Raw genomic sequence first — 288,358 nt, 5'->3', positions numbered from 1 at the left:
GGTAACAAGGAGAGTCGATGAGGGTAGTGAATTTGATGTAGTCTACAGGGATTTTAGCAAGGCTTTTGATAACGTCCCGCATGGCAGACTGGTCAAAAAAGTAAAAGCCCATGGGATCCAAGGGAAAGTGGCAAGTTGGATTCAAAATTGACTCAATGGCAGGAAGCAAAGGGTAATGGTTGATGGGTGTTTTTGTGACTGGAAAGATGTTTCCAGTGGGGTTCCGCAGGGCTCAGTACTAGGTCCCTTGCTTTTTGTGGTATACATCAATGATTTAGACTTCAACATAGGGGGTATGATTAAGAAGTTTCCAGATGATACAAAAATTGGCTGTGTGGTTGATACTGAAGAAGGAAGCTGTAGACTGCAGGAGGATATCAATGGACTGGTCAGGTGGGCAGAAAAGTGGCAAATGGAATTCAATCTGGAGAATTGTGAGGTAATGCATTTGGGGAGGGCTAACAAGGCAAGGAAATACACAATAACTGGTAGGGTATTGAGAAGTGTAGAGGATCAGAGGGACCTTGGAGTGCATGTCCACAGACCCCTGAAGGTAGCAGGACAGGTAGATAAGGTTGTTAAGAAGGCATACAGGATACTTTCCTTTATTAACCGAGTCATAGAATATAAGAGCAGGGAGGTTATGCTTGAACTGTATAAAACACTAGTTAGGCCTCAGCTAGAATACTGTGTACAGTTCTGGTCACCACATTACAGGAAAGATGTGATTGCATTGGAGAGGGTATATAAACGATTTACGAGGATGTTGCCAGCACTGGAGAATTTTAGCTATGAGGAAAGATTGGATAGACTGGGGTTATTTTCTTTGGAGCAGAAGAGGCTGAGGGGAGACTTGATTGAGGTGTATAAAATTATGAGGGGCCTAGATAGAAACCGTGTTTGCGTGGGTTTCCTCCGGGTGCTCCGGTTTCCTCCCACAGTCCAAAGATGTGCGAGTTAGGTTGATTGGCTACGATAAATTGACCCTTAGTGTTAGGGGGATTAAATACGTGGGGTTACGGGGATAGGGTGGGATATGTGTTGGTGTAGGGGTTCTGGGGATCGGGTGGGATACGTGTCGGTGCAGGCTCGATGGGCCAAAATGGCCTCTATCTGCACTGTGGGGTTTCTGTGATTCTGTGATTCTGTGACCTATTTCCCCTAGCAGAGAAGTCAATAGCCAGGGGGCATAGATTTAAAGTAATTGGTAGAAGGAGTACAGGGGAGGTGAGGAGAACTTTTTTCACCCAGGGGGTCTGGAACTCACTGCCTGAAAGGATGGTAGAGGCAGACACCCTCATCACATTTAAAAAGTACTTGGATGTGTGCTTGAAGTGCCGTAACCGACAAGGCTATGGACCAAGAGCTGGAAAGTGGGATTAGGCTGGATAGCTCTTTGTCGGCCGTACAGACACGATGGGCTTGATTTTTATCGAGGAGGCGGGTTGAGGGAGGGCCCACTGCTTGGCAGCTTTCGAACCCACAGTTCCGATTTTTGCTTGATTGGCCTCGTTACGGCCGGCATGCGGGTCCCTCCAGGCAATTGCTCGGAGGCTGTCAGTTTCTTGCATCTGATGCAGTGTTTTTGGAGTAAAAATTTAAAGGGGCCATGTCCCCTTTGTAAAAAATGTAACTGGAATGACTTGGTGCTGTATTATCTAGAAAGGGGAGTTGACAGCGGCTGGTGTGAACACAAATAATTGAATGAAATTGCTGGTCTTATTATTCCAGAAAGACATTTATGATTGTTTTATCAATCAATGTAGTATGTGACTAAGAAATGAAAAATATGCCAGATGTGTTCCAATCATTGGCTTGGTAAAAAAATTTCTCTTAAAGGTGCTGGCTGCTGCAGGAACGGCAGTCCCAATAACTAAGGCTGCACCCAGGTTCAATGAGGGCTCTCTCCATGTTCTTATTGAGGGAGTTAGAGGACGTCAGGAGCTCCTCTTCCCTGGAAATGGAAGGAGGAGGCCTCCTCAGCAAACCAAGGCAGCTTGGCTGCAAATTGCTGAGGAAGTGAGCTCAAGATCTGTGTGCAGACGCACATGGGTTCAGTGTGGAAAAAGGTTTAATGATCTGCTGAGATCACCTAAAGTGTGGCCTCTGTGTTCTGGGAAATGGAAGTTCAAGAGTGAGGGCTCAGGGTGATCTCCATGTAGAATGTTGGTGGTGACAGTGAGCGCTTTAGCAGACAGATGATGCCTGGGGTTTTGAGGATGTCGGGCTTATATTCACCTCCATGTGCCAGCCACCTGTGGTTGAAGTGTAACCTTACGCTAATCTGGCATGGATGAGTACATCCCTTGCCTGACGGCCAGCAATGTGTTTGCCTGCTGCTGGATTTGCCACATCCGGCCCTGTAAAGCATCGCTCCCCATCCTCCTCCTCCTCATCCTCTTTCTCGGCCTCTTCCTCCGAGGAGGCTGTGTACTGAGCCACTTGTTCATGCGGCAGCACTAAGCCGCGCTGCTGTGCGATGTTGTGCAGGGCACAGCAGACCACGACGGTTCTGGAGACCCTGGCTGATGCATACTGCAAGGCTCCTCCAGATCTGTCTAGGCATCGGAAGCGCATTTTGAGCAAGTCGATGGTTTGCTCGATGATGCTTCTGGTGGATATGTAGCTCAAATTGTACCGCTCCTCAGCATCATTTGATGGCCTCCTCATCGGTGTCATAAGCCACTTTTTCAGGGGATAGCCCTTGTCGCCAAGAAGCCATCTGGAAAGTTGGTTTGACGGATGGAAGCACTGAGGCACAGTAGACTGGTGCAGGATGAAGGAGTCATGGCAACTGCCAGGGTACTTTGCACAAACATGCATGATGATCTTCCTGTGGTTACACACCAGCTGGATGTTCAGAGAGTGGAATCCCTTGCGGTTGGCAAATACAGGTGAGTTGTGATAGGGGGCCCTAATGGCTACATGTGTGCAGTCAATGACGCCCTGCACCATTGGTAAGCCTGCCACATTGGCAAAGCCAACTGCACGCGCCGGCACACTTGGGCCATCTGTGGAGAAGTGGATGTAATTGTGGGCCTTTGCAAAGAAGGCATCGGTGACCTGTGTGATGCAGGTGCGCGTGGCCGACTGGGAGATGCCGCTAATGTCTGCAGCTGATCCCTGGAAGGAGCCCAAATGAAAGAAGTTGAGTGCGGTGGTGACTTTGACAGCCACTGGTAAGGAGTGTCCACCCACTCCTCTGGGCACCAGGTGTTGGTGCAGCATTATGCAGATGTCAGCGACTACGTCTCTCGAAAGTCTCAGCCTCCTTTGGCACTGCTGCTCAGTCATGCTGAAGAAGCTGATCCTCGGCCTGTTAACCCTGTGTTGGGGGTATCTCCTGCGGTGAGGTGCAACCCTGCGCAGATGCCCTCCGCCCTGTGCAGCATCAGGTGGGTGAGGAGGAGGTTGGCGCTCCTGGTGCTGGTGCTGCTGTTGTAGCTGGTTGTGGTGCCGCCGCGGCTGATCTTCCTCCGAACCTGATGACTAGGATGAGAGGCTATAAATGGTTCCCATCCCGTAGCTATAGATTTCACTTGAGGCAAGAAGCTTGCAAGGGCGCACTCGAAGTGGCCTGAAATTATTCCTATCAGGTCACGCAGCAGATGGCTGTCAGCTTGAACACCCAAGGTCAGTAGATTTACAAAATCTTATCCCAAACCTCCAGCAACACAGTTGTTGCATTTGTATATCAGCTATGTTACAGGAGCGCTTTTAAACTGCTGACCCAATGACTACAAATCAAATCTGTTTCTGACAAGACATGAAACAAGAGCTAGAAGCAGGAAAATGGGACACCTCTATCAAAATAGGATTAGCAAGGCAGTTAACAGGCTCTTAACAGCCTTAACTACCTGTCCCACCAGTTCCAGTCGGGTCAGTTTGGGAGCGGCTGAACAGACAATCACGAAAATTGAGTGGGGGCGGGATGAAGGCAGGTTGGGTGTCTGAAACCATTTTTTCCAATTTTCGCTGCCGACCCACCTCCTCAGGGCTGTTAAAATCAAGCCCGATGGGTCGAATGGCCTCCTTCTGTGCTGTAAATTCCTATGATTCTAATTGAATAACTCCTTCAAAGAGCCAGCAGAGGCACAATGGGGCAAACGACCTCCTTCTGTGTTGTAAGGAGTGACCATCACTCTGCCATTTAATCATTTCCTGTTTTCCACTTAAGCATTTTACAGGTCATTCTATTTCTTTTCCTATATGCATGCATACCCATGTGTGAGTGCTCTGCTCATCCCCCTTCCCTTTGTTCTATTCCTTTCTAAATACTGTTCAGCTGTAATATCTTCCCATTTTGACAAAGGGTCCACACCCGGAACATAAATTCCTTTGTTCAACTGTGGGTCAGTTGGTAGCACTCTTGCCTCAGAGTCAGAAAATTGTGTGTTCAAGTCCCACTCCAGTAGACCTGAGCGCAAAAATCTATGCTGACGCTCCAGTGCAGTGCTGAGGGAGTGCTTCACTGTCGAAGGTGCTGTCTTTCAGGTGAGATGTTAAACCGAGGCCCCTTCTGCTCTCTCAGGTGGATGTATAAGATCCCATGGAACTATTCCGAAGAAGAGCAGAGGAGTTATCCCTGGTGTCCTAGCCAATATTTATCCCTCAATCAACATCACTAAAAAACAGATTATCTGGTTATTATCACATTGCTGTTTGTGGGACCTTGCTGTGCGCATATTGGCTGCCGCATTTCCTACATTACAACAGTGACTACACTTCAAAAAGTACTTCATTGGTTGTCAGTGAAAGGTGCTATATAAATGCAAGTCTTTCTTTCTTTCTGTTCTCGCAACAGATGCTCCCTGACCAGCTGAAGGGTGCCAGCATTTTCTATTTTTATTCCAGATATGACTGTTAGCTTTAGAGTGGGTGGAGAGGAGGGAAATCAGAGCTTTTCAAAAGGGGGACATCATAAACCATCAATGAATTTCTCAAAGGCTCTTCAATCCACCCATCGTATCCCACATTACTCGCTAAACATTGGCTTAACATAACATAAGAACATAACATAAGAAATAGGAGCAGGAGTAGGTCATTTGGCCCTTCGAGCCTGCTCCACCATTCAATAAGATCATGGCTGATCTTTTAGCTCATCTCCACTTTCCTGAACTATCCCCATATCCTTTGATTCCCTTAATATTCAAAAATCTATTGAACTCTGTCTTGAATATACTCAACGATTGAGCCTCCACAGCCCTCTGGGGTAGAGAATTCCAAAGATTCACCATCCTCTGAGTGAAGAAATTTCTCCTCATCTCAGTCCTAAATGGCCGACCCCTTATTCTGAGACTGTGACCCCTGGTTCTAGACTCCCCAGCCAGGGGAAACATCCTCACTGCATCTATCCTATCAAGCCCTGTAAGAATTTTGATAAGGCTTCTTGATAAGATTGCCCTCCAGGCAATTGAGAAAATGGCCATGAAGTAAGCCGTTGAATATGTGCATAAACTATTCTTACTTTGCCTGTATTGCACTTCTAGCAGTAAGCATTGTTGGGAATTATAATCAATGGCCAAGAAATACATTTAGAAACAGATTGCGCTTGGAGGAGCCCCTTCCAAGGAAACCTGCTAATGATGAAATGTAAAGATTTCATATGTTTGCAAAAATATATATTAAAGAAGGAATTCTAGTCACCACAATTTAACTCTTTTTAATGGGACAGTACCAATGGGTAATGTGTAGCCATTGCTTCTAAACAGATCAGTTTTGAGGAGAAGGTTAGTGAGTGTCTTTTGCACGTCAAAAGAAAGATTTTCACCTTACTTACACTGAACCCTTCACAGTACAGAACATTCGCTCTTAACTGTTCAAATAGCTTGGGATTCCGCCCCCACCCGCACACTGTCTTCCTCTTCTCCTATTAATAAGCAGTCAGAGTGCTAAGTGTGGGTTGTAAATCTGGACCAAACTTCTGGAGTTTTGCCTGACTACCACTGGGCGATGGGCAAAACTGTCAGACTGCTCCGCCAGGATTGGTCAACAGACAGGGGTTCACTCCCTGGGGTCCAGCTAGTCCTTACTGTGAAGATCTCCGTCTAGGAGCCTGTTTGTTGAAGGGAGATGAGGGGCAGGATTTTCATTCAGGAGTCAGGAAGGAGGCGGGGCTACAGCTTTCGGGGCTGTAGTCTCGCCTCCATCGAGATGCGGCCAATCCACGCGATTTTAACTTGATTGACCTTGTTGAGCCCACCCAGCGGGCTCAGCAGGCCAATTAAGGGCCACCCAGCAACTGGTGACATCACAGACTGAAATTTCATCTGTCAAGACCTTTTGACAGATGAAATATCAGTGTTTCACAGCTGTTTGAAGCTGTCAAACACTGACAGTCTTACTTCTAACATGAGTCCTTCTACACAGACTCAGTTAGAAATCTCTCCTGCACAGAAAGCTGCAGGCTATCATTTTTGACAGTTCGCAGCCATTCTGCTTTCTGTGCCGGTGAGATGAGGGACTCCCGAGACCTAAAGGAAGGAAGGCTGAAAAGATAAGAAAAGGTATGTAAAACTTCTTTAATCACTTTAGACACACCAAACACACTTACCTTTGCACTCATGCACACATCACTCACCTGAACACCGACATCTCGACCCCTCCAAGTCCTTCAACCCGACGGCCCGCCTCCTCTAACTTGGCGTGGTTTGGTGCCATCGGGAATCCCACACTTCAACCTTAAAAATAGGAATTAGGCTAAAAACTGCCTGTTAACTACCTGTTAACAGGTAGTTAATTGGCACTAATCCCTTCCCGCCTTGGGTAGGTGGGTCCCAGTGCGGGGCAGGTACCCACCTCCTTTGAAACTGGCATGGAGGCAGGTTTGGGGGCGGTATGGGGTCGGGACCCCTGATTTTGGGATTTTAACCCCCCACACGCCTCCAATCCTGACTCCACGACCCAATGAAAATCCTGCCCGATGTATCCAATGACAGTTACATCTAGCTTTCCAACTTGGAGCCTTAAAATGGGAGCAGACGAATCTCAGGAGCTAAAGGTCCTCGGAGTTGGTATGTTGGGCGGGGGGGGAGAGTGGGAATCCCGCTCAGCTGCTAACCTCCACTCCTGACCGTGCCGGTGTATCCAGGGTCCGGGTGGAATCAACCGTCTTGAAGGTTTGTGGTGGGCGGTCATGCTAGGGTGGGCGTAATGTGGGCACCCGGAGGTGAGAGAAAGATCAGCTGGAAAGCCATTCGGAGCATGTTTGGGACCCAGCCTTTTCTCAGGCTGGTGCGCTGCAAGTACGGAGGGAGTCAGGCCGAACAGCTGAGGGGATGTGGCCCCCCAGCTTTTTTGACGAGGGAGGGAATTTCCAGTTTGCGAGCTTTTCGATGATGCACATGCGCAGAATGGCGTTCTTGCCGCGCATGTGCATTTGGTGGGACACTCCATAGTGCTACACATCTCCTGAAAAAGTGGCAATGTACCTCCATAGGCAGGGGGGCAGCACTAAATCCATCGCATGACCCTTATCTCCTGGACACTACAGCCTAGAGTTTGCGTCGGATACGGTCCAATTTTGTGGCCTAAATCTGGCAGGCAGCAGCAGAGAATAAGACAACAAGAAGAAGAACTTGCATTTATATAGCGCCTTTAACAGAGTAAAAGTCCCAAGGCGCTTAAAGACAGGGCAGTCTACTACTTGGTCTCTGGTCATTTTATTGCCTGCCCAATTTCCTTCTGTCATGTCCAATAGCCAGTGGAAGCGCCCACCCATTTTTGGGAGGGAGTATGCAAATGTTGCTGTAATGGCATGGTAACACCATGCACTCCATCCCATTCGCCATCATTTCCAGCTCATTCATATTCATAAAATTGTTGCTAAAATGGATTGCTAAGGAGCAGAGTTCACGTGTCACTGGAAGGAAGGACAAGAGAGTTTCAGATCATAACCTCGGCCTCTATTACATTTTTACATATATTTTTTATCCACACCTTTGTTTTGTGCCCTTCCCCTTTTTTTTCTCTCCCACATGGCAGCTGTCTCTCATTCTGCCAGCGCATTTCACACCTAATCTAGAGCCGTCTTTTGTCTCCACTAGTCCTATCACCATCTCATCTCGTTTTGAATACCTCTTAATGTCTCTTCACTTCTCTTTTGTTCTCTCATCCCCATTTCCCAGCCCCCCAAACTGGCCTTTTAATCTGTTTCATTTCCTGTGCTTTTTCGACCTGAAAAGTTGACTCTGTTTCTCTCTCCACGGATGTTGCCTGGCCTGCTGAGTTTTTCCAGCATTTTCTGTTGTTATTTAGGGTTTCGTGATCTGGTTTGCAGTCAGGAATTGCTCGGTACAGGAGGATGAGATAATAACAGTGAAGAAGCATCAAAATAAAAGCACCTTATCGTTTTTCTAAAGCGCATCGCTGTAATAAATAGAAAACTGTTTGATAGCGAACAAGCAAAAAAGTCTGCAAACACAAATGGTTTGCAGGTTACGAAGCCCATGGACTGCCGGCCCATTTTAGCTGGAAACTTGAAAGAGAGAAGAAGATTTCGCACACCGTTGTGCAAAAGATCTGGAAACTGTGAGCTTCAGCCTGTGAATGACAGCCAGTCAAAGGTCGAGAGGAGAATTGCAGCTTGAGGCTGGATTCTCTTCTTTCACTAGCTAGAAAGCTACCTTATGGAGCAGAACTGATTCTGATGCTGATCCCCTTATTATCTCTACTGAGAGAGTTGGAGCAGTTTGAATGAGTTAGATAATCATTACAATTTCTATAGAAATATATATTCTGAAGCACATTTCAAAAGTCACTGTATTAAACCCATAGCTACTGAATTTAAGCTTTACTTCACGAATTGCTTGTATATAGATGCAGGAAGAAAAATAGGGGAAACTGGTAGCCTGGGGTGAAGAGAGAGGTCTGCCCTGGTGTCCCAATAACAGCGCGTAAACAGGTTGCAATGATTTTAAAAGTGGAACAGTGCAAGTACATCAAACATAAGAGGCAGGATATGTGTATCAATAATGGGGCATCCAAAACTGCACACAGTATTCTAACTGTGGCCTAACCATTGCCTTGTACAATTTTATCAGACTCTAGGGCAGGATTTTCATTGTGCCGTGGAGTCGGGATTGAAGGCGTGCGGGGGGTTAAAATCCCGAAATCGGGGGTCCTGACCCCATCCCACCCCCAAACCCGCCTCCATGCCAATTTCAAAGGAGGCGGGTACCCGCCCCGCACTGGGACCCACCTACCCGAGGCGGGAAGGGATTAGTGTCAATTAACTGCCTGTTTTTAGCCTAATCCCTATTTTGAAGGTTGAAGTGTAGGATTCCCGATGGCTCCAAACCACACCAAGTTAGAGGAGACGGGCCGTCGGGTTGAAGGACTTGGAGGGGTCGAGATGTCGGTGTTCCGGATGAGTCGTGTGTGCATGAGTGCAAAGGTAAGTGTGTTTGGTGTGTCTAAAGTGATTAAAGAAGTGTAAATTACCTTTTCTTACCTTTTCAGCCTTCCTTCCTTTAGGTCCCGGGAGTCCCTCATCTCACCGGCACAGAAAGCAGAATGGCTGCAAACTGTCAAAAGTGACAGCCTGCAGCTTTCTGTGCAGGAGAAATTTCTAACTGAGTCTGTGGAGAAGGACTCATGTTAGAAGTAAGACTGTCAGTGTTTGACAGCTTCAAACAGCTGTGAAACACTGATATTTCATCTGTCAAAAGCTCTTGACAGGTGAAATTTTAGTCTGTGATGTCACCTGTTGCCGGGTGGCCCTTAATTGGCCTGCTGAGCCCGCTGGGTGGGCTCAACAAGGTCAATCAAGTTAAAATCACGTGGATTGGCCGCATCTCCATGGAGGCGGGACTACAACCCCGAAAGTTGTAGACCTGCCTCCAACCCGACTCCTGAGTTAAACTCCTGCCCAATTCTGGTGTACTACAAAACCCAAAATGTCATTGTCCTTCCTTATAGCTTTAACTATTGGCAGTCACACATTCAAGGAATAATAGGGTAGAAATTCATCAGCTCCTGAACTAGTAGGCCTGAGACCGGCCTGAAATTAGCTTACAGGCCTCCACTAAATAACCTGGGCAAGCTGCCCACCGCTGTCGTGCCTCCACGGGCAGCTCGCCCGACTGGTGATTCTAATTTCAGATTGCTTGTTTGCCGACAATGGCCCTCAGGTAAATGCTGGGAGGGGAGGAAGACAGCAGCAGGGGAGTTGTGGCGGCGGGGTGGGGGGGGCACGCAATCCAGGCTGGCAGAGGCCATCAGGAGTGCTGTGGAGCTGGGAATTTGAAAAGAAAAATCAAAGCTTGCCTTTACAGCGGTGGCCGGTTCCAAGGCCACATCCACACCAGGAAAACCTACATGCAGCAGGCCCAGCGACGGCTCAGGGCAGACCAGTTTCTCAGAGAGACCCTTAAACAACAATAACTTGCAGTTATATAGTGCCTTTAATGTAGTAAAATGTCCCAAGGCGCTTCATAGGAGCGATTACCAGACAAAATTTGACACTGAGCCACATAAAGAGATATTAGATCAGGTGAGCCAAAACTTGGCCAAAATTGTAGGGTTTTAAGGTGCATCTTAAAGGGGGAAAGAGAGGTAGAGAGGCGGAGAGGCTTAGGGAGGAATTTCCTGAGCTTAGGGCCGAGGCAGCTGAAGGCGCGGCCGCCAATGGTGGAGCGATTCAAGAGGCCAGAATTGGAGGAGCGCAGAGATCTCGGAGGGTTGTGGGGCTGGAGGGGGTTACAGAGATAGGGAGGGGCGAGGCTATGGAGGGATTTGGAAACAAGGATGAGAATTTTAAAATGGATTCGGAGCCAATGTAAGTCAGCAAGCACAGGGGCGCTGGGTGAACGGACTTCGGTGCGGGTTAGGAAAAGGGGAGCGGAAGTTTCCGGAGGGTGGGAGGCCAGGCAGGAGAGCATTGGAAGGCCCCTCATTACCATATGCAAGCAGCCTAACGCCCATCTTAGGCGGCCACCTATATGCCTGCAAATTGCCTGAGGCCCATTTGGCATTGGTCATTTTTCAGGCATACTTGGCATAGCCGTTTGTACCCCAATATAGGCTCACCCAGATTTTTCTGTAACTTCACACCCTCCAGTGTTTTTCTTTGAGTTTCTGCTCCCGTACCCTGTTTTGCAGGCACGGAGGAGGAGGCTGTCGCTTAAAAAACTATTCAGGCACTTCTGCCCCTTGGTACCCCTCACCCGATGCCCCCCTGCCCCATACCCCCCCCTGTACCTGGTAAATCACCCCCCCGCCCCATATGCCAGACCACGGTACAGCACATAATGGGCAGTCAGCATCCCTTCATCAGCTGCTGCCTCCCAACACACCCGGCGTGGCAAAGAATCGTGCAAGTGAGATGACCTCACGTGATCCGGCGAGGTCAGCCTAGCTCATTCACGTACAGGTGCACGCATTAAAAGCCCCCCACACCATGCAGCTGTGTACAGGCTACCAATGACACAGGAGACAAGAAACAACTGCTTTTTGCCAATGTAAAAATCATTGCAGGGAAAGCATTCCTCTACCATCTCTGCTTCGCCTTAAAGTTTTGTGCAGACTTTAAAGGGACGATTTTCTGAATGCATTCAACCGGCAGTGAACCTGGCCCATCATTCACCCATGTCGGAAAATCGGTGGGGGTGAGGGCGGCGGGGTGGGAGGGGCACCCCAGGATCTTCTTGGACAGAAATTAGTACGCCCACAATGTCCTGATATACAAGGCTGCCCTATCTCCACAGCCCAACACCCCGCATTGGGTAAATCATCTCTTAAATCATCCCTGTTGGTAGCACACTTGCCTTTGAGTCAGAAGGTTGTGGGTTCAAGTCCCACTCCAGGGACTTAGCACATAAAAAGCTAGGCTGACACTCCAGTGCAGTGCTGAGGGAGTGCTGCATTGTCGGAGGTGCCATCTTTCGGATAAGACATTAAACCGAGGCCCCATCTGCTCTCTCAGGTGGACGTAAAAGATGCCATGGCACTATTTCGAAGAAGAGCAGGGGGAGTTATCCCCGGTGTCCTGGCCAATATTTATCTCTCAACCAACATAACAAAAACTGATTATCTGGTCATTATCACATTGCTGTTTGTGGGAGCTTGCTGTGCGCAAATTGGCTGTCGTGTTTCCCACATTGCAACAGTGACTACGCTTCAAAAAGTACTTCATTGGCTGTAAAGCGCTTTGAGACGTCCAGCTGTCGTGAAAGACGCTGTATAAATCTAAGTCTTTCTTTTTAACTCTCCATGCTGCATTCTTTGAGTGAATATTTTTGGAGAATGAGATCAAGGCGATTATGTGAGATTGCAGCTTTCATCTTTTTTTTGATTTTGCTTTATACAACATTGGTTGCTAAATTAGACCCCGAGGCAACATTCCCAATCAATGATCTCTGTAAACACACTGGCTCCACATAAGAAATGAGGAATTGATTGGAAAAACCCTATTCAGTGCTTCAGTGTCAGATTAGTTTTCACTGCCCAAATAACTATTTATTGGTGTCATAATCCCTCTTTTATTTTCTATCAGCAGGGACATTATTAGATACACTTGACTGGGCCTATACTTTGAATGGATCTAATCCACACACCTGCATTGTTACCCTCAGTGTTTCAAGCCAGACCTCATTCATCTTCTCTTTCTCCTACTCTTTAATTCCATCACTTTTGTCAATATTTCATAATCAGCAGCCTCGATTGTCAAAGATTGAATTCCTCTTTGATACATGCTCCAAGTAGCACCACTTAATATACATCAGCAGATGCTGCAAGCAGCATATAGATTCGTTCCCTGGTGCTTCCTGAGTTACATTCTTGATTGTGATTCCGCTTGGATCTCTGAATTTAAACTACTGTTACTCCCAAGCCTTATCCTACTTCTATAACAACAACAACAACTTGTACTTATATAGCGCCTTTAACGTAGTAAAACGTCCCGAGGCGCTGCACAAGAGTATTGGAAGACAAAAAATTTGACACCGGTCCACCTAAAGATAAATTAGGGCAGGTGACCAAAAGCTTGGTCAAAGAGGTAGGATTTAAGGAGCGTCTTAAAGGAGGAAAGAGAGGTAGTGAGGCGGAGAGGTTTAGGCAGGGAATTCCAGAGCTTAGGGCCTAGGCAGCTGAAGGCACGGCCACCAATAAACAGGGATGCTCAAGAGGGCAGAATTAGAGGAGTGCAGATATCTCGGGGGGTTGTAGGGCTGGAGGAGATTACAGAGATAGGAAGGGGCGAGGTCATGGAGGAATTTGAAAACAAGGATGAGAATTTTGAATTCGAGGCACTGCTTAACCAGGAGCCAATGTTGGTCAGCTATATAGGGGCTATTACCACTAATAAAGAAAGGTCTTGCATTTATATGGCGCCTTTCATGACCTCAGGCTGTCCCAAAGTGCTTTACAGCCAATCAAGTACTTTTGAAGTGTAATCGCTGTTGTAATATAGGAAACACGGCAGCCAATTTGAGCACTGTAAGCTCCCACAAACAGCAATACAATATTTTATACATTTCTATTTTAATTATGAATAAGAATCTAACCAACACATTGATGAGAATTGGATAAATACTTGTAAAGGAAAAATGTGCAGGGCTATGGGGAAAGGGCAGGAGAATGGGACTAATTGGATTGCTCTTACAAAGAACCAGCACAGGTGCAACAGACTGAATGGCCTCCTTCTGTGCTGTATCATTCGGATTAGGCCATTGAGCCCCTCGAGCCTGTTCCACCATTCAATGAGATCATGGCTGATCTGCGACCTAACTCCGTATACCCATTCTATGAAATGACCAGATTTTCTCATTTTTTAAGAGTTGGTTGAAGGATAAATGTTGGCCAGGACACCGGGATAACTGCCCTGCTCTCCTTCGAATAGTGCCATGGAATCTTTTATGTGCACGTGCAAGGGCAGACTCAGTTTGATGTCTCATCTGAAAGACGGCACCTCCAACAGTGCAGCACTTCTTCAGTACTGCACTGCACTGGAGTGTCAGCCTAGCTTTATGTGCCCCAGTCTCTGGAGTGGGACTTGAACCCACAGCCTTCTGACTCAGAGGTGAGAATGCGACCATGGCTGATGGCATCAACAATAATGGATACATAGATACATAGAAGATAGGAGCAGGAGTAGGCCATTCGGCCCTTCGTGCCTGCTCCGCCATTCGATGAGATCATGGCTGATCTTTTAATTCAGTATCCCGTCCCCGCCTTCTCTCCGTAACCCTTAACCCCTTTTGCCCGTAGAAATATATCTAATTCCCTCTTAAATATATTTAATGAGCTGGCGTACACTGCCCTCTGTGGCAATGAGTTCCACAGGTTCACCACTCTCTGAGTGAAGAAATTCCCCCTCATCTCTGTCCTAAATGGTTTAGCCCTTATCCTTAAATTATGTCCTCTAGTTCTGTTCTCACCCGCCAAGGGAAACATTCCTTCTGCATCCAGTCTGTCTAGACCTGTCAGAATTTTATACACTTCTATGAGGTCCCCTCTCAATCTTCTAAACTCCAGTGTGTACATCCCTAAACTACATAGTCTCTCCTCATAGGTCATTCCCGCCATTCCTGGTATCAGCCTGGTGAATCGCCGCTGCACCCCCTCCATGGCAAGAACATCCTTCCTCAGATGAGGCGACCAAAACTGTACACAGTACTCGAGGTGTGGTCTCACCAGTGCCCTGTACAGCTGCAGCAAGGTATCCCTGTTCCTGTATTCTAACCCTTTTGCTATGAAGGCCAGCATACCGTTTGCCTTCTTGACCGCCTGTTGCACCTGCATGCTCGCCTTCAGTGACTGGTGTACAAGAACACCCAGGTCTCTCTGTACTTCCCCCTCTCCCAATCTATTGCCATTTAAATAATAATTTGCCCTCCCGTTCCTGCACCCAAGGTGGATAACTTCGCACTTGTCCACATTATAGTGCATCTGCCATTTATCCGCCCAATCGCCCAGTCTGTCCAAATCGCTCTGGAGCTTCCTGGTCTCTTCCTCTGAGCCCACCCCCCCTCCTAGTTTAGTGTCGTCTGCAAATTTGGAAATGCTGCATCCGACTCCCTGATCCAGGTCATTAATGTAAATTGTGAACAGCTGGGGGCCCAGGACAGATCCCTGTGGTACCCCACTTGTTACTGCCTGCCATTCAGAAAATGAGCCGTTTATTCCAACTCTCTGTTTTCTATCTGACAGCCAGTTCCCTATCCACGCCAAAACTTTCCCCTTTATCCCATGAGCCTCAATTTTCCATGCTAATCTTTTATGTGGGACCTTATCGAAGGCCTTTTGGAAGTCCAGGTACACCACATCTACTGGCTCTCCCCCATCTATTCTACCAGTTACTCCCTCAAAAAATTCCAATAGATTAGTCAAGCACGATTTACCCTTTGTAAATCCATGTTGACTCTGTCCTATCCTGTCCCCATTTGCTAAGTGCTCCGCTATTTCATCCTTAATGATGGACTCCAGCATTTTGCCCACAACTGATGTAAGGCTTACAGGTCTGTAATTACCTGCTTTTTCCCTACCCCCCTTTTTGAATAGTGGGGTAACGTTAGCTACCCTCCAATCCATCGGCACTGTTCCCGAGTCTAATGAATTCTGAAAAATCATCCTTAGTGCATCCGCTATCTCTAGGGCCACCTCCTTCAGTACCCTAGGATGCATGTTATCAGGCCCTGGGGATTTGTCCACCTTCAATCCCTTTAGCTTCCTTAACACCATATCCTTAGAGATATTGATTTGCGTCAGTTCCTCCTTTGCCAATGTCCCTATTTTTCCCGATATCCCAGGGAGGTTTTTTGTGTCTTCCTTCGTAAAGGGAGTTAATTGTAGTCTTGAAATCAACCGATGCACATGTTACTATTTAGAATTATAGATATATACATTATGTTGAGGGAGACTGATTTATTTTGTTAAAACCAATTGAGCTAAGTTTGGAGGAAATGGAAAGTTAAATCTTCGTTATTGTTACTTAGTACTTGGCAGAAATTTGAGAGGTGTGGGGGTGGATCAAAAGCAGTAATTGACGACAAGGCCACTCTAAGCACTGATCCCATGTTGTGGAGAGAATGGTCTGCAAAAGGTTCCAGTTCATCAGTTGCACTAAAGAGATATCGACAAACCCCCGCTGATAAACCTTGGGAAACAAAGCTAATTTGGAAGCAATAAAGTTTTGAGATACTGATACACTTGGCAGGATCTCCATGAAGAAGTACCTATCAGTGACAGGGCTGATCTGGAAGCTTTTGTTCCCCTTGAGGTGTTGTAGCCTGTAACTACCAAATCATAGCTTGAAAATGTAAATCAGTACGTTTAAGAAGTGATCCCACAATCTAGAGCTCCCCGTGGGGAGTGCCCCCCCCCCCAGGGAGCTCATCTAGAGAAAGCACAGGCAGCTAGCTTGTGATTTTCCATCCATTAATATTAATCGTTGGAAAAATCATAGGCTGCTAATCTGCAATTTCCTGCGATGCGCTCCTTGGGAGCACTGTTTCTTTACCGGGTGTGCTGGATCACAGATCCCCCCTTTAGTTTTTTTAGGGAGCTTCTTGTAAAAAAGGCTCAGTCATGATCTGGTCAAGTGTGTTTACTACTTACACTGCGGGGCAGATTTGAGAGCAACAATCTTGCACGTGCACAGTTGACTTGAAAGTCACGGTGCCACTTCTGTTTTCTAACTGCGGATATTCCCCCATGTCAGGGTGAAGCCCATAAAGGCCAGCAGTGCCAGAGAAACAGCAGCCAATGGCCAGCATTGGCCAATTATGTTGCCAACTGAGCTGCTGCTGACAGCCTGGCGGGGGATGGGGCGGGGTGGCCGGTCACCCACCTCTGCTGGTAGTGCCATAATGTAAACACAACGTAAGTTTATTATAAAAGGTTAGCCACCCCACTACACAATGGTAAGGATAAATCAAGATTCAGTGTTAATCTCATTTGGATGAGATGAGTGATTCTTTTTGTCATCTCCAGTTAGTCACCTACAGGCCCCTCTCTAACACTCTGCAGTCTTGTCCTGTCTTTACTCTTTTAATGATGACTGCTACAGTACCTTAAAGTCACAGACCTGGGCTGAGTATCAGTGCATATATTAGAGAAAGGATTTGGTGTAATTCTTCTTTTCAATAAATTTACTGAATACATCATTATGATTACAAATAGGATTTTTTTCTAAAATTATCACATTTTAATCACTTTTCCTCTCTGTTTTTTCTGCCAGTTTTCTGCCCTCCTCTCCAGTCTCCTCCTCTTCTCCTGAAGATGGGGTGGGGATCTATGGGCTATCCTCCGGTAACCTGCCCAAGTGGCTATGCTTCATGTGTGAGCCTGCGTGTCAATATTTGACCACATTGGGGTTATTACAGCCCAGCCTGATCCTGCCCTCATCTGGTCTCTGCATCCAGCAGATGTCACTGGACCAAAACCAGGAGCAGGAACTGTGGAGAAGAACAGAAGAAATAGGAGCTGGAGTCGGCCATATGGACCCTCGAGCCTGCTCCGCCATTCAATAAACTCATGGCTGATCTTCAACCTCAACTCCACTTTCCCGCCCGATCCCCATATCCCTTGATTTCCTATAGTGCCCAAAAATCTATCGATCTCCGTCTGGAATATACTTTACGACTGAGCATCTACAGCCCTCTGGGGTAGAGAATTCCAAAGAGTCGCAACCCTCTGATAATTTTCTCCTCCCCCAGGCCAGAGGTATTGAAGCCAATTATACCGCTCCTCCTGAAATCATCGAACTCAGCACAGAATGGGGATCGGGTCTGGGATCTTGCTGTTCTGTACGCTTCGGCAACTCACTGTCATAACCAGACGAGCCATTGATGGAGATGATTGGATTTGATCTCTTTTATTAGAAAAATGGCTTCCAGCACAGTTGAATGCACAAAAAACGGATCACTTTTTATTATAGCAACTCGATTATGACAACAGATCAATTTTTGGTAGATATGGCCAGGATGACTCCTAATAATGACATACATATCCAATCAGCTCTATCAATCGCTCATGTGGTTATGTCAGTGAGTTGCCAAAGTATACAGAACAGCAAGATCCCGGACCCGATCCCCAGTCAGTGCTGAGCTCGATGATTTCAGTAGGAGCAGTATAATTGGCTTCAATGCCCCTTTATTCTATAGCACGTTTATTTGTTTTCCCCCTTTCCCTTGAGACAGGTTTCAGAGCTGGGTTTAAAATGTTAATACTGAAAGAAACCACATTAAAATGCCTCGCCAGTCTCCTTCAACAAAATGAGATCTAAATATATAAATAAAGACCTTCTGCTCGTCCCTGAAGAGAGGGTCAATCTGCACAAAGTAAATCCATTTTCAAGAGCTATCTATTTTGAATCCATCTGTCACTCAATTTTGAATATATGCGATGGAGGTGGTGAGGGCATGAGGAAATAATAAGCTGGAAAATGAACCAATTCAAAATCAAGAGCCTAAGTGACCTGACAAGTGACAACAAGTTGCCATCAAACAGATAATGTCCTTTCTCGTAGCCTTCATGCTGTATAAATAATACAATATTTGATACATCATGTCTGCTCGTCGCGTAGTCTGAATGCGTGGAATGCTGCATCCAACCTAAGGTGAAGCTGGCCAACCACATCAGTCGAAGGTGGTGGTCCGATGCCTGATGTGTGCGTGTGAAAGACGGCCAGCGGAAGCCCATGTAGCGAATGATCGAACGTGTCTGATCTGTTGATTTTGAAAAAGGATTGAGATGTCCGCCTTTTCTTTGTGAGTCCTTCTAGGTGACTATGTTAGCACTGGGAAATGGAATTTTCCATTTTGGGTACCCATCGAGCATTCCCTTCTCAACTGTAGCGCAGGAGAGATTAGAGAGATTGGTCACCCTAGAGCAGAGAAGCTTAAAGGGAGGTTTAACACAGGTGTTCAAAATTATAAGGGGCTTTGATAGCGTGGATAGGGAGAAACTGTTTCCACTGGCAGGAGTGTCAGTAACCAGTGGGCACAGATTGAAGGTAATCGGCAAAAGAACCTGAGGGGAGATGAGACTTTTTATTTAACGCAGCGAGTTGTTATGATCTGGAATGCACTGCCTGAAAGGGTGTTGGAAGCAGATTCAATAGTAACTTTCACAAGGGAATTGGATAGATACTTGAAGGGGAAACATTTGCTGGGCTATGGGGAAAGAGCAGGGGAGTGGGACTAATTGGATAGTTCTTTCAAAGAGCCGGCACAGGCACGATGGCCCGAATGGCCTCCATCTGTGCAGTATAATTCTATGATTCAAGGTTAGATGCTCTGACCCAATAGTGTGCCCCATCTACAACCCCCGAGAAGCATCACCTACTGCACCAGCATACCATTTAAGTCCCCCACATCAACCATACTGTGGGCTTTCTAAGTGTGATTTCTGCTGTGGTGCCCAGACCCACTAGGAACTGGGTTGAAACTATCCCAACTCAATTCACAGCCAGTAAAGAGAGGAGATTTTCACCCCATCAATGTGGCTGGATTCAAATGTAGGCCCCAGAGATTTTTTTATTATTATTCTTTCGCAGGATGTGGACATTGTTGGCAAGGCCAGTGTTTTATTGACCATCCTTAGTTGCCCTGAGTCACAGTTTGAGTCACTGAGTGGTTTGCTGGGCCATTTCAGAGGGCCGTTAATAGTCAACCACATTTGGAGTCACATCCAGGCCAAACCAGGTAAGGACAGCAGGTTACCTGCGTGCCAACAGGAAGAACCATCCAAGCAGTGCAAGTTGTCCCCAGGTTGGCCTCTAGCAGATGGCATATTATGTGGCAGCCTGCTTTATGAGGTAGAAGTTACAAAGGCAGGCCCCCTCTAGCATGGCCAGTAGTGATCGTACCAGTAAATGTGGATCCTGAAGTAAGGATGGCAGAGTATGTAACGGATAGAATCATATCCACCTTTCCTGTCGCCTCAGGAACTGCCCTTTCCTCCTATAAAACTAGGAGCACCATTGGGACTTCCGTTCTGTCCTATGATTGCTGCAAGTGAAATAGAAGCTGTTGGCAAGAGGGATCTAAGAAACGGACTTGGAAATAAAAGTCTTGCCGTGCAAAAAAGCAGAGCTGAACAGCAAACAAAAGCTAATGCACCAATAAAAATGCAAATAAAGCAATCTGGTAAACAAAAATAAACACTATCTTTCCAACCAGAAATTAAAAAACTGATAGTCAGCTTCAAGAAGCCTACTCTGTACAGGCCAGGCCGTTCACACACTGCTGCACCCATTTTAAACAGGCAAGCAACATCACCCTCTAGGAGATGGAGAGAAGAGGCCATTTTAAATATTCTTTGAAGGTTTAATGAGGATTGCGGTAGTAACCAACGCAACCTGCAATAAGCTGTTATTTTTTTTCTTCCCTGTGAAATGTGGCACACTAAATATCGGTCATGCCAGGCTGCCTCCAATGAGTCTCGTACCATTCACACCAGGAAAATCTACACGGTGACTGCTCCCCTCTGAGCAGCCCAATCTCTCCTAAAACAACAACTTGCATTTATATTGCGCCCTTAACACAGGAAAACTTCCCAAGGTGCTTCATAGGAGTGTTATCAGACAACGGTTTACACGCAGCCACATAAGGAGATATTGGGACAGGTGGCCAAAAGCTTGGTCAAGAGGTCGGTTTTAAGGAGCATCATAAAGGAGGAGAGAGCGGGAGAGAGGTTTAGGGATGGAATTCCAAAAACTTAGGACCAAGACAAAATAGGAGCTAACTAGAAAGACTACATCTACCCGCAAGCTGTATTACAGACTCTGCCTTAACCTGTCATTAACCTGAATTAGTCCTTGCCCACACAACACTCTAGGTAAAACTGGGAAGAAAGTGAACCTTCCACAGTGTAGCCACCAATACTCGAGCGCAGTTGGAAAGCTGCTACGGGAGCTTTCCCTGCTTAGCCTGACAATGTATTACCAAAAGGCGGAGGGGAAGCTGGCAGATGGGTGGTTTACCACATGGACCAAGGTATTACTTCTAGACAAGGTACATGGATTCTACCTGGGTGCCATTTGTCACTTTTTAATTGCATAGTCTACTACCTGGGATGAGAGGGCTGTCCTATGATGAGAGATTGTGTAGAATGGGCCTATATTCTCTGGAGTTTAGGAGAATGAAAGGTGATCTCATTGAAACATACAAGATTCTGAAGGGGATTGACAGGGTAGAGGCTGAGAGGTTGTTTCCCCTGGCTGGAGTGTCTAGAACTAATCTCAGGATAAGGGGTAGGCCATATAATACCGAGATGAGGAGGAATTTCTTCACTCAGAGGGTTGTGAATCTTTGGAATTCTCTGCCCCAGAGGGCTGTGAATGCTGAGTCTTTCAGTATATTCAAGGCTGAGATAGATAGATTTTTGGACTCTAGGGGAATCAAGGGATATGGAGATCGGGTGGGAAAGTGGAGTTGAGGTTGATGATCAGCCATGATCTTATTAAATGGCGGAGCAGGCTCGAGGGGGCATATGGCCCACTCCTGCTCTTCCTTCTTACTTCTTCTTATGTTCTACCAAAGTGCGCATGGTTGAGAGGCTCCCTGACCATGTAGCAAAGCTGTCAAACCGAGTGACCGAGGATGGCACAGGCAGGTGGCTGGGTCAGACCCCTACCGAGCCTGGGCCTTGCCATTGTCTGCCTCTAGCCAGTTGGAGCCTTTGCCTGCACAGCAATGGCAGAACACTGTGTGGAGAGCTAATCAGAGCTAAGTGCTGGCAGCTCTATCACTGCCTGACAGCAGCCCAGGGAGCAGGCATACATACCAGCAGGATTAATATCCTGATAGTACCACACTGATGTATAATGTGGATGATAATGTGGATTGAGATTTCTGACACGTAGGAGAGTTAATGTAGAGAGACTGTATGAATCTCTCGGGAGTTTGTTCTTTCTCTGCTGGATAAGAAATATAATATGTCTTTTTATGTCCGCTGCAGATATTTGCATGGTTATTTCCGAGTTTGTTCATTCAGCCACTAAATTAAACTCTGGCACTTTCATTTTTGATTTCTTTTAAGCTGGTACACCTTATGCAAAAAATATAATAGAATCTAAAAGTGCAACAAAGATGAGACTATTAGCCTAATAGCCAATGGTAGGACAGTTAGATTTCTACATCGGAATAATTGACTATTAGTCAATTATAAGAAACCGCACTTTAATAATAGTCCAACTGAGATAGGTGTGTTTATATATCGAATCATTAAGCACACACAAAAGCATGAACTGAAGGATATTACCTCGATAATCATTTTGCAAATGATTTGACTGACAATTTCTACTGGTCGATAGGAAATAGTTTGACAGCTAATTTTTAGAAAACATGGGCTACTGAAAATGCAAATGGGTGGAAAATAAAATGGAACATTTTGATTGAAATGTTTTTTTCTTCCCTTTGCAAGAAGTTGACATCATAAACCTCTGGTATGAGCACTGGGACACGCAGGCACTGTTAATCCCAAACCGTCTCTGAGCAGAAGATGTTTTTTTTTGTCACAAGCCATTTACAAATCTGAGATATTTCGCTCCCTTTTACATTAATGAAGATAATTTTAATTTGAGATTAATGACAAGAGGCAGGCATAAAAGCAACACACCGATTTGTATTTTTTGAATTTTCATTCTCGCATGTTTTCTGTCGAAATAATTCAGGATGCATTGACCAAATTTGAACTATCCTAAAACATCTTAAGCACGCCATTAAATCACATCCTAAGGTGCAGACTTTCTGAGCTATGTGTTCAGTCTTGAACTCCGACCTGTGAAGTAGGCTTGCCGAATAATACAGAAAGGAGCACAAGAACATTATGCAAATAGAACAGCTCCTCAGACCATCCAGCCAGCTCCATCACCAGAAACAAATCATAGAGTGGAAAATGGCACTAAAGGTGGGACTTTAGGGGAATTTTACAAGGCCTCTCCTGCCCACAGCACATTTCTGAAATTTGGACCCAAGTTCCTCATCCTCAGGTACCTGTCCAACTCCCCTTTCAAATTGTTTATGGAATTAGCTTCCCCCACCTCTTCAGGCAGAGCATTCCAAATCCCGACAGCTCTCTGAGTGAGACAACTTCTCCTCATCTCCACTCTAAGATTTTTTGCCAATGATTTTAAATCTATGGCCTCTGCTTATTGACCCACTTGCTAGAGGAAACAGCCTTTCTCTATCTACTCTATAAAAAGCCCTCACCTCTTAACCTCTATTAGGTCACCTCTTAACCTTCTCTGTTCCAAAGAGAACAGTCCTAACTTTTCCAACCTCTCCTCATAACTGAAGTCCCTCATCCCTGGGAACATCCTAGTAAATCTCCTCTGTACCCATCCTAAGGCCTTAACATCTTTCCTGAAGTGTGGTGCCCAGAATTGTCCACAATACTCCAGCTGAGGCCTAACCAGTGATTTAGAAAGTTCTAGCATGATCTCTTTGCTTTTATATTCTATGCCTCTATTCATAAACCCAAGTGACCCATATGTTTTTTTAACCACCTGATCAACTTGCCCTGCCTCCTTTAAGGAATTGTGTACATGGACACCAAGGTCTCTCTGCTCATCTACACTTTTCAATATCGTGCCATTTATAGTATACTGTCTTTCCATATTAGTCCTCCCAAAGTGCATCACTTCACAATTCTTCGCACTGAACTCCATCTGCCATGCTTCTGCCTATTGCACCATCCTGTCCATGTCATCTTGAAGTTAACAACTACCCTCGTCACTATCTACTAAACTACCAAGTTTTGTGTCATCTGCAAGCTTTATAATTTTGCTCCCTACACCCGAGTCTCGGACATTTATAAAAATTAAAAAGAGTAATGGACACAAAACTGGCCCTTGGGGAACACCACTGCAAACCACCTCCCAGCCTGAAAAAGATCCATCTGTTGGACCGCTTTCTCATTCAAATTTGTCTCGTTATCTTAAACAACAGGTTATATACACACATACAGTTGTAACAATGCAGGATCGGCTCTTTATCGAGACACTATGCTCACGATTCCCATGTGAGTGACACTATACAGTGATTCACTCACACTTATATACCATTTTTACCTTTGATCACTACATTCCGTGCATACCACCAATAAATCATAGTGAAGCAAAGATATGTACAAGTTACAGCAGAATAACAAGCATGGGCCCAGAAAAATGCACTTAACACCTCTTAATCTTCCAATCATCTTGTTACCATGGTTACATTGTCCTCTTGAATTCAGTCCCATTCCCCATAAACGCAAGTGCCCAGGCTGACACATTCCAGACCATCACAGACATGGCTGAGCATCTTTCACACATTCCAGCATCCTCCTTATCTGTGGAGATGCCCTTGCCTTAAACCCCATAACACAATACATAGTTTACAATCCCATGCTCAGCAGAAAAGCTGTTTTATCTCATCATGCACTGATCCCACAGGATGGCCAGGACATTGAGGTACTCAGGTAGTGTGGACTCTCATTCTCACACTATCCACCATGACTCTCTGCTTCCTGTCACTGAGCCAATTCAGATGCATTCACCACTTTCCCCTTAATTCCATGGGCTTCCATCTTATCAAGTCTCCTGTGAGGCACTTTGTCGACTGCATTCCAAAAGTCCATATAAACAACATCCACTACACTACCTTGATCAACCTTCTCTATTACCTCATCAAAGAATCCAATCAAGTTAGTCAGACACGATTTACCTTTAACAAATCCATGCTGGCTCTCCTTATCTTTCCAAATTAAACTTTATTCTGTCCCTGATAATGGTTTCCAATAACTTCCCCACCACCGATGTTAGGCTGACTGGCCTGTAATTTCCTGGTTTATCCCTCTCCCCTTTCTCGAATAGTGGCATAACATTAGCAACCCTCCAGTTCTCCAGCACTACTCCTGTATCCAATAAGGATTGAAAGGTCATGACCAATGCCTCTGCTATTTCTACCTTTGCTTCATTCAGCAACCTGCATCCGGACCAGGTGACTTACCAACTTTTAGTAATGCTAATCTTTTTAGTACGTCTTCTCTGTATTACTATCCAGTCCATAACTTCCTTCTTTTAGTATAACCTTCATATCATCCGCTTCCTTTGTGAAGACAAATGCAAAGTGTTCATTTGATAGTCGCCATGTCCTCTGTCCTACATGAAGATTTCCCTAGGGATCCTGAATAGGCCCAACTTTTTTCCCTAGCAAACCTCTTACAATTTGTTTATAAAATGTTTTTTGGTTCAATTTAATGTTGCTTGCTAATTTTTTCTTGTAACCTCCCTTTGCCTCCCATATTAACTTTCAATTCAATTCCCTCCTGTACTTTCCATAATCTTCCTGGTTATTAATGAATCTTGCTTCTGAAATTTGTCATAAGCCTCCTTTTTCTGCTTTATTTCATCATTTATTTCCTTTGTCCTCCAGAGTGTATTAGCGTTGGATGCTCTACCTTTATTCTTCAAAGGAATATGCCTAGTTAGTTCCTGAACTATCTCTTCCCTGAATGCCTTCCATCGCTCCATTGCTGCTTTACCCTACAATCACCTTTTCCAATCTACCTGTGCCAGGTCCCTTCTTAAATCACTGAAATTAGCTCTTCCACAGTTGAGCATTTTTACCTTTGATATTTTTTAGTCTCTTTCCAAAATTACCCTAACCCGAATTAGGTTGTGGTCATTGTTAGCTGAATGATCTCCTACTGTAACATCCTCCATTTGTATTACTTCATTTCCCAGAACCAGGTTCAACACTGCTTCCTTCCTTGCTGGACTGGAGACATTTTGATCAAGCAAGTTCTCCTGTACACATATCAGTAATTAATCTCCTTCCCTACCCTTAGCACTATGTTATTCCCAGTCTATAGTAGGGTAATTAAAGTCTCTTAATACTACTCTATTTTTGTTACACGCCTCTGAAATTTGCCAACAAATTTGCTCATCCATCTCCTTCTAACTGTTTGGAACTCTATAAAAAAGCTCCAGCAATGTAACAGCTCCCCCTCTGTTCCTTAACGAAAGCCAAATAGATTCAGTCCTAGAACTATCTAGTATATCCTTTCTATTTAGAACTGTAACATCATCCTCAATCAATACTGCCACACCTCCTCCTCTTTTTCCTTCTCTATCATTCCTGAATACTTGGCAACCAGAAACATTAAGAACCCATTCCTGGCCTTGTTTGAGCCATGCAACCATGTCATAATCCCATATGGCAATTTGTGCCTGCAGCTCACCAACCCTATTAGTTACACTATGGACATTGATGTACAGACAATTTAATACCTCCTTCGTCATATTAAATACTAAAGGGATGCTTGAATGTTGCTTTCAATCTCCGCAATGAATAAATGTGTTGTCTTTTACCAATGTAACAAATAGCTGACAGGATTTATTACCATTACCCCCAGTTAATTCACCAGGTCCATCATGGGCACACTTCAATGGCAGTCAGTTACACACGACAGGGGTTCAGTTAACACAATGAAGTTCATACATACACCAGCCAAAAATTGGCTTCCCTACACACAAACAGTGCAACCCCTAATCTCCCTGGGCAGCCCTATTATTATACATAATATGATCATAATGGATACAGTTACTAATGGAGATACGCTTTGTGAAATAAAGATAAATTACAGAATGAAGTAAATCAATAGTAAATTATACAAGAATATCAATTGTTGCTTTCTGTACCATTCATCTATTTGTACTTACAGACCATGAAAATGAGGCCCAGATTACAGTATTATTTTGGCTGCACACTCTGAACATACATCCTTAAAATAAGGCTTTACTGTATTCTCACCAACCCAACAAGTATTACATATAAGATCTTACTTGTCATATTATTAAAACAGTGCAAAACCTGAAGTGTCTAATCTTAATATAATCAGTCAGTCATTAGGGCAAATATTTCCATTCCTCTACACAACCAATGTTAAATTACACTAAATTACAGGAGTATACATTTAGCATTGCAATTAAAGAAATACAGGGCAAATGTCCCTCTGTAAGACACTCCAGCATGCATGTAACCATCAGATTCCAATATTTTATATTAACTTTTTTTTTATATAGATACCACCTCAAAAGTAACATTCACACCACACAAGTATCAGGCAATGACCATCTCCAACAAGAGAGAGTCTAACCACTTCCCCTTGTCATTCAATATTACCATCGCCGAATCCCCCACCATCAACAACTAGGGTATCACCATTGACCAGAAACTTAACTGGACCAGCCGCATAAATACTGTGGCTACAAGAGCAGGTCAGAGGCTGGGTATTCTGTGGCGAGTGATTCACCTCCTGACTCCCCAAAGCCTTTCCACTTCCTACAAGGCACAAGTCAGGGGTGTGATGGAATACTCTCCACTTGCCTGGATGAGTGCAGCCCCAACAAAACTCAAGAAGATCAACACCATATAGGACAAAGCAGCCCGCTTGATTGGCACCCCATCTACCACCTTAAACATTCACTCCCTCCACCACTGGCGTACAGTGGCTGCAGTGTGTACCATCTACAAGATGTACTGCAGCAACTCGCCAAGGCTTCTTCGACAGCACCTCCCAAACCCTGATCCCTAGAAGGACATGGGCAGCAGGCGCATGGGAACACCACCACCTCCAAGTTCCCCTTCAAGTCACACACCATCCTGACTTGGAAATATATCGCCATTCCTTCATCGTCGCTGGTTCAAAATCCGGGAAGTCCCTCCCTAACAGCACTGTGGGAGTTCCTTCACCACACGGACTGCAGCGGTTCAAGAAGGAGACTTACCACCACCTTCTTAAGGGCAACTAGGCATGGGCAATAAATGCTGGCCTTGCCAGCGACGCCCACGTCCCATGAATGAATAAAATAAAAAGCAACTCCAGTAACTCAGAATGCATAATTAAAGAACGATTAGAGAATTACATTTCCATAAAAAAGGGCTTTAGGGGGGGCGATATTCATATTTTTACCCTGAAAGAGAGGGCTGGAGGTAAACAAAAATTTGGAGAGACAAAAAGTCATGCAACCTGGGACTCGATTTTCGAACAATCCACAAAATGGCCGGCCAGAGTTCCGTCCGAAACAGATGGGAACCTTGTTAAAATATCTAAACGTTTTAGAACTCCAACATTACTTTTGTGCAACAATGGGTGGGGTGTGCGCCACATGCACATCACTTGGTCCCTGGCATGAAGCGGCCTAACCGGAGGTCCTAAAAGGCCACTCCAGAAGTGACTGACAATTTTTTTTCTTTCACTCTTATGGGGCCTCCCGGCCTCACAAAGATACTCCGGCCCGCTAATGGTCACGGTTAACCCTCCGCCCCCCTTCACGGTCACATCCCCCTCCTAGGCCCGTACGGTCGGCCTGCTTGTTGTAGGACCTGGTCTATTTCCCGTCTTCCCTGACCGCCGAGCTGCCTCGGAGCGCCGATCGCATGCTAAGGAAGTCTGGCCACCACGTTGGTTTGGGCTTCTCGCTGCAGCGAGGGGGCGAGTGGGGCGATCGCTAGGCCAGACGCCCGCCCGATTAATGCAACAAGTCAAAATCCTCCCCTCAGAATGTTGAGTGGAGAATAGTACTCAAAATCTAATCAGGCTCCTAAATATAAATGTTTTCTAAGATTAAAAGTGACTGAAAAAAAGGTTAAAAACTGGCTTATTTGAAGTATGTCCATTTTTTTCAAAGTATGATTCAAAATTCGGTTGATTTGCGCCTCCCGTTAGCGCCCCGCTAACGAGGCGCAAAGAAACTAGCACCCGGGCGCAGCGCCGCTAATGCCTCCCGCGAAATTCAGTGGGAGGATAGCGGCGGCGGAAACCGTCAGCGCCCCGCGGTGCTGCGTCTCCGGTGATAACGTCATCGGCATGCGCAGCGCCCCACTCGCGCCCTGGCTGCGATCTCCAGCAGCACCCCTTGACTTACCACCAGACGTTATGTCCGACAGGGTGAGGAAGGCCTACCTGCGGCTGGAGCAGCGCAAATTAAAGGGGGGGTGCCGGGCAGCCATTTTTGTTGCTGGCCGCCTGCTCGCACCTGCCCCCGTTGCTGTCCCCGGCCTCCTGTGCAGCCCCCCCCCCACAGGGTTCTGGCTGCGCTCCGTGAGCCCGGCACTCCTCTTGAATACCGGGCTCCTTTGCTGGCACTCCAATCCCTGGTGGAAGGGGAGGAAGGCCTGCAGTACCGTGGCGTGATGTGCCGGCATGCGTGGTGCCACGGCACGTAGCACCGCGATATTCACTCACAGCACCCCAAGAGGGAGGGGGAGTGCTTCTCGTAGCGCCCCGCCTCCCTCTTGGGGCACTACCAGTGAATTTCGGGCACGTGGGCGCTACTTTTTCGGGGTGCTCAAAGTAGCATTCTGGTGCAGTTAGCGCCTCAAAGGGGGCGTGACCCAACTTTGCCCCCAAGTTGCTTTTCCCAATATCTTGACTTCAATTAGCAGTGCGATTTAATGTTGGCGTTTTCTAGAATTGAACTTTAAAGTCAAAAAAGTTCTCTTAAGTCTGAGCACTTTTTACGAAAATGCCTAACTATTTTTCTCTCCTTACAAGATTTTTATCACAGTTTTGTAGCTAGTCAACACCACTGCAAAATACATTGGTTGCCTCGGCAAGTGCCTGTATTCACCAGTGATAAAAGACCCCTGATTTTTAATTCTGGCCAGGGGGCTCCCCTAAATATGTTGGATAAAGACTTCAACTTGTTCGCGTGTTTGTATTTCTTTCCCCATTTAATGTTTTATTTTCCTCATTTTTTTTTCCAGTACTGTGTCAAATAATCTTATATCTTCTACGGTGCGGCAAACATTTTACTGTTCTTTTCCTCAAATTCACACCACCTCGATTCCAAAGTCAATCTTGCCAAGATAATGGCGGAGGGATAGGCATCCTTACCTGATCTGTGAGGTGCAATTTTGAAAGAAAAACAATTAGAAAAAGAAATCTGAGAAAAATCTGTGAGAAACATTCTCACAGCGACAGAAGCTCTTATATTTAACAGGAGTAGTCAACTATATATAAATAACAGAAAGGCAAACAAATACATCAGAATTTAGCAGAAAGAGAGAAAAATTGCATCTTGATGTCCATTAATGTAGTCCTCTAAAGTTGGGTCATTAAAGGGTGTATGAAGTAGAACAGGCAGGGCATATGCATCCCCAAGGGACTTGTTATAGATGTGAGATTTCTGGCTTAATGAGGTGCAGTTCTCACAGCCAACTATTCTATTTATTTGCTATTTAGCAAAATTTTGGAACCATTTTTTATGCTTATCGTATAAAAATATTCAGGAAAACTATCAGGCATTAAAGATAAACAGCCTGTAGTCTACAGGAGCCTGATCATTATCATCTGATGACACTGAAGGACCCCCTGGCACCCAACCCCCACCCACTCCCTTCATCCCTCCCACCCCCAAAATCTTTTGTTCTCAGTGACCCCCTTGTGTTCTTTTCCAATGCACCGAGGGAATGTTCATTCTCTAGGCAGCGAGTGCAGGCACCGGCATAGGGCAGCCATGTAATTGAGGTGGGAAGAGGGGTCATGCATGGCCAACCCACCTCATTTGCCCTAAGGTTCGCTGGAAGCAGGCAGCAAGGCAAAGGAAGGCCCAAAATGGTAAGTAGCCCACGGCAGTGGCTGGTTTCCAGCCCACATTCTAGGCCCAGGCCTGTGCCAGGAGGTGGTCCTGCACTAAGTCCATGAACTGAACCCACAAATTCCAGGCTGCTTCAGATCAGGTCAGGCACAGCACACTTCAGCTCAGGCGCCTGCTTAGTGCCAAAGCCACGGGGGTTGGGGGAGGTGAAGGAATATTAGGTCATGAGGTGCCCTCTTCTCTCATTCTAAGTTGCTCCCCTGTTTTGAAAGCAGAGACTCAGAATGCAGTATAGCACCACAGGTACTGGTAGCCCTTTAGGAACTTGACCATTAAATAGGAAGAAAAGAAAGAATGAACTTGTATTGTATGTAGCACCTGTCACAATCTCATGACATCCCAAAGCGCTTCACAGCCAATGAAGTACTTTTGAAGTTGTAATGTTGTAATGTAGGAAAATTCTTCCCAGTGTCCTGACCAATATTTGTCCTTCAGCCAACACTGCGAAAGCAAATTAACTGGTCATTATCACATTACTGGTTGTGGCAAATTGACTGCTGCGTTTCTTATATTACAACAGTGACTACACTTCAAAAGTACTTCATTGGCTGTAAAGTGCTTTGGGATGTCCTCAGGTCTTGAAAGCTGCTATTTAAATGCAACTTTTTTTTTGATGGGCATTGTCCATGTGTCAACCTAGACAGTAGTGTCGATGGTCTGGACCTCCACTGGGGTTATTGCAGCTAAAACTAAGCCTGCCTCCACCTGACATCCACACGTGTACTTTATAGCAATGGGTCACTGGACAGCAGTTGGGATGGGGCAGCTATCACTGGTATAAGCACAGGTACATTTCCAGCAGGGATGGTTGAATAATGCTCAGGAAGGGGAAATCTGTGTAATGTTTCAACCCCTTAGCCACGGACAGTGAAATCTATTATTGTGTCTGTACTGAGATCAACTAGCTCACCAGGGACCATAGGTAGCACCTCCCTACATTGTACAGCTCAGTACCTCACCAAGCAGTACACATAAACCACTAATAAAATGAAGCTCCCTCGTTTAGGATATTTCCTCCCTGATCTCCTTCCTCATTCATCCCCACACTATACATCCTCACTACCTAAGAGGAAAGGATGCTCTTTTTCAAGGTTCCTCTGAAACCAGGCACAAGGAGGCACGTGAGGGTGACCTGGGGTGGCTAATTCTCTGAGTGTCCTTCTCGAATTAGGTTGAGGTGCTTGGGCTGTGCTCAATGCTTCCTCACGAGATCACAGATGAGACAGAGAACTCCGGGGGAAAAATTTGTTTGGGTAGCGCCTCCCGTTAGAGCTTCCGGGGGGCTAACAGGGCGCTAGGAACTTAGCGCCTGAGCGCAGCGATTTTAGCACTGCTCATAAAATTCACCAGTTGTTTTGCGGCGGTGCTAAACACTACCGCCACAATCTCTTGCGCCCGCAGATCATGACGTCAGTCGAGCGTGCAATGCCCCGGTAGTGTCCCGGAATGGATATTGATTCTCGCCCCCTGCCTTAGCGCCTGCCACTAGGAACGACAGGTAGAGGGGAACGTTTTCAAGTTGGGAAGGGGCTGGGGGAGCGCTATTTAAAGGCGGCCGCTTCCTGCCTTTTCTTGTCAGCAAAATATGTGGTACTTGCAGGTTGAGAGGGAGAGAGACGTCTGGAGAGATTTAACGCTGTATTAAGGAGTTTTGGCCCTCAGCACCACTTTTGAGGTTCCTAAGCGCCGAACTCTTTCCCTGGGCCTATCCATTAGTGTTTCCAAAACAATTGCTTTAGAGGTCTCTCCAGGCTGAGATTCAAGGCTGCAATGTGCAGGGTGTGGCTGGCCAGCAAGATGGCCCCTCCCCTTTAAAAACTGGACAGCGCCTGTCTGTCTGGCTCCTATGGTAACTGACATCGCCTGAGCTTCGGTAGCATTCTGAGGTAGCGCCTTGCTCCCCGACGTTAGCGCCTTAAGAGAGGTGTGTAGTGCCTGATTTAGCGCTCAAATCAACTCCAGGGGCGATAGAGGCGAATTTTGCAGTCGGAGGTGATAATTAGTGCCGGGCGCTAAACTTTGCGCCCGTTGATATTAGCGCCCCGAAATGGGCGATACCCAATTTTACCCGCTCAGTGTCTGGGAAGTCATTGGGTTAAAAACTCATCCTAACACTCCATAACAGCACACCACTCTTCCCCCAACAAAAAATAACTTAAACTGTAAATGCTTGTTGTTAAGAACGCTAACAGGAAAGGTTTTTATTAAAGAATCCATTTTTATGTTCAGGACTCCATTTTGTAGTTAAAAGTTTTTGTAGCATTTGTTGAAACAGAAAACACCTGTAGAATGTCAACTAATCAGCTGAAATGTGCAAGGCTGTACTGACTGTCATAAAAGATAGCCTTGTGTAGTTCTAATCTTCTATTGGATACACCTATCTATTTGACGACCATATGTTTAGCCTTTTCTGTACAAGTAAGGACAGCTTTTTGCGAGGAGACCCACTCTCTGGAATGCTGAGCTGATGTAGGTTAGCGTAAACCAAGAGTGAAGGCCATGGAGGAGGTATGGTGCAATGACCTTTTATTTGTGGATAACAAGCGAGGCCGTTGTAAGAAAGTTAGGGAACACCCTGCGAGCGAACTCAGCAACTATAATATGAGGTCTCCCACAGCCTTCACAGCCCGCTGTGTCTTGCCTGTGAGTATCATTCCCTCTGATAAAATCTATAAAGAAAGACTCTGGCCTAGATTTTAGACCAATGGTGCGTTCCATGCAGGGAGTCGGGGTTGGGGGGGAGGGGAGTCGGGGGGGCTGTTTTGAGGTCGGGAAACCTGGAAGAACGGGTTTCCCGAATGTCCTGCCGTTTTTAGGCTCCTTTAAAAAAATTTATGTCGGTTTCCCGCCCACAGGCAGCCTGATTGACAGGCCAGAGGCCTGTCAGGCGAGGAAGCCTACAGCACAAGGCCGCAGCCGAGGAGAGCAGGTAGGCATAGTGAGGGGCGGGGGAGGGGGGGTTCCGATCGTGGGGAGGACAGTTCTGATTGTGGGGGATCCCAATTGCAGGGAAGGCCCCAATCGCGGAGGGGGTACTGATCGTGGGGAAATCTGATCGTGGGGTGGTCCGATGGTTGTCAGGGGAGAGCAGATGGTGGTGAGGGGAGCAGATGGCGGTCGGGAGGATTACAATGGTGGTTGGAACGGTCAGATGGTGGCGGGAGCAGACAGATCGCAGTGGGTGGGGGGTGGGGCATTAGAATTTACTGGTTAGCTTGTTGGGCCTGGAGGAAGCACTCCTGCCCCTCCTGCCCCACAAGCAGTGATGCATAGGCACCTACCTCATGGATTCAGTCCTTCTCTCCTCCTTTCACCTGCCGGGTTTCCCAAGGCCTGGAAAACCCAGCCGACTGTGGTTAAAAATAGATTCACTGTTAAAATGAAGGCAGGCAGTCTCATTATAATATTTAAATGACCAACCTGCCTCCCATGAGTGGATTGGTCACCCGCCCCTCATCCCGCCTCCGTTAAAACCGGAAGTGAGCGGGTTTGAGTCAGGTTGGGTTTTTGTGTTTCAGATTTATAACGTTTTAACCTCCCACCTGACCCAAACCCACCTGTTTGTGAGGGTTAAAACTACCCTCTCTCTGTTTAGAATCTTATTCCAGGCACAGAGAGACAACAGCTCCAGCGATATTATTCTCTACCTGTTAATCAGCAAATGAAACAGAACCTTGCAAGGCCTGTTGCTATGGAAACATCAGCGTTTCTAAGCATCATCCCTTTTGTTGTGATAATATCTGAATCAAGAGCCGTACAAATAAATCCTGGTTTTCAGTTTTCAATTTACTTTTGCAGCTTTTAAACTATTGCGATTGTTTTCTATTCCAGAAGGCCAACAGAGTGTATTGTTTTTAAAGTCGGCGATGCATTACATTGTAGAGAGTGCTGAGAACCACACAGCGGTAACGCTCTGGATGTGAGCTATGAATGTCACTTGACATTAGCTGAAGCACGGGACTGGTCTCATTGGCCCTAAATTCCCCTTGGCGATTTCAGACTAGATTGGTTCCTGGGATGAGAGGGCTGTCCTATGATGAGAGATTGTGTAGAATGGGCCTATACTCTCTGGAGTTTAGAAGAATGAATGGTGATCCCATTGAAACATACAAGACTCTGAAGGGGATTGACAGGGTAGATGCTGAGAGGTTGTTTCCCCTGGCTGGAGTGTCTAGAACTAGGGGGCATAGGTTAAGAGGTCGGCCATTTAAGACTGAGATGAGGAGGAATTTCTTCAGAGGGTTGTGAATCTTTGGAATTCTCTGCCCCAGAGGGCTGTGAATGCTGAGTCTTTGAGTATATTCAAGGCTGAGATAGATAGATTTTTGGACTGTAGGGGAATCAAGGGTTACGGGGAGCGGGCAGGGAAGTGGAGTTGAGGCCAAGATCAGATCAGCCATGATCTCATTGAATGGCGGAGCAGGCTCGAGGGGCCGTATGGCCGACTCCTGCTCTTAGTTCTTATGTTCTTACGTTCTTATGTTCAGCGTAATTTCAGCGCATAATCGGGGCAAGTAACTTTTTTGGTGGCGAAATGAGGTGGGAGCCATTTATGTGAGCTTTCTGCCCCCAAGATCAATCCCTTCGAAATCCCTCCCGCTTCCAGGCCCTGCCCGTGTATCCGCTCCCCCGAATCCTGAGTGAGCTTGTTTAAATAGATTACAGTCACTGTCACTGCAGCTCCAATTTTCCTGAGTTAGACTGAGAAATATAAGGCACAGCTCTTGTCAGGATCTTCTGAGCTTCTGAGCCTGAAGTGTGTGCAGATTCTCAGCACTGATTCCTGCAGCTGGCAGTTACTTTTTGCAGTGATGTTTTTTCTTGGCATTGCCCCTATACAAACCTGGTTTTGCTTCTCACTGCACCTGGCAGGGCGAGACCATGGGGAGGTTTTTACCTCAGCCTTGCCATAGTGGAGGCTTTTCCTGAGGAGATGTAGTCATTTCCTAGGGGCATACTCTTGTACGCCATTATCGTGGAAAAGGAGGAGGGTCACATGATGGAGCAAAGGAGAGTCAGGTAGTAATTAAGGAGGATGCACCCCATCAGATATTACCCCTTCCCCTACACACACATAGAATATAAAGGAACAAAGAAAGAAAGAACTTGCATTTCTATAGCACCTTTCATGACCAGAACATCCCAAAGCGCTTTACAGCCAATGAAGAACTTTTGAAGTGTTCTCACTGTTGTAATGTGGGAAACACAGCAGCCAATTTACACACAGCAAGCTCCCACAAACAGCAATGTGATGATGACCAGATAATCTATTTTTTAGTGATGTTGGTTGAGGGATCAAAATTGGCCAGGACACCAGGGATAACTCCCCTGCTCTTCTTCAAAATAGTGCCATGGGAGTGGGGCTTGAACGCGCAACCTTCTCATTCAAGGCAAGAGTGCTGCCACTGAGCCTCAGCTAACACAGCTTTCCAGGGAAGCACTTTACTGAGGAGGTATGTGTAAGAGGAGTGTGTGTCATCAAAGAGGCAGTAGGGCAGCTCTGCCACCTACTGCATGAGGACCTGCAGCCACAATCACCTGCCCACACTGCTCCCTTTATGGCTATGAAGGCGCCGACTGCAGGGAAGGCAACCTGCTACCTTTACTTGGTCTGGTCTGCATGTGACTCCAACCCCACATGACATGGTCGACTCTTAATATCCTCCGGCCCCAGTTGCAAAACTATCACCATCCCTCCATCTTCTCAGGGCCTCTAGGGACGGGCCATAAATGTGGCCTTGCTGGTGTCATCCACATCCCAAGAACATTAAAACAAATTACATTTGTGACTACATATCAGGCAGTGGTACATTCTGCCAATAAAACACTGAGGGGGAAAAATTCAGTTGCTTTGCGCCTCGTTCGGGGTGCTAATGGGGCGCAAAACAACTAGTGCCCGGGCATGGCACCAGTAATTCAGCAGGAGGTTAGCGGTGGCGGTAGACGGTAGCGCCCCTCGCACTGCGCCTCCGGCAATGACGTCATCGCCGTGCACAGTGCCCCGCTCGCGCCCCCTGACCTACCACCGGATGTTATGTCCGACATGGTCAGGGTGGCATTTTTGCGGCCGGGGCAGCAATAATTAAAGGGCAGGTGCCAGGCGGCCATTTTCTTTTGGTCCGCCTGCCAGCACCTGGCCCCTCTGGCCTCCTGCTGCAGGGTGCCGGCCGCGATCCATCAGGCTGGCACTCCTCTTGAGTGCCGGGCTCTCTTGCCGGTGCCCCGCTGCCCAGTGGTTCAGCACGCTGTGCTAGGCCCCTCTCCTTTAATCAGGGGAGGGAGGCCTGCAGTACCGCGGCGCTATGTGCCGACGCACATGGTGCTGTTGCACATAGCGCCACGATATTCAATCGGTGCGCCCCAAGAGGGGGAGCACTTCCAGTAGCGTTCCGCCTCCTGCTTGGGGCGCTACCATTGAATTTCGGGCGTGGGGGTGCTAAAAGTAGCGCCCTGGCTAAGTTGTCGCCCCAAAGGGGGGGCAAGCCAATTTTCCCCCCTAACAGTGCTAAGGCTATATTTTAATCCTCAGAGCCCTGACAGAGCCAGGGAATAATTCGGCTCTTCCCGGGTGAGTACGCACGGGGTACTCACCCGTAGGCCGAATGGAATTGCCGGTTTCCTGCATGCACTGCGCATGCGCGGGAAACCGGCACTTCCGATCCTCTGAACGAAGGGGTTCAGAGGTCGAACGCGCGCGCAGGGGAGGCTGCGCGTGCGCTTTGAACTTCGTTTTTTATTGCAGGTTTCCCCGGGAGGGTAAGCCTGCAGGATTTACACATTTAAAAAGCAGGCGTAAGGCTGCATTTGCAAAGTAAGTGGTCAATTAATTAAAATTAAAACATTTTTTCCACAGGTTTATTATTTTTAAATACTTTAAAGCAAGGTAAGTTTACTTTTAGCCCCGTTATAATATAAAATTATTTTCTTCAAAAATTAAAATTATTGTTTAAAATAGTTATTTAATGTAATTTATAGTTTATTTAAAAAGTGTGATGTTTTTCTTAAATTTATTTGAAGGTTTACTGCTATTTTGGGCCCGTAGTATTTATAAGTTTTGACAGGTCTTCCTGTCAATCTTATGAATGGGCTTTTCTCTCCTCCGATTGGCTGCCCATGGCTCACGTGATCCCAGGGGACGCATCGCACTAACTACGCCCCTGGGACACGCAAGCACAGCGCACCGGCAGCTGGGCCAAGCCCCAGAGCGGAATTCCACGGGGCCCTACAGCTCAAAGCCGGCGCGCAATGTAAGTGCAGGTCGGGGGCTTACACCCGCGGGAAGCCCCCAACCCGAATTTCTGGGCCAACTGCTCTGTCTTCACTTTTTCCCAATTTTTCTCTTTCCTATTTGCAGAATTTAACTTTACACTTACTTCATATCTAACTAATATCCTTGTTCTAACTAATCTGGAACTTTTGCTTATAAGCAAACTAACTTCAAACATTTTTACCTATCTTTTTTCCCTTTGCTTCCCTGAAGCTTCCATCCTTTTTGGAGGTGGAATTCAGATCATAAAAATTGGCTTTGGATCAGCTGAAACTTGGCACCGAGAAGCATTGCTACAGCTAATTGATGCCCTGTGGTGGAAGGGCTGACCTGCTGATGTGATTACTCAACAGTCTGTGTCCTGTCCCATATACTTACCACCCTAACCTTGAAAGCTCCATCAGGTCCTTGCCAAACTCCACCAAAGCGCGTGCATGATTCTCATCTTCATGTTCAGAATTTTCTGTGGCCTCTATAAGATCCCACAGGGACCCTGGTTCCAAATGATTTGCAGTTGACCCGTATTGGGGACAGTGATTTAACTTTATTCAGCACAAGCAAGACTTAATACATTACATTATTTGAGCAGCAGTTTACAGAGTATACTTGAGACTTATTTTACCACTTGTAATCTGGGTAGAAGCCACAACCGTGAGTAGGCTGCACCCTGTGTCTCTTGTCTCTCTCTCGGCCTCTCTCTCCATCTCCCGGGCGTCATAAGAACATAAGAAATAGGAGCAGGCGTAGGCCATTTGGCCCATCAAGCCTGCTCCGCCATTCAATAAGATCATGGCTGATCTTCTACCTCATCTCCACTTTGCTGCACTATCCCCATATCCCTTGATTCCCTTAATATTCAAAAATCTATCGATCACTGTCTTGAATATACTCAATGACTGAGCCTCCACAGCCCTCTGGGGTAGAGAATTCCAAAGATTCACCACCCTCTGAGTGAAGAAATTTCTCCTCATCTCAGTCCTAAATAGCCGCCCCCTTATTCTGAGACTGTGACCCTTGGTTCTCGACACCCCAGCCAAGAGAAACATCCTCCCTGCATCTACCCGGTCAAGCCCTGTAAGAATTTTGTATGTTTCAATGAGATCACCTCTCATTCTTCTAAACTCTAGAGAGTATATGCCTAGTCTACTCAATCTGTAAGAAATAGGTATTTCAAATAGGGTTTTAATTTAAGGAACAAAGAAATAAACTGAAGAATGGATGGCAGGAGTGTCAGCAAGGTCAGATAACAAGCACAGAAGGCAAATGGCCGAGGCCAGGGCATGGAAATGATAAGGGAGTCGTAAAGTGCAAGACAACATAGGGTGGTAGAATGATAGTTAGACAATGTGGAGCCAGAAAGTCATAAACTGTCCTTAAAGAAACATAACAAGACATTCCTCAGAAAGATAAGAGGAAGGCCGTGTCAGCCATACAGGAAGGGATGGTGAGGGATGCCCTCCCGCTTCACAGTTGGATTATAGGTGGGGAACAAATCACCAGTCCATTGAAATAAAGTATAAAATAGGGGACTGAGGAGGAAAGAGTCAGACAGCTAGGGGTGAAGGCTTCCTCGAGGTGGAAATCAATGCTGGCTGACGGCCTAACACCTCCAGCAGCTTGAGGGACTGTGAAGGAATAAGCCAAATAACATATTCAGAAAAATACACCATTCTATGAAAGAATTCTGGGCTTATTAAAACATGACAAACTGGGTCTGGAAATCTAGAAACCGAATGATGTAAAAGCTGTGATAGTATTCTGGCTATAGAGATAAGATAAGCTGTTGACACTGAATCAATAACCTTATTGAAACAGAAGGTTAAAGGCTCCTGAAGTCTGAACCTTTGGGAACAAGACAATGGTTACCCGGTACAAGGTGTTCTAATTTACACCTCGTAAAGGAGCACATAAAAGTAACAAACATCTGCCTTCATAAAGATGATACCGGGTGGAGCGCACCTGCTTTTATGCCGTTTTTTATGATAAATTTAGAACACCTAGAGAGGAGACATGGTTCTGCAGTGCTACCAGCTGAGGTGACTAAGAACTGCAGGGGTCAGCAGAAAAATGACTAGAGATAATTAGCAGAAAACCTTAAAGGAAATACTACTGCAAAAAGATTATAAATATTGAACTCTCAAATGGGATAATAGACTCGCTTAAAGGGGCAAAGTGATTCTTAGCTTCAGAGCTAGCTCTGTAAGTCTACAACTCTTTGTACCTCGGGGATCAAGGTACTGTATTTGATTTTGGTGGATATCCTGAATAAACTTTAAGAACTGTAAAACTGTAGCAAAGTTAAGATTTGAGAGTAGATTCTCTGCTAATAGATTTGCAAAGCTTTCTCTTTTTGGAACTGTTAATGTTGCGATTGACTCACCAACTGTAAATTATATGTCGGTTCTTTAATAAATCTATATATTTTTAGAATTGTCTCACATAATACTTCTGTATCAAACTCGCGAACTCAATCTCTGTACACTCTTTGGTGAGGAGTTACAGAATTCTGCGGGAGTTTTCCGGACCCTCATAATGTCCGGAATGTTAGTCTAGCTAAACTTATTAAAAGTGCTATCTGGAGGACAGTAACATTTTCAGGTTGTTCCTTTCCTTTAGGGAGAGATAGTCCGGAACTATAGACCCAATTAAGCATCTTTAGGATTCGGCTACCTCAAACTGAGGAATACACCTGATCTGGGGTAGCCCTAAAGGGGCTAGGACTAATAATTATCCCTTCAGGACAAACTAACAAAAGTGACTGCTGCTACCGGCTGCAGAGATCCACTGACCTGAGACCTCCACTCTGTCTCATCGGGCATCTAACCATCCATCCATCCGTCCGTCCATCCGGTCATGGCATTCGACTTTGGGGATCGTAGATTGCTCTCTACTGTCACAGGTTGTATGCCTATTATACTTATCTTAACCACATGTAAAATCTGATTATGCTTTAAACTGTAGCTCTTTAATAAAATACCTTAAAACTCCTAAGAGCCTTTGGGTATCTGTGTGCGACCTGTGATCCAAATCTTACAAATCTCTCCTCGTAGGACAATCCCCCCCCCCCATCCCAGGAACCAGTCTGGTGAACCTTTGTTGCACTCCCTCTATGGCAAGTATATCCTTCCTTAGGTAAGGAGACCAAAACTGTACATAATACTCCAGGTGTGGTCTCACCAGGGCTCTATATAATTGCAGTAAGACGTCTTTACTCTTATACTCAAATCCTCTTGTAATAAATGCCAACATGCCATTTGCTTCCCTAATTGCTTGCTGTACCTACATTTTAACTTTCAGTGATTTGTGTACAAGGACACCCAGGTCCCTCTGAACACCAACATTTCCCAATCTCTCACCATTTAAAAAATACTCTGCTTTTCTATTTTTCCTACCAAAGTGGATAACTTCACATTTCTCTATATTATATTCCATTTGCCATGTTCTTGCCCATTCACTTAGCCTGTCTATATCCCCTTGAAGCCCCCTTGCATCCTCCTCACAACTTACATTCCCGCCCAGCTTTGTATCATCAGCAGATTTGGATATATTACATTTGGTCCCCTCATCCAAATCATTGATATAGATTGTGAATAGCTGAGGACCAAGTACTGATCCTTGCAGTACCCCACTAGTTACAGCCTGCCAGCCCGAAAATGACCCGTTTATTCGTACTTTCTGTTTTCTGTCCGGTAACCAATCCTCAATCCATGCTAGTATATTACCCCCAATCCCATGAGCCCTAATTTTGTTTAATAACCTCTTGTGTGGTACCTTATCGAATGCCTTCTGAAAATCCAAATACACCACATCCACTGGTTCCCCCTTATCTATTCTGCTAGTTATAAGCTCAAAAACTTTAACAGATTCGTCAAACACGATTTCCCTTTCATAAATCCGTGTTGACTCTGCCCAATCCTATTATTATTTTCTAAGTGCCCTGTTGTCATGTCCTTAATAATAGATTCTAGCATTTTCCCTACTGCTGATGTCAGGCTAACTGGTCTGTAGTTCCCCGTTTCCTCTCTCCCTCCTTTCTTAAATAGTGTGGTTACATTTGCTACCTTCTAATCCGCAGGAACCATTCTAGAATCTATGGAATTTTGGAAAATGACAACCAATGTATCTCTATCTCTATAGCCACCTCTTTCAAAAACCCTAGGATGCAGGCCATCAGGTCCAGGAGATTTATTGGTTTCAGTCCCATTAATTTCTCCAGTACTATTTTTTTACTGATACTAATTTCTCCTTGATTCAACCTGTAATCTCCTATTCCTGAAATCTTCTACTCCTGAAATCTTCTGCAATTTGTGGCTGTTAAGACCCCCTTATACCCTTACTCTCATTCAAAACCTATGAGTCGTCCTGAACCAATCACTGGCTGACACCCAAATACTAAATCCAATCATAAAGATGCCACATTGGTAACACCCTGGCTTACGTAGGTTTTTGGTCTGATGACACTCTCGCATCATCTCTTTTTGACCATCAAGACTCATATTTGGGGTAGTTATGGCAACACAAAAGGAACATATCGCCATAGGTTGAGATACAGCCCCTGCTGTTTGTTTTTATTCACTGTGGATCTTTCCAGCAAAAAATGGTAACTACACCTAACCTTGGTTCCCAGGCTAACTGCAGTCTATTCGACCATGGCAACCTCTTTCTCACCCTAGGTTGTCTGGTTACAGCTTACTCACAGACATTTAATTATAAGCAAAAGGGTTACATGTTATACATAATTCAGGTTGTCCTTGCATGCAGTTGATGATTACAAACTTCTACATTTAATCTTTGCACATGATTATAAAACTATTACTGATGATTATAAGATATTAATGGTTATAAGATAGTAAAGCAAGTATTCTAACATACAATTCATAACAATCTTACGGCCCCTACCTCTTATCTCAGTCTCTGGAATTTCATTAATTCTCTCAGCTTTTCTCACAGACTGACTGTCGCTTTGCTAACAAGGCTTGTTGAAGTCGGCATTTTTACTATTTGGTCAAGCAGGCCTCTTTCTTCCATTTTAAAATCTAACCGGGTCTACCCAAGGCATATTACACTAGTTTAAAAGCATGATCATTCAAGAATCGACATGTATTGACTAAGTTACATAACACAAACTTAAACCTAAACTAATAATGCTTATTTCATTCCGTCCATGTTAGCTAGTGGGAATCTGAAATGGAAATTTCTCAGGATTCTTACACTCACCCAACCTATCTCAGCCATCTTTTCCAACCATACATCTCTGCACGCACTGTCTGCTCCTCTGATTCTGCATCACTGCTTGTTCTCTGTCTCTTCAGCTCCACTATTGGAACAACACAAAACCTCCACAACTGGCACCATTAACATAGAGAATGTCACAAGACACTTCAGAGAGGTGGGGAGGAACCATAGTCATAGATAAGGGGATAGACACCAAGCCCTGGAGGTCAAGATTAGAAGGGGCGACTGACAGCTTGGTCAAAAAGGTGGGCTTTGAGAAGGTTTTTGAAGGTGGAGAAAGCAGTGGCGAGGCAAAGGGATTTAGGGCAAGAGTTCCAGAGAGTGCTGAATAAGTGACAGAAGGTCATGCCATGAATTGTGGGGCAAGGGAGGGCAGCATGCATATAAAGCCAGAGTTAGATGACTGAAGGGTGTGGGTAGGGATATGAGACTAAAGGAGATTGCAGAGTTAGAGTGGGATGAGGCCATGGAGCGACTTAAAGATGAGAATGAGCATTTTAAATTATAAGTGTTGGGGGACTGGGAGACAAAATAGGTCAATGATAATGGGGGTGATCACAGAAACCCCACAGTGCAGATAGAGGCCATTTTGGCCCATCGAGCCTGCACCGACACATATCCCACCCGATCCCCATAACCCCACGTATTTAATCCCCCTAACACTAAGGGTCAATTTATCATAGCCAATCATCCTAACCCGCACATCTTTGGACTGTGGGAAGAAACCAGAGCACCCGGAGGAAACCCACGCAAACACGGGGAGAATGTGCAAACTCCACACAGACAGTCACCCGAGGCCGGATTCGAACTCAGGTCCCTGGCACTGTGAGGCAACAGTGCTAACCACTATGCCACCGTGCTGTGGCAGAACAGATATGGCAGCTGCATTTTGAACCAATTTGAGCTTATGGAGGGTGCCGGATGGAAGGCCAGTGAGGTGGACATTAGCAAAATTGAGACTATAGATGAAAAAAGCATGGATTAAGGTTTCAGCAGCAGAGGTGCTGAGTTAAGGCAAGCAATGTTGTCACAGTCTCAGAAAGCAAGCTGGCCTGATAGTCTTCAAAAGCTACAGACAGTCAGATTCCTCAATTTGAACAAGACAGATTGACAAATACCTTTAAAAAAGTGACTGGGACCAACCAGACTTAAGTAGCTAAAATAACAACAGAAAACGCTGGAAAAACTCGGCAGGCCCGGCAACATCCGTGGAGAGAGAAACAGAGTCAACGTTTCAGGTCGAAACCCTTCGTCAGAACTGAGGAAAAAGCAGGAAATGAAACAGATTAAAAAGCAAGTTTGGGGGCTGGGAAACGGGGGAGGGGATGAAAGAACAAAAGGGAAGGTCTGAGAGAGGTGAAGAGACATTAAGAGATATTCAAGGTGAGACGAGATGGTAATAGGACAGGTAAAGAAACAAAGGATGGCTCTGGATGAAGTGTGAAATACGCTGACAGAATGAAAGACAGCTGCCATGTGGGAGAGGAAAAAAAGGAAAAGGCACAAACCAAAAGTGTGGATAAAAAGTATATAAAAGTATGATGGGGGCCGAGGTTATGATCTGAAATTGTTGAACTCGATATTGAGTCCGGACTTAAGTAGCTGTTTGTTAAATTTTAAAAACTGACAATTAAACATATACTGTATTTGAAAAAGTCCCACCAGATGCTTGTATTTGAATTGAATGGCTTGGCCCCTCTCTTGGACATCAGACATAGACAAAAAGTTAGAACAGTTGTATCAAGTTAAGTTGGAACATGATTTCTGTGAGTAAAGTTGGTGCCATATGTACAATTGCAGAATCAAGAAGCCAATATGAGTATATTTAAACATTAGATTAGAAATAATGAATTAAAAAGTAGAATTTTCATTTAATTTTATTAGTAAAATGAATTAATGACAGTGACACATATTGGAATTATATTGGCATTCTTGGTTCCAGGTAGTTATCAGAGAGGGCCATTAAAGGCATAGTTAAACCATTAAAGGCTGGCTTCAGACCAGCAACATGAGGCCTTCAGACCTGAGATATACTGCTGGCTTCACATCATTGCATGGCCAGGAAAAGGGAGCTCTCTGAATTGATGCTTTTTATGGATTCACAGAGCCCACTCACCAGCATCCGATGGCTGATGAAATATTAATCGTAGAAACCACTGGAACAGTTTTAAAGTTCGCTTTGCACCTGCTGCAGGTTACTCCTTGAGATGGTCTTGTACCACATGACTAAATTCCATTCAGGTGACTTCACACCAAATAACGCCACACAGTTTGCACTGGTGGGAAGCCAAATACAACCAGTATAACTGCCCTATGACTCACTTATTCATTTTGATGTGCCGAATTAATGTGAGCTATGTGCATTGACTTGGTGGAATGAGTGTTTGGCGATCTACACTGAGGTTTTCAAGTTATCATTCAGCTAGAGGTGACTGTACAAGCATTGGAACAAAGCATCACCAACACCACAGTCACCAACAATTGTGCATTACTGTTTTAAGAATATATTTTCCAGTCGTTTTCTAGCTTGCGGTATTTTGGATTCTTATTCAAGTGCATATCTTCAGGACAGCTCCATGTTCAAACTGTATGTGGGCCCACAGAGAGGGATGATTAACAAGCTGCAGCTTTCAAAACCCTGAACTAAAGGAAAGGGGCACATTATACAATCATTCATCTGAAAGTGGTTCCCCTAATGGAAATAAAACACACACAATGTCTCCATTCATTAGTAATGTTACGGTTAAGAACACAACGAGAAGAAAGGGTCATTCATTTCATTCAGCTTGTTAATCATCTGGGTCTTGTCTTGGGGCCCAGTCCGACCATTTTCTGCCTTTTATGAACAGAAGAAGTTTGATGCAAGTTGATTCTGAGCAAATATACACCTGATCCATGATTGCTTTTCGAATGAGCCAAAGTGTTTGCTGATCCCTCCCATTTGCTGTGTACTCAGTCATTTCTAGTTTATGAATCTAAGTTGCTGAATCAGTAACAATGGAGCAGGATTCAGTATTGTCACTGGAAGAACAAAAGGGGCAGTTAGAAGATGTTTTCACATAGAATATTCGAACAGGGAATGCCTTAACGCAGGTGGCTATTGAGGCAGAGACTATAACATTAATGGCCCAGAAATTCAGGTCGGGGGCTTCCCGCGGGTGTAAGCCCCCGACCTGCACTTACCTTGCGCGCCGGCAGTTGAGCTGTAGGGCCCCGTGGAATTCCGCTCCGGAGCCTGGCCCAGCTGCCGGTGCGCAGTGCTTGCGTATCCCAGGGGCGCAGTTAGTTCGATGCATCCCCTGGGATCACGTGGGCCATGGGCAGCCAATCGGAGCAGGGAATGCTCCATTCATAAGTATTGACAGGAAGACCTGTCAAGACTTAAAAATACTACGGCCCCAAAATAGCAGTAAACCTTCAAATACATTTTTTTTTAAATCACACTTTTTAAATAAACTATAAATTACATTAAATAACTATTTTAAACAATAATTTAAATTTTTGAAAAAAATAATTTTATATTCTAACAGGGCTAAAAATAAACTTACCTTGCTTTAAAGTATTTAAAAATAATAAACCTGTGGAAAAAATGTTTTAATTTTAATTAATTGACCACTTACCTTGTAAAAAGCAGGCCTTACGCCTGCTTTTTACATTTCTAAATTCTAAAGACTTACCCTCCCGGAGAAATCTGTAAAGAAAACATAAGTTCAAAGCGCACGTGCAGCCTCCCCCGCGCACGCATTTGACCTCTGAACCCCTTCGTTCAGAGGAACGGAAGTGCCAGTTTCCCGCGCATGCGTGAGTACCTCGTGCGTACTCACCCGTGGAGACCCGAATTTCTGGGCCATTATTTAAAAAGACAATTGGAAAGGTATTTGAAATGGAAGAATATAAAAGGAGATGGGGGAATGGGAGTAGAGCAGGTTGCTCCAGTAGAAGAGCTAGTACCAACAGAGGACCAATAGGTTGAATAAACTCTTTCTGTGCTGAAATGTCTTTGATTCATTCCCATTGTATCGAAAACCACTGGACAAACCCTTTCCATTCCACCTGAATGTATAGAATTCCACTTGAATCACTTCCTGTTGACTCGCATGATCTAGGTTTCCAGTTAATAAGTCATTGCCTGTAATACAGACTCCACTGCACACAATAATTTCCCATTCAGTCTCATTTCCTGAACCTTACTGCTCATTATGCCACCCCTGACTAATTGGGAATCATATCGCAGGTGCTATTAATATTATATTTGTGCACAGAATGTAGAGAATGTTCACCTATGCACTGGGACCAGAACCTTGCCACCCAGTTACACTTATACTAAAATGCTTATTTTAAAGGTAAGAAGTCACACAACACCAGGTTATAGTCCAACAGTTTTATTTGAAATCACAAGCTTTCGGAGCGCTGCTCCTTCGTCAGGTGAAGTGGAGAGATGCATAAAGACACAGCTTATATAGTCAGAGAATAATGCCAGATGATTACAGGTAATCTTTCTAACTGCCATTTATCACACCTCGGCAGAGAGATAATCACAGCAATCAAAGGTGTGAATGGTGTCCAAACAGGTCAGTCAGGAAAACATTACATGAAAGAACAATGAGGTGGGGTCACAAGGGGTCAAATGTTGCAGATGCTGGGGTCTGTATGAAAAACAAAAAACATTTTTTTTGCTGGAAATCACAGCAGGTCCAACTGCATCTGTGTAGAGAGAACCAGCCAACGACGACTCAAGTCTGGATGACCCTACGTCAGGTGGGGTTGCATGTAGCGTGACATGAACCTAAGATCCTGGTTGAGGCCATCCTCATGAGTACGGAACTTGGCTATCAGTTTCTGCTCTACGATTTTGCGTTGTCGTGTGTCTCGAAGGCCGCCTTGGAGAATGCTTACACGAAGATCGGAGGCTGAATGTCCTTGACTGCTGAAGTGTTCCCCGACTGGGAGGGAACACTCCTGCCTGGCGATTGTTGTGCGGTGTCCGTTCATCCGTTGTCGCAGTGTCTGCATGGTCTCGCCATTCACACCTTTGATTGTTGTGATTATCTCTCTGCCGAGGTGTGATAAATGGCAGTTAGAACGATTACCTGTAATCATCTGGCATTATTCTCTGACTATATAAGCTGTGTCTTTATGCATCTCTCCACTTCACCTGATGAAGGAGCAGCGCTCCGAAAGCTTGTGATTTCAAATAAAACTGTTGGACTATAACCTGGTGTGTGACTTCTTACATTTGTCCACCCCAGTCCAACACCAGCATCTCCACACCATATTTTAAAGGTAACCCTATTTTTGATGTGACGGCTGCAAAGTTGCACTTTCTTTAAGTGCAATCTTATTACGTTAAACCGGTATCTTTGAAATATCAATTTTTGAGAGTGACCTGCCAAAAATAATCCAATGTGCACTTCACTGCAAGTTTTTTTTAATGCGCTATACATGTTAGGTACAATATTTACTTTGAAGTCAGGTTCAAGGGCTTCCATCCTTTTAGACAAAGACCTCATCACAAATCTGCCCTCAATGTTAATTATCCCATTGCTGTTTGTGGGAGCTTGCTGCGTGCAAATTGGCTGCCGCGTTTCCTACATTACAACAGTGACTCCACTTCAAAACTGTACTTCATTGGCTGTAAACCGCTTTGGGATGTCCTGAGGTCATGAAAGGCGCTCTATAAATGCAAGTTCTTTCTTTCTAAAGCACAAAGCTTCTGCTCCCTAATATGATTTACATGTTACTGTAGATTTGTGTATCTCCTTCCTTTGCTTGTCACCCGCATAAACTACGTCACAGTAATCATCAATGGTCAAGTGTATAATTTCTGTGTGCTGATCTGTTTAAATTGCGGCAGTAGATTACTATCTGAACAAGCCAAGCAGCCAATGTTATTTTAATGGTCGGGCAGTAACTGGGCATGTAATTACCATGTGTAAGAACATCAGAATTTTTAGGAATAGGAAAAGGCTTTGGGCACCAATAAACTCATCATTTTAAATTACTCCACTGACCTTCTCACTGTATCCCTCAATTCTTTTTCTACTCTCTCCTGAAACACATGTAATTGCCCCTTGAGTCCATTTGTGCTAGCTCTTTCACTGGTTTCCCTGGTAACTGAATTCATATTTCTCTCACCCTTTGGGTGAAAATGTTCCTTCTTGCTCCTCAATTCCTAATTTTTAAAGAAAGAAAGAAAGAACTTGCATTTATACAGCATCTTCCATGACCTCAGGACCTCCGAAAGCACTTTACAGCCAATTAAGTATTTTGAAGTGTAGTCACTGTTGTAAGGTAAGAAGCACAGCAGCCAATCTGCACACAGCAAGATCCCACAAAAAGCAATGTGATAATGACCAGATAACCTGTTTTATTGATGTTGTTTGAGGGATAAATATTGGCCCCAGGACACCGGGGAGAGCTCTCCTGCTCTTCTGTAAAATAATGCCATGAAATCTTTTTTGTCCATCTGAGAGGGCCTCAATTTAACATCTCACCTGAAAGACGACACCTCTGACCATGCAGCACTCCCTCAGTACTGTAACTGAAGTGTCAGTCTAGATTTTGTGCTCAAGTCTCTGGAGTGGGACTTGAGCTTCAGTGGTAAGAGTGCTACCACTGAGCCACAGTTAACACTTACCTTCCCTGGTAATTGAACCCTCCACCATAATAGACAATTTGCCTGAATTGATTTTGTAAATTCCCATGATAATCTTCTCAACCCTATCTTGGTTATCACGAAGTCTCCTCTTTTCCAAAGAAAACAAGTCTGACTCCTTACCTTAAACTCCGAATTAAATTTTCGATGCGCAGAATCATTTAAGCTGCTCTCTTCTGTACCCTCTTGAAGAAAAGGTCGCTCAACAGCCTTACCCTCCACAGACAAGACAATCACATAGAATTGCGTAGAATGTACAGCACAGAAACTGGCCATGCGGCCCAACTGGTTTATGCCGGTGTTCATGCTCCACACGGGCCTCCTCCCACCCTTCTTCATCTAACCCTATCAGTATATCCTTTTATTCCTTTCTCCCTCATGCATTTATCTAGCTTCCCCTTAAGTGCATCTATGTTATTTGCCTCAACTACTCCTTGTTGTAGCGAGTTCCACATCCTAACCACTCTTTGGGTGAAGAAGTTTCTCCTGAATTGCCTATTGGATTTATTAGTGACTATCTTATACTTATGGCCCCTAGTTCTGGTCTCCCCAACAAATGGAAACATCGGGGGAGAAATTGACTATAGCCCTGTTTGGGGTGCCAGCCTCGCCAGGGCGCTAAAAGTAGCGCCCCGGAAGCATTCGCGGCCGCCCGCCGGAAATTGAATGGTAGCGCCCCATAGGGAAGCGCGGTGCTACTGGAGGCGCCCCGCATCCCTCTTGGGGCGCTGCGACTGAATATCGTGGCGCAACGTGCCGCAGTGCCACACGCTGCGTCATGTCGCGTTGCGGTATTGCAGGCCTTCCTCCCCTTCTTAAAGGGGAGGGGCCTTGTGCAGCGTGATCTGGGGCCCAGCTGGGCCCCCGAGGATCGCGAGTGCAGGCAAAAGAGCCCGGCACCGAGGAGAAGTGCCGGGCTCTTGGAATGCAGCTGGCACTCCGCGGGGGCGAGGGGGGGGTTCAGGAGGCCGGAGGCCGGGGACGGGAGCTGAGGCAGGTGCTGGCAGGCGGCCAACAACAAAAATGGCCGCCCCGCACCTCTCCTTTAATTTGCGCCTCCCCGGCCGCAGGTAGGCCCCCCTGAACCAATCGGACATAGCGTCCGGCGGTAAATCAGGGGGCGCTTCCAAATATCGCGGCCGGGGCGTCAGCGGGGCACTTCGCACACCGATTATGTCATCGGTAGCGGTGCAGCGCTAATGGCTAGCGCCACCACTAGCGTCCCACGGAATTTAGCGGGAGGCGTGGACAGTGTCGCGCCCGGGCGCTAGTTGGCTTGTGACCCACTTAGCGCCCTCTTAAGGCGCTAACGGGTGGTGCAGCCAACTGAATTTCTCCCCCATCATCTCTACATCTACCCTATCAAACCCTTTCATAATCTTAAAGACCTCTATCAGGTCACCCCTCAGCCTTCTCTTTTCTAGAAAAAAAAGTCCCAGCCTGTTCAAACCTTACTGATAGGTCTAACCTCTCGGTTCTGGTATCATCATTATAAATCTTTTTTTGCACCTTCTCCAGTGCCTGTATATCTTTTTTATAGCATGGAGACCAGAGCTATGCACAGTACTCCAAGTGCGGTAATTCTGGCCAAGGACATGTCCAGTAAGCCTGGCAGAAGACTGCCAACTGGAATATTATATTAAGGGAAGGCAAAGCCTAACCAGAATCAACAGGTTAAGAACTTTAATATAATATATACATCCATTATCCTGTCTGCAGAAGTTGTACATTTCAAAGGCTATGCCTGAGAGGGCTCATTTCCCTTTTATGGGCACCAGTGTACAAGGAATGTCAGGCACCGAATGTGCCTGACCATCGTCTGTGTACAAACTTGCAATCTAAATCAGTTGCATCAGAGTTGAAAATTTGTATTCAAAGGATAATTCATTGGATTAGACATTTGTCTATTAGCACCGGGGACTTGGGTTTGATGATGAAATGAACATTTCCCATCTGTCAGGCACAAGTGTCCCAATTAAAGTGAGTTTGAGCAGTTTACACTAGTTTCCAGTGAATCCACCACACGAGACCGCATCCTATTGAGATGGACTGGATTGCAACTTAGGCCCCAGTGGTTAAAGATCAGTGTTCCAACTCATGGCACCTTCCAGTCCCCATCAAAACACAAGATTCTGTTTGAAGTATCTGTCCAATTCTTTATTCTGAGCATCAGATGCTAAACATATCAATGCAGCAGTAATACCTCACACACAAACACACTGTACAAGATCGTATTTTGTAAAATGATTTTTAACTGGATCAAGGTGTGTTTGGGAATTATTGAGTCATGTGGCCGCTGGAGTCCAGTTGCAGATAATGTCAGACGCAGTTTCTGCTATAAAAAAAATTTAAAAAGTAAAACTTGTCTCAAGCCTGGAGGACAAAGGAATATGATGCTCTATAAGTAGTTTTGGAATTTGCAGTTAGAGCCTGGTCCAATCTCTATAGTTTTGTGAGACAGAGAGATGTCGATCCTGAGGCATTGAAGGTAGTTACGATCACCACAGAGATTCCTACTGTGTTTATAGCTTCAGGTGCATTGACCAGCAAACCAAATGCCTAGATATTGACTTGGGAGAACATAGTTATTTCTCCATTCATGCTTGGTAGAGTTATGTGCATCCAGAATATTTGTATCCAACTTGAAGTCTTATTACTTTTAACTCTTTGCTCCAGAAGTCCATAAGTACACAAAGGCACCAAAACATATCAATGAGGAGTCTGATTTGGCAGGTTTTAAAATTCCCGTGTTCAAGTTCCACCATTGCCTCGCTCCTCCCTATCCCTGTAACCTGCTCCGGTTCTACAACCCTCCGAGAATTCTGCGTTCCTCCAACACTGACCTCTTGTCCATCCCCCCTCAGTTCACCCCACCATTGCCATTGTGCCATCAGCTGTCTAGTCCCTAAGCTCCGGAATTCCCTCCCTAAATCTCTCCACCTCTTCACCTCTCTCTTCTCCTTTAAGGCCCTCCTTAAAGCCTACCTCTCTTGTCCAAGCTTTTGGTCACTTGTCCTAATGCCTCCTTCTTTGGCTCGATGCAAATGTTTCTTTGCTATGATATATTGCAAATACACAAATTTTAGGCTTTCCTCGTTATCAATATTATAAGATCATACTTTAAGATTACTAAGTTCAACGTTACCAGGATGAAAGTAAAGGGGATGAACTTTGCAAAGCCTTTCGATTCACTGATAATAGTCCCAAAACTTACCAACGTTGAACCTTCAGGTTTGTTTGAGCATGGACGTCAACATATCCATAACTTGGGTCTTGAAAATTCAAAACCAAGGCTGCTCTACCACTGTACAGATAAAGAATCAGAAGCATCATTGGTCATGCCACCACTTCCTCATCCACGCGTAGACACATGGGGTTAGATTTTTGGGGAGCCATCAGGCAGGGTTTCAGGCGTGGGGGGGGGGGAAATCCTGACTTTGGGGGTCCCGACACCATCCCGCCCAAAACCCCGCCCCACGTGAGTTTCAGGGGTGGCGGGTACCTGCCCCGAACTGGGACCCGCCAAAACCAGGCGGGAAGGGATTAGTGCCAATTAACTGCCTGTTAACAGATAGTTAACAGGCAGTTTTTAGCCTAATCCCCATTTTGAGGGGTTTCGAGTGGGTTTCCCGATGTTAGATCCGTGATTCTGAGAGTATGATGTTTTTCAATAACCACACGGATGCTGTAACTTAACAATAAACAGGCATTTACTGGAGGAGGGTAGTCTCAAGACTGGGGGTACAGAGGCATGCGCAAGGCTTATATACAGGTGTGGTCACTGCCGGTACTACAGTATACACGAGCTGTAAAAGTAGTTCTGTCTTAAAGGCACATACACAACAATTCCTCCCCTTTTAGATTAGTAGTACCCCTAATATTCAAATAACAATTAACACTTTAACATGTACATTAAACAACAATAGTCCATTTATAGATTCAGTCTTTGGGGTGGTTTCCTGACCCTTTCGGGATAGCGCCTTGCCTGAGGTTCTTGTTCTTGGTGCAGAGGCGATTCTGGCCACTTTTCATCGGGTAGTTCATCAGGTTCCACTGCTACTGGTTCTGAGGTAGATGCTACCGGTATGTCGGGTTCATCCCCAGGTACTCGAGACATGGGGTTGACTCGTTCCAGTGACGCTAAGATCTGATCAACGTGGCGTCTCACAATGTTCTCCCCGACATCCACTGTGTACATTAATGGCCCCTGCCTTGTGCATATCGTTCCGGGTTGCCATTTCTCTGTTCGATAGTCACGGGCCAAGACTGGTTGTCCTACATTGAAGCTCCTTGTCAGCTTCTCATTGATGTGCTGGAATTGTTTGTCCTCAACATTTCTTCGCACATTTGGTCTGAACAAGTCCAGACGAGATCTCAACCTTCGGTTAAAGAACATCATGGCCGGGGTCTGGTTGGTAACTGCATGTGTCGTGTTTCGGTAGGCTAATAAGAAATTGTCCACCTTATGCTGTAGTGGAATTTCATCATCGCACATGGCCTTTATCGCCTTCTTAAAGGTTTGTACGAACCTCTCAGCCAATCCATTTGTGGCTGGATGATACGGGGCGGATGTGTAATGCCTTATCACATTCCTTCTCATAAATTTTCGGAACTCTTCGGACACAAACTGTGGTCCATTATCAGAGCAAATCTGCTCTGGCAAACCGTTTCTGGCAAATATGGTCCGTAGGACTGCAATCGTTTTCTCTGTAGTGGTTGAGGACATTTTTATCACCTCAGGCCACTTCGAATGAGCATCCACTGCTATTAAGAACATTGAGTCCATGAATGGACCAGCGAAATCAATATGCACCCGTTGCCATGGAGAGGAGGGCCACTCCCATGGGTGTAGAGGGGCATGAGGTGGTGCATTTTGGACCTTCTGGCATCCTGAGCAGCTCTTAGTTAGGTCGTCGATTTGTTGATCGATTCCCGGCCACCACACATAAGCCCTAGCAAGGCTTTTCATTTTCACTCCCCCCAGATGACCTTCATGTAGCTCCCTTAACTTGGGTGGAATCACCACTCTGGATCCACACATCACAGTCCCCTGGCATACTGACAGCTGTTCTCTTCTGGATGAGAATGCTGGCAACAGTGAGTCGCCATGTGTTGGCCATCCCCTCACCGTCAAATTATATACCCGAGACAGCGTTGGATCATTGCGGGTCTCCTTCTCTTTATCCGCGTTCGTTACTGGCAATCGTTCAATTATTGACGAATAAAATATCTCGATAGGGTCCACTGCTGGTGCTTCCTCCACAGTAGGCAGTGGCAGGCGCGATAGCCCATCAGCGTTCCCATGCTGTTTCGTGCCTTTATATTCTATTTCATATTGATTCGCCCCTAGAAACAGGGACCATCTTTGTAACCGTTGTGCAGTCATCACTGGCACGCCCTTCTTAGGATTAAAGATGGAGACAAGTGGTTGGTGCTCAGTCAGCAAGGTGAACTTCTGCCCATGCAGATAGTTGTTGAATTTTTTACTCCCCATACTAGGCTGAGGGCCTCCCTGTCAATCTGGGCGTAGTTGCGCTCGGCTGAGGTTAGTGACCGAGACGCAAAGGCTACTGGCCTCTCCAACCCGTCTGGGAATTTGTGCGACTGCACCGCTCCAATACCATAGGGTGATGCATCACATGCCAAATGAATTGGTAGTGCTGGGTTGAAATGGGCCAACACCTCTTTTGATGTGATCAATTCTTTACACTTCTGGAAAGCTCGTCTACGTTCGTCATCCCACTTCCATGGTACCCCTGTTTGCAGTAGGGTGTTCAGTGGGTGTAATACCGTGGACAAATTTGGTAAGAACTTGTGGTAGTAGTTTACCAGCCCGAGGAACGACCTCAGTTGTGACACATTTTCCGGTGCTGGAGCCTTGACTACTGCCTCAATCTTTTCAGGGGACTTATGTAACCCCTCTTCATCGATGACGTGGCCACAATACGAGATCTGTTTCTGGAAAAACTCGCACTTGTGGCGATTAGCTCGTAGCCCATACTCCTTTAATCTGGTGAGCACCTTCTCCAAGTTGGCGAGGTGATCGCTGTCATTTTCGCCCGTGACCAGGATGTCGTCCAAATAACACTGGGTCCCTGGAATCCCTTGCAGGACTTGATCCATTGCCCTTTGCCAGATAGCCGGAGCCGAGGCTACCCCGAACACCAGCCGGTTGTATTGATAGAGACCTTTATGAGTGTTAATCGTAAGGTATTGTTTCGAAGCTTCTTCTACCTCCATTTGCAAGTATGCCTGGGCTAGATCAATTTTGGTGAAGCGTTTACCTCCAGATAGCGAGGCGAAAATATCCTCAATTCGTGGAAGCGGATATTGTATCGTGTGAAGGACTGGGTTCACTGTCACCTTAAAATCCCCACAGATGCGGACCTTCTTTGGTTCCCCAGGCGTATTACTCAACGACCTCTTCATTACAGGAACGATGGGTGTAGCCCACTCGCTCCAGTCCACTTTGGACAGTACTGCTGAACATTCCAACCCTTCCAGCTCTGCTTCGACAGCTGGTCTGATTGCATAAGGCACTGGTCTGGCCTTAAGAAACTTTGGGCTTGCATTTTCCTCTATTTTAATCGTTGCTGTTTTGCCTTTTAGTGTTCCGAGTCCCTCCTGGAACACTTCTTTTGCGTCAGTTAGCATTTTTGGCAGTCGTCCAGGTGTGACGTCGTTATCCTTTTTGGCCTCAACCTTCAGTGCCTGTATGGAATGCCAATCTAATTGTATCTTCCGGGTCCATTCACGTCCTGGCAGTGGTGGTCCTCCATCTGGCAATACATATATATCCATTATAGGTATTTCCTGGCATTTATATATCACTTTCACCCTTATTTTTCCTTTGGGGTAGGCTTTTTGCCCCGTGTACATCTTCAAGACAATCTCTGTAGCTTTCAAGGGTATATGTGAAAATAGCTGCTTGTAGTCCCTTTGGTTTATGACTGTTACGGCTGATCCTGTGTCCAATTCCATTTTCACTTGGACTCCGTCTATCTTGAGTGTAACCCAGATAGTCTGGTGATCCTCCATTTTGGTTACCTTATGTAGTTTCAGACAACCCAGCTCCTTGCTTCCGGAGTCTGTGTCACTTTTCTGTTCATCTGAACCACTGTCCATCACCTGGTGTACCTTATTGTACTTCTCCTGTGAAGATTGCTTACTGTTGGTTTTCTTCCCAGACCTGCAGACTCTTGCTATGTGTCCTGCTTTTCCACACTGTCTGCACACTTGGTCCTTGAACCAACAATCCTTCTGGTCATGTGTTTTTCTGCCGCAGCGATAGCACTTCCCTGTTCCATAGGACATTTCATTGGTGCCATATTCTTGTGGTCTCCGTTGTATCTCTGCAGCGCCCCTTGCGGCTGCTTCGTGTGATACTGCCATACTGAAAGCCTTGTCCAGCATAAGATCCTTTTCTGATCGAAGCCGTTTCTGTGTTCCTTCACTTTGTAGCCCACACACAAACTTGTCCCTTAACGTATCTGCTAGTCCTGCTCCAAACTGGCAGTGTTTCGATAGCTTGTGCAGTTCCGTTAGGTACTCAGCATTGCTTTCGTCTTTGTGTTGGTTCCTTTTATGGAACTTAAATCGTTCTGCTATCAGCAGTGGTGTGGGGTTTAAGTGGTCCTGTAGGATTTCTACTATGCTTTCGAAATTCTTGTTCACCGGCTTCTCTGGGGTTATTAGATTTCGCAGTAACCCATAAGTTTTTGCACCCATGGAATTTAACAAAACCAGTGCTTTCCTAGCATCTGGCACTTCATTCGCCCTGCAGTACACCTCAATACGTTCCACATATGTCGCCCAATCTTCGACTTCATTGTCAAACGTAGAGATACTGCCACTCTTCGGCATCCCTGGGTGTGATTTAACTGTTAAAAATGGCGTCTCCCGCGCTTCCCCTTCTTCTCCGCTTGCACAAAATGGCGTCTCCCACGCTTTCCTTCCTTCCCGCGCTCGCCCTTCTTCTCCGCTGCGGCTTCTAAAAATGGCATCTCCCACGCTCTTCCTTCTTCTCCGCGGCTCAATGGCGTCTTCTGCGCTCTCCCTTCTTCTCCCCACGGACACTGTTCAGCCCTTGAGCACTGGCTGTGTTCTGCGCGTTCTTTTTTTTTTCTCGACGCCGCTCGGTCCTGAACCCGGCTGTTGTTTTACCCTCTCTCTCTCCGGTTTGTTTTTTTTTTCTCTCGACGCCGCTCGGTTTTCAACCCCCGGCTGCGCCCTGTGCGCTTCACCCTCTGCCTTACCCTGTCGACGCTGCTCGGCTTTCTCTCCGCCGTCGGTCGGCTCCAGCCGCCGCTGTCTGGGAAGGGTCTGCACTGGACCTGTCATCAGTCTCTTGCTGATCGTCGTGGCTGGGGAACCAAGCCTGACTCTCCACAGCCTCCCCTGCGATGGTCACTCTCTGCCGGATGATTGGGCGGTTGCTCGTGGTCGACGCCCGTGTTCCTGGCCTCGACTTTCTTACACCGCCCTCCCGGAACGAATCCTCGAAGGGAAATGCAGCGTTGGAGGTAGATTCGAATCGACACTCATCGCCACTGTTAGATCCGTGATTCTGAGAGTATGATGTTTTTCAATAACCACACGGATGCTGTAACTTAACAATAAACAGGTATTTACTGGAGGAGGGTAGTCTCAAGACTGGGGGTACAGAGGCATGCGCAAGGCTTATATACAGGTGTGGTCACTGGCGGTACTACAGTATACAGGAGCTGTAAAAGTAGTTCTGTCTTAAAGGCACACACACTACACCCAATGGCTCCAAACTACGCCAGGTTAGAGCAGGTGGGCCGTCGGGTTGAATGAGTTGGAGGGGTCGCGATATCGGTGCTCAGGTGAGTGTTGGGTGTATGAGTGTAAAGGTAAGTGTGTTTGGTGTGTCTAAAGTGTGTAAAGAACTTTAACTTACCTGTACTTACCTTAGCCGCCTTTCTTCCTGTAGCCGTCGGGAGCGCAGCACTCAGCCGGAACTGAAAGCTGAACGGTTGCGATCTGTCAAAAGTGACAGCCTTCAGCTTTTAGTGTTGCTGAGATTTCTAAATAAGTCTGCGCAGAAGGACTCATCTTAGAAATCAGACTGTCAGTGTTTGACAGCTTCAAGCAGCTGTGAGACACTGATATTTCATCTGTCAGAAATCTTGACAGACAAAATTTCAGTCTGTGACGTCACCTGTTGCCAGGTGGCCCTTAATTGGCCTGCTGAGCCCGCTGGGCAGGCTCAACAAGGTCAACCAAGGGGAAATCACGCGGATTGGCCGGACGTTGAAGTAGGCGGGTCAGAAACCCGAAAGGGGAAGTCCCGCCTTCTTCCCGACAGGTTCGACAAAATCGACCCCATGGCTCTAGAACATTCTGGCAGGCCACTGCACTGCTGCAAGTGTGGCAGAGTGGGACTCCCACTCACCAATCTGCCCCACACTAACTCTGCCCCAAATCCTGGGAATGGGGGTCATTCTCATAAAGGGGGTGCCCACACCATTTGCAGTGCGCTCCCTAGACATCCTCCCTCATTGGAAAAGGGCTGGAAACATGACTGAAACAGGTTCCATCCTTGAGTCTGCTCCTCTGTTCCAGATTGCATGGATCTCATACCAGACACCTGGAGGAATTTCAGAACTCCAATCCTTCGCTAGTCTACCACTAGTGGGATTCTCCCCTGACTCCTCTATATTAGTTATCCAGTAAATACAGATATAACTCAGCATGAGATCATCAGGAAAAAGAGATATATACAATGCAGTGGACTGACAGGACTCACAAATAACTTCTGCCTTTCTCCCTGGACTAAATTTGTAGTGATTAAACCACAGTGATGGCAAGAAACTTGTGATGGAACCAATGTGATTTTTCATATACAAAGGGACACATGCATGCTTGTCTTGAGTGTTCAAGACTAGAAGTGTGCCAAACCGGGCAAACTCCCCTTGTGTTCAAATGGAGCCAAAGTGAGCCACCATGCCGCATGCCATTTGTCATTTTCCAATGTATAACGCTTGTTCTGATTAGGCTGAGATGGGGCCTATTCCAGCCGCACTAAGTCACACAAACATAGGAAAATGAACAGATAAATGACAACTGGATTATAAAGATTAAATGCTTCAAATCCATTGTGTTTGGGCGGGGGGGGGGGGGTTGCGGGTGGGGATCTGATATTTTAACACTTCCTGCAGTTTGTACCTCTGTCCCTCCTAGGAACCGTGAAAAATGCAGTGTTGAAATTAATTTCTAAGTTGTGGGGAAACAAATGGAGGAGAAAGCTTTGTGGACGTGACCTTTGCATTGCGATTGTTCTATAATTATATCCAACCTATTTGCAGACAGCAGCATTAATTGATACTATTTTAGGAAAAATTGATTCTTTTTGGCATAAATTCCACAAACCACCAGAGGGGCCAATGAAGAAAGGAGAGGTACAAGCATTGCAAATGGAGTTCTTCTTCTGAAATCAGTCGCTCTTTGTAATATATGGAAAGCCCTGAAGGAAATGCTGCTGTGGAATCACATTATCCCCCGATTAGAATTCCACTCATGGAAGAGTCATCACTGTACTACCATCTGTTAATGGTTCAATCACAAAATATTGAGAAGATGGAACAAGAATGGCGCTGTCAGATGCAAATGGTCATTGTCAGCACGCCAGTAAAAGTGTTTTATTATCTCTATTGAAAATAGTAAAATGTAATTTAATTGCATCATTGGCCCAATGATGCTGTCGTAATTCCACACAAAAATAAAGGCGTATGAAAACGTTTGGACTTTATTAAGTTCAGTGAACTATTTGGGGTTGGAGAGGAAAGGCTGTAGAGTAAGTCGAGAAACCCGAAATGCCTGAAAGGGGAAGTTATGATGAATTTGTAACTGGGCAAGCCTGCAGTTAAGGGAAGGGGAGAGCAGCTCAGAGGGACTAGATAGATTCCACAGTCTACCTACTGACGTAAGAAAACTACTAGGCACTTGGTCGAAGCGTTAAACAAAGCTTTAATCAACTGTTTTACAACATGGCGGTCTAGTTGTGTCCTTCACTAGTTCCTGTTAAGAATGTCCTGCGCAAGCTGGGCCTGTGCCCGAGTATTTATACTCTCCCTGGACAGCGCCACCCATAGGCCGCTCAGTATTATTTCATAAGTCTTTCTTTCATGAATGACTGATTCATGTCACCTACTATTTATGTTTAATTGGTGTTTGTTGGGGCAGGGGTCAGGGGGAGACTATCATGGTGGATTAAATGTTTCAAGACATTAAGATTGTCTAAATATTTGAAGCAAACACAAATACAAAGTTGTGGGGAGAGCGCGGGACAGTGGGATTAATTTTAGATTGCTCTAGCAAGGAGCAGCACAGATATGATATATACAGTATACACTATTACAGTTCCCATGGCATTGCATGGAGCCAAGGATAAGGCCAGGCTGTATGTTTGTTGGGACTGGGTACAGGGGAGACATAGGGAAGATCTTGTCCAATAATTTAGTGCATAAATAAGGAAATAATTCCATATCTGTAACACACTGCAGTCACACCTGCCTATATTGGGCTTCTGCTAACTCTTGGCCTCTGTGTGCTTATAAATTGAGTTCCAGGCCCAGGCCTGAGTTTTTTCCTTAGAGTACTTTTATTTTAAAATCTCAGTTTCCTCAGTAAAATCCATTCTCACTGAACTGGTGCTACTGCCAGCAAGCTCTTACTGTGGGAGCGGGAGACCATCCTGGCATCTTATTTTATTTTGGCTGAATGCTTACAAAATGATCAATCAGTAAAGGAATCCTGGTGCAATATGATTGGTGAGATTACGAAAGCAGGAAATAACCATTACAATGCAGAAACAATATGGAGACTCCACACACTTACCAATGAGAAAGAAGACAATTGACACTAGGGGAATTAATAATGGGAAAAGGAAAATGGCGGCGACCTTGAACAAATATTTTGTATTGGTCTTCACGGTAGAAGACACTAAAAGCATCCCAATAATGGATAATCAAGGGGCTATTGGGGTGGGGGGGGGGGACTTAAAACAATCACTATCACTACAGAAAAAGTACGAGGCAAACTAATGGGACTAAAGGTGGACAAGTGCCCTGGACCTGATAAGGTGGACAAGTCCCCTGGACCCGATGGCCTGCATCCTAGGGTCTTAAAAGAGGTGGCTGCAGCGATAGTAGATGCATTGGTTGTAATCTACCAAAATTCCCTGGATTCTGGAGAGTTCCCAGCGGACTGGAAAACCGCAAATGTAACGCCCCTATTTAAGAAAGGAGGGAGACAGAAAGCAGGCAACTATCGACCAGTCAGCCTAACATCTGTCATTGGGAAAATGCTGGAGTCCATCATTAAGGAAATGATAGCAGGACATTTAGAAAATCATATTATAGTCAAGCAGAGTCAGCATGGTTTTAATGAAAGGGAAATCATGTTTGACAAATTTGCTGGAGTTCTTTGAGGATGTAATGAGCAGGATGGATAAAGGAGAACCAGTAGATGTCGTGTATTTGGATTTCCAGAAGACATTCGATAAGCTGCCACATAAAAGGTTACTGCACAAGATAAGAGCTCACGGGGCTGGGGGTAATATATTAGCATGGATAGAGGATTGGCTAACTAACAGAAAACAGAGAGTCGGGATAAATGGGTCAGTTTCAGGTTGGCAAACTGTAACTAGTGGGGTGCCGTAGGGATCAGTGCTGGGGCCTCAACTATTTACAATCTATATTAATGACTTGGATGAAGGGACTGAGTGTAATGTAACCAAATTTGCTGATGATACAAAGATAGGTGGGGAAGCAAATTGTGTGGAGGATGCAAAGAATCTCCAAAGGGCTATAGATAGGCTAAGTGAGTGGGCAAAAATCAAGCAGATGGAGTTTAATGTGGGAAAATGCGAGGTTATCCACTTTGGTAGGAAAAATAAAAAAGCAAATTATTATTTAAAAGGGGAGAGATTACAAAATGCTGAGGTGCAGAGGGATCTGGGGGTCCTTGTACATGAATCACAAAAAGTTAGCATGCAGGTACAGCAAGTAATTAGGAAGGCAAATGGAGTGTTGGCTTTTATTGCAAAGGGAATGGAGCATAAAAGTAGGGAAGTCCTGTTACAACTGTACAGGGTGTTGGTGAGACCACACGGAGTACTGCGTACAGTTTTGGTCTCCTTATTTAAGGAAGGATTTACTTGCATTGGAGGCAGTTCAGAGAAGGTTCACGAGGTTGATTCCGGAGATGAAGGGGTTGTCTTATGAAGAAAGGTTGAGCAGGTTGGGCCTATACTCACTGGAGTTTAGAAGAATGACAGGGGACCATATTGAAACATATAAGATTCTGAGGGGGCTTGACAGGGTAGATGCTGAGAGGATGTTTCCCCTCATGGGAGAATCTAGAACTAGGGGGCATAATTTTAGAATAAGGGGGCACCCATTTAAATCAGAAATGAGGTGGAATTTCTTCTCTCAGAGGTTCGTGAACCTATGGAATTCTCTTCCCCAGAGAGCTGTGGAGGCTGGGTCATTGAATATATTTAAGGTGGAGATAGACAGATTTTTGAATGGTAAGGGAGTCAAGGGTTATGGGGAACGGGCAGGGAAGTGGAGTTGAGGCCAAGATCAGATCAGCCATGATCTTATTGAATGGCGGAGCAGGCTCGAGGGGCCGAATGACCTACTCCTGCTCCTACGTCTTATGTTCTTACGACACTGTGGTCACAACAATATAATATATTAATTATATAATCATATGGATCTTTCAGTGTTTGTGCTTATGGAGGTGAGGGATTAAATTGCTGGGAATTGGATCACACCAACAATCCAAAATCAGGTGTGGTTTATCCAAATGCAGACAAATAATTCTATAATTCTCCATTGATGTGACTTAAACGGCAACTTGAAAGAGCACCGCCTACTATTACCAGCATGCCATTTGTCTTTTTTATTTATTCATTCACAGGATGTGGGCGTCGCTGGCAAGGCCAGAATTTATTGCCCATCCCTAATTGCCCCTGAGTAGGTGGTGGTGAGCCGCCTTCTTGAACCGCTGCAGTCCGTGAGGTGAAGGAAGGGAAATAGATTTCTAAGTCAGGAGGGTGTGTGACTTGGAGGAGAACTTGGAGGGAGTGGTGTTCCCATACGTTTGCTGCTGTTGTCCTTCTACGTGGTAGAGGTCGCTGGTTTGGAAGGTGCTGTCGAAGAAGCCTTGGTGAGTTGCTGCAGTGCATCTTGTAGACGGTATACATTGCAGCCACGGTGCGCCTGTGGTGGAGGGAGTGAATGTTTAAGTGGTGGAAGATGGGGTGCCAATCAAGCAGGTTTCTTTGTCTTGGATGGTGTCGAGTTTATTGAGTGTTATTGGAGCTACACTAATCCAGGCAAGTGGAGAGGATTCCATCACACTCCTGCCTTGTAGATGGTGGAAAGGCTTTGGGGAATCAGGAGGTGAGTCACTTGCCACAGAATACCCAGCCTCTGACCTGCTCTTGTAGCTACAGTATTTATGTGGCTGGTCCAGTTAAGTTTCTGGTCAATGGTGCCCCCAGGATGTTGATGGTGGGGATTCAGCAATGGTAATGCCGTTGAATGTCAAAGGGAGATGCTTAGACTCTTGTTAGAGATGGCCATTGCCTGGCACTCGTGTGGCGCGACTGTTACTTGCCACTTTATTAGCCCAAGCCTGAATGTTGTCCAGGTCTTGCTGCATGCGGGCACGGACTGCTTCATTATCGGAGGAGTTGCGAATGGCGCTGAACACTGTGCAGTCATCAGCGAACATCCCCATTTCTTAAGGCTAAAGGGATCAAGGGGTATGGGGAGAAAGCAGGGACCGGGTACTGAATTTGGATGATCAGCCATAATCACATTGAATGGCAGAGCAGGCTCGGGGGGCCGAATGGCCTACTCCTGCTCCTATCTTCTATGTTTCTATGTTTCTATGTTATGTTGGAGGGAAGGTCATTGATGAGGCAGCTGAAGATGGTTGGGCCTAGGACACTGCCCTGAGGAATGCCTGCAGTGATTTCCTAAGGCTGAGATGATTGGCTTCCAACAACCACAACCATCTTCCTTTGTGCTAGGTATGAATCCAGCCAGTGGAGAGTTTTTCCCCTGATTCCCATTGAATTCAATTTTACTAGGGCTCCTTGGTGCCACACTCAAGTCAAAGAGATTGATTAAGAGGGGAAAAATAGAGTAGGAGAGTAAACTTGCAAAGGACATAAAAGCGGATTGTAAAAGCTTCTACAAGCATGTAAAATGAAAAAGGTTAGTGAAGACAAATGTAGGTACCTTACAGTCAGAAACGGGAGAATTTATAATGGGGAACAAGGAAATGGCTGAGCAATTAAACAAATACTTTGGTTCTGTCTTCACGGAAGAGGACACAAATAACTCCCCAGGAATGCTAGGGAACCAAGGGTCTCATGAGAAGGAGGAATTAAAGGAAATTAGTATTAGTAAAAAAATAGTGCTGGAGAAATTAATGGGACTAAAAGCTGATAAATCCCCAAGGCCTGATAATCTGCATCCCAGAGTGCTAAAAGAGGTAGCTATGGAAATAGTGGATGCATTGGTTGTCATCTTCCAAAATTCTATAGATTATGGAACAGGTCCTGCAGATTGGAGGGTGGCAAATGTAATCTCACTATTTACAAAAGGAGGGAGAGAGGAAACCGGGAACTACAAACCGGTTAGCGTAACATCAGTAGTAGGGAAAATGCTAGAGTCTATTATAAAAGATGTGATAACAGGACACTTAGAAAATATCAACGGGATTAGACAAAGTCAACATGGATTTATGAAAGGGAAATCATGTTTGCCAAACCTATTGGGGTTTTTTGAGGATGTAACTGGTAGAATAGATAAGGGAGAACCAGTGGATATGGTGTATTTGGATTTTCAGAAGGCCTTTGATAAAGTCCCACATCAGAGGTTAGTGTGCAAAATTAAAGCATATGGGATTGGGGGTAATATACTGGCATGGATTGAAAATTGGTTAACAGACAGGAAACAGAGAGTAGGAATAAATGGGTCTTTTTCGGGGTGGCAGGCGGTGACTAGTGGGGTACCGCAGGGATCAGTGCTTGGGCCCCAGCTATTCACAATATATATCAATGATTTGGATGAGGAAACCAGACGTAATATTTCCAAGTTTGCTGATGACACAAAAATAGATGGGATTGTGGGTTGTGAGGAGGATGCAAAGAGGCTTCAAGGCGATTTAGACAAGTTGAGTGAGTGGGCAAATACATGGCAGATGCAGTATAACATGGATAAATATGAAGTTATCCACTTCGGTAGGAAAAACAGAAAGGCAGAGTATTATTTAAATGGTGATAGATTGGGAAATACTGATGTACAGAGGGACCTGGGTGTCCTTGTACACCAGTCACTGAAAGCAAACATGCAGGTGCAGCAAACAGTTAGGAAGGCAAATGTTATGGTGGCCTTCATTGCAAGAGGATTTGAGTGCAGGAGCAAGGATGTCTTACTACAGTTGTACAGGGCCTTGGTGAGACCACACCTGGAGTACTGTGTGCAGTTTTGGTCTCCTTACCTAAGAAAGGATATACTTACCATAGAGGGAGTGCAGCAAAGGTTCATCAGACTGATTTCTTCAATGGCAGGACTGTTGTATGAGGAGAGATTGGTCGACTAGGCCTGTATTCACTAGAGTTTAGAAGAACGAGAGGGGATCTCATTGAAACGTATAAAATTCTGACAGGGCTAGACAGGCTGGATGCAGGGAGGATGTTTCCCCTGGCTGGGAGGGGGGTCGAGAATGAGGGGTCACAGTCTCAGGATACGGGGTAGCACATTTAGGACTGCGATGAGGTGAAATTTCTTCACTCAGAGAATGGTGAACCTGTGGAATTCTCTACAACAGAAGGCTGTGGAAGCCAAGTCACTGAATATATTTAAGAAGGAGATAGATAGATTTCTAGGGTAGGCACAAAAGGTATCAAGGGGTATGGGGAGAGAGCGGGAATACGGTATTGAGATAGAGGATCAGCCATGATCATATTGAATGGCGGAGCAGGCTCGAAGGGCTGAATGGCCTACTCCTGCTCCTATGTTTCAATGCTGTCTTGATGTCAAGGGCAGTCACTCTCACCTCACCTCTGGAATTCACCTCTCCTGTCCATGTTTGAACCAAAGCTGTAATGAGGTCTGGAGCTTAGTGGTCCTGGTGGAATCCAAACTGCGGAATCAACTGAGCATTGGTGAGCAGGTTATTGATGAGTAAGTGCCGCTTGATAGCATTGTCAACGACACCTTCCATTGACGACCCCTTCTATTAAATAGGAATCAATTTGACATTGGCCTGACTAGATGTGGGGACATTTCATTACGTGTTCTGTGATACAATAGTTAGTTCAGACTGAAGATAGATTATTATGGTTTCTGAATACAAACGATGTCCATGAATTTGTTTTCTTCTGTAGCTTCTCATGTGATTCAAATCATAATTACTTATTTTCCACTGATTGACAAACGTATTATAGTCGAATTCATTGTCATTTTTCTCTCATCTTTCTGATTGTACCACTGTGTAGGGCTTTTAAATGTGGCTCTTTTAAATTGTATAATGCAAACTGTAGCCTATTTCTTTGGATACTATCGCAGTCAAATTGCCATAAACACAGGCTGTCTTGTTTTGTGGTTGGTTCTTTCTTTGAGAAACTTGTAACCAAGATTCACTGTCCATTAATTAGCGATCATTTCTGAAACTGGCCTCTACTCAGAAGAAACAGCCACTGATTGCAGGATGGGGCTCTACAAACATCAAGAAAGTCAAAGGGCTGGATTTTCATGGGGAATTCGGGTTGGAGGTGGGGGGGTGTGCTCCTATGTGGGCGGGAAACCCGGGAGGACGGGTTTCCCGCGGGACCTGCTGACTTTAAAGGCAGGGCCTGATTTGCATCTGAGGCCTCTGTTTCCCACCCGCAGCCAGCCAGATGGAAAGGCTGGCTGGCCCCGGGCGGGTAGGCCTGCGGCACTAGGTCACACAGAGGAGGGAGGAAGGGATCGGGTGGGGGCCGGTGTCAGCCTCCAGAGGACTGGGGGGGAGGGGACAATACAGATCATGGACTCCAGGCAATTGGAGGGGGTGGGGGGGTGGGGACAATGAAGTTCGGCTCCTCCAGACGATCATGGGAGGGAAGAGTAGATTGGGGCCGGCCTCCGGAGGATCGGGGCTGGCCTCTAGATCATCAGTGGTGGGGGCGCGGTGGGGGGATGCCCTGGAAGGCGATCGGAGGTCTCGTTAGGGGGTCTCCAATCACGGGGGGTGGGTTAGGTAGGGACCCTGGATCCAGGAGATAGCTATAAAGGCACTTACCTCCTGGATGCAGCAGTCCCCGCCTCGCTGTAACTGCTGGGATTTACGAAGTGTGTGAAACCCGACCAGATAGAGTTAAAAACAAAATGGTGGTTAAAGAAGCGACTTCCAGCCTCATTATAATATTTAAATTGACGTCCCGCCTCCTGGCACCGGGTTGGCTGCCCGCCCCCATCTCACCCCCACGTCCTATCTCCGTTAAAACCAGAAGTGGGCGGGTTGGAGGCAGGTTCAGGTCGGGATTACGATTTTTAACATTTTAACTACCCCCACAATCCAAACGCACCCATTTTTCAGGTAAAAATTCCGCCCCAAAGAGCCTTTGAAGCAGGGATAGGTGAGCATTTTACGATTGTTTTTCCAAAGAAAAATGTTTCAATGTCATGCATCAATCCAGGAAATAGTTTAAATGTCCTTAAATTGCATTCATTTACCATAAATGCACCATGGCGCTCAATATAATGTTTATGCAACACTTTATTGAGATGGCAGATTTTCTCCTACCAGCCATTGAAATGTATTCAGTGTCAACAATCTAAATTTAGGATAGATAGAGAGAAACTGTTCCCATTGGCGGAAGGGTCGAGAACCAGAGGACACAGATTTAAGGTGATTGGCAGAAGAACCAAAGGCAACATGAGGAAAAACTTTTTTATGCAGCGAGTGGTTAGAATCTGGAATGCACTGCCTGAAAGGGTGGTGGAGGCAGATTCCATCGTGGCTTTCAAAAGGGTATTGGATGCCTGATGGAAAATTATTTTGCAAGGCTACAGGGAAAGGGCGGGGGAGTGGGACTAACTGAAGTGCTCTTGCAGAGAGCCAGCATGGGTTTGAAGGGCCGAATGGCCTCCTTCTGTGCTGTAACCATTCTATGATTCTATGATGACCTCTGAATTAAGCTTGGCAGTTTAGTCAGATGGGCAATGTTTGTCACACTGGTGTAAACTTCCTGGTGAACAGTGTTGATCACACTGGTGTAAACTTCCAGGTGAACAGTGTTGGTCACACTGGTGTAAACTTTCTGGTGAACAATGTTGGTCACACTGGTGTAAACCTCCTGATGAACAGTGTTGGTCACACTGGTGTAAACTTCCTGGTGAACAATGTTGGTCACACTGGTGTAAACTTCCTGGTGAACAATATTGGTCACACTGGTGTAAACTTCCAGGTGAACAGTGTTGGTCACACTGGTGTAAACTTTCTGGTGAACAATGTTGGTCACACTGGTGTAAACTTCCTGGTGAACAATATTGGTCACACTGGTGTAAACTTCCTGGTGAACAGTGTTGATCACACTGGTGTAAACTTCCAGGTGAACAGTGTTGGTCACACTGGTGTAAACTTCCTGGTGAACAATGTTGGTCACACTGGTGTAAACTTCCAGGTGAACAGTGTTGGTCACACTGGTGTAAACTTCCTGGTGAACAGTGTTTGTCACACTGGTGTAAACTTCCTGGTGAACAATGTTGGTCACACTGGTGTAAACTTCCTGGTGAACAGCGTTTGTCACACTGGTGTAAACTTCCTGGTGAACAGTGTTTGTCACACTGGTGTAAACTTCCTGGTGAACAGTGTTGGTCACACTGGTGTAAACTTCCTGGTGAACAGTGCTGGTCACACTGGTGTAAACTTCCTGGTGAGCAGTGTTTGTCACACTGGTGTAAACTTCCTGATGAACAGTGTTGGTCACACTTGTGTAAACTTCCTGGTGAGCAGTGTTTGTCACACTGGTGTAAACTTCCTGGTGAGCAGTGTTTGTCACACTGGTGTAAACCTCCTGATGAACAGTGTTGGTCACACTGGTGTAAACTTCCTGGTGAGCAGTGTTTGTCACACTGGTGTAAACTTCCTGGTGAACAGTGTTGGTCACACTGGTGTAAACTTCCTGGTGAACAATGTTGGTCACACTGGTGTAAACTTTCTCGTGAACAGTGTTGGTCACACTGGTGTAAACTTCCTGGTGAACAGCGTTTCTCTCAAACCTCCTGGCTGTTGAGCAGTAGAAAAGAGGATCAGCACTGAACCCAGTAGGTCCTTCATACCAATGAAGACTGACCACTAGAACTTATCGCCCTCTCCCTCTTTAACTTGAAAGTAGAACTAGAGGTGAGTTCCTTTCCTCCTTGGGTGGGAAGTATGTGGCATCCATTTGGTAACTTCTCAGGTCTGGTAACTGAGATGCGGACCTTGCTCTTTAGGTAAGGACATGAGCCTGCACTGTGCCAACCCATCATCATAAATACCAGTAACGCTTCTCATTTCCAAATTTCAGTTTCTTTAATCCAAACACTCCTCAGTGTGGTTGAGCAGAGCAGTCAACGGTTCTCCTAACCCCACAAAATCGAAACAACGTTAGCGCTGTTGAAACAAGACAACATCCATTTTATTGAGTAGGAGTACAGTGTCCCATGATTCAAACTTTACAGTAACATAAAATCAGTCAAAGGTTTAGTGTTAGCGTGCAGAGGTGACAGCACTGGGTGTTGCAATGGAATCTTTCACCTGTGGGACCAAAATTGCATCGATCCCAAACTGATAATATGAGAGTCTTCTCTCTGCTGACTGTCAGCGGCCCAGCTTAAATAACTATGGCCAGTTCCATTTGATTTACATGGGATTCCAGGATGTTTATTTGTATTTTGAGGATTCCATTCCTTGAGCCTGTTTGTCTTTCTTTGAGAAAAGCAATGAACAGTGATCTTACTTGCAATCTACAAACAGTGATGCTGTTCTCTATAACATGGTACACAGGTTTACAGTGACAGAATGTCTTGGCAATCATCCTCTGTCTGCTTTACAGCTAAAAATGAAAACCTTGTCCGTAATTCATCAAAATGGTCAATCTCAATGTGGACTGGTGCAGTATGGGACAGTGAAAGAAAAGAAAGAAAGACTTGCATTTATATAGCGCCTTTCATGACCACCAGACGTCCCAAAGCGCTTTACAGCCAATGAAGTACTTTTGAAGTGTAGTCACTGTTGTAATGAAGGAAACGCGGCAGCCAATTTGTGCTCAGCAAGCTCCCACAAATAGCAATGTGATAATGACCAGATAATCTGTTTTAGTGATGTTGGTTGAGGGATAAATATTGGCCAGGACACCGGGGATAACTCCCTTGCTCTTCTTCGACATAGTGCCGCAGGATCTTTTACGTCCACCTGCGAGAGCAGACGGGACCTCGGTTTAACGTCCTAACTGAAAGACGGCACCTCCGACAGTGCAGCACTCCCTTAACACTGCAGCGTCAGCCTAGATTTTTGTGTTCAAGTCTCTGGAGTGGGACTTGAACCTTCTGACTCAGCAGCGAGGGTGCTACCCACTGAGCCACTGGCTGACCCAGTGCAGACAGAATCTGACTCGACATCGAACCCTTGTGTACCTGACCTTGCTGCTGAGAAGCAAAAATTGGGGGAATAATCTTTTACCAGCTGACAACCATCACCTTGATGAAGAGATGGGAGCTGTTCTTAAGAATGGCAATCAATGTTATTCATCCCCATCCACGCACCATTTTAGAAGGAAACATCCCTGGTTATCGACTGCATGGCTCATGTGCTGTATACTGTGCTGTATAATCTGTGTAGTGTGCTGTATAATTTGTGTAGTGTGCTCTATACTCTCTGTACTATGCTGTAGGCTGTGTTGTTTACTAATGTGTATTCTGGACTCTATGCTGCACTGTATACAGTGCTATATGCGTGTATAGTGTACGGTATACAATTTATTTTATGTCATTTTTTAAGCTCAGGAATGCTTTAAAATCCGGGACGGTTTTTAACCCAAATCTGATCCAAGCTGGGAGGCGTTCACATTTTCCTCTGATGGACGGGTTCAGATGGGTTTGGGTCTCTGACCCCGCTTGACCTCCACCAGCCAGAGCTGGGAGTTGGGGAAACAGTATTTTGCAGTCAGCTCTTTCAGAAATTGCCTGGTAATTGAAGGACACATTTTCCAATTATTCAGGTAATGTGGTTGAAGTCGCTGCTCGTGTTCAGTCGTCTGTTAGCTATTGATTACACTTAGATACGTCCCAGTCATTAGAGGGAATATCACAGTGACTGGGGGGTGGAAATCTGCATTCTGACAGGATGGGAATTCAGTAGGAAGCAGGTGCCTGTGCATAGCAGGCTGGCGTGATTGAAAGCACGATGATTTCAGCTACAGCCTTTGTTATAACCTGTAATGTACAGTATTTGCTCTAGACTGAAGCAGACTATTCAACAGTAATGTACTTAGAAGAACTTCACGGTATAGCAGGAGGTGGGGGAGGGGAGGGGATGGTAACGCTGCAAGACTTTGTGCTTTATAGATATTTTAAACTTCATTTATAAAATGTTTTCCTTCACGGTGGCATAGTGGTTAGCACTGTTGCCTCACAGCGCCAGGGACCCGGGTTCGAATCCGGCCTCGGGCGACTGTCTGTGTGGAGTTTGCACATTCTCCCCGTGTTTGCGTGGGTTTTCTCCGGGTGCTCCGGTTTCCTCCCACAGTCCAAAGATGTGCGGGATAGGTTGATTGGCTATGATAAATTGACCCTTAGTGTTAGGGGGGTTACAGGGATAGGGTGGGATATGTGTTGGTGTAGGGGTTACGGTGATCGGGTGGGATATGTGTCGGTGCAGGCTCGATGGGCTGAAATGGCCTCTATCTGCACTGTGGGGATTCTGTGATTCTGTGATTCGCACTAGTGTATCCTCTTTGCCACAGAATGGCTTTAAACCTCGGACTGGAACTGAGATCTCGGATTGCCTCAGGATGGAGCCAAACTGCCACCTAAAGCTTCAGAGATGCAATTTCTGATTTTTTGTTTCTTGAGTTTAAGAGCGGTGTAGTTCTGATGCAAGGGGGGGACCAGAATTTGGGGGCGTAAGTCAGAGTTACACCCCTTCTGTAATACAGGCTAGCTTCCAGTAGGCTTATCCCCCAAAGTGAGGTGTGCATACAAATAATATGATAATGAAGGACAAAGCTGCTGTCCTAGAAATTGCACCATTTACACCAGGATTACACCCGAGTTAAGTCAAGTTTGTAGAAATGAGGGGCAAAACCAGGAAGTGATTGGGTTCGCAGGCTTTGAATGTTCGCTAACCTTGTCTGAAACATCAGCGTTGACGGAAGCGATTTGAAAAATCTGTTCTCAGCAATGCAACTAGCTAAAGATTCTGCAAGCTGACCTTTCAGCCCTCTGTCATGGAGCCCTTATCATGGGGTTCACTATGGGCCTTCCCAGATATAATGGAGGCAGAACAGGAAGAGGAGAAATTGAGAGAGGCACGCATGGATAAGGATGCATCCAAGGAGGAGAAGACCAACTAGGAGGTCCGCTTCCAGTAGAGTTGACACATCATGTTGCTCCCTCAATTATGTCTCAGATGCAAAAGATGAAAAGGTTCAGTAAGGAGGCATTGAAGGGACGCTGTCTCTCATTGCAAATTGATCGCCATACATCCTCACATAAACTAATAACAAAGAACATATATATTTACAACTGTTGCCTCTTTACCACTGTGATTATCCATAGTGCCTCTGTACTACTTTTAAACTTATCATGAACCGCACTGAGGTGATACCTGAGGGTCAGGGACACCAATGGTGCTTGGCTATGTTGTGATAGCCTGAGATCTTGTGACCAAGGTGTCCCAGGAGGACTCTTCAGCAGGCTATATCTCCACTGCAGGTGTGCCTGTATCCTGGCATCTGGAGGGTTGGCAAGAAAGGTTGTAGGGGTTTTCTCTTGCTCGTTCTGGTCTCCTGCCAGGCTTCGTGCAATAATTACCCTTGAGTGGTTCGACCCACTCTTCCCTACGGTTCTAGACCTTGGACTTAGGTGCAGGGAACTGTAGTGCAGAGAAAGACTCAATAGACCAGGTTGAATAGCACGAAATGGAGGCTTTTATTATTAAACAGTTTGCAGCATTATAAAATACATGTCATAAGCACAGATCAAAGTAACTACAAGCATGCACATATCTATAACCTTAACTCTATGGAAATGGGGAACACGCGGCACATCGTAAAAGGGGAAACACATTACGATTACCCTTAACCCCCTCCCCTAGACCTAAACTAAGTTTCGACTTGAGGAACTCGGGATCATGCTCACCACTTTCAGATTTGCAAAAAAGGGGTTCGCAGCCTTTTGGCACAGCTTTCCGTCGTCACGTGGATTTGGAAACTTCTGGCGCAGTTTGTTTTTCTTACGCGATGGAGCAGCAGATACAGTCTTGATGAGCGCTCATCATGGATGAATCCGTTAAACCTGTGTTACCTTTACTGAAAGGCTGATGGGGAATTGGATGCACCTTGGAGACTCTGCTACCGATGTGATGTTGTAGAATTGCACACGGGAGGTTCCTGGTCGAATGGGATGTTGAGGCACTGGAGTGCTAGGCCCAGAGTGTCCTTTTCTCCGGCCTGGATCGTCGGTTTTCCGAGGGTGTCTTCTCCTTCGGCCTGGGTCGTCGATGATCTCCCGACAAAAGTACCCGGGCCACCCTCGTCGTCTTCCCGTCGTGGCCGGGCCTTGCCTGGCCGAGCTGGCTTCCGAGCCGAAGTCTTCTCGTCGTCTTCCGTTCCGCACCGAAGTTACGAATCGTACTGAAGAAAAGAATTGTGAATCGTAGCGGTCGAGGTGAAGTGAAGCGTAATCGTAGTCGTAATCCTCCTGATGGACTTTCAAATCCATAGTTATACCTTTTTGGGACAGTCTTATCTCCCGCCAAATCATAGTCCTGTCTTTGTAATATTTTTGGTGGGCAGAAATCTCTGCAGGGGCGCTTTGTCTTGTAACGGGAGCCGGTGATAGCTTAACTGGCCTTCCTGGGCCGATAATGTCTTTTACTTTGTCACCGTAACTCGGTTCGTGTATTGATCGGTCTGGAGATTGCCCTTGATGGCTGTCAAACGGTTTTCCTTTGTACAGTAAATGGGTTTAAGTGTTCATTCAATTGTCCGCCCATTTCTTGATGGGCCTCATCCTGTTACCTAAAACTGTCCTGTACTTAGAATCCAATTAATATGTATGCTCAGTTCCCTGAGTTTCGTTTTCCCGATACTGGCTTTCGCGGTCTTACTGTCCTCAATCCACAAGCCTGTCTGGCTTGCAGTAACAGAAATCAAATGGTCCCAGAAACTGATCACGAGGTCCGGCGGCCATTTTGTATGCCCTTTTATCAAGGTTTTGCTGTACAAGCTTCTTTTGGTCAATAAAACTGTCTTATTAACCCTATTTTCTTGCGTGATTCTTGCTGAAAATTTCGAATCTTACAAGGTCACATGAGCTGTCACCAGGAAAGAGGATGGCACCACAAAGAGCATCGCTGGGTCAAAATCCTGGAACTTCCTACCTAAAAGCATTGTGGGAGCACCTTCACCACATGGACTGCAGCCGTTCAAGAAGAAGGCCCACCACCATCTTTTCAAGGGCAACTAGGATTGGGCAATAAATATCAGCCTTGCCAGTGATGCTCACATCCTAAAAATAAGTTAGAAAAAAGATTCTAGCCAATTTACTTGTGCTGCATCCTGGATATGAGGGCCCATTGATCAGCAGGAGGACAGACCTGATGGTATAAGTTAGAACCTGATGCTGAGAGATGACATCCTGATTCTCTCAGAAGCCAGATGCTATTGTTCATTCCAAAATGGTTCCCCTGAAGCTTGAAGGCCAGTGGTAACAGCAAACACTGGTCAGGAGGCCTCTCTTTAAGGGTTATAGATTTTGATGTTCCTATTGCCGCCGCTTGCTCCAGGTAGCCCTGCAGTGTGTTGAATCCTTCTCGGATACGGCACTGAGGATGGCCATTGGGCTCTGCCGTGACCCCTGCCATCTTTCTCAGGTCTTCAAAGATAGTCCTCAGTACCTCCATGTGTGGTGCTCATCCAGCGTCCTATTTAGAGCAAGATCTGAGCCCACATGCTCTGGATCCAGGGGTTGGCTTCTGCAGAAGCCTCTGCTCTCCATTATTAGATTCCACTCAGACCCCTCACGCACCCTTGTGTGTTGTGGCCCCCAGCAGTTCAACCACCATTATTTGAAGGGCCAGGAAAATTGGCCGTTCGGCTGCTCAGGAATATAGCTTATCCTCTTCAGTTCCTGTTCATGACTCCTTTCAGATGGCTACAAGTAGTAGCTGAAGAGTGATGTAATGAGGCAAACTCCGCCACCAGGATCACAGTGAAGCAGACTATCGGGATGCTGGAGCAAATGTTACAATGCCTTGGCAGATCGTGCGGGGGTGAGGTGTTGCTCTATAGCCTAGCGGAGGTCTCCAAGATCATCTGCCATGTTGCTTCTTGCAGAACTTCGCTATCGAAAGAGGTATTGTCAAGGAGAAGATGGATGTGGAGGATACCAACCCACAATCTGAAAAGGTGCATACAGACCCTCACTTGCAGACATGAAGGGGTAAAACTCCAGCTTCTCTGCTGATAGCCAGCGATCAGCCCTCCAAAAGTGGGATTTGTATCCTGAAGAATCTTATGGCACCACAGAAATGACAAAACATTCATTTAAGGACCTGTGCTAGACAACACACGGTCTCCTCCACATGCAACGATACAACATCGCTGAGTTGTCACGAGTACCGTAGATGCCAGTTCATTCCTCACTATTATCTTATGCTGCCTCATCCTAAATGAACTGTCATGACACATTCTTAATTACAGCTGGTGTCAGCTGTGACTCAGTGGCAGCACTCTCACCTTTGAGTCAGAAGGTTGTGGGTCCAAACGCCCCACTCCAGAGATTTCAGTGCAGTACTGAGGGACCATTATCAGAGGTGCTGTGTTACAGATGAGATGTCAGATGATTAAACATAGGCCATTCAGCCCCTCGAGCCTGTTCCGCCATTCAATGACATCATGTGCAACCTAACTCCATATACCCGACTTTGGCCCATGTCCCTTAATACCTTTGGTTAACAGAAAGCTATCAATCTCAGATTTAAAATTAACAATTGCAATAGCATCAGTTGCCATTTGCAGAAGATAGTTTCAAACTTCTACCACCCTTTGTGTGTAGAAGTGGTTCCTAATTTCACTCCTGAAAGGTCTGGCTCTAATTGTTAAACTATGCCCCGAACTAGTGGAAATAGTTTTTCTCTATCTACCCTATCTGTTCCCCTTAATATCTTGAAAACTTCGATCAAATCTTCTAACCTTCTAAATTTTAGTGAATACAACCCTAATTTGTGTAATCGCTCGTTGTAACTTAACCCTTGAAATCCAGGTATCAGTCTGGTAAACCTACGCTGCACTCCCTCCAAGGCCAATATATCCTTCCTAAGGTGTGGTGCCCAGAACTGCTCACACTGCTCCAGGTGTGGTCTAACCAGGGTTTTGTATAGCTGCAGTATAACTTCTACCCCCTTGTATTCTAGTCCTCTAGATATAAAGGCCAGCATTCCATTAACCTTTTTGATTATTTTCTGTACTTGTTTATGACATTTTAATAATCTCTGTACCTGGACCCCCAAGTCTCTTTGGACCTCCACTGTTTTTAGCCTTTTACCATTTAGAAAGTACCCTGTTCTATCGTTTTTAGGTCCAAAGTGGATGCCCTCACATTTGCTTACATTGAAATCCATTTGCCACAATTTTGCCCATTCACTTAATCTATCGATATCCCTTTATAATTTTATGCTTCCATCTACACTGCCTACAATGCCACCTATCTTTGTCTCATCGGCAAATTTGGATATATGACTTTCTATGCCATCATCTAAGCCATTTATAAATACTGTGAATAGTTGAGGCCCCAACACAGATCCCTGCGGGACACCACTAGTCACATCCTGCCAATTAGAGTACCGGCCCATTATCCCTACCCTCTGTCTCCTGCCACTCTGCCAATTTCCTAACTGATAATTTGCCCTCAATTCTGTGGGCTTCTACCTTAGTTAACAGTCTCTTATGTGGGACTTTATCAAATGCCTTCTGGAAGTCCATATAAATAACATCCATCGACATTCCCCTGTCCACTACTTTAGTCACCTCTTCAAAAAATTCAGTCAGGTTTGTCAGGCATGACCTACCTTTCACAAATCCATGCTGGCGCTCTGATCAACTGAAAATTTTTGAGGTGTTCAGTCACCCTATCCTTAATTATAGACTCTAGCAATTTCCCAACAACAGATGTTAGGCTAACTGGTCTATAAATCCCTGGTTTCTCGCTCTCACCATGCGCAATTTTCCAATCTAAAGGAACGGTTCCTGAATCGAGAGAACTTTGGAAGATTATAGTTAGGGCATCTGCAATGTGCTCACCTATTTCCTTTAAATCCCTGGGATGGAAATCATCTGGCCCTGGGGATTTGCCACTCTTTAGTGCCATTATTTTCTTCATTACTGTTATTTTACTTACGTTAATTTTATTGAGTCCCCGTCCCTGATTCAGTATTAGTTTCCTTGGGATTTCTGGCATGCTATCCTCTTCCTCTACTGTAAATACTGACACAAAGTAATTATTCAACATGTCCGCCATTTCCTTATTATTATTGATAATATCACCGCTTTCAGTTTTTAGGGGGCCAACATTGCTCCTGACTACCCTCTTTTTCCTAATATAATTGTAAAAACCTTTTGTGTTGATTTTGATATGACTTGCAAGTTTCTTTTCGTAGCCCTTACTACCTGTTTTGTGACCCTTTGCTATTCTTTGTATCTTTCCCATTTGCCAGAATCTGTGCTATTTTTTGCATTTTTGTGTGCTTTTTCCTTTAGTTTTATGCTGTCCCTTTCCTCTTTAGTCATCTGTGGCTGGTTTTATTGGCAAGCAGAGCTTTTGCCCCTCAAGGATATAAACTGGTTCTGTATCACCTTAAATTCTTTTTTGTACATCTCCCACTGATCTTCTGTCATTTTACCCATTAACAGATTTGCCCAGTTTACTGTGGACAGTCTCTGTCTCATCCCTTTGAAGTTAGCCTTACCCAAATCAAAATCTTAGTAGCTATTTCGGGTTTCTCCCTTTCAAACACTACATTGAACAATCATGTTAGGATCGCTATTGGATAAATGTTCACGCACAGTTAGGCTGTTAACTAAATCTGGCTCATTACTCAGTACTTCGTCTTTTTCTTAGGCAGTCCCTCAGAACCGAGGATGACTTGCTTCCACACTAAAAATGAGTTCTCAGGTGACTGATGCGTCCAATGCGGGACCTACAGTCTCTATCACAGGTGGGGCAGACGGTGGTTGAAGGGACGGGTGGGTGGGGTGCTTGGGTTGACGTGCGCTCCTTCTGCTGTTTGTGCTTGGCTTCCGCTTGCTCCCAGCGAAGAGACTCGAGGTGTTCGGCGCCTTCCCGGATGCTTCTCCTCCACTTTGTGCGGTCTTGGGCCAGGGATTCCCAGGTGTCGGTGGGGATGTTGCACTTTTTCAAGGAGGCTTTGAGGGTGTCCTTTGAAGCGTTTTCTCTGCCCACCTGGGGCTCTCTTGCTGTGCCAGAGCTCTGAGTAGAGTGCTTGTTTTGGGAGTCTCGTATCGGGCATGTGGACGATGTGGCCCGTCCATCGGAGCTGGTCGAGCGTGGTCAAAGCTTCGATGCTGGGGATGTTGGCCTGAGCGAGAACACTGACATTTGTGCGCCTATCCTGCCAATGGATATGCAGGATCTTGCGGAAGCAGCGTTGGTGGTACCTCTAGTACATATTGGTGTAATAAACTATCCCGGACACATTCAAGAAATTCACTACCTTTCTGATAGGTGCTAGTCTGCTTATCCCAATCTAAATGAAAGTTAAAATCCCCCATTAAAACCACTCTGCCTTTACTACATGCTTGTCTAATCTCTGCATTTATACAATCTAGCACTTCAGAGCTGCTACCAGGGGGCCTATATACAACTCCCACTACGGTCTTAAATCCTTTCCTATTCCTTAATTCTACCCATAAAGTCTCCACTGCCTGCTTACCTCTCGTTGTATCCTCTCAAGTGTCAGCTGTGGCTCAGTTGGTTGCACACTCGCCTCTGAGTCAGAAGGTTGTGGGTTCAAGTCCTACCCCAGGGACTTAAGCACTTAAAGCTCGGCTGACACTCCAGTGCAGTGCTGAGGGAGTGCTGCACTGTCGGAGGTGCCGTCTTGCAGATGAGACGTTAAACCGAGGCCCCATCTGTGCTTTCAGGTGGATGTTAAAGATCCCACGGCACTATTTCACAGAAGAGCAGGGGAGTTATCCCTGGTGTCCTGGCCAATATTTATCCCTCAACCAAAAAAACAGATGATTTGGTCATTATCACATTGCTGTTCGTGGGAGCTTGTGTGAGCAAATTGGCTGCTGTGTCCCCCACATTACAACAGTGTCTCCACTTCAAATAGTACTTCATTGGCTGTAAAGTGCTTTGAGATGTCCGGTGGTTGTGAAAGGCGCTATATAAATGCAAGTCTTTCTTTCTCTTATCATTGAAGTGATTTCATCCTTAATCACTAAGGCTACTCCTCCCCCTCTGCCATTTACCCTATCTTCCCTGTAGACCTTATAACCTGGTATATTTAGTTCCCAGTCCTGACCGTCTTGCAGCCATATCTCAGTAATGGCTACAATGTCATACCCTCCAATTTGAGTTCGCGCCTGCAGTTCATTCAATTTATTCCTTATACTTCATGCGTTTGTATAAAGAACGCTTATTTGGACCACACATCCTGTCCTGTCCTTCGGCTTCAATGTTTTACTCACTTGTTTCTTATTTCTCTCCTGGTTTAATCACTTTCCATCTTTTAGTTTTCCATTTAGCTCTAGTGCCTAAAGCACAATTTTTGACTGTTACTCTACTCTCTTCCCTTTGTTTGTTTTTGAACTACTATTTTTACTATAATTCCCACCAGAGCCCTCCCCCCCATTTATTAGTTTAAAGTCCTTGTGACCACCCTATTTATCCTTTCCGCTAGGACCCTGGTCCCAGACCGGTTCAGGTGGAGCCCGTCCCAACGGTACAGTTCCAATCTGTCCCAATACTGGTGCCAGTGCCCCATGAAATGGAACCCCTCTATCCCACACCACTCCTTTAGCCACGTGTTCACTTCCCTAATCAGCTTATCCCTACGCCAGTTTGCACGTGGCTCAGGTAATAACCCAGAGATTATACCCCATGAGGTCCTGCTCTTTAATTTAGCTTCTAGTTCCTGGTACTCCCCAAACAGGACCTCTTGCTACTCTTCCCTATGTTGTTGGCCCCAAAATGGACCACAACGACTGGATCTTTCCCATCCCTCTCCAATATCCTTTCAAGCCAGTTCGAGATGTCCCTTACCCTGGCACCAGGTAGGCAACACACCATTTGGGACTCTCGATCTTGCTTACACAGGATGCTATCTGTCCCCCTAATTATACAATTCCCTAGAACTACCACATTACACTTCCTCTCCTCGTCCTCCTCCCCCCTTAGGACAGCCTCCTGCGCCAAAGTGCCATGGTCCCCATTCTGGCTGTCCTTCCAATAGTCTTTATCCTTATCCTCACAGGTAGCAAGTACATTGTACCTGTTGGATAGGATCCTCGCTGCCTTTCTTACCTGGGTTCAGCTAACTCTGCACAATATCGGTCACACCAACACTGTTCTGATCCTGCAACTCTCTAGGAGTTGTGACCGAAGTCTGGAGCAAACTTTCCAGATACTCTTGCCCCTCCCTTATGTGTCAGAGTGTCTCCAACTTACACTCCAGCTCAATGACTCTGAGCCGGAGAGATTTGAGATGGAGACATCTCCAGCAGACGTGTTCACTTGGGACAGTCTCACTCTCAACAAACTCCTACATACTGCAGACCAGACACACAACCTGCTCTGCCATATCTTAGTCTAACCTTCTATTATTTATTTAATTCGTTAAAATCTTTATTCAACGATTATTTACAGTTATATTAATTAGTTTATCTAGTTAAGTTTTTATTTTAATAAAGTGCTTTATAGTTTCCCGTTCTTAGGCCCCGATTTTCGGCTTGTGTGGGAAATGGTCGGGTTTCCCCGAATGTGGGGCTCCTGACACACATAAAAAAGTGTCAGCCAGCTCCATGCAATTTTCCCTCAAGTGGTCAATTAATTCCCAGCATGTGGGAAGCCTTGCTAATTATCCAATTCGAGTCAGAAATCCCCACAGTATGATCTCATCATTCGTGGTGCTTTCAAGGTCCATAGCAAGTACTGCATCCTCTGAAGGCTTCCAAATGAACCATACAGGATGGCAGAGGAGCCTGCAGCAGCTGTGGCCAGTGCCAGACCCCGAGCTGCCTTCAAATTCGACGAGGCTTTACTGCAGGCATTATTGGATGGGGTTAGGGCCCACAGGGAGGTCCTCTTCCCTAGGTCAGGGAGGAAGAGGCCTCCCACTGAGACCAATGCTGCATGGATGCAGGTGTCAGCAGGTGCCAACTCGCTGGGAGTCACCAGAAGAACCTTGGCATTACATCTCTAACTCCTTCCTTTACTCCCCCACAGTACCATCCAGAGCCCCCGTCCTCACTGTGGAGGAGGAAGAGGCTGTGCAGCCGCACTCCTCAGAGGAAGCTCCAACCTCTGAGGGCGCACCCAGCACCAGCGCAGACACTCACACCTCGGGGGGACCTTCGGGACATAGAGTAGTGTTGTCACCTGGTGTTTCACAGCTCACAAGTGAGCCTCAGCAGATTCTGGAGACAGGGACAGCAGTGGAGAGTCCTCGTTGGAGGGCGCAGGACTCTGCCAGCTCAGCTCAGCTGCGCTGCATGTCGACCCTCTGCCTCTGGGTCCATCCGCAAGAGAAGAGGTGATGGATCTCCATGCACAGATGCAGGAGTCTCTGGCAGGTTTTGTCTCCAGGGTCGCTGCGAGTGTGGAGCGAATGGAGGAGTCCATAGCGACCATGAGCAGAGCCTTTGTGGAGTCATTGGCGCATGAACGCATCACCATGGAAAGGTTGGCAACCTCCATGGAGGAGATAACTCGTCAGGGTACGGAAAACATGGTGAGTGCTCATAAGAGAATGACATCTCTTGAGGAGCGTTGGCCATCTGTTGAACAGAGAAACCAGATCTTCATGGAAGTCCTTCTGAGTAGGACTGCCAGTGCAGAAATGGGTCCCACTGGCCCCCTAAAGCGCAGCAAGGTGCTCACAAGCCACTTCCAAGCGCTGGCCCCTTCTGGCCTGTGCAGCTTCAGGTGAGTGAGCAGCAGCCTGGTGCTCCTGGTGCTCATCCTGCTGTTCCTGGTTCTGCTGTTGCCGCCTCTGCTGTTGGAGATCCTCTAATGGCAAGAAGGGAAGGAAAAAAAGGCGTCCCATGCTTCTCGTAGATGCCTCCGCTGAGGAAGCGCTGAGTGAGGGTGGCGAGAGGGGCTTCCCAGGAGATTGCATTGGAGAAGTGTGTGCGGCTCCAACCTTCCACAGCTGTGCCTAAGCCTTGAAGAAGTAGCCCCAAACCTGCAACAACAAGGTCCTTCAACATACAAGTGCTGTCCCTTTAAATCGCAGCTTCTCCGATTGACCTGCAGCTGACAGCTAGCAAGCCAGCAAGCTTCACGCCAGGCCTCAGCAGCGGGGTTCCCTGCAGGCGTGTTTGATGTGGGGAAAGCCCCAAATTCGCAACGGCCCCGGAAAATCTACTTCAACAAGGTAATTATTGGTCATTAGTATGCCAACGACCAGTCCCGCCAGCGGCGGCCGGGACTGAAGTAGGTCGCGGGGAAATGGTGGTCCGAAAGTCGGACGGGGTGGGGAATCAGGCGGCGGGGGGGTCCCGACCCGCTTTTTCGGCGATTTTCGACCCCCGGCCGCATGAAAAGCCGCCCGACGGCTGGCAGAAAATTGACCCCTTAGTTTCAACTACTGTATTAGCTTAGAGAAAAAACATTAATGCTCACCCACCAATCACCTACCTGCTGCCTGGTGACGTCACTCCTTGGTTATTTTTGTTGTTTTAGAATTTGACAGATTTTTACTGCCTCCTTGGCTGCCGACTCCTCACAGATCCGCACTGTTCTCGCCTCCCGCTCTATTCATGGTCTGCCACCTCCTCTGGTGCCGGCTCTTCGCAAGGCCCCATCTGCCCCCTGAGGTAAAAGATCCCGTGGCACATTTCAAAGAAAAGCAAGGGAGTTCTCTTGGTGTCCTGGACAATATTTATCCCTCAACCAACACCTAAAACAGATTGGCCCAGAAATTCGGGTCGAGGGCTTCCTACGGGTGCAAGCCTCCAACCTGCACTTACCTAGCGCGCCGGCCGTTGTGCTGTGGGCCCGCGTGGTATTCCGATCCTGGGCCTCCTCCAACTGCCGGCGCGCAGTGCTTGCGTATCCCAGGGGCGCAGTTAGTTCGATGCGTCCCCTGGGATCACGTGGGCCATGGAGAGCCAATGGTAGCAGGGAATGCTTCATTCATAAATTTGACAGGAAGAGCTGTCAAACCTATAAAAAAAAAATTTTAATCACATTTTTAAAATAACTATAAATTACATGAAATAACTATTTTAAACAATAATTTAAATTTTTGGAAAAATTAATTACATTTTCTAACAGGGCTAAAAATAAACTTACCTTTCTTTAAAGTATTTAAAAATAATAAACCTGTGGAAAAAATGTTTTAATTTAAATTAATTCACCCCTTACCTTGTTTAAAGCAGGCCTTGCGCCTGCTTTTTAAAAGTGTAACTGCTGGAGACTTACCCTCCCGGAGAACCCTGCAAAAAAAACGTAAGTTCGATGCGCACGCGCTGCCTCTCCGGCGCAAGCGTTCCACCTGTCAACCCCTTCTTTCAGGGGAACGGAATTTCCGGTTTCCCGCGCATGCGCAGTGCATGCATGAAACTGGCACTTTCGTTGGGCCTACGCGTGAGTACCCAGTGCGTACTCACCCGTGGGGACCCGAATTTCTGGGCCAATATCTAGTCATTTATTTCATTGCTGTTTGTGGGACCTTGCTGTGTGCAAATTGGTTGCTGCGTCTCCTAGGTTACAGCAGTGACTATACTTCATACCCACTGATCCCATTTTTTTAGACAGCAGGTGCTGGTAATGGTTCTGCTGTTGCAATTTACAGCTCTTCTAGATCCATCTTTTGTTTCTTTATTGTTCTGTTACCATGCCCTTTTGCCTTGCACCACCATTTCTTTTGTCTTTTAATCACTCCTGCCCTCCACCCTATCATTGTTCGTCCCTCCCCTCCCCTCCCCCCGCCCTTTCCCAGCCTCTGTACTTGCTTAAAAACTGGTGCAGCCCTAACTTTTTCCAGTTCTGACGAAAGGTCATCCACCTGAAACATTAACTCTGGCCGGAGTTTTCTGTACCTGGGCGGGTCAGGTGCGGGCAGTCGTCGTGGCGGGTCATGACCCCGTTTTTCATCCCATGCCACTCCTGAGATAGACTTACTGATAATGGAGCCTATTAAGGCTGTCCCGTGCGTTACCCGGCCCAATTAAATGGTGCGGGTCTGATTACATCAGCGATGACATGTTTTCAGCCGGGATATTTAAAGGAGCCATGGCCACATTGCATTTGAAGGTTCATCTAGGAGTGTGTAGGCAGCACACTGGACAATTGGACTGCTACAAAGAGTGCCAGACATGACAGCACAAAGACAGAGGGCTGCACCCAGGTTCTCCCATGACTCCCTCCATAAGCTTGTGGAGGGAGTGAGAGCACGCAGGGAGGTCCTCTGCCCTTCTAATGGGCGGAAACGACCACCCCAGGAGATAAAAGCAGCCTGGCTCCAAATAGCAGAGGAGGTCAAAAAGCAGAAGATGTGGTCAGGAGGGCCTGGGTGCAGTGCGCAAACGTTTCAATGATCTGATTAGATCAGGAACGTTTTGTGCAAAGCCACACTCAGCTTCATCCTGCTGCACCTCTCATCACATACCCATCACTCTGCCTTCCCAACCCTGCTCCTATACATCCTTACTCACACCAACATAGCTTGCACATCCACCCATCCCTCTCTCTCTATCTACATTATGTAAGGGGTAGTGGTGTGGGTGTTGTTTGTCAGCTTCACCTCTGACTCCTTTGAGCGGTTCGAATCGCTCCCACTCCCTTTTGTTCTAGACTTTGGACTTATTTGGGGGTCGTAATAAACTTGCAACAGACACCTGGGTTAGTCAAAAGAATTCAGATCTTTATTTTGAGACAGGAAAATATACAATACAATAAAACTTATACTCTAAAAGAGTGGGGAACACTCGGAAATAAGCAAGGGAGAATTACAATACACAAAAACCCTTACCCTCCCAACCCCACTACACTAGCTAGGCTGGAATCCAGAGGACCAGGAAATGCTCACCAAAAATGACTTTCTTGACAGATGTAGGGGTTCGCGATTTTGGGGTTCTCTTTAGTTGTGGCAGTTGGGACCTGCTGTACCTCGGACGTGGTATAAGACTGCACCTGCGTTGGGTCTTCAGTTTGGGTTAGTCCGCTGATGTGGTTAGTCGTGCTGTTGGATCTATCGGGTAAGTACCCAATTTTCTTTGGTTAGGGCTAGTTTTAGGGTCTTTTATGTCCAAATCTTACCCAGGGGTAAGTCAGACTAGCCTGTAGAGTGGAAACAAGTCTTTGGTTCATGAGTTTTTCGGCAGTTGGTTTCTTGTTGGTCGCGGTGGCCCAATATTACCTGGTTGGTGGCAATATTGGCAGTTGTTGGTTTCTGTAGGCCTTTGGTTGCCGCGATCTCTGTTTCTTCTTCCTTCCTTCGAGTCTCCGATGATGATCTCACTCTTGAGCTGTACTGTGCTCTCGTTGACCTTCTGACGAACTGACTGACCGACTTGTGCTGAACTTGGCTCGACTGTTGAACTGAAAAGGCAGGCCTCAATTATACTAATTTGGGGCCTGGCTTATCTGACCGCCAAATCTTGGGTTTCTTTGTTAAATTTGGCGGGCTCTTTATTATTAATGTGTTTCAAAACTTTAATGAGCTTCGGGGATGGCCCATCCAAACTTAACGAGTTTAGGGGATGGCTCATCCAAACTTAATCGGCCTTTAACTGGTCTCGGGATTGCCTTGAAACCAGTTTTAAAATGTAAAACGTTTGTCAATCTCTTTAATTGACTTTGGACTGTGGTTTGTTTGTGGTAACCTGTAGGGCGGATGTTCCTTCCTTTATATTCCTGGGGACATGTCCTGTTTATTCGATACCTGGCTCTGCGAATTCTCGGCAGGAAAACAGGCTTCATTGTCCTTATGTAAAACTGGGGTGGCCCTGGACATTCCTTAGACAGTCCAATATCCAAACCTCAGGGGCCCACCCTGCTTCCCCATTGTTCCAGCCTTTTGCAAGCCTGAACATGTCTTTTAAACCAGCCAAACTTCCTGGGATTTTTATTTTAAATCCCTTTTGCCCAATAACTCTTTAAAAACAGTGCAAAAGTCTCTTCCTTAATTTAACTCTTGAAATCTTCTGTTTGGCCCAGCCACACTTTTACCCCTTTTACAGATTTCTTTTGTGATGTTCCCAAAATCATTTAAAAATGACTTTCCTTGTGTTCTGGGGTTGTGCAGAAATTTTCGAACCTTACAATTATCACATCACCATCTGACTAACCACCCCTCACACTCACCCTCATCTTAGTGCAATCATACCAACTAACAACACACAAGGAGGGCGCTTGGCGTTGCCACCACACTCACTCATAGGGGTAGATTTTCCTGGAGCCATCAGGCGGGGATTCAGGCATGTGGGGGGGGGGGGAAATCCTGAATTCGGGGGTCCTGACACCATCCCGCCCAAAACCCGCCTCCACGTAAGTTTCAAAGGAGGCGGGTACCCGCCCCGCACTGGGACCTGCCGACCCGAGGCGGGAAGGGATTAGTGCCAATTAACTGCCTGTTAACAGGTAGTTAACAGGCAGTTTTTAGCCTAATCCCTATTTTGAGGGGTGTCATGTGGGATTCCCGATGGCTCCAAAGCACGCCAGGTTAGAGCAGGAGGGCCGTCGGGTTGAAGGACTTGGAGGGGTCGCGATGTCAGTGTTCAGGTGAGTGATGGGTGCATAAGTGCAAAGGTAAGCGTGTTTGGTGTGTCTAAAGTGTGTAAAGAAGTTTGAATTACCTGTACTTACCTTAACAGCCTTTCTCCCTCGAGGTTTTGGGAGTCCATCACTCAGTCGGCACTGAAAGCAAAATGGCTGTGATTTGTCAAAAGTGACAGCCTTCAGCTTTCATTGCCGGTGACAGTTCTAACTGAGTCTGTGTAGAAGGACTCAGGTTAGAAGTCAGACTGTCAGTGTTTGACAGCTTCTGTGACGTCACCTGTTGCCGGGTGGCCCTTAATTGGCCTGCTGAGCCCGCTGGGCGGGCTCAACAAGGTCAATCAAGGGAAAATCGCGCGGATTGGCCGGACGCCGATGTAGGCGGGACTAAAACCAGTAAGTTGTAGTCCCGCCTCCTTCCCGACAGCTTAGGGAAAATCTACCCCATAGTCTCCCTCTACAGATATAAACCATCCATTCCTTACACTCATTTCATCACTCTCACTCAAACTTCTCTTCTTTCCCTCCTTGCAGGAAAAATGAGCCCACAATATGAGGGAGAGAGAGAGAACCAGAGGTGGCCCTCCATCCTCCGCCACCTTAACAGCAGCAGAGGAGGTTGCCTTGGAAGTCTCTGGAGTCACTGAGCAGCTGAGAGGTGGGAGACGGGGAGAGGGGGACATCTCAGCAACCTGGTGACAGAATTACATCTCATACAGCGACATGGCATACAGCAATCATTCATATGGGAACTGACGTCAGCAGCCAGAGTATGTTCATCATGTGCATAATGGTATCTGTACCCATTCTTGATATGACATATCAAACTCATCTCTTTACTGTCCCACAGGTCCATCAAGAGCCCCCCCACTGTCCAGGAGGAAGAGGAAGATGACTCCTCAGAGCAGCCTCCAGCCTCTGAGGGTGCACCGTCACCAGACATAAGCGCAACCAGCACCAGCGCAGATACACACACCTTGGTGGGTCCAATGCGAGTTAGAGTAGTGTTGTCACCTGGTTTCTCACAGCTCACAAGTGAGCAAGAGCAGATGGTGCAGACAGGGACAGCAGTGGAGAATCCTCGCCGGAGGGCGAAGGACGCTCCCAGCTCTGCTCAGCTGCATGCAGATGCTGAGCCTCGGGGGCCATCCAGAAAGAGGGTGATCCTGGAGGTGCAGCAAGAAGTGCAGGAGCCTTTGGCAGGTTTTGCAACTGTGATGCCTGCAAATGTCCAGAACATGAGCACTACCATGTCACAAGCAATGGTGACTGTAGACTCTTCCATGGAAAGGATGGCCACCTGCATGGAGCAGCTAATGCGCCATTCACAGGAGCACATGCTATCTATGGAGAATAGATGGCAGAGGCTCATAGACCTCCTCTCTAGTAGGGATGTCAATGTAGAAGTGGGTCCTCATGGCCCCACTGCTGTGCAGCAAGGTGCTCTCCAGCTCCTTGCTAGCAGGGAAGTGTGGGTGGCCCATGAGAGGGATAATGGTGAGAGGGGACATGCAAGTGGGGGCTCCTCTGAAAGCGCTCACACTACCACCCCACCCCCCACCCACAGTCAGAGCCCATGATGCCTCCTCGGATCTTCATGGCCGAGTCTGCCACTGCACAGTCGCAGGAGGAGCAGACTTTGGCAGGGCCATCACAGGCTCCAAGACCCAGAGGACATCCGCCAAAAGTGTCTGTGCAGTCGCAGCAGGGAAGTGAGCAGGCTGCCGCTGCCTCTGCTGAAGACACAGAGCAGACAATAGGCACCTCATAGAAGCACATGTAAGAGAAAGATGAAACACAAGTAGATGCACAAGGGTAGCCACTTGGGTGTTTTATTCAATGTTTCGGTAAAGTTTCCGTTACTATGATATCACAGATAAAAATATTTATTTGCACCACTTTCCAGTCATAGCCAATTCTGTCTGCACCTTTGGAAGTGGCTTAGTGAGTTGGAGTGAATGGTGAGACATAACGTTACCTCCAGCAATGATGGTCAATGTGAAAGGAATGGCTTGGTCATTGTAGGGATCTTTATGGCATTGCTGTGGGGTGATGAGAACCTGGTGCAGCATGTGGCAGCCATAAGGGTGTATTGCGTGAACTTATGTAAATCTGGCCATGATTGGCCCATCCATGGCCTCCCGGGCAGCAATGTGCTCGGGTGCTGGTAGGATCTTGACCACAGCTTCCTCCTGCTCCTCCTCCTCATCTTCCAGCTGATACCCCTCCTGCTCCTCCTCCTCCTCCTCCTCCTCCTCCTCCTCCTCCCCTTCCTCCTCTGAAGAGGCTCAGTGCCTTGCTCCTCATGCAGCGCTAATCCTCGTTGCTGTACTATGTTGTGCAGGGTGCAGCAGACCACGATGATTCTGGAGACCCTGGTTGGTGTGTACTGAAGGGCTCCTCCAGATCGGTCAAGGCATCTGAAGTGCATTTTCAGCATGCCTATTGTCTGCTCTATGACACATCTGGTGGAAATGTGGCTTTCATTATATCTCTCCTGGGCCTTAGTACTTGGCCTCCTCAAGGGTGTCATGAGCCACATCTTCAGTGGCTTGCCCTTGTCTCCAAGCAGCCAGCCGGAAAGTCTGTTTGGAGGAGCGAAGATTTGAGGGAGGGTGGATTGGCATAGGATGAAAGAATCATGAAAACTGCCAGGGAATTTGGTACACACATGCATGATAATCTTCCTATGGCTGCAGATGAGCTGCACATTGAGGGAGTGGAAGCCCTTGCAGTTGACAAACACTCCTGGGTGATGATGGGGTGCCCTGATGGCCACATGTGTGCAGTCGATGATGTCCTGCACCCGTGGGAAGCCAGCCAGAGCTGCAAAGCCGAGCGCCCGCTCAGTCACACTGGTTTCATCAGTGGCAAAGTTGGTATAATTGGCTGACTTGTCAAAGAGGGCATCGGTGACCTGTGTGATGCATCTGTGGGTGGCCAACTGCGAGATGCCGCAAATGTCTGCTGCAGATCCTTGGAAGGAGCCTGAGGCGAAGAAGTTGAGGGCGCTGGTGACTTTGATAGCCACTGGCAAGGCGTGTCCACCTGCTCCTCTGGGCTGCAGGTCTTGCTCCAGAATCGTACAAATGTCTGCGACGACCTGGCGCAATAGCTTGAGACTCCTTTGTCACTGCTGCTCAGTCATGTTGAGGAAGCTCATCCTCTGCCTTTATACCCTGTGTCGGGGGTATCGCCTCCGGCACGGTGCAGCCCTGCGATGATGCCCCTGTCCTGTGCAGCATCAGGTGGTTGAGTTGAAGGTTGGTGTTGGTGTTGTTGTTATTGATGCTGCTGGTGTTGGGGCTCATCATGGTCTGATTCTAAGGACCAAGGCGAGACAGTATAAATGCACCAATGTTGATGGAATAGATGGCAGGTCAAGTAGAGATGACAGAAGCAATCTGTCAATGGTATGATAGGTTCCACCCATGAGGTGACACTGGATGCTGGCATTGCTGGAAACACTTGCAATGTCTAGAAAGCTAAATCTGTGCTGTCAATGCACTCAGCAACACCACCTGCAATTTTTACCTTTACGTCCCTCAGCATCCTAGGATGCATCCCATCTGGTCCTGATGACTTATCTACTTTAAGTACAGCCAGCCTTTCTAGTATCTCCTCCTCTATCAATTTTTAGCCCATTCAGTATCTCAACTACCTTCTCTTTCACTATGACTTTGGCAGCATCTTCATCCTTGGTGAAGACAGATGCAAAGTACTCGTTTAGCACCTCAGCCAGGCCCTCTGCCACCATGCATAGGTCTCCTTTTCGGTCCCTAATTGGCCCCACCCCTCCTATTACCTGTTTATTATTTATATGCCTATGGAAGACTTTTGGGGGGGAAAGTTCATTATCGCCCATTTTGGGGCGCCAATATCGGTCGGGCGTAAAGTTTAGTGCCCGGTGCTAACTATCGCCTCCGACTGCAAAATTCGCCTCTACCGCCCCTGGAGGTGATTTGAGCGCTAAATCAGGCGCTACACACCTCTCTTAAGGTGCAAACGTCGGGGAGCGAGGCGCTACCTCAGAACGCTACCGAAGCTCAGGCGATGTCGGTTACCATGGAAGCCAGACAGACTGGCGCCGTCCAGTTCTTAAAGGGGAGGGGCCCTCTTGCTGGCCAGCCACTCCCTGCTATTGAATCTCGGCCTGGAGAGACCTCAAAAGCAATTGTGCTGGAAGCATTAATGGATAGGCCCACGAAAGAGCTCGGCACTTAGGAACCTCAAAAGTGGTGCTGAGGGCCAAAACTCCTTAGGACAGCGTTAAAACCAAAAATTTTGCTGCCAAGAAAAGGCAGGAAGCGCCCGCCTTTAAATAGCGTTCCCCCAGCCCCTTCCCGACTTGAAAACGTTCCCCTCTACTTGTCGTTCCTAGCAGCAGGCGCTAAGGCAGGAGGCGCTACTGATGCGTTGCGCGCTTGACTGACATCACGGTCTGCGGGCGCAGGAGATCGTGGCGGTACTGTTTAGCGCCGTTGCAAAACGACTGGTCAATTTTGCGAACGGTGCTAACATCGTCGCGCCTGAGCATGAGCTGCTTTGCGCCCCATTAGCGCCCTCTTAGGGCAATAACGGGAGGCGCAAAGCAGCAGAATTTTTCCCCTTGGATTCTCGTTTATATTAGCTGCCAGTCTATTCTCATAATCTCTTTGCCCCTCTTATTTCCTTTTTCACTTCCCCTTTGAACTTTCTGTAATCAGCCTGGTTCTCACATGTATTCTCAACCTGACATCTGTCATAAGCCCCTATTTTCTGCTTCATCTTACTCTCTGGCCGTGAATTTAATAGTGCTCAGGGGGCAGGTTTGGTGGTGAGTCCGCTGTCAAAATAGCAAAGATTGAGAGTGGGTAAGAAACTCGCTGTCAACCCGCCTCCACACAAGTCTCCCAGGTGTCTGTTCTGTCAGTGGAGAACTGACCCGACACCAAGCGGCGGGGGATACAACTCAGGTACTTAAATGGCTTGTTTTAAGAATATTTTGAGGCTTACTTCAAATTTTACTTTCTCCCCCACGGGTTACCTGCTGTTCGGGGAACACACCAGCTCAACCTGGCATGTTTTGAGTCTGCTCTGATGTTTGTGAAAAGCTGGCAGCTGCAGAAGTGGTGTAAAGGATGCCATGTTGCGGATGGTGAGTTTCAGAGCGCAGAAAATGTTGGTTACTGCATTTTTAATACATTTAGAGATTTCTTTAGCTTACAAGTTTTTAGATCCAACTGTATGTCCAGTGCCACCTCATTGGGAGAACCTCTCTCACCAGTGACAGATCGCTTCTGTCATCTCACCTGCAGCTGCCATATATTCCAGCAACATTGGAGCCAATGAAACAATTAGACCTTGGTCCTCCGAATCCTTCCACGATCAGCCCCAACACCAACATCACCAACCTTCTCCGCCATTACCTGATGCTGCACTGAACAGGGCATCAGTCCCTGACAACATTGTTGGCTGGGAGGCCAGCGATGGCATCACCATGGCCAGATTTTCTTCACTTGATGCTGTAAATCCTGGCTGCCACATAATGTGCCAGGTTGACACCATCCCACACCAGTACCGTGAAGCATCCCCTTAATATCCAAGCCATTCCATGCACACTCATCACTATAGCGGGGGGTGGGGGGTGGCGGGGGGTGGGGGGGGTGGCGGGGGGGTGGGTGGAAGTTATAGAGTCATAGGCCTAGAAATTCAGTATCGCCACGTTTGGGCGCGCTGCAGCCGGGCGATCGCTAAATTTAGCGACCGGCGCAACTTAGCGCCACCTTCGCCGAAATTGAGTTGCATCGCCCCAAGAGGTTGCTGCTGCGCTAAAGCAGGCGGTGCACAACTATCATAAGGCTCTAAGCCGGCGAGCCGGGGCGCTACCACCGAGGGCGGGCGCAGCGCAGGTGCGGCGAGTTGCTGATTGAAGGCAGACACGCTGGCGCCGGTCAGCTCTTAAAGGGGGAGGGTTGATTTGTTTTGCTGCGACGCCCTGCACACTGAAGCCCTGAATCAAGGCCTGAACATAGCTGCTTCACCAGTTCAACACCCAGGACTATGGATAAGGCTAGGGAGCGAGCGCAGCGCTTCAGCGAGGGTGCCCTGAAGCTATTGGTTGCTGCAGTGGAGCGCAGGCGACCTGTCCTCTTCCCTGATAGTGGCAGGAGGCCGCTGCCCAGCGAGTATAGAAAAGCCTGGAGGGAGGTGGCAAACGGGGTGACCTCCAACAGCATGGTTGCCAGGACTCCTGTGCAATGCAGAAAAAAGTTCAATGACCTCACTCGGGTTGTCAGGGTGAGTACCCTTTCCAGTATCCTCTTCATCCCTGCATGTGCACCTCACTTTATGGCCAAAGGGACCTGAAAGCCCCAATGCCCAGCCCTCATCCAACAGCTATGGGACTCTCATGAAAATCACTTGCACATTCAGCACTTTACACACTGTCAGGGCTATTCCACCATGGGAGGCAGTGCAGGCAAGATCAGGGCTTGACACTGTCAGGGCTATTCCACCATGGGAGGCAATGCAGGCAAGATGAGGGCTTGACACTGTCAGGGCTATTCCACCATGGGAGGCGGTGCAGGCAAGATCAGGGCTTGACACTGTCAGGGCTATTCCACCATGGGAGGCAGTGCAGGCAAGATCAGGGCTTGACAGTGTACTTAGAGTCCATCCTTTCTCTTGCAGGGCAAGCTGTCCCACAATTGCAGGCAGCAGCGACGGACCGGGGGAGGCCATCCTGACCTTAAAGAGCTCAGTGACCTGGAGCAGCGAGTGGAGCAGATTATGGGAGGCTGGCTGATTGGCCTCGTCGCCACTGGAGATGCCGACCCCGTTCTGGACAGCAATGGTAAGGTCATCACCTTTTTGACCTCTCTCTTTCCACTTGTGCCTCACACCAGCATCCTTTGCAACTCTCGAACCAATACAGTGCATAGCAGCACTCATGCCTCCCTCGCTGCCGCCCTGTCCTCACTCTAAAGCAACTCTTGTGCCTCCCTGCTTTCAGATGCTGATTCGCCAGGTGAGGAGGCGGGCCCTCAAGCTGGCACTGTGTCTGATTCAGAATTCGAGGAGGAGGAAGAGGAAGCCGGCCCATCAGTGCCACCCTCAGCCGACGCAGCCCATGGCCATGATGGGGACACGTCTTCCCTGGAGGGGAGCAGGGGGGAAGGGTCTGATGAGGGTGAAGCTCCGGGGCCCGCGGGCTGCAGCAACGCGGGAGGGGTGGGGAAGCTCGGCGGCCTGCTCCCCGGAGGGTGAGTGCGGCCTCCAGTCCTGCTACGGTGAGCGCAGAGGAGGTGCGGCTCCTTGGTGAAATGGGCGCCCAGGCTGAGCGCAGGCACATTGAGCTCATGGCTGCAGTGGCAAGGATGCCTGACTCCATAGAATCACTGGCAAGGAGTGTTCAGGAATTCGGGGCAGCGCAGGCCAGGAATCTGCAGGACTTCGCGGCATCACAGGCGGCTTCCAGCCAAGTGCTCAGTCGTGCCGTGCATTCACTGGCTGGTGTGATGCAGACACAGACCAGGGCCACATGGGCACTAACTGCTGCCACCCTCGCTGGATCGGCCAGGCATCGACGGGGCCCTCGCCACGCCGCAGCAGCCCAGCAGTCTGTGCTTCATTGCTGTGAAGATTGCTGCGCATGCTTCAGTGTTGGCCCATGCGAGTGCCAGTGTCTCGGCCAACCAGGGAGTGCCTGTGCTCTATCAGGCTGGCAGCATTCCTGCAGCCAACACTGTCACTCCTCCACTGCAGCTGCCACCATCCGTAGGACAGACTGCTGCCGCCCAAGCAGAGTTGGAGCAGTCAGAAGCCGAGCCCTCCAGGCCCAGAGCTGGTCCAGGCCGTCCCCCAAGGGCATCTGCTGTCTCACCATCTGACCCTCAGCAGCCTTCCCCCAGCGTTGCTGCAGCCACTGGGGTCCCATTGAGGAGGAGCTGCAGGGCGGGAAGGGGCCACTCGCGGAAGCGAGGCGGATCACCCACGCAGGCGAAAAAGTAGAAGGTGTGGCAAAATGTTTTTTTTTAAATGAAGGCCGAGAATGTTGTGTTTGTTTTTGATATGAAGGCCGAGAATGTTGGGTTTGTTTTTTATATGAAGGCCGAGAATGTTGTGTTTGTTTTTTATATAAAGGCCGAGAATCATGGTCATTTTTGTTTAACTGTTTTTTTCATTTTCTCAAGGTTGTGAGAGCCAGTTATGTGTCTGACTGTTTTTTGGGGGGTTTCTCTGAAGTTGTTTGTCATGCGGGAAGGGCACAGAGTTGTAAAATAAAAAATTTGCTTTATTCAGATTGTCCATGTTTGCACTTTGAACTATTTGTTGCCTTGACCGGCTGAGGGTTTGCGGAGCGGCTCCATTCATGTTCTTTCATTGGCACAAGCCATTCCCTGAGAGGGGGCCTAGAACCGAGTTGCAATAATCCGCCGACGGACGGCCCTTGCACTTTGTGCCTCCCTCCCGTCTTGGTGCTCCTCCTCCTCCTCCTCCTCCTCCTCTGGTGGTCCTCCAATGTCTGCTGGCAGTGGCTGAGTCCTGAGGATAGCCAGGTTGTGCAGCATGCAGCACACTACAATGAAATGGAGACTCGCTCAGGCGAGTACTGTAGGGCTCCTCCGGAACGGTCCAGACAGCGGAACCGTTGCTTGAGCACTCCGATTGTGTGCTCAATGATGTTCCTGGCAGCCTGATGGCTGTCATTGTATCATTCTTCAGCAGGGGTGCTGGGCGCATGGAGCGGGGTCATCAGCCAGGTGCACAAAGGATAGCCCTTGACCCCGAGAAGCCAGCCTCCTGGGTGAGCCGGGGCTTCGAAAATGTCTGCCACAGAAGTCTGGTGCAGGATGTAGGCATCGTGGCTGCTGCCTGGAAAGCGGACATTGACAGTTAGTATGAGCTGCCTGTGGTCACACACCAACTGGACGTTGAGCGAATGGTAGCCCTTCCGGTTGCGGTAATCCTCGGCATTCTGTAGAGGTGCCCGCAAAGCCACATGCGTGCAGTCAATGGTGCCCTGGACCATGGGGAAGCCCGCTATTCTTGCAAATCCCATTGCATGCTCATGCTGCTTGTCCAGGGTCATGGGGAAGGAGATGTACTGACGTCTCCTTCTGAAGAGGGCATTCGTCACCTGGCGGATGCAGCAATGTACCGTGAACTGGGAGATGTTGGCACTGTCCCCAGTAGCGGATTGGAAGGAGCCGGTGGCATAGAAGTTGAGAGCCACCGTCACCTTCACTGCCACCGACAGAGATGTCCTGCTCCTCAGCTGTGGCTGCAGATCTCTCTGAAGCAGGTGGCAGATCTCTGTGACCACCTCCCTTCTGAATCGCAGCCTCCGAACACACTGCTCCTCAGACATGTTCAGATATGAGAACTGCTGGCGGTATACCCTGGGTGGGTAAGGCCTCCTGTGCCGACGCCTGTTGGCCCTTCTCCGTCTGGCCATGACTGGCACTCTCTCTCGGCGTCTCTGAGCCCTTTGAATGCAATGCAGAAAGCCAATGTTTCCACCCATTGCAGCCCCCATTATCCCATTATATGTGGCGACTCAAGGCTGTGGCACTGAAATTTAAATCCAACTGCAAAGCTCTGGCCTGAAGCCAGAAGTACCTGTGCGAGCACTGAGTCAAAGCAGAAAGCTCTCTCCCTTTGTCTCTCTCCAAATATCTCTCTCTCACACAGAAGCAGTGGAACAAAATGGCTGCCACAAAGAATGGAGGAAGAGTCCCCTTTAAATAGCGCCCCCCGCACCCCGCAGCGACTGGGAACCGTTCCACTCAACCAGTCGCTGGGGGCGCCAGGCGCACAGAAGGGGGGCGCCACTGAAGTTCTGGTTCGGGGCGCACCAAGGGCATTGCCCCATGAAATGACGTCAGGATCTGCGCGCGCAGCTGAGCGGGCGCTACGGTTTTGCGCCGCCGATAAATCTTGACTGAAGTTCACGAGAGGCGCAGATCGCGCCGCGCCCGGGCGCTTGCCGCTTCGCGCCCCAATTCTCCTCCTCCTAAGGCGCTAGCGGCTGGCGCTAGCAACTGAATTTCTAGGCCATAGAGTTACAAAGAGCAGAAAGAGGCCCTTCAGCCCATCGTGCCCGCACCGGCCATCAAGCTCTGTCTATTCTAATCCCATTTTCCAGCACTTGGTCCGTAGCCTTGTATGCTATGGCGTTTCACGTGCTCATCTAAATGCTTCTTGAATGTTGTGAGGGTTCCTCCCTCTACCATCCTTTCAGGCAGTAAGTTCCAGATTCCAACCACCCTCTGGGTGTAAAAGTTTTTCCTCAAATCCCCTCTAAACCTCCTGCCCCTTACCTTGAAACTATGCCCCCTGGTTACTGAACCCTCTACTAAGGGGAAATGTTCCTTTCTATCTACCCTATCTATGCCCCTCATAATTTTGTACACCTCAATCAGGTCCCCCCTCAGCCTTCTCTGCTCTAAGGAAAACAACCCCAGCCTGTCCAGTCTCTCTTCATAGCTGAAGCGCTCCAGCCCAGGTAACATCCTGGTGAATCTCCTCTGCACCCTCTCCAATGCAATCACATCCTTCCTATAGTGTGGTGACCAGAACTGCACAGAGTATTCCAGCTGTGGCCTAACTACCGTTTTGTAGAGCTCCATCATAACCTCCCTGCTCTTATATTCTATGCCTCGGCTAATGAAGGCAAGTATCCCATATGCCTTTTTAACCACCTTATCTACCTGTCCTGCTGCCTTCAGGGATCTATGTACATGCACACCAAGGTCCCTCTGATCCTCTGTCATTCCTAGGGTCCTACCATTCATTGTGTATTCCCTTGACTTGTTAGTCCTCCCAAAATGCATCACTTCACACTTTTCAGGGTTAAATTCCGTTTGCCACTGATTTGCCCATCTAACCAGCCCGTCTATATCATCCTGTAGCCTGAGGCTTCCCTCTTTGCTATTTACCACTCCACCAATTTTCGTGTCATCTGCGAACTTACTGATCATACTTCCTACGTTCATAACTAAATCATTAATGTACACTACAAACAGCAAAGGACCCAGCGCCGATCCCTGCGGTACACCACTGGACACAGGCTTCCAGTCACAAAAACAACCTTCGACCATCACCCTCTGCCCCCTGCTACTAAGCCAATTTTGGATCCAATGTGCCAAATTGCCCTGGATCCCATGGGCTCTTACCTTCTTGACCAGTCTCCCATGTGGGACTTTGTCAAACGTCTTACTGAAGTCCATGTAGACTACATCAACTGCACTACCCTCATCCACACACCTAGTCACCACCTCGAAAAAATCAATCAAATTGGTTAGACATGATCTCCCCTGACAAAGCCATGCTGACTATCCTTGATTAATCCTTGCCTCTCCAAGTGGAGACTAATTCTGTCCCTCAAAATTTTTTCCAATAATTTCCCTACCACTGATGTTAGGCTGACTGAACAATCACTGGAACTCAGTAAGACACTTCTCTAGGTGCGCTCAGATCTGTCCAATAAGGGGCACTTTTGGAAAAAGAGATTTCATTGTATGACAACTCATTACCTGAAACTTCACAAGGACATTGGCTAAACCTCTCAAGTGCCTACCCTTGTGTGTTGTTAGTTGGTATGCTTGCAGTAGGATGAGGGTGAGTGTGAGCAGTGGCTAGTGAGATGGGAAAGTGATGGTTGGGGGGAGGTGCAAGGAATGTTGGTGTCCTGGGGATCTCTCTTCCATCCTTGGAAGGGAAGAGAACCTCCCTGCATGCTGTGACTCGCTTCATAAGCATATGGAGGGAGTCATTGGAGAGCCTGGGTGCAAGCGTTCACCTTTGTGCAGTGATTGTCAGTGTTAGCAGCACCTCAATGCTGTCAAACACTGACAGAACAGCTGTCAAACTCCATGTAGACATGATCCCTTTAAGGAAACCGGCTGATGATGTGCCATCAAATGACATCAAATTGGCCAGGATGCCTGCAGGGTGGGCTTAACAAGGCCAATTAAGGGAAAATCACATTTACAGAGCGGCTGTAGCTGGGAGCGGGACCGGAACCATGAAACCAGCTCTCCTGCCCTCACCCCGCCTCCTCCATTAAATTCACGGCCTCTATCTCTTTCGTCATCCAGGGAGCTCTGGCTTTGGTTGCCCTACCTTTCCCCCTCGTGGGAATGTACCTCAACTGTACCCGAACCAGCTTCTCTTTAAAGGCAGCCCATTGTTCAATTGCAGTTTTGCCTGCCAATCTTTGATTCCAATTTACCTGCCCCCCTCCAATTAAGTAATTTAACTCTGGATTGTTCCGTCCTTTTCTAAATCTAAACCTTATGATACAATGATCACTGTTCCCTAAGTGTTCCTCTACTTACACTTGCTCCACTTGACCCACCTCATTCCCCAGAACCAGATCCAGCAATGCCTCCTTCCTCATTGGTCTGGAAACATACTGATCAGGAAAGTTCTCCTGAACACACTTCAGAAATTCTTCCCCCTCTCTGCCCTTTACACTATTACTATTCCAGTCTATGTTAGGATAATTGAAGTCCCCTATTATCACTACTCTATAGTTCTTACACCTCTCCGTAATTTCCCTACAAATTTGCTCCCCTATATCTTTCCCACTTGTAGGTGGCCTGTAGAATACACCCAGTAGTGTAAAGGCACCTCTATTGTTTCTTAACTCTAACCAAATAGATTCTGTCCTTGACTCCTCCAGGACATCCTCTCTCTCCAGCACTGTAATATTCTCCTTAATCAATACTACCACCCCACCTCCTTTCCTTTCTTCTCTATCTTTCCTGAACACCTTATATCCAGGAATATTTAAAACCCAATCTTGCCCTTTTTTGAGCCAGGTCTCAGTTATCGCCATGACATCATATTCCCAGGAGGCTATTTGCGCCTGCAGCTCACCAACCTTATTTACCACGCTTTGTGCATTCACACATATGCACTGTAAACCTGTCTTAGAACTTCTTATATTCTCTTAATCTGACCCCACCTAATACTGTACTATCTCTTACTCTAGTGCTATCTGTCTCTCCCAATCCTTTGTGCACCTTGTTTCTCCTTTTTAATGCTACACCATGGTGCCCATCCCCCTGCCAAATTAGTTTAAACCCTCCCAAACAGCACAGCAACCAACCAACCGCCCGCCCGCCCCCCTCCATGAGGATATTGGTCAGCTGTGAGGTGAGAGTTTTTATTGTACTTTTCATGCTGTGCACTAATGAGCTGGATCAGTGGCCACTCAACTTCCACCTCAGGTTCACAGACGTGGTTCCCGATCTGCGTGATTCTCATGCTCATCCAGGGGAATTTGAAAGGTAGGGTGAAAAAGGCGGTTAAGGGTCTAACAAGTACCTCATAATGATTTAAAATAGCTCACCCGTCTCTGCCGTTCGGGTCGCGACCGCGCCGGCAAATGCGCCGAGGGAAAGGCACGTGGGGGGCGGGATGACAGCGGGTTACCGACCCGCTGCAGGATATTTCAAATTTCCCACACCACCCACCTCCAATCGCGCCCACACAGACCCCAGAAAATTCCGGCCTCTGTTTCTCTCTCTCCACAGATGCTGCCTGACCTGCTGAGTATTTGCCGCATTTTCTCTTTTTACTTCAAAATTACTGACTGTAAAGCGATTTGAGAAGTCCTGAGATCATGAAAGGCATTGTATAAATGCATGTCTTTCTTTTTTTCCATGAATGTGTTTGGATGCTAGTATCACGCAGCAAAATGTCATCAACCTAGAATAGTACAAAACACAGGTATGAAATGTAAGGGCTGAGCTCCTTATCTTTCACACGCTGCCTTCCATTTTAATTAACTTGGCTGGCTGGATTCTCAATGGAGTCTTATCCCTCTGGTCACAGAGCTCAGTCCTCACTTTTTAACACTGATTAGGTAGCCATGTTCTCCCTGGAAATAACTAAGGGTAAAAGTAATCAATGATTCAGAGTTCAGATGTAGCTTACACCCTCTGTGGCAAGGATGGTGTCCTCTGGAGTTTATCAGTAAATGTGAATCCAGTGTTGCCCTATTGACCTGTAACTAACTGACCTCCAGTGGTGTTGCTCATGGGCAATCTGATGTTTACTGCGGTTATCTGGTCATTTATCTCATTGCTGTTTGTGGGACCTTGCTGTGCGCAAATTGTATGTCACGTCTGTCTACATTGCAACAGTGACTACACTTCAAAAATACATCATTGGCTGTAAAGTGCTCTGGGACATCCTAAGATCATGGAAGGTGCTATATAAATGCAAGTCTTTCTTTTAATCCAGCATAATCAGGTGGATGTGTGGACCTCATTGTACTATTTGTTGGCCTCTTTTTGGGAGATGTCCAAGACTTTGGGACATCCTGAGGATGTGAAAGGTACTATAGAAATGCAAGTCCTACACTGCCATAAAAATGGGTCTGGTAGTACAATGGTTATGTTACTGGACAAGTGATTCAAAGGCCTGAAGTAGAAATCCAGTAGAACATGAGTTAAAATCCCAGCATGCCAGTTTGAGAATTTGAATCCAGTTTTAAAAAAACCTGGAAATAAAATGCTCGTAACATTGAAGGTGACCATGAAGCTGCCAGATTCACTAATGTCCTTTAAGGAAGGAAACCTGCTGTCCTTGCCTGGTCTTGCCTATATGTGACTCCAGTAGAAGAGGTTGATGATGAACTGCCCTCTGAAGGGGCTGAGCAAGCCACTGAGTTGTATCAAATGGCTCCCAGCAGTTCAAGAAGAAGGCAGCCCACCACCACCTTCTCAGGGCAACTAGGCTAGGGCAATAAATGCTGACCTTGATGCCCACATCCTAGGAATTATTTTTTTTTTAAAGTTCTTTCTTTCTTTCTAAGGCCATGCATTCAGGAATGAGCCTTTGGAAAGTGTGGCTCTATGGGCACACTTCATGTAAGACTTTTGGCAGAAAAATTGCTGATCGCTAGCAAAGCAGTCGGTGTCACCGCCAACTGCCGTTAATGGCCGCCTGAAATGGCCGCAGTGCTAACTGACCTAAATTGGTGTGGGGGGGCATGGAGGTAGGTGATGCAGCACTAACCTTAGGTGCATCGCTGCCCTGGTGGCCTTGCACGCGGGACCCGGGACCAATTTGTAGTCCTGGTGCAGCGTTGCTGCTTCCCCGAGCATCTGTGTGCGATGCTGTGAAGCTCACAGTGCATTGTGGGCAGTGAGGAGCTCTGAAATTTAAAGGGGCCATGTACACTGAAGAAAGGGAAAATAAAAAGCACTGATTCAATACATTTTTCAGCCCTTTCTGTCTTTTTACAAATAATCAATATTTAAAAGAAGTTCCAAATGTGATCATTCAGCTCTTAAGGTGAAATACCTTCCTAAACTGAACAAATGGGAAAACTGCCTCAGCAGTAACTCAAATAGCTCAGCAAGCCAGGGAAGGGGCACTCAGGGTCTCGCACGCAGCAATCCAGCTTTGTGCAGGGTCTCAACACTGCATGATAAGCCTTCTACCCACAGGGGCCAGGAGGCCCTCCAAAAAGAACAATGTGGGAGTACATCACCAAGGCCATCACTGCCAACAGTGTCGCCCCCACCACCTGGCTCCAGTGCCCAAAGAAGCTTCATGACCTCAGACCACTGTGCAAGGTCAGTGACTGCATCTTCAAAAGCCGTCTCCTACCAACTGCACCACCAGCCTCACACACTGCTCAATGCAGGACCCCCAATCACTCACCTACCAACAATCTACCATTCCTAGCCTCACCTCACCCACCTTGGAGAGACAGTGCAGGCCATTCTTGGCAGGGGCATGGCTGAGCCCTTGGCCAGCGACAGGGCTGAAAGGATACAAGATGCGGGTATCCTCGTACAGTATTCCCCTTCTGGCATGCACCTAGGTTTCCCGCCCCCCCCCCCCGTCAGCACAACTCCACCTTTGTGTGTTCCTCATTGTACACACCCAAGAAATGCAGCCTGCCCAGCCAGTGGGACCGCAGGTGTATGATTCTATCCTGGATATCCCGGCCACAAAGGGGCTGTCTGGCATGTATCCTTCCATCTGATTCCTCCTCTTCTGCGTCTTGCTCTTCTGTGTCTTCCTCTTCCCTCTGCAAACGGATGCTGTAAATACTCAGTTGGTCAGGCAGCATGTCGACCTGAGACATGGGGGTTGATTTTCAGTGTGCCGTGAGGCAGGCTTTTAGGCATGCGGGGGGGGGCAAAAATCCTGAATTCGGGGGTCCCGACACCATCCCGCCTAAAACACGCTTCCACATAAGTTTCAAAGGAGGCGGGTACCCACCCCGCACTGGGACCCGCCGACCCGAGGCGGGAAGGGATTAGTGCCAATTAACTGCCTGTTAACAGGTAGTTAACAGGAAGTTTTTAGCCTAATCCCTATTTTGAAGGGTGTCGTGTGGGATTCCCAACGGCTCCAAACCATGCCAGGTTAGAGGAGGCGGGCCGTTGGGTTGAAGGACTTGGAGGGGTCGAGATGTCGGTGTTCAGGTGAGTGATGGGTGCATGAGTGCAAAGGTAAATGTGTTTGGTGTGTCTAAAGAGTGTAAAGAAGTTTAAATTACCTGTACTTACCTTTACAGCCTTTCTTCCTCTCTTCTTCTTCTTCTTAGGCAGTCCCTCGGAACCGAAGATGACTTGCTTCCACATTAAAAATGAGTTCGCAGGTGACTGATGAGTCCAATGTGGGACTACAGTCTCTGTCACAGGTGGGGCAGATGGTGGTTGAGGGGGTGGGTGGGTGGAGTGCTTGGGTTGACGTGCGCTCCTTGCGCTGCCTATGCTTGGCTTCCGCTTGCTCCCGGCGAAGAGACTCGAGGTGTTCGGCGCCTTCCCGGATGCTTCTCCTCCACTTTGTGCGGTCTTGGGGATGTTACACTTTTTCAAGGAGGCTTTGAGGGTGTCCTTGAAGCGTTTCCTCTGCCCACCTGGGGCTCTCTTGCCGTGCCAGAGCTCTGAATAGAGCTCTTGTTTTGGGAGTCTCGTATCGGGCATGCGGACAATGTGACCCGTCCATCGGAGCTGATTGAGCGTGGTCAGAGCTTCGATGCTGGGGATGTTGGCCTGAGCAAGAACACTGAAGTTGGTGCGCCTATCCTGCCAATGGATTTGCAGGATCTTGCGGAGGCAGCGTTGGTGGTACCTCTCCAGTGCTTTGAGGTGCCTGCTGTACATGGTCCATGTCTCTGAGACATACAGCAGGGCAGGTATCACTGCTGCCCTGTAGACCATGAGCTTAGTGCCGGGTTTGAGGTCCTGGTCTTCAAACACTCTCTTCCTCAGGCGACCGAAGGCTGCACTGGCACACTGAAGGCAGTGTTGGACTTCGTCGTTGATGTCTGCCCTTGTTGACAGTTGGCTTCTGAGGTATGGAAAGTGGTCCACGTTGTCTAGGCTTCGGGAGTCCATCATTCAGCCAGCACAGAAAGCAGGATGGCCGCGAGCTGTCAAAAGTGACAGCCTGCAGCTTTCAGTGCCGGTGAGATTTCTAACTGAGTCTGCGTAGAAGGACTCAGGTTAGAAGTAAGACTGTCAGTATTTGACAGCTTCAAACAGCTGTGAAACACTGATATTTCATCTGTCAACGCGTCTTGACAGATGAAATTTCAGTCTGTGACGTCACCTGTTGCCGGGTGGCCCTTAATTGGCCTGCTGAGCCCGCTGGGCGGGCTCAACAAGGTCAATCAAGGGAAAATCACGTGGATTGGCCGCATCGCGATGGAGGCGGAACTAAAACCCGAAAGTTGTAGTCCCGCCTCCTTCCCGACTTCTGAATGAAAATCCAGCCCTTGAACTCCACGAATGTTGTGTGACCTGCTGAGTATTCGCAGCATGTTCTGTCTTCTCAAAGGCGTTCACTTACCAGCCGAGCCCTCGCAAGCATCCAGCAGCACTCCCAAAACACTTAACAAAAACTTTTCACATATATTGCAGCAAACCACCACCTCAATAAAATCCAAAAAAACCAAGGCCAAACCCTTCCATTCAAACTTACCTGATTGATGTGTGTGTCCCTTTAACAGCTGCAGATATCGTCCCTGTCAGTGTCTGTCAGCCTGCTTGCACGCCAGGTTAACAGTGAGGAGCTCTGAATTTTAAAGGGGCCATGCACATTGAAACAAGGGAAAATAAAATGCACTGATTCAATACATTTTTCAGCCCTTTCTGTCTTTTTACAAATATTCAATATTTGAAAGAAGTTCCGAATGTGATTATTCAGCTCTTAAAGGTTAACCTGGCGTGTATAGAACCCAGCGCTGAATTGAGCACTGGGGTCGAAGTTCGCGTAGGTGACGTTCGGTGTTGCACACTGAGTGATGTCACCACACCGCCTTTTTTTTTTACAGGGCGCTGCCGGTGGGGCCCACGAATATGGTGGCCGCCGCAGGGACCACCTCCAGCTGGGGCAAGTGCGGCGGCCACCATTTTCTCGAGAATCGCTGGCGCTAACAGGTGGCGGTAGGTATATGAATTTCTCGCTCTTAATTTTGTAGATAGGCTCTTAGCAGAAAAAAAAGATCTGGACTGAACAGGTTGTCTAAGTAAAGGAACACGGGGTGCTCTGGATTGACAAAAAAGCTGAGAAATGTTCACTATAATTAAAGAGGCGGGGAAAATATTGATCAAGAATAAAGATGGTTTGCTGGTGCGAAGCTTGGTTAAAACGTTAGTGAATGCAGTTTGGTCAGGTGGAAATGTAGGCCCCGAAATTGTATGGGGCTTCTCCCGGACTTCCGATGGGAGACCAGCAGAACCCCCGGAGAAAGGACACCAATGGCTGCTTTCGGTTGTTTCTTTAGGGATGCTGGTGATGTTGCGTTGAATTTCCGGTGGGAGATGAGAAGAACCCCCACAGAATTTCTAGGCTGACATTTCTATGTGGCCAGGTGTGAAAAGGGTCTGCTGCAGGCCTTGATCTCGTTGTCTACCAAAGAGTGAGTGAGGCCTGTTGACATTAGATGTACTTGACTACTTTAAAGAAATAGCTTCACATCAACGAGGTTCCACGGGGTAAATATTCCAGTTCTGGCTGCTACTCTTTAGTTCTGCCAAAGATGCAGCTATTTGTGGGAGCACCATCGCTAAAGGACTGCAAGGAAAAGGCCCACCACCATCTTCTAGGGATGGGCAATAAGTGCGGCCTTACCAGCATTACCAACATTCTGAGATCAAATAATGGCCCGGATATTCCGATCCCTACGGGTGTGTACGCGCTGTGTACTCACCCGTAGGGACTACGGAAATGCTGGTTTCAGGCATGCACATAAGGATAAATTAAGGCAGGAAGAGGTAGGTTTTAAGGAGCGTCTTAAAGGAGGAAAGAGAGGTAGCGAGGCGGACAGGTTTAGGCAGGGAATTCCAGAGCTTAGTGCCTCGGCAACAGAAGGCACGGCCCCCAATGGGTGAGCGATTATAATCAGGGATGCTCAAGAGGGCAGAATTAGAGGATGTAGATATCTTGGGGGTGGGGGTCCCAGACCTGAAACGTTAACTCTGTTTCTCTCTCCACGGATGCTGCCTGGCTTGCTGAGTGTTTCCAGCGGTTTCTGTTGTTAATACGTAGAGTAATGTTTGACTTCTGCCACCCTGTACTTTCACAGTTGTAATGTAACATCAATTCAGACTGGATTTTATCATAATCACTGGATTTGCACATAAAAGGGGGAAACCCATCAATCTGTGCAGTAGGCAACTCAGGTTAAAGGCAAGGCACCAATTATGGAATTATATCAAGTTGTGCTTTAACTTGTCAAATCTGACCGCATTAATTTAGTTGAATTATTAAATACTTTCTGCAACTGCGGAATGAACATTATATAAGATTACTCCTTATCCATCTTCCTCATGGTCAGTCACAATCAATTGTGACTGTTTGATGATCTCCCGTATATTTTAGAAATGTAGAACTGCATTTTCTTAGGAAGAAATGTTTGTTTTTGATCAAAATTTATGATCGGCTGACAAAATTGCTAGGATGCAGATTTAAAATGTCTGATTCCTGAGAAAGTGATTTAATTCAGGGGAAGGACAAAAACAATCATTCCCAACTCGTGGTGAGGATACTTCAAACCTTCTCAAGCAGCGAATAAGATATTTAATAAGTATAAACGTCAAAGTCTTTGTTACTGCAGCTGTGGAGTGCACAGAATTTCTGTGGATTGGCTCGAAGCCATCTTTTGAATGAGTCATTGAACCAAGGCCCGTCTGTCCTCTCAGGTTGGACGTAAAAGATTCCCTGGCACTATTTGGAAGAAGAGAAGGGGAGCTTCCCTGGTGCCCTGGCCAATATTGATCCCTCAGCCAATAGCTAAAATCAGATTATCTGGACATTGTCACATTGCTGCTTGCGAGACTTTGCTGTGCGCAAATTGGCTGCCGCGTTTCCCACATTACGGCACTGACTACACTTCAAAAATACTTCATTCGCTGTAAAGTACTTTGGGACATCCTGAGGTTAAGAAAGGAACTATATAAATGCAAGTTCTTTCTTCCTTTCCTTTTCAAACCAGTGGCGTTAAAACCCCAAAATTGACGGGAACAAAGCAGTAAAAGGAGTCCTTCTATTTTAGTTGCTCACCCGCTCAGTTCCCCTCGAGCGGGGAGAGTTAAAATTCCCCTCTCCCTCCCAATATCAAATGCAACTTTGCATTCAACAAAGCATTTTATTGATGGCATCTGGTTCTCTGGGCATCCCTCTCGACTGGTTCACTGGGTTTGTGTCTGATTTTCTTATTGAAACCCCACCTTGTTCTTTCATAGCTGGACATCTCCTGCATCAAAAACAGTTATTAAACAGTCAATCAGAATGTCTTCAGGTAAAGGAAAACTCAGCCCTTGTGGCACATTGGCCTTTTTATTATTGCCTGTAACATTATCCAAATCTAGCTAGCCCTTACTAAACCGTAAATAAACTGCAGGAATTCATTTCACGTAATAGAAATGTGCATCGAAGTCAATCTCCACAGGGACAGTCATACGCATCAAGTACCAATCTGTTTGAGTAAGAACAGAGAAGAGAGATTCAGCCAGAGCTGGTTCGAAATGGGTAAAAAAATTCAGCTTTGCAAATTAAGTCTTCTAATAGCTATGGTGAATGATGGCCTTGAATGCTTTCACTATGGAATAGTTACTGGACTTGGCACCAGAAAGGACCATCGATACTCGTACAATAATCCTAGCGGAGACCAAAGCGGGCACTGGGGGCAACTATCAAGAACGTCCTACTTTATTTTTCTTAATCGATCAGCTGTTTTTTTTTGTTTTTAGATTGATTAAGCCTGAGACAGCATCTGGTTTAGTGCAATGCTCAGCTCATGCAGTTCGTTCTGGCCCTGTTCCCGTTACTAATGACATGACAAAGAGGAACCTTTTTAACATCAGCTATTTTGCGCCATTAAAACATTACTAGCAAATGGTCCAGAGGTTCTAATCAATATCTGATGGCTGTAGTTAAAAAAACAAATAAAGTACTTTATAAGTGCACTGTTTTAGAGCCATGGAAAAGTATCATAATATCTCTCTGTTGGTGATGAAGGTAGAGCTAATTTTCCCTAAGGATGGATTGGATTCAACATTTATTACTACAGTGCCTATAAAATTTGAGTTTTGACATAATCCAATTTTGACGGCCAGCAGTGGACTTCCCTACCTGAATATGAATATAGTCTCCTTACTTCATCCTTCACTAGAGGATATGGATGCATACTTCCTTTGAATCTGGTGGAGATCAGATGCAGACACTCATCTAAAATTTGGGGATTGGATGCCCTTCATTAGCCCAACAAGAACTGGATTCCTTTGCCTCACTAGACTTCTAAATTTAAAACAATAGATGGGATGGCTCGCTGAAGTTTTAATATGCTGTGGCACGGGCTTTTCTCAAGATCAGTTGCCAATCGCAGCATCCCAAGCACTTCCATAGAAACATAGAAACATAGAAGATAGGAGCAGGAGTAGGCCATTCGGCCCCTCGAGCCTGTTCCGCCATTTAATGAGATCATGGCTGATCATCCAAATTCAGTACCCTGTCCCTGCTTTCTCCCCATATCCCTTGATCCCTTTAGCCTTAAGAAATATATCTAACTCCTTCTTGAATATATTTAATAAGTTAGCCTCAACTGCCCTGTGTGGTAGAGAATTCCACAAGTTCACCACTCTCTGGGTGAAGAAATTCCTCCTCATCGCAGTCCTAAATGGCTTACCTCTTATCCTTAGACTATGACCCCCTGGTTATGGACTCCCCCGCCATCGGGAACATCCTTCCTGCATCTAGTCTGTCGAGTCCTGTTAGAATTTTATAAGTTTCAATGAGATCCCCTCTCATTCTTCTAAACTCTAGCGAATATAAGCCTAATCGACCCACAAAGAAAGAAAGGAGCTCAAAGTGGGGGCAACCGCCACTGTCACTGTCTAGGGGCCAGTTCTGGAGTAGCACTGACAGCAGCTCACGAAGAGTTCACATATTTGCGCTTTCAACCACAAGCAGTACATGGTGCAAGGGGACCAAGAACGGGGAAGGTGAAAATATAAAATCTGATGCTAGATTCCAGATGTTGACAATAGGTTGTTTGCCATGCACGCCCGACACATCTGCAGCACCATAGCCTTTACTGCATCTGAACAAATCTCAATATGAGGAAATACAAATTGGGAGAAGTTGACATCTTTTACAACAGTTTCAAAATGGATTCATTCAGGTCACTTTGATTCCAGGATATGATTTTATCTTGCAATCCCACATCAGCTCCATCAGTGTGTCAAACTGAGATTTAGAACTGAGATGTAGCATCCCACCTATCTGAGCTAATCGAATTACCAATTTGCATATTAACGAGAATTTTGACTACAGTCACAATAAATATACAACTTTTATTTTTTGTTATTAACTCATCTTATGCACAAGCGAAACAGTTAAACAGATTTTAGACAATTGCCAATGAATTGCAAGTTACATGATAAGGAGTAGTCAGGTGTAATAATCCATGAACACTTCTGTTACTATGAAAATGCTACTGTTTTGCATCAACTAGATGGCTATTAATCCAAGACTTCCATTTGTCCCCTCATCGCCAAGCAACAACATGCACATGAGTATATCCGTCTTACAATAAATAATCTTGCTTAGCATCTAGTTTTTACGGTTCAATCATTTCACAGAATCACAGAAACCCCACAATGCAGATAGAGGCCATTTCGGCCCATCGAGCCTGCACTGACACATATCCCACCCGATCCCCGTAACCCCTACACCAACACATATCCCACCCTATCCCCGTAACTCCACATATTTAATCCCCCTAGCACTAAGGATCAATTTATCATAGCCAATCAACCTAACCCGCACATCTTTGGACTGTGGGAGGAAACCGGAGCACCCGGAGGAAACCCACGCAAACACGGGGAGAATGTGCAAACTCCACACAGACAGTCACCCGAGGCCGGATTCAAACCCGGGTCCCTGGTGCTGTGAGGCAACAGTGCTAACCACTATGCCACCGTGCTGCCCTATTTAGTAATTCTGTCTACACCATTCAATTATGTGCAGGTGCAGGGAAATGAATCATTGCACTATTGGACCAGTCGCTCTTTGTGCCTTCACACAAAGAGCGACATTTATTTAATGACATTTTGAATCGTTGTAACACTGACCTGATCAGGACAGGATGGTGCACTGTGTTACAACCACTATGCTTTCAGCATTATGTTGGAATCCAGCCCAAACTGATGGCCTATGAAATCCTAAATGAAACAAGTCTGGTCGGTTTCAACAAGCTCTCAATGTTTATGAGTGCAGCGGATCAATTCTGTCTATTAGTCAGCATAAATTTCCACTTTTGCTCAGACAGCCTACGTAAAATGGTTGGTCTGTGTGTGGGGTGTGTGGGAATGTCACGTTAGTATAGTAAGAGCTTGTCTCCTGAGGACAGAGTAAAGGCACATTGTTTTGGTCCCCAAGTGCTCGGAGTGATACCTCACCTGGTGTAAACTCTTATTGTGTGCCATTCTGAGCAAGTTACGCTCCAGGTTTTGTAGAATAGCTTACTTCAGCATCAGCTTTGTTTTAAAAGAGATTGTTTTAATTAAAGGGGATTGAACCCCTAGTTAAAAGATAGTGGGGGGTTATTCTGCCCTTGCAGCGCGTTCCTATGCAGAGCTAGACAGGTAGCTAACAACTTGATATCTTCCCATAAAAATCACAAGGCTTGACTTTTCTTGTAAACTTTACTGAAAGATTCTTATTGTGAAACTGAAATACAATGCAGAAATGGAAGCACACATTAGTATACAAGCACATAACCGATATGCATACACAAATTTAGGTGCGCCTGAGCAACACAGTACATTTGGCATGTAACTTACCAAAACACGTGGAAACACAGCTTACTGTGAATATACATTTAGCAAACTGAAAGGCATTCTCTTTAAATTAGCCCTGTACATAGTGCATCAAAATACAGCTACAAGTTAACCAGCTAGACAGAGAGTGAGCACTTCATGGTTAGCTGTGTAAGTTTGCTTACAGAGAAAAGTTACAAACTAAACATTTTCTGCAAAATATAGTGTACACTAATCATCTATAACATTCTCAAGTACTTACAGACAAATAGTGTCCAAGGCTGGAGCGTGACAAGAATATAACTTCCCAGACCATGTGTGGCTGCAGGTCTGTGAGATACAGTAGTTTACTTTACTGCACTTTACTGTGCTTTACTGCGCTTTACTGCACTTTACTGCGCTTTACTGCACTTGCTTGGTACCAAATATCCACTAGGTGGCAGCACACAATGGAAATCGACCCAAATTACTCAAACCTCTGAATTAACTGGAAAACTAACATAAATTCCTAAAGAAAGGCAGCACAGGGGTCATTTTAAACTTAACCATCCAAGTCAGGCATCCATTTTAGAAACTGTCTGAATTTCTTTTCCACTGAAATCAGCAGAGAGGAATATTGGCCAGTTCCTCGAACAGGCCTTCGACCCGGAATCACCAGTTTTACGCTTCAGTGGTACATTCAAAATTACCCCCAGTAAATTTCATTTTAGTCACATACACAATCTTCAGTCTAGTGTCTTGAAGCACGTGCTGCTAGATTGAGGAAGAATAAAGCTGATTTTGTTGCAATCTCTCATCACTTTTGTAAGGAGAGGGTTAATCAGACGGTCCTGAAGTCTGCTAAAGTTATACTGCTAGTGATTTCTCTTTCTATTGCGGTAATGGTAACCTTTAGCATTTGCCCGTTAACCATGGAAGTAGAAGTCGATTTGGATGCAGTGGCCACTGAACTGTTGAACTAAGACTGGCCTTAAAACAATGGTCAGCTTCAGTCACTTCAGTAAACCTAATTAAAAGACGTGCTTCATATATTTCAGAGAACTTTAAAAAGTTAATTCTGTAGAAGGAAACATCTGTGACTACATCATCCTTTTTAGAAGCAGGAGGTTGGTATGGACTGGTATGGAATGGTACAGACTTAGCATGAGCAGAATGCATTCGCTTCTCCTTGCAAGTCCATTCAGGGGAAGAGTAGTATGACATTGGACTGAACTCATAGAACTCGGGATATAACTTCCTCGTACGATAGCAAAATTCTGCAGATGCTGGAAATCCGAAATAACAACAGAAAATGCTGGAAAAACTCAGCAGGCCAGGCAACATCCGTGGAGAGAAATTAGAGTCGACGTTTCGGGTCTAAACCTTTTTCAAAACTGGAAAGGAAATGAAATAGATCGAAAGGCAGGGCTGGGAGAGAACAAAAGAAGTGAAGAGACATTAAGAGGTATTCAAAACCAGACGAGATGGTGATAGGACTAGTGGAGGCCAAAGACAGCTCAGATTAGGTGTAAAATGTTCTGGCAGACTGGGAGACAGCTGCCATGTGGGAGAGAGAAAAAAAAAGGAGGGGGGGGAGGGAAAAACCAAAACAAAGGGGTGGATAAAAAATATAAGTAAAAATGGAGTAGGGGCCGAGGTTATGATCTGAAATTGTTGAACTCGATATTGAGTCCGGAAGGCTATAAAGTGCCTAATCGAAAGATGAGGTGCTGTTCCTCGAGTTTACGTTGAGCTGCCGTGGAACAATGCAAGAGGCCAAGGACGGGGAGGTCCGAGTGGGAATGGAGCGGTGAATTAAAATGACAGGCAACCGGAAGCTCGGGGTCACCCTTATGGATGAACGGAGGTGTTCCGCAAAGCGGTCACCCAATCTGCGTTTGGTCTCCCCAATGTAGAGGAGACCACATCGTGAGCAGCGAATACAGTATACTAGATTGCAAGAAGTACAAGTAAATCGCTGTTTCACCTGGAAGGGGTGTTTGGGGCCCTGGACAGTGGGAAAGGGGGGAGGTATAGGGGCAGGTGTTTCATCTCCTGCGCTTGCACGGGAAGGTGCCAGGCGAAGGGGAAGGGGTGCTGGGGGTGATAGAGGAGTAGACTCAGGTGCCTCGGAGGGAGCGGTCCCTACGGAATGCTGAAAGGGGAGGGGAGGGGAAGATGCGTTTGGTGGTGGGATCACTTTGGAGGTAGCGGAAATGGTGGAGGATGATCTGTTGAATGTGGAGGCTGGTGGGGTGAAAGATGAGGACAAGGGGAACCCTATCGTGGTTCTGGGAGGGAGGGGCATGGGGTGAGGGCAGAGGTGCGGGAGATAGAACGGACACGATCGAGGGCCGTGTCAACCACGGTAGAGGGGAATCCTCGGTTGAGGAAAAAGGAAGACATGTCGGAAGCACTGGTGTGGAAGGTGGCATCGTCGGAGCAGATGCGGCGGAGATGGAGAAACTGGGAGAATGGAATAGAGTCCTTACAGGAGGCGGGGTGGGAGGAAGTGTAGTCCAGGTAGCTGTGGGAATCAGTGGGCTTGTAGTGAATATTGGTCAATAACCTATCCCCAGAGATGGAGACGGAGAAGTCGAGGAAGGGAAGGGAAGAGTCAGAGATGGACCATGTGAAGGTGAGGGAAGGGTGGAAATTGAAGGCAAAGTGAATGAAATTGTCTAGTTCAGGGCGAGAGCAGGAAACGGCACTGGTACAGTCATCAATGTATTGGAAAAAGAGGTGAAGGAGGGGACCTGAGTAGGACTGGAACAAAGAGTGTTCCACGTATCCCACAAAAAGGCAGGCATAGCTAGGACCCATGCGGGTACCCATAGCAACACCTTTGATTTGGAGGAAATGAGTGGAGTTAAAGGAGAAGTTGTTCAATGTGAGAACAAGTTCAGCCAGGCGGAGGAGGGTAGTGGTGGATGGGGACTGGTCGGGCCTCTGTTCAAGGAAGAAGCGGCGCGCCCTCAGGCCATCCTGGTGGGGGATGGAGGTGTAGAGGGATTGTACGTCCATAGTGAAAAGGAGGCAGTTGGGGCCAGGAAACTGGAAACTGTTAAAGTGGCAGAAGGCGTCCGAAGAGTCGCGGATGTAGGTGGGAAGAGACTGGACAAGGGGAGAAAAGATAGAGTCGAGATAGGAAGAGATAAGTTCCGTGGGGCAAGAACAGGCTGAAACGATGGGTCTACCAGGGCAGTCCTGTTTGTGGATCTTGGGAAGGAGGTAGAAGCAGGCTGTGCGGGGTGGGGGAACTATGAGGTTGGTTGCCGCGGGGGGAAGATCTCCAGAGGAGATGAGGTCAGTGACAGTCTTGGAAACGGTGGTTTGATGTTCGGTAGTGGGGTCATGGTCCAGGTGGAGGTAACAGGAGGTGTCGGAGAGTTGGCGTTCAGCTTCCGCCGGCTCAGTAAATGTGAGCAGCACACATTGGGTTAACAGCCCTGGGTTAACACAACTGATTTGAAATGTGACTCAGTTTATCTGCACTTTAATTATGATGTCAACATGCACTCTCGGTTGCCCTGGTACCGATTTTAATTACGCAAGCAAAAAAGATAAAAAGCAAATAAAGAGCTTTGAATTTGGATTGAGTTTTGTATTGTCAAAATTTTATAACTTGCCTGATGGAGAAAATAACAAAATTGTTTAAATTTAAATATTGTAACCCGTGCAAAATGGACAAAACATCCATCAAAGAGAATCATAGGCTGCGATTTTGCCATAGGAGGCGCGTTGGAGTTGGGCTGGCTGGTCGGCGGGTTCCGGTCCCGCTGCCGGTTTCAGCCACTCTGATATAACAATTTTCACTTAACTGGCCCAATCAGTGGGTGCGGGTCTGCTGCTCGCCTCCACTGACCTCTTCGATTCAGGAGCTGTTAAGGGGCCCATGTAGCCTTTGGATTTCATTTCCTTTCTGCTGCTCCTGAAAACGGGTCTCTGGAACATGACTGCTGCAAGATCGAAGGCTGCTCCTCGATTTGATGGTGACTCCCTCCATGCTCTTGTGGAGGGAGTAAGAGGGTGCAGGGAGGGTCTCTTCCCTCCCGATGACTGGAGGAAGCCTCCTCAGCAAACAAAAGCAGCCTGGCTGCAAATTGCTGAGGAGGTGAGCGCCAGGTCCTTGTGCTCATGCACCTGGGTGCAGTGCCGAAAAAGGTTCAATGATTTGCCACGCTCAGCAAAAGTGAGCATAACATCACACTTACCTTCAGTCTGCTTCCCATCTCTTCTCATCACCAGCACTCTGCATTGTCAACCTACTCCTGCACATCCCAACTTACCCTTACATCCCTTGCACCCTTACTTATCCCTCTCTCTATATGTACAGAATCACTCCACCATCCTACTATGTACCCCTCACACTCGATCTCACTGTTATGCAATGACAACAACTAACAACGCACAGGGAGGCACCTTGGTTTTGTCACCTCACTCCATCTTTGTCTCCCTCTAAGCTTCTATGCTATGGATTCTTTACACTCATGCCATCATTCTTGCTGAAACTCCACTTGTCTCCCTCATTGCAGGAAAACAGAGCCCACAATAAGAGGGAGAGAGGAAGGACAAGAGGAGGCCCACCATCCCTGGTGACTTTAACAAATGCTGAGGAGGCTGCTCTCGACATCGTCGGAGGTGCAGAGGAGCTGGAAGTGGGGGACGGAGAGACAGGTGCAGTAGAGCAAGCTGGTGACAGAATAGATTTGCAACCCTCTCATTTCGATTTCATGAATGACTGATATGGCATCTGATGTTCATACAGATTGACGTCTGATCATCTGCACAATGGATGTGTCTGCTACCTAAATATCACATGTCTAACTCATGCCTTTACTCCCCCATAGGACCATCGAGAGCCCCCCTCCCCACTGTCCAGGAGGAAGAGCCAGACAACTCCTCAGAGGAACCTGCAGCCTCTGAGGGAGCAGCGTCAGCAGAAATCAGTGCAGCCAGCACCAGCGCAGACACTCACACCTCGGTGGGACCATCGTGGCATAGAGTAGTGTTGTCACCTGGTGTATCACAGCTCACAAGTGAGCATCAGCAGATGGTGCACTCAGCGACAGCAGTGGAGAGTCCTCGTCGGACGGCGCTGGACGCTCCTAGCTCTGCTCAGCTGCATGTGGACCCTGTGCCTCTGGGACCATCCAGAAGGAGAGCGGTGCTGGAACTTCAGGAACAAGTGCAGGAGTGTCTGACTGGGTTTGCAACCACTGTAACTGTGAGTGTGCAGAGAATGGAGGCGTCCATCTCAAATATGAGCAATGCCGTGGTGCTTGCAATGGAGAATGTAGGTGCCGCCATGGAAAGGATGGCAACCTCCATGGAGGACATAAATCACCAGACTCAGGAGAACATGGTAACACTTCTAAATAGATGGTCTGCTATGGAGGATAGATGGGCATCTATTGAAGAGAGGAACCAGAGGTACATGGACGTCCCCATTATGAGGATTGTCAGTACAGAGACTGGTCCTCATGGCCCCACTGATGTGTAGCAAGGTGCTTTCCAGCCACTTGTTAGCAGTGAAGTGCAGGTGAACAATGAGAGGGATGTTGGTGGTCGACAACAAGGAAGTGTGGGCTCCTGTCCACTCACACTCCCATGCCACTGTGGAGCCCTTGGTCAGAGCCCCAGATTCCTCACCCAACTGAGATGGCCGTGGGAGGAGCAGACTGTTGCGGAACCCTTCCAGGCTCCGAAACCCAGAGGACGCTCGCCAAAGGCGTCTAAGCAGGCGCAGCATAGAAGTGAAGAAGCTGCCTCTGCATCTGCTGAAGACACAGGAGAAGCACCACGTAGAAGCACACGTAAGAGAAAGTTAACACACAAATAGCCACAAGTGTAGTCACTTGGGTGTTTTGATCTCATACAAAGTAACATTTGTCATCGTGATTATAAATGTATTAAAGAAAAGCGATGGCAATGATTCAAAGAGTTGGCCTCTGTGTGCTCAGAAATTTAAGTTGCACAGTGAGGGGTCAGGGCGCCTTTCATCTGCAATGATGGTGGTGAGAGTGATAGGAACCCACAGTTTGTTGTACAGATGCTGTATGGTGTGTTAAGAAGGTCGGCCAGACATCATTTCTATGTGCCAGCCATATGTGGTTGATGCATAAAATTATGCGAATCTGGCATGGATGAGTGCATCCCTTGCCTTACGGCGAGCAATGTGCTCATGTGCTTGTGGAATTGGCACATCTGCCCCCTGTAAGGCGTCCCTCATCTGTGGCCTCCTCCACCACCTCCAACTCCTTCTCCTCCTCCTCTTCCTCCTCCTCCTCTTCCGAGGAGGCTGTGCGCTGTGCCACTTGTTCCTCAGGGAGCACTAAGCCACGCTGCAGTGCGATGTTGTGCAGGGCACAGCAGAACACGATGATTCTGGAGACCCTGTCTGGTGAGTACTGTAGGGCTCCACCAGATCTGTCGAGGCATCTGAATCGCATTTTGAGCAAGCCGATGGTTTGCTCTATTATGATTCTGGTGGAAATATGGCTCACATTGTAGCGCTCCTCAGCTTAGTTTGATGGCCTCCTCATCTTTTTCAGCGGATAGCCCTTTTCTCCAAGTAGCCATCTGGAAATTTGGGTTGGTGGATTTAACAGCTGAGGCACAGTAGACTGCCGTAGGATGAACGAGCCATGGCAACTGCCAGGGAACTTGGCGCAAACATGCAAAATGTTCTTCCTGTGGTTACACACCAGCTGGATGTTCAGGGAGTGGAAACCCTTGCAGTTGACAAATACAGCTGGGTTGTGATAGGGGGCCCTCATGGCCATATGTGTGCAGTCGATGATGCTCAGCACCCTTGGGAAGCCTGCCATATTTGCAAAGCCAACCGCACGCACGGTTACACTTGCTTCATCCGTGGAGAAGTGGATGTAATTGTGCGACTTTGAAAAGAGAGCATCGGTAATCTGTGTGATGCAAGTGTGTGCGGCCGACTGGGAGATGCCGCTGATGTCTGCTGCTGATCCCTGGAAGGACCCTGAAGCAAAGAAGTTGAGTGTGGTGGTGACTATGACAGCCACTGGTAAGGAGTGTCCACCCGCTCCTCTGGGCTCCAGGTGTCGGTGCAGCATTGTGCAGATGTCAGCGGCAACCTCTCGCGACAGTCTCAACCTTCCTTGGCACTGCTGCTCAGTCATGTTGAGGAAGCTCATCCTCTGCCTGTAAACCCTGTGTTGGGGGTATCTCCTGCGGTGAGGTGCAGCCCTACGCTGACGCCCTTTGCCCTGTGCATCATCAGGTGGCAGAAGGTGAGATTGGCGCTCCTGTTGTTGCTGCTGCTGGTGTGCCTGGTTCTGCTGCTGCCATGGCTGCTCTTCCTGCGATTCCGAGGGCCTGGATTGTCTTGTTTTGCGCACTATGTACAAAAATAATAAATTGCAGGACAACGGAGTATTACAGTTTAAACTCTTTTAATGAAGCATCAGGTCTGTAAGCTTTCTCAATCCATACAGCACCGTGTGGAACAAGATGGAGTCAGGACCCTGGGTCCTCCAAAACAATAGTAGTCCTTACAAGTGCCTGCAGGCCAATGACAACTCAGCATGTGATCACATGTGAATATAATAGGTATTCCTTACAGATGCCTGTGGGCCGATGATAATTCAGTATGCAAATGTTACATCCCCTTTCTTTTAAAACAAAAATGTTATGCATTACTTTTGAACCTTTCTTCTACATAATGTTCTCAGTAGCATCAACATATAAGTAAACTCAACATTTAACTAGCACTGAAAACATCTCAATGTTTCAATAACGATGTACAGTTTTTTTTAGGGCAGCGATCCGCCTACACCCTTTGGCAGTTCACAAGTCAAGGATAACTCTAGGCTTGACCTCTCGTCGGAATGACAGTGTTGTTCCTTGGTGTTCAGGAGCTGCCTGCGATTGCGGCAGTACACCTGTCCTCCTGGGGTGCGGACGTGATACGATCGCTCAGTGTCAGCTGACTGGATGACGACTGCTGGCTTCCAGTAGTCATGCTCCTGGATTCTGATGGATTCTCCAACAGTTTTGAGTCACTCACAGGTAAGCTGTTGTACACCATGTGCACCTGCACATCCATGCCTTCACTAAGGCTGCTGTCCTGGTAGCTAAGAGACTTTCTGGAGAGCGTGTCTGCGACAGGAATGTCTTTGCCTGGGCGGTGAATGATTGTGAAGTCATACTTCTGTAGCTGAAGGATCATTCTTGTAGCTTTGGTGGGGCTGCGGCTAGTGGTTTCCTCATGATTGACTCGAGGGGCTTGTGGTCGGATTCCACAATGACTTGTCGGCCATAGATGTAGTGGTGGAAATGCTTACATCCAAACAGAATTGCATATAGCTCTTTCTCGATTTGAGCATAGTTGATTTCACTGTCTGTGAGAGATCTATAAAGTGCAGCCGATGGGCTTTCCTTCTTGCAGTAATACTGCGCCTAGTCCGTACTTTGACGCGTCCACTTGTAGTCTGAGCTCTTTGTTGGGGTCGAAGTAGGCAAGAACTGGTCCTGGTTCTCTGGTGATTAGGTCTTTCATTTTCTGAAATGCTGTGTCATGTTGTTTGTCCCAAAAGAACTCATTGGATTGTTTGAGCAACTGACGCATGGGTGCGTTGATTTCAGAGAGGCTCGGGGCAAACTTGGCTAAGTAGTTAACCATGCCTGGTATTATCTCTAGCTCTGCACGGTTCTTCAGTGGCTCCATCTTTTTGATGGCGGATTTTTTCTCTGGATCCGGCTTAATGCCATCAGTTGAGAGGTGATGCCCGAAATAACTGATCTCGGTGGATCCGATTATGCTTTTCTCGGGGTTGAGCCAGATACCTTTCTCCTGTGATCTTTGTAGCATCGTACGGCGGTTCCTGTCATGTTCCTCTCTACTCCTGCCATAGATGAGGATGTCGTCTACGATTGTGACTACTCCGTCGAGGCCGTCATAGGTTTCGTCGATCTTCCACTGGAATTCATCCTGAGCTGAGATAAGACCAAATGGTAAACGCAGAAATCGGTAGCGTCCAAATGGTGTGTTGAACATTGTTAGCTTAGATGACTCTTCCGTGAGCTTGATAGTCCAGTATCCTGATCGTGCGTCCATTACACTGAAGTAACGTGCTCCCACTAGCTTGGCTGTGATGTCATCTAGCATTGGTAGAGGGTAGTGAGGGCGTTTGATAGCCTTGTTCAAATCTCTGGGGTCGATACAGACTCTGAGCTTGCCTGTACATGGTTTCTCAACCACTACTAACGCGTTGACCCACTCTGTCGGTTCTGTTTCCCAGACGATGATTTCTGTATTCTCCATGATCTGCAGCTCCTCCTTCAGGCGACTACGTAGAGCAAGGGGTATCCTTCTCGGTGGGCAAACCACATGGGTTGCTGTTGGGTCAAGGTGAATAGTGCATTCACCTGGGAATAGTCTGATTCCTTTGAAAACATCAGCAAACTCTTCCATGACTGTCTGCTTATCAAGTGGTGCTGTCAATGATAGCACTAGCTTGACGAGGTCCATGTCTAAACATGCCTTTAGACCTAGCACTGGAGGTGCTTGGGTATCAATAATGTAAAAGTCCAGCATCATGTCGCTTTCTTTGTACTTGCATTTCATCACGCATGTGCCTTTTACAATGAGCTGCTCACCTCCATAGCTGGTCAGTCTGCGTGAGGTGGGCTGTAGCTCACACTCATCCTTCAAGCTGTGATACTCACTCAGAGGAATTACATTAACCTGAGATCCAGTGTCTAGTTTAAACTTAAGCTCTTTGCCCTGTTTTCCTATCTCAATATCGGCAAAAGCTTGCTCAGTCTCTGAAATCTGTTTTTTCTGTGACACAGAATCAATAAACAGTTCCTCTGCATTTGGCTCTCTATCTAGCATTTGGCTGTCACTCACTGTGTGTACTGCTTTTCGAAAAACAGTCTTGCAAACTTTAGCAAAGTGGTTCCGTTTACCACATTTAGTACATTGCCTTCCTTTGGCAGGGCAGTATTCCTTTTCTCCATGCCAGTTGTTTCCACAATATCCATAGTTTTTGAAGCGTTTTATGTCTGTGTCACCCATTTTTAGAACTCTCGCTGTTCTTTCTGTTCTGAAACACACTCTCTGGGCAGTGTTCTTTGGTGTGTATCTATTAACTGCGTGCACTGTCTGTTCACTCGAGCTGCTCGTGGTGCCGGTTATGGTTTTCAACTGTGCTTGGGCTATCTCGTGCGATCTAGCTATGTCTATAGCTTTGTCCAGCATTAGCCCGGACCCAACATTCAAAAATTTCTCTCTCACTTTAGCTGAATGTTTTCCAAACACAATGCGGTCTCTGACCATCTCATCTTTATCTGAATATTCAGTCTTTTACCAGTAGTTTTAACTCAGTCACGAACTGTTCAAACGACTCACTAGCTCCTTGTACTTTCTCCTGAAACTTGTACCTAGCGAATATCGTATTTGTCTTGGGCATCACATGTGCTTCAAAACAGTCAAAATAACTTTTCAGTACCTTTGCTTCATCCGCGGTGAGAGACCATGTGTTAAAAATGTCTCTCCCTTTTTCTTTGATCCACAGGAGTAGATAACTGCATCTTTCTTCCTCTCCTTTGCTTTTCAGTGGACCTGAAAACATCAATTCCACATGTTGCTTGAACTTGCACCATTCTCTATGTAAGTTCAAAGATCCCCAACTCATTTGAGGTAAGGGAGCTCCAACGATGTCCATTTCAAATACCTGCTCTGACACCATGTCTTGTTTTGCACTCTTTGTACAAAAATAATAAATTGCAGGACAATGGAGTATTACAGTTTAAACTCTTTTAATGAAGCATCAGGTCTGTAAGCTTTCTCAATCCATACAGCACCGTGTGGAACAAGATGGAGTCAGGACCCTGGGTCCTCCAAAACAGTAGTATTCCTTACAGATGCCTGCAGGCCAAATATAATTCAATATGCAAATGTTACATGGATGAGAGATTATAAATGGTTCTCATCCCGCTAGTATATATCTCAGTTGACGAAGAGATGTTATAAGCGCTCAGTCAATGTGGCCAGAGGGTATTCCAAGGAGGTCACAGTGCATATGGTTCTCAGCTTATACACTCACAAGCTCAATACACCTGCAAAACGTGTTCCAAAACCTCAAAGCACAAAGTTCTGGCATCTGAAAGTCAGCCATGTTGCAGGTCTGCTTTTATGCTGCAGGAGCAGCTGTCAACAATTCAGCGAGTTCCTAAACCCAGCACAATCAGCTGGTGTGTTTGTCACACGACGGGCAACACGCTGAAAATGTAGTAAAATGGGAAGAGCCAGTAAAAAAGCGATTATCTAGGCAGTTACCAAGCTGTGAACTGCCTTAAGTGCCTCTCCCGCCGCTTGGTGTCGGGTCTGATCGGGACTCACAGACCCGACACTTTGCAAAGTTGCGTGGAGGTGGGATGGCAGTGGGTTTGCAGCCCGCTGTCAATCATTTAGACTTTAACTCCCGACCCGCCTCCAAACCCGCCCTCTCAGCACCGGCAAAATTGCGGCCATAGAAAGATACAGCACTGAAGGAGGCCATTTGGCCCATTGTGCCTGTGCCTGCTCTTTGAAAGAGTTATTCAATTAGTCCCAGTTCTCTGCTCTTCCCATAACCTTGTAAATTTTTCCCTTGAAGAATTTATCCAATTTCCTTTTGAAAGTTATTATTGAATCTGCTTCCACCACCCTTTCCGGCTGTGCATTCCAGATCACAGCAACTCGCTGCATAAGAAAAAATTATCATCTCGCCTCTGGTTCTTTTGCCAATTACCTTAAATCTCTGTCCTCTGGTTACTGACCTTCCTGCCACTGGAAATAGTTTCTCCTTATTTACTCTGTCAAAACCCTTCATGATTTTGAACACCTCGATTAAATCTCCCCTTTTCCTTCTCTGCTCTTAAGGTAAGCAGCTTCTTTAGTCTCTCCACATAACTGAAGTTCCTCATCCCTGGTACCGTTCTAGTAATTCTCCTCTGCAGCCTCTCCAAGGCCTTGAGATCCTTCCGAAAGTGTGGTGCCCAGAATTGGCCACAATATTCCAGCTGGGGCCTAACCAGCGATTTATCAAGTTTGAGCTTAACTTTCTTGCTTTTGCATTCTGTGCCTCTATTAATAAAGCCAAGGATCCCATAAGCTTTTTTTTTTTAAACATCTTGTGCTGCCACCTTCAAAGATTTGTGTACGTGAACCACCCATTCTCACTGTCCCTGCACCCCCTTTAAAATTGGACCATTTGCGTTTCTGCAGATCAGAAGTGAAGCCTCGTGGTGAGATTTCCTTGCTTCGGGCACTCTCTAAATGGTCCATTTACCCGAAGCATTCTTATTTTGTTTAATTTGGAGTCTATTGACACTTTTAATCTTTTATGCTTTTTTAATTTGCTCACACTCTCTAATGGAGTGCTTAATGTGGAGGAGGAAATGTTTCTTCTTGACTGTTGCCCTTGTGCTACCAATAGGAATGTTGCAGGTGGAAGATGCTGGGTACCAGACGTACTTTGATTGTAAATACTATTCCTTTCTAACAGGTAATTGGACGTAATTTTCCTATTAACTAGGTTGTTTGACTTAAAGCCTATCTGATACCTATTAAGCACCACAATCAGATTGAAAAGATTCCTCTGCGCCATTAACTCGTCAATTAACAGACCATGAATAAGAAAATGAAAAGGCAGACAAGAATAGAGAACGTCCCAAAGGCAGTGGATACATTTTCCACAGACCGAAATTCAGTCTGCATTCGGTATTATGATTTCATATTGTCCATTATAACATTTTGCTTTTGTTTAAACAAAAGCATTTTTTCAGCCGAAACTATTATTACGTGGTAAAACTACAGATGAGGCACACACTGTAGGAATGGAAAGGGGTAGAGATGTCCCACTGCAGTATTACTGCACCACCTGCTTCACACTCAGAGGATTACCTTGTGAGCAAGCCATGGATGTTCAATCAACAAAAGCAACGTATTGCAGATGCTGGATATCTTCCATCGGAACTGGCAGATGTTAGAGATTAACAAAAGCAAAAAAAAACTGTGGATGCTGGAAATCTGAAATATAAACAGAAAATGCTCAAAACACTCAGCAGGTCAGATCGCATCAGTGGCGAGAGAAACAGAGTTAGCGTTTCAGTTTAACAACTTTTCATCAGAACTGGAAGATGTTCAAGGTGTGCAGCATTTAAGCAAGTACGGAACCAGGAAAAACGAGGAGGGCAGGAAATGAACAAAAGGGAGAGAGCTGTGATAGGGTGGAGACAAGGGTGATTAAATGGAGCAAGGCAAAATGGTTACAGCAGAATAGCATATGGCTATTCAATGGTTTGTTCCATAAAGGATGTTGGGGATGACTATTTCTGATTGCAATGATATAGAATGAGCATTTATAGATGGTCCGTTACTTCAGTAAAGGTCAGTTTGTCCCTTTTGGGTATGCAATTTACAGATGTTCCCTTAACTATCAGGCAATGTTGCAATTGGGCACAAGTCAGGAGTGTGATGGAATACTCTCCACTCGCCTGGATGAGTGCAGCTCCAACAACACTCAAGAAGCTCGACACTATCCAGGACAAAGCAGCCCGCTTGATTGGCACCCCATCCACCATCTTAAACATTCGCTCCCTCCACCACTGGCGTACTGTGGCTGCAGTGTGTACCATCTACAAGATGCACTGCAGCAACTCGCCAAGGCTTCTTCGGCAGCACCTCCCAATCCTGCGACCTCTTCCACCTAGAAGGACAAGGGCAACAGGCGCATGGGAACACCACCACCTCCAAGTTCCCCTCCAAGTCACACACTTGGAAAAATATCGCCGATCCTTCATCGTCACTGGGTCAAAATCTTGTAACTCCCTACCTAAAAGCACTGTGGGAGTACCTTCACCACACGGACTGCAGCGGTTCAAGAAGGCGGCTCACCACCACCAATTGCCCATTAGGGATGGACAATAAATGCTGGCCTTGCCAGCGATGCCTACATCCTGTGAATGAATTTTTAAAAAGGCAAACAGTTTGTCAAACTGCACAATCTGGGAATCCCCAAGATGGGGTTTGTAAGCAGAAGCTGAATTGCTGAACATTAGCTTACATAAAGTTATTTTAAACCTTTTCATTCAATCTTGGATTATGATGAAACCTAACACAAATTTAAAATAAACACTTTGTTATGATTTTGGGTTCTTTAGCAAGTGACTCTGCTTGGGTTCAGCATCACCCACTAGTTCCTGCTTGTGAACCTCAAGGTCCCTATGATCTTGAGTGTGCCTTTGCCTGCCTAATATCTAGGTAAATGATAGTAACACCCAGGGATTGAACAGAGAACCCTTGCCACTGTACACTGGCTTACAGGAATGTACATGTAATCGGGTATTGCCCCTCATCTTTGATGGATGGATTCAACATACACTCTATCAGACCGAGACTCTGGCTATAAACCAACAGACAATTTATTTAACATGGAACAGGTGTAGAAAGGGAGGGGTAGGTATTTGGTTTTGGGGTTATTGTCTGGCCAGTCAGGCATATCTGAGCTGCTGCAGGCCCCGTGCGGTTTTGAATCGCTTCCCTTTCTGGTTCTGACCGCCGGACTTATTTCAGTAGCAGTATAGACAAAACGAGACTCATGGTTGGGTGCAAAGAAGACCAACGTTTATTAAAAAAAAAAAAAAAATTGCTATACAGTGAAAATAATTATGAATAAAGCTCACTTGCACACTTTTACTTAACGGAGAGGAGAGAAAACAGACACATCAAGGGAAAATTGACTAAAAATGACAATTTAACAAAATTCCCCTTTAATTCCCACCCCTTATACCTATCTAGGTTGCCTTGTAATGAGCGAGAAAGTTTATGCTCACCAGTAAATGCCTGCTCCGTGCCGCTGCGACCTGCCTTGAATTCTTCACTGCCCCGAAGTAGAGATACCCCAGTAATTCAAAAGTAACTGCTGGTAAACCACTTCTTTGGGTGGGCTGCTGAGCTGTTCCTCTGGTAAGCAGGGCACTGGAGGCAAGGCGGCAGAGAGAGAGAGAATGGCTTCCTGAGGGGCTATCTTTATACCCCATTTGGGAGCCCTTATCTTTGCGCCCAAATCTGGACGTATCCGGGGTACACAAAAGGGACCGATCTGTCCCCATTGACCATAATGGGTTTGAATGCATTTCCCATTCGTTTAACTGGTTTGTGCTCAGTTTAAAATGTCCCACTGCTTTCTCAAGTGCTGGACAAACAAATCCTTAAGTGTTCAGTAAACAGTCCTTTGTCCTGCAGTTACATTCCAACCGCAATTGATTGACAGCTTCAAGTGCTTAAGCCCTTGAGTCAACACTGTTGAGAGCTTGTAAACAAACAATCCTTTGTTTGATGTTGAACTTCCTAAACCGCAGTTGATTGACAGTTTACGTACCTCAAGTACTTCAGCCAGTGATGGGAGATGTTCAGACAGGCTGTCTTTCTCTTTTGCCATGAGGCCTGGCAGCCATCTTTGATGCCCTGGGTTTTTAAGGTACATTCCAACCAGGTTTGCTTTAATCAAATAATCTTCGGGGGCTGTCGAAATTTTCCAGAATTTTGCGAACCTTACACAGGGAATGAACAGCAGCCCATCCAAAACAGTATGTAGTGCCCAAAATTGCTCTGCCCTTTCTGGCACACCACTACAGCAAGCACATTGGAAGGGCTTGGAATTTAGCCAGGAACTGGGTAGGCTAGGTCCAAACCTACGCTGGAAGATCCTGCTGGGCTTTATAAGGGGTGGGACCTCTGTACACATACAGCATGGATTCACCAGGATAATGCCATGGATGGGAAGCTATAGGTATGAGGACCGATGAGATTCTAGGGTTTTTCCACTGGAGCACATAAAGCTAAAGAAAGAAAGAAATAACTTGTATTTATATAGTACCTGTCATGACCTCAAGGTATCCCAAAGCACCTTACTGCCAATTAAATACTTTTGAAGTGTAGTCGCTGTTATAATGTAGGGAAACACAGCAGCCAATTTGTGCACAGCAAGCTCCCACAAACAGCAATGAGATAATGACCATCTGTTTTTAGTTATTGGTTGAGAGGTAAATGTTGGCCAGATCACCGGGAGAACACTTCTGCTCTTCTTTGAATAGTCCCATGGGATCTTTTGCGTCCACCTGAGAGGGTAGACGGGGCCTTGGTTTAACAGATCACCTGAAAGATGGCACCTCTGACAATGCAGCACTCCCTCAGTACTGCACTGAAGTTTCAGCCTAGATTATGCCCTCAAGCCTCTGGAGTGGGGCATTAATCCACCACCTCCTGACTCAGAGGCAACTGTGCTTCCCATTGAACCAAGACTGACAGCTGAAAGGAGATTTAATAGAATTGTTTTAATTTGAAGGGTTTTGATAGAGTGAAGAGGGAAAGACTATTTCCTCTGTTTGGCCAGTCAGTGATGAGGGGTCATCAATTTAAAATTGTCACAAAGAAAATGAGAAGAAAGATTCAGTGAAATGTCTTTACACAGAGGGATGATCAAGATGAAATGCTTTGCCAATAGGGAGTGGTTGAGACAGGTACTATTGCAACCTTTAAGGGAAAATTATATAAATAGTTGAAGCAGAGTAAGATACAGGGCTACGGGGAGAGAGCAGGGCAGTGGGATTAATTTTTGATTGTTCTAGCAAAGAGTTGGAACACATACGATGGGCCAAATGGACTCTTCTGTCCTGTAAATGCCTCTGCTTTATAGATTGGCTTCCAATTCTCAGTATTCAAACACATACAATGCTTGAGAAATAAGCCTGCAATCCCATGATTCAGAAGCTTCTAAATGCAAAGCTTTGCCATTTAAACATTTAACATATTCAATTCTATTATCTGATGGGAATTAGAACTCAGACGCTTATTAATTGACTATAGCCCACCTTATTGAAATGTCCGTTCTTCTGCCTTGCAGAACCAACTATCAGGAACAAGAATTAACCCTATGTATACCATAGCCCACAACTGATAAATTAACACAGACCAAAATACACTATTGGCCAGAAATTCGCGGCCAGAAGCGTGATTACGGTCGGGGTACTCACGCATCTGGCCGTTGGAAATGCCGGCGTTCAGCAGGAACAGCGCATGCGGGGAACGCCGGCATTTCCTGACCCGAGGTCTATTCACAGCGCGTGCGACTGCACAGGCAGCGCTTGCGCAGTGAACTTTGTGGATTTCAATGATGGATTCAGTGAGGGTAAGTCCTTAGAAGTTACACTTGAAAAAAGCAAGTGTAAAGTGGTTCATTGGCTGCGGAGGAAGATATATTTTATCGTGGAGCTTCTGAAATGCAATATTTTTGTTTGGGAAAGGGAGGGAAGTTATTTTAAGAAATTTTAAGTAAGTTTTAAAGTTAAAAATTTTTTTTTTTAAAGGGTTTTCAGAACGGTAGATAGAAGGAGCAATTGTGGCTGTGTGAATGGAATGTGAGAATGAGTTATGTATGTATGTCCACATATATTCCTTTACGTATATGTATGTATGTTTTATATTCCTTTACTAATGTGTATGAATGTATGTTTTTAATTATGATTTTCCAATAAGTTACTTTCTCTGAAAGTCATAATTAAATAATACATTCATACACATAAGTAAAGGAATATATACATAACACGCAAAGGAATATATACAGACATACATACTTTCAGAAGCTCCACGATAAGAAATATCTTCCTCCGCAGCCTCTGGAGCAACTGTACCCATGCTTTTTTCATGTGTAAGTTGTAATGACTTGACCTCACTGAAAGCATTAATGAAAGCGGCGAATTATACTGCGCACGCGCTGCCTGTGCAGTCGCACGCGTTCTGCCTCTGAACCCCTTCGTTCAGAGGACAGGAAATGCCGGTTTTCCCCACATGCACTGTGCATGCTGAAAACCGGCATTTCATCCGGCCAGATGCGTAAGTACCCCGACCGTACTCGCGCATTTGGAAGGGAATTACTGGGCCAACATTTTACATGTCAATAAAATGAAAAATTTAACAATTGCACGACTTGCCCCCTCGCATCTGCGACTGAGGGTCCAAGGAGGTGCATTGCGCAAGAGGTCATCATCGTACGTATCCTCACACTGTTCCCTTTGGGGAACTGTATGAAGTGGTGGAAGGATTTATGGCAGTGATTAACGCTCATCCCGTGACCGTAACCATCTTTGAACCAGCCATTAGGGTGGTTAGTCCTATGGCGGGAGGGTTTTACGGGCTCCCACAACCCATCTGAGGCGGGGGGGCCACCAACACCCACGGACGCAAGTATCCCGCTGGATGTCCACCCAGAATTTACATAAGAACATAAGAACATAAGAAATAGGAGCAAGAGTAGGCCAATCGGCCCCTCGAGCCTGCTCCACCATTCAATAAGATCATGGCTGATCTGATCCTAACCTCAAATCTTCTATCACTCTGCATCCACCCGAACCCATGTGATCTCCCGGGAGAGGCGAAAAACCAGATAAAGACCCAATGGCCAATTTGGGAGAAAAAAATCTGGGAAATTCCTCTCCGACCCATCTTGGCGATCGAAATTCTTCCAGGAGATCACTCTGTCCCTATATTTTCTACAGTACTTACCTTCTGTAAAGGCGATCTCCACCCCAGCCAGGAACAGGAATAAAACCATCTCCTGAAATCTAACAGAATTAGAACACAGTAGGAGCAGAACAAGGCTACACGGCCCCTGGGCCCGCTCCACTACCCACAGGGCCATGACCATTCCGAACCCAGACTCATGTCCAATTTCCTGCCCGCTCCCCGTAACCCTTTATTCCCTTTACTTCTAGGAAACTATCTATTTCTGTTTTAAATTTATTTAATGATGTAGCTTCCACAGCTTTCTGGGGCAGCAAATTCCACAAACCTACCACCCTCTGAGTGAAGAAGTTTCTCCTCATCTCAGTTTTGAATGAGCAGCCCCTTATTTTAAGATTATGCCCCCTAGTTCTAGTTTCACCCATCATTGGGAACATCCTCACCGCATCCACCCGATCAAGCCCCTTCACAATCTTATATGTTTCAATAAGATCGCCTCTCATTCTTCTGAACTCCAATGAGTAGAGTCCCAATCTACTCAACCTCTCCTCATATGACCACCCCCTCATCCCCGGGATTAACCGAGTGAACCTTCTTTGTACTGACTCGAGAGCAAGTATGTCTTTTCTTAAGTATGGACACCAAAACTGTATGCAGTATTCCAGGTGCGGCCTCACCAATACCTTGTACAACTGCAGCAATACCTCCCTGTTTTTATATTCCAACCCCCTAGCAATAAAAGCCAACATTCCATTGGCCTTCTTAATCACTTGCTGCACCTGCATACTAACTTTTTGAGTTTCGTGCACCAGGACCCCCAGATCCCTTTGTACTACAGTACTTTCCAGTTTCTTGCCATTAAGATAATAACTTGCTCTATGATTTTTCCTGCCAAAGTGCATAACCTCACACTTTCCAGTATTGTATTCCATCTGCCAAATCTCTGCCCACTTACTTAGCCTGTCTATGTCCCTTTGCAGGTTTTTTATGTCCTCCTCACTCACTACTTTCCCTCCCATCTTTGTATCATCTGCAAACTTTGATATGTTACACTCGGTCCCCTCCTCCAAATCGTTAATATAGATTGTAAAGAGTTGGGGACCCAGCACTGACCCCTGCGGAACACCACTAGTTACTGGTTGCCAATCTGAGAACGAACCATTTATCCCAACTCTCTGCTTTCTGTTAGAGAGCCAATCCTCCACCCACGCCAGAATATTACCCCCAATCCCGTGATTTTTTATCTTGAGCAATAATCTTTTGTGTGGCACCTTGTCAAATGCCTTTTGGAAGTCTAAATACACTACGTCCACTGGTTCCCCTTTATCCACCCTGTATGTTACTTCCTCAAAAAACTCAAGCAAATTTGTTAAACATGACTTCCCCTTCATGAAACCATGCTGAGTTTGCCCTATTAAATTATGTTTATCCAAATGTCCCGTTACTGTCTCCTTAATAATGGACTCTAACATTTTACCAACCACAGATGTTAGGCTAACAGGTCTATAGTTTCCAGCCTTCTGCCTACTACCCTTTTTAAATAAGGGTGTTACATTAGCAGTTTTCCAATCTGCCGGGACCTTTGCTGAGTCCAGTGAGTTTTGGAAAATTATTACCAATGCATCCACAATCCCTACCGCTACTTCCCTCAAGACCCTGGGATGCAAGCCATCAGGTCCAGGGGATTTATCCGCCTTGAGTCCCATTATTTTACCAAGTACCACTTCCTTAGTGATTTTAATCGTATTTAGTTCCTCCCCCCCTAGAGCCCCCTGTTTGTCCAGTGTTGGGATATTCTTAGTGTCCTCTACTGTAAAGACTGATACAAAATAATTGTTCAGTGTTTTTGCCATCTCCATGTTTCCCACCATTAATTTCCCGGTCTCATCCTCTAAGGGACCAACATTTACTTTAGCCACCCTTTTTCTTTTTATATAACTATAGAAACTTTTACTGTCTGTTTTTATATTTTTTGCTAATTTACTTTCATAATCTACCTTCCCTTTCTTAATCAATCTTTTTGTTATTTTTTGCTGTCTTTTAAAGACTTCCCAATCTTCCATCCTCCCACTAGATTTGGCTACCTTATATGCCCTTGTTTTTAGTCGGATACTATCCTTAATTACTTTACTTAGCCACGGATGGCTATCTTTTCTTTTACACCCTTTTTTCCTCAGTGGAATATATTTTTTTTGGAAGTTGTAAAATAACTCCTTAAATGTACACCACTGGTCATGTACCGTCTTACCCTTTAATCTATTTTCCCAGTCCACTCTAATTAATTCTGCTCTCATACCTTCATAGTCTCCTTTATTCAAGCTCAGCACGCTTGTTTGAGATCCAACTTTCTCACCCTCTAATTGTATATGGAACTCAACCATGTTATGGTCACTCATTCCAAGGGGATCCTTTACTAGGACATTTTTAATTAATCCTGTCTCATTACACAGGACCAAATCTAAGGTTGCTTGCCCCCTGGTCGGTTCAGTTACATACTGCTCAAGAAACCCATCCCTAATACACTCAATGAACTCTTCCTCAAGGCTGCTCTGCCCAATTTGATTTGTCCAGTTAATATGATAATTAAAATCCCCCATAATTATAGCTGTTCCCTTATTACAAGCCTCAACTATTTCCTGATTAATACTCCGTCCAACAGAGTTGCAACTGTTCGGAGGCCTATAGACTACACCCACTAGTGTTTTTTTCCCCTTATTATTCCTTACCTCTACCCAAACTGTTTCACTATCCTGCTCCTTTGACCCAATATCATTTCTCTGTATTATAGTGATTCCTTCCTTTATTAACATAGCCACCCCACCTCCTCTCCCTTCCTGCCTGTCCTTCCTGATTGTTAAATAACCTGGTATGTTTAATTCCCAGTCATGGTCACCCTGCAGCCATGTTTCTGTAATGGCCACAAGATCATACCCATATGTCATTATTTGTGCCATTAACTCATTCATTTTGTTACGAATGCTACGTGCATTCAGATAAAGAACTTTCAAATATGTTTTGTAACACTTAGTTCCTGTTTTTTCCCTTTTTAGTACTTTACTTTTTACTCCATACCTTCTGTCCCTTCCTGACACATTCTGTTTTTTAATTCCCCCACTGCTACCTAAGTCTATGACCTTCTCTGTTGTCATTTCTATTATTTGCTCTCTAGAAACCTCCCCCCCACTAATTAGTTTAAAGCCCTCTCTACAGCCCTAGTTATATGATTCGCCAGGACTCTAGTCCCAGCACTGGCCAAGTGGAGTCCGTCCCAACAGAACAGCTCCCTCCTGTCCCAGTACTGGTGCCAGTGTCCCAAGAAGCAAAACCCATTTCTCCCACACCAGTCTTTGAGCCACGCATTTAACTCTTTAATTTTATTTATCCTAGCCAAATTCGCTCGTGGCTCAGGTAATAACCCAGAGATTATTACCCTTGAGGTTCTGTTTTTTAATTTGACCCCTAGCTGCTCATACTCCTTTAACAGAACCGTCTTCCTTGTCCTATCTACGTCGTTTGTACCAACATGGACCACGACCACTGGATCCTCCCCCTCCCACTGCAAGTTTCTTTCCAGCCCAGAAGAGATGTCCTTAACCCTGGCACCAGGCAGGCAACACAGCCTTCGGGACTCCCGCTCTTGACTGCAGAGAACCCTATCTATCCCCCTAATGATACTATCCCCTACCACTACAACATTTCTTTTTACTCCCTCCACTTGAATGGCTCCCTGTACCACGGTGCTGTGGCCAGGTTGCTCATCCTCCCTGCAGTCCCCGCGGGGATGCTTACTGCTACGCAAAAGGCCCACTCCGCACAAAAGGTGACACCCATACGTTTCCTGCGCCTTTTCCCTCCCCGTGACTGGAGCCCTATGCTGCCATTTCACGTTGCTAATCGGATTGGGCCTTTGTCATAGCGGTAGGATCCCCACCGCTGGGCCAGATCAGGGTAGGGTTTCGAACCCCGCTCCAGACAGTCCCGGCAAGTGGAGTCGGAGCTCCGGCTCTAAATTCTGGGTTGACATCCAGTGGGATATTTGCGTCCGTGGGTGTGGGTGGCCCCCCCTCCTTGTATAGCTTGTGGGAGCCCGTAAAACCCTCCCGCCATAGGACTAACCGCCCTAATGGCTGGTTCAAAGATGGTTACGGTCACGGAATGAGCGTTAGTCATGGCCATAAATCCTTCCACCACTTCATACAGTTCCCCAAAGGGAACAGTGTGAAGACACGTATGACGACGACATTGCTAAATAAATAAATGGAATTTAAAAAATTCTTTTAGGGCTTTTAAAAGTCTTTAAATTGCTTTAATTCTCTTTAAAACTACTTCAGATTACTCAAAATAATGTAAACATTTTAAAAAGTTTATAAAAGTTACCAAAATCTTCAAAAAACTTCCAAAAACCTATTTAAACTGTTGCTTTGCATGTAAAAATGCTTAGCAGCTTGACAGAAACATTGGGGGCGTGTCCAGTGAAACTGAGACCTCAAGGGGCGTGTCTCACTTGCACTGCACGCTCCTGGCTTCGCGCTGGCTGCACTCCTGGGCGGCGTGACGTCATACGCTGCCCGGGATTCTTCTTTTTCCAACACCAAGTCCAGGCGTCCCTGGAGCTGATCGGCAGTAGGACGGGGTAAGTGCATATACGGGGCTTGCACGCGCGGCAAGCCCCGTTCACCAATTTCTGGCCCATTATGTAACAGTTTCAAATGGCATTGTATTTCTCCTTCAAGAAAACTATATGCATTTCACAAAAAATATAATACAAATTAAGTGCGTTGCTCACGCTGCTACTGTCATTGTTCATTTAAAATGCAAATAATTGTGCAGTCCCTACTCTATCAGGCTCCAATTGGCTGGATAAAGCCTATTGCATCTGATATTATCATACACATAGGCCTGGAGATGTGGGTCATGTGTCATGCAGAGAAGACTACAAAGGATGCCTGCTTACAAACGTGCCAGCTCCACCGGAGTAATAACTCAATTTTTGATGTGTAATTTAAATGAAAATATATAAGTTGTTTTTCGATAATTAATTGACGGGATTTTGGTTGTGCAATTTCCACACCTGGAGTACTGTGCACAGTTTTGGTCTCCTTATCTAAGGAAGGATATACTTGCCTTGGAGGCGGTGCAACTAAGGTTCACTAGATTGATTCCTGGGATGAGAGGGCTGTCCTATGATGAGAGATTGTGTAGAATGGGCCTATACTCTCTGGAGTTTAGAAGAATGAGAGGTGATCTCATTGAAACATACAAGATTCTGAAGGGGATGACAGGGTAGATGCTGAGAGGTTGTTTCCCCTGGCTGGAGTGTCTAGAATTAGGGGGCATAGTCTCAGGATAAGGGGTCGGCCATTTAAGACCGAGATGAGGAGGAATTTCTTTACTCAGAGGATTGTGAATCTTTGGAATTCTCTGCCCCAGAGGGCTGTGAATGCTGATTCTTTGGGCAGGATTTTAACTCAGGTGCGGGATGGTGTCGTGTTATCCGCATTTCGTGTTATCCACCCGAATCTAAATGGATGTGTGAGATTGATGCAAATTTAACTTAATTGTCCAATTGATTTCCAACGTGTGGGAACCCTTGGCAAATGGATTTTTCATGACTGAAAGTCGCCTCCGATGACGGCATCATTGCTGTTGCATTTAAGGTCTCCAGCAAGCCTTGCTTCTTCTGCAAGCTGCCAAGCTTTCTCCGTTTGGTGTGAGAGGGACCTGCAGGAAACATGACAAGCGGGAGCCCCAGATCAGCTCCTCGCTTCGACGAGGTGACCCTGCAGGCATTGGTGGATGGGGCTAGGGCCAACAGGGAGGTGCTCTTCCCTTCCTCAGGGAGGAAGAGACCTCCCAAGCAGACTAAGGCAGTGTGGTTGCAGGTGGCTGAGGAGGTCAACTCCTTGGGAGTCACCTGCAGAACCTGGATTCAGTGCAGGAAAAAATTTCATGAGCTTCAGCGCACTGGAAAAGTGAGTATGAATTTCCCATCACCCTCAATCCGATCCCCATTGCTTTTCCTCACCAGCACTCAGCTTTAGCAATCTCTTCCTCCACATCCCACTTGACACTGACATCCATGCACCCTTACCCATTCCCTCTCTCTCTATGGTCGCATTCACATAACTATTCGACTATGCAGCACTCACACTCCCTATCACTCTGATGCTATGAAAACAACTGACAACACATAGGGAGGGTCCTTGGTCTTACCACCTCACTCCATCTTTGTCTCCTTCTAAGTATCTATGCTATGCAATCTCTACACTCACTCCTTCATTCTCACTCAACCTCCACTTGTCTCCCTCATTGCAGGAAAAGAGAGCTCACAACAAAAGAGAGCGAGCGAGGACAGGAGGAGGGACAGCCTCAATAGTCCACCTGACCCCCTGGGAGGAGGCGGTACTCGAAATAGTGGGAATCGAGGATGATGCGCATGTGGGGGACAGACAGATGGGTGCAACACAGCAAGCTGGTAATAGAAAAGTTTCCCATCTCTCTTTGACATTGCATGAGTCACTGATAATGATTGTGAGCTCTAACAGATGGACCTATGAGGATCTGCAAAAAGCAATGGACATGTAGCCTTTGCATCAGGTCTCTGACTCTTTCCTTTACTCCCCCACAGGACCATCACAAGCATCCGTCCCCCCTAGCCAGGAAGAAGCGGCTGAGCAGCCAGACTCCTCAGAGGAAGCTGCAACCTCTGAGGGCACAGCGTCACCAAAATTCAGCGCACCCAGCACCAGCACAGACACTCACACCTCGGTGGGACCTTCGGGACATAGAGTAGTGTTGTCACCTGGTGTATCACTGCTCACACGTGAGCATCAGCAGATTGTGGAGACAGGGACAGCAGTGGAGAGTGCTAGTCGGAGGGCGCAGGACTCTGCCAGCTCAGCTCAGCAGCATGTCGACCCACTGCCTCTGGGTACATCCATGAGATCAGCGGTGATGGAACTCCAGGCACAGATGCAGGAGTCTCTGGCAGGTTTTGTCTCTAGTGTCGCTGCGAGTGTGGAGCGAATGGAGGAGTCCATAGCGAACATGAGCAGAGCCTTTGTGGAGTCATTGGCACATGAACGCATCACCACGGAAAGGATGGCTACCTCCGTGGAAAGGATGGCTACCGTAGAGGAAAGGATGGCTACGGTAGAGGAGAGGATGGCTACGGCCATGGAGGAGCTTAGTCACCAGGGTATGGAAAACATGGTCATTGTTCAGAATAGAATGACGTCTCTTGAGGAGCGATGGGCATCTATTGAACAGAGAAACCAGACCTTCATGGAAGTCCTTCTGAGTAGGACTGCCATTGCAGATACGGGTCCCCATGGCCCCCCTGATGTGCAGCAAGGTGCTCTCCAGCCACTTGCAGGTGCTGAGGGGGACCTAACGCATGAGAGGGAGGTTGGTGGCAGACCTCAAGGAAGTGGGGGCTACTCTGCAAGCGCTCACGCTTCCATGCCACTGCAGAGCCCTCGGTCAGAGCCCCACTGGAGTCCAAACCCAAGTGAGATAGGCGTCTCAACCCCTGCACAGCCGCAGGAGCAGCAGACTGTTGATAAGCCCTCTCAGGCTCGCAACCCCAGAGGATGCCCGCCAAAGGTGTTGAAACAGAAGCAGCAGCAAAGTGAGCAAGGGGCCTCCACATTTGCTGAAGCCAACAGGGGAAGCAACACGTAGGAGCACGCGTAAGAGGAAAATTCTGCACAAATAGTCACAAGGGTAGTTACTTGGGTGCAATTTTGTGTTTACTGTAAAAATGCCATCACTTCGTTATCGTACATAAAAATTCTGATGGCAAATGTTGCAGTTGCATCGTCTGTCATTTCGTTATTGGGACTTCCACATTGAGGGCTTAGGAATACTTGCAACTGTCAGTATGGTGGTCAGAGTGATAGGAATCCTCTGGTTCTTGGCCATTGTCAGTGCTCTGGTAAGAAGCTGCGAGGCAAAAGTATTTGATTGACTAGGCTAAGCAAATCTGGCCAGGGTGAGTGTGTTCCTTGCATCCCGGGCAGCAATGTACTTGCGTAATGCTGCCGCTGGTTGATGGGCCTCTGCAGGATGTTCGTTTTCGCACTCCTCCTCCTCCTCATCTGAGAAGGATATGTGAGGAGCCACTTGGTCTTCAGGAATCTGCAAGCCATGACGCTGTGCCATGTTGTGAAGTGCACAGCAAACCACGATGATTCTGGAGACCCTGGCTGCTGAGTACTGCAGGGCTCCACCTGATCTATCCAGGCATCTGAAGCGCATCTTCAGCAAGACGATGGTTTGCTCGATTATGGTTCTGGTGGATATGTGGCTGGAGTTGTAGCTCTCCTCAGCTTCATTGGATGGTCTCCTCAACGGTGTCATTAACCACGTCCTCAGGGGATAGCCCTTGTCTCCAAGTAGCCATCCGTTAAGTTGGTCTGGCGGACTGAATAGCAGAGGCACACTAGACTCGCGCAGTATGATGGAGTCATGGCAACTGCCAGGGTACTTGGCACAAACATGCAAAATTTCCTTCTTGTGGTCACACACCAGCTGAAGGTTAAGGGAGTGGAAGCCCTTGCGGTTGACAAAAATACCTGGATTGCGATGGGGTGCCTTAAGGGCCACATGTGTGCAGTCAACGATGCCCTGCACCCTTGGAAAGCCTGCCAGATGAGCTAATCCAACCGCTCGCACCGTGACACTTGCTCGATCCTTGGTGAAATGGATGTGATTGTGCGCGATGGCAAAGAGGGCATCGGTTACCTGCGTGATGGAAGTGTGTGCGGCCGCCTGGGAGATGCCGCTGATGTCTGCTGCTGATCCCTGGAATGAGCCTGAGCCCAAAAAGTTGATTGCGGTGGTGACTTTGACGGCCACTGGTAAGGGTTGTCCACCTGGTCCTCTGGGCAGCAGGTCTTGCTGTAGCATTGCGCAGATGTCACCCACTACCTCTCGCGAAAGTCGGAGCCGCCTTTGGCACTGCTGCTCAGACATGTTGAGGTAGCTGACCCTGTGTCTGTAGACCCTGTTTGGGGGGTATCTCCTGCGCCGACGGCCTTCCAGGCGCTGGCCCCTTCTGGCCTGTGCAGCTTCAGGTGGGTGAGCAGCAGCCTGGCGCTCCTGCTACTGCTGCTGTTGTTGGTGCTGCTGTTGTTCCTGGTTCTGCTGGTGCCGTGGCTGGTGCTCGAGCTCCTCTAATGCCCAGATGGGAAGGAAATAGATGGATCCCATGCTTCTGGTATATGCCTCAGTTGAGGAAGCGCTGAGTGAAGGTGCCGAGAGGGGTTTCCCAGGAGGTCACACTGGAGATGGGTGTCAGGCTCCAACCTTCCACAGGTGTGGTTAAGCCTTCTAAAAGTTGCCCCAGACCTGAGACCACAAAGTCCTGCTACCTGCAAATGATAGCTGATCAAATCTCCTCTTTAATGGTTGACCTGCAGTTGATAGTCAGCAATCCAATAGTGCTCCCACCAGGTTTCACCATCGTGTTTTCCACCAGGCGTGTTTCACGTGGGAAAAGGGTTAAAATCGCAAAGGCCTTTTAAAATAGGATTATAGAGGCCATTTAGTGCTTGTTAAGAGCCTTAATGACCAGTCCCACCTGTTGGAGACAGGACAGAGTCGGGACCATCAGGCACGCCTGAGTTAAAATTGCTCGGAGTTGGGAACCAGGCGGTGGGGCGGGGGTGTCCCGCACGCCAGTTTTTGCGATTTTAAGCCCCCACATGCCTCCAATCTCGCCTCCACGGCTCAATGAAAATCCTGCCCTTTGAGTATATTCAAGGCTGAGATAAATAGATTTTTGGACTCTAGGGGAATCAAGGGATATGGAGATCGGGCAGGAAAGTGGAGTTGAGGTCAATGATCAGCCATGATCTTATTGAATGGTGGAGCAGGCTCGAGGGGCCGTATGGCCAACTCCTGCTCTTAATTCTTATGTTCTTACATTCTTAGCAGCTTGATCCCTGACAATATGTCAAATGAAAGTAGCCAGCTGCTTAAACAAAACCCACAGTGGGGGCACGAGTGTTTGGAAACTTGCACTGTAGCCAATTGTTTCTTTTAGGATTACACATTGCCTTCTATGTTGACTCTGTTTGATGTTTCGCTCACAGTCTAATCAGCTTCTTCTGTCTCTGATATAGCATTGTGGGAGTGAGGAATATAATGAGGACATACAAATGAAATCTAAAAACTCACAGTGTGAAAAGTACAAAATAATGAATCGCTCACATGAACTATCACTTAACTTCTCGTTGGTAACCATTCATAGAGTCTCGAATTAATCTATAAGCTGTGTTTCAGTTCTGTGCTGTAGAATAACTGGGATATCTGACCAGTGACAGTGAGCTGCAGGCATTCTTTACAATGTACAAAAGATCACCAGTAAGTCACTATATTGATCAGAGACTCCAATAGCAAGCACTAAGGCATAACCAGCTCAGGCCCTTTGCCTGTGATTGGGATCCAAGTATAAGTCAGTACAACATGTGCTGTTCCTCCGAGCAGATGTAGCCTCCAGCCCTTTATTCTCCGCTGTACTTTCTGCTCTTTTCCCATTTGTCGATACCATTAATAGTCATTCCTGCTCCAAACTTCCCTCTCTTAGTCCTCCTACTCTCCAAATACGCTATTCTAAAAGCTCTTCCTCTTCCATGCACCTGGCTGTTTCTAAACTGAGACTCAGTTTGCCCCCTCTGTGTCGCTATAATTAGGGACCGATTTCACATACCTTCACCCATAGTCCCTGTAACACGTACAGGAGTCGATTTTCATTTCTGGTCTACAGGAGGTGGGCAGTAGTTGGGGTGCCTGCTCTGCCCGCCCGAATACGTCAGGGGGAGGCCCAATCGATTTTCATGACTGGGCCTCATTTAAATACAGGAGGTGAGCTTCCAGCGCAAATCATGCTGCTTGTAGGAAGCTCATCGTTTGGGAGGGTATGGGGGAAATCCAGCGGGACAGAGACTGATGTCCAGCAGCAGACCTTCAATGGAAGAGCTGTTAACATCAGGGGAGGGAGCTCAACGGAGCAGATGATTGAAGCGGCAGGGAATTGGAAAGAGAGCACCAAACGGCAAGGAGCTGTACTTAAAGGAACCTTTAAGACTAAAACATCCCAAACTTAATGAAGAAAAAATTCATTGTCAGACCCGCTTCCTGCTTTACTCTAGTGCACCTCATTATCCTTTTAAGCAGCGCTGCAAAAGGCAGCCTCCTGACATTTTATAGCATTACATAGAAAATACAGCACAGAAACAGGCCATTCAGCCCAACCAGTCCATGCCGGCGTTTATGCTCCACGAAAGCCTCCTCCCATAACTATATATAATTATGTTTTTCACATAAAATAAGCAGGGTTTTTTTTAAGGGCAATCATTTGAGCCAACTCTATAATTAATAAAATCTTCCCTATTTTCACACAAGCTCATTTTCCCCGCAGGTTGGAGAAGTAGCGGCGGAAGCACTGATTGACACGAAAATGGTGTTTGGATCCTAACCGTCTAATAGGACCCTCATTTTAATACATTAATTAGGCCCCCACTGGTTTCAAGCAAAGGATCTGGCAACCTAAATCGACATCCACCCAAAAATTGCAATGGGCAGCAAGCTGGTGATTTCTTTTTTGGTGATTTTTCTCCCCGTTGCCCTGCCCCCCTGCCCCCATTCACTCCAAAAAGCAACATGCTAGAGAGAGAGGCAAAGATCAGCCTCATACTGCCTGTAGGCTGAGAACAACATCAAAATGAGTCACTGTTCCAACATTTTTGTTTAATCAGAAAATAGGTGTGAAGAAACATTTATAAAATTTGTCACTCAATATTTACAAAAAGGAATTCCCCCTTGGTACGTTATGAAGCATTAAAAAAGCTACGGAATAAGCCGCTCCTGCAAAGCAGGGATTTGAACTCATTAGCTAAGCTGTTACGCTGGTGCAGTGTTGAGAGGTGCCATGGTTCAGGTGAAACGTTAAACCCAAGGTGTTCACTTCCTGTTCCCAAACTTCAGGTGGATGTTAAAAAAGATCAGTACTTGAAGAAGAGCAGGAGAGTTCTCTGCATGTCCTGGCCAATATTCCAACTCAACATTCACCAACAACAACAGGCTAACTGGTGATTCCTCTCGTGGTAGTTTATGGGCTAGCTCGGTTAAAATGGTTGCTGCATCCGCCTACACATCAACAATCACTGCACTTCAAAATAATTCACTGTGTGATGCACATTGCCATATTTCAACATGCTAACTCTACATAAATGCAACTTTAATCACAAACTCCAAGCAAGATCATTGAAAGGGCAGAATTTGTCTTCTAATGAGAAACAGGAGGATGCCTGTTATTTCTGACCTAATAAAATCATATTCTCAGATAGCGGCAAGCTCCTGCGATTTCACAAATTGGTTGTTGGCCACGGAGGAAAACTTCCTCGCTCTAAGTTCCTTTCTGAATGTTAAGAAACCCGAACTGGTGAGGCATACAGATTCCTGTGGGTTGTGAGGCTCTGTAACACATGGGAGATTGACTGTAATTTACTGCTGGTGGTCAGATACCTTGCCTCTTCAGTACGAGTGTCCTTTTATTTCAGTAGTTGTATGTTGCTATCTATTAAATAATAAACTCGTACATATAAATTACAAAATATATATGTTGCGGGATTTAAAAAAATCAAGTGTTGCCACTGGAGAAAAATGTAAATATTGTTCCTTCCCTCCCCCTTCCCCTTCTACAGTTATTAAATTATCAATTCCAACAGCACACATTCTTTTCAGCATTAACTAAATTCTCCATTATACAGAGGCATCTTTTAATAACATCTCATTTGGACAGCCATATTGTTAAGGTCAAGCCTGCCATTGTGGGGTCAGTCAGCAATGGTGTGATTAATTGAGGTCAGCCTAAGGCAGATCTTTTCAATTTGAAACTGCTCCTTGCTAGATTAGACCACCGCCATTTTCCTGATACAGTAAGAATGGAAAATCATTCACCCTTGAAAGCCAGCTAGCAATATAACAGACCTTGCACATCACCACAATATTCTCCTCGTGTTGGTCTAAGGTGTTACAAAAAAAGTGTTACTCAAAGATGATAAAATCAGATCAGTTTAGCCAAAGCAAGTGTAAGAAGTCACACAACACCAGGTTATAGTCCAACAGCTTTATTTGAAATCACAAGCTTTCGGAGCGCTGCTCCTTCGTCAGGTGAAGTGGAGAAATGCATAAAGACACAGCTTATATAGTCAGAGAATCATGTCAGATGTTTACAGGTAATGTTTCCAACTGCCATTTATCACACCTCGGCAGAGAGATAATCACAGCAATCAAAGGTGTGAATGGTGTCCAAACAGTTCAGTCAGGAAAACATTACATCAAAGAACAATGAGGTGGGGTCACAAGGGGTCAAATATTGCAGATGCTGGGGTCTGTATGAAAAACAAAAAAACAGACAAAAAACATTTTTTTTGGTGGAAATCACAGCAGGTCCGGCCGCATCTGTGTAGAGAGAACAAGCCAATGTCGACTCGAGTCTGGATGACCCTGCGTCAGGTGGGGTTACATGTAGCGTGACATGAACCCAAGATCTCGGTTGAGGCCGTCCTCATGGGTGCGGAACTTGGCTATCAGTTTCTGCTCGACGATTTTGCGTTGTCGTGTTGCATTACCTGTAAACATCTGACATGATTCTCTGACTATATAAGCTGTGTCTTTATGCAGTTCTCCACTTCACCTGATGAAGGAGCAGCACTCCGAAAGCTTGTGATTTCAAATAAAGCTGTTGGACTATAACCTGGTGTTGTGTGACTTCTTACATTTGTCCACCCCAGTCCAACTCCGGCATCTCCACACCAAAGCAAGTGTAGGGGGTTTTGCACAGGCGTGTTCGGGTCAGTCAGCTTTGCCTCTGACTACCTTCCTTGAGCGGTTCGAATCGCTCGCCCCCTGGGTTCTAGACACCAGACTTAGATATAGGCAGCGATACAGAGAAGACTCGAGTAGACAGGTGGTTGGATGCAAACAAAACCAAGATTTTACTGGAGAGGAAAACTTAATACAATCTTATGGAAAATCATTGATGTACACTTCTACAGGCAAAATTACAAGAGAGTCATAATAATACTATACTTATACAGGGAATGGGGAACACACGGCACATCGAGGGAAAACAACTATCTTAACAATCCCCTTATCCTTATCCCACCCCCTATACCTAACTAGGTTAATCTATGAGGGGTCAGAATTCACGCTCACCAATAAAAGGGTTTGCTAGACTCAAAACAGCGGTTGGGTTCGGGGTTCGCTCTTGGTGCTCTCTGGAGCCTGCTGTCGTCACGTGGGCTCCGGGTGCTGTAAGGGCGTTGTCCAGGTTCGAGTACCCCAAAGTTACAGTCTCTGCTTGGGTACTTTACTTTGCAGGGATGATTCTTCGCAGACAGCTTGAGTTTGCCTGAAGATACTCGCAGGTCGGCTGAGGCTGAAGGCCCGATAATTCGAAGCCTTCCCTGGGTGGTCTTCCTCCTCCTCCCCTCGTCACGTCCCGCTTCGCCTGGCCTGAATTGCCCGTGTTCGCCCGACCCGGTGTCGGGGCGAGTCTAGATGAAGTTGGAGAGGGCACGGGCAAAGGCCAGGGGGTAAGCGTGGGACAGGGGAAAGGGCGACAGCCACGAGGGCAAGGGGCCGAAGGACCGGGGAGTGGTGATACCGACAGCAGTCGAGCAGCAGTCTTCTTCTTCTTCGTACAATGACTACCCCCACTTGCTACCTGGGGACCTTCAATTATACCTTTGTCGAAAAACCTTATTTGCCCGCCAAATCAGGTTAGTTCTTTGTTTTATTTTTGGCGGGCTAGTTAAAATAATGGTAGCAATCTATACTGACGGGTTTTTAGATGGCCGGTAATTGCTTCCACCAGCCCGATAATGGACTTGTATTGTCCTGAAAGTCCTTGATGTGCTTGTCCAGCCTCGATGGATGTGTTTAATCTGTTTCCAATTATGTATGCAGACTGTCTGATGGCTTTAACTGTAGGCCTCATTGAATTCAGATCTGCCTCTGATTCGGCCTAATACATAATTCACAGTTTGCCTGGGTCCCAAATCACATAGTGCTGTTCACAGGAAACCTGCAGCCTTAGTTTCGATTTACCTCAAACAGCCTGGGTTGCAGAATCCATTTTGGAGACCCGCAGGCTTTCTGCCACGAGGCATGGACGCCATTTTGGGCACCCTTTTTAATTTCAAAGAAATGTCCACACAGGATCTCTTTTATCGATAATAACCTTCGGGGAAATGCACAAATTTTGCAAATCTTACACAAGTCACCATATGTTGGCAGTATTTTGTATAAATGGTGGATCCTTGTATCTGTAACTTCCTATTGAGAACCTTGCACCCTCGAAATAGGAAGTTACCTCATAGTATTTTCAAAAATTATTTTCAGTAAATCGCAGCACAGAGAAAGGTGTAGTGCCAGAGGACTGGTGGGTAGCTAACATAATACCTATATTTAAGAAGGGAGATAGAACATGTCCAGGGAACTATAGACAAGTCAGCTTAATATCGGCAGATGGAAAAATTATGGAATCCCTAATAAAGGAGAAAATAGAAAAACATCTAGAAGCCAAAAATATAATGAATAATCAATATGGATTTCAAAAGGGAAAGTCTTGCTTGGCCAAACTTACTGAATTCTTTCAAGAAGTAACAGACAGAGAAGACAATGGTAATGTAGTAGATGTAATGGGCTGGATTTTAATTCAGGGGCGGGCTGGGGTCGTGTAATCCACATTTCGTGTTAGCCACACGAATCTAAATCGATGTGGGAGATTGATGCGAATTTAATTTAATTGGCCAATTGAGTTCCAGCGTGTGGGAACCCATGGCAAATGAGTTTTTCCAGTCTGAAAGTCGCCCCCCGATGATGTCATCATTGCTGCTGCATTTAAGGTCTACAACAAGCCTTGCTTCTTCTGCCGGCTGCCAACCTTTTGGCCTTTGCTGCTATAGGGACCTGGAGGCAGAATGGCCAGTGAAAGACCTAGGTCTGCTCCAAGATTTGACGATGTTGCCCTGTAGGTTTTAGTGGAGGGAGCAAGAGCTCATAAGGAGGTGGTCTTCCCTTCATCAGGGAGGAAGAAGCCTCCCCAGCAGACCAAGGTTGTGTGGCTGCAAGTGGCAGAGGAGGTCAACTCCTTATTGCTAACCCGCAGAACCTGGATACAGTGCATGAAGAGATTTCATGACCTTCTGTGCACTGGAAAAGTGAGTATGAATTTCCCATCACCCTCAATCTGATCCCCATTGCCTCTCCTCACCAGCACTCAGCTTTAGCAATCTCTTCCTCCACATCCCACTTGACACTGACATCCATGCACCTTTACCCATTCCCTTTCTCTCTATGGTCACATTCACCTAACTATTCGGCTATGCAGCCCTCACACTCCCTATCACTGTGATGCTATGAAAACAACTGACAACACACAGGGAGGGCCCTTGGTCTTGCCACCTCACTACATCTTTGTCTCCTTCTAAGTATCTATGCTGTGGAATCTCTACACTCACTCCTTCATTCTCACTCAACCTCCACTTGTCTCCCTCATTGCAGGAAAAGAGAGCTCACAATAAGCGAGAAAGAGTGAGGACAGAAGGAGGGCCACCCTCTGTAGCCCACCTCACCCCCTGGGAGGAGGCGGTCCTGGAGATCGTAGGAGTGGAGGAAGATGTGCAAGTGGGGGATGGACAGAGGGGTGCATCACAGCAACCTGGTGGCAGAATAGTTTTCCATCTCTCTCATTGACATTGCATGAGTTGCTGATAATGATTCTGAAGCTCTAACAGATGGACTTATGATCATCTGCAATATGCAATGCGCATGTAACCTTGGCATCACATCTCTGACTCTTTCCTTTACTCCCCCACAGGACCATCGCAAGCACCCGTCCCCACTAGCCAGGAGGAAGAGCCTGAACATCAAGACTCCTCAGAGGAAGCTGCAACCTCTGAGGGCACAGCGTCAGCAGAATTAAGCGCACCCAGCACCAGCACAGACACTCACACCTCGGTGGGATCTTCAGGACATAGAGTAGAGTTGTCATCTGGTGTATCACAGCTCACAAGTGAGCATCAGCAGATTGTGGAGACAGGGACAGCAGTGGAGAGTCCTAGTCTGAGGGCGCAGGACTTTACCAGCTCGGCTTAGCTGCATGTTGACCCACTGCCTCTGGGTTCATCCATAAGATCAGCGGTGCTGGAACTCCAGGAACAGATGCAGGAGTCTCTGGCAGGTTTTGTCTCCAGGGTCACTGCGAGTGTGGAGCGAATGGAGGAGTCCATAGAGAACATGAGCAGAGCCTTTGTGAAGCCATTGGCGCATGAACGCATCACCATGGAAAGGATGGCAACCTCCATGGAGGTGATAAGTCACCAGAGTGCAGAAAACATGGTGAGTGTTCAGAATAGAATGACATCTCTTAAGGAGCAATGGTCATCTATTGAACAGAGAAACCAGACCTTCATGGAAGTCCTTCTGAGTAGGACTGCCAGTGCAGATACGGGTCCCCTTGGCCCCCTTGATGTGCAGCAAGGTGCTCTCAAGCCACTTGCAAGCGCTAAGGGTGACCTGACCCATGAGAGGGAAGTTGGTGACAGACATCAAGGAAGTGGGGGTTCCTCTCCAAGCGCTCAAACTTCCATGCCACTGCAGAGCCCTCGGTCAGAGCCCCACCAGAGTCCACACCCAACTGAGATCGGCATCTCAACCCCTGCAGAGCCGCAGGAGCAGCAGACTGTTGGCAAGCCCTCACAGGTTCGCAACCCCAGAGGACGCCCGCCAAAGGTGTTGAGACAGGAGCAGCAGGAAAGTGAGCAAGGGGACTCCACATTTACTGAAGCCACAGGGGAAGCACCACGTAGGGGCATGCGTAAGAGAAAAATATGGCACAAATAGTCACAAGGGTAGTCACTTGGGTGAAATTTGATGTTTTATGTGGAAAAGCCATCAGATGAATAATGTAAATAAAAAATCTGATAGCTACTGCTGTAGTTGTGGCGTGTGTCATTTCGCGAATGGGACTTCCACATTGAGGGCTTAGGATTACTTGCAATCGTCAGTATGGTGGTCAAATTGCTAGGAATCAGCTGTTTCCTGGCCATTGTCGATGCTCAGGTAAGAAGCTGCGAGGCAAAAGTGCTTGATTGGCTAGGCTAAGCAAATCTGGCCAAGATGACTGCGTTCCTTGCATCCCGGGCAGCTATTGTTCTCACGTACTGCTGCCGCTGGTTGATGGGCCTCTGCAAGATGTTCATTTTCTCTCTCCTCCTCTTCCTCATCTGAGGAGGATATGTGAGGAGTCACTTGGTCCTCAGGAATCTGCAAGCCATGACCCTGTGCCATGTTGTGAAGTGCACAGCAAACCACAACAATGCTGGAGACCCTGGCTGCTGAGTACTGCAGGGCTCCACCTGATCTATCCAGGCATCTGAAGCGCATCTTCAGCAAACCGATGGCTTGCTCGATTATGGTTCTGGTGGACATATGGCTGGAGTTGTAGCTCTCCTCAGCTTCGTTGGATGGCCTCCTCAACAGTGTCATTAGCCACGTCCTCAGGGGATAGCCCTTGTCTCCAAGTAGCCATCCGTTAAGTTGGTCTGGCGGACTGAATAGCGGAGGCACACTAGACTCACACAGTATGAAGGAGTCATGGCAACTGTCAGGGTACTTGGCACAAACATGCAAAATTTCCTTCCTGTGGTCACACACCAGCTGAATGTTAAGGGAGTGGAAGCCCTTGCGGTTGACAAAAATACCTGGATTGCGATGGGGTGCCTTGAGGGCCACATGTGTGCAGTCAACGACGCCCTGCATCCTTGGAAAGCCTGCCAGATTAGCAAATCCAACCGCATGCGCCGTGATACTTGCTTGATCCTTGGTGAAATGGATGTGATTGTGCACGATGGCAAAGAGGGCATCGGTTACCTGCGTAATGCATTTGTGTGCGGCCACCTAGGAGATGCCGCTGCTGTCTGCTGCTGATCCCTGGAAAGAGCCTGAGGCAAAAAAGTTGAGTGCGGTGGTGACTTTGACGGCCACTGATAAGGGGTGTCCACCTGGTCCTCTGGGCTGCAGGTCTTGTTGCAGCATTGTGCAGATGTCACCCACTACCTCTCGCAAAAGCCGGAGCCGCCTTTGGCACTGCTGCTCAGACATGTTGAGGTAGCTGACCCTGTGTCTGTAGACCCTGTTTGTGGGGGTATCTCCTGCACCGACGGGCTTCCAGGCGCTGGCCCCTTCTGGCCTGTGCAGCTTCAGGTGGGTGAGCAGCAGCTTGGCGCTCCTGTTGTTGCTGCTGCTGTTGGTGCTGCTGTTGTTCCTGGTTCTGCTGGTGCCGCAGCTGGTCTTCTTCCTCATCTAATGCCCAGAAGGGAAGGAAATAAATGGCTCCCATGCTTCTGGTATATGCCTCAGTTGAGGAAGTGCTCAGTGAATGTGGTGAGAAGGGTTTCACAGGAGGTCACACTGCAGATGGGTGTCAGGCTCCAAACTTCCACAGCTGTGGTTATGCCTTCTAAAAGTTCCGCCAGACCTGAGACAACAAAGTCCTGCCACCTGCAAGTGATGGCTGATCAAATCTATTATTTAATGGTTGACCTGCAGCTGAGAGTCAGCAATCCAATTGTGCTCCCGCCAGGTTTCACCGTTGTGTTTCAGAACAGGCGTGTTTCACGTGGGAAAAGGGTTAAAATTGCAAAGGCATATCAAAATGGCATTATAGAGCCAATTTAGTGCTTGTTAAGGGCCTTAACGGCCTATCCCACCTCTTGGAGGCAGGATGGAGACGAGACCACTAGACACAAATTATTTAAAATTGCTTGGAGGTGGGATGGAGGTGAGGTTGGGCCTGCCCGCCAGTTTATGCAAGTTTAATCCCCCACACGCCTCCAATCCCGCCTCCATGGCCCGATGAAAATCCAGCCCATTATATCTATATTTCCAAAAGGCGTTCATTAAGCTACCACATAATAGACCAGTGAATAAGGTCAGAGCATGCGGAGTCAGGGGACTGTTGAATCCATGATTCTTAAAGTATGATGTTTTCCAATAACTAGACGGAGGCTGTAACTTAACAATCAGCGTTTACTGGAGGAGGGAAGGGAGGAGGGAAGGGAGGAGGGAAGTCTAAAGACTAACAGTACAGAGGCATGCTCAAGGCTTATATACAGGTGTGGTCACTGCCAGTACTACAGTATACAGGAGCTGTAAAAGTAGTTCTCTCTTAAAGGTACATACACTACAATTCCTCCCCTTTTAGATTAACAGTACCCATAACATTCAAATAACAGTTAACACTTTAACATGCACATTAAACTGAAATATTCCATTTATAGATTCAGTCTTTGGGGCGGCTTCCTGATCCTTTCTGGATAGCGCCTTTCCTGAGGTTCTTGTTCTTGGTGCGGAGGCGATTCTGGCTCCCTTTCGTCGGTTAGTTCATCAGTTTCCGCTGCTACTGTTTCTGAGGTAGATGCTACCGGTATGTCGGATTCATCCCCAGGTACGCGGGACATGGGGTTGAATCGTTCCTGTGACGCTAGGATCTGGTCGACGTGGCGTCTCACAATGTTCTCCCCGACATCCACGGTGTACATTAATGGCCCCTGCCGTGTGCATATCGTTCCTGGTTGCAATTTCTCTGTTCGGTAGTACCGGCCAAGACTGGTTGTCCTACATTGAAGCTTCATGTCGGCTTCTCATTGATGTGCTGGAATTGCTTATCCTCAACATTTCTTCGCACATTTGGTCTGAGCAAATCCAGACGAGATCTCAACCTTCGGTTAAAGAACATCATGGCCGGGGTCTGGTTGATAACTGCATGTGTCGCATTTCTGTAGGCTAACAGGAAATTGTCCACCTTATGCTGTAGTGGAATTTCATCATCGCACATGGTCCTTATCACCTTTTTAAAGGTTTGTATGAACCTCTCAGCCAATCCATTTGTGGCTGGATGATACGGGGCGGATGTGTAATGCCTTACCCCATTCCTTCTCATAAATTTCCAAAACTCTTCGGACACAAACTGTGGTCCATTATCAGAGCAAATCTGCTCTGGCAAACCGTTCCTGGCAAATATGGTCCGTAGGACTGTGATCGTTTTCTCTGTAGTGGTTGACGACATTTTGATCACCTCAGGCCATTTCGAGTGCGCATCCACTGCTATTAAGAACATTGAGTCCATGAATGGACCAGCAAAATCAATATGCACCCGTTGCCATGGAGAGGAGGGCCACTCCCATAGGTGTAGAGGGGCATGTGGTGGTGCATTTTGGACCTTCTGGCATCCTAAGCAGCTCTTTGTTAGGCCCTCGATTTGTTGATCGATCCCCGGCCACCACACATAAGCCCTAGCAAGGCTTTTCATTTTCACCCCTCCCAGATGACCTTCGTGAAGCTCATTGAGCACTCTCTCCCTTAACTTGGGTGGAATAACCACTCGGGATCCACACATCACTGTCCCCTGGCATACTGACAGCTGTTCTCTTCTGGATGAGAATGCTGGCAACAGTGAGTCGCCATGTGTTGGCCATCCCTTCACCGTCAAATCACATACCCGAGACAGTGTTGGATCATTGTGGGTCTCCTTCTCTATATCCACGTTAGTTACTGGCAATCATTCAATTATCGACGAATAAAATATTTCGATAGGGTCCACTGCTGGTGCTTCCTCCACAGTAGGCAGTGGCAGGCGTGATAGCCCATCAGCATTTCCATGCTGTTTCGTGCCCTTTTACTCTATTTCATATTGGTTCGCCCCTAGAAAAAGGGACCATCTTTGTAGCCGTTGTGCAGTCATCACCGAAACGCCCTTTTTTGGATTAAAGATGGAGACAAGTGGTTGGTGGTCAGTCAGCAAGGTGAACTTCTGCCCATGCAGATAGTGGTTGAATTTGTTTACTCCCCATACTAGGCTGAGGGCTTCCCTGTCGATCTGGGCGTAGTTGCGCTCGGCTGAGGTTAGTGACCGAGACGCAAAGGCTACTGGCCTCTCCAACCCGTCCGGGAATTTGTGCGACAGCACCGCTCCAATACCATAGGGTGATGCATCACATGCCAACCGAATTGGTAGTGCTGGGTTGAAATGGGCCAACACCTCTTTTGATGTGATCAATTCTTTGCACTTCTGGAAAGCTCGTTTACATTCGTCATTCCACTTCCATGGTACCCCCGTTTGCAGTAGGGTGTTCAGTGGATGTAATACTGTAGACAAATTTGGTAAGAACTTATGGTAGTAGTTCACCAGCCCGAGGAACGACCTCAGTTGTGACACATTTTCCGGCGCTGGAGCCCTGACTACTCCCTCAATCTTTTCAGGGGACTTATGTAACCCCTCTTCATCAATAACGTGGCCACAATACGAGATCTGCTTCTGGAAAAACTCGCACTTGTGGCGATTAGCTCATAGCCCATATTCCTTTAATCTAGTGAGCACCTTCTCCAGGTTGGCGAGGTGATCACTGTCATTTTCGCCCGTGACCAGGATGTCGTCCAAATAACACTGGGTCCCTGGAATCCCTTGCAGGACTTGATCCATTGCCCTTTGCCAAATAGCCAGAGCCGATGCTACCCCGAACACCAGCCGGTTGTATTGGTAGAGACCTTTATGAGTGTTGATCGTGAGGTATTGTTTTGAGGCTTCTTCTACCTCCATTTGCAAGTACGCCTGGGCCAGATCAATTTTGGTGAAGCGTTTTCCTCCAGATAGCGAGGCGAAAATATCCTGAATCCGTGGAAGTGGATATTGTACCGTGTGAAGGACTGGGTTCACTGTCACCTTAAAATCCCCACAGATGCGGACCTTCTTTGGTTCCCCAGGCGTATCACTCAATGACCTCTTCATTACATGAACGATGGGTGTAGCCCACTCGCTCCAGTCTACTTTGGACAGTACTTCTGAACGTTCCAACCCTTCCAGCTCTGCTTCGACGGCTGGTCGGATCGCATAAGGCACCGGTCTGGCCTTAAAAAACATTGGGCTTGCATTTTCCTCTCTTTTAATCGTTGCTGTTATGCCTTTTAATGTTCCGAGTCCCTCCTGGAACACTTCTTGTGCGTCAGTTAGCATTTTTGACAGTCATCCAGGTGTGACGTCGTCATCCTTTTTGGCCTCAACCTTCAGTGCCTGTATGGAATGCCAATCTAATTGTATCTTCCGGATCCATTCACGTCCTAGTAGTGGTGGTCCTCCATCTGGCAATACATATAGGTCCATTTTTGGTATTTCCTGGCCTTTGTATATCACGTTCACCCTTATTTTTCCTTTGGGGTAGACTTTTTGCCCCATGTACTTCTTCAAGCCAATCTCTGTAGCTTTCAAGGGTATATGTGAAAATAGCCACTTGTAGTCCCTTTGGTTTATGACTGTTAGGGCTGATCCTGTATTCAATTCCATTTTCACTTGGACTCCGTCTATCTTGAGCGTGACCCAGAAAGTCTGGTGATCCTCCATTTTGATTACTTTATGTAGTTTCAGACAACCCAGCTCCTTGCTTCCGGAGTCTGTATCACTTTTCTGTTCGTCTGAACTACTGTCCATCACCTTGTGTACCTTTTTGTACTTCTCCTGTGGAGATTTCTTGCTGCTGGTTTTCTTCCCTGACCTGCAGACTCTTGCTATGTGTCCTGCTTTTCCACACTGTCTGCACACTTGGTCCTTGAACCAACAATCATTCTGGTCGTGTGTTGTTCTGCCGCAGCGATAACACTTCCCTGCTCCATATGACATTTCATTGGTGCCATATTCTTGCGGTCTCCGTTGTATCTCTGCAGCGCCCCGTGCGGCTGCTTCGTGTGATACTGCCATGCTGAAAGCCTTGTCCAGCGTAAGATCCTTTTCTGATAGAAGCCGTTTCTGGGTTCCTTCACTTTGATGCCCACACACAAACTTGTCCCTTAACGTATCTGCTAGTCCCAATCCAAACTGGCAGTGTTTCGATAGCTTGCGCAGTTCCGTTAAGTACTCAGCATTACTTTCGTCTTTATGCTGGTTCCTTTTGTGGAACTTAAATTTTTCTGCTATCAGCAGCAGTGTGGGGTTTAAGTGGTCCTGTAGGATTTCCACTATGCTTTCGAAATTCTTATCCACTGGCTTCTCTGGGGTTATTAGGTTTCGCAGTAAGCCATAAGTTTTTGCACCCATGGAATTCAACAAAACCAGTGCTTTCCTAGCATCTGGCACTTCATTCGCCCTGCAGTACAACTCAATGCGTTCCACATATGTTGCCCAATCTTCGACTTCATTGTCGAACGCAATGATACTGCCACTCTTCGGCATCCCTGGGTGTGATTAAACTGTCTAAAATGGCGTCTCCCGCGCTCTCCCTTCTTCTCCGCTGGCACAAAATGGCGTCTCCCGCGCTTTCCTTACTTCCCGCGCTCGCCCTTCTTCTCTGCTGCGGCTTCTAAAATGGCATCTCCCGCGCTCTCCCTTCTTCTCCGCGGCTCAATGGCGTCTCCCGCGCTTCCTTTCTTTCCCCCGCAGACGCTGTTCAGCCCTTGAGCCCTGGCTGTGCTCTGTGCATTCTCCTGTGCGCCTCTCCCGTTGCCGCCACTCGGTCCTGAACCCGGCAGCTGCTTTACCCTCTCTCTTTTTTTTATTGTTTTTCCTTGATGCCGCTCGGTTTTCAACCCCCGGCTGCGCCCTGTGCGCTTCACCCTCTCTCTTACCCCGTCGACGCTGCTCGGCCTTTTCTGTGCCGTCGGTCGGCTCCAGCCGCCACTGTCCGGGAAGGGTCTGCGCTGTACCTGTTGCCAGTCTGTTGCTGGATCGTCGTGGCTTCTGGACTCAACTTTCTTCCACCGCCCTCCCGGAGCGAATCCTTGAAGGGAAATGCAGAGTTGCAGGTAGATTCGAATCGCCCTCATCGCCACTGTTGAATCCGTGATTCTTAAAGTATGATGTTTTCCAATAACTAGACGGAGGCTGTAGCTTAACAATCAACCGCTGTTTACTGGGGGAGGGTAGTCTAAAGACTAACAGTACAGAGGCATGCTCAAGGCTTACAGGTGTGGTCACTGCCGGTACTACAGTATACAGGAGCTGTAAAAGTAGTTCTCTCTTAAAGGTACATACACTACAGGGACAAGTAGCAGAATGGATAGCAAGCTGGATTCAAGACAGAAAGCAGAGAGTAAGGGTAAAGATTCAGAATGGCAGAAGATGGAAAGTGGTGTCCCACAAGGATCATTGCTGGGACCATTGTTGTTCACAATTTACATCAACAATTTAGACTTTGGAATCAAAAACACAATTTCTAAATTTGCAGATGACATCAGATTGGGAGGATAGTCAACACTGAGGAGGAGTGCATCAAATTACAAGAAGACATCAATAAACTTGCAGAATGGGCATATATTTGGCAAATAAATTTCGACATAGATAAGCGTGAGGTAACGCATTTTGGTAAGAAAAATAAGGAGGTCACAGATTACTTGGAAAATAAGAATCTAAAGGGGTAGAGGAGCAAAGGGATCTGAGAGTACAAACACCCAAATCATTAAAAGTTGCGATGTAGGTCAATAAGGCCATAACAAAAGCAAACCAAGCACTAGGGTTTATTTCTAGAGGTATAGAATTGAATAGTGAAGTTATGCTAAACTTTTATGGAACCTTGGTTAGACCACACTTGGAGTACTGCATACAATTCTGGTCACCATATTATAAAAAGGAAATAGAGGCACTGGAGAGGGTGCAAAAAAGATTACAAGGATGATACCAGGACTGCGAGGTTATACTTATGCGGAAAGGATGAACAGGCTGGGTCGCCTTTCTCTTGAAAAGAGAAGGCTGAGGGGTGACCTAATAGAGGGCTTTAAAATTATAAAAGGTTTTGATAGGGTAGAGACAGAGAGAATGTTTCCACTTGTGGGGAAGCGCAAAACTAGAGACCATCAATATAAAATAGTCATCAAGAAATCAAATAGGGAATTCAGAAGAAACTTCTTTACCCAGAGAGTGGTGAGACAGTGGAATTCGCTACCACAGGAAGTAGATTTATTTTTATTCGTTTATGGGATGTGGATGTCGCTGGCAAAGCCAGCATTTATTGCCCATCCCTAATTGCCCTTGAGAAGGTGGTGGTGAGCCGCCTTCTTATAGCGCTGCAGTCCGTGTGGTGAAGGTACTCCACAGTGCTGTTGGGTAGGGAGTTCCAGGATTTTGACCCAGTGCCGATGAAGGAACGCCGATTTACTTCTAAGTCAGGATGGTGTGTGACTTGGAGGGGAACTTGGAGGTGGTGGTGTTCCCAGGCGCCTGCTGCCCTTGTCCTTCTAGGTGGAAGAGTTTGCGGGATTGGGAGGAACTGCCGAAGAAGCTTTGGTGAGTTGCTGCAGTGCATCTTGTAGATGGTACACACTGCAGCCACGGTACACTGGTGGTGGAGGGAGTGAATGTTTAAGGTGGTGGATGGGGTGCCAATCCAGAGGGTTGCTTTGTCCTGGATGGTGTTGAGGTTCTTGAGTGTTGTTGGAGCTGCACTCATCCAGGCAAGTGGAGAGTATTCCATCACATTCCTGACTTGTGCCTTGTAGATGGTGGAAAGGCTTTGAGGAGTCAGGAGGTGAGACACTCGCCAAAGAATACCCAGCCTCTGACTTGCTCTTGTTGCCACAGTATTTATGTGGCTGTCCAGTTAAGTTTCTGGTCAAAGATGATCCCCAGGATGTTGATGGTGGGGGATTCGGCGATGGTAATGCCTTTGAATGTGAAGGGGCGGTGGTTAGACTCTCGCTTGTTGGAGATAGTCATTGCCTGGCTGAGGTGAATAGTATCGATGCATTTAAAGGGAGGCTAGATAGGCATATGAGGGAGAAGGGAATAGAGGGTTATGCTGATAGAGTTAGATGAGGAAAGATGGGAGGAGGCTCGAGTGGAGCATAAACACCGGCATGGACTGGTTGGGCTGAATGGCCTGTTTCGGTGCTGTATATTCTGTGTAAGTGTAAATGAAATATTAAATATGTGTAACGATCTGCTCAGAAAACATTCTTTCAAAGCAAGCCAGATGAAGTCTCACCCCCACAGTTCATCAGCTGAAGGATGGCTTGAGTTGTTCCTTCAGACAGCAGGTTGCTGCTCTCCCTCTGCCTCCTGCTCAGTTTTGTGAGTCAGCCAGTGCACCGTGTCAGTAAATGCCTCTAGGGTGGATGCACCTGAGCAGGTGCTTTTAGCAGTAGGGTAACTGACTCTTCCTCCTGTGATGTACTTGGCAGGATCAGGGCAGGTGCCTGCTGAGATTACTCCAGTCGAACCCCTGGAGAAAGGAAGCATGAAGATATATTACAATGGTTGAACAACATGCAAAATATGCCAAAGTAATAAATTGGAAAGAAGCAGATTTTAAGGGGATGAGAATGGAACTAGGGAAAATAAACTGGAAACATTTAATGACAAACAAAGATATAGAATAGCAGAGGAAAATATTTAAAACTGTGATCAATAGAGTCCAGGAGAAATATATTCCACTAAAAAGCAAGAACAAGCTAGGCAGTAATGACACACCATGGATGAATAAAGAAATAAGGGCAAATTTTAAACTAATGAAAAAGGCATACACTAAGTACATCGACAATAAAGGAGAGAATGACAAAGGGGAATGCGAACAGGTTAGGAAAGAAGTCAAAAAACAATACTGAAGGCAAAGAGAAACTGCTAAATTAAATTATCAAGGAATACAAAAAAAATAGTAAAGTATTCTACAGACACATAAATAACAAAAGAAAAATCAGGACAGGAATAGGACCACTAAGGGATACACACGATAAACTCACAGGTAATAACAGTGAAATGGCAGAAATATAAAATAATTACTTTGTCTCGGAATTTACCAGGGAGACTAAGATGGTGGAAATGACATGAGAAGAAGAGATCAAAAAAGATATAAAAACTTTTAAAATAGAAAAGGGACGATAATTGATAAATTAATCAGACTGAGCGAGGATAAAACCTCTGGTCTGGATGGATTGCATCCGTTCGTATGAAAAGAATTAGGCAAGAGATAACAGAGTCACTATTACATTACATATATATATATAAATTCATTTGAAATGGGAATAGAACCAGAGGACTGGCAAATAGCTAACATGATTTCTATATTATAAAGGGAGATAAAACACGTCCAGGGAAATATAGACCAATTAGCTTAATACCGATGGTAAGAAAGATAATGGAATCCTTACTCAAAGATGCAATAGAAAAACATCTAGAAACTGAAAATATAATGAAGAATAGTCAGCACAGGTTTCAAAAAAAGAAAATCATGCTTGACCAAACTTATTGAATTCTTTGAAGAAGTAACAGAAAGGGTAGATAAGGGTAATGTAGTAGACGTAATGTATTTAGATTTCCAAAAGGTCTTCGAAAAGGTACAGCATAGTAGGCTCATGACTAAGGTTATAACATGTGGAGCCAGGGGACAGTTAGCATAATGGATAGCAAGCTGACTACAAAACATAAAACAGAAAGTAGGGGGAAGGTAATTACTCAGACTGGCAAAAGATGGGAAGTTTTGTTTCACAAAGATCGGTGCTGGGACCACTGTTTTGTTCACCATTTACATAAATGATGTGGAGTTGGGAATCGGAATGCAATTTCAAAATTTGCAGATGACACCACTGAGGAGGGCTGCAATTAAATACAGGAAGACATTAATAAACTTGTAGAATGGGCATGTAATTGGCAAATGAACTTCAATATAGATAAATTTGAGGTGGTACATATTGATAGGAAGAATAAAGAGGTCACATACTCCTTGGAAAATAAGTGTCTAAAAGGGGTAGGGGGGCAGAACGATACACAAATTACTAAAAGTAGCAACAAAGGCAATAAAGCCATAAAAAAGCAAACAAAGCACTGGGGTTCATTTCTAGAGGGATAAATTGAAAAGCGGAGAAGTTATGTTAAACAACAACAACTCGTATTTATATAGCGCATTTTAAAAAATTAATTCATGGGAGGTGGGCATCGCTGGCAAAGCCAGCATTTATTGCCCATCCCTAGTTGCCATTGAGAAGTTGGTGGTGAGCCGCCTTCTTGAACCGCTGCAGTCCGTGTGCTGACGGTACTCCCACAGTGCTGTTAGGGAGAGAGTTCCAGGATTTTGACCCAGCAACGATGAAGGATCGGCGATATACTTTATGTAGGGGGTGGTGGTTGGGCGGCGTGTGCGCCCAGTCAGTTATACCCCTGACTGTCTGTGAGCGGTTCGAATCACTCCCACGCCCCTGAGTTCTAGACACCGGACTTAGGTACAGGCGGTGATACAGAAAAGACTCGAGTAGACAGGTGGTTTGGATGTAAGAAAACCAAGATTTTATTAAAATAGAAATTAACACAGTCATACGAGAAGTTACTAGTATAAAATTACAGGCAAATACAAAATAACTATATACTTATACAGGGAATGGGGAACACACGGCACATCGAGGGAAAACAAACTATCTTAACAATCCCTTATCCTTATCACACCCCCTATACCTAATTAGATTAAGCTATGAGGGGCCAGAATTCATGCTCACTAATCCAAAGAAAAAGCCAACTGTTAACGAGTGCGAGTTTTGAGGTCTGGTCTTTGGTCCTTGTAGGTACCCCGTCGCCACGTGTTCTTCAGGGGCGCGGTGCTGGATCTGCTGCTGCGACACACCGTCTTCCCCTCCGCTGCCGTCATTGTCTCGTCACGATGGGTTCTCCTCTTCTTCTCCCTCGGGCGGTCGGCGGCGGTAACGTTGTGCCTACAGGGCAGTTGGCAGTTTTTAACTGCCTAGATTTTCCTACCCAAGCTTAAGAACGCCAGTCTATTTGTCGTGGCGTGGCCACCTGCGTTTTCACAGTTTTCAACAAGGAATGTTCGTCTCACCAAGCGCCAGCTTATAACTAGATGCTTGGCCTCACCAATACGTTTTTCGCTGCCCTGCTCTGCCCTTATCGAGTTGTTACCATCTTCTTCGTCTCCTATTGTCTCGTCTCGTTCGGTTACTATACGAGTCCTGAACTGCCTACTCACTTTCGTCTCGCCCCTTTGTGCGGCCTGGACGCCCTGGATGGCTATGGACTTGGGTCTCGTTCCCCTTCCCCGCGATTGGTATGGTGTAATTGGTTACTGAAACTCTGCTATGGGGAGCGAGGAGAGAACCCGCAACGAGGCCGGCCAGGGCACGAGTGTGAGCGGCAGCCCAAGAGGCCGGAGCCATGAGAGCAGGGACGAGGGCAAGAGCAAGTGAGCAAGGGAGCAGAGCGAGATTGCTAGCCGGGGCCTGCAGTTATACTCCTTACGATAGCCCCTTATCTGCGCGCCAAATCAGGTTAGTTCATTGTTCCAATTTTGGCCGGCTAGTTTAAATGATTGTAGTAATCTAAACTAACTGTTTTTAGATGGCCGTTTTTCGCACCTAATGATGTCTGAGCTGTATTGTTATTAATGCATTCTAATCGGCCTGTCCAGCCTCGATGGCTTCCTTAAGCTGTTTCTGATTATCTATGCAGACAACTTGATGGCCTCAAGTATAGGCCTAACTGGTTTTGATCTGTCTACGATCTGGCTTGATGCATATTCAAAGTTCTGTCTGTTTTCCAAAATACAAGTCCTTTTTCACAGAAACTGCATTTTAGGTTTTGATTTCCCCAAAAGCTGCCTGTGCTGCCACAGAGTCCAAGCTTTTAAAATCTTGCAGGCTTTTGGCCATGAGGTGCAGACGCCATCTTTGGGTACCCTTTTTTTAAAATGTCCATGCAGGGTCCCTTTTATTATTAATAACCCTGGGGGAAATGTGGAAATTTTGCGAATCTTACACTCCTCCCTGTGATACTAAAACTTGCTTGAAGTATCATTCTTACAAGGTGAGCAAAATTTTTCTGACCCTCCATAGCCAACCTTCCCCTGTAATTACCTATCTAATATACCCACGACACATGCACTTCCCATTCCACGAAAATGTAGTGCACATAAGCATACATAGGATAAATTACAGACTTTACACACATCCAAGCATGGAGGGGGTCTAACACCCCTGCACCACTTGGTACACATACATCTTTATTAACCGCGTCACAAAAACAATTTTTTTTTTAAAAGCAACAAACACAAAAAAACAACAATCTGTTAATCAGGAATACAAGGAAAAACTCAAACAGGCGTATCTCCCTCCACCTTCACATAATGTTCCTTCCAGATCTTCTGGTTTCGGAATTCTAACAACTGACCTTTTCCCTTACATTGAATACAAACTAGATACAACACTATCCCTAACTGGCAAACCACAAGAATGTGGGAATCCAGTCTGATCCACGAAGGGACCTCTATGCTATTGAAAATGTCCTACCAGGGTGGAATCGTAATATCCAATATCTTAGCCCCTATCTCTACAGTTTTCTGCTCTAGAGTGTAAAAATGTTTCTGCGAAACTATAACGGCTTTGAGTATTTTGGTAAGGTGTTCAGGGAGAGGGGGAATTTCGTAGCCAAAGTGCGCTACGTACTTTTGCAAATCCGTAAAATTCTCCTTCACAGTGAGGTGAACAGTGGAGGGTTCAGGAACGGGGACAATTCGCTCCTGGGCCACTTGAACTTCTGCCTCGGGTTTAAAACAGAAACTGCTGTCACTAACCGGACATCAGCTATGCTGTCCATGTTGGTAGTGGGACGCGCCGGTGGTGACACAATATGTCCCACCTCCTATATATGCTACCTGCGGGGGAACATGGCCTTGTGCCATTGCGTCCATGGTACAATTTATAGGTTTCGTGCCAGCAGCTCTGAACCCACACTGCGATTTTGAATAGGCATTCAAGTGCTGGGGACACAGGATTATGTGTGCTCCCCGGCTCCAGCACCCTGAGAGGTCAGTACCTGTCATAGCGAGCTCCCACTTTATGATGTAAGGTGGGACCGCTGTGAAACGAATGTGTGCACCCCCTTGAATGACTCCAATGTTCTAAACCCTGTATTCCGGCGCGGGTCGGGCTGTCCTACCCATGACCGGCATCCTAACTACTACTCCCATGATTGTGTGGTTGGACCGTCTACAATCCATGGGGACTGGGTAGGCTTCGGAAGCTAGCCGGAGTTGGCACGGGCTTAATGCATTCTCACATGGGTGGAGGGCTGCGAGGTGCTTGTTGCTGATCCAGGAGGGGACTAAACCCTGTTTTAAATCCTCCAGATTACTGCGGCCTTCGCCCAGCAACCACGCCCCGTATAGCACGCACACCTCATTCTGCGCAGCCTGGTCAGAAGCATTTCTGTCCTCCCTTATGAGGGCATTTACCATCTTTGCGTGCTTCTCCAACTCGGCTATAATCTCCTTTAAATGGACCGTCATGACCTGGTCCTCATGCAACTCCGAGCCCACTACCTTGTTCTCATCCAGTAATGGGGCAGTAATTCGGGTCGGAGGCTTGCCGCGCGTGTAAGCCCCCGATATGCACTTACCCGACGCGCCTGCCGTTCACCTCCAGGAATGCCTGGAATTCCATTTTGAAACAGAAGAATCCCGGGCAGCGTCTGACGTCACGCCGCCCAGGAGTGCAGCCAGCGCAAAGCCTGTAGCGCGCTGTGCAACTGAGACACGCCCCTTGAGGTCTCAGTTTAACAGGACACGCCCCCAATGTTTCTGACAAGCTGCTAAGCATTTTTACATGCAAAGCAGCAGTTTAAATAGGTTTTTGGAAGTTTTTTGAAGATTTTGGTAACTTTTATAAACTTTTAAAAACGTTTACATTATTTTGAAGAATCTGAAGTCGTTTTAAACAGAATTAAAGCAATTTAAAGACTTTTAAAAGCCCTAAAAGAATTTTTTTAATTCCATTTATTTATTTAGCAATGTCGTCGTCATACGTGTCTTCACACTGTCCCCTTTGGGGAATTGTATGAAGTGGTGGAAGGATTTATGGCCGTGATTAACGCTCATTCCGTGACCGTAACCATCTTTGAACCAGCCATTAGGGTGGTTAGTCCTATGGCGGGAGGGTTTTACAGGCTCCCACAAGCTACACAAGAAGGGGGGGGCCACCCACACCCACGGACGCAAATATCCCACTGGATGTCAACCCAGAATTTAGAGCCGGAGCTCCGACTCCACTTGCCGGGATTGTCTGGAGCGGGGTTCGAAACCCTACCCTGTCTGGCCCAGCGGCGGGGATCCTACCGCTGTGCCAAAGGCCCAATCCGATTAGCAACGTGAAATGGCTGGAATGAGCACAATTCACGGCATTAAAAGAACTCACAATTGAACTGATGATGACCTCAGCAATCTCCTCAAGGAGGTGGAGGCGCAGCGCCTGCTCATCATTGGTAATGAGAAGTCCAAGGCGCCGCAAAAAGGACAGATGATAGCTTGGTCTTTCAAGTGGCAGCATAGGGCTCCAGTCACGGGGAGGGAAAAGGCGCAGGAAACGTATGGGTGTCACCTTTTGTGTGGAGTGGGCCTTTTGCGTAGCAGTAATCATCCCCGCCGCTGGGCCAGAAGGAGTAGGGTTTCGAACCCCACTCCAGACAGTCCCGGCAAGTGGAGTCGAAGCTCCAACTATAAATTCTGGGTGGACATCCAGCGGGATACTTGCGTCTGCGGGTGTGGGTGGCCCCCCCCCTCAGATGGGTTGTGGGAGCCCGTAAAACCCTCACGCCATAGGACTAACCACCCTAATGGCTGGTATGAAGATGGTTATGGTCACGGAAGGAGTGTTAACGTGGCCAGAAATCCTTCCACCACTTCATACAGTTCCCGAAAGGGAACAGTGTGAGGATACGTACGACGATGACCTCTTGCGCAATGCACCTCCTTGGACCCTCAGTCGCAGATGCGAGGGGGCAAATCGTGCAATTGTTAAATTTTTCATTTTATTGACATGTAAAATGTTGGCCCAGTAATTCCCTTCCAAACGCGCGAGTACGGTCGGGGTACTTACGCGTCTGTCCGGAGGAAATGCCGGTTTTCAGCATGCACAGTGCATGCGGGGAAAACCGGCATTTCCTGTCCTCTGAACGAAGGGGTTCAGAGGCAGAACGCGTGCGACTGTACAGGCAGCGCGTGCGCAGTAAAATTCGCCGCTTTCATTCATGCTTTCAGTGAGGTCAAGTCCTTACAACTTACACATGAAAAAAGCATGAGTACAGTTGCTCCAGAGGCTGCGGTTGTTTGGGAAAGGGAGGAAATGTATTTTAAGAAATGCTGAGGTAAGTTTTAAAGTTTATTTTTGTTTTTTAAAACGGCTTTTCAGTACTGTAGGTAGAAGGATCAATTGTGGCTATGTGAATTGAATTTGTTGTGTTTATTAAATGTGAAAATGACTCCAACATTTTTAAGAAAGAAACTTTTCATCAGTAATATATTCTTTTAAGTAATTATGTATGTATGTCTGTATATATTCCTTTGCGTGTATGTATATATTCCTTTACTTATGTGTATGAATGTATGTATTTAATTATGACTTTCAGAGAAAGTAACTTATTGGAAAATCATAATTAAAAACATACATTCATACACATAAGTAAAGGAATATAAAACATACATACATATACGTAAAGGAATATATGCGGACATACATACATAATTACTTATTACTGATAAAGTTTCTTTCTTAAAAGTGTTGGAAATGTTACATTACTCATTTTAGAACACTCATTCTCACATTGAATTCACACAGCCACAATTGCTCCTTTTACCTACCGTACTGAAAACCCGTTTAAAAAAAAAAAATTAAACTTTAAAACTAACCTCAGCATTTCTTAAAATAATTTTCTTCCTTTTTCCAAACAAAAATATTGCCTTTCAGAAGCTCCACGATAAAATATATCTTTCTCCGCAGCCTTGGAGCAACTTTACACATGCTTTTTTCAAGTGTAACTTGTAAGGACTTACCCTCACTGAATCCATGAATGAAATCGACGAAGTTCACTGCGCACGCGCTGCCTGTGCAGTTGCATGCGCTGTGCCTCTGAACCCCTTCGTTCAGAGGACTGGAAATGCCGGCGTTCCCCGCATGCACGGTGTTTCCTGAACGTTGGCATTTCATCCGGCCAGATGCGTGAGTACCCAGACTGTACTCACGCATTTGGACCCGAATTACTGGGCCAATATCTTTCTTAACTGTGTTTTTAAACCGTTTATCTGGGTCTGCAGCTCTATGTCATCTAAACTGTTGATGACAGAGGACCCAGTATTTAATGCAGTAAAAACATCATTCCATACTCCCCTTCTTTGCCTCCCTGCATTACCCAAAAACTCTCGGTTTGTGGTGTACAGTTCGGTTTTGTCCACATGGGCGAAATCAAACTCATAAAACTTCTTGAACATGTCCTTTAATAGGGCCTGGTATAGCTGCTCTGTTTCCATCGGGCACCAACTGTGCCTCGGTGAGATTTAAAATCACGGAGGTTACCGCATAGTGCACCCCCTGGTACAGTATCTGATCGGTAGGTACTAGTACCAACCCATTCCCTGGTCCCTTGGTGATGGTGTATCCTCGGTGCCTGCGCCATGGGCGGGGCACAAGCTCAGTGGCATTGACTGGGATCGGGGTGTATGGGACCGCACTCACCTTCAGGCTGGTATCCCACTACATCCCCTTCCCGGTGTCGTGCCACTGCCGGTGGAAAACGATGGATATGCCTGCGGGGCAGACCTCCTCTGACCCCCACATACAGATATAAATCCCTTGGTCCGGTTCCCACCACTTGTCCCAACACACACTTAATCCTCCGTGAGTCCCTGCAATCGTCCGGTGGGTGTTGTTCCCCAACCGTTGCCACTCGACTTCGGGGTTCCTCATATCTTTGCTCAGCTTTCTGAGCCACCACCACCTATCCAGAGGAATGTGTCCTTCACACGTTAAACATATACGCTTTCCAACAGTGACGCTGACCCTCGTGGTGACGACCCATACCCTGGGGCACAGGAGGGAGGCCTCGCCGTACGTGAATCCGGTTTGGCTGGAGTACTGAGATGAATTGGAACCCAGCCATCCTGGCCACCTTCCCTCGTGGACGTAGACGGCGGTCTCCTCCGTATCCCGTTCACCGCTTCCGTCGGTCGCTATAGGTGCCCTGTCTCCCGAGCACCCGTAGATGTGGGAATCTTGCACATCGCCTCGCCTTCCGACGCCATCCCAATCAGGGCGAATAGGATCACGATCCCCTACATCCTGAAAGTCTTTCTGCAAAAAGATACAAAAACATGCAGCCAGGTCCCCAAGAGATTCTCTGGCTTGGTGAAGCATGGTCGGGTCCCGCAACCTCAACCCAAATATATACACTCTTAGCAGATTACTTCCTTACCTAAAACTACTTAACTTAAGCTAAAAACACCGAAACTTAAGCTAAATACTTAAACTTAACAATAACCAAAAACTTAAACTACCTAAACTATGTACAACCGCCGCCCGTCTCCGGGCAACCAGGCTAATTCCTGGTTGGACTGCGGCTCACTGCGTGACCGCACCATCCTGCACTGTTGGTCCCTCGCAGCCCATGGCTGCTGGCTGAGGACCTCTGTCCTTTGACCTCCCCCTGACTCGAGGGGCGGCCCTTGGTAACTGGAGAGCTGGTGACCATGGCTTTCTCGGCTGGGGCGTCCATGGGGACTTTGGCGGGTGGGGCTTTCTTGGCTGGTGGGCCTTTAACCCGAACCACTGCTCCCTCAGGCTTGACCTCTCCCGAACCTAGGCTAGGGGCAGGTAACTCTTCGCAGCCTGCTGCTGCGAGCTGAGAGTCTCCGCCCCCAGGTCCCATGACTGGGCCCGGGGCGGGGTTTTCGACCTCAGGTCCTTCCCTCTCTACACCTGGGTTGGGGCGGGGTTTTCGACCTCAGGTCCCTCCCCCTCGTCTGGATCCCAGAAGAGTGGGGGAGTGTCCCAATCGATGGGCGGGATGACCCCTCCCTTTAAGCAAGCCACAGCGCCTGCTTGTGCAGTCTGTGAACTCGCTCCTGCTGCAGGCTGAGGATCTTTATCCTCAGACCTTTCCCCAACTGGCTGTTTTCCCCTTTCAGGTGTAAACAGCTTACACTGGTTGATATGAAACCATTTTGTACGCCGGGGCATCTTTACGGCGTATACCATGGGGCTGGTTTATCTACAATGCTTAGGGCCCCATGTACAATGGTTCCAAACTCCCTATTTGGGCATAGTTTCTTACCATGACCTGATCTCCTACCTCCCACTCATGGTGCTTTCTCAGTTCGAGCAGCAATCCGTTACTCCGATGCTGCCTTCCCATGTTCCCAGCCGCCTGCTCATGGACCTGTTTCAGGTGCTCATAAAGGTTTCGGGCAAACCTGTCCCGGTTGACCTCCCTGAGCTGACCCTCCATGAGCACCGGGGCTAGTACATGGGTGGGGGTCCGCATAACCCTGCCGGTCATTAGCTCGTATGGGGAAAACCCTGTGCTCTTAGACTGGCTGGCCCGGATCCCCATCAAAACCAACAGTAGGACCTCGGCCTATTTACGGGGCGAGTCCACCGTCTCCTTCCTTAACCTTTCTTTCAGGTTCCTGTTCATTCGCTCCACAATCCCGGATGACTGTGGGTTGTGGGCCACGTGCCACTTCCCCTCAATGCCTAGCAGCATCAGGGTATTCTGCATCACCTGTCCGGTGAAGTGAATCCCTTGGTCGGACTCCACATACTGTGGTAGTCCCCACCGTGAGAACACTTCCCGGACCAGGATCCTGGCAGTACCCAGAGCTGTGGCTGTTCTGCAGGGAAAGGCCTCTACCCATTTGGTAAACACGTCCACCAGGTCTAGGCAGTACTTATACCCTCCCTGGGTGGTGGGCAGGGGCCCGATGTTGTCGACTTGTATCGACTGCCATGGCCCCTCTACCCTCCTGACGTGTCCCCTAGGTACTTTCCTTTTGTGGGGGTTGGGGTTATTTGCAGCCTGCACAGAACTTGCGGACATCGTCCCTGAGTCCCGGCCACCATCCCGCCTGCTCCACGCGCTGCCAGGTGGTCTCAGGCCCGGGGTGTCCCGCTCCTGGACCCTCATGAGCCAGTTGAAGGAATTCCCTCCGGTGCTGCTGCGGCAGAACCCACTGTTCCCCCCGGAACAGCATACCCTCTTTAACAGAGAAAGTCGCTGTGCCGTACGAACCTTCCATTCCCTTTCCCTCAGCAACTGCGCTGAGGACTGCTTTTAGGACGAGGTCTTGGGCTTGGACCGTCTTTAGGTCTGGTGCTAATGCTACTCCTACACTCCCTTGGGTCCCGTCCCTACCTCTGACCGCCGCCATGGGTCTGGACCCAAATGGGTCCCAGAAAGTGCCTGTGCGGGGACCCTCCTTGGCGAGCAAGTCAGCCTGCTGGTTGCCTGGGCCGCGGGGTTCTGTGGAGGAATGGGCCTTCACCTTGTGAATGAAAACCTCCCCTTCCTCCCCCACTGCTGCCAGGATCTTTTCCAGCAGGGGCTTTGCTGTGAGGGGTCTCCCGTCAGCAGAGGTGTATCCGTGGCGGGACCAGATGGCCAGGTACCCCGTACATGAATTGCACGTGAACATGCTGTCCGAGCAAATCGTGTCGGGGGTGGGGAAGATTTTGGGGTGTGTAACAACGTACACCACCGCGGACAGTTCAGCCTGCTGGGCGCACATGGTGCTGGGGAGCTTAATCGCCAGGGCAATGTTTGCCGCTGGGTCGTAAACTCCACACCCCGTGAGACGCTCGCCAGCAGATACCATGCTGGAACCGTCTACATAGATCTCGCGGCCTGTGGGATGTTTCCCGGCCCGTAAACCTATGTTTACTTCCCAAACCCCTTCGATGGAACACCGGTGGGCTGTTCCAGGATATACCAGGTTGGCTGCGAGCTTTGGCTCACAGAGACCCTTCACCTTCAGATCCATCTGTGAGAGGAGCAAGGTCCAGCGGGCAATGCGGGCACTGCTCACTGTCTCATCCTTGAACCTCCCGTCCAGAAGCATCTGGGTGGGTGTGTGATGGGTGAGGAGGGTGATGGGAGAGGTGCCTGTGAAGATCAGTGATCTTTTCACAGCCCAATGTGTGGCTAAGAGGTGCCGCTCACAGTTGGAGTAGCTCCTCTCCACATCCGTGAGTATCCTGGAGGAGTAGACCACCGGCCGCAGCCAGCCGTGCCGCTCTTGGAGCAGCACAGCACTCAGGCTGTCCCCGCTGGCTGCTACCTCCAGGAAAAACTCTTTCTCCCCATCTATGGCCCCTAGAGCTGGTGCGGTCTGTATGTCTTTCTTGAGCCTGACGAATGCTGCCTGGCAACCCTCATCCCAAAGCCACTCCACTCCCTTGTGTAGGATTCGGAGCAGAGGGGCTGCGGTGGCTGCATAATCTTCAATGAAATCTCTGCAGTACCTGGTTAGCCCTAGAATCGACCTCGCACCCGTTACTCTGTTGGGGACCGGTAGTTTTTGTACCGCTTCTCTCCTAGCCTTATCTATGGCCCTTTCTCCAGCGCGCACAGTCAGGCCGAGGAATTTCACCTCCTGCTGGCCGATCTGCGCTTTCTTTGGGTTTACCTTAAAACCCTTTTGCCCTAGCAGCTCCAGCAGTTCGGCCAATAGCGGGCCATGCTCCTCTTTCGAATCATTGAACAGGAGCAGGTCATCCACATATTGGACCAACTGTCTGGGCTGGCTAAAATGCTTCAAACTGTTGGCCATGCACTGATGGAAAATGCTGGGGCTGTTGTGGAAGCCCTGCAAGCAGTTTCATGTGTACTGTTGCCCTTTAAACGTAAAGGCAAACTTGTACTGATCTTGCCTCCTTAAAGGGATGGACCAAAACCCGTTGGAAATATCCAGCACCGTGAAAGTGGTCGCGGATGCTGGAATACTTCCTATCAGGTCAGCAACTGCTGCTACTGTAGGTGCACAGGCTGGGATGTTACTATTGAGCACTCGATAGTCCACCGTGGCCCTCCAGGAATTGTCTGGCTTTCTAACCGGCCATAATGGAGAATTCACGTGGGTAGCTATCGGTCTCAGAACTCCCTGCTATACTAATGAAGACATGGCTGCTTCCATGTCTGGCTCTGCTTCCCTGGGGAAGTTATACTGTTTCTGTGGTCGGGCCATGGGGTCCCCGTCTACGCTGACCTCAAACCCTGTGACCCTCCCGCAGTCGTGTTTTTGAGTGGCAAACATGGCCAGGTGGGCCTGCACAAATGCCTGGAACTCCTGTGGGGTGTTGCTGACCATAAGCTCGAGGTTATAATCCTCTTTGGGCTTCATGGTGCACAGGGTCCCCTTCCCTTCCTTTCCTGGGATTACTACTATCTCACCGTTCTTTACTTTACCTGCCCCCCATAAGCAATGATTCCTCAAATCTACTAGAATCCCGTGGCCTACAATAAAGTCGGCCCCCAGGACCCCTCTTCCACCCTCCACTTCCCATTTCATCAGGACACAGGTCCACTTGGAGAGGAGCGGTCCTAACCGAATGGCGAGCGGGATGGAAAACGAGCCAGCCTGTTCTTTACCTGTGAACCCCGACAGATTGTATGGGACCCCGTTAGAGAGAGGCGAGGTGGTGGGGTTAGCTGAGTAGACCATGGTGCACGATGCCCCCGTGCCTAACAGATTGGTCCCCGTCACCTTTTCTACCTCCATCTCCAAGAGGGGTCTTTTCCATTCATCATACCGGAGAGAACACAGGTAAACAGGCTGTGCTGGCTCTAGTCAGGACTGTGGGCTGGATGGGGCTGACAGGGTCAGAGCACCAGTGGCGGCTGCTGCTCTCCCCTGGCCAGTCAATAAGGACCTCATGGTGTCCAAAAGTGACTCGACGTCTGCGGAAGGGATTCCTACCCCCGTTTTTTGGGCTGGGGCTGTGGAATTCTTTCCCTTGTTATCTTTCCAAGGGTTTTTGCACTCCTTCCGCCAGTAACCGTCCTTCCCACACCCGTAACAATTGGTCTTTGTGTTGGGAGGGTTACTCCCTTCCTGGTGCCACTCTTTCCTACTCGGTCCGGGTTTTACCTCATGCACCTTTCCCATGGGTGGGTGGGCATCGGCTCCCCTACCGTTTTTGTAGGCCAGAGTGAGCTGCCTAATTACCGTGAGTTCGGTGGTCTGGGGATTTCTGGGGTCGAACCAGACTTCTGCCTTGGCTCAGACCTGTGGCAAGCTGTTCGCCACCAGGCAACGGAGCCAATGGGCCAGGAGATCCCCGTTGAGGAACCCTCGGTTCGGCGTCCCCGGGCAGGCCCTCCGGTACACCGGCCACAGCTGGACCGCAAAAGCCTGCGGGGTTTCCCCTGGGAGCTGGACCGTCTTCTCCACACGGGAGAAAGGACTTCCCTCATTCATCCCCATGGCCTCCAGAACCGCATCTCTAAGCGCCGCGTACCCGCTCTGCCCCCTCTTACACTCGTCAGAGAGGGATTGGAGGAGACTACTCTCCAGGGAGAATAACAGCATCTTGGCCTTCTCAGCGTCATCGCAGTCGTTGACGCTGGCTGCCTGCTCTACTTCCCAGAAGTGGGTCGAGGGGTCTCCCTTTTCGGAGAGCCTCGGGATATGGTTGACCATAGCCCTAAGCTGTTGGGTGTTAAAGGGTAATACGAACTGGTTTTGGAGGTGTCCCTCAATGTCGCCATTGGCGGGTGGCCCAAACCTCCGATGCCATGCTGGGCACATCGCTCCCGGCTCCGGCTTCACGGGCGGGGGTTGCTCTACCTCCGCCTCCACGTCTGGCTCCGCCCCTGGCTCCACCCCCACCTTGCTGCCAAACCTCGCTGAAACTTGGCGCTATGGGTGGTGGCCGTGAGGTCTCCTCTCTCTCAACCGTGTTGTCCCTGGACACTACCGGTGACGTTGAAACTGTCCTCCCCTCGTTCCCCATAAAATCCGCCTGACCTGCCTTTGGGCTTATGAGGCATACCATGCCTTTTGACTTCCGGAGGGCCCGGCTCAGATTTTCTGTCCGCTCTTTACAGGGGCCGTGTTCTGCCTCCTCAAACCCCTGTTCGCTCGCTAGCTTGTAAGCTGCCTTTACCTCCTGTACTTTCTCTTCCTGTTCCCTAATCTGCCTTGCAAGCGGGCGTTCTTCTCCTGCAACCTTAACTCAATTCCCTTGGCCTCGGCGACTTGGCACTGTAGGTATTCCAACTGGGCCTTGTGTTCTCCCATTAACTGCACTCTCTCCTGATTCAGGGCCTGCAAAGCTACTAATAACTTTTCCCCGCTAGAGCCTTATTCTGGATCTCCAGGGCTGACTCCCTTAACTCGACTGCCTGTGCTGCAAGGAGCCTGTCCAAAAGCTAGACCTGCTTATGAAACACATCAGCCAAACTGCCTTCTCTAAGGACTTCTTGTGTTCCTTTCCCTCTGTCCACTTAGCTGCTGCATCTACCGGACGCCCAGCCCTTAACAGAGTGGTGATCCACTTCTTAGTAATATTCACCTTGCTAAACACATAATCAGAAATCCTTTCCTCCATCATGGTTTGCTCATCCGAACCATTGTCTACTGTATCGCAACCCTGTTGCCGGTGTCCTGCCGCGGTCACCATTCTGTAGGGGGTGGTGGTTGGGTGGCGCGTGCGCCCAGTCAGTTATGCCCCTGACTGTCTGTGAGTGGTTTGAATCGCTCCCATGCCCCTGGGTTCTAGACACCGGACTTAGGTACAGGTGGTGATACAGAACAGACTCAAGTAGACAGGTGGTTTGGATGTACGAAAACCAAGATTTTATTAAAATAGAAATTAACACAGTCATAAGAGAAGTTACTAGTATAAAATTACAGGTAAATACAAAATAACTATACTTATACAGGGAATGGGGAACACAGCACATCGAGGGAAAACAAACTATCTTAACAATCCCCTTATCCTTATCCCACCTCCTATACCTAACTAGATTAAGCTATGAGGGGCCAGAATTCATGCTCACCAATCCAAAGAAAAAGCCAACTGTTAACGAGTGCGAGTTTTGAGGTCTGGTCTTTGGTCCTTCTAGGTACCCCATCGCCACGTGCTCTTCAGGGGTGCGGTGCTGGATCTGCGGCTGCGACACACCTTCTTCCCCTCCGCTGCCTTCGTCGTCTCGTCGCGATGGGTTCTCTTCTTCTCCCTCGGGAAGTCGGCGGCGGCAACGTTGTGCCTACAGGGCAGTTGGCAGTTTATAACTGCCTAGATTTTCCTACCCAAGCTTAGGAATGCCAGTCTACTCGTCGTGGCGTGGCCACCTGCGTTTTCGCAGTGTTCAACAAGGAATGTTCGTCTCACCAAGCGCCAGCTTATAACTAGACGCTTGGCCTCACCAATATGTTTTTCGCTGCCCTGCTCTGCCCTTATCGAGTTGTTACCGTCTTCTTCGTCTCCTATCGTCTCATCTCGTTCGGTTACTATACGAGTCCTAAACTGCCTACTCACTTTTGTCTCACCCCTTTGTGCGGCCTGGGCATCCTGGATGGCTATGGACTTGGGTCTCGTTCCCCTTCCCCACGATTGGTATGGTGTAACTGGTTACTGAAAATCTGCTACAGGGAGCGAGGAGAGAACCCGCCACGAGGCCAGGGCATGAGTGCGAGCGGCAGCCCAAGAGGCCGGAGCCATGAGAGCAGGGACCAGGGCAAGAGCAAGCGAGCAAGAGAGCAGAGCGAGATTGCTACCCGGGGCCTGCAGTTATACTCCTTACGACAGCCCCTTATCTGCACGCCAAATCAGGTTAGTTCATTGTTCCAACTTTGGCCGGCTAGTTTAAATGATTGGTGCAATCTAAACTAACTGTTTTTAGATGGCCGTTTATCGCACCTAATGGCCTGATGTCTGAGCTGTATTGTTATTAATGCATTCTAATCGGCCTGTCCAGCCTCGATGGCTTCCTTAAGCTGTTTCCGATTATTTATGCAGACAAGTTGATGGCCTCAAGTATAGGCCTAACTGGTTTTGATCTGTCTGCGATCTGGCTTGATGCATATTCAAAGTCCTGCGTCTGCTTTCCAAAATACAAGTCCTTTTTCACAGAAACTGCATTTTAGGTTTTGATTTCCCCAAAAGCTGCCTGTGCTGCCACAGAGTCCACGCTTTTAAAATCTTGCAGGCTTTTGGTCACGAGGTGCGGACGCCATCTTTGGGTACCCTTTTTTTTAAATGTCCATGCAGGGTCCCTTTTATTATTAATAATCTTGGGAGAAATGTGGAAATTTTGCGAATCTTACATTCCCAGTCAGGATGGTGTGTGACTTGGAGGGGAACTTGGAGGTGGTGGTGTTCCCATGCGCCTGCTGCTCTTGTCCTTCTAGGTGGAAGAGGTCGCGGGTTTGGGAGGTGCTGCCGAAAAAGCCTTGGCGAGTTGCTGCAGTGCATCTTGTCGATGGTACACACTGCAGCCACGGTACACCGGTGGTGGAGGGAGTGAATGTTTAAGGTGGTGGATGGGATGCCAATCATGTGGGCTGCTTTGTCCTGGATGGTGTTGAGCTTCTTGAGTGTTGTTGGAGCTGTACTCATTCAGGCAAGTGGAGAGTATTCCATCACACTCCTTACTTGTGCTTTGTAGCTGGTGGAAAGGCTTTGGGGAGTCAGGAGATGAGACACTCACCACAGAATACCCAGCCTCTGACCTGCTCTTGTTGCCACAGTATTTATGCGGCTGGTCCAGTTAAGTTTCTGGTTAATGGTGACCCCCAGGATGTTGATGGTGGGGGGATTCGGTGATGGCAATACCGTTGAATGTCAAGGGGAGGTGGTTAGACTCTCACTTGTTGGAGATTGTCATTGCCTGCCACTTCTGTGGCGCGAATGTTACCTGACACTTATCAGCCCAAGTCTGAATTTCGTCCAGGTCTTGTTGCATGCGGACATGGACTGCTTCATTATCTGAGGAGTCGTGATTGGCGATGAACACTGTGCAGTCATCAGCGAACATCTCCATTTCTGACCTTATGTTGGAGGGAAGGTCATTGATGAAGCAGCTTAAGATGGTTGGGCCTAGGACACTGCCTTGAAGAACTCCTGCAGCGCTGCCCTGGGGCTGTGATGATTGACCTTCAAGCACCACAACCATCTTCCTTTGTGCTAGGTATGACTCCAGCCAGTGGAGCGTTTTCCCCCCGATTCCCATTGACTTCAGTTTTACTAGGGCTCCTTGATGCCACACTTGGTCAAATGCTGCCTTGATGTCAAGGGCAGTCACTCTCACCTCACCCCTGGAATTCAGCTCCTTTGTCCCTGTTTGGACCAAGGCGGTAATGAGGTCGGGAGCTGAGTGGTCTTGGCGGAACCCAAACTGGGCATCCGTCAGCAGGTTATTGTTAAGTGCCGCTTGATAGCACTGTCGATGACACCTTCCATCACTTTGCTGATGATTGAGAGTAGACTGATGGAGCGGTAATGGGCCGGGTTGGATTTGTCCTGCATTTTGTGGACAGGACATACCTGGGCAGTTTCCCACATTGTCGGATAGATGCCAGTGTTGTAGCTGTACTGGAACAGCTTGGCTCGAGGCACAGCTAGTTCTGGAGCACAAGTCTTCAGCACGATAACTGGGATGTTGTCAGGGCCCATAGCCTTTGCTGTATCCAGTGAGCTCAGCTTTTCTTGATATCATGTGGAGTGAATCGAATTGGCTGAAGACTGGCTTCTGTGATGGTGAGGGCCTCAGGAGTAGGCCAATATGGATCATCCACTCTGCACTTCTGGCTGAAGATGGTTGCAAACACGTCAGCCTTGTCTTTTTGCACTCACGTGCTGGACTCCACCATCATTGAGGATGGAGATATTCATGGAGCCTCCTCCTCCCGTTAGTTGTTTAATGGCCCACCACCATTCACGACTGGATGTGACAGGACTGCAGAGCTTTGATCTGATCCATTGATTGTGGGATCGCTTAGCCGTGTCTATAGCATGCTGCTTCCGCTTTTTGGCATGCATGTAGTCCTGTGTTGCAGCTTCCCCAGGTTGGCACCTCATTTTCAGGTTTGCCATGTGCTGCTTCAGGCATACTCTTCTACACTCCTTATTGAACCAGGGTTGGTTCCCTGGCTTGATGGTAATGGTAGTGAGGGATATGCTGGGCCATGAGGTTAGATTGTGGTGGATTATAATTCTGCTGCTGCTGATGATGGCCCACAGCACCTTGTGGATGCCCAGTTTTGAGCTGCTAGACCTGTTCTTAATCTATCCCATTTAGCACATTGGTAGTACCACATAACACGATGGAGGGTGTTCTCAGTGTGAAGACAGGACTTCGTCTCCACAAGGACTGTGCAGTGTGGTCACTGCTACCAATACTGTCATGGACAGATGCAGCTGCGACAGGTAGATTGGTGAGGATGAGGTCAAGTAGGTTTTTCCCTCAGTTTTGGTTTTCTCACCACCTGTTGCAGGTGCAGACTGGTAGTTATGTCCTTCAGGACTCGGCCAATGGTGGTGCTACTGAGCCACTCTTGGTGATGGATATTGAAGTACCCCACCCAGAGTACATTCTGTGCCCTTGCTACTCTCAGTGCTTCTTCCAAGTGGTGTTCAACATGGAGGAGTACTGATTCATCCGCTGAGGGAAGGCAGTAGGTAGTAATCAGCAGCAGGTTTCCTTGCCCATGCTTCACCTGAAGCCATGAGACTTCATAGTGTCTGGATTCAATGTTGACGACTTCCTCCCAACGGTATACCAATGTGCTGCCACCCCTAGTGATGGTGGCGGTTGGGACATTGGCTGAAAGGTATGATTCTATGAGCATGACTAGTCTGTGGGACAGCTCTCCCAATTTTGGCACAAGTCCCCAGATGTTGGCGAGGAGGACTTTGCAGGGTTGACTGGGCTGGATGTGCCATTGCCGTGTCCATTGCCAGTGCCGAGGTCGATGCCAGGTGGTCCGTCCGTCTTTTCAACTGAATGGCTTGGTAGGCTATTTCACAGGGCAGTTAAGAGTCAACCACATTGCTGTGGGTCTGCAGGCCAGACCAGGTAAGGACAGCAGATTTCCTTCTCTAAAGGACATTAGTGAACCAGATGGGTTTTTACGACAATCCGATAGTTTCATGGTCACCATTATCGATACTAGTAATTATTCCAGATTTATTTAATTAACTGAATTTAAATTCCCCAGCTGCCATGCTAAGATTTGAACTCACGTCTCTGACTCGTTAGTCGAGGCCTTTGGATTACTAGCCCAGTGACATTCCCACTACGCTACCGTTCCCTTATAAGAATGGAACCAGGTGAGTGCAGTCCCACCCAGCTGGACGATGGTGGAGAAGCGTTGGAGAAGGATGGAATGTTTAACCATATCAAAGGCTGCAGACAAGTTGAGAAGGACGAGGAGAGATAGGCTACCATTGTCACAGTCATAAATGACGTCATTTGTGACTTTGATGAGAGCCGTTTCAGTACTGTGGCAAGGGTGGAAACCTGATTGGAGGGTTTCAAATGTGGAGTTGGGGGAAAGATGGGCATGGATTTGGGAGGTGACAACATGTTCAAGCAACTTGGAGAGGAAAGGGAGGTTGGAGATAGGCAGTAGTTTGCAAGGAAGGAGGGGGTCAAGGGTTTTTTTTGAGGAGAGAGGTGATGACGGCAAATTTGAGGGTGAGGGGGACAGTACCTGAGGAGAGAGATCCGTTAACAATGTCAGCTAATATTGGAGCCAGAAAAGGAAGTTGGGTGGTCAGCAGTTTGGTGGGAATAGGGCCAAGGGAGCAGAAAGTGGGTCTCATGGACAAGATGAGGGCAGAGAGGTCATGAGGGGAAATCAGAGAGAAACTGGAGAAAGATGTGAGTTCAGGGCTAGGGCAGGGGGGAACCTTAGAGGAAGTTTGGCCCGGTGGGCTAGGGGAAGGAAGGGAAGTGGCAGAGGCAGCTGAACGGAAGGTCCATGAGCTCCTCACACTTGTTGTCGGAGGTGAGGGTGGAGGAGACAGGGGAGAGGTGTTTAAGAAGATGGTTAGCAGTGGGGAATAGAAGCTGGGGTTTATTTTTGCATTCCAGAATGATTCTGGAATATTGATCAGCTTTGGCAGATGAGAGCATGACCCGATAATGCTTTATGTGGTCCAGCCAGATCTGTCAGTGAATGGCTAAACCAGTTGTCTGCCATATCCGTTCAAATCTATGTCCCTTGGATGTAAGGGGGCGAAGATGAGGGCCGTACCAGGGGGAACGGCCAGGGTGAGAGAGGGTAATTGTTTTAATAGGGACTAGGGCATCAAAGGTGGTAGTGAGGGTGTGGTTGAGCAGATTGGTAATTGCAGAAACGTCATGGTGAATGGAGGGCCAAAGGCTGAACAGTTGGGATTTCATAAGTGCAGTTGTAAGAGAGTTGGGAGGGAGTTTTTCCAGGGGCGGACACAGAAGGAAGTAGGGTTGAGGGGTGGCGGAAGGGGGATGTGGGTGGAGAACAATACGAGGAAGTGGTCAGAGATGGCCTTATCTGCGATTGACACAATGGGAGTAGCGAGGCCACGAGAGATGGCAAGGTCGAGGGGGTGGCCATGAATATGAGTTGGGGAGTTTACATGGAGGGAGAGATTAAGGGAGGATAGGAGGCTAGAGAACTCAGAGGAGAGAGCGTGATGAATTGAGACGGAGTTTGAAATCACCGAGGATGAGAAGTCACTCTGTGCAGAGGCTGAGGGAGGAAAGCAATGAAGATATCTCAGTAATAACATTTTAATGGTACTTGGGAGCACAGTAGAGAGCGAGAATTTTAAATGAGGTGAGAGGGGTGGAACAAGGTCAGATGCTCAAAGGAGGAGAAAGTGCCGGAGGAATAGGGGGACAGACCAAGGTGTGATTTGGTGATGAGAGCCACACCGCCACCACGGCGGTTTGAGTGGGGCAAGTGGTGGACGGTATAGCCAGGCGGGGAGGCTTCATTTAAGGGTAAGGTGTCATCACCCCTCAGCCAAATTTCCATCAGGGCCATGATGTTGATGCAGTAATCCACGATAAGCTCATGTATGGCAAGGGCCTTGTTTGCAAGTGAACGGACATTTTGGAGGGAGGGCTGACCCACTGCCAGCGTCCAAAGGGAGGGGTGAGTTGGATGGGGAGGAGATTGGCCAGATTAGCCCCCAACAGGCACGCTGGGCGGTAATGTCAGCAAGAGATTAGGATGGGACAGTTGGGGTTGCTGCTCGTGAGGAGGCAGCGACACCTTGGTACGACCATACTTGAACAGTTCTGGTCCCAATATTATAAAAAGGATGTAGAGGCACTAGAGAAGGTGCATAAATGATTTACAAGGATGATACCATAACTGTGAGGTTATACTGATCAGGAAAGATTGAACAGGCTGGGGCTGTTTTCCCTAGAAAAGAGAAGGCTGAGGGGTGACCTGATAGAGGTCTTTAAGATTATGAAAGGGTTTGATGGGGTAGACGTAGAGAAGATGTTTCCACTTGTGGGGAGACCAAACTAGGGGCCATAAATATAAGCTAGTCACTAATAAATCCAATAGGGAATTCAAGATAAACTTCTTTACCCAGCGAGTGCTTAGAATATGGAACTTGCTATCCAAGGAGTAGCTGAGGTGAATAGCATAGATGCATTTAAGGGGAAGCTAGATAAACGCATGAGGGAGAGAGGGATAGAGGGATATGTTGATGGGGTTAGATAAAGAAGGGTGGGAGGAGACTTGTGTGAAGCATAAACACCGGCATGGTGTGCTGAAAGGCCTGTTTCTGTGCTGTAAATATTATGTAATGCTATATATGCTAAGTCTTTGATGCTCTGTAAGTGGTTACCAAGAGTAGCAAGCTGCCCTGCTGACTCACCCTCTGATTCTCCTCCTTGCCTGTGGTGACGCCTCATCTCCACTCAGCACTACCCTGATCACCAGTCTCCAATCAGGCGGTCACCATGTAGAGAACCGTGTCCACAAGCCTATGTCTAACCTTTGAATTGCACAGCATGTGATGGAGCATCATAGGCATGAACTACCGCCTAACATTTCTGTGGCACAGCATGCTATTGTATTAATGTGCAGCAACACAGAGGCAGGGGAGTGCATGTCATTTTCACCATTTCCTTCAAAAAAAATTGACATTGTAGTCAGCTCAGAACAGGTTATAGTAAAAAGAACACTGCACAATATTTAAATGCAGCATCTTGACGATTTTCGATGTTGAAGTATTGATGGGTTTCCGCAAAGGTGTGAACGGAGCGAAATCCATGAGTGTCGAGTCCGTCACCTAATGTTGCTGGACAGACACTTAAATCGCGTAAGGTTGTTGATGTGATCGTACAGACAGGATGGTCACTTCTCACCTGCCGATAGCCTCAGATAATTGGCGCTAGGCAATGGCTTGTAAACTAGTTTAGTCACCGCAACTTAAATGTTCCCGCTCAAATAAAATTATCCAGCGACAGTGGAACAGTTACCGGGAATATTGTAGTCATCAAGACTTTTGCTGATTAGCCTCCTCGCATTTGATATTAAAGAATGCCACTTCTCTCTGTCATACATTGTGTTCTTTGAGGTTCTCTGAGGAGCAGCTCCTGATTAAAGATTGTGGTCTGTGGTGATATCGAATTTTATAAAGAACAAAGACCTGTGGAAGAGATATTTAAAACACTGAATACCCATAATAACACTATTTATGGCCTCGAGGGTTGGATGCGTAATTGTACTTATTTAAGCCTTAATTAAATGGAAGAATTCTGGTGCATTATACAGACCTATAGTGGGATTCCAGAATTTTAATTAATTTCAATGTTCTGACTAAAATAGGATTTGTAGGATGAAATCGCACTGGCGTGTTACTGAGCCAAGTACAAACCAGAAAGGTTCCAGGTTTTATTGCGAGGGGGTAATTTTGACTTTGTGCGATAATGTAAAATAGGTGACAGCGATTCAGCCGCCCTTTTTACATCTCTCCCGATTTTTATTTCCATTGAAGTCAATCGGGAGAGCTGTACAACGGGCTGCCGACTCGCCATCACCCGTTTCACTATATCGCACAAAGTCAAACTTACCCCCCGCCCCGCTGATCTGCAGGGAGTTACCTGACCTCAGCTGCTCAGACTCGTCGATCCCAGCACGATGCTGCCCAAGGTGTCTGCGCCGGCCCTTTCGAAGTACAGCAGTAGGAGGGAAATTAGCCAAGCTCCTCTTCACTCCCGCTGGAAGGTCTGTCTGCCTGGCATCAAGAGAGGACAGGTACTGCTCACTTCAGTTGAATAAGGTTGCAACTCTCACCGTCCAGGCTAAGAAATTAAGACTGGCCAATTTTGGGTCAGGTAAGGAGGGGGCGACCAGCACCTAAGGAGCTGTCTCGAAGAAGGAGAATATTAGGGAAAAAAATGTACTTTACAAACTGGGCAACAAACGAAAACAGGATAGATTCGTTCATTTGCGTTAGTCAGCTGATTCACTGGTGTCAATAATTTGGGCGATATCAATGCCTTCATGTACATTGGGAAGTAAATAGATGTGACTCTTGTAGTGTATGTACCTTTAAGGGGAGAACTACTTTTTACAGCTTCTGTATACTGTAGTACCGGCAGTGACCACACCTGTATATAAACCCTGAGTAGGGATCTGTACTGTTAGTTTTAGAGTAACCCTCATCCAGTAAACACCTGTTGATTGTTCCTCTGCAGTCTCTGTCTATTTATTGAAGGACACCATACATCAAGATTCACGGATTTAACGTTGGCGACGAGTCGATTTGAACCTACCTGCAACTCTGCAGAAGAAGGCCGATTCCAGGGGCACGTCGACCATCCGGCGGAGAATCCAGTGAGATGGACTGGCAGCAGGTGAGGCGCAGACCTTTCCCGGACGGCGGTGGCTGGAGCCGACCGACGGCACAGGGGAAGGCCGAGCAGCATCGACGGGGTAAGAGAGAGGGTAAAGCACACAGGGCGCAGCCGGGGTTGAAGACCGAGCGGCGTCAACGAGAGAGGCGCGCAGGAAAACGCGCAGAGCGCGGCCGGTGTTCAAGGGCTGAGCGGCGCCCGCGGGGAGAAGAAGGGAGAGCGCGGGAGATGCCATTTTTGAGCCGCAGCAGAGAAGAAGGGAAAGCACGGGAGATGCCATTTTTAGCCAGTCTAACCACACCCAGGGATGCCGAAGAGTGGCAGTGTCACAGCGTTTGACAATGAAGTCGAAGATTGGGCGACATATGTAGAACGCGTAGAAGTGTACTGCAAGGCGAATGAAGTGCCAGATGCCAGGAAAGCACTGGTATTGTTGAATTCCATGGGTGCAAAAACATATGGCTTACTGCGAAACCTAGTAACCCCACAGAAGCCAGTGGAAAAGGATTTTGAAAGCATAGTGGCAATCCTACAGGACCACTTAAACCCCACACCGCTGCTGATAGCAGAAAGATTTAAGTTTCACAAAAGGAACCAGCATAAAGACGAAAGTAATGCTGAGTATTTAACGGAACTGCGCAAGCTATTGAAACACTGCCAGTTTGGAACGGGACTAGCAGATACTTCAAGGGACAAGTTTGTGTGTGGGCTTCAAATTGAAGGAACCCAGAAACAGCTTCTAGCAGAAAAGGATCTTACGCTGGACAAGGCTTTCAGCATAGCATTATCACACGAAGCAGCCGCATGGGGCGCTGCAGAGATACAACGGAGACCGCAAGAATATGGCACAAATGAAGTGTCATATGGAGCAGTGAAGTGTTATCACTGCGGCAGAACAACACACAACCATAAGGATTGTTGGTTCAAGGACCAAGTGTGCAGACAGTGTGGAAAAGTAGGACACATAGCAAGAGTCTGCAGGTCGTGAAAGAAAACCAGCAGCAAGAAATCTCCACAGGAGAAGTACAAAAAGGTACATAAGGTGACGGAGAGTAGTTCAGACGAACAGAAAAGTGATACAGACTCCGGAAGCATGGAGCTGGGCTGTCTGAAGCTACATAATGTAATCAAAATGGAGGATCACCAAACTATCTGGGTCACGCTCAAGATAGACGGAGTCCAAGTGAAAATGGAATTGGACACAGGATCAGCCCTAACAGTCATAAACCGAAGGGACTACAAGCGGCTATTCTCACATATACTCTTGAGAGATACAGAGATTGTCTTGAAGACGTACACGGAGCAAAAAGTCGACCCCAAAGGAAAAATAAGGGTGAACATTATATATAACGGCAAGGAAACACCAAAAATGGACCTATATGTATTGCCAGATGGAGGACCACCACTACTAGGACGTGAATGGATCCGGAAGATACAGCTAGATTGGCATTCCATACAAGCACTGACTGTAGATGCCAAAAAGGATGACGATGTCACACCTGGACGACTGTCAAAAATGCTAATTGATGCACAAGAAGTGTTCCAGGAGGGACTCGGAACACTAAAAGGCATAACAGCGACGATCAAAATAGAGGAAAATGCAAGCCCAAAGTTTTTTAAGGCCAGACCGGTGCCTTATGCGATCCGCCCAGCCGTCGAAGCAGAGCTGGAAGGTTTGGAATGCTCTGGAGTACTGTCCAAAGTGGACTGGAGCGAGTGGGCTACACCCATCGTTCCTGTAATAAAGAGGTCGTTGAGTAATACGCCTGGGGAACCAAAAAAGGTTCGCATCTGTGGGGACTTTAAGGTGACAGTGAACACAGTCCTTCACACGGTACAATATCCGCTTCTGCGGATTGAATATATTTTTGCCTCGCTATCTGGAGGAAAACGCTTCACTAAGATTGATCTGGCCCAGGCGTACCTGCAAATGGAGGTAGAAGAAGCCTCGAAACAGTACCTCACGATCAACACTCATAAAGGTCTCTACCAATACAACCGGCTGGTGTTCGGGGTAGCATCAGCTCCGGCTATTTGGCAAAGGGCAATGGATCAAGTCCTGCAAGGGATTCCAGGGACCCAGTGTTATTTGGACGACATCCTGGTCACGGGCGAAAATGAGAGTGATCACCTTGCCAACCTGGAGCAGGTGCTCACTAGACTGAAGGAATATGGGCTCCGAGCTAATCGCCACAAATACGAGTTTTTCCAGAAGCAGATCTCGTATTGTGGCCACGTTATTGATGAAGAGGGGTTACATAAGTCCCCTGAAAAGATTGAGGCAGTAGTCAAGGCTTCAGCACCGGAAAATGTGTCACAACTGAGGTCGTTCCTCGGGCTGGTGAACTGCTACCATAAGTTCTTGCCGAATTTGTCTACAGTACTACACCCACTGAACACCCTACTGCAAACGGGGGTACCATGGAAGTGGAATGACAAATGTAAACGAGCTTTCCAGAAGTGCAAAGAATTGATCACATCAAAAGAGGTGTTGGCTCATTTCAACCCAGCACTACCAATTCGGTTGGCGTGTGATGCATCACCCTATGGTATTGGAGCGGTGCTGTCGCACAAATTCCCGGACGGCTCGGAGAGGCCAGTAGCCTTTGCGTCTCGGTCACTAACCTCAGCTGAGCGTAACTACGCCCAGATTGACAGGGAGGCCCTCAGCCTAGTGTGGGGAGTGAAATAGTTCAACCACTATCTGCACGGGCAGAAGTTCACCTTGCTGACTGACCACCAACCACTTGTCTCCATCTTTAATCCAAAGAAGGGTGTTCCGGTGATGACTGCGCAACGGCTACAAAGATGGTCCCTTTTTCTAGGGGCGAACCAATGTGAAATAGAGTATAAGGGCACGAAACAGCATGGAAATGCTGATGGGCTATCACGCCTGCCACTGCCTACTGCGGAGGAAGCACCAGCAGTGGACCCTGTCGAAATATTTTATTCGACTATAATTGAACGCTTGCCAGTAACTAACGCAGATATAGAGAAGGAGACACGAAATGACCCGACACTGTCTCGGGTATATGACTTGATGGTGAAGGAATGGCCAACACATGGCGACTCACTGTTGCCAGCATTCTCATCCAGAAGAGAACAGCTGTCAGTATGCCAGGGGACAGTGATGTTGTAGGGGGCTTTTTCCTGCTCTCTTGCCCGTTCTGGCCCCCTGCCAGGCTTCGTGCAAGAATTACCCTTGAGTGGTTCGACCCACCCCCCACCTACGGTTCTAGACCTTGGACTTAGATGCAGAGAACAGTAGTGCAGAGAAGAGGACTCAATAGACCAGGCTGAATAGCACGAAATGGATGCTTTTATTTTTGAACAGTTTGAAGCATTACAAAATACATGTCATAGGCACAGATTAAAGTAACTACAATCATGCACAAATTTATGAACTTGACTCTATGGAAATGGGGAACACACGGCACATCGTAAAAGGGGAAACACATTACGATTTCCCTTAACTCCCTCCCCTATACCTAAACTAAGTTTCGACCTGGGGAACTTGGGATCATGCTCACCACTCTCGAAATCGCGAAAAGGGGTTCGCAGCCTTTTTGACACCGCTTCCCGTCGTCACGTGGATTGGAAGCTTCTGGCGCAGTCGATATTCTCTCCTCCCTCGAGGCGGTGGGGTAGACCCAGCCTCGATGAGCGCTCGTCAAGGTTGAGATCCACTAGGCCTGTCGTGGATTTTTGTTCGTGGAGTAGACCTAGATGCAGGTTATGCACATGGGAGAATCTTGTGGCATCGATCGCCGGTTCTCCAGAGGGTTTCTTCTCCGTCGGCCTGGGTCGTCGATGATCTCCCGACCCCAGTACCCGGGCCACCCTTGTCGTCTTCTCGTCGTGGCCGAGCCTTGTTTGGCTGAACACCGGCCACGTTGTCCTTTTTCCGAAACCGTCCGTCTTTAAAAAGACGAAAACGTTTTCATCGATCTGCCGAAGTGGAAGAGGCGCCGATCCGGGCACCGTCCGCCCTTCGTTCGTTCCTCGTAGAAGAAAGTTCTTGAAGAAATGGAAGCCTGAAGTCGCCCAACAAGAAGCCGTAGCAGTGAAGAAGTAACTTAGATGGACTTTCAATCCATAGTTATACTCTTTTGGGACAGTCTTATCTCCCGCTAAATCATAGTCCTGTCTTTGTATTAATTTTGGCGGGCAGAAATCTCTGCAGGGGCGCTTTGTCTTGTAACGGAGCCGGTGATAACTTAAACTGGCCTTCCTGGCCGATAATGTCTGTTAATGTCCTTTGCATTGTCACCGCGGCTCGGTTCGCATATTGATCGGTCCGGACATTTTCCTTGATGGCTGCTAAACGGTTTTTCCTTTGTACGATAAATGGGTATAAGTTTTTTTACATTGTCCGCCCATATCTTGATGGGCCCCATCCTGTACTTATAATCCATTGAATATGTATGCTGTTGCTCTGAGTTTCGGTTCCCAGATACTGGCTTTCGCGGGTTTACTGTCTTCAATCCACAAGCCTGACTGGCTTGCAGTAACAGAAATAAAATTGTTCATAAACTGATCACAGGGCCTGGCGGCCATTTTGTATGCCCTTTTATCAAAGGTTTTTCTGTGCAAGCTTACTTTGGTCAATAAACAGTCTTATTTTATCCAGTTTTCTTGCATGATTTTTGCTGAAAATTGCGAATCTTACAAGCCCCCCTGTGATACTGATAGCTTGCTTAAAGTATCAATAATCCTTGATGAGCAAATTTTCCCTGATTCCCCACATCCAAACATTCCTGGCACTTAGCTATCTATGCCCCTCACGACACATGCAGTTCCCATTTCCGGAGAAAATGAAAATTACCTCATGCACATTTGGAATCATAGACAGCAAATCTTAAACTATAACACCTTCACCTGTCAGATGGGCAGGGGTTGATACCCTTTTGCGCCATCTGCATACACCTTTTATTAATCAAAACTTAATAACGACTAATAACATAACAATACTTAATTCCTTATAACACAAACCAAATCACAAAAAATTTTTAAATGGAGGGACGCTTAATCTTATACTAGCAGCTTAAAGTGGGGTGTCTTCTTCCCCCATTCGCACATAGCGTTCTTTCCATTCGCCCGCGTTCTCGTGCCTCTGGAGGCGTTTGCCTCTCTTACAATGCACGAAGAGCAAAAATATCACAATTAAAACCTGACATCCTACTAGGATATGGGATGCTATTCTAATCCAGGCTGGGATTTCTATGTTGGTGAACAAGTCCCACCATGGTGGGATGGTTATGTCCAATATGTCTTTTCCTACCTCTAAAGTCTTCTGCTCCAGTGTGTAGAAATGTTTCTGCGAAATTATAACGGCTTTTAAAATCTTGGTGAGGTGTTCGGGAAGAGGGGGAATGACATAACCAAAATGCGCGACAAATCGTTGTAAGTCTGTGAAATTCTCTTTGATAGTGATGTGAACGGTGGAGGGCGCAGGAATGGGGACAATTCGTTGTTGTGCCACTTGAACCTCGGCCCTGGGTTTGAAACAGAAACTGCTATCACCGACCGAACACCACTCGTGTTGTCCATATCGGTACTGAGGCGCTGCAGTGGTGACGCAGTATGTCCCACCCCCGATATATGCTACCTGTGGGGGCACATGGTCCTCTGCCATTGCCTCCATGGTGCAATTCACCGGCTTTGCGCTAGCAGTCCTGAACCCGCACTGCGGTTTCAGAAAGGCGTTCAAGTGCTGGGGACACAGGATGATGTGTGCTCCCCGGCTCCGACATCCCGAGAGGTCAGTGCCTGTCATCGTACGCTCCCATCTGATGACGTAAGGCGGGACCACTGCGTAACGAATGTGTGCGCCCCCCCGAATGACTCCAATGTTCTCTACTCTGTACACCGGGGCGGGCTTTGCTGCGGGACCCAACACCGGCATTCGTACTACTATTCCCATAATAGTGTGATTCGAATGTCCGCAGTCCACTGGAACTGGGTATGCTTCTGCGGCTAGCCTGAGCTGGCACGGGCTTAATGCATTCTCAAAAGGGTGGAGCGCTTGCAAGTGCTTGTTGCTGATCCAGGACGGGACCAAACCCTGTTTTAAATCCTCAAGATTACTGCGGCCCTCGCCCAATAACCACGCCCCGTACAGCACACAGGCCTCGTTTTGCGCAGCTTGATCGGACGCATTCCGATCCTCCTTAATGAGTGCATTTACCGTTCTCGCGTGTTTCTCCAGCTCAGCAATTATGTCCTTAAAGTGTAGTGTCATGGCCTGGTCCTCATGCAACTCAGAACCCACGACCTTGTTTTCGTCTGTCAATATGTTCCTTAACTGGGCTTTTAAACCGTTGATCTGTGTCTGCAGCTCCACGTTATCTAGAGCGTTGACAACAGATGTCCCGGTATTAAAAGAAGTGAATATGTCATTTACAGTACCCCTTCTTTGCCTCCCGACTCGATCCAAAACTTCTGGCGGTGTGGTGTATAATTTGTCTCTGTCGATGTCGGCAAAGTCAAATTCGTAAAATTGTCTAAACATACGGGTTAACAGGACCTGGTATAATTGTTCCGTTTCTTTGGGACACCACTCCGGCAATCTTACCTCAGTGAGATTTAAAATCACTGAGGCCACCGCGTAGTGTACCCCTTGGTACAGCACCTGACCGGTGGGTACCAATACTAAACCGTTCCCGGGTCCCTTGGTGGTGGTTGGGCACCCTCCTTTCTGGGCCAGTGCTACCGGAAGCGTGGGCAGGGGCTTGCGTGGGCGGGTGATGAGTTCAGTGGCGTTCACCGGAATAGGGGAGTATGGGGCTCCGCACGCTCGAGTGCTAACATCCCATCTCATCCCCTTCCCTTCATCCTGCCACTGCCTCTGGAAGAAGATGGACACGCCCTTGGGGCAGACGTGTCTCGAACCCCACATACAGACATATATTCCCTCATCTGGTTCCCACCATTTTTCCCAACACACACGTAATTGTCCGTGAGTTCCCGTAATAGTCCGATGGGTATTATTACCCAGTCGCTCCCACTCGACCGTAGAGTTTCTCATGTCCTTTCCCAGCTTTCGTAGCCACCACCATCGCCTTGATGGTACGTTCCCATTGCACACCAGACAAATCCTCTTTCCCACGGTGACGCTGACTCTGGGCGCTAGGATCCTCACTCGAGGGCACGTTAATGAAGTCTCTTGGTAGGCAAAACCGAAATTGCTGGAATATTCCGTAGAATTCGTTCCCAGCCAACCTGGCCATCTCCCTTGGTGGAAGTAGATGGCGGTTTCCTCTACCTCTCGCTCCCCCGTCCCATCCGTTGCGATGGGGGCCGTGTCCCCGGAGCACCCGAAAATGATGACGTCCTTGGTGCGGCCTCGGTAGGCCCACCCGCACCCGATCGCCATGAACGCGACGACAATCCTTTCCATCGTATCCCAGGTTTCTGTAACCAACAAAATGATGTAGCCGGGCTCCCGATAGGTGCTGGCCTAAATTAATTGGACGCGCGGGTTCCTGGACCCCGCTCCCTAACAAACACACATACCGGGCAGACCTCAAAATTGTACTCTTAACACCATATACTTTACATTCCTTAAACTATGGCCATAATTACCTAACTTAACTTATGTACAGCGCCGCCCTCCGTGGGGCGGCTTTCCGAATCCCTGTGAGGTCTGTCGTGTGCCACACCCTGCGGTGGGGCTGCATTGATCTTTGGCTTTGATCCCCCGCAGCCTGTCGCTGCTGAACGGGGATCATGTCTTCCTGGGGCTGCTTTAAACCGTGGTTGGGAAGGATGGGGAGAATCTGGCCAAAATTTTCTGGGCTGGGGCGCTCGAGCCGACCTACGAGGGGCTGCTTTGGGTTGGGCTCCCGGGGCCGATGGACCGGGGGTTGTGACTGTTACCGTTACAGCCTGTGGTTCCTCCACAGCTGCCGGCTCCAGCTCCCCTCCCTCAGGCTCCGCCCCCCCCGGGGTCGGGATCTGTGGCTTCCGACTCCACCTCACCTGTCCCTACAGGTAACGAGTCTCCACCCCCACTCCCTACCTCCCCCAAGCTTGAGTCGAGGGCGGGACTCCGTCCTCTGACTCTTCCTCCTCCGTGATTGGGTCTAAAGCGAGGTTGAGCTGTTCGGGCTCTCCCCTGCCTAAATCCCATTCAAAAGATGAGACCTCCCACTCCAATGGGATGGCCTCTCCCTTCACGCAGGCTACTGCTCCAGCCTGTGTGGTCTGTGACTTTGTTACAGGCTGAGGATCTTTGTTCTCAGACCTGGTCCCCTTAGGTGGCCCTTGTGTACCCGGTTTAAACAGTTTACACTGGTTGATGTGAAACCATTTGGTACGTCGGGGCGTCTTCACTGCATAAACCATGGGGCTGGCCTTGTCTACAATGCTGTATGGCCCCATGTACAGTGGTTCAAAACTCCCTATCCTGGCGTAGTTTCGGACCATGACCTGGTCTCCGACTACCCACTCTTGTTGTTTCCGAGGTTCCAACAACAGTTTATTTCCCTGGTGCTGTCTTCCCATGTTCCCAGCCGCCTGTCCATAAATCTGTCTCAGGCGCTCCAAGAGGGTTTGGGCGAATTTGTCCCATTTCACCTCTCGGAGCTGGCCCTCGGTGAGCACCGGGGCTAGCACATGGGTGGGTGTTCGCATGATCCTTCCAGTCATTAACTCGTGCGGGGAATACCCCGTGCTTTTGGACTGGCTGGCTCGGATCCCCATGAGGACTAAAGGCAGGACCTCCGCCCATTTCTGGGGCGAGCCCATTGTCTCTTTCCTCAGCTTTTCCTTGAGGGTCCGATTCATACGCTCAACAATCCCGGATGACTGGGAATTGTATGCTACGTGCTACTTTCCCTCAATGCCCAAGAGCATGAGGGCGTTCTGCATTACTTGACCGGTGAACTGACTCCCTTGGTCGGACTCTACAAAACGGGGGAGTCCCCACCGTGAGAACACTTCCCGAATCAAGATCTTAGCAGTACCCAGTGCCGTAGCTGTTCTGCACGGGAAGGCTTCTACCCATTTGGTGAACACATCTACCAGGACAAGGCAGTACTTATAGCCTCCCTGGGCGGCGGGCAGGGGCCCTATGTAGTCGACCTGAATCGACTGCCATGGTCCCTCTACCCTCCTGATGTGCCCCATGGGCACCTTCCTTTTGTGGGGGTCTGGGTTGTTAGCAGCACACACAAGACAGCTTGCGCAGAACTCGCGGACATCGTCCCGAAGTCCCGGCCACCATCCCGCCTGCTCCACCCGTTGCCAGGTGACCTCAGGTCCGGGGTGTCCCGCTCCTGGACCCTCGTGGGCCAATTGCAGGAATTCCCTTTGGCGCTGCTGCGGCACAACCCACTGCTCCTCTCGGAACAGCATACCTTCTTTGACTGTGAGGGCTGCCGTACTGTACGGACCTTCTACCTGTTTGCCCTCTGTGATGGCTTTTAGGACTGCTTTTAGGGCGGGATCCAGGGTTTGGACGGTCTTTAGGTCTGGGGGCGGTGTCACCCCTGTGTTCCCGGGAATTCCCTCCCTGCCTTGGATCGCCGCCATGGGTCCGGGTTCGTATGGGTCCCAGAGAATGCCATTGCGGGCACCCTCCCTGGCTAGCGCATCCGCCTGCTGGTTGCCCTGACTGCGGGGTTCTGTAGTGGAGTGAGCCTTCACCTTATGGATGAACACCTCTCCTTTCTCCCCCACAGCTGCTAGGATCTTCTCCAGCAAGGGCTTAACTGTTAAAGGCCGCCCGTCCGCGGAGGTGTACCCGCGTCGGGACCAGATGGCGAGGTACTCTGTACACGAATTGCACGTGAACATGCTGTCTGAGCAAATCGTGTATGGGTTTGGGAAAACCTCGGGGTGGGTAACCACGTACGCCACTGCGGACAGTTCAGCCTGCTGCGCGCTCATAGTGTTGGGGAGCTTAATTGCCAGGGCAATGTTTGCTGCAGGGTCATAAACTCCACACCCTGCGAGTCGCTTGCCGTCAGCTACAGTGCTAGAACCGTCTACGTAGATCTCGCGGCCTGTGGGATGTATCCCGGCCCGTAAACCTATGTTAACTTCCCATACCCCTTCTACGGAACATTGATGGGCTGTCCCGGGATATGCCATATTGGCTGCGAGCCTTGGCGCGCAGAGGCCTTTAACTTTGAGATCCATCTGGGAAAGGAGGAGGGTCCAGCGCGCAATCCGAGCGCTGCTTACGGTCCCATCCTTAATCCTCCCGTCCAGAAGCATCTTCGTGGGGGTGTGATGGGTGAGGAGCGTAATGGGAGAGGTCCCTGTGAAGATCACTGATCTGTTCACAGCCCAATGCGTGGCCAGGAGATGCCGTTCGCAATTGGAGAAACTCCTCTCCACATCCGTGAGCACCCTGGAGGAATAAACTACTGGTCTTAGCTTGCCGTGCCGCTCTTGGAGCAGCACTGCGCTCAGGCTGTCCCCACTAGCAGCTACCTCCAGAAAGAACTCCTCTCCCCCATCTATGGCCCCTAGGGCTGGCGCGGTCTGCAGATCTCTTTTCAACTTCTCGAATGCTGCCTGGCACCCCTCGTCCCAAGACCACTCGACTCCCTTGTGTAAGAGTCGAAGTAGCGGGGCCGCTGTGGCAGCATAGTCCTCGATGAAATCTCTGCAGTACCCGGTCAATCCCAAAAAGGACCTTACACCCGTTACTGTGTTGGGAATCGGCAGATCTTGTATAGATTCCCGTCTGGCCTTATCTATGGCTCTTTCCCCAGCGCGGATGGCCAGACCCAGGAATTTAACTTCCTGCTGGCCGATCTGGGCTTTCTTTGGGTTTACTTTGAAACCCTTCCTTTCTAACAGTTCCAACAATTCGGCTAACAGTGGGCCGTGCTGCTCCCTTGTATCTGTGAACAGGAGTAAGTCGTCCACATACTGCACTATCTGGTTGGGCTGGCTGAACTCTTTCAAACTCCCCGCCATGCACTGATGGAAAATGCTGGGGCTGTTGTGAAAACCCTGTGGTAAGCAGTTCCAAGTGTACTGTTGCCCTTTGAAAGTAAAGGCAAACTTGTACTGGTCCTCCCGCCGCAGCGGAATGGACCAAAAACCGTTCGAGATGTCCAGCACCGTGAATGTGGTCGCCGATGCTGGAATACTCCCTATTAAGTCTGCAACTGCTGCTACCGTGGGCGCGCAGGCTGGGATATTACTATTGAGGACTCTGTAGTCCACCGTGGCTCTCCACAAATTGTCCGGTTTCTTTACCGGCCATAATGGGGAGTTCACGTGGGTGGCTATCGTCCTCAACACGCCCTGCTGTACCAATGAAGATATTGCTGTCTCCATGTCGGGTTCTGCCTCCTTGGGGAAATTATACTGCTTTTGGGGTCGGATCATGGGGTCCCCGTCTACGCTGACTTCGAACCCAGTGACTCTCCCGCAGTCGTGCTTGTGGGTGGCGAACGCGGTCAGATTTTCTGACACACGCGCCTGCAAGTCCGTTGGGACGTTTGTTACCATGAGCTCGAGATCGTAACCTCCTGACGGCTTCATAGTGCACAGGGCCTCCTTTTCTTCCTTCCCCGGGATTACGACTACCTTACCTAAACCGCCCTCGGCTCCCCAGAAACAGTGATTTCTCAGGTCCACGAGGATCCCGTGTTCCACCAAGAAATCAGCCCCGAGGATGCCTTTCCCCCCCCCGTCATTCCACTTCAATAGGATGCACGTCCATGTGGTGTGGAGCGCTCCCAACTGAATGGAGAGCGGGAGGGAGTACGCGCCAGCCTGTTCTCTACCTGTGAAACCCGCTACTAAATATGGAGCCTGGGCGGACAGAGGTGAGGCAAAAGGTTTGTCCGTGTGGATCACGGTACACGAAGCTCCCGTATCCAACAGGTAACTACCCCTTTGTTTCTCCACCTCCATCTCCACCACAGGTCTTCTCCAAGCGTCATAGCAGAGCGGACACAAGTAGACGGGCTGCGCGGGCATCAGTCATTTAGGTGTTTCGGCTGGGGTCTCGGGGGCGATAGGGCTGTTAGCAACCGCTACCTTCCCCTGCCAGGTCATCAGAGACCGCATAGTCTCCAAGACTGACTCGATCGCAGCGGGGTCCGCAACCGCACCACCCCCTTTATTCGGGGCAGAGGCTACGGTTGGGTTCTGGACTGGTGTTGGGGCAGTGGCCTGCACTTGTGGTTGTGCTGGTGTTGGGTAAACTCTCGGGCCGTTGGCGACTCGGGCTTGGGCTTGATCTTGGGCTGCGGCGAACGCTCTCTCCCTCTTATCCTTCCAAGGATTCCTACAGTCCTTGCGCCAATGACCCTCCTTCCCACACCCGTAACAACTGCTATTGGCTTGGGGATGGCGATTTCCCTCCTGACGCCATTCCTTTTTAGCAGAGGCTGCGGGTCTCACCTCATGCACCTTTCCTTTCACAACAGGCGTTTTCTTGCCCTTGTTGTTTCTATAACTGATCGTGAGCTGATCTAGTACTACTTCCGCCGTGGAGCGGGCGTTAGTGGGGTCAAACCATGCTTTGGCCTGTTCCTTCACTACTGGCAGGCAACCTGCTACCAGGCACCGAAGCCAGTGAGCCCTTTGTTCGCCATCCAGCCCGGCCCGGGCCGGCCCGCCCGGGCAGCTGCGCCGATACACTGGCCACAACCTGTCGGCGAAAACCCGTGGGGGTTCTCCCTCTAGCTGCACTGTCTTTTCTAAACGGAGGAACGGAGTTCCGTCCCCCTCTCCCATGATCTCCAGAATCTCATCCCGTAGCAACTCATAGTCCCTGTGCCCTCTCTTGCTCTCGTCAGGGAGACACTGGAGGAGCGAACTGTCCAGGGAGAAGAGCAGCATTTTAGACTGTTCAACCCCGTCGCAGTCATTGACTGCTGCGGTCTGCTCCACGTCCCTGAAATGCACGGAGGGATCTCCTGACTCGGAGAGTTTTGGGATGTGACTTATCATCTCTCTTAGCTGTCGTGCGCTATGAGGCATTATGATCTGACTCTCAAGTGGTCCGTCATCGCCATTTTCTTCATTTGGACCGAGCCTCCGGTGTCTCGTTGGACACATCGGCGCCGGCCCCGACTCTACTGTCTGGGGTTGCTCTACCTCAGGGCTCTCTTCCTCTACCGTCTCCGTCTCCTGTCCCGGAGTCCAAGACTCCTCATAGGCAGGAGGCGCAGAAGGTTTGGGGGTTGGTACCCCAACTGCCTCTTGTGGAATCGGTCTTTTGGATTCCTTGGCTAGCAACAGCTGACTCGCTGGTGGATTTATGAGACACACCAACCCGTTTGCCTTCGCTAGGGCCTTTCTCAGGTCCTCTAGCTCCCGGCGGCAAGCGCTGTGGTTGGTGTTCTCAGATCTATCCTCCATGGCCATCTTATATGCTGCCCTGGCTCCCAGGAGCTTTTCCTCTTGGGCATCTACTTGTTTGGCTAGACGGAAACACCTCTCTCTCATTCTACCTTCACTGGCCTTGGCCTCAACGACCTGACATTTTAAATATTCTACCCGGGTTTCGTGGCAGCGAATTACAAAGCGGCGTTCCTGATTCAGCGCGTCAAGCGATTCAATCAGTTTTTGACCTCCCGCAACCTTTTCCTCCAAGTCTTTAAGCAAGCCGTTGATCTGGACTGTCTGTGCTGCAACTACCTGGTCCAAAAGCTGGACTTGCTTCTTGTAGCACATCAGCCAGACCGCTTTTTCTACAGATTTCTTATGCTCTCTACCCGCTGTCCACTTGATGGCTGTGTCTAGCGGGCGCCTATCCCTTAGTAGATCAGATATCCATTGTTTTGTGAGGTTGACTTTTCCGAAAACATAATCTGCTATTCTTTCATCCATCACATTTCGTTTATTCAGATCTTGATCTAACACACTACTTTCCTGCTGCCAAGGTCCTGCCGCGGTCGCCATTTCTGTAGGGGTTTTTTTCCTGCTCTCTTGCCCGTTCTGGCCCCCTGCCAGGCTTCGTGCAAGAATTACCCTTGAGTGGTTCGACCCACCCCACCCCTACGGTTCTAGACCTTGGACTTAGATGCAGAGAACAGTAGTGCAGAGAAGAGGACTCAATAGACCAGGCTGAATAGCGCGAAATGGATGCTTTTATTTTTGAACAGTTTGAAGCATTACAAAATACATGTCATAGGCACAGATTAAAGTAACTACAATCATGCACAAATTTATGAACTTGACTCTATGGAAATGGGGAACACACGGCACATCGTAAAAGGGGAAACACATTACGATTTCCCTTAACTCCCTCCCCTATACCTAAACTAAGTTTCGACCTGGGGAACTTGGGATCATGCTCACCACTCTCGAAATCGCGAAAAGGGGTTCGCAGCCTTTTTGACACCGCTTCCCGTCGTCACGTGGATTGGAAGCTTCTGGCGCAGTCGATATTCTCTCCTCCCTCGAGGCGGTGGGGTAGACCCAGCCTCGATGAGCGCTCGTCAAGGTTGAGATCCACTAGGCCTGTCATGGATTTTTATTCGTGGAGTAGACCTAGATGCAGGTTATGCACATGGGAGAATCTTGTGGCATCGATCGCCGGTTCTCCAGAGGGTTTCTTCTCCGTCGGCCTGGGTCGTCGATGATCTCCCGACCCCAGTACCCGGGCCACCCTTGTCGTCTTCTCGTCGTGGCCGAGCCTTGTTTGGCTGAACACCGGCCACGTTGTCCTTTTTCCGAAACCGTCCGTCTTTAAAAAGACGAAAACGTTTTCATCGATCTGCCGAAGTGGAAGAGGCGCCGATCCGGGCACCGTCCGCCCTTCGTTCGTTCCTCGTAGAAGAAAGTTCTTGAAGAAATGGAAGCCTGAAGTCGCCCAACAAGAAGCCGTAGCAGTGAAGAAGTAACTTAGATGGACTTTCAATCCATAGTTATACTCTTTTGGGACAGTCTTATCTCCCGCTAAATCATAGTCCTGTCTTTGTATTAATTTTGGCGGGCAGAAATCTCTGCAGGGGCGCTTTGTCTTGTAACGGAGCCGGTGATAACTTAAACTGGCCTTCCTGGCTGATAATGTCTGTTAATGTCCTTTGCATTGTCACCGCGGCTCGGTTCGCATATTGATCGGTCCGGACATTTTCCTTGATGGCTGCTAAACGGTTTTTCCTTTGTACGATAAATGGGTATAAGTTTTTTTACATTGTCCGCCCATATCTTGATGGGCCCCATCCTGTACTTATAATCCATTGAATATGTATGCTGTTGCTCTGAGTTTCGGTTCCCAGATACTGGCTTTCGCGGGTTTACTGTCTTCAATCCACAAGCCTGACTGGCTTGCAGTAACAGAAATAAAATGGTTCATAAACTGATCACGGGGCCTGGCGGCCATTTTGTATGCCCTTTTATCAAAGGTTTTTCTGTGCAAGCTTACTTTGGTCAATAAACAGTCTTATTTTATCCAGTTTTCTTGCGTGATTTTTGCTGAAAATTGCGAATCTTACAATGTGTGGATCCCGAGTGGTTACTCCACCCAAGTTAAGGGAGAGAGTGCTCAATGAGCTTCACGAAGGCCATCTGGGAGGGGTGAAAATGAAAAGCCTTGCTAGGGCTTATGTGTGGTGGCCGGGGATCGATCAGCAAATCGAGGACCTGACAAAGAGCTGCTCAGGATGCCAGAAGGTCCAAAATGCACCACCACATGCCCCTCTACACCCATGGGAGTGGCCCTCCTCTCCATGGCAATGGGTGCATATTGATTTTGCTGGTCCATTCATGGACTCAATGTTTTTAATAGCCGTGGATGCGCACTCGAAATGGCCTGAGGTGATCAAAATGTCCTCCACCACCACGGAGAAAACGATTGCAGTCCTACGGATCATATTTGCCAGGAACGGCTTGCCAGAGCAGATTTGCTCTGATAACGGACCACAGTTTGTGTCCGAAGAGTTTCGGAAATTTATGAAAAGGAATGGGGTAAGGCATTACACACCCGCCCCGTATCATCCAGCCACCAATGGATTGGCTGAAAGGTTCGTACAAACCTTTAAAAAGGCAGTAAGGGCCATGTGCGATGACGACATTCCACTGCAGCATAAGCTGGACAATTTCCTGTTAGCCTACAGAAATGCGACACATGCAGTCACCAACCAGACCCCGGCCATGATGTTCTTTAACCAAAGGTTGAGATCTCGTCTGGATTTGCTCAGACCAAATGTACGAAGAGATGTTGAGAATAAGCAATTCCAGCACATCAATGAGAAGCCGACAAGGAGCTTCAATGTAGGGCAACCAGTCTTGGCCCGCGACTACCGAACAGAGAAATGGCAACCAGGAACGATATGCACACGGCAGGGGCCATTAATGTACACAGTGGATGTTGGGGAGAACATTGTGAGACGCCATGTGGACCAGATCCTAGAGTCACAGGAACGAGTCAACCCCATGTCTCGCGTACCTGGTGATGAACCCGACATACAGGTAGCATCTACCCCAGAAACAGTGGCATCGGAAGCTGATGAACCAACCGACGACAGGGGGCCAGAATCGCCTCCGCACCAAGAGCAAGACACTCAGGAAAGGCGCTATCCAGAAAGGATCAGGAAGCCGCCCCAAGACTGAATTTATAAATGGACTATTTTCAGTTAATGTTGCATGTTAAACGTATTAATTGTTAAATGAATGTTATGGTACTGTTAATCTAAAAGAGGAGGACTTGTAGTGTATGTACCTTTAAGGGGAGAACTACTTTTTACAGCTCCTGTATACTGTAGTACCGGCAGTGACCACACCTGTATATAAACCCTGAGTAGGGATCTGTACTGTTAGTTTTAGAGTTACCCTCATCCAGTAAACACCTGTTGATTATTCCTCTGCAGTCTCTGTCTATTTATTGAAGGACACCATACATCAAGATGCACGGATTTTACAACACTTGCCTCATTGTGCTAACAGAAGCATCCACTCCTCTCTTTCCTACTCTTGGTTTTCTCATCTCGCTTTTAAACACGATAATTATCAATAATTACTTTTTTTTATGAAGTCAACAAGACTCAGCAGCAGCTGTGGTTAGTTTTATTGTGATGTGCGTGTATTGAATTATTGATCCAATCCTAAAGAGGATTCATCTGTGTTCTGTAAGGGGTTTTCGATCGCCGGGGTCTCTCTTTCTCTCGCTCCAGATGCCTCGCTCTCTTGCACAGTAATTCACCGAGTGGTTCGACCCACTCACCCCTTAGGTTCTATACACTGGACTTTGAGGCAGGAACTACAATGCAGAGAGTACTCTATAGACCAAGTTTAATGAAAACGAAATGAAACTTTATTGCATAAAGGAACAAAATTGAATGTAAGCCAAATAAGGTACATGGGAGGGAAAAACAAATCATAATACAGGACTAACCAACATATATACAGGCATATTATGTTTTACAAGGTTCATCCTGAAATAGGGAAACACACGGAACATCGAGGGGCAACAACTCATTGTTAATTATCCCCTAAAATGCCCACCCACTAAACCTAGCTAGATTAGATTATGAGGGGCCAGAAACATGCTCACCAATCCCAATTAGAAAACATAGAGATTTTGAAGTCTGCGTTTTGGTCCTCTCAGGCGTCCTGTCTCCACGTGGTCAGTGGGCTGTAGGCGCAGCGGGCTGCCCAGGCTGATGGCGTCTCGGCCACATTAAGTCAGCAGGACTCGCCGTCCATCGTTTCGCCCACCAGCTGTCTTCTCGGTGCTCCTGCAGATGACGATGGTGGTCACAGCCTCAATTTTTCTGTGCTCCTACACTCAACGCTGGCTACCCGATCTGTAGGGCATTTTGTCTCCTCTTCTTCTCGTCAATGGCCCGGGGTCTTTGTCGATGATCTCCCAATGACTGCCCCGGGTCTCGTCTTCTTCTTCTTCGAACCACCTTCTCCGGTGTCAAGCCTTCCCAAGGCTAACAAGCGTACCGAAAGCTGCAAACGCTGCAAAAGCTCCCGATGGCTACCCCGGGACTCCAGTTATACTTCTCAAAGAAGCCCTTATCTCCCGCCAAATCAAGGTGAGTCTTTGTTTAATTCTTGGCGGGATTGTATCACAGCGGGGTAGTCTTTGTGTAAGAATTACCTTCTGGACGGCCGGTAACTGCCATCTCTGGTCTGGAATGACATGGTAATGTTTTTAATGTCCTTCTGATGTCTTAAACGGTTCTTGATGTTCCCCCTATGAATATGAAACTACCTCCCTTTGTCTGGGTAAATATTTAGATGGCCTTTATCTACAGGCCGATCTGATCGGATCTGCATCCAATCTATATGTATGGGGCTCTGTCTGGTTTCATTTTTCCTGAAACTGCCTTCCAGAACCTACTGTGGGCTGAATCCACAAAAGCTGTCTGGGGACTGCAGGGACCATATTAAAGTGTCCCAAAAGCTGGTCACGGGGTCTGGCGGCCATTTTGTGTGTCCCTTTTTCTAGGCTTCTTTTAAAACAGTCTTTAAAAGTTAAGGCCTTTTCTGCCAATAGACCCTTATAGGACAATGTTCAATTTTGCAAATTCTACTTTCTCCCTGATGATACTATAACTTGCTTGAAGTATCATAATTCTGGGTGAGCAAAATTTTCTGACTCTCCATAATCAAAACCATCCCCTGTATTTACCTATCTATGACCCCACGACACATGCATTTCCCATTTCAGAAAACCCACAGTGTACATTAAGCAACTATAGATGGCAATACATTGGACTTAAAATCTGATACACACATTTCCAGGTGTGGAGGGGGGCCTAATACCCCTACACCACCTGGTTCATACATATTATTTTTATTAATAACACACATAATAAACTTCAATAAAAATAATAACAAAAGTAAATACACACAAAATCACACATGAATACGATCAAAAATAGAGGAGGGAGGGAAACTCTAACTCTATACATAGCAGCAAAAATTCAAACGGGTGTCTCCTCGTCTACCCGCACATAATGCTCCCTCCATTCTCCCCTGTTCTCATACTTCTGTAAACGTTTGTCCTTTTTACAGTTTACAAAGAGTAAATAAATCACAATGACAATCTGGCATACTACGAGGATGTGAGAAACTATCCTAATCCAAGAAGGGACTTCTATATTAGTGAATAGGTCCCACCACTGTGGGGTCACTATATCTAACATGTCTGCCCCTATTTCTAATGTCTTCTGCTCCAGCGTGTAAAAATGTTTCTGTGAAACGGCAACGGCTTTTAGTATCTTGGAGAGGTGTTCAGGGAGAGGGGGAATGATGTAGCCAAAATGTGCAACAAATCGTTGCAGATCGGTGAAATTTTCCTTGACAGTGATGTGAACAGTGGAAGGTTCAGGAATGGGTACAATTCGCTCTTGGGCCACTTGAACTTCTGCCTTGGGTTTGAAGCAGAAACTGCTGTCACTGACTGGACACCAGCCGTGCTGTCCATGTTGGTAGTGGGGCGCTGCAGTGGTGACACAGTATGTCCCACCTCCTATATATGCCACCTGCGGGGGCACATGGCCTTGTGCCATTGCCTCCATGGTGCAATTTATAGGCTTCGCGCCAACAATTCTGAACCCGCACTGTGGTTTCGAATAGGCATTCAAGTGCTGGGGACACAGGATGATGTGTGCTCCCCGGCTCCGGCACACCGAGAGGTCGGTACCCGTCATTGCATGCTCCCATCGAATGACGTACGGTGGGACCGCTGTATAGCGAATGTGTGCACCCCCTTGAATGACTCCAATGTTCTCCACCCTGTATACTGGGGCGGGTTTAGCTGTCTTTCCCATAACCGGCATTCTTACCACTATACCCATAATGGTGTGATTAGACCACCCACAGTCCACTGGGACTGGGTAGGCCTCTGAAGTTAGTCTGAGCTGGCACGGACTCAATGCGTTCTCAAAATGGTGGAGGGCTGCGAGGTGCTTATTGCCGATCCAGGAGGGGACCAAACCTTGTTTTAAATCCTCCAGATTACTGCGGCCCTCGCCCAGTAACCACGCCCCATACAGCACGCATGCTTCGTTCTGCGCAGCCTGATCTGACGCATTCCGATCCTCTCTGATGAGAGCATTTACCATTTTAGTGTGTTTCTCCAGCTCAGCTATAATTTCTTTTAAGTGTAGTGTCATGGCCTGGTCCTCATTTAACTCAGAACCCACTACCTTATTCTCATCCGTCAGTATCTTTCTTAACTGCCCTTTTAAATCATTGATCTGAGTCTGCAGCTCCACGTCATCCAGAGTGTTGATGACAGAAGTCCCTGTGTTAAAGGCGGTAAAAATATCATTGACTGTACTCCTTCTTTGTCTCCCTACCCTGTCCAAGACCTCATGTGGTGTGGTGTATAATCCGGCTCTTTCGACATCGGCAAAGTCGAACTCATAAAATTGTCTGAACATAGTTGTTAATAGGACCTGATACAATTGCTCCATTTCCTTGGGGCACCACTCTGGCAATCGCACCTCGGTGAGGTTTAAAATCAACAAAGCCACCACGTAGTGCACCCTTTGGTACAGCACCTGACCTGTGGGCACTAATACCAATCCGTTCCCGGGTCCCTTGGTAGTGGTGGGGCACCCTTCCTTGCGGGCTTTGGCTACCGGAATCGTGGGCAGGGGCTTGCATGGGGCGGGTGATGAGCTCAGTGGCATTCACCGGGATCTGAGAGTACGGGACTCCGCATGCCCGTGTGCTGACATCCCACCTCATCCCTTTCCCAGCATCCTGCCACTGTCTTTGCAAAAAGATGGAGACGCCTGTGGGGCAGACGCGTTCTGTACCCCACATACAGATGTAAATCCCCTCATCTGGTTCCCACCATTTGTCTCAACAGACACTCAATCCCCCATGAGTCCCCATAATAGTCCAATGGGTATTGTTACCCAGTCGCTCCCACTCGACCGTGGAGTTCTTCATGGTCTTGCTCAGCTTCCGGAGCCACCGCCATCTGACCAAAGGAACATGTCCATGACATAGCAAACAAATCTTTCTTCCGATGGTGACGCTGACTCTGGACGTGTTGATCCTCACCCTGGGACACATTAGAGAAGTCTCTGTATGCAAACTCGGACTGGCTGGAGTATTCCGTAGAGTTCGACCCTAGCCATCCTGGCCACCTCCCTTCATGGAAATAGGTAGCTGTTTCTTCAGCGTCCCGTACTCCTGTCCCATCAGTCGCGATGGGGGCTGTGTCCCCGGAACATCCATATACTATGGAGTCCTTGGTGTAGCCCCGATAGGCCAAGCTACACCCGATCACCGTGAACACGATGAGAATCCTCTCCATGGTACCTTTGGTTCCTGCAACAGATTAAACGATACAGCCAGGCTCCCCAGAGATTCTGGCCTAGGTGAAGGCATGATCGGGTCTTTCGACCTCGATCCAAAACAAACACACATGCTGGGCAGATTCTAAAACTATTCCTTATGACACCCATCACCTTAAAAATTTACACACCTTACACTTAACCAAACTTAACTTAACTAAACTTATGTACAGCGCCGCCTGTCCCCGGGCGGCCTACCTAATCCCTGTTCGGACTGCAGCTCACCGCTCCCTGTGGCGGGGCCGCACTGACCTGTAGCTTGAGTCCCCTGCAGCCTTTTGCTGCCAATTGGGGACTGCGTCTTTCTAGGGATTTCCCAAGTCGGTATCTGCTGAAGTAGGGGGAATCGGGCCAGGGCTTTACTGGCAGAGGCGTTCGAGACGACCTGCGAGGGGGTGCCTTTGGCGAGGCTCCCTTTGCGTGTGGACCTGTGGTTGGGACTTTAGCCCTCACAGCCCGTGGCTCCACCACGACTGCCGGCTTCGGCTCCGTTCCCTCAGGCTCCGCCCCTTTGGGATTTTGGTCTGTGGCGGACGACTCCTCCCTACCTGTCCCTACAGGTGGAGAATCTCCGCCCCCAAGTTCTACCTCCCCTAAGCTTGAGTCGAGGGCGGGACCTCCGTCCTCCGACTCCACCTCCTCCAGAATTGTGTCAAAGGCGGGGCCTAGCTGTTCGGGCTCCCCCCTAACTGTGCTCGGGTCAGACGACCTGCGAGGGGGTACTTCGGGCGAGGCTCCCTTTGCAAGTGGACCTTTGGTTGGGACTTTAGCCCTCACAGCCCGTGGCTTCTCCACGACTGTCAGCTTCGGCTCCCTTCCCTCAGACTCCGCCCCTTTGAGATTTGGGTCTGTGGCGGACGACTCCTCCCTACCTGTCCCTACAGGTGGAGAATCTCCGCCCCCAAGTTCTACCTCCCCTAAGCTTGAGTCGAGGGCGGGACCTCCGTCCTCCGACTCCACCTCCTCCAGAATCGTGTTGAGGGCGGGGCCTAGCTGTTCGGGCCCTTCCCTGTCCGAGTCCCAGGCCAATGGGGAAACCTCCCAGGTGGGCGGGATAGCTCCTCCCCTCAAGCAGGCTGCGGTTCCAGCCTGTGTGGTCTGTGACTCTTTGCACGCCTCAGGCTGAGGATTTTTACCCTCAGACCTGACTTTGGTTGTTGGCTCTTTTGCACCCGGCTTAAATAGTTTGCACTGATTTATGTGAAACCATTTAGTGCGCCGGGGCAACTTCACTGCGTAGGTGGTGGGGACCGGTGGGTCTTGCACCGGTTCCCGTCTAGCCTTGTCAACGGGCTGCGCTGGCTCTAGTCATTGGGGTGAAACGGTCGGGTTTGCGAGAATGACAGGACCTGCGAGATCATAAGAGACCGCATTGTCTCTAAAATTGACTCTATTGCAGAGGGATCCATAGCTGCACCAGTTCCCTTTTCTGGGGCGGCGATCTGGGCTTGGACTTGGGCTGCGGGAGATCTTCCCTTATTATCCTTCCACGGATTTTTACAGTCCCTGCGCCAATGTCCATCCTTCCCACACCCATAGCAATTGAGCTTGGCCTGGGGAGGGCGATTCCCCTCCTGATGCCACTCCTTTTTACTTGGGGCTGCGGGTTTTGCCTCATGCACTTTTCCCTTAGAGGGAGGTGCCTCCTGACTCCTGCAATTCTTGTATGCAATGGTGAGCTGTCGGAGCAATGTCTCCTCTGTGGTACCGGGACCTTGGGGGTCAAACCAAGATTTGGCTTGGGCCTGTATCTGTGGTGAGCTGTTGGCAACCAGGCAGCGGAGCCAATGAACCCGCTGAATGCCGTTCATTGCGGCCCGTTCAGGCATGCCCGGACAGCTGCGCCGATACACTGGCCACAGCCTTTCTGCGAAAACCCGTGCGGGTTCCCCAGTTAGCTGCACAGTCCCTTCCACACGGAGGAACGGGTTGCCGTCGTCAACTCCCATAACCTCCAGGACCTCGTCCCTGAGTTCCACATACCCTTTCTGTCCCCTCTTACTCCCGTCTGAGAGGCACTGAAGGATTGTGCTATCCAGGGAGAACAGCAACATCTTCGCCTGTTCAAGATCATCAGAATCATTGACGGCGGCTGTCTCCTCTATCTCCCTGAAATGGACTGAGGGATCTCCCTTCTCGGAGAGTTTTGGAAGGTGGCTCACCATCGCTCTGAGTTGTTGGGCACCGTGGGGCAGCACGATCTGGTTCAGGAGGGGTCTGTCCGCGCCATTTGCGTCGGTGGGACCGTACCTCTGGTGCCGAGTAGGGCACATTGGTGCCGGCTCCGGCTTTACTACCAGGGGTTGTTCTCCCTCCTGTTCCACCTCGGCTTCCTCCCCTTCTACCACCCCTCCTTCGGGCCAAACCTCATTATAGCTCAGCGGTGCTGAGGGTTCAGTGGCTGGTGCCACAACTATTTCGTGTGGAATCGGTCTTTTGGATTCCTTCAAGAAGTCTATTTGACTCGCTTTTGGGCTTACGAGGCATACCATGCCTTTTGCCTTTGCCAGGGCCGTTCTTAGGTCGTCTAACACCTTCTGGCAGGGGCCGTGGTCTGCGTCCTCAAACCCGTTCTCGATGGCCAGCTTGTAAGCTGCCTTGACCTCTACTACTCTCTCCTCCTGCGCTCTTAGCTGTTGTGCGAGGCGGGTGCTTTTCTCCCATACCCTCGCTTCATGCAACTTTGCCTCAGTAACCTGACATTCCAGGTACTCTAGTTTAGCCTGATGTTGGCTGGCTAAAGTTTGGCGTTCCTGATTCAGCGCGTAAAGCGCTGCGATGAGTTTTTCCCCACCCATGGCCTTTTCCTCTATCTCTGAAGCCTGGGTTTTGATCTTGGCTGCCTGCGCTGCAACGACCTTGTCCAAAATCTGCACTTGTCCTTTGTAGCACATCAGCCACACTGCCTTCTCAACTGACTTCTTATGTTCTTTGCTCTCTGTCCACCTGATGGCTGCGTCTACCAGACGCCCATCCAGTAAGAGATCGGAAATCCACTGCTTGGTGAGATTTACCTTGCCAAAAACATAATCCGCTATCCTCTCATCCATAACATTTCGTCCATTTGTACCTGGGTCTAATACATTGCAATCCTGCTGCCAGTGTCCTGCTGTGGTCGGCATTTTCTGTAAGGGGTTTTCGATCGCCGGGGTCTCTCTTTCTCTCGCTCTAGAGGCCTCGCTCTCTTGCACAGTAATTCACCGAGTGGTTCGACCCACTCACCCCTTAGGTTCTATACACTGGACTTTGAGGCAGGAACTGCAATGCAGAGAATACTCTATAGACCAGGTTTAATGAAATGAAATGAAATTTTATTGCATAAAGGAAAAATTAAATATAAGCCAATAAGGTACATGGGAGGGAAAAACAAATCATAATACAGTACTAACCAACATATCTACAGGCATATTATTTTTTACAAGGTTCATCCTGAAATAGGGAAACACACGGAACATCGAGGGGCAACAACTCATTGTTAATTATCCCCTAAAATGCCCACCCCCTAAACCTAGCTAGATTAGATTATGAGGGGCCAGAAACATGCTCACCAATCCCAATTAGAAAACATAGAGGTTTTGAAGTCTGCGTTTTGGTCCCCTCAGGCGTCCTGTCTCCACGTGGTCAGTGGGCTGTAGGCACAGCGGGCTGCCCAGGCTGATGGCGTCTCGGCCACCTTAAGTCAGCAGGACTCGCCGTCCATTGTTTCGCCCACCAGCTGTCTTCTCGGTGCTCCTGCAGACGACGATGGTGGTCACAGCCTCGATTTTTCCCTGCTCCTACACTCAACGCTGGCTACCCAATCTGTAGCGTGTTTCGTATCCTCTTCTTCTCGTCAATGGCCCGGGGTCTTTGTCGATGATCTCCCGATGACTGCCCCGGGTCTCGTCTTCTTCTTCTTCGAACCACCTTCTCCGATGTCAAACCTTCCCAAGGCTAAGAAGCGTACCGAAAGCTGCAAACGCTGCAAAAGCTCCCGATGGCTACCCCGGGACTCCAGTTATACTTCTCAAAGAAGCCCTTATCTCCCGCCAAATCAAGGTGAGTTTTTATTTAATTCTTGGCGGGCTTGTATCACAGCGGGGTAGTCTTTGTGTAAGAATTACCTTCTGGACGGCCAGTAACTGCCATCTCTGGTCTGGAATGACCTGGTAATGTTTTTAATGTCCTTCTGATGTCTTAAACAGTTCTTGATGTTCCCCTTATGAATATGAAACTGTCTCCCTTTGTCTGGGTAAACATTTAGATGGCCTTTATCTGCAGGCCGATCTGATCGGATCTGCATCCAATCTATATGTATGGGGCTCTGTCTGGTTTCGTTTTCCCTGAAACTGCCTTCCAGAACCTACTGTGGGCTGAATCCACAAAAGCTGTCTGGGGACTGCAGGGACCATATTAAAGTGTCCCAAAAGCTGGTCACGGGGTCTGGTGGCCATTTTGTGTGTCCCTTTTTCTAGGCTTCATTTAAAACAGTCTTTAAAAGTTAAGGCCTTTTCTGCCAATAGACCCTTATAGGACAATGTTCAATTTTGCAAATTCTACAGTTCTCAATGATCAAAGGCTGAACAACGACCGAGCTTGTAAAGGAGGGCGACAATCATCTTTAAGACCTGTTATTTGTTTATGTACAGCATCCATGTAATTATTTATCCACTGAACCACGGATCTAACAGTGGCGATGAGTGTTGATGCGAATCTACCTGCAACATAAAAATTTTTTTAAAAATAGCCGAGTCCAGGAACACGGGCGTCGACCGCGAGCAACCGCCCAGCAGTCAGGCAGAGATGCAACTTCGCTGGGGAGGCTGTGGAGAGCTGGGCTTGGTTCCCCAGCCACAATGAACAGTAAGAGACCGATGACAGGTTCAGAGCAGACCCTTCCCAAGCAGCGGCGGCTGGAGCCGACCGACGGCAGAGAGAGAGAGCCGGGCAGCGTCGACGGGGTAAGAAAGAGGGTGAAGAGAGCAGGGCACAGCCGGGGGTTGATCACCGAGCGGCGTCGAGGAAAAATACTGCAAACCGGAGAGAGAGAGGGTAAGAAACAGCCGGGTTCTAGACTGAGTGGCGTCGACAAATATCAAGAGAAGAATGTGCAGAGCACAGCCAGGGATCACGGGCTGATCAGGGTCCACGGGGCGAAGCAAGGGGAGATGCCATTGAGCCGCGGAGAAGCAGGGAGAGCGCGGGAGGCGCCATTGAGCTGCGGAGAAGGAAGAGCACGGGAGACGCCATTTTGCGAAGCCGCAGCGGAGAAGACGGGCGAGCGCGGGAAGGAAGGAAAGCACGGGAGATGCCATTTTGTGCCAGCGGAGAAGAAGGGGAAGCGCGGGAGGTGCCATTGGGGATAGTTAACGCACAACCAAGGATGCCGAAGAGTGGCAGTATCTCTACGTTCGACAATGAAGTCGAAGATTGGGTGACATATGTGGAATGTATTGAGGTGTACCCCAGGGCGAATGAAGTGCCAGATGCTAATAAAGCACTGGTTCTGTTAAATTCCATGGGTGCAAAAACTTATGGGTTACTGCGAAATCTAATAACCCCAGAGAAGCCGGTAAACAAGAATTTTGAAAGCATAGTAGAAATCCTACAGGACCACTTAAACCCCACACCACTGCTGATAGCAGAACGATTTAAGTTCCATAAAAGGAACCAACACAAAGACGAAAGCAATGCTGAGTACCTAACGGAACTGCGCAAGCTACCGAAATACTGCCAGTTTGGAGCGGGACTAGCAGACACGTTAAGGGACAAGTTTGTGTGTGGGCTACAAAGTGAAGGAACCCAGAAACGGCTTCTATCAGAAAAGGACCTTACACTGGACAAAGCTTTCAATATGGCAGTATCACACGAAGCAGCCGTAAGGGACGCTGCAGAGATACAATGGAGACTGCAAGAATACGGCACCAACGAAATGACCTATGGAACAGGGAAGTGCTATCGCTGCGGCAGAACAACACATGACCAGAAAGATTGTTGGTTCAAGGACCAAGTGTGCAGACAGTGTGGGAAAGCAGGACACATAGAAAGAGTCTGCAGGTCTGGGAAGAAAACTAACAGTAAGAAGTCTCCACAGGAGAAGTACAAAAAGGTACACCAGGTGATGGACAGTGGTTCAGACGAACAGAAAAGTGACACAGACTCCGGAAGCAAGGAGCTGGGTTGTCTGAAACTACATAATGCAACCGAAATGGAGGATCACCAGACTATCTGGGTTACACTCAAGATAGACGGAGTCCAAGTGGAAATAGAATTGGACACAGGGTCAGCTCTAACAGTCATAAATCAAAGAGACTACAAGCGGCTATCTTCACACATACCCTTGAAAGCTACAGAGATTGTCTTGAAGATGTATACGGGGCAAAAAGTCTACCCCAAAGGAAAAATAAGGGTGAAAGTGACATATAAAGGTCAGGAAATACCTAAAATGAATATATATATATTGCCAAATGGAGGACCACCACTGCTAGGACGTGAATGGATCCAGAAGATACATTTAGATTGGCATTCCATACAGGCACTGAAGGTGCAGGCCAAAAAGGATGACAACGTCACACCTGGATGACTGTCAAAAATGCTAACTGACGCAAAAGAAGTGTTCCAGGAGGGACTAGGAACAGTAAAAGGAATAACAGCAACAATTAAAATAGAGGATAATGCAAGCCTGAAGTTTCTGAAGGCCAGGCCAGTGCCTTATGCGATCAGACCAGCGGTTGAAGCAGAGCTGGAAGGGTTGGAACGTTCAGGAGTACTGTCCAAAGTGGACTGGAGTGAGTGGGCTACACCCATCGTTCCTGTAATGAAGAGGTCATTGAGTAATACGCCTGGGGAACCAAAGAAGGTCCGCATCTGTGGGGATTTTAAGGTGACAGTGAACCCAGTCCTTCACACGGTGCAATATCCGCTTCCACGAATTGAGGATATTTTTGCCTCACTATCTGGTGGTAAGCGCTTCACCAAAATTGATCTAGCCCAGGCGTACTTGCAAATGGAGGTAGAAGAAGCTTCAAAACATTACCTTACGATCAACACCCATAAAGGTCTCTATCAATACAACCGGCTGGTGTTTTGAGTAGCCTCGGCTCCGGCTATCTGGCAAAGGGCGATGGATCAGGTCCTGCAAGGGATTCCAGGGACCCAGTGTTATTTGGACGACATCTTGGTCATGGGCGAAAATGATGGTGATCACCTCGCTAACTTGGAGAAGGTGCTCGCCAGATTAACGGAATATGGGCTACGAACTAATCGCCACAAGTGCGAGTTTTTCCAGAAACAGATCTCGTATTGCGGCCACGTCATCGATGAAGAGGGGTTACATAAGTCCCCTGACAAGATTGAGGCAGCAGTCAAGGCTCCAGCACCGGAAAATGTGTCACAACTGAGGTCGTTCCTCGGGCTGGTAAACTATTACCACAAGTTCTTACCAAATTTGTCTACGGTATTACACCTGCTGAACACCCTACTGCAAACAGGGGTACCATGGAAGTGGGATGACGAACGTAGACGAGCTTTCCAGAAGTGTAAAGAATTGATCACATCAAAAGAGGTGTTGGCCCATTTCAACCCAGCACTACCAATTCGTTTGGCATGTGATGCATCACCCTACGGCATTGGAGCGGTGCTGTCGCACAAATTCCCAGATGGGTTGGAGAGGCCAGAAGCCTTTGCGTCTCAGTCACTAACCTCAGCCGAGCGCAACTACGCCCAGATTGACAGGGAGGCCCTCAGCCTAGTATGGGGAGTAAAAACATTCAACCATTATCTGCATGGGCAGAAGTTCACCTTGCTGACTGACCACCAACCACTTGTCTCCATCTTTAATCCTAAGAAGGGCGTGCCAGTAATGACTGCACAGCGGTTACAAAGATGGTCCCTGTTTCTAGGGGCAAATCAATATGAAATAGAATATAAAGGCACAAAACAGCATGGGAACGCTGATGGGCTATCGCGCCTGCCACTGCCTATGGTGGAGGAAGCACCAGCAGTGGACCCTATCGAGATATTTTATTCATCGATAATTGAATGATTGCCAGTAACAAACGCGGATATAGAGAAGGAGACCCGCAATGATCCGACGCTGTCACGGGTATATGAATTGAAGGTGAGGGGATGGCCAACACATGGCGACTCACTTTTGCCAGCATTCTCATCCAGAAGAGAACAGCTGTCAGTATGCCAGGTGACAGTGATGTGTGGATCCAGAGTGGTGATTCCACCCAAGTTAAGGGAGAGAGTGCTAAAGGAGCTACATGAAGGTCATCTGGGGGGAGTGAAAATGAAAAGCCTTGTTAGGGCTTATGTGTGGTGGCCGGGAATCAATCAACAAATCGAAAACCTAACTAAGAGCTGCTTAGGATGCCAGAAGGTCCAAAATGCACCACCACATGCCCCTCTACACCCATGGGATTGGCCCTCCTCTCCATGGCAACGGGTGCACATTGATTTCGCTGGTCCATTCATGGACTCAATGTTCTTAATAGCAGTGGATGCTCATTCAAAGTGGCCTGAGGTGATAAAGATGTCTTCAACCACGACAGAGAAAACGATTGCAGTCCTAAGGACCATATTTGCCAGAAACGGTTTGCCAGAGCAGATCTGCTCTGATAATGGACCACAGTTTGTGTCCGACGAGTTCCAAAAATTCATGAAAAGGAATGGGGTAAGGCATTACACATCCGCCCCGTATCATCCAGCCACCAATGGATTGGCTGAGAGGTTCGTACAAACCTTTAAGAAGGCGATAAAGGCCATGTGCGACGAGGAATTTCCACTACAGCATAAGATGGACAATTTCTTGTTAGCCTACCGAAACGCGACACATGCAGTTACCAACCAGACCCCGGCCATGATGTTCTTTAACCGAAGGTTGAGATCTCGTCTGGACTTGCTCAGACCAAATGTGCAAAGAAATGTTGAGGACAAACAATTCCAGCACATCAACGAGAAGCCGACAAGGAGCTTCAATGTAGGGCAACCAGTCTTGGCCCGTGACTATCGAACAGAGAAGTGGCAACCCGGAACGATATGTACAAGGCAGGGGCCATTAATGTACACAGTGGATGTTGGGGAGAACATTGTGAGACGCCACGTCGATCAGATCTTAGCGTCACAGGAAGGCGTCAGCCCCATGTCTCGAGTACCTGGGGATGAACCCGACATACCGGTAGCATCTGCTTCAGACCCAGTAGCAGTGGAACCCGATGAACTAACCGATGAAAAGGGGTCAGAATCGCCTCTGCACCAAGAACAAGAACCTCCGGAAAGGCGCTATCCCGAAAGGGTCAGGAAGCCGCCCCAAAGACTGAATCTATAAATGGACTTTTGTTATTGAATGCACATGTAAAAATGTAATTGTTATTTGAATATTAAGGGGGTATTATTAATCTAAAAAGGGAGGAATTGTAGTGTATGTGCTTTAACTCAGAACTACTTTTTACAGCTCCTGTATACTGTAGTACCGGCAGTAACCACACCGGTATATAAGCTGTGCGCATGCCTCTGTACCCCAGTCTAGAGATGACCCTCCTCCAGTAAAGACCTGTTATTTGTTTATGTACAGCATCCGTGTAACTATTTATCCACTGAACCATGGATCTAACAGTCAACGTTTCATAGAGGTCAGAATTTGTCTGCATGGCTCAAAGACAGGTTCTATAATAGCTGAGCAGCCAGTTTACTGCCCAAGCTAAGGTGAAAATTACCCCCCAGATATTCACGTAAGGATTATAAAACCACTTCTGATTAAATCTTTATAAACCGCTGGTTAGGCCTCAGCTGGAATTGGCCTCAATATTTACAGGGAGGCAGGGAGCGAGCTGGAGGTGGGGAGGAGCTCTGAACCAGAAACCCAGAAGTATGGGTTTCCTCTGGTCCTGCAGGTATTAATGTCAGTATGTCTTTTATATTTTTATTTGCAGGTTTCCCGTCCGGCAGCCAGTCTGATTGACAGGCTGCCTGCCTGTCGGACGGTAAAGCCTGTGGCACAAGGCCGCAGCCGAGGGGCAGAGAACAGGTAGGGAGGGAGGCTGGTGGGCGAGGGGGCTGGCTCTTATGGTCGGGGAGACAGATCGTGGTGGTGGGGTGAGAGATCGCTTGGAGGGGGAGAGATCGTGGTGGATGGAGATATCGCGGGGAGGAAGATCGGGGGTGGGGGGGTGTCGGCAATCATGGAGCTGGGAGCAGGTAAGCTTGTTGGGCCGGGCGGGGGGGTGGGTGGGCGCGGGGAAGGGCTCTTGCTCCTCCTGCCCCACAAGCCATGCTGTAAAGGCACTTGCCTATTGGTTCTGGCCCTTCTTGCTCTTCACAAGTTCTAATCACTGGGGGAGAAATTCATTACAGCCCCCTTTGTGGCGCTAAATTTTCAAAGTTTGGGAAATTAGCACCAGGCGCTAATGTTTCTAAACTTTTAAAAAATTCAGTTTTGCGCTCCAGGAAGGAAGTGGAGCACTAAATCAAGCGTCCACTTGCTTCTTGGGGCGCAACCGGCAGCAGGCGGGGCGGAGACTTCAGCAGCGCTGCACACTGGGCCGTGCAGCGCTGCCACATTCAAAGGCTCCTTCCCTCCTTTAAAAGGAAGGGCCATCGCTGCAGGCTCTGCAATAGAGAAAGTACCTACCTGGACCACCAAGGCAGCCGCGATCCAGCACGATCAGCCGGCATGCAAGCAGAGTGACCAATCGCGGGCAGGAACCCACGAGAAAAAGTAGAACAGGAAAGGTAAGTTTTTTTTAACTTACCTCAGCCACCTCGCCTTTAATCATCGACCCCGAAGCGGCCGGCTGCCCGACACACGCCTCCTGCAGCTGTCGGTGTTTTCGACCGGCGCTGCTGCAGGGGGCGTAACTCAATTTCGGGTCCAGGGCGCTGCCGAGGTGATGCGTGCGGCGATGACGTCACAATCTCCACCGCAAAACTCCCGCCGCAAAACTCCCAGTGATGTCAGCACCGCGCCCGGTCGCAAAGCCATTTGTGCCCTGTTAGCGCCCCCCGGGGGCACCAACAGGAGGCGCAAAGGCACACAATTTCACCCCTACTATCTTTGATTCCAAGTTCCAGTAAAGAATGACATCTTGGTGTCAGCTGTGGCTCAGTGGTGTTGGATTGCAGAAATAGGCCTTTGAATCAAAGCCTGAATCCTCTAGTCTTTAAATATATTAACCAAAGCTGCAGGGAGGGCTGGAGTACTAGAAATCATTCAAAGGATGTTTAGCTTCATGTATTAGGAAATATATATAAAATGAACATGTATGTAAAGTATGTGACTATACTTAATACAATAATGAGGAGACAGCTTGGAAGGTTCAACTTAGGTCTTTACTTCATACCAACAGGCGGGAACTGAGGGGAGATCAGTACCCACAGTACTATTTATACCCCTATGGCCAGGAGTGGTACTACGGTATCACTACGCCCTACAAAGTAGTGCTGCCCTGGCCATAGGTTTAAAGTAACATACCTATTACATACACAACAATGTAGCATTTAGGTAGCTGCGAAGCATGATGGGATACTTGACCATCATATTAACCAAGTACTGTAGGAATAACATATTTACTAGACTCTTAGGGCTAGAAATTCAGTGCTGCCCCGTTTAGGGCGCCAGCCTCGCCAGGGCGCCAAAAGTAGCGCCCCGGAAGTAGTCACGGCCACATGCCGCAAATTCAGTTTGCGCGCCCCAGAGGGAAGCGTGGCGCAACTCGAGACACACCGCATCCCTCTTGGGGCGCTGCAGCTAAAGATCGCTGCACGCTGCAGCACGGCGCGCTGCGGTACTGCATGCCTCCCTCCCCTTCTTAAAGGGGAGGGGCCTGCTGCAGCGCGATCTAAGATCGCGAGTGCCGGCAAAAGAGCCCGGCACCGAGGAGAAGTGCCGGGCTCTTGGAACACAGCCGGCACTCCACCGGGGGGGGGGTGGGGGCTCAGGAGGCCAGGGACGGCGGCACGGAGAGGTGCTGGCAGGCGGCCAGCAAAAAAAATGGCTGCCCCGCACCTCAGCGCCTCTACCGCTGCAGGTAGGCCCCCCTGAACTGGTCGCTCGCTAAAGCAGGGGGCGCAACTAAATTTCACGATCGGGGCGGTAGCAGGGCGCACCGATGACATCATCGGTAGCGGCACAGCGCTAACGGCTAGCGCCGCCATTAGCGTCCCGCTAAATTTAGCAGGAGGCATGGCCAGTGGCTTCCGACCCAATTAGCGCCCTCTTAAGGCGCTAATGGGTGGCGCAGCCCACTGAATTTCTAGGCCTTAGTCTCTGTCTTTGTTGTTATCAGTGTTACAGAAGCAGTGTTTAATGCAGCTGGCCTTCTGAGAGATAAGGGGAACGGAACTTCATAGGGAGTTGGCCATTTCTATCTCTGCCTCAAACACCTTATCTTCCTTTGTAATGCCTGCTCGCAACCAAAAGCGGACATTGTTTATCATCTCAAGACCTTGCTCACAGAAGCTAGAAACTGTTATGCTGTATGTCAGAACACTTCAGGGCGGCTCCCGACATTGAGTGACTAATCACGCCAACCAATAAGGGAGTGACGGTAGTGATGCTGTTTGTATGTGTACGCCTACTTTTGCAACCTAATGAGCGGTACCTATCGAAAGGTATATCAAGGCTTGTAGATTGTATTTCGTTGAGAGAAAAGGTTCGATTCTGGGGAGATCAGCCTCTCTCCCTTGTGCACAAGCTTTTTAGCTATTTACTAATAAAACTTTGACTTTTTCCTCAATTCTGTCTCAGTCTAGAGTTTCTCCAAATTCGAATCTAACAGTGGTAGCCTTTCGCCTCTGCGTCAGAAGGTTGTGTGTCCGATTCCCTCTCCAGAGACTTGAGCATATAATCTAGGCTAACCCTTCAGTGCAGTACTGAGGGAGTGCGGCACTGTCGGAGGTGCCGTCTTTCAGATGAGACGTTAAACCGAGGCTCCGACTGCCCTCTCAGGTGGATGTAAAAGATCCCATGGCACTATTTTGAAGAGCAGGGGTGTCCTGGCCAATAGTTATCCCTCAGCCAACATCACTAAAAACAGATAATCTGGTCATTATCACATTGCTGTTTGTGGGACCTTGCTGTTCGCAAGTTGACTGCTGCATTTCCCTACATTACAACAATGCCTATACTTCAAAAATACTTCATTGGCTGTAAAGGGCTTTGGGATATCCTGAGGTCACGAAATGCACTGTATAAATGCAAGGCTTGCTTTCTTTCTTTAAAAAGCCCAACTGTCAATTTTCAACAAATGATGTTTTCTAATTTTCTCTGGTGTCTGCAGAAGACGCCAACTCAGGCTGGGACCCAGATCTCCAGCCATTGGCAGCCTTCCGATACTTTGGCCGAGTGACCACTCTTCATGTGTGAGCTTCGACAGTGAATATCAGAGGCCACGGCAGGTAAAACAGATGATCGCAGGCACGTTCCAAAGCAGGATACTGGAGACCAATCAGGAGTAGGAACCCTGGCTGATTTTGTTTCGCCTTTTCTAGCCCGGGACATCGAAACCGATTGTAGTACCTCTGTTGCCACCTCAGTGAAGTTCAGCAAACTCATCACAGACCTGGGATATTCCAAGTCTGCATGGCTTGAAAGGATTGTTACTAATCCTAGCCCCTTCCGGGCTACCCCGGATCAGGTGTATTCCCCAGACGTTCACTTTCAACTGAAGTTAGAGGTAGCCGAATCCTAAAGATGCTTAATTGGATCTAAAGGTCCGGACTACCTCTCCCTAAAGGAAAAGAACAATCTGAAGATGTTACCGTCCTCCAGATAGCACTTTTAATAAGTTTAGCTAGACTGTAACCTTCCCGATATTATGAGGGTCTGGAAAACTCCCCCAGAATTCTGCAACTCCTCACAGTGTACAGAGATTGAGTTCGCGAGTTTGATACAGAAGTACTATGTGAGACAATTCTAAAAAATATAGATTCATTAAAGAACCGACATGTAATTACAGTTGGTGATTCAATCGCAACATTAACAGTTCCAAATACAAAAAGCTTACAATTCTTATTATCAGAGATCCTTATTCTCAAATCTTAACTTGGTTACATTTTTACATTTCTTAGTCTTATTCCAGGATATCCACCAAAATCAAATACCTTACAATACCTTGATCCCCGAGATACAAAGAGTTGAAGACTTGCAGAGCTTGCCTCTGAAGCCTGAGAATCGCTTTGCCCCTTCAAGCGAATCTGTCTTCCCATTTGAAAGTCCAATTTTTATACTCTTTCTCAGTGGTATATCCTTTGAAGTTTCCTGCTGATGTAAGCTAATTATCTCGAGTCATTTTTCTGTTGACCCCTGCTATTCTTACTGTTAGATCAACTTGTAACAAGCAGACTTGTGCCTCTACATTTAGGTGTTCATAACTTATCATAAAAACAATGTGATGCAGATGCATCTATTTATCTTTTGCATTTAAAACACCTTACTTAGGATGATCTATGCAATTCTTAATCACCTCAGCTGGTTGTACCGCAGACTCATGCCTCTGTGTTTCATTTGATGTCATTTTTACAAAGGCATATGTTTCTTTATCTTATGTGATTCTTTCCGAAGTGTTGGTTTATAACACTTAAACAGGGTATGGTATTGTGTTCTTTCCAAGGCTTCAGACTTTCTGGATTTCTAACCTTCTGCTTCAATAAGGCTATTATCTCAGTGTCAACAACTTATCTTATCTCAACAGCCTGTATGCTGTTCACAACTTTAGGTTGTTGAGGCTTGTAGATTTTTCAAGCCCAGTTTGTCATGTTTTAATAAGGTCAGAATCTTTCATAGAATGGTGTATTTTTCTGAATATGGCTTATTGCTTATTCCTTCACAGGCTCATTTGCACATAGGCAAATGATTTAGCCATAGCAAACAGTCATATTTTAAAATAAAAGGATCGATCTGTCTGTCTGTCTGTCTGTCTGTCTGTCCTTCGGTGTGTCTGTCCGGCTATACACTCTAAAGTTATAGAGCGTACCTACACGTGCGTTACATCAAAAGAAAGCTTACGATTCCGGAACGGTCCTAAGCGTATTTACGTTTTGGCGAGACAAAAATTGCGCCCGTGCTATCCAAAAAACGTTCAAAATTCCGCTCGTTATCCGCTCATTAGCATAGAGTGACATTAAGGTCAAGAAATCGTACGGTCGAGCGATCCGACGGTCGACCAATCGCTGTGTGGCGGGGGCGGGTTCGTCGCGCGTGCGGGCGGGCCCTCCTAGAGTCAAGCGACAGGACGATTGCCCAATCCTACGCTTCGGTGATATGATGGCCGACCAATCGGTGCGTGTGTGGGCGGGCCTTATCGTTCTGAACCGAGGTGAGCGGCCGCCATCTTGATTCCAAACTGTTAATTTCTTTTTCCTGCTTTCTGCGTGTTTCTTTTCAAATATACATTTCCAGCAAAAAAAAAGTTGCTTTTAAAACACAAATTGTTTTTTAAAAAAGTTAATTAATTTGTACATCTTTTTTCTAACCTCTATAATTTTCCTACCTTTCACCGTTTTTGTGGGCCTCGAAGCCTGGGCCTCTCCTCCGCACCCACGCCCGAGCTAGGCACCTCCCGGCCCTAGTCAACAAGCGGCCCCCGATCGCCGCCATCTTTGTGAAGACTGGAGGGGTGGGCCTCAGCCGAGCGTCGCTACCGCCGCCATCTTAGTAAAGGCTGGTGCGGCGGTGGCGGCACGGAGCTCCGCGGAGCAGGTGCACTGCGGCGTCTCACTCTCCCCCCCCAGTCTCTCCCTCTCTCTCTTCCCTGCGCCTCCTGAATGCGCGGGGGAAGAGGCCCGGGGCACCGTGGCCGCTTTCGGAGACTTCAACTCCGTGACAGGTGAGGAGGGTGTTTGTTGTTCACGTTGGGCGGCGGGCGGGTTCCCCGGGTGCTGATCCCTGGCGGTGTGGGTGTGGGGCCGGAGCCCGGCTCTTACCTTGCCCCGGAGAGTGGGCGGACGGCGGGGCCTGGAGTAGCAGAGGGGAACAGTCAACAGACAGACGTCAGAGAGACAGAGAAATAGGGAGGGAGGAGAGGGAGAGGACAGGGAGAGGGGGAGGGAGAGGGAGAGTGAGGAGAGGGGCAGGGAGGGAGAGAGGAGAGGGGCAAGGAGGGAGAGGAGAGAGAGAGGGTGAGGAGAGGGTGAGGGAGGGAGAGGACAGGGGGAGAGGGGGAGAGAGAGAGAGTAAAGCAGGGAGAGATGGGGGAGGGAGAGAGAGGGTGAGGGAGGGAAAGAGTGAGGGGGTGGGACAGGGAAGGAGAGCTTACCTTCTTCTTTCCTTCGCAGGGGTCCATCGGGCCACCTTCCCCACCGTCTCTCTCTCTCTCTTCCCCCCCCATCGCTCTCTTTCCCCCCCAGTCGCTCTCTTCCCCCCAGTCGCTCTCTCTCTTCCCCCCAGTCGCTCTCTCTCTTCCCCCCCAGTCGCTCTCTCTCTTCCCCCCCAGTCGCTCTCTCTCTTCCCCCCCAGTCGCTCTCTCTCTTCCCCCCCAGTCGCTCTCTCTCTTCCCCCCCAGTCGCTCTCTCTCTTCCCCCCCAGTCGCTCTCTCTCTTCCAACAACAACATGCCCTCGAAAAAGCCTCGGCACCACCGGGCACTCCAGCTAGTTTTAAAATAAAACTGACAAAATGAAGCGTGACCAACAGTCATGTTTATCACAAAATGAAGGAAGTAAATGAGCAAAAAACAAACACTAATCCCAACCGTTCTAATTTTGTGACTCCGGCTCTTAAATGAATGTTGAATCCTAATTTTTGAATTGTCCACTGTTGTTTCTGTAAAATAATGCATAGTACATCTTGGCACCATAGGTTTAATCTGTCAGGGGTCCTGGTCTATCAGGAAGCAAGCCCAATTATACTTTTATACACAATCGTAGACCACTAACGACCTGCCGTCGCTGTTTCTTTGTGCTTCCCTTGCAAAGCGGGCAGCATGAGCGTTAATACCTTTCTACTTGACCAACTCCAAATCAAGTAATGTTGCAGTGACTCTGGGAAACAGAAAATCATTCAGTTCAATGACTGATCTGATTAAGCAGGAGCCAGGATGGTTTGATGCAGCTTACTGGAACAGTGATTCGTGAAGAGCAAATTCCCCAGTCTGCTCCCCTACTCTGCCGAAGGTGCTGACTCTTGCTGAGGTACAGGCCCGAGCTGGAGAGCAGCCTCTGGGACTTTATTCAAGTGGCCGTTCATAAGTGAATGTAGACCGTGATGATCGGCAGGCTGCTTGATCGTAGAGGGTATCACAGCCTGAGTCCCATTTGCCCTAGGCCACCGTCGAGCTATGGTCCTCCCAGAAAGTCACTGGATAATGATCCTGGTTGATGTTTTTCCCCCAGTTCCTTGCCCAGGGGTTACTGAGGACAGTTTATATTATCCCAACTGTTGCCTTAGCTGTGAACAGCTAATTCACCACAAACCACAGATCAAATCTGTAATCTTCTTTGTCATAGAGTCATAGGCCTAGAAATTCAGTCTGGACACTTTTGGGGCGCTAAAGTCGGGCGCTCGCTAAAGTTAGCGCCCGCCGGAAAGTGCAGGCCACCTCGCCGAAATTCAGTAGAGTTGGCCAAGAGTTTGGCCGAGCGCTGAAACTGGCGTTGCAATGCTCTGTTCAGGCGATAATCCGGCGATGCGGCCTGATACCGCCGAGGCCGGGCGCAGCGCAGGTGCGGTCATGTTTTGATTGACAGCAGACACCCTGACGCCGGCCTGCTCTTAAAGGGGGAAGGGTCGACTTTGACTGCTGCCACGCCCTGCATACTGGAGCCCTGCAGCTAGGCCTCAACACTGCTGGTGGGCCAAAATAGCGCCATCAGAGACATGGAGAGGGCCCGTGAACGAGCGCAGCGCTTCTCCGAGCATGCTCTGAGGGTGCTCATTAATGGTGTGGAGGACAAAAGACAGATCTTGTGCCCGGACAGTGGCAACAAGGCTCCCAGGAGCGAGTACAGGAAAGCCTGGAGGAGAATCGCCCGCAGGGTGTCATCCACCTGCGATGTCCCCAGGAGTGCGGACCAATGCCGCAAGAAGTTCAACGACCTCACTCGGTTGGTGAAGGTGAGTACCCTTTCCAGTGTCCTCCTCATCCTTGCATGTGAACCTCACATTATGGGCAAACGGACCTCAAAGGCCTAATGGGCAGCCCTCCTCCCGCAGCAATGGCACTGGCATGATCATCAATAGCACTTTCTGCACTTACCACACTGGCCAAGCTATTCCACCATGGGAGGCAGTGCACACAGCAACAGGGCACCACACTGGCCAAGCTATTCCACCATGGGAGGCAGTGCACACAGCAACAGGGCACCACACTGGCCAAGCTATTCCACCATGGGAGGCAGTGCACACAGCAACAGGGCACCACACTGGCCAAGCTATTCCACCATGGGAGGCAGTGCACACAGCAACAGGGCACCACACTGGCCAAGCTATTCCACCATGGGAGGCAGTGCACACAGCAACAGGGCACCACACTGTACTTAGAGTCTGTCCTTTCTCTTGCAGGCCAAGCTGGCAAGGAATTTGAGGAGCCAGACTGTCACCAGTGGAGGCCATCCCCAGTACCAGGCGCTCACTGATCTGGAGGAGAGCGTGGCTGGACTCATGCGTTCCCGGGTGACTGGCCCTGTTGCGATCGGAGATGCGGACCCTGTACTGGAACCCACTGGTAAGGACATGACCGGTTGGACCTCTCTCGTTGCCCTAGCGCTTCAGATCTAGATCCTTTCCCACTGACCGACAAATGCGCATAATGCCACCACTCAGGCCTCCCTCGCTGACGCCGTGTCCTCACTCTAAAGCTACTCTTATGCCTTCCTGCTTTCAGCTGCTGAGGAGGAGGTGGTCCCTGAAGATCCGAGTGCCAGGCCCTTGGAGGAGGAGGACGACGAGGACCAGGAGGAAGGCGGCACATCGGGGGAACCCTCAGCCGCGCCAGGGGATGGCAATGGAGGGGGGACGTCTGGCCTGCAGGAGAGCCAGGGGGAAGTATTGCAGGGGAGGGCAGATCCTGTGGCCAGTGGGGTTGAGGCACGCGGGAAGGGTCCGGCAGCACGCCGGCCTGCTCCCCAGAGGGGGGAGGTGTTGCAGGGGAGGGCAGATCCTGGGCGCAGTGGGGTTGAGGCACGCGGGAAGGGTCCGGCAGCACGCCGGCCTGCTCCCCAGAGGGGGGAGGTGTTGCAGGGGAGGGCAGATCCTGGGCGCAGTGGGGTTGAGGCACGCGGGAAGGGTCCGGCAGCATGCCGGCCTGCTCCCCAGAGGGGGGAGGTGTTGCAGGGGAGGGCAGATCCTGGGCCCAGTGGGGTTGAGGCAGGCGGGAGGGTTCAGCCAGCTCGGCCGCCTACTCCCCAGAGGGAGAGTCCTCCCTCCAGTCCGGAGAGGGTCCTCGCCCAGGAGGTGCGCCTCCTCGAAGAGATCTCGGCGGCCTCTGAGCGGCGCCACCAGGAGTTCACGGGGGTTGTGGACCAGATGCCTCAGGCCATTCAGTCCCTGGCTCAGAGTGTGGTCGCATTCGGGGAATCACAGGCCGGGGGGTGGAACAACTCGCGGCAGCCCATGACAGGGGTGTCCAGCATCTCGCGGCAGTGCAGGACGCGACTCGCGAGATGAGTGGTGCCGTCCAGACACTGGCACAGCTGATGCGGCCACATACCAGGACAGTTCGGGCACTCACTTCTGCCACACTCGCTGTGGCGCAGAGGCTTCGCCACGGCACCCGCCGCCCTGCTGCAGCACAGCGGTCTGGCCTCCACCAGATAGCTGCGCCTGCTGCACTGCCAGGCCGGCCGAGTGCCAGTGTCTCTGGCGAACATCGCGCGCCTGCCATCAGCCAGCTTGACCCCCTTGGTGCAGCCGACACTGCCACTCCCCCAGCCAAGGTGCGATGAGCTGCTGCTGGCACTGATGCTGGCCAGCGACAGCTGCAGCAGTCAGCAGCCGGCCCCTCTTGGGACGTGCGTCATCTAGGCCGACCCCCAAGGGCATCTGCCGACACGCCTCGGGGCCCTCATGAGCCTTCCCCCAGCCTTGTCCCAGCCACAGGGCCCAGGTTGAGGCGGAGCAGCAGGTCGGGCAGGGGCCAGGGAAGGCTGTCTAAGGACTCACCCTCTCGGCACACCCACTAGAGTGTGGTGAGAGCGGTTTTTTATATATGGGGGGGCTTGTGTTTTGGGGGGGATTATTTTGGGAAGGCCGAAGATCAAGGCCTTGTTTGTTTTTATGGGGGTGTTTGTGTTGTGGAGGGGGGCCCTTATTTTTGTAAGGCCGATGTTGAAGGCCATTTGGATGGCCAAGTTTTGTAAGTCCTCCCCAGGTTTTGGGAGCAACAGATGTTTTTGACTGTTTTTTGGGGCTCTTGTCTGTTTTTCTGTTTCATGTGGGAAGGGCCCTGATTTTGTGAAATAAAGCGTTTTATTTATTCAGCATGTCCAGGTGTCATGTTTCAAGCGGTTGTTGCGTTAACCGGCTGAGGGCTTGCGGAGCGGCTGCCTTCAGGTGCGTACATTTCCACAGCCCATTCCCTGACAGGGGGCCTAGAAGTGTCGAGCAATAAGCCCCCGGCGGACGGCCCTTGGACCTTGTGGCTCCCTCCTGGGCTGGTACTCCTCCTCCTCCTCCTCCCCCTCCTCATGGTCCTCCTGCTCGTCCTCCTGAGGTGGTGGTGCAATGTCAGGTGGCAGTGCCTGAGTCCTGCGGATAGCCAGGTTGTGCAGCATGCAGCACACGACGACGAACTGGGAGACTCTATCCGGCGAGTACTGTAGAGAGCCGCCGGAACGATCCAGGCAGCGGAACCGTTGCTTGAGGATGCCTATCGTTTGCTCTATGATGTTCCTTGTGGCTTGATGGCTTTCGTTGTATGCCTCCTCCGCTGGGGTCCTGGGCGCGCGGAGCGGGGTCATGAGCCATGTACACAAAGGGTAGCCCTTGTCCCCAATAAGCCATCCCCTTGGTGGAGGCTGTGCCTCGAACATGTCAGCCACAGTAGTCTGGCGCAGGATGAATGCATCGTGGCTGCTTCCTGGGAAGCGGGCATTGACAGCCATGATGCGCTGCCTGTGGTCACACACCAGCTGTACATTGAGGGAATGGTAGCCCTTCCGGTTGCGGTAATCCTCGGCATTGTGGATAGGTGCCCGCATAGCCACATGCGTGCAGTCAATGGCGCCCTGCACCATGGGGAAGCCCGCGAACCTGCCAAATCCGACTGCACGCTGCTCCTGCCTCTGTCGGGTCATGGGGAAGGAGATGAATTGGTGTCTCCTCGCGAAAAGTGCATCGGTGACCTGCCGGATGCAGCAATGCGCGGCAAACTGGGAGATGTTCGCTATGTCCCCAGCAGCGGCTTGGAAGGAGCCGCTTGCATAAAAGCTCAGAGCCACCGTGACCTTCACTTCCACCGAGAGAGACGTCCTGCACATCAGCTGTGGACGCAGATCTCTGTGAAGCAGCTGGCAGATCTCTGCAACCACCTCCCTTCTGAAGCGCAGCCTCTTAACACAATGCGCGGCAGTCATGGTGAGATAGGACACCTGCTGCCGGTATTGCCTGAGTGTGTAAGGCCTACGTTGCCGATGCCTGATGGCCCCTCTGCGTCTAGGCATGGCTGGCCCTCTCTCACAGCATCTGCGAGCCCTTCGCACATAATGCTGCAACTCAGGGTTGCACCCCCATACAGCCCCCATAATGAAGTTGAAAACAGTGAAATCACAATGAGTCAAATGTCAAAGCACTGGCCAGAAGCCAAAAATACCTCTCCTATGTTGTCCCAAATCAGTTAGCTCTGTCCCTTGGTCTCTGTCCAGAAATCCAAAGCAGTAAAGTCATTGCAGCAAAATGGCTGGGCTTTATAGGTCAGTGTAAGTGCCCTTTAATTAGCGCTCCCCGAGGCCCACAGGGCCTCTGTTGCATTCCACTTCACAGTTCTTAGCAGCGCCATGCCCACATTGGGCGGGCGCCACTGAATTTCCAGTTTGGGGCGCACAAACAGCGTTGCGCGATGATATGACGTCATAAGCTGCGCGCGCACCTGAGCGGGCGCAAACACTTTGCGCCGGCGCTAAATGTCAACTGAATTTGGGCGTCGGCGCGGATCGCGCTGCGCCCGGGCGCAAAGTGCCTAGCGCTGGAAGTAGACCCCTCTTATGGCGTTAACGGCTGGCGCTATCCACTGAATTTCTAGGCCATAGAGTTATACAGCACAGAAAGAGGCGCTTTGGCCCATCATGTCTGCGTCGGCCATCAAGCCTTGTCCATTCTAATCCTACTTTCCAGCACTTGGTCCCTAGCCTTGTATGCTATGGTGTTTCAAGTGCTCATCTCAATGCTTCTTGAATGTTGTGAGGGTTCCTGCCTCTACCACCCTTTCAGGCAGTGAGTTCCAGATTCCAACCACCCTCTGGGTGAAAACTTTTTTCCTCAAATCCCCTCTAAACCTCCTGCCCCTTATCTTGAAACTATGCCCCCTGGTTATTGATCCCTCTACTAAGGGGAAAAGTTCCTTTCTATCTACCCTATCTGTACCCCTCATAATTTTGTACACATCTATCAGGTCCCCCCTCAGCCTTCTCTGCTCTAAGGAAAACAACCCCAGCCTGTCCAGTCTCTCTTCATAGCTGAAGCGCTCCAGCCCAGGTAACATCCTGGTGAATCTCCTCTGCACCCTCTCCAATGCAATTACATCCTTCCTATAGTGTGGTGACCAGAACTGCACACAGTATTCCAGCTGTGGCCTAACTAGCGTTTTGTACAGCTCCATCATAACCTCCCTGCTCTTATATTCTATGCCTTGGCTAATGAAGGCAAGTATCCCATATGCCTTTTTAACCACCTTATCTACCTGTCCTGCTACCTTCAGGGATCTATGCACATGCACACCAAGGTCCCTCTGATCCTCTGTCTTTCCTAGGGTCCTACCATTCATCGTGTATTCCCTTGCCTTGTTAGTCCTCCCAAAATGCATCACCTCATGCTTTTCAGGGTTAAATTCCATTTGCCACTGTTCTGCCCATCTAACCAACCCATCTATGTCGTCCTGTAGCCTGAGGCTTCCCTCCTCGCTATTTACCACTCCACCAATTTTCGTGTCATCTGCGAACTTACTGATCATACCTCCTACATTCATATCTAAATCATTAATGTACACGACAAACAGCAAAGGACCCAGCACCGATCCCTGCAGTACACCACTGGACACAGGCTTCCAGTCACAAAAACAACCTTCGACCATCACCCTCTGCCTTCTGCCACTAAGCCAATTTTGGATCTAATGTTGCCAAATTGCCCTGGATCCCATGGGCTCTTACCTTCTTGACCAGTCTCCCATGCGGGACTTTGTCAAAAGTCTTACTGAAGTCCATGTAGACTACATCAACTGCACTACCCTCATCCACACACCAAGTCACCCCTTCGAAAAATTCAATCAAATTGGTTAGACATGATCTCCCCCTGACAAAGCCATGATGACTATCCTTGATTAATCCTTGCCTCTCCTAGTGGAGACTAATTCTGTCCCTCAGAATTTTTTCCAATAATTTCCCTACCACTGATGTTAGGCTCACTGGCCTGTGATTCCCTGGTTTATCCCTACTGCCCTTCTTGAATAATGGTACTACATTAGCTGTCCTCTAGTCCTCTGGCACCTCCCCTGTGACCAGAGAGATCCTGAAAATTTGTGTCAGAGCCCCTGCAATCTCCTCCCTTGCCTCGCACAGCAGCCTGGGATACATCTCGTCTGGGCCTGGGGATTCATCCACTTTTATGCCTGCTAAAACCGTTAGTACCTCCTCCCTCTCAATACTAATTTGTTCAAGTATATCACAATCCCCCTGCCTGACTTCTATGCCTACATCGTCCTTCTCCATAGTGAACACAGATGCAAAGTATTCATTTAAAACCTCACCTACATATTCCGGCTCTAAAGATTGCCACTTTGTTCCCTAATGGACCCTACTCTTTCCCTGGTTATCCGCTTGCCCTTAATATACTTATAAAACACCTTGGGATTTTCCTTTATTTTGCCTGCCAGTGTTTTTTCATGACCCCTCTTTGCTCTCCTAATTTATTTTTTAAGTACCCCCTTGCACTTTCTATAATCCTCTAGGGCTTCCACTGTTTTTAGTCTTTTGTATCTGCCAAAAGCCTCCCTTTTTTTCCTAATCCATTCTTGTATATCCCTTGACATCCAGGGTTCCCTGGGCTTGTTGGTCCCACCCTTGACCTTTATGGAAACATGTTTGTCTGCCTGGGTCAATCGCCAAGCAGTGCATTCAGCCATTAAACCATCAGGGAAGCTATATAGTTCATTCTAAACCAATGGGAAGTAGCTGGTTCGACCTTTGCCTCAAGCTCTTTCAGTTAAGGTATTTTCTTTAGAATATAGGGGACCATCGTTCCTGGCAACCCCATCCCTAGGGTTGCCAACACTGATTGGCCGTAATCCTGGAGGTTTCATCACATGACCTCCTGCCTCCAACCACCCCACCCCCTGCACTCCCGCCATTGGTCGCCTGACATGTCCACCCTCGCAATGCCCCGCCTTCCCAGGCCAATCAGAAAGCAAAGAGATGCTTCATTACCTGATTGGATGATCTAGTCAAACAGCCATTTTTTCCCCATGTCCTATATTTTTATAACTAATAACTAGAGACCTCAAATTTTTTTAGTCTGCTGATGATTTTTCACCAGGTTTGCTCGCAGCAGTGCCCTGAAGATTCGCTTTTAATTCCTGGAGGCTCCAGGGTCATCCTGGAGGATTGGTGGCAAACCTACGTCTCCCCACCCCACTCCCCCTCCCCCGCCCACCCCCGAAACCCATGCTGGACAGAAGCAGCAAACCGAAGGATGCTGTTCCCTGAGTGCTACAGCAGAAAGTTCCCACGATCCTACAAGTGAGTGACTTATATCTATCGCTGGAATAAGTAGGTACCTTTCAGTTTGATAGTTATCCTCTTTAATGGCATGAGATACTTGAGCCTCAGCAGAAACTTGATGTCACCTAATCGTTACCTTTTCACTTAGATCAACTTCCCATTCTCTTTTCAGCCTTGCTGATATCCCACCTCATTGTCCTTGCTCCTTCACCTCAATAGCTGGTCAGGTTCTTATTATATATTATGGGTTTTTTTGTCATTCACTGGGTAACTCAAGGTATATGTAGGGTCACATACCACTCACAAGTTCACAATACAGTGCAAGAGGTATATAGATAGCTGTGCACAGTTAGGCATCATAGTGCATATGCAGGGAAGATGAGGGAAGTCTGGGATGCCCATTTTATATGGACAACTGGTGGGAAGTTCCATGGACATCTAAATGATGCAACTGGGGCCTCACTCACTCTCCGCCCATTAATTAGGTGTAATTGATCAGGAAATCTACCTTAGGGAGTTGATATGGAAAAGATAGAGTGTAAGACAAAAATTAGACAACCTCCTCCAGAAATTAACTGACAACAAGCGCCCTCATTTCCTTCAGCCTACAATTGTGATCTCACTTCCTGGCATCCGTGGCCATTTAGCGTAACTGGAATGAAGACTTTTTGTGTGGGGTCTCCCTGAAATCAGAAGCTCAGTGCCTTGTCTCAACCTCAATGGTGATTCAATGAAGCCATTTGGCATGGATAATACAACTAAGCACTTCTTCAACTGAGAGGCACGACCATCAATACCACGCTGAGCAACAATGCAAGAGGCAGACGATAGTTACTTGGGAATCGTGGGGTTCTGATTTATTGGGAGTCCATTTGTTACTTTAAAAATACCCTGGGGGGAATTTTTCGGGGGTCAGTGGGTGCGTTTGGTGGCAGGTCGGGTAGGAAAAAATTTTTTTGACTGCATCTAGGGAACCCGCTGTTAACCCGCCACCACGTTAGTTTCCCAGAAGTCAGGTTTGTCATCGCTGAACAGAGGGTGAGGCAATTTAGGTGATTAAGAACTTGTTAACAGCCCCTTAAAAACTATTTTGAGATCACCTTTAAATTTTACGAGGTCACCCACGCTGCTCAGGGATCATGTCAGGTAAACAGGTCGGGAGTTGTGTTACCATGAAATGAATTCTTTACTTGACAGCTGCAAATGTGCTATAAAAGCTCCCCTCTCACAGCTGTTCACTTTCCAAGCTCAGAAGCTGTTGCTTACTGCATTTGGAAGATAGATTGAGCTTTATGCAGATTGCAAGTGTTTGGAGTAAACTCTCTATCCAGTGTCACCTCATTGGAACAACCTCTCTCACCACCGACAGATTGCTTCTGTCATCTCAACTTCACCTGCCATCTATTACATCAGCATGGGTGCCCTTGAAACTATCTCACCTTGATCCTCATAATCCCACCATGATCAGCCCCAACACCAGCAGCACCAACAACAACACCAACTTTCTCCACAATCAACTGATGCTGCACAGGGCACAGGGCATCAGTACCCGAGCACATTGCTGCCCAGGATGCCCTCACCATGGCCAGATGTACTTCACTTGCTGTTGTACACCCTGGCTGTTACATGATGCGTCAGGTTGGCACCACCCCACACCAACACCATAAAGCATCCCTACAATGACCAAGCCATTCCTTTCACACTCATCGCCATTGCGGGAGGTACTGTTATGTCTCACCATTCACTGCAGCTCACTAAGCCACTTCCAAAGGTGCATACAAATCTGTCCAAGAACGTAAATTGTTGAAAATAAAGATTTCAATGTTTGACACCACATTAACAGAAACTTCATATAAACATTGGCTACCCTTGTGTGCTGTTAGTTGGTATGATTGCACTAGGGTGAGGGTGAGTGTGAAGGGTAGCTAGTGAAATGGGGAAGTGATAATGTAGATAGAGAAGGATACATAGATACATAGAAGATAGGAGCAGGAGTAGGCCATTCGGCCCTTCGTGCCTGCTCCGCCATTCGATGAGATCATGGCTGATCCTTTAATTCAGTATCCCGTCCCCGCCTTCTCTCCGTAACCCTTAACCCCTTTTGCCCGTAGAAATATATCTAATTCCCTCTTAAATATATTTAATGAGCTGGCGTACACTGCCCTCTGTGGCAATGAGTTCCACAGGTTCACCACTCTCTGAGTGAAGAAATTCCCCCTCATCTCTGTCCTAAATGGTTTAGCCCTTATCCTTAAATTATGTCCTCTAGTTCTGTTCTCACCCGCCAAGGGAAACATTCCTTCTGCATCCAGTCTGTCTAGACCTGTCAGAATTTTATACACTTCTATGAGGTCCCCTCTCAATCTTCTAAACTCCAGTGTGTACATCCCTAAACTACATAGTCTCTCCTCATAGGTCATTCCCGCCATTCCTGGTATCAGCCTGGTGAATCGCCGCTGCACCCCCTCCATGGCAAGAACATCCTTCCTCAGATGAGGCGACCAAAACTGTACACAGTACTCGAGGTGTGGTCTCACCAGTGCCCTGTACAGCTGCAGCAAGGTATCCCTGTTCCTGTATTCTAACCCTTTTGCTATGAAGGCCAGCATACCGTTTGCCTTCTTGACCGCCTGTTGCACCTGCATGCTCGCCTTCAGTGACTGGTGTACAAGAACACCCAGGTCTCTCTGTACTTCCCCCTCTCCCAATCTATTGCCATTTAAATAATAATTTGCCCTCCCGTTCCTGCACCCAAGGTGGATAACTTCGCACTTGTCCACATTATAGTGCATCTGCCATTTATCCGCCCAATCGCCCAGTCTGTCCAAATCGCTCTGGAGCTTCCTGGTCTCTTCCTCTGAGCCCACCCCCCCTCCTAGTTTAGTGTCGTCTGCAAATTTGGAAATGCTGCATCCGACTCCCTGATCCAGGTCAATAATGTAAATTTGGAACAGCTGGGGGCCCAGGACAGATCCCTGTGGTACCCCACTTGTTACTGCCTGCCATTCAGAAAATGAGCCGTTTATTCCAACTCTCTGTTTTCTATCTGACAGCCAGTTCCCTATCCACGCCAAAACTTTCCCCTTTATCCCATGAGCCTCAATTTTCCATGCTAATCTTTTATGTGGGACCTTATCGAAGGCCTTTTGGAAGTCCAGGTACACCACATCTACTGGCTCTCCCCCATCTATTCTACCAGTTACTCCCTCAAAAAATTCCAATAGATTAGTCAAGCACGATTTACCCTTTGTAAATCCATGTTGACTCTGTCCTATCCTGTCCCCATTTGCTAAGTGCTCCGCTATTTCATCCTTAATGATGGACTCCAGCATTTTGCCCACAACTGATGTAAGGCTTACAGGTCTGTAATTACCTGCTTTTTCCCTACCCCCCTTTTTGAATAGTGGGGTAACGTTAGCTACCCTCCAATCCATCGGCACTGTTCCCGAGTCTAATGAATTCTGAAAAATCATCCTTAGTGCATCCGCTATCTCTAGGGCCACCTCCTTCAGTACCCTAGGATGCATGTTATCAGGCCCTGGGGATTTGTCCACCTTCAATCCCTTTAGCTTCCTTAACACCATATCCTTAGAGATATTGATTTGCGTCAGTTCCTCCTTTGCCAATGTCCCTATTTTTCCCGATATCCCAGGGAGGTTTTTTGTGTCTTCCTTCGTAAAGACTGACCCAAAGTATGCATTTAGTTGATCTGCCATTTCCTTATTTCCCATTATATATTCCCCCGTATCTGACTGCAATGGACCAACTTTGGTTTTCACCAGTCTTTTCCTTTTGATATACTTATAAAAGCTTTTGGAGTTAGTTTTTATATTTTCCGCCAGCTTGTTTTCGTAAGCTATTTTGCCCCTCTTGATTATGCCCTTTGCCCTCCTTTGCTCTATCTTAAACTGTTCCCAATCTTCCGCTCTGGCACTTTTTTTGGCTATTTTATACGCCCTATCTTTGGATTTTATGCTGTCTCTAATTTCCCCTGTTATCCACGGTTGAGTCACCTTTTTAGATTTCCTTTTATGCCAGATTGGTATAAACAATTTTTGCAATTTTGTCATTCTATCTTTAAATGTTTGCCATTGTTTATCTACCTCCAGTCCTCCCAGGAACGTTGTCCAATCAGACCTACTCAGTTCCCGTCTCATGGCATCATAATTCCCCTTGTTTAAATTCAGGACCTTAGTCTCTGAGTCAATTTCTTCGCTCTCCATTTCGAGTGAGAAATCGATCATGTTATGATCGCTCTGACCCAAGGGTCCCCGTACAACAAGATTACTGATTAGTCCCTTCTCATTGCACAGTACCCAGTCCAATATAGCCTGTTCCCGAGTTGGTTCCTCGACATATTGATCCAGATAACCATCCCTCAAACACTCAAGGAATTCCTCCTCCTCATTATTTTTACTGATTAGGCTAGTCCAATCTATATGTAAGTTAAAGTCACCTATGATGACAGCTGTGCTCTTATTGCACGCTTCTCTAATTTCCCTCGTGATGCCCTCCCTAACCTCTATTTTACTATTTGGAGGCCTATATACCACTCCTATTAATGTTTTTCGCCCCTCGCTATTTCTTAGCTCCACCCATATAGATTCTGTATTAACTGAGTTAATATCCTTCCTTTCAATTGCATTTATCCCCTCTTTTACTAGCAATGCTACCCCTCCTCCCTTTCTTTTTTGTCGATCCTTCCTAAATACTGAATACCCCTGTATGTTAAGCTCCCAGCCCTGCTCACCCTGCAACCATGTTTCCGTAATCCCAATTAGGTCATAATTATTAACCTCTATTTCCACAGCTAATTCATCTACCTTGTTCCTGATGCTTCTCGCATTAAGGTATAAAACCCTCAGGCTTTTTTTATGCTCACATTTTTTATGAATTAGTTTGGCCCTTTGTTTTTTGTTCCTCACCCTTTTATCATTTATTTCTGTCGTGTTGTGTGTCATTCATTAATAATGCATGCTTCTCATTATTTGGTATCTGGGAAATTGCTAATTATTTATACAATCTTACATAATAATATAGTGCACTTTCTTTTGTAAATGCCCGAAACACTAACTTGAGCAAATTGATCATTACTAGAGTTACAAGGGTATAATGGGGCTTTCTAAAGATCAGGCTTAATTTTTGGTAATCGCTATATATGAGGTTCCTGTAATATGTGTCTATGACCTCACAGCCTGATCCCTGTTTGTAATTAGAAGAAGACACCAATAACTAAAACCAATTGGATTGCAATCCCTGCCACAGGAGAGCTACTGTAAAAGAAATGGGTAAAACTAAAAGATACTTTATTCCCCCTCATTTTCTGTGTTACTGTCTACCAACAAAGACAGCACTTTTGACCAGAGTGCCAACCATAGACTATGAAAGAAAGATGTGCATTTATATAGAGCCTTTCACATTCTCAGGATGCCCCAAAGCGTTTTACAGCCATTACTTTTGCACTACCTCTGAAGTGTGATCGCTGTTGTAATGTAGGAATCGCAGCAGCAAAATTGAGCCCACCAAAGTTCCACAAATTAGCAGTCTCTGACCAGATAATTTCTTTTAATGATGTTGGTTGAGGGATAAATATTGACCAGGACACCAGGGAAATAGTGCCATGGGATCTTTTGTATCCATCTGAGAGAGCAGACGGGGCCTCAGTTTCAGCCATGGCTCAGTTGGTGCCACTCTTGCCTCTGAGTCAGAAAGTTGTGGGTTCAAGTCTCACTCCAGAGACTTGAGCACAAAGCTCTAGTATGACACTCCAGTGCACTCTTGAAGGAGTGCTGTGTGTCGGAGATGCTGTCTTTTGGATGAGACGTTAAACCGAGGCCCCATCTTCTCTCTCAGGTGGATGCAAGAGATCCCATGGCACTATGTTGGGAGTTATCCCCGGTGTCCTGGCCAATATTTATCCCTTAGTGTAGGGGTTTGCAAAATTCCCCTATTTTCCCTGAAGATTGAAAAATATTGGTCCACATCGTGGATGAAGAATCATGTGTTTTGAATTGCCTCTGGGTAGGACAGTGTTTTTAAAACATACCCAGAATTGTGAAAAGCTGTGTTGGGCAGAGCAGCACTTGGGCAACATCAGGATCTAAGACATTACATTTTATTAAAAATGGTACCTCTGAGTTTCAAACTGTGTATATTTCAAAGAAGTTTGAAAATGGCCGTCAGAAAGCATGGCCTAAAGGCTTAAAAGAGCAACTAGCAGCTTGAAGTATGTCTGTGTGGGAGGATCTAGCAGTGGCTGTGAGAAAGACCTGCCAACCAAAGGGAGGTTCCCTTCTAAGAAACTACAGGATGTTTATTTACTTAAGAGATTAGCCAACTTGAGGCTAACCGCAGAACAATCGCCTCTATTTATACAGAAATCCAAACCCATTCAAAGCACTCACAGACAATGAGGCACATTGAAACTGTGGAAAGGACTCTTTGGTATGCAACAGTTTAGGAATGGATGGGTTTGAATCACCCATCATTCTGAACAATAGGGCAGTTGGATTCCCTTTTGTTTTAGCCCAGGTGAACTCCAGAGGTGGGCGGGAACATTCCGGCCCCAGAGTGTAGACATATTAAATCAATCCAACCTTTTTGAATCAGCCAATCACAGCCTTTCTTTTGTGTATTGGAACTTTGGGCGCGAATTTTGCAGACAGCAAAACAGCAGGAGCTCACAAGGTATAAAGATAGCTCCTGAGAAGCTATCGCTCTCTTACTTCGCTGGACCCCAGGTGAGCAGGGTTTCTGACTCCTCAGCAAGGCAACCTAGTAAGGAGTTAGGGGGTGGTGATTAAGGGGGTATTGCTAAGATTGTTAAATTAACATTGTAGCCACTTACCCCTCATTTTTGCCGTCTGCCTTCCTCCATTTAAGTAATGTTACTGTAATTACTGTGTTTGTGTGGTATAGCTTCTTTTAGTCAATAAAGCTTGATTTTTCTCTCATCCAGACCATTTGTCCGTTTTAATATCATCAATTATAAGTCCTTCAGTCAGAACTGGAAGGTGGGGTAGCGATTCAAAACCGCTGTTTAAATTGGTTTACAGTGTAGCAGCAAAAGGCTGCCTGACCAGGTGAATTACCGTAAACCAGGTAAAAGTTTGGAATTGGTCAGAGTGCAGGCAAAGGCTGCCTGACCAGGTAAATTATCGTAAACCAGTTAAAAGATGCCCCCTACATCAGTCAACATCACAAAAACAAATTATCTGGTCATTATCACAATACTGTTTGCGGGAACTTGCTGTGCACATATTGGCAGCTGTGTTTCCTACCTTACGACAGTGTTACAACTCAAAATGTACTTCATTGGCTGTAAAGCACTTTGGGACATCCTAAGGTTGTGAAAAGCGCTATATAAATGCAGGTCTTTCTTTTCATTTTTCATCCAAAAGACGGCACCTCCGACAGTGCAGCATTCCCTCAGCACTGCACTGGGTGTGTCAGCCTAGATTATGTGCTCAAGTCTCTGGAGTGGGGCTTGAACCTACAACCTTCTGACTCAGAGGCGAGAGTGCACCTGCAGATTTGGAGAGGTGATGTACACATAGCTGCATGACAAAGAGGGAAGGGCAGACCCCTCTTGACAGCCAACATTTCAGCTAAACTGCACGTATCAGTGATGAGCTGTTATTGAAATTCAACTGAAGAAAGATTCTACAGTGAACATCATAGGAAAGAAGCTAAATACTTTTTTGATGGCTGTGTGCAGATTTGATTTGTCTTTAATTTTACTTTTGCAATATATTTCTACTTTTGTAACAAAATATTTTTGTTAGGCAAGGGCATTAATGGTTACGGAACCAAGGCGGGCAGATGGAATTAGAATACAGATCAGCCATGATCTCATTGAATGGCAGAACAGGCTCAAGGGGCTGAATGGCCTACTATGTTCCTACCTTTACCTAAAAGTTGATTCTTCGCATTACCCAAATGTCATTTGGCAGAACTAGATAGATGTGATCATCTGAAGAGTCGAGAATCACCAAACCAATACCAGTTCCCGCCCCCCACAACCACGCAAACACAAACACACATATATACGCATCATTTTCAGGGTCATCCAGATATTTCAGGTTAATTTTCTGCCATTTCCTACAAAAATCTGTTAAAATATAACTTTGAAGCATCTCTGGCAAACTCCACAAGTGTATAAAAACAGCAATTAAAAAAAAAAAGTAGAGCGATCTTGGACAGGACTCTGGTCCTTTGATCTGGTCAGAAATGTTCACCAAGGCAGAAAGCTCGAATCTTGCCCCAAAGCAAATGTCACCGTACAACAGCGAAAAGGTTTAATGACTGTTCATCGCCCAGCGCTCCTGACAGTCTCAGCAAGCTCCACACCAAGCCCTCTCTGTCAATGTGGGCGCTGACCTGAGGCTGAGTGAGACACAGATGTTCTTTTGTTTTGTGCCATTTGGTTTTGGTTTTATTCCAACATCTTCTTGTATCTTCCGTCCACTTTCAACTGCTTTGTGTCTGTCTCATTATTTGGAAATGTTACAAGCATTTCCCTCGAGTGCTGCTGAGCTTTAATTGCTCTTTCTGCACTGGCATCCAAATTCACGTGTTACCATGATCTGCACAGAGCAACGAGTGCATTTTCACTTCAACTGTGTATGAAATCACCGCTGCCTTATCCTTTGAAGGTGCAAGCCTTTTCATACATACAGGCGGGGATTTTCCCCGTGCCGAGCGTGCGGGTTTGGGGGGCCGTTTAGCAGTAAAAATCGCGGAAATTGCCAGCGTCGTCATCCCGCCGGCTTCCACGCTTAACTCGGGCGCGTTTCCCAGCGCGCCACGGACCCGCTCCGGAGTGGCGGGACACCTCATTGAAGTGCTTAAATGTTTGTTGAGAGACGCTTAAGAGGCTTTTTAACATCAGGTTTTGGCTTTAACTTCTTGAACATGGGATTCACACACCTCAGGAACCTCGCCTGTGAAGGGGAGGCGGGAGCTCAGTGGCCATTGTGCGAGGGCATTAAGTGACAGCTGGGAAAAACACAGAAATACTCCCACAATACACCTGCTTCCTTGCTAAGGTAAAGGCTCTTGCTGACAACATTTTGTGCAGAGATTTAGCAACAGGGGTTTGCAGGTCAACCTCAGAAGCCACTCCTGTAGTGTATGTACCTTTAAGAGAGAACTACTTTTACAGCTCCTGTATACTGTAGTACCGGCAGTGACCACACCTGTATATAAGTCTTGAGCATGCCTTTGTACCCCAGTCTTGAGACTACCCTACTCCAGTAAATACCTGTTGATTGTTAAGTTACAGCATCCGTGTGGTTATTGAAAAACATCATACTCTCTGAATCACGGATCTAACAGTGGCGATGAGTGTCGATTCGAATCTACCTGCAACTTTGCATTTCCCTTCGAGGATTCGCTCCAGGAGGGCGGTGGAAGACAGTCGAGGCCAGAAGCATGGGCGTCGACCACGAGCAACCGCCCAGTCGCCCGGCAGAGAGTGAACATCGCAGGGGAGGCTGTGGAGAGCCGGGCTTGGTTCCCCAGCCACGACGATCAGCAATAGACTGACGACAGGTACAGCGCAGACCCTTCCTGAACAGCGGCGGCTGGAGCCGACCGACGGCGGAGAGAAAGCCGAGCAGCATCGACGGGGTAAGACAGAGGGTGAAGCGCACAGGGTGCAGCCGGGGGTTGAAAACCGAGCGGCGTCGAGGAAAAACAAAGCGGAGAGAGAGAGGGTAAAGCAGCAGCCGGGTTCAGGACCGAGCGGCAGAAACGGGAAAGGCGCACAGAAAAAAAAAAGAACGCGCAGAGCACAGCCAGGGCTCAAGGGCTGAACAGTGTCAGCGGGGAGAAGAAGGGAGAGCGTGGGAGATGCCATTGAGCCGCGGAGAAGAAGGAAGAGCGCGGGAGACGCCATTTTTAGAAGCCGCAGCGGAGAAGAAAGGTGAGCGCGGGAAGGAAGCAAAGCGCGGGAGACGCCATTTTGTGCCAGCGGAGAAGAAGGGGAAGCGCGGGAGATGCCATTTTTGACAGCTAAATCACACCCAGGGATGCCAAAGAGTGGCAGTATCTACGTTCGACAATGAAGTTGAAGATTGGGTGACATATGTGGAACGTATTGAGGTGTACTGCAGGGCGAATGAAGTGCCAGATGCTAGGAAAGCACTGGTTTTGTTAAATTCCATGGGTGCAAAAACTTATGGGTTACTGCGAAACCTAATAACCCCAGAAAAGCCTGTGAACAAGAATTTCGAAAGCATAGTAGAAATCCTACAAGACCACTTAAACCCCACACCGCTGCTGATAGCAGAACGATTTAAGTTCCATAAAAGGAACCAACACAAAGATGAAAGCAATGCTGAGTACTTAACGGAACTGCGCAAGCTATCGAAACATTGCCAGTTTGGAGCGGGACTAGCAGATACGTTAAGGGACAAGTTTGTGTGTGGGCTGCAAAGTGAAGGAACCCAGAAACGGCTTCTATCAGAAAAGGATCTTACGCTGGACAAGGCTTTCAGTATGGCAGTATCACACGAAGCAGCCGCAAGGGGAGCTGCAGAGATACAATGGAGACCGCAAGAATATGGCACCAATGAAATGTCCTATGGAACAGGGAAGTGCTATCGCTGCGGCAGAACAACACATGACCAGAAGGATTGTTGGTTCAAGGACCAAGTGTGCAGACAGTGTGGAAAAGCAGGACACATAGCAAGGTTCTGCAGGTCTGGGAAGAAAACCAACAGTAAGAAATCTCCACAGGAGAAGTACAAAAAGGTACTCAAGGTGATGGACAGTAGTTCAGACGAACAGAAAAGTTACACAGACTCCGGAAGCAAGGAGCTGGGTTGTCTGAAACTACATAAGGTAACCAAAATGGAGGATCACCAGACTATCTGGGTTACAGTCAAGATAGACGGAGTCCAAGTGAAAATGGAATTGGACACAGGATCAGCCCTAACAGTCATAAACCAAAGGGACTACAAGCAGCTATTTTCACATATACCCTTGAAAGCTACAGAGATTGTCTTGAAGACGTACACGGGGCAAAAAGTCTACCCAAAGGAAAAATAAGGGTGAAAGTGATATATAAAGGCCAGGAAATACCTAAAATGGACATATATGTATTGCCAGATGGAGGACCACCACTACTAGGACGTGAATGGATCCGGAAGATACAATTAGATTGGCATTCCATACAGGCACTGAAGGTTGAGGCCAAAAAGGATGACAACGTCACACCTGGACGACTGTCAAAAATGCTAACTGACGCAAAAGAAGTGTTCCAGGAGGGACTCAGAACACTAAAAGGCATAACAGCAACGATTAAAATAGAGGAAAATGCAAGCCCAAAGTTTCTTAAGGCCAGACCAGTGCCTTATGCAATCAGACCAGCTGTCGAAGCAGAGCTGGAAGGGTTGGAACATTCAGGAGTACTGTCCAAAGTAGAATGGAGTGAGTGGGCTACACTCATCATTCCTGTAATGAAGAGGTCGTTGAGTAATACGCCTGGGGAACCAAAGAAGGTCCGCATCTGTGGGGATTTTAAGGTGACAGTGAACCCAGTCCTTCACACGGTACAATATCCGCTTCAACGAATTGAGGATATTTTCGCCTTGCTATCTGGAGGTAAACACTTCACCAAAATTGATCTAGCCCAGGCGTACTTGCAAATGGAGGTAGAAGAACCTTCGAAACAATACCTTACGATTAACACTCATAAAGGTCTCTATCAATACAACCGGCTGGTGTTTGGGGTAGCATCGGCTCCGGCTATTTGGCAAAGGGCGATGGATCAAGTCCTGCAAGGGATTCCAGGGACCCAGTGTTATTTGGACGACATCCTGGTCACGGGCGAAAATGACAGTGATCACCTCGCCAACTTGGAGAAGGTGCTCACCAGATTAAAGGAATATGGGCTACGAGCTAATCACCACAAGTGCGAGTTTTTCCAGAAGCAGATCTCGTATTGTGGCCATGTCATCGATGAAGAGGGGTTACATAAGTCCCCTGAAAAAATTGAGGCAATAGTCAAGGCTCCAGCACCGGAAAATGTGTCACGACTGAGGTCGTTCCTTGGGCTGGTAAACTATTACCACAAGTTCTTACCAAATTTGTCCACGGTATTACACCCACTGAACACCCTACTGCAAACAGGAGTACCATGGAAGTGGAATGACGAACGTAGATGAGCTTTCCAGAAGTGTAAAGAATCGATCACATCAAAAGAGGTGTTGGCCCATTTCAACCCAGCACTACCAATTCGTTTGGCATGTGATGCATCACCCTATGGTATTGGAGCGGTGCTGTCGCACAAATTCCCAGACGGGTTGGAGAGGCCAGTAGCCTTTGCGTCTCGGTCACTAACCTCAGCCGAGCGCAACTATGCCCAGATTGACAGGGAGGCCCTCAGCCTAGTATGGGGAGTAATAAAATTCAACCACTCTCTGCATGGGCAGAAGTTCACCTTGCTGACTGACCACCAACCACTTGTCTCCATCTTTAATCCTAAGAAGGACGTTCCAGTGATGACTGCACAACGGTTACAAAGATGGTCCCTGTTTCTAGGGGCGAATCAATATGAAATAGAATATAAAGGCACGAAACAGCATGGAAACGCTGATGGGCTATCGCACCTGCCACTGCCTACTGTGGAGGACGCACCAGCAGTGGACCCTATCGAGATATTTTATTCGTCAATAATTGAACGATTGCCAGTAACGAACGCGGATGTAGAGAAGGAGACCCGCAATGATCCGACGCTGTCTCGGGTATATGATTTGACGGTGAGGGGATGGCCAACACATGGCGACTCACTGTTGCCAGCATTCTCATCCAGAAGAGAACAGCTGTCAGTATGCCAGGGGACAGTGATGTGTGGATCCAGAGTGGTGATTCCACCCAAGTTAAGGGAGAGAGTGCTAAATGAGCTTCATGAAGGTCATCTGGGGGGAGTGAAAATGAAAAGCCTTGCTAGGGCTTATGTGTGGTGGCCGGGAATTGATCAACAAATCGAAGACCTAACCAAGAGCTGCTCAGGATGCCAGAAGGTCCAAAATGCACTACCACATGCCCCTCTACACCCATGGGAGTGGCCCTCCTCTCCATGGCAACGGGTGCATATTGATTTCGCTGGTCCATTCATGGGCTCAATGTTCTTAATAGCAGTGGATGCTCATTCGAAATGGCCTGAGGTGATAAAAATGTCCTCAACCACTACAGAGAAGACGATTGCAGTCCTACGGACCATATTCGCCAGGAACGGCTTGCCAGAGCAGAATTGCTCTGATACTGGACCACAGTTTGTGTCCGAAGAGTTTCAAAAACTTATGAGAAGGAATAGGGTAAGGCATTACACATCCGCCCCGTACCATCCAGCCACCAATGGATTGGCTGAGAGGTTCGTACAAACCTTTAAGAAGGCGATAAAGGCCATGTGCGATGATGAAATTCCACTACAGCACAAGGTGGACAATTTCTTATTAGCTTACCGAAACGCGACACATGCAGTTACCAACCAGACCCCGGCCATGATGTTCTTTAACCGAAGGTTGAGATCTCGTCTGGACTTGCTCAGACCAAATGTGCGAAGAAATGTTGAAGATAAACAATTCCAGCACATCAATGAGAAGCCGACAAGGAGCTTCAACGTAGGACAACCAGTCTTGGCCCGTGACTACCGAACAGAGAAATGGCAACACGGAACTATATGCACAAGGCAGGGGCCATTAATGTACACAGTGGATGTCGGGGAGAACATTGTGAGACGCCACGTCGATCAGATCTTAGCGTCACAGGAACGAGTCAACCCCATGTCTCGCGTCCCTGGGGATGACCTCGACATACCGGTAGCATCTACCTCAGAAACAGTAGCAGTGGAAACAGATGAAATAACCGATGAAAATGGGCCAGAATCGCCTCCGCACCAAGAACAAGAACCTCAGGAAAGGCGCTATCCCGAAAGGATCAGGAAGCCGCCCCAAAGACTGAATCTATAAATGGACTATTGTTGTTTAATGTACATGTTAAAGTGTTAATTGTTATTTGAATATTATGGGTACTACTAACCTATAAGGGGAGGAATTGTAGTGTATGTACCTTTAAGAGAGAACTACTTTTACAGCTCCTGTATACTGTAGTACCGGCAGTGACCACACCTGTATATAAGCCTTGAGCATGCCTCTGTACCCCAGTCTTGAGACTACCCTACTCCAGTAAATACCTGCTGATTGTTAAGTTACAGCATCCGTGTGGTTATTGAAAAACTTCATACTCTCAGAATCACGGATCTAACAACTCCCACCACATTGTTAGTCACTATCAGAGCATTGAGGGATTGCATCTCTGATCTTCACTTTACCTGCCATCTATTAGATCAGCATGGGTGCCGCTTATGCTGTCTCACCGTGGACCTCAGAATCAGACCCAGATGAGCCCCATCACCAATAACACCAGCCACACCAGCAGCAACAACACCAGCAGCAGCAGGTGCAACTTTACCAGCAGGAGCAGCAACCACAACAGCAGCCTTCTCCTCACTGATCTGCTGCTCCACAGGAGAGAGGGGATCAGCACAGGGCTGCACTGCGCTGGAGACGATAGCCGAACACAGGATATACAGGCAGAGGATGAGCTTCCTGGACATGACTGAGCAGCAGTGCTTCAGGAGGCTCAGGCTATCACGCCAGGTCATCGCAGACATTTGTAGTTGGCCGGAACAAGACCTGCTGCCCAGAGGACCTGGTGGACACTCCTTACCAGTGGCTGTCAAAGTCACCACCGCCCTCAACTTCTTCACCTCAGGCACCTTCCAGGGATCTGCAGCAGACATTTGCGGCATCTCACAGTCAGCCGCCCACAGCTGCATCACCCAGGTGACCAAAGCCATATTTGACAATTGAGCCACTTTATGTAAACTGCGGCTGCTTTGACACTTTTGGCAGACGTCTGCTGAGCCTGTGAGGGCCCCGCCAAAGACTGTCCTTCTGTAACTGTGCAAGGGCAGACTCGGCCATTGGGATCCGAGGCAGTTTGTGGGGCTCTGACTGAGGGGGAGGCAATGGGGGAGAAGTGGGAGCACTTTGAGAAAAGCCCCCACTTCCATGTCCTCTCTCAACATCATCTCTCTCATGGGCCACCCACACACGCCTGCTAGTGAGGAGCTGGAGAACACCTTGCTGCACATCAGTGGGGCATTGAAGGTCCAAGTCTACGTTTATATCCCTCTTCCAGATGAAGTCAATGAGCATCTGCAAACTGTTGTTCATAGCAAGCATGTTCCCGTTGGACCCTCCGAGGGGCATGTATCTGCGTTGGTGCTGGGTGCGCATGGGTCTCACGGTGGACCCTCAGAGAATGAAGCTTCCTCTGAGGAGTCGTCTTCCTCCTCCAGCTGGACAGTGGTGGGTGGGGGAACGACTTGATGGACCTGTGGGAGAATAAAGAGATGAATTAGAAGTTTTATGATAAGAATGGGTAACATTACCATTAAGTACATTTCACTGGCTGCTGACATCAGTCACCATATGGGCCATGTGGCTGCATGAGATTTAATTCTGTCACCAGGTTGCAGGGAGGTCCCCCTCTCTCTGTCTCCCACCACCAGCAGCTCTGCAACTCCAGAGATTTTAAGGGTGTGCTCCTCTGCTGGTGTCAAATTACTGAAGACTGGAGGGCCACCTCTGCTTCTCTGTCTCTCCCTGTTGTTGTGCGCTCTCTTCACCTGCAGAGAGAGAAAGAAGAGAACTTTGAGTGAGAGTGATGGAATGAGTGTAAGGAACATCTGTAGAGGGTGACTATGAGGGAGTGGCGTAACATTGCCAAATGGCCTCCTTCTGTGGTGTTCCTTGCTATGATTGCATTAGGATGAGGGTGAGTGTCAGTGGTGGTTATTCAGATGGGATTATGTGTAGGTACATAGACAGAGAGGGATGGGTGATCTGCAAGGTATGTTGGTGTGAAGAGTGATGTGAAGGAATAGGCTTAGGAAGGCAGAGTGATGGGGTTAGGGTGACAGGCACATCAGGATTTAGGTGAGTGTGGCATTGCAGTCACCTTTCCTGACCTCATGAGATCATTGAATCTCTTGCGGCACTGGATCCACGTCCTTCTCATGACCTCCCTGCTACTGACCTCCTCTGCAATCTCTAGCATTCCCCTTTTTGTCTCTTTGGGTGGTCATTTTTGTCCATTCCCAGGGAAGAGGACCTCCCTGCGGCTCTTACTGCCTGCACCAGCACTTCCAGGAAGGCATCTGTGAATCTTGGCACTACCCTCTGTCTCGCCTCCATGACCCACAGACTTGTCAGTCTTATTCTGTAATTCAGAGCTCTTGAAACCACCTTCTACATCAAACTTCAAATGAGATGTGTGCAAGGCTGCTTTAAAAATCCACCCTGAAAACGCGTGATCAGTGACGTCATCATACCCGCTCCATTTAATTGGGCCGGGAAACGTGCATGAGTCTTTCAATTGGTGCCATTAAGTTAAACGCGCAGTGCAGGACACGCTGTTCAAATTTTCGGATTCCAGATCCACTACACGGTCCGCATGCACCCGACCCGTCTCCAAGGTAAAGATCCCGGCCATGGTCTTAATGACTGTTTGAAGTGTTAGCTAGCTAGCTTCAGCTGAGCTCACTCAATGAGAGTAAGACAATACACTCACAAGCAAAGTTTCCGTATTCAAAGTTTACTCCTCCAAATTAGGTGAAGTACTTATAAAATCAAGTGAACCTGATTCAGGGAAATTAGATCTATTGAGTATACAGTCCTTGAGTGCAAACCTCCCTGGCCAAGTGCAAATTCCCATTACAATTTGCCACATTTTTATACTTTTATGAGCTATAAGTACCTTATCAAAATATCCATATATGATCATCTATATAGACTTCATAGAGTATTTACTTATGGGTGATCTACAGTACTTCTAATGATTGACATGGGTCAAGATAATGTTACATTCCACCATGCTGTTTTCCTCCATTTTCTCTGCCCTCTTATCTTGTTCTTCCTAAGGTCGCCTGACCAGTCTTCAATGAAATATCAATGGGTGAGCCGCTAATGGTACCATGTGTGGTTTCTCTATCAGTCGCAATCAAGCAAGATAAGTGGAGCCGCCTCCTGAGGTCCCCACCATCATAGATGTCAGCCAATTTGATTCACTCCATGTGATATCAAGAAATGGCTGAGCGCACTGGATACAGCAAAGGCTATGGGCCCTGACAACAACCCAGCTGTAGTGCTGATGACCTGTGCCCCAGAACAAGCCACTCCTCTAGCCAAGCTGTTCCTGTACAGCTACAACACTGGCATCTGCCCGACAATGTGGAAAATTGCCCGGGTATGTCCTGTCCACAAAAAGCAAGACAAATCCAATCCGCCCCATCAGCCTACGCTCAATCTTCAGCAAAGTGATGGAAGGTGTTGTCGACAGTGCTATCAAGCGACACTTACCAATAACCAGCACTGTTGACAAATCCTTCAATCACTTTGCTGTAAATGTTCCGAGACTGCACCAGTAGCAAAAAACTTCAACTGTCACCAGCGTGTATCAAGAAATTGTTGGTCAGGACACTGGGAGAACTCCCTGATCTTCTTTCCAATGGTATTTTGGGATCTTTTAAATCCACCTGAGAGGTGCAGAAGGGATCTTGGTTCAACATCTCATTTAAAAGAAGGCTCCTCTGACAGTAGTCCACTCCCTGAAACCTGCACTGAAGTGTCAGCCTAGATTATGTACTCATGCCTTAGAGTGAGGATTGAACCCACAACCGCTGACTGAGAGCCAAGGCTGACAATTATGATAAATGCAAACTAGATTTTTCAATCACCATTGAAAAATCAATGATGGAGAAAGATGGATGCATCAATACAAGTTCTCTCTTGACTGACTGAGCTACACAAACCAGGTTTCCCGGTCTGAGCTAAAGTAGTTGATCTCAGCACGGGCAACACTCGCCACATTGTAGTTATGTTACAATTTGCGTCAATACCTCTGGGCAAGCGAGGGATAAAAATAGCTCTCATTCCCACAGTTGGTCACGATTCAGTACCATGTGCTGGTAAATACGTGTGTATGTGCATCTGGTGAGAGCATTTGCTCTAAGTGTCAGCTGTGGCTCAGTTGGTAGCACTCTCTAGGTGGGAGGGGCTAGGAGTGAGCCAGGTGTGACTGGTTGCCTAATTGCAGCTGGGTGTTGGAGGAAGTTTTGTAAAAAGTTGGTGGAGGGTTTTGGGGTGTTGTTTTCAGGTTTTAGGGCCTTTTTGGCCCACAAAAAACAGCCAGATGGCTGCTGAGAGGCCCGGAGTGCCGGGCCCCTCAGAGGACAATATTCCCAAGGGGAATTTTATTAGGGAAGAAACTGTGGTGGGAAGGGGAAAAAAAAGGCACAAAGATTTGGGCCGGAACCTCAGGAGGTTTGGTAAAGAAAATACGGTGGTGGTGCAATGTGAAGATAAGAAGATTCGAGCCTGGGATATAATCAAGGTGGTTCATAAGGACTGTGGTGAGGGAAGCTGTTTTGCCTGCCGACCAAAACCAAATGTGGGATTTGAGGTGACGGTCAGTGGCCGTGAGGAGGTGGAAAAACTGCTGCTCAGTCTGAAAGTTGGGGAGAAATTTTTGGAGGTGACTCTGCTATATTCAGAGGAGGTGGTGGTTTCATTTTTCAACTTGCCTGTGTACATCGAGGACGAAGTGCTGAGCAAAAAGTTGGAGTCGTGGGACATTAAAATCTGTTCCGAAATAAAGAGGAGGTACTATCCGGGAACACGGGTAGCAGACAGAACCTGGTATGTAAAGGTGCGGTTCCCAGAGGGGGTGAGGTATTTGCCTTACAGTATGAAATTCGAGACACTGGAAGGAGTACAGTACTTTCGTGTGCTGCACAAACCAAGTAAAGGTGTGTTACTATTGTCTGGGACATGACAATCTCGTAAGAAACTGTCCTGATTTGTATTGTTACAATTGCGGTGAGTCGGGACATATCGCACGGAGCTGCAAGGCGGAGAGCTGTGGGGTGTGTCATAAAGGCCCCACCCGCTGTGAGTGTGTGGCAGAAGGGAGCGAAATGAGTGATGAGGAGATGGGAGAAGGAGCAGGAGAGGAGTGTGGAACGGCCAGAGGTGCGGTGCAGTTGAAGGACACAGCCAGTAAAATGAATGAAAAAGGAGCACAGGAAGAGGCAGAGGTTGGCGGAGTGGGGATCGAGATGGAGATGGCGAAAAACACGGTGAGTGCTATGGAGGGGAACAAAGACAGCAGCGGGCAGCAAGGGTCGAGTGCAGACTCGAGCCTTAGTGCAGTTCGGCTCCCCCTGGGGAGTCTGGTGTCTGCGGGGGGAGAGGAGGCGGGAGCGGGGTGTGTGGTGGAAGTGAGTGCTCCGGGGAAAGGCGGGGAGTCGGATATTTTGGTGAGCGGGAGGGGGCAGGGCGGTGAGAGGGTGCAAGAGGCAGGAGCCTTAAAGGGACAGCAGAATGGGATCGGCGAGATAGAGACGTCAGAAGGGAACAATTTAGGTGCGCCATTGCCCCATGGAGTGAGGGAACAAGGTGTAAGGGTCAGAGGTAGAGATGTGGTCAAAGGGGGCGGCACAGTGGGAGAAACTGCGATAGCAGGAAGACTCTATGGGAGATGAAGTATCTGACGGGGTGCAGGATTATGTATCTGACGGGGAGCAGGCACAGGGGGTTTCAGAAGAGCTTGAGTGTGAGGAATTAGAGGGGGACAGAGACATGGAAGTCGGGGATGGGGTGGCATCATGTGGAAAGGGAAAGGTTAGTGAGGGGCAGAAGGAGGGAGAAAGGGCAGCTCCTGGGCCCAAAGTTAAGGCAAGGAAGAGGCTGAAACAGCAGGGAGGGGTCAAACAGGAGGGGAAAAAGAGCCGGAGGCTGCAGGAAAAAGCAACAGCTGGCCGAAAAGTTGAGAAGGAGCATGAGAGGAGGGAAGAGCCAGAGATTAAATGATGGGGAGATTATTGGGCATACTTCCCTTCTTTGGAGCCATGATTACATTGGTCTCGATCAATGTGAACGGACTGAGGGGTGAGAAGAAATTGCAGCAGGTGTTGCAGGGTTTTAAAGGCACAGACTTGTTGTGTCTGCAAGAAACCTTTTGGGATGTGGATATTCTAGAAAGAGGTCAGAAGGTTTGGAAGGGAGAGGTGTTTGCAAGTTGTGCAAACAATAACCGTAGAGGGGTGGCTGTTTTGGTGAGTCCGTCCATAGAAGAGAACGTTGCCTTGGTGGACAAGGACACTGAGGGGAGATTTTTACGGCTAAGGGTAAAATTGGAGGGATTTAATTGTGATCTTTTTAATATCTATGCACCGAACGACCATTGCAAGCGTCACGAGTTTTTTCGGGGGTTATTCACTGAAGTGGCAGAGGTGGAAAATCCTTGTTTAGTGGGGGATTTTAATGTATTTTTATCTTGGATGGACATTTCAGCCCAGATGACCTTTAAAGAGGATAACTCCAGAGGGATGATTATAAAAATGATGGCAAATTTAAATTTGAGAGACTTATGGAGGGACCGGAACCCCATAAAAAGGGAGTTCTCCAGAGCAGGTTGGGTGGGTGATGTTTTAAAACAGAGCCGAATAGATTTTGTGTTAATGCGGGAAGGGTTAAGTTCAGAGGTGAAGGAGATTTATTATAAAAAAGTATTTTTAGTGATCAGTCGGCTTTGGTTCTTAGAATTAGGAACAGCAGAGTTAAGATCGGTTCAGGGGTGTGGATTTGAAACAATCAATACCTGAAGGAAAGTGCTTATAAAGAAGGGATTATAAATATAATAAAGAATGCTCAGAAGGAACTTTTGTTCTTGAAAGAAAGAAGAGTTTGGTGGGACAATTTCAAATATGAGGTAAAAGTTTTTTCGGTACGTTATGGGAAAAAGAGGGCGGCAGCTAACCGGCATCGAGAAGAGAATATAAACAAAAGGTTTACGGATGTCTGTAAAGCAGTTGACAGAGGGGATAAGGGAGCTGAGACTAAGTTCCGGGTGCTAAAGGAAGAGTGGGAATTATTGCAAGCTGAAAAATGCAAGGGGGCCATTCTCCGTGCAAAGGCTAGAGATGCATTGGAGGGCGAAAGATGCACTAGATATTTTCTAGAGCAAGAGAAGCTGCGACAGAGATTATCGTTAATTGAGGAGTTGAAGGTTGGGGAGAAGATCATTCATGAAAGTGAGGAGATTTTGGAGGCAGCTAGCAGCTTTTATCAAGAGCTATATACAAAAGAAGACATTTCCAATTAGGAGATGGAGAAGGTTACTGCTTTTATTGAAAAGGGTTTAAAGGAGGATGAGAGAAGCATGTGTGATAAAGAAGTAGGATTAGCGGAAATAAAAATAGCAATAAGTGGAATGAAGGGGGGGAAAAGCCTAGGGTCCGATGGACTAAGTGCAGAATTTTATAAGGAATTTTTCGAGATTTTAAGTCCATTGCTCTTAGAAGTTTTTAAGGAAATTAAAATTGAGGGAAGCCTGGCCACATCTATGACGAGAAGCTTAGCTTATAAAAATAAAGGGGATAGACGCGATCTGAAGAATTGGAGGCCCATCACACTATTAAATGTGGATTATAAGATCTTGGCGAGGGTTATGGCAAATCGTTTGAAGGAGGTGTTACCAGAGATAGTTTGGCCCTCTCAGTCCTATGTAATCATAGGCCGGGACATCGCAGACTCTGTGGTCTCAATCCGAGATGCGATAGAACTCATGGAAAAGAGCGGGAGGGAGGCTTATGTATTAAAGATAGATCAAGAGAAAGCCTTTGATAGGGTCTCTCATGAGTTTTTATTGAAGGTTTTGGAAGCATTTGGTTTCAAGGAAAATTTCATTTAGTGGATAAGGATTTTTTATTCAAACATATTTAGCTGTGTTAAATGTAATGGTTTTTTATCTAAGTATTTTCCGATACAGAGATCAGTGAGATAGGGTTGTCCCCTGTCTCCACTGCTGTACACATTGGTAGCAGAACCATTAGGTTACATGATGCGAAAGAAACAGGGTGTAGTTGGGATTGTGGTACCCAGTTCCGGGCTGGTGTCGGTGATACACCAATATGTAGATGACACAACCTTAACATTGAGAAATGGGGAGTCAGTGAGGAAAGCTATGGAGGTAGTGGAGGAATATTGTAGAGCTTCAGGTGCCAGAGTGAATTATAGTAAGTCCCAATGCCTGGTTGCAGGGAGGGGTAGGGGGGAATGGTTGGGGGAATGTCCCTTTAAGGTGGTGGAGGTTTTGGAAGTTCTGGGGGTGCATATGGGGTGCAAGAAAGACAGGGAAGAAGTGGATCGATTAAATTGGGAACCGAAGGTTATGAAAATTAAGAAGATTTTGGGAAGATGGGAAAGAAGGTGGTTGAAAGTGCAAGGAAGAGCGACAGTGGTGTCTGCTCTCCTGCTATCTAAGCTATGGTACCTATTGACGGTGGAGGATATTCCTGAGTGGGCAGAAAAGTCCATCCGAGAGGCTTGTGTGAGGTTTTTATGGGAAGGGAAACCAGCCTTGGTGGCTTACAATACGGAGAAATCAGGGAGGACTCAACTTCCCAGATATTGATTTGAAGAAAAAATCCTTTAGAATAAAATGGGTGAAGAGATTTCTTCAGAAGTCAAATTCAAGTTTTTGGAAGAGTTGTTTTGAGCATTTTTAAAAACAAAGTGGGATAGGAGGGCAGGGGATATTATATATGGAATACAATAATATGTTTTTGAAATCGATTAAGCTTCTCCCTAGGTTTTATAAGGGGGTTGTAGAGACTTGGGCTCAATTTTTAAAAAGTGTGCAATTTATGCCCAAGGGGGCTGAGGAATTTTTAGAACAGCCCTTGTTTTTGAACAGGTGTGTCAACATCGAAGGAGAGGTTTTATTTAATCAAGCTTTTATAAAAGCTGGGATTATATCGGTGAAAGATGTATTATACGAGGTGATTCCAGGTTGGTTGCCGGAAGCGATAGTGAGGGACATGGTGTGGGAGGAGGATCAGGAGGTAGAAGGAAAAGCAATAGGAATCATGTATGAGAAGATTGTGAGGGCAATGCCACAGGATTGGATGGAAGAAATAAATGCGGAAATCTCCAAAGGAAGTAAAATGCAGCCTGCTTTTCCAAGCTTTGTACTGGAGAAAGGGGGAGAGTTAGTCCAATTTGACAACTGTAATACTCGAGATTTCTATGAGGTATTCAGAGAATGGAGATTCAAGACACCTGCTGGTCAGGAGTTTTGGCAGAGTATATACCCACAGCTGGACTTCAACAGGATTTGGAAGGGAGTGTGGGCGAATTTTAAATGCCCAGAATGGATTGAACTGGATTTCAAATTGGCTCATAACCGGATTTTTACCATGACGGTTTTGTGCAAGATTGGACGAGTGGAGGCGGCAACTTGCCCAATGTGTGGGACACAGGATGAGACTCTGTCCCATTTACTGGTGTTATGTCCACAGTTAAATGACTTTAAGTACTATGTTCGACAGTTGTGTGAAGCTTTTTTGCTGGGTGGGGACCGAACAGCGAGAATGGGAATCCCGTGGGACTCAATTTTGAGATGGGGATTGCAGGAGAGTCTGCCAGAGTCTAGCGGAGCGGCAATTAATTTAATGTTCAGTTTGGCTAGATTCGTGATTGTGCAAAGAAGGAATGCTCTGTTTTTTAATGTGAGGAGAATCAATCTAAAAGAGTATTTTAAATATAAGCTAAAAGACCATTATAAGGCTCTGTGGATGTTTTATTCAGAAAGGAATTTAAGGACAGTATTTTACAACCAATTTTTAAAGTACAATCGATTAATATATGTTACAGGTGACAAATTAAACTTCAGGTTTTGATGTTATAATGTGGTGGCGGAATGGCTGTGCAGGGCGCTGGAATTGATTTGTATTATACAATGTAATGATCACGATGTTGTAAATGTTCTTAATGTTCAATAAAGTATAATAAAAAAAAAAAAATTTAAGTTGGTAGCACACTCATCTCTGAGTCATGAAGGTTGTGGGTTCAAGTCCCCCTCCATGGAACTTGTCTGACACTCCAGTGGAGTGCTGCACTGTTGGAGGTGCCGTCTTTCATATGAGATGTTAAACTGAGGTCCTGTCTGCTTTTTCATGTGGATGTAAAAGATCCCATGGCACTATTTCAAAGAAGAGCAGGGGAATTATCCCCAGTGTCCTGGCCAATATTTCTCTCTTGACCACCATAACAAAAACAGATTATCTGGTCATTTTCACATTTCTGTTTGTGGGAGCTTGTTGTGTGCAAATTGGCTGTTGTGTTTCCCACATTACAACAGTGACTCCACTTCAAAAGTACTTCATTGGCTGTAAAGTGCTTTGAGACATCCGGTGGTCATGAAAAGCGCCATATAAATGCAAGTCTTTCTTTTCTTTTTAATTCCCGTCTACAATTGAACAGGCTATTGCAATCTCGGCTAAAACAGGAATGATGCCCTCCTGTCAAGATAGCATAGGCCTATTGGCTCCCACAGTATGTCCGATATTTATCTCTCAACCAGCGTCACCAAAAAAAAAGATTATTTGGTCATCATCACATTGCTGTTTGTGGGATCTTGCTGTGTGCAAATTGGCAGCCACATTTCTGTAGTATTGGTCCTCCAAACGTTCTTGTTTGATTTACTGCAGTTTTCATTCATTTATTCTGCCAGTTCTCTCACTTACCTGTAAGTTTTCGTGCTTGGTTGAAGCATTTGAGGATAGTTTGTGCATTTGTCTTATCCCTGGAGAATCACGTGTGTTATGTACTAGATCTCATGTTGATGGATTTTTTTTAGAATAGCAAGGTAAAGAATTTTTGAGGGTGTGTTGCCCTTTTTTTTCCTGCTAGTATTCACCCTTCTCCTTAAGACACTGATTTGTGCTCACGTTCTATTTCACACGTGTTAGTAACCCTCCGACATATGGGTCAAGTGGCCATTTATGAGCCTCGGAATTGAAAGTGGGCCAATTATTCGCCATGGGGAGAATTCACAGCTGCGTACAGTGTTAAGGGTTACAGAGCCAACGCAGGTAGATGGAGTTAAGATACAAATCAACCACGATCAAATGAAATGGCAGAACAGGCTTGAGGGGCTGAATGGCCTCCTCCTGTTCCTATGTTCTCACTCAACACCCGCACGAGTGCACTTTCCAGCAGTGATCATTAGGTACCGATTGGAAGCAGGAATTTTCCAATTCTTTGCCTAGTGACAGTGAAGCCAATTGTAGTTACCTGAGCTGGGATCTTCCTGATCTCTATGAACCACAAGATGCACTTACAGGAAATATAGGGCTGCATTTTCACGAAGACCTTCAAAAAATCATTATTTAAGGGCAGAAATGCTTGAAGAATGTAAAATCAAGTCTGTAACGATCTGAAAGCTTCTATGAGATTCACTTCTACCTTGTTTTATTAATTCTCAGGATATGGGCATAGGATCATAGAATCATAGAATGGTTACAGCACAGAAGGAGGCCTTTCGGCCCGTCAAGCCCGTGCTGTTTCTTGCAAGAGCACTTCAGCTAGTCCCACTCATACGAACATATGAATTAGGAGCAGGAGTAGACCGCTCGGCCCCTCGAGCCTGCTCCGCCATTCAATAAGATCATGGCTGATCCGATTACTCCACAATCCCGCCTACCCCCGATAACTTTTCACCCCCTTGCTTACCAAGAATCTATCTACCTCTGCCTTAAAAATATTCAAAGACTCTGCTTCCACCGCCCTCTGAGGAAGAGAGTTCCAAAGACGACCCTCTGAGAGAAAAAATTTCTCCTCATCTCTGTCTTAAATGGGCGACCTCTTATTTTTAAACAGTGACCCCTAGTTCTAGATTCTCCCACAAGAGGAAACATCCTCTCCACATCCACCCTGTCCAGACCCCTCAGGATCTTATATGTTTCAATCAAGTCACCTCTTACTCTTCTAAACTCCAGCAGATACAAGCCTAGCCTGTCCAACCTTTACTCATAAGACAACCCGCCCATTCCAGGCATTAGTCTAGTAAACCTTCTCTGAACTGCTTCCAATGCATTTACATCCTTCCTTTACATACTCCCCCGCCCTTTCCCCATAGCCATCCAAATTTTTTTCCTTCAGGTACCTATCCGATTCCCTTTTGAAAGCCACGATTGAGTCTGCCTCCGCCACCCTTTCAGGCAGTGCATTCCAGATCCTAACCACTCGCTGCGTAAAAAAGTTTTTCCTCTCGTCACCTTTGGTTCTTCTGCCAATCGCTTTAAATCTGTGTCCTCTGGTTCTCGACCCTTCTGCTAATGGGAACAATTTCTCTCTATCTGCTCCGTCTAGACCGTTCATGATTTTGAACACCTCTATCAAATCTCCTCTCAACCTTCATTCAATAGCAAAATACTGCAGATGCTGGACACACGAAATAAAAACAGAAAATGTTGGAAACACTCAGCAGGCCAGGCAGCATCCGTGGAGAGAGAAACAGAGTTAACGTTTCAGGTCTATGGCTCTTCGTCAGAACTGGAAAAAGTTAGAGATGTAACAGGTTTTAAGCGGGTGCAAAGGCAGGGAAAGGGGGAGGGGAGGAAAGAACAAAAGGGATGGTCTGTGAAAGGGCGGAAGGCAGGAGAGGTTACATGCTGCAAATGGGGATGGCAGAATCATCAACACCTGCCGCCTAAAAAAAAGGGCCGAGGTTATAGCCTGAAATTGTTGAACTCGATGTTGAGTCCAGAAGGCTGTAAAGTGCCTAATCGAAAGATGAGGTGCTGTTCCTCGAGTTTATGTTGAGCTTTACTGGAACAGTGTAACAGGCCGAGGTCAGAGTGGGAGTGGAGCGGAGAATTAAAGTGACAAGCAACCGGAAGCTTGGGGGCCACCCTTACGGACTGAACGGAGGAGTTCCACAAAGCGGTCACCCAATCTGTGTTTGTTCTCCCCAATGTAGAGGAGACCGCATCATGAGCAGCGAATACAGTATATTAAATTGCAAGAAGTACAAGTAAATCACTGTTTCACCTGGAAGGAGTGTTTGGGGCCCTGGACAATGGGAAGAGAGGACGTAAAAGGGCAGGTGTTGCATCTCCTGCGCTTGCACGGGAAGGTGCCATGGGGAGGGAAGGGGCTGTTGGGGGTGATTGAGGAGTGGACCAGGGTGTTGCGGAGAGAGCGGTCCCTTTGGAATGCTGAAAGGGGGGGGAGGGGAAGATACTTTTTGTGGTGGGATCACGCTGGAGGTGGCGGAAATGGCAGAGGACGATCCGTTGAATGTGGAGGCTGCTGGGGTGAAAGGTGAGGACAAAGGGAATCCTATCATGGTTCTGGGAGGGAGGGGGTGGGGTGAGAGCAGAAGTGCAAGAAATAGAACGGACATGGTCGAGGGCCATGTCAACCTCCAGTTGACGCCGAACCAATGTTTTATAAAGGTTTGTCATAACTTTCTTGCTTTTATACTCTATGCTTCTATTTATGAAGTCCAGTATCCCATATGCTTTTTTAACTGCTTTCTCAACCTACCCAGCCACCTTCAACGATTTGTGCAGATCTACCCCAGGTCTCTCTGTTCACGCACCCACTTTAGGATTGTACCCTTTAGTTTATATTGCCACTCCTCGTTCTTCCTACCAAAATGTATCACTTTGCACTTTTCTGCGTTAAATTTTATCTGACACCTGTCCGCCCATTTCACCAGTCTGTCTATGTCTTCCTGAAGTCTATCACTCTCCTCCTCACTGTTCACTATACTTCCAAGTTTTGTATCATCTGCAAATTTTGAAATTGTGCCCTGTACTCCCAAGTCCAAGTCATTAATATATATCAAGGAAAGCAATGGTCCTAGTACTGACCCCTGGGGAACACCACTGTGTACCTTCCTCCAGTTCGATAAACAACTGTTCACCACTACTCTCTGTTTCCTATCACTTAGTCAATTCCGTATCCATGCAGCCACTGTCCCTTTTAGTCCATGGGCTTCAACTTTGCTGGCAGGCCCATTATGTGGCACTTTATCAAACACCTTTTGGAAATCCATGTACACCACCTCAACTAAAAGGCCAGCATTTATTGCCAATCCTTGCTGCACTGAGAAGGTGGTGGTGGGCCTTCTTCTTGAACCGCTGCAGTCCGTTTCGTTCCTTGCAGTGGTTTGATACAACTGGGTGGTTTGCACGGTCACTTCAGAGTGCATTTACGAGTCAACCACCTCGGTCTGGGACTGGAGTTACATATAGGCCAGACCGGGTAAGGACGGCAGGTTTCCTTCCCTAAAGGATATTAGTGAACCCGTTGGGTTTTTACGACAATACGACAGCTTCTGATGGTCACTTTTACTGACACCAGCTTTTTATCTCAAGATTTAAAAAAACTGAATTCAAATTTTCAAACTGACATGATAAGATTTGAACTCATGTTCTTTGGATTATTGGAGTTGTTCAAAATCATGAACGGATTTGGTAAATAAGGAGAAACTTTCCAGTGGCAGAAGGGTCGGTAACCAGCGGACACCGATTTAAGGTGATTGGCAAAGGAACCAGAGGCGACATGAGGAAGCATTTTTTTATGCAGTGAGTTGTTGTGATCTGGAATGCACTGCCTGAAAGGGCAGTGGAAGCAGATTCAGTAGTAACTTTCAAAAGAGAATTGGATAAATACTTGAAGGGGGAAAAAAATTACAGGGCTATGGGGAAAAAGCAGAGGAGTCAAGTTAATTGGATAGCTCTACCAAAGAGCCGGCACAGGTACGATGGGCTGAATGGCCTCTGTTCAGTAGCATAACCATTACACTACCGTACACTTATTCACTCCCTTTCTCTTCTGATAGTGCTAACTCCACACTAGGATATAGTTCCTCCAATACTACACCCATTTGGCTATTATTGATGTTTGAGCCCTGATAGTGAGTGGTGGCAGGCTATGTATTATATGGGTTCATCACAGCCAAGCCCAATCCTGTCCTATGCCAATGTCCACAAATGTGCACCTTCAAGAAAATTGGCTGGATATCAATTAGGAACAAAAGCCCTGGCTGCCTCCCTCCTGCCCACCCCCGCCCCTCAACCCAATGACAGCACCCATACTGTCCCACCTCCTGGGATATGCTAACTCAGCACAGACCAGCCATTGAACCTAGGATCTTTCAGACCTCTACCACTCAACTACTCAGAAAAAAAATGGAGCAAGCACCAAAGGAATAGAAACTTCCTGCATGATGTGTGAGCCATATATGATTTTAATCGGTTTCACGAACTTGTTGTAACCTCAGGTAGGCTCACACGCAGCCTTGAGGACATTGCGCAAAATGCATGTGCCCTTCCTTTGTAAACAAATCTCTAAACAGAAAAGGAAAGGACTTGCATTTATATAGCACCTTTCATGACCTCCCAAAGCGTTTAACAGCCAATTAAGTACTTTCTTGAAGTGTAGTCACTGGTGTAATACAGGAAAAACAGCACCCAATTTTTAAAATTATTTTATTCGTTTTATGGGATGTGGGTGTCGCTGGCGAGGCCAGCATTTATTGCCCATCCCTAATTGCCCTTAAGAAGGTGGTGATGAGCCACCTTCCTGAACCGCTGCAGCCCGTGTGGTGAAGGTGCTCCCACAGTGCTGTTAGGGAGGGAGTTCCAGGAGTTTGACCCAGCGACGATGAAGGAACGGTGATATATTTGCAAGTCAGGATGGTTTGTGACTTGGAGGGGAACTTGGAGGTGGTGGTGTTCCCATGCACTTGCTGCCCTTGTCCTTCTAGGTGGAAGAGGTCGCGGGTTTGGGAGGTGCTGCCGAAGAAGCCTTGGCGAGTTGCTGCAGTGCATCTTGTAGACAATACACACTGCAGCCATGGTGCGCCAGTGGTGGAGGGAGTGAATGTTTAAGGTGGTGGATGGGGTGCCAATCAAGTGGGCTGCTTTGTCCTGGGGGGTGTCGAGCTTCTTGAGTGTTGTTGGAGCTGCACTCATCCAGGCAAGTGGAGAGTATTCCATCACACTCCTGACTTGTGTCTTGTAGATGGTGGAAAGGCTTTGGGGAGTCAGGAGGTGAGACACTCACCACAGAATGCCTAGCCTCTGACCTGCTCTTGTTGCCACAGTATTTATGTGGCTGGTCCAGTTAAATTTCTGGTCAATGGTGACCCCCCACGATGTTGATGGTGTGGGATTCGGCGATGGTAATGCCATTGAATGTCAAGGGACAGTGGTTAGACTCTCCCTTATTGGAGATAGTCATTGCCTGGCACTTCTGTGGCACGAATGTTACCTGCCACTTATCAGCCCAAGCCTGAACGTCGTCCAGGTCTTGTTGCATGCGGGCATGGACTGCTTCATTATCTGCGGAGTTGTGAATGGCACTGAACACTGTGCAGTCAACAGCGAACATCCCCATTTCTGACCTTATGTTGGAGGGAAGGTCATTGATGAAGCAGCTAAAGATGGTTGGGCCTAGGACACTGCCCTGAGGAACTCCTGCAGCGAAGTCGTGGGGCTGTGATGATTGATATTCAACCACCACAACCATCTTCCTCTGTTCCCCTTGGCTTCAGTTTTACTAGGGCTCCTTGATGCCACACTCGCTCAAATGCTGCCTTGATGTCAAGGGCAGTAATTCTTACCTCACCTCTGGAATTCAGCTCCTTGTCCATGTTTGAACCGATGCTGTAATGAGGTCGGGAGTCGAGTGGTCTTGGTGGAATCCAAACTGGGCATCAGTGAGCAGGTTATTGGTGAGTAAGTGCCGCTTGATAGCACTGTCGATGACACCTTCCATCACTTTGCTGATGATTGAGAGTAGACTGATGAGGCGGTAATTGGCCGGATTAGATGTGTCCTGCTTTTTGTGGGCAGGAAATACCTGGGCAGTTTTCCACATTGTCGGATAGTTGCCAGTGTTGTATCTGTACTGGAACAGCTTGGCTAAAGGCGCTACTAGTTCTGGAGCACAAGACTCCAGCACGACAGCCAGGATATTGTCAGGGCCCATAGCCTTTGCTGTATCCAGTGCATTCAGCCATTTCTTGATATCATGTGGAGTGAATCGAATTGGCTGAAGACTGGCTTCTGTGATGGTGGGGACCTCAGGAGGAGGCAGATATGGATCATCCACTCGGCACTTCTGGCTGAAGATGGCACACAGCAAGATCCAACAAAGAGCAATGAGATAATGACCAGATTATCTGGGGTTTTTTGTGATGTCGGTTGAAGGATAAATAGTGGCCTGGACATCAAGAGAACTCTCCTGCTCTTCTTCATAATAGTGCAATGGAATCTTTTACGTCCACCCGAGAGGGCAGATGGGCCTCAGTTTAACGTCTCATCTGAAAGACGGCACCTCTGACAGTGTAGCACTCCCTCAGTATTTCACTGGAGTGTCAGCTTAGATTATGTGCTTAAGTCCCTGGAGTGGACCTATTGACTCAGAAAGCAAGTGTGAGCCAAGGCTGAAACCATGATGTTTAGAAAGAAAAAAGATTAAAGACAGAAAATGTGCGATCTTTACAACTCTGTAACTCTGTACATTGTGATTTGAAGCTTTATACCTTGTAAAGACTTCCAAAATGTAACTAGATATTATATAAAATATTGTATTTTTAATAAAAGGAAGAGAAAAATGGCTGTTGGTGAAAATACAATTTATTCCTGGCATTAACTGCAGCCGGCTGCAGTGTACCCATCGAAATCAGCGATTGCTTGATCTCCGAATTCTCCCACTGCCAATGGTGAAAGGTAAAGCAACAGAACCTGCTGAGAGAATGATAGAAAGCTGCAAGGGATCATCTTCCTAAGAGCCCTAATTTACTTGTAATGACTTCACTCTTGGTTTCTCGCTGGGACTGAGCCTGACTAGCAGGCCTGAGGGTATTCCCACAAACCCAAGGAGACAAGGCATTAAATCTGAGAGGAAATGGCACCAATAAGCAGACTGCAAAAGGCAAGTGTTCCCCTTTTTTTCCCGCTGTTACGGAGGTGGGCGAGAGGAGATCTTCCAGTGACGAATGCCCACAGTTTAAATGAAAGGCACAACAGGATTGTAAAAAATTTATTAACAAACAGCAGGGAGTTACACGACTTTAACACCTGAACAACAGAACACCAAGGGCAACGTTGTGGAGATTGGTGAGGAGCTGCTTCGACTATACTTCAGTCAGTCTGCAGTTTCTTTGTAATATGAAAGAACGGCGCTGAGATTTGCTCATTCCCTACATCCCACGCTTCGGTCCCTTTAGGTTGTTTTACTGAACTGCAGATGTGCAAGGTCTCATCAGGGGATAAAATATTCCTTTAATCTCGAGATTACACTTTCTGTTGTTGAAAACTAATTCTTCTGAAAAAAGCAAAAGATCCCACTTTATTCCCACAGCACTATCTGTGGTCATGCACAATACATTTGTGTCTGGTACAGATGCAGAATCGAGCAGTGTGATGCATGTGAAAGTGTGTCAACGCCTCTCAACCTACACCAGAGTCAGCTGTTGCCTATTCATTCTGTGACATGTTAAGATTTTCTTTTGGTCGCAGAAGTCTTTATTCCCACCACTGCAAATGAACTAAAAGAAGCTACACAATTCTTGAGAATTTATTCAATGGTAACATTTACAGGGGAGTGCTTTCTTTATAAGAACACAGGAGCAGGAGTCGGCCATACGGCCCCTTGAGCCTGCTCCGCCATTCAATAAGATCATGGCTGATCTTCGACCTCACCTCCACTTTCCTGCCCGATCCCCATATCTCTTGATTCCCTTAGAGTCCGAAAATCAATCGATCTCAGCCTTGAATATATTCAACGACTAAACATCCACAGCCCGCTGGGGCAGAGAATTCCAAAGATTCACAAACCCTCTGAGTGAAGAAATTCCTCCTCATCTCAGTCCTAAGTGGCCGTCCCCTTATCCTGAGACTACGGCCCCTAGTTCTAGACTCCCCAGCCAGGGAAAACAGCCTCTCAGCATCTACCCTGTCAATCCCTCTCAGCGGCACCCCACTAGTTACAGCCTGCCAACCTGAAAAAGATCCATTTATCCCTACTCTCTGTTTTCTGTCTGTTAACCAATCCTCTATACATGCTACTATATTACCCATCCCCATGAGCCCTAATCTTGTGTAATAACCTTTTATGTGGCACCTTATCGAATACCTTTTGGAAATCCAAATATACTACATCCACTGGTTCCCCTTTATCTACCCTGCTTTATCACCTCTCATTCTTCTAAACTTCAGAGACTAAAGGCCCAATCTACTCAGTCTCTCCTCATAGGACAACCCTCTTACCCCAGGAATCAATCTAGTGAACCTTTGTTGCACCCACTTTAAGGCAAGTATATCCTTCCTTCAGTACAGAGACGAAAACTACTCCAGGTGTGGTCTCACCAAAGTGCAATACAATTACAGCAAGACTTCCTTACACTGTACTCCAACCCCTTTGCAATAAAGGTCAACATACCATTTGCCTTCCTAGTTTCTTGCTGTACCTATATGCTAGCTTTCTATGTTTCATATACAAGGACACCCAAATCCTTCTGAACACCAACATTTAATAGATTCTTGTGGAGGAGCCACAAGAGACTCAGTGTACTTTACTATAATCCCCTTAATTGTATTATAGTGCAGCCGGGGACTGCACCTTTAAACTGATTGTTACCTTTACAGTGTGTGTTTGCCTTTATCCTGCGTGGTGATGTCATGATGCCGATCACGTGACCGCCAGTGGCGCAAAGAACGTGAGGACGTCATGACGTCAGCTTAGAGAACTTTCCAGCAGTCTTCGACTACCTGGCATCTTGAACGAACGTGTTTTGATTTCCTCCTTGTAACATCCAGCGAACTTCGTTGTTATTAAATTCCAGTCTTTTAATCCATCGAGTTGAGCTGAATTATTTAGTTAGGAACCTCCGTTCCTACATTCTCACCATTTAAAAAACATTCTGTTTTTCTATTCTTCCTTCAAAAGTGAATAACCTCACATTTCCTCACATTATACGCCATCTGCCATCTTATTGCCCTGTCACTTAACCGGTCTATATCCCTTTGCAGAATCTTCGTGTCAGCCTCAAAGCTTACTTTCCCATCTAGCTTTGTATCATCAGCAAACTTGGATACATTACACTCAGTTGTTTCATCTAAGTCATTAATATAGATTGTAAATAGCTGAGGCCCAAGCACCAATCCTTGTGGTACCCCATTAGTTACAGCCTGCCAACCTGAAAATGACCTGTTTATTCCTACTCTCTGTTTTCTGTCCATTAACCAATCCTCTACCCATGCTAATATCTTACCCCAACCCCATGAGCCTTTATCTTGTGTAACAACATTTTATGTGGCACCTTAGCGAATGCCTTTTGAAAATCCAAATATGCTCCATCCATTGGTTCCCCTTTATCTACCCTGCTAGTTACGTCCTCAAAATAACTCTAATAGATTTGCCAAACATGATTTCCCTTTCATAAAACCATGTTGACTGCCTAATCATATGCTGAATTTCACGGATGGCGTTAGCGGCGCCGCGTCCGGGCGCTAGGGGATTTGCGCCCTGTTAGCGCCCCCCGGGGGCGTTAATGAGAGGTGCAAACCAACCCAATTTTTCCTGCTTGGTGTCATATTCGACCCCGAAGTGAACTTCCGACCACCTATCGGTGCCATCACTAAGACCGTCTATTTCCACTTCAGGAACATCGCCAGATTCTGCCCTTGTCTCAGCTCATCTGCTGTTGAAACCCCCATTCATGCCTTTATTACCTCTAGACTTGACTATTTCAATGCATTCCTGCCCGGCCTCGCACATTCTACCCTCCATAAACTTGAGGCCATCCAAAACTCGACTGCCCGTGTCCTACCTTGTACCAAGTACCATTCATTCATCACCCCTGTGCTCGCTGACCTACATTGGCTCCCAGTTAAGAAACACCTCAATTTTAAAATTCTCATCCTTGTTTTCAAATCGCTCCATGGCCTCGCCCCTCCCTATTTATGTTATCTCCTCCAGCCCCACAGGCCTCTGTGATATCTGTGCTCCTCTAATTCTGCCCTCTTGAGCATGCCTGACATAATTGCTCCACCTTTGGTGGCCGTGTCCTTCAGCTGTCAAAGCCCTAAGCTCTGGAATTCCCTCCCTAAACCTCTCCACCTCTCTTTCTTCCTTTAAGACGTTCCTTAAAACCCACCTCTTTCACCTACCCTAATATTGTCTTATGTGGCTCGGTGTCAAATTTTGTTTTATAACACTCCTGTGAAGTGCCTTGCAGAAACCCAAGCAGAGAGGACCTGCGGGAAGGAGGGAGGAGGACAGTAGCAGTATGTTTGTGTGTGTGTGTGCTGGGCCATTGTAGCAGAGCCTGGTCTCCAATCGTCTTGGATCCCCTTGCCATTGGACCAAGACCTTGCTCGGTCAAGCCTGTGTGGTAGCTGGTGTGCAACGGCCACCCCACATTAAAAGAATTCACGCACAGGCATCTTCCACCCTTTGTGGAAGCAAGTCATCCTCGGTTCCGAGGGACTGCCTAAGAAGAAGAGAAGGGCCTTGGGACATTATACTACATTAAAGGCACTATATAAATACAAGTTGTTGTTGTTGCTGGAGACTGAGATGATGAGGCAGTGTTCCATGTAATACGGCAAAATAGTTACATTCATTGTGTTACTGCAGCACTGATGTTCTGCGATTTGTTTTCTGTTTGAACAGTGAACTCATTAACTTGAATGCTTTACCACAGTTGTTTCAGTTTGGGTCCCAGTAATACATTAGTCATTGTTATAAGAGCTCTTCAATTGATGCATTGTTTTTGGTGTCATTTACTGAACTCACTATAAATGTGCACATTGTTATTGTAGATTTTAAAGAAAGAATGACTTGTATTTATATAGTGCCTTTCACAACCACCAGTGCTAACCCAAAGCGTTTTACAGCCAATGAAGTACTTTTTTGAAGTGTAGTCACTGTTGTAATGCAGGTAACGCGGCAGCCAATTTGCGCACAGCAAGCTCCCACAAACAGTAATGTGATAATGACCAGATCATCTGTTTTGATGATGTCAATTGAGGGAGAAATATTGTCACCGGAGTAACTCCCCTGCTCTTCTTCGAACTAGTGCCATGGGATCGTTTACGTCCACCTGAGAGAGCAGACGGAGCCTTGGTTTAACATTTCATCCAAAAGACAGCACCTCCGACAGTTCAGCACTCCCTCAGCACTGCACTGGAGCATTAGCCTAGCTTTGCGTGACCAAGTCTCTGGAGTGGGACTCGAACCCACAACCTTCAGAACTCAGAGACGAGGGTGCTACCCACTTTTTAAAATTTTTTTTTATTATACTTTATTGAACATTAAGAACATTTACAACATCGTGATCATTACATTGTATGATACAAATCAATTCCACCGCCCTGCACAGCCATTCCGCCACCACATTTTAACATCAAAACCTGAAGTTTAATTTGTCACCTGTAACATATATTAATCGATTGCACTTTAAAAATTGGTTGTAAAATACTGTCCTTAAATTCCTTTCTGAATAAAACATCCACAGAGCCTTATAATGGTCTTTTAGCTTATATTTAAAATACTCTTTTAGATTGATTCTCCTCCCCTTAAAATACAGAGCATTCCTTCTTTGCACAATCACGAATCTAGCCAAACTGAACATTAAATTAATTGCCGCTCTGCTAGACTCTGGCAGACTCTCCTGCAATCCCCATCTCAAAATTGAGTCCCACGGGATTCCCATTTTCGCACTTCGGTCCCCACCCAGCAAAAAAGCTTCACACAACTGTCGAACATAGTACTTAAAGTTATTTAACTGCGGACATAACACCAGTAAATGGGACAGAGTCTCATCCTGTGTCCCACACATTGGGCAAGTTGCCGCCTCCGCTCGTCCAATCTTGCACAAGACCGTCATGGTAAAAATCCGGTTATGAGCCAATTTGAAATCCAGTTCAATCCATTCTGGGCATTTAAAATTCGCCCACACTCCCTTCCAAATCCTGTTGAAGTCCAGCTGTGGGTATATACTCTGCCAAAACTCCTGACCAGCAGGTGTCTTGAATCTCCATCCTCTGACTACCTCATAGAAATCTCGAGTATTACAGTAGTCAAATTGGACTAACTCTCCCCCTTTCTCCAGTACAAAGCTTGGAAAAGCAGGACGCATTTTACTTCCTTTGGAGATTTCCGCATTTATTTCTTCCATCCAATCCTGTGGCATTGCCCTCACAATCTTCTCATACATGATTCCTATTGCTTTTCCTTCTACCTCCTGATCCTCCTCCCACACCATGTCCCTCACTATCGCTTCCAGCAACCAACCTGGAATCACCTCGTATAATACATCTTTCACCGATATAATCCTAGCTTTTATAAAAGCTTGATTAAATAAAACCTCTCCTTCGATGTTGACCCACCTGTTCAAAAATAAGGGCTGTTCTAAAAATTCCTCAGCCCCCTTGGGCATAAACTGCACACTTTTTAAAAATTGAGCCCAAGTCTCTACAACCCCCTCTAAAACCTAGGGAGAAGCTTAATCGATTTCAAAAACATATTATTGTATTCCAGAAACAATATCCCCTGCCCTCCTATCCCACTTTGTTTTAAAAAATGCTCAAAACAACTCTTCCAAAAACTTGAATTTGACTTCTGAAGAAATCCCTTCACCCATTTGATTCTAAAGGATTTTTTCTTCAAATCAATATCTGGGAAGTTGAGTCCTCCCTGATTTCTCCGTCCAATGATGGTATTGTAAGCCACCAAGGCTGGTTTCCCTTCCCATAAAAACCTCACACAAGCCTCTCGGATGGACTTTTCTGCCCACTCAGGAATATCCTCCACCATCAATAAGTACCATAGCTTAGATAGCAGGAGAGCAGACACCACTGTCGCTCTTCCTTGCACTTTCAACCACCTTCTTTCCCATCTTCCCAAAATCTTTTTAATTTTCATAACCTTCGGTTCCCAATTTAATCGATCCACTTCTTCCCTGTCTTTCTTGCACCCCATATGCACCCCCAGAACTTCCAAAACCTCCACCACCTTAAAGGGACATTCCCCCAACCATTCCCCCCTACCCCTCCCTGCAACCAGGCATTGGGACTTACTATAATTCACTCTGGCACCTGAAGCTCTACAATATTCCTCCACTACCTCCATAGCTTTCCTCACTGACTCCCCACTTCTCAATGTTAAGGTTGTGTCATCTGCATATTGGTGTATCACCGACACCAGCCCGGAACTGGGTACCACAATCCCAACTACACCTTGTTTCTTTCGCATCATGGAGCCTAATGGTTCTGCTACCAATGTGTACAGCAGTGGGGACAGGGGACAACCCTGTCTCACTGATCTCTGTATCGGAAAATACTTAGATAAAAAACCATTACATTTAACACAGCTAAATATGTTTGAATAAAAAATCCTTATCCACTGAATGAAATTTTCCTTGAAACCAAATGCTTCCAAAACCTTCAATAAAAACTCATGAGAGACCCTATTAAAGGCTTTCTCTTGATCTATCTTTAATACATAAGCCTCCCTCCCACTCTCTTCCATGAGTTCTATCGCATCTCGGATTGAGACCACAGAGTCTGCGATGTCCCGGCCTATGACTCCATGGGACTGAGAGGGCCAAACTATCTCCGGTAACACCTCCTTCAAACAATTGGCCATAACCCTCGCCAAGATCTTATAATCCACATTTAATAGTGTGACGGGCCTCCAATTCTTCAGATCCCGTCTATCCCCTTTATTTTTATAAGCTAAGCTTATGATACCTCTCTTCATAGATGGGGCAAGGCTTCCCTCAATTTTAATTTCCTTAAAAACTTCTAAGAGCAATGGACTTAAAATCTCAAAAAATTCCTTATAAAATTCTGCACTTAGTCCATCGGACCCTGGGCTTTTCCCCCCCTTCATTCCACTTATTGCTATTTTTATTTCCGCTAATCCTACTTCTTTATCACACATGCTTCTCTCATCCTCCTTTAAACCCTTTTCAATAAAAGCAGTAACCTTCTCCATCTCCAAATTGGAAATGTCTTCTTTTGTATATAGCTCTTGATAAAAGCTGCTAGCTGCCTCCAAAATCTCCTCACTTTCATGAATGATCTTCTCCCCAAACTTCAACTCCTTAATTAACGATAATCTCTGTCGCAGCTTCTCTTGCTCTAGAAAATATCTAGTGCATCTTTCGCCCTCCAATGCATCTCTAGCCTTTGCACGGAGAATGGCCCCCTTGCATTTTTCAGCTTGCAATAATTTCCACCCTTTAGCACCCGGAACTTAGTCTCAGCTCCCTTATCCCCTCCGTCAACTGCTTTACAGACATCCGTAAACCTTTTGTTTATATTCTCTTCTCGATGCCGGTTAGCTGCCGCCCTCTTTTTCCCATAACGTACCGAAAAAACTTTTACCTCATATTTGAAATTGTCCCACCAAACTCTTCTTTCTTTCAAGAACAAAAGTTCCTTCTGAGCATTCTTTATTATATTTATAATCCCTTCTTTATAAGCACTTTCCTTCAGGTATTGATTGTTTAAAATCCACACCCCTGAACCGATCTTAACTCTGCTGTTCCTAATTCTAAGAACCAAAGCCGACTGATCACTAAAAATGCTTTTTTACAATAAATCTCCATCACCTCCGAACTTAACCCTTCCCGCATTAACACAAAATCTATTCGGCTCTGTTTTAAAACATCACCCACCCAACCTGCTCTGGAGAACTCCCTTTTTATGGGGTTCCGGTCCCTCCATAAGTCTCTCAAATTTAAATTTGCCATCATTTTTATAATCATCCCTCTGGAGTTATCCTCTTTAAAGGTCATCTGGGCTGAAATGTCCATCCAAGATAAAAATACATTAAAATCCCCCACTATACAAGGATTTTCCACCTCTGCCATTTCAGTGAATAACCCCCGAAAAAACTCGCGACGCTTGCAATGGTCGTTCGGTGCATAGATATTAAAAAGATCACAATTAAATCCCTCCAATTTTACCCTTAGCCGTAAGAATCTCCCCTCAGTGTCCTTGTCCACCAAGGCAACATTTTCTTCTATGGACGGACTCACCAAAACAGACACCCCTCTACGGTTATTGTTTGCACAACTTGCAAACACCTCTCCCTTCCAAACCTTCTGAACTCTTTCTAGAATATCCACATCCCAAAAGGTTTCTTGCAGACACAACAAGTCCGTGCCTTTAAATCCCTGCAACAACTGCTGTAATTTCTTCTCACCCCTCAGTCCGTTCACATTGATCGAGACCAATGTAATCATGGCTCCAAAGAAGGGAAGTATGCCCAATAATCTCCCCATCATTTAATCTCTGGCTCTTCCCTCCTCTCATGCTCCTTCTCAACTTTTCGGCCAGCTGTTGCTTTTTCCTGCAGCCTCCGGCTCTTTTTCCCCTCTTGTTTGACCCCTCCCTGCTGTTTCAGCCTCTTCCTTGCCTTAACTTTGGGCCCAGGAGCTGCCCTTTCTCCCTCCTTCTGCCCCTCACTAACCTTTCCCTTTCCACATGATGCCACCCCATCCCCAACTTCCATGTCTCTGTCCCCCTCTAATTCCTCACACTCAAGCTCTTCTGCAACCCCCTGTGCCTGCTCCCCGTCAGATACATAACCCTGCTCCCCGTCAGATACTTCATCTCCCATAGAGAGTCTTCCTGCTATCGCAGTTTCTCCCACTGTGCCGCCCCCTTCGACCACGTCTCTACCTCTGACCCTTGCACCTTGTTCCCTCACTCCATGGGGCAATGGCGCACCTAAATTGTTCCCTTCTGACGTCTCTATCTCGCCAATCCCATTCTGCTGTCCCTTTAAGGCTCCTGCCTCTTGCACCCTCTCCCCACCCTGTCCCCTCCCGCTCACCAAAATATCCGACTCCCCGCCTTTCCCCGGAGCACTCACTTCCACCACACACCCCGCTCCCGCCTCCTCTCCCCCCGCAGACACCAGACTCCCCAGGGGGAGCCGAACTGCACTAAGGCTCGAGTCTGCACTCGACCCTTGCTGCCCGCTGCTGTCTTTGTTCCCCTCCACAGCACTCGGCGTGTTTTCCGCCATCTCCATCTCGATCTCTGCTCCGCCAACCTCTGCCTCTTCCTGTGCTCCTTTTTCCTTCATTTTATCGGCTGTGTCCTCCGACTGCACCACACCTCCGGCCGTTCCACACTCCTCTCCTGCTCCTTCTCCCATCTCCTCATCACTCACTTCGCTCCCTTCTGCCACACACTCACAGCGGGCGGGGCCTTTACGACACACCCCACAGCTCTCCGCCTTGCAGCTCCACATGATATGTCCCGACTCACCGCAATTGTAACAATGCAAATCAGGACAGTTTCTCACGAGATGGTCATGTCCCAGACAATAGTAACACACCTTTACTTGGTTATTGTGCAGCACACGAAAGTATTGTACTCCTTCCAGTGTCTCGAACTTCATACTGTAAGGCAAAGACCTCACCCCCTCTGGGAACCGCACCTTTACATACCGGGTTCCGTCTGCTACCCGTGTTCCCGGATAGTACCTCCTCTTTATTTCGGAACAGATTTTAATGCCCCACAACTCCAACTTTTTGCTCAGCACTTCGTCCTCGATGTACACAGGCAAGTTCAAAAATGAAACCACCACCTCCTCTGAATATAGCAGAGTCACCTCCAAAAATTTCTCCCCAACTTTCAGACTGAGCAGCAGTTTTTCCACCTCCTCACGGCCACTGACCGTCACCTCAATTCCTACATTTGGTTTTGGTCGGCAGGCAAAACAACTGCCCTCACCACAGTCCTCATGAACCGCCTGGATTATATCCCAGGCTCGAATCTTCTTATCTTCACATTGCACCACCACTGTATTTTCTTTACCAAACCTCCTGAGGTCCCGGCCCAAATCTTTGGGCCTTTTTTTTCCCCTTCCCACCACAGTTTCTTCCCTAATAAAATTCCTCTCGGGAATATTGTCCTCTGAGGGGCCCGGCACTCCAGACCCCTCAGCCACCATCTGGCTGTTTTTTGTGGCCAAAAAGGCCCTAAAACCTGAAAACAACACCCCAAAATCCTCCACCAACTTTTCACAAAACTTCCTCCAACACCCAGCTGCAATTAGGCAACCAGTCACACCTGGCTCACTCCTAGCCCCTCCCACCTAGAGAGTGCTGCCCACTGAGCCACAGCTGACTCATTTTCTTTGTGTATATTTGTTATTGATTTATTTGACCTACTTTAGTAGAAAATCCAGAAGTTTAAGTCATTCATACAAGCCCACGGCATATATTTATGGTGATTATAGAATATTGACCGAGGAATAAGGTACATAGTAGAGATAAGGACTCAAAAGCAACAAAGTCCTTTCAGTAATCCTCCCAATCTTCCATTTTAGTGGTGCTGGTCGAGAGATAAATGTTGGTCAGGACATCTGGAGAACTCCACTGCTCTTTGGCTAACCTAGAACTTTCATTCTCTCTTGGGATAGAAGTCCGGCCTAGTGGCAGGAGAGGCGCTGGAAGTTGGGATGGAACCTGTCTCCACTGGGCTTCATCCCTGGGAAGCAGCTTTAGACCAGGGGTGGATGTTTCATCCCCTTACTCCCCTCCCTGTCCTGATGTCAGTTTGGACGTAAATGTTGGGGGGATGGGGTGGTAGGTTTACCATGCACCCTCAGAAATCCAACCAGATAATCCCTATTAAGCCCCACTAAGAAGAAATCAAATAGCAAGCAATCTCAGAGAGATAGTTTGTCGTTTGATTCTTGGATTACCAATGAGGGACCAACAAAGAACATATTCAAAGTGCCTGTATTATTCAGCTCAGCCGGCCTATCACTGCTTCCCAGGGAGGAGCCACACTGAGATTCGAGCGCTTCGAGTGGGTGGGCCCCCCTGCAGTGCTGCTTCTGGCACAGCTACCCACCCTAATATGCTAATGACTCAGTCTGCGGCTTTTGGTTCAGGGTCATGGCAGGGGCAAAGCCGCAGGTGGAAATTCCACCCCTGCCTCACTCCTGGCAATGGAGCCGCCAGATTTTCTACAAACCTGCCAACCAACCGTTCCCCCCGCCCTGATTCCTGCTCCTAACTTTATGGCTGGAATTTTCCCCAGGTAGGCAGGTTGTGGGGCGGGGAGCCTCCGAGGTGGGTGGGAAACCCGGGAGGTCAGGCTTCCCACAGGCCCTGCCAACTTTAACGGCAGGATCTGATTTGAATGTGAGGCTTCGGATTCCCGCCTATTGCCAGGCAGCTTGAGAGGCTGGCTGCGGGCGGGTAGGCCTCAGAAGCGAGGGGTCGGTCTGGGGGAGGGATCGCGGCAGGTGGATCGGCATTCGACAGGGGTCGGGGATCGGGAGGGGGAGGGGATCGGCAGTGGTCGGGGATCTGGGGGTGAGGGGATCGGGAGGGGGTGTCGACCGGGGACCGCGGTGGGGGAGGGGGAGGTCAGCCAGGAATTGGGGAGGGTGGGGAGTGAGGATCGGGCCGGCCTCATCATCTCCGACCCCTGCCGATGCTCTCTCCCCCTTCCCAATCCCCCACCCCTGCCGAATGCCAATTCTCCTGCCGCGATCCCTCCCCCAGACCGACCCCTCTCTTGTGAGGCCTACCCACCCGCCCACAGCCAGCCTCTCAAGCTGCTTGGCAACGGGCGGGAATCCGAGGCCTCACATCCAAATCAGATCCTGTCATTAAAGTTGGCAGGGCCTGCGGGAAGCCTGACCTCCCAGGTTTCCCGCCCACCCCAGGGGGAGGCCTGCAAGGGGTCGGGGGTGGCCTGGGAAGGTGACCGGAGGCCTCGTGCTGGGGTCTCCGCTCGCAGGGAGTAGGTATAGTCGGGACCCTGGGTCCAGGAGGTTGGTATAAAGCCACTTACCTCCTGGATGCAGCAGTCCCCGCCTCTGTTTAACTGCTGCATTTCCCGAATTGTGTGAAGCCTGTCCCCAGGCAGTTAAACACAAAATGGAGGGAAAAGACGAGGCTTCCAGCTTCATTATAATATTTAAATTGCAGTAACGCCCCCTGGGAGCGGGTTTGCGGTCGGATCAGGTTCAGGAATCCCATTTTTACCACTTTAACTGCCCCCATGCTCCAAACCCACCCGTTTTTTTAGGGGAAAATTCTGGCCTATAATTTTATTGGGGTGGAATTATGGGATATCCAACAATCAAGAAGCAGGTCACCAGCCAGGAAGAGAAACAGGCAAGACGTTATGCCAGGGTCATTCATGGGGACACTTCACCAAAGGTCGATGTGCTCTTTCAGGTGACTTTCTATACATGAAGAGATATATCCACCAGTGGAATCTGAAGTGATCCCTCAATCCCAATCTCACTTTAAGACAGCAAGACACAGGGAATGCCTTTGGTTTCAAGGCACACAATATATTACTAATGCTGTGCATTATGTGTCACACTAGCAGCACAATGACATAACATTGCATGTGTCAGGGAATACAGTTAGAATGGGCACTGTTGACTCTGCAGGTTTGCTCTATGTTCAATTTTCTGACTTAACTGGTCTGCCCCTTATTCCATCCCCTCTGTCTATCAAGCCCCTAAAGTTTTATCATTTGTGTTTCTTCCCTATTATGAGGTGCACTGTGAATGTTGGCATTCCAATGTTGATGAATTCTATCCCTTCATTTCCTCCAAACCTTGGGCTTTATCTTCCTTCTCCTTACAGAGAAGACCATGGTTCTTCATCTGAAGATTGACCCTTTAGCTGAGACCTAGAAGGATCTTTGTGACATTGGTTCCATTGATAGTAACAAAAGGAAAACATTTAACATTTGTGAGGCTTAAAGTAACGAATGAGCTGTACAAGTCTGCACACTGAATTTTTTTTAATTCATTCACGGGATGTGGGCATCGCTGGCAAGGCCGGCATTTATTGCCCATCCCTAGTTGCCCTTGAGAAGGTGGTAGTGGGCCACCTTCTTGAATCGCTGCAGTCCGTGTGGTGAAGGTACTCCCGCATAGCTGGACAAATTGTGGTTTTTTAATGTTTTAAAAAGAATTAATGAATATTTAATGCAGATCAGACGGAGTTTCCAAACCAACACCCATAATGTCACATCGGAGACCTTGGCCTAGATTTTAGGAGGCCTGCTCATGCGCGAAAACCCGGAACTTGCGATCTGTCAAGTTTCAGCTTGACAGATCATGACTGCTGTTAGGGAGGGAGTTCCAGGATTTTGACCCAGCGACGATGAAGAACGGCGATATATTTCCAAGTCAGGATGGTGTGTGACTTGGAGGGGAATTTGGAGGTGGTGGTGTTCCCAGGCGCCTACTGCCCTTGCCCTTCTAGGTGGTAGAGGTCACGGGTTTGGGAGGTGCTGATCCAAAAGAGGGGATAAAGCACTTTGTGCTGGTGCAGATGGAGATCAAGTTTCACCGAGCACAACTGCCAAGCTATCAACTGTGGATTGAACAGACGAGTCACAGTAAAAGATCAGAAAGGAGGGAGCTACTACAGATTATAACTTCCTTGCATCTAGAAAGATGCCTTGCTGCATTGATAGCGAATAAACTTTTGGAATCCATGTTTTGACATGGGTCAGTGTAAATGATGTAATCATTGTATATACTCACACCCTAAAATCAATATTTGCATGACGTGCATAACTTGTAATTTTGGAGCATTGGTATGCAAAGACTATCCCTCATCATTTTAGAAAGTCTCTCATTAAAACGATGCCTGTGGGGAAATGATTAATGAAAAGGAACACATTTATGCCTTTCAGCGACAGACCAGGCTAGCAGCAGTCAGTTTTATTGGCACCAATGTCTTGCCAGTGTATCTGAAAATCTTGGGAGGCTGTGAAAGGCAGCAAGATAAAGCCCTGTACAGCTGTTCATAAATCACAGCAAGCAGTTAAACAAAAGATGCAAGTGATCCACCAGTCACTGAAGGTACATAGAAGAACAATGTTATATTGAGGTGGCCTCATATATCATCTCGCACTTTGTCACAATAATACGCAGTGTCCTCTGCCTGTTGGTAAATAAATCATTGGGCGTTTTTATGTGTAATGAATTTACTTCAACAAGAAAAACTTTGCCAGCCAGCTGGACAAATTGTTTTTTTTTATTTTAAAAAGAATTAGTGAATATTTAATGCAGATCAGACGGAGTTTCCAAACCAACACCCATAATGTCACATCGGAGACCTTGGCCTAGATTTTAGGGGGCCTGCTCATGCGTGAAAACCCGGAACTTGTGATCTGTCAAGTTTCAGTTTGACAGATCATCCGCATGCGCAGAAAATGGACGTTCGCTGGCGGAGATTTGCCCAACTACTGCCCAGAGAATGCCCACGAAACCCTTACGCCTGGTAAAAGCAGGCGTAGGGCCTTCTTTTACCAGCATAAGGGTGAAAATAAATATTAAAATAATTTTTTTTAAATCATTTAAACATTCAAAAATCATTAAAATTAGCTTAGGTTATTTTTGGCCCTTTTAAAAATGTTTACATTTATTTTTCAAAAAATAAAATTTTTGTTTTCAATGTTTAATTAAATTGTATTTTTATTAATTTTAAACGTGGTGATTTATTTTGATTTAGTTTGTGTGAAAGTGTGTTTTTAGTGGATTCCTATTCATGCTTATGGAGTTTCTGTATGTAAATGGATTCCCCAGCAGCACAATGGGAATCCCCCCTTGTGATTGGTTGGGCCGGCTCACGTGATCCCAGCAACACTTGCGAACCGCCTGCGCCCCCGGGATACGTGGGCCTTTACGCCGGCGTACACCTGTGCAGGCCCAGGACCGCAAGTGTCTGAAGATATGGAGGCAGCAGGTAGCTGCGTACTTTTCTTGCGGATCGGAGACATTCGCCCGCAGGAAGCCTCCGACCGCAATTTCAGGTCCCTTCACAGTTCAATTGCGCAGCGCTAAACGTACCTATTCGTACTTCTGCTCAACATATTTTGGTGAATTATGTGTGAGGGAGGCCAGTGCCAGTGAACGTAAGCATTTCCCACTTTGTTTTTATCACCTGTATTCCCATTGCTGCTGAGGTCCAGGCTTGTGCCAGAGTGCGATCCCATGCTTGTCAGCTGCCCTCTGTGGCTCAGTGGGTAGCACTCTCGCTTCTGAGTCAGAAGGTCGTGGGTCCCACTCCGGAGATCTGAGCGTGAAATCTAGGCAGACACCCCAGTGCAGATCTGAGGGAGCGCTGCATTGTTGGAGGTGCCGTTTTTTGGATGAGACGCTAAACTGAGGCCCCTGTCTGCCCTCCCAGACAGTAAAAGATCTTATGGCACAATCTGGAAGAAGAGCAGATGAGTTCTCCCTGGTATCCTGGCCAATATTTAGCCCTCAACCAGGGATCAGGTCATTATCACGTTGCTGTTTGTGGGACCTTGCTGTGCGCAAATTGGTTACAGCGTTTCCCACATTACAACACTTCAAAAGTACTTCATTGGCTGTGAAGGGCTTTGGATGCCCTGAGATTGTGAATGGCGCTATATAAAGGCATGTTCTTTCTTTCTAATTTGGGATTGCTCAAATTTCACGCTTTACTTTTCACTTCCATGTGGGTAAATTTTGCTCCCAACTGAGAAGATGGAAGAATTTTATTTTCCCAGGAAATGGTGGCTGGCATAAGAGTATCTAAAGTTAACTTGAAAATAACAGAGAATAGACAAAGATCTTGCATTGATATAATACTTTCCACACCTCACCACCAATGAAGTACTTTTGAAGTATGGTCACTGTAGTAATGTAACAAAATGTAGCAGCCAATTTGCCCACAGCAAGATCCCACAAAAAACAATGAGATAAATTGCCAGATAATCTGTTTTTTGCTGGTTGGTTGAGGGATAAATGTTGACCAGGCCAGAAGTATATACACATTTGAAAAAATGGCTATATAACCAAAGGTCTATATGAAGAAATTACAGGGCTGTGGGGAAAGAGCAGGGGAATGGGACAAATGGATAGCCCTTTTCAAAGAGCTGGCCAATTGGCCTCCTTCTGTGCTGTATGGTTCTATAAGTGTGTGCTTATAGATTGTGATCCTGACATGGTCATAGTCAACTGAGGTAGCCATTGTGTTGGATACTGCTGACAGCCAGAAACACCTGATGAGACCGCCCTTTGAAGCAGAATATACCAATACGCATTACATTTTAGGAGCTCACAGCTCATCGCATGCTGTCGGCTGATGGCCGTATTTCTACTATAGTTTCACAGTGCAGCTTCCTGCACTCGTTAACTAAACTTCACACCAGTGCAGAGAAATCCTGTACCATGTAATCTGGGCGACAGGATGGAATTACAGCAGATCACAAGATCTGCCCAAGAAATGTGAACAAGCTTCAAAGCAGACAGCAGCTTCCAATTGTGCAACAAAAACCATCAAGCGGACCCTGGGAGGGAAGCCTTAACGCTGCTTTTAAAAGGGGCATGGCCTTTATGAGAAAGTGTCAGGTAATTTTGTTATTTTGTATGGACTATTGAGAAGATCCTTGAACCAAGGCAGGTAAATGGAGTTAAGATACAGATCAGCCATGATATAGTTGAATGACAGAACAGGCTCGAGGGACTGAATAGTCTACTCCTGTTCCTCTATGTTCCCAAGTCATTCAGGTTATGATATTGTTCAGATGCAAGTGATGAGGTTTATAGATTACATAAGAAATAGGAGCAGGAATAGGCCACTTGGCCCCTCGAGCCTGCTCCGCCATTCAATAAGATCATGGCTGATCTTGGGCTCAAAACAACTTCCCAGCCCGCTCCCCATAACCTTTCACTCCCTTATCTTGCAAAAATCTGGCTATCTCCACCTTAAATATATTTAATGACCCAGCCTCCACAGCTCTCTGGGGCAGAGAATTCCTCAGATTTACGACCCTCTGAGAGAAGAAATTCCTCCTCATCTCAGTTCTATAAGGGCGACCCTTTATTCTGAAACTATGCCTCCAAGTTCTAGATTTCCCCACGAGGGGAAACATCCTCTCTGCATCTACTTTGTTGAGCCCCCTCAGTACCTTATATGTTTCAATAAGATCACCTCTCATTCTTCTAAATTTCAATGAGTATAGGCCCAACCTGTTCAACCTTTCTTCATAAGTCAACTCCCTCATCTCAGGAATCAACTGAGTGAATCGTCTCTGAACTGCCTCCAATGCAAGTATATCCTTCCTTAAATAAGGAGACCAAAACTGCACACAGTACTTAAGGTGTGGTCTCGCCAATACCCTGTACAGTTGTAGCAGGACTTCCCTGCTTTTATACTCCAACCCCCTTGCAATAAAGGCCAACATTCCATTTGATTTTTGATTACTTTCTGTAGCTTCATGCTAACTTTTTGGGCAGGAATTTAACTCAGGAGTCAGGTTGGAGGTGGGACTACAACTTTCAGGGTTGTAGTCCCGCCTCCATCGAGATGCGGCCAATCCACGCGATTTTACCTTGATTGACCTTGTTGAGCCCGCCCAGCAGGCTCAGCAGGCCAAATAAGGGCCACCCGGCAACAGGTGAGAGCACAGACTGAAATTTCATCTGTCAAGAGCTTTTGACAGATGAAATATCAGTGTTTCACAGCTGTTTGAAGTTATCAAACACTGACAGTCTTACTTTTAACCTGAGTCCTTCTCCACAGACTCTCTCCTGCACAGTAAGCTGAAGGCTGTCACTTTTGACAGTTCGCAGCCATTCTGCTTTCTGTGCCGGTGAGATGAGGGACTCCCAGAACCTAAAGGAAGGAAGGCTGAAAAGTAAGAAAAGGTATGTAAAACTTATTTAATCACTTTAGACACACCAAACACACTTACCTTTGCACTCATGCACACATCACTCACCTGAACACAGATATCTCGACCCCTCCAAGTCCTTCAACCCGACGGCCCGCCTCCTCTAACTTGGCGTGGTTTGGAGCCATCGAGAATCCCACATTTCAACATCAAAAATAGGGATTAGGCTAAAAACTGCCTGTTAACTACTTGTTAACAGGCAGTTAATTGGCACTAATCCCTTCCCGCCTCGGGTAGGTGGGTCCCAGTATGAGGTGGGTACCCGCCTCCTTTGAAACTGGCATGGAGGCGGGTTTGGGTGCGGTATGGGGTCGGGACCCCTGATTTCGGGATTTTAACCCCCCCCACACCTCCAATCCCGACTCCATGGCCCAATGAAAATCCTGCCCATTGTATTTCATGCACAAGGACCCTCAGGTCCCTCTGAACTGTAGCATTTTGTAATCTCTCTCCATTTAAATAATAATTTGCTTTTTTATTTTTGATACCAAAGTGGACAACCTCACACTTTCCCACATTATACTCCATCTGCCAAATGTTTGCCCACTCACTTAGCCTGTGTATATCCCTTTGCAGATTCTTTGAGTCCTCTGCACAACTTGCTTCCCCACCCATCTTTGTATCATCAGCAAACTTGGTTACATTAGTGTTGTGTACAGCATTTGCAAACTAAAAATGTTTGCCAAGCACATTTTTCTGAAGGGGAGTGTGCTCTCTTAGTTACTGGGATTCACCCCAGCACATATGAACAGGTGTGAACTCAGTCCTGTTTTCATATTGATATAACGTTGCCAGTATAAATAACTGTGTGTGTGTGTATGGATCTTATTGAAACTTCTGATCACTGATTGGTTTTCCTTAAAACCAATAACCATAAAACAGAAACAGTATACATTATATGCATGGCTTAGCCTGTTAGGATCTCAATGTAACACGGATTGTTTTGTTACGTGGCTACACAGTAACAGGGAATTGGCTAAGTAGGTAGAACATCCAATTACTGGGTAGCTCAGTCGCGATTAAATTAAAGAGATAGTTCCCCAATATTAGGAAAAGCCCTTTATTCTTGGTGAGCTGCTCTAGTCAGAGAGGAGGGTAAGTCTACAACAACTTGCATTTAATTAGCACTTTTAATGTAGTAAAACAACCCAAGGTGCTTCACAGGAGTGTTATCAGGATACATTTGACACTGAGCCACATAAGGAGATATTGGCCCAGAAATTCGGGTCGGAGGCTTCCCGCGGGTGCAAGCCCCCGACCTGCACTTATCTAGCGCACCGGCCGTTTTGCTGTGAGCTCGTGTGGGATTCCGATCCTGGGCCTCCTCCAACTGCCGGCGCATAGTGCTTGTATATCCCAGGGGCACAGTTAGTTCGATGCATCCCCTGGGATCATGTGGACCATGGTGAGCCAATCAGAGCATGGAATGCCCTGTCAAACCTTATAAATACTACAGGCCCGAAAACATCACTAAATCTTCAAATAAATTTTTTTTTTAATTAAATTTTTTAAATAAACTATAAAATACATGAAATAACTATTTTAAACACTAACTTAAATTTTTGAAAAAATAATTTTATTTTCTAACGGGGCTGAAAATAAACTTACCTTGCTTTAAAGTATTTAAAAATAACAAACCTGTGGAAAAAATGTTTTAATTTTAATTAATTCACCACTTACCTTGTAAAAAGCAGGCCTTGCGACTGCTTTTTAAATGTCTAACTTCTGGAGACTTACCTTCCCGGGAAAACCTGCAAAAGAAATGTAAGTTCAATACGCACGCGCAGCCTCTCCCGCGCACGCGTTCGAACTCTGAACCCCTGCTTTCAGGGGAACGGAAGTGCCGGTTTCCCGCGCATGCGCAGTGCATGCACGAAACCGGCACTTCCATTGGACCTACGGGTGAGTACCCCGTGCGTCCACACCCGTGGAGACCCGAAGTTCTGGGCCATTAGGACAGGTGGCCAAAAGCTTGGTCAAAGAGGTAGCTTTTATTGAGGAGAGAGAGGCAAAGAGATTTAGGGAGGGAATTCCAGAGCTTAGGGCCAAGACAGCTGACGAGGTGGCCACCAGTGGTGGGACGAAGCATATCGGGGATGCACAAGAGGCCAGGATTGGAGGAACGCAGAGTTCACTGAGGGTTGTAGGGCAGGAAGAGCTAACAGAGATAGGGAGGGGCGAGGCCACGGTGGGATTTGAACACAAGGATGATCATTTTTAATTTGAGCTGTTGCTGGACCGGAAGCCAATGTAGGTCAGCAAGCAGAGGGGTGATGGAGAACGAGACTTGGTGCAAGTTAGGAAATGGACAGCGATGTTTTGGATGAGCTCAAGTTTACAGAGGGTGGAACATGGGAAGCTGGCCAATAGAGCATTGGAATAGTCTATAATATGAAAGCTGTGATGTTGTGAATAAGAGCCGAGCCAGACAAACTATAGCAAATTAATTTGCTTTGTCAATTGTTCAGCATTAAAGATTAAACTGAGTCACTTTTGTCTGTCTACCTGAATATATTTTGTTGAAAAATAGAAACTCATAAATCTTAAAGCTTTACAAAGTGACATTGACTGAAGGAGGATCTTCAGATAACACTGTCAGCTTCACTTTTCTTCTTAAGACGGTGCTCGGAAGCTCCATTATATGATTTTCTGTGGTCAGTGGAGCTGGTTTTATCTCAGATTCCCAGCATCCACAGTTTTCTTTCTGCCACTGTTGCCGTGTCTCATCGGTCTAAGTGCTGCCTTATCCTCTTATCAGTTGAAAATCAAACACTTAATTCCCATTCGTGTCAGCATTTACTCACAGGCAAGTACCGAGCAGACTTTAAAACTTACAATGCTGTAATGAACTACAAAATCTTCAATGATTTGTGTAAAATCACTGTATAGATTTGCGGTCGTTGACTTTTCTTTTCATTCATACGAGTTTATTGTCAAAGGGGTTTATAAAGAAAAGTGCCAACTGTTGGAGACTACAGGTCATGTTATAGAAACATAGAAGATAGGAGCAGGTGTAGGCCATTCAGCCTCTCGAGCCTGCTCTGCCATTTAATGAGATTATGGCTGATCATCCAAATTCAGTACCCTGTCACTGCTTTCTCCCCATATCCCTTGATCCCTTTAGCCTTAAGAAATATATCTAACTCCTTCTTGAATATATTTAATGAATTGGCCTCAACTGCCTTCTGTGGTAGAGAATTCCACAGGTTCACCACTCTCTGGGTGAAGAAATTCCTCCTCATCTCAGTCCTAAATGGCTTACCCCTTATCCTTAGACTGTGACCCCTGGTTCTGGACACCCCCGCCATCGGGAACATCCTTCCTGCATGTCGTCTGCTGTACAGAGAGGAAGGTGTTGATATTAGTATTGATTCTTATCAACCTGCTTGTACATGCAGATAGTGTCTCATCACCTAATAGTACATTTACTGGGAAAAGACAATACAAATGGCTCAGCGCCTCGATGTACAAATTAAATCCCATCTGCTCTCTTTAGGCAGAAAGAAGCCAAGTGCGTCTCAGCGTTCAGCTTAAGAGTGCCATTCACCACAGTAGCATCTATCCTCATCATCTTCCCTGGCATGGAACATCAGCACACAGCCTGGCACTGCAGAACACTATGGTTGTGGCATTGAGGCAGAGTCACTGGGTGAAGGACTGAGGAAGGAGTAAGAGTGAAAGGGAAGGGAAGGCCAGGAGGCCAAGCTTGTTACGTGTCCATCCCCATTGCCTAGGGATGCACACCCGAGTGACCCAGCTAGCGACCACTTAATACCACAACACGCGATCACAGTTACTAAATTCCACACACGACTTTGGAAGATGGCCAGGGTGGTTTGAGAGAATCCAGCACCAAGATAGGCGCCACCATCTCCCACAGGGCTGATGTCATGGACCAGTGGTTGTCTACACTGCAGTTTATCCTGGAGTTAATACCACCAGCTGTGGTATCTGCAATAGTGACCTCAATTGCACAGACTGTAGGAATAGCTGGAGCTTCTCTCATTACACTACAATAAGAACAACTTGCAGTTACAGAGTGCCTTTAATGTGATAAAACATCCCAAAGTGCTGCAAAGAGACTAAAATAATTGGACACTGAGAAGGGTTTGGGCGTGGTAACTGAAGACATGATCAAAGACATTGGTTTTGAGGAGACTTTGAAAGGATAATTACTAGTCCCAGCCCCTTTAGGGCAACTCCAGATCAGGCGTATTCCACAGATGTTTACTTTCAACTAAAGTAGCCGAATCCTAAAGACGCTTAATTGGGTCTAAAGGTCCAAACTATCTCTCCCTAAAGGAAAGGAAGAACCTGAAGATGTTACCGTCCTCCAGATAGCACTTTTAATAAATTTAGCTAGAGTGTAACGTTCTGGATATTATGAGGGTCCGGACAACTTCCTCAGAATTCTGCATCTCCTCACCAAAGAGCGTACAGAGATTGAGTTCGCGAGTTTGATACAGAAGTATTATGAGACAATTCTAAAAATATATAGATTTATTAAAGAACTGACATGCAGTTTACAGTTGCTGATTTAATAACAACATTAACAGTTCCAAATACAAAAAGCTTACAATTCTATTATCAGAGATTCTTATTCTCAAATCTTAACTTCGCTAGTTTTACAGTTCTTAGTTTATTCCAGGATACCCACCAAAATCAAATACAGTACAATACCTTGATCCCTGAGGTAGAAAGAGTTGTAGACTTACAGAGCTTGCCTCTGAAGCCGAGAATCGCTTTGCCCCTTTACAGCGAATCTATCATCCCATTTGAAAGTTCAATTTTTATACCCTTTTGCAGTGGTATTTCCTTTGAAGTTTTCTGCTGATGTAAGCTAATTATCTATAGTCATTTTTCTGCTGACCCCTGCTATTTTTATGGTTAGATCAGCTGGTAGCATTAAGAATGATGTCTCTACCCTAGTTGTTTGAAGCTTATCATAAAAAACGGTGTGGAGCAGGTACATCAGTTTGATGTCATTCTTACCAAGGTCTTCTGTTTGTGTCTTTTTATGATGTGTAAATTAAAACACCTCAACCGGGTGCACCATTATCTTCTTAGTTACATCAGCTGGTTGTAACACAGAATTGTGTCTCCTGTCCATAGGTGTTCTAAGTTTAACATAAAAACGATTTGATGGCAGGTGTTTCTTTTACTTGATGTCATTTTTATGAAGGCATATGTTTCTTCTTCTTTCATGTGCCTGTTTACAAAATGTACTTTAGAACACCTTAACAGGGTGTACCATTGTCTTTTTTCCGAGGCTTCAGACTTTCAGGAACCTCCAAACTCCTGTTTCAATAAGGTTATTGATTCAGTGTCAACAATTTATCTTATCTCAATAGCCTGTATGCTGTTTACAGCTTCTCCATTGTTAGGTTTTAGATTTTCAAGCCCAGTTACAAAGGCCAGATTTACTTCATAGAATGGTGTATTTTTCTGAATATAGCTTATTCCTTCACAACTTCTGAAGGAGTTAGAAGAATGAGGGTATTTGCAGAAATACAGGGCTGAAGAAGGAAGCAGTGATAGGGAGGAGTGAGGCCATGGTGGGAGAAGAATTTTGCAATTGATATGTTAGGGCATAAGGAGCTGATGATGGTTGGAGAGGACAGGAATAATAGCGAAGCAAGTCTTAGTGTAAAATAGAATGTAGCTGCTGGAATTTAAGATAAGTTGCAATTTGTGATTGTTGGGACAAGGCATTACCAGAAATGGGGGGGGGGTGCGGGGAGGAAGTGTTCATACTGTCACTCACCCCTCAGTTAATGCTGTCACTCCCCCTCAGTTAATGCTGTCACTCCCCCTCAGTTAATGCTGTCACTCCCCCCTCAGTTAATGCTGTCACTCGCCCCTCAGTTAATGCTGTCGCCCCCCCTAAGTTAATGCTGTCACTCCCCCCTCAGTTAATACTGTCACTCCCCCCTCAGTTAATGCTGTCACCCCCTCAGTTAATGCTGTCACTCTCCCCTCACTTAATGCTGTCGCCCCCCCAAGTTAATGCTGTCACTCCCCCCTCAGTTAATGCTGTCAGCCCCTCAGTGAATGCTGTCACTCCCCCTCAGTTAATGCTGTCACTCCCCCCTCAGTTAATGCTGTCACTCTCCCCTCAGTTAATGCTGTCACTCCCCCTCAGTTAATGCTGTCACTCCCCCAAGTTAATGCTGTCACTCCCCCTCAGTTAATGCTGTCACTCCCCCTCAGTTAATGCTGTCACTCCCCCTCAGTTAATGCTGTCACTCCCCCCTCAGTTAATGCTGTCACTCTCCCCTCAGTTAATGTTGTCACTCCCCCTCAGTTAATGCTGTCACTCCCCCCTCAGTTAATGCTGTCACTCCCCCTCAGTTAATGCTGTAACTCCCCCCTCAGTTAATGCTGTCACTCCCCCCTCAGTTAATGCTGTCACTCCCCCCTCAGTTAATGCTGTCACACTCCCCTCAGTTAATGCTGTCACACTCCCCTCAGTTAATGCTGTCACCCCCCCTCAGTTAATGCTGTCACTCCCCCCTCAGTTAATGCTGTTGCCCCCCCCTAAGTTAATGCTGTCACTCCCCCCTCAGTTAATGCTGTAACTCTCCCCTCAGTTAATGCTGTCACTCCCTCCTCAGTTAATGCTGTCACTCCCCCCTCAGTTAATGCTGTCACTTCCTCCTCAGTTAATGCTGTCACTCGCCCCTCAGTTAATACTGTCACTCCCCCCTCAGTTAATGCTGTCACTCCCCCTCAGTTAATACTGTCACTCCCTCTCCGTTAATGCTGTCACTCCCCCCTCAGTTAATGCTGTCACTCCCCCCTCAGTTAATGCTGTCACTCCCCCTCAGTTATTGCTGTCACTCCCCCGTCAGTTAAAGCTGACACTCCCCCCTAAGTTAATGCTGTAACTCTCCCCTCAGTTAATGCTGTCACTCCCCCTCAGTTAATACTGTCACTCCCTCTCCGTTAATGCTGTCACTCCCCCCTCAGTTAATGCTGTCACTCCCCCCTCAGTTAATGCTGTCACTCCCCCTCAGTTAAAGCTGTCAGTCCCCCTCAGTTATTGCTGTCACTCCCCCGTCAGTTAAAGCTGACACTCCCCCCTAAGTTAATGCTGTAACTCTCCCCTCAGTTAATGCTGTCACTCCCTCCTCAGTTAATGCTGTCACTCCCCCCTCAGTTAATGCTGTCACTCCCCCTCAGTTAATGCTGTCACTCTCCCCTCAGTTAATGCTGTAACTCTCCCCTCAGTTAATGCTGTCACTCCCTCCTCAGTTAATGCTGTCACTCCCCCCTCAGTTAATGCTGTCACTCCCTCCTCAGTTAATGCTGTCACTCGCCCCTCAGTTAATACTGTCACTCCCCCCTCAGTTAATGCTGTCACTCCCCCTCAGTTAATACTGTCACTCCCTCTCCGTTAATGCTGTCACTCCCCCCTCAGTTAATGCTGTCACTCCCCCCTCAGTTAATGCTGTCACTCCCCCTCAGTTAAAGCTGTCAGTCCCCCTCAGTTAAAGCTGTCACTCCCCCGTCAGTTAAAGCTGACACTCCCCCCTAAGTTAATGCTGTAACTCTCCCCTCAGTTAATGCTGTCACTCCCTCCTCAGTTAATGCTGTCACTCCCCCCTCAGTTAATGCTGTCACTCCCTCCTCAGTTAATGCTGTCACTCGCCCCTCTGTTAATACTGTCACTCCCCCCTCAGTTAATACTGTCACTCCCCCACAGTTAATGCTGTCACTCCCCCTCAGTTAATACTGTCACTCCCTCTCCGTTAATGCTGTCACTCTCCCCTCAGTTAATGCTGTCACTCCCCCCTCAGTTAATGCTGTCATTATCCCCTCAGTTAATGTTGTAACTCCCCCCTCAGTTAATGCTGTCACTCCCCCCTCAGTTAATGCTGTCACTTTCCCCTCAGTTAATGCTGTCATTATCCCCTCAGTTAATGTTGTAACTCCCCCCTCAGTTAATGCTGTAACTCCCCCCTCAGTTAATGTAGTCACTCTCCCCTCAGTTAATGCTGTCACTCCCCTTCAGTTAATGTTGTCACACCCCCCCCTCAGTTAAACCTGACACAGTCCTTCCTTGTTCCTCTCCAACAACCACCCCTTCCCCCCACTCCCCACCACCGTTAATACCAGCAGTCCACCTCTTACCTTGCTCATTGCCCAAAATAGCTACCCAGACTTCTGTTCTCCCCATCCCCCTTCCACATGTACCGCCCCAGAGCTCCTATTTCCTTGTGCTGGTACTCCTGTGTTTCCCTACATCCCGATCCTGTAAGAATTCCCACCCACAGCATGCCATGTGTTCAATCACAGTAGGAGTGCCAGGAGGCTGGCACCTAGAGTGGCACTTGGTGCAGGAGCTATGCCACGCTGGCTTTAGCCCACCAGTACAGAGTCATGAGCAGTGCCCCCAAAACACTAATGTCCACATCAAACGCAAACCGTAGGCATATCACGGACTGCACTGAGCATGTTCACCCTAAGCTTGAACCCAGTTTAAAGTGATACGACAGAAGTCTCCTCCTCTGGTAACTGTAAGGTTCCCAATTGAAAGGAGCTTTAGTCAGTTTCAAAATAATTTCCTGGTTGACGTGACACCACGGGCCAGAGCTGTCTAGAATGTGCTAAACCGGTGACCTCACTCAGAAAGGTGTGTCAGCGAATGGTGCGGGAAATGGAAAAGGGCCACATTGGTGCAAGGGCTGCTACTCCTAGCATGGGGTGAAACGGAGTACAGACAGCTTTACCCAGTACCTGCTGATTTCAAAAAGAACAATTGAATATGATGCATAACTTTATTTCTGAAAATTAATTGTTCTGCATAAATTATTTCTCACAGCTTTTGACACTTAAATGGATACGTGTTTTTTTTACTGTACTACTACAGAAAGAAAGACCTTGGCATTTATATAGCGCCTTTCACAACCTCAAGGCATTCCAAAGCACTTTACAGCATATTAAGTACTTTTGAAGTGTAGTCACTGTTGTAATGTAAGAAACACAGCAGCCAATTTGCACTCAGCAAGATCCCACAAACTGCAATAATCTGTCTTTTTAAGCTTTGTTGATTGAGGGATAATATTGGCAGGAAATCAGGAGAACTCTCCTACTCTTTTTTAAATAGTGCTGTGGGATCTTTTATGTCCACCTGAGAGGGCAGATGGGGCCTCGGATTAACGTCTCATTCGAAAGACAGTGCAGCACTCCCTCAGTACTGCACTGGAGTGTCAGCCTAGATTTTGTGCTCAAGTTTCTGGAATGGTTCTTGAACCCACGACCTTCCGATGCAGGGGTGAGAGTGCTACCGACTGCGGCCACAGCTGACAGCTACAACACAATGTTATTTATATGGACTTTCAGAAGGCATTCGATAAAGGCCCTCATAAGAGACTGTTAGCTAAAGTTGAAGCCCATGGAATTGAAGACAAATTATTGACCTGGTTAGGAAATTGGCTGAGCGGCAGGAGACAGAGAGTAAGGATAATGGGTAGGCACTCAAATTGGCAGGAGGTGACTAAAGGTGTCCCGCAGGGATCTGTGTCAGGGCCTCAACTATTCACCGTATTTATTAACGACTTAGATGATGGGATAGAAAGCCACATATCGAAGTTTGCTGATGATAAGCGGCATTGTAAGCAGTGTAGATGGAAACATAAAATTACAAAGAGATTAAGCGAATGGGCAAAACGGTGGAAAATGGATTTCAATGTAGGCAAATGTGAGGTCATCCACTTTGGTCCTAAAAAGGATAGAACAGGGTACTTTCTAAATGGTGAAAAACTAAAAACAGTGGTTGTCCAAAGATACTTGGGGGTCCAGGTACATTAAAATGTCATGGACAGGTGCAGAAAATAATCAAAGAGGCTTATGGAATGCTGGCCTTTATATCCAGAGGACTAGAGTACAAGGGGGTAGAAGTTATGCTGCAGCTGTACAAAACCCTGGTTAGACCACATCTGGAGTAAGGTGAGCAGTTCTGGGCACCACACCTTAGGAAGGATATATTGGCCTTGGAGCGAGTGCAGCGTAGGTTTACCAGAATGATACCCGGACTCCAAGAATTAAATTACGAGGAGAGATTACACAATTTAGGGTTGTATTCCCTGGAATTTAGAAGG

This window comes from Somniosus microcephalus, chromosome 20 (genome assembly GCF_052327205.1).
Source record: "Somniosus microcephalus isolate GS21.2 chromosome 20, FLI_Smic_1.0, whole genome shotgun sequence".
NCBI lineage: Eukaryota > Metazoa > Chordata > Chondrichthyes > Squaliformes > Somniosidae > Somniosus > Somniosus microcephalus.
The sequence above is the reverse complement of the archived record's forward strand: the minus strand, read 5'-3'. Positions refer to the sequence as shown.